Source organism: Oncorhynchus nerka, linkage group LG19 (assembly GCF_034236695.1).
Source record: "Oncorhynchus nerka isolate Pitt River linkage group LG19, Oner_Uvic_2.0, whole genome shotgun sequence".
Taxonomy (NCBI): domain Eukaryota; kingdom Metazoa; phylum Chordata; class Actinopteri; order Salmoniformes; family Salmonidae; genus Oncorhynchus; species Oncorhynchus nerka.
In genome coordinates this window covers 18,822,304-19,110,661 of record NC_088414.1, presented here as the reverse complement: position 1 = coordinate 19,110,661, position 288,358 = coordinate 18,822,304, and the positions used below count along the sequence as shown (strand labels likewise).

The following is a 288,358-nucleotide window of genomic DNA, read 5'->3' as shown; positions in this document are numbered from 1 at the left end:
TACGATGATGTATTCAGGAGCAGAATGGGACATCAACTCACCAGAGCAGCTCGTGCAGTGGCCTGCCAGCCCAGCGCCCTTTGCCAATGTCAAAGGCATAAGCAAAGATCTTTGCCCCATTGCCGTCTGCATCGACATCCATGCGTGCCTGAAAAAATGGTGTGACATTTTTATATCCCAGACCATTTCCTCAAAAAATGTCCAGTTGTTCTTGTTTAGTTTTGTTTACTGGGGCCAGTCTCGTGTGGGAATGGTCTTTGACTAGAATGACCCTCACCACACCCTCCTCGTAAATCCTCACCATCTTACCTCGAAGGCATAGTTCTCCACCAATGGTATGTCCTGTTCATCGATCAGTGTGTACTTCGTCTGCAAAAGAGAGGACAGATAATGCCACCTGGAATGTGGGTTAACACTATTATTGTGTAGTGTAAAGGTCACGACACTGAACCATGTGGACGGTATGAGGGCGTGAACATTATTTATAATAAGGGTTAAATGGAGAAAATTGGACTTCTCTGAAATGAAAATGGATGGCCCTTTTATCTAAAACCTCCCTGAAGGTATGAAAAAAAAGCGACAACACCTTATACCCAAAATAATAATTAAAACAAAGTGGATAGTAGAGAACATTTGCCATCACTTCTTGGATAGACCAGAGCCTTAAATACAGTTTTATAAACGGTTCTTCATCCTGTATCCATTACATGCCAATGTAGGAATTTTGATAGTGCACAGGGCTGCGGGCCAGACCACCGTGGACAAGAGTAGGGGTGGAAAGATATCCTTCATAGTAAAAGCATTGCATGAATCATTTTGGCATATTTGATGGGCCAAGACAAAAATAGCCTTTTATACAGTGCATTCAGAAAGTATATAGACCCCTCAACCTTTTCCACATTTTGTTACGTTACGGTCTTATTAAAAAAATATTTATTTTCCTCAAATCTACTCGCAGTACCCCATAATGAAGCGTGATGAAAGCGAAAACGGGTTTTTATAAATATTTGCAGTTATTACAAATCAAGAACAGAAATACCTTATTTACATAAGTCTACAGATCCTTTGCTTATGAGACTCACTTGTGTCACTTCTCTTGCGTTCATGGCACGCAGAGTCAGTGTATATGCAACAGTTTGGGCAGCCTAATTATGACATAACATTGAAGGTTGTGCAATGTAACAGGAATATTTAGACTAATGGATGCCACCCCTTAGATAAAATACGGAACGGTTCCGTATTTCACTGAAAGAATAAACGTCTTGTTTGAGATGATAGTTTCCGGATTCGGCCATAATAATGACCTAAGGCTCGTATTTCTGTGTGTTATGTTATAACTAAGTCTATAATTTGATAGAGCAGTCTGACTGAGCGGTGGTAGGCAGCAGCAGGCTCGTAAGCATTCATTCAAACAGCACTTTTGTGCGTTTTGCCAGCAGCTCTTCGTTGTGCGTCAAGCATTGCGCTGTTTATGACTTCAAGCCTATCAACTCCTGAGATTAGGCTCGTGTAACCGATGTGAAATGGCTAGCTAGTTAGCGGGGTGCGAGCTAATAGAGATTCAAACGTCACTCGCTCTCAGACTTGGAGTAGTTGTTCCCCTTGCTCTGCATGGGTAACGCTGCTTCGAGGGTGGCTGTTGTCGATGTGTTCCTGGTTCGAGCCCAGGTAGGAGCGAGGAGAGGGACGGAAGCTATACTGTTACACTGGCAATACTAAAGTGCCTATAAGAACATCCAATAGTCAAAGGTTAATGAAATCAAATGGTATAGAGAGAAATAGTCATATAATTCCTATAATATCTACAACCTAAAACGTCTTACCTGGGAATATTGAAAACTCATCTTAAAAGGAACCACCAGCCTATAGCCTAATGTTGTTTGTCAAACCGGGAGATGGAACAAACTCTTATTTCTTAAAAAGAAACAAGCAGCAACACAAAGCCCTCGTTATTAGTAAAGTCTAATTAAGATGTTGAAATGGATTATGCCTACTCTAATTTGCCTAATTTCAGCACCATGAGCTGTCCCATTTCCTATTGATTGTGCCGGGCTGCTGCTTCAAGTTTCTTCACCACAATGCAAGTTACTTGAATCTGGCTTATTGGGAGGTCAATAACTGATGGGCAAGAAACATTTTGTTTAATAAAAATAATTATAGTAGTAGCAATCCAAGTTTACCTCCGGCCCTCATCTTCACACTCTCTTTCTCAAACGGAACAGAATTTAGGCTATAGGCTAGTCTGGCGCGCAAGATGCATTTTTTAGACTAGGCTTGATAAATAAATACACATCAGAACTGCCATTGGTTAGGCAGCACCCCAAAAACTTTATCAGCAAGGGCAGAGCAGCCTGGAGCTCAAGGTTGGAACATCCATTGCATGTGTAATGCAGCCTTGTTTTATTTATTCCTACACCATCCCAGCAGCTATCATAGAAATAGAACTTTGCTCTGTGCTTCTCCAAGCATGCACTTCGTAGCCTAGAACTAGACCACACTAAATAGCCTATAGGCCTGCTGTTCTGAAACTACTGTTAAGTTCAAACCCAGACTAATTTAGAGGGTATGCCATAGGACTACGTATTTTTACCAATGACCTGCCACTGGCATTAGACAAAGCATGTGTATCCATGTATGCTGATGATTCAACCATGTACGCATCAGCAACCACAGCTAATGAAGTCACCGAAACCCTTAAAGAGTTGCAGTCTGTTTTGGAATGGGCGGCCAATAATAAACTGGTCCTGAACATCTCTAAAACTAAGAGCATTGTATTTGATACAAATCATTCCCTAAATTCTACACCTCAGCTGAATCTGGTAATGAATGGTTGAACAAGTTGAGAAGACTAAATGACTTGCTGTTACCTTAGATTGTAAACTGTCATGGTCAAAACATATAGATTCAATGGTTGTAAAGATGGGGAGAGGGCTGTCCGTAACACCACACTCCTGCAGGCTCTAGTTTTCTCATATCTTGATTATTGTCCAGTCGTATGGCCAAGTAGTAAAAGGAAAGACCTAGTTAAGCTGCAGCCACCCTTTGCCTTGATGACAGTGTTGCACACTCTTTGATGATAGTGTTGCACACTCTTGACATTCCCTCAACCAGCTTCACCTGGAATAATTTTCCAACCGTCTTGAAGGAGTTCCCACATAAGCTGAGCACTTGTTAGCTGCTTTTCCCTTCACTCTGCGGTCCAACTCATCCCAAACCATCTTAATTGGGTTGACGTCAGGTGATTGTGGAGGCCAGGTCATCTGATGCAGCACTCTATCACTCTCCTTCTTGGTAAAAAAAAAAAACAACTTACACAGCCTGGAGGTGTTGGTTCATTGTCCTGTTGAAAAACAAATGATAGTGGGACTAAGTGCAAACCAGATGGGATGGCGTATTGCTGTAGAACGCTGTGGTAGCCATGCTGGTTAAGTGTGCCTTGAACTCTAAACACATCAAGTGTCATTAGCAAAGCACCCCCAGACAATCACATCTCCTCTTCCATGCTTCACGGTGGGAACCCCACATGCAGATATAATCTGTTCACCTACTCTGCGTCTCACAAAGACATGGCGGTTGGAACCACAATCAAACATTTGGACTTGGACATCTGTCCTTTGGACTACCGGTCTAATGTGCATTGCTCGTGTTTCTTGGCACAAGTAAGTCTCTTCTTCTTATTGGTCCTTTAGTAGTGGTTTCTTTGCAGCAATTCGTCCATGAAGGCCTGATTCACACAGTCTCCTCTAAACAATTGATGTTGAGATGTGTCTGTTACTTGAACATTGAAGCATTTATTTGTGCTGCAATTTCTGAGGCTGGTAACTAATGAACATATCCCACTGCAGCAGAGGTAACTCTGGGCCTTCCTTTCCTGTGGCGATTCTCACGAGAGCCAGTTATCATAGCCCTTGATGGTTTTTGCGACTGCACTCGAAGAAACTTTAAAAGTTCTTGAAATTTTCTGGGTTGACTGACCTTCATATCTTAAAGCGATGATTGACTGTCCTTTCTCTTTGCTTATTGGAGCTATAATATTGCTATATGGACTTGGTCATTTACCAAATAGGGCTATCTTCTGTATACCACCCCTACCTTGTCACAACACAACTGATTGGCTCAAACGCATTAAGGAAAGAAATTCCACATATTAACTTTTAACATGGCACACCTGTTAATTGAAATGCATTCCAGGTGACTGACTACCTCATGAAGCACATCAATATGTAAGTATGTTCCAAGATGGCGTAGCAGTCGGACGTGTGTTTTGTCTTGTCCCGTCCTGTATAGTGTAAATATAGTTTTTTTCTCTTCTTTTTTCTGTATATATTTCGTACATATTTTAATCTCACTTTCCAACTACAGGCTGAATATACTCTCCTGCAACCCGCATCACCCAATGTGGTACGGATCTGCTTTTTCTATACTTTAGAATCGGAACCCTCATCAGAAGCTAGCCAGCTAACTAGCTACTAGCTAGCCACTGCTAGCGGTCTTCAACGCTAACTAGGACACCAGCGCGACATCTACCCAAAGCATATCAGACTGCTTTTTCTCTACCACATCTCCGGATTCCTACCGCAAGCTCTGAACCTTTACACCGGATCATCGCAACTAGCTAGCTGCAATCCGAGTGGCTACTCCTGGCTAACGTCTCTGTCCCAGAGCAAGCACCAGTTAGCCTGGAGCTAGCCTCGAGCTAAGCCCATCTCCCGACTAGCCGAAGAGGTCCAACAATACCTATTTTGCCAATTGGCCTGGACCCTCTACTGCCGACACGGAGTCCCGCCGATCCATCACGACTGGTCCGCCGACATAATCGTCCGAGGGGGTTTCAACAGGCTTTTCCGCTGCGACATCGACAAAGATCCATCTGCTGGCCAAGGCCCGCGAGCTTTCTGAATCGCTGTATCTCCAGCTCACCGCATGAAGAGGAATAAACAGACTCACCCCATCGCGACGTCCCCCAAAGGTTAACTCTCTAGCCCTCGCTATCTCCCTGCTTGCTAATTCGGCCTGCTAACGGCTAGCTTGTCAAGCTCCGGTCCACTAACTGCTACCTTGTCTAGCTCGGGCCTACGAACTGTTAGCTTGTTAGCACAGGCCTGCTAACCGTCTGAACCACCGCGTCCCAATCACTCTCTGACCCCATTTACTTACTATCTCTTTTTGATTTTTAATTTGTTTATACCTTCCGGAAACCTGCCTCACCCAATGTGATACGGAATCGCTATTACTTTTACTCTTATTTTTATGACACACTCAAGAACCTCCAGACGCTAACCAGCTAACTAGCTACAAGCTATTTAGTCATTGTTAGTTTTTAAAAAACCTGGATAACACTCGCCAGGCCAGCCTCCCTGCCCATCCACCGCTGCCCCCTGGACACTGATCTCTTGGCTACATAGCTGACGCACGCTGGACTGTCCGTTAATCACGGTACTCCTTTCTGCTTGTTTGTCTTACCTGTCGGCCCCGTTGCCTAGTCAACGCCATTTTACCTGCTGTTTGTTGTGCTAGCGGATTAGCCTCGCCTACTGTTTTTAGCTAGCTTTCCAAATTCAACACCTGTGATTTCTGTATGCCTCGCTGTATGTCTCTCTCAGATGTCAATATGCCTTGTATACTGTTGTTCAGGTTAGTTATCATTGTTTTAGTTCACAATGGAGCCCCTAGACCCACTCTGCATACCCCTGTTACCTCCTTTGTCCCACCTCCCACACATGCGGTGACCTCACCCATTACAACCAGCATGTCCAGAGATACAACCTCTCTCATCATCACCCAGTGCCTGGGCCTACCTCCGCTGTACCCGCACCCCACCATACCCCTGTCTGCGCATTATGCCCTGAATATATTCTACCATGCCCAGAAACCTGCTCCTCTTATCCTCTGCCCCCAACGCTCTAGGCGACCAGTTTTGATAGCCTTTAGCCGCACCCTCATACTACTCCTTCTCTGTTCCGCGGGTGATGTGGAGGTAAACCCAGGCCCTGCATGTCCCCAGGTACCCTCATTTGTTGACTTCTGTGATCGAAAAAGCCTTGGTTTTATGCATGTCAACATCAGAAGCCTCCTCCCTAAGTTTGTTTTACTCACTGCTTTAGCACACTCTGCTAACCCTGATATCCTTGCCGTGTCTGAATCCTGGCTCAGGAAGGCCACCAAAAATTCAGAGATTTCCATACCCAACTATAACATCTTCCGTCAAGATAGAACTGCCAAAGGGGCGGAGTTGCAGTCTACTGCAGAGATAGCCTGCAAAGTAATGTCATACTTTCCAGGTCCATACCCAAACAGTTCGAACTACTAATTTTGAAAATTACCCTCTCCAGAAATAAGTCTCTCACTGTTGCCGCCTGCTACCGACCACCCTCAGCTCCCAGCTGTGCCCTGACACCATTTGTGAATTGATCGCCCCCTCTAGCTTCAGAGTTTGTTCTGTTAGGTGACCTAAACTGGGATATGCTTAACACCCCGGCAGTCCTACAATGTAAGCTAGATGCCCTCAATCTCACTCAAATCATCAAGGAACCCACCAGGTACAACCCTAACTCTGTAAACAAGGGCACCCTCATAGACGTCATCCTGACCAACTGGCCCTCCAAATACACCTCCGCTGTCTTCAACCAGGATCTCAGCGATCACTGCCTCATTGCCTGTATCCGCCACGGAGCCGCAGTCAAACGACCACCCCTCATCACTGTCAAACGCTCCCTAAAACACTTCTGTGAGCAGGCCTTTCTAATCGACCTGGCCCGGGTATCCTGGAAGGACATTGGCCTCATCCCGTCAGTTGAGGATGCCTGGTCATTCTTTAAAAGTAACTTCCTCACCATTTTAGATAAGCATGCTCCGTTCAAAAATGCAGAACCAAGAACAGATACAGCCCTTGGTTCACTCCAGACCTGACTGCCCTCGACCAGCACAAAAACATCCTGTGGCGGACTGCAATAGCATCGAATAGCCCCCGTGATATGCAACTGTTCAGGGAAGTCAGGAACCAATACACGCAGTCAGTCAGGAAAGCTAAGGCCAGCTTCTTCAGGCAGAAGTTTGCATCCTGTAGCTCCAACTCCAAAAATTCTGGGACACTGTGAAGTCCATGGAGAACAAGAGCACCTCCTCCCAGCTGCCCACTGCACTGAGGCTAGGTAACACGGTCTCCACCGATAAATCCACGATTATCGAAAGCTTCAATAAGCACTTCTCAACGGCTGGCCATGCATTCCGCCTGGCTACTCCAACCTCGGCCAACAGCTCCGCCCCCGCAGCTCCTCGCCCAAGCCTCTCCAGGTTCTCCTTTACCCAAATCCAGATAGCAGATGTTCTGAAAGAGCTGCAAAACCTAGACCCGTACAAATCAGCTGGGCTTGACAATCTGGACCCTCTATTTCTGAAACTATCTGCCGCCATTGTCGCAACCCCTATTACCAGCCTGTTCAACCTCTCTTTCATATCGTCTGAGATCCCCAAGGATTGGAAAGCTGCCGCAGTCATCCCCCTCTTCAAAGGGGGAGACACCCTGGACCCAAACTGCTATAGACCTATATCCATCCTGCCCTGCCTATCTAAGGTCTTCGAAAGCCAAGTCAACAAACAGGTCACTGACCATCTCGAATCCCACCGTACCTTCTCCGCTGTGCAATCTGGTTTCCGAGCCGGTCACGGGTGCACCTCAGCCACGCTCAAGGTACTAAACGATATCATAACCGCCATCGATAAAAGACAGTACTGTGCAGCAGTCTTCATCGACCTCGCCAAGGCTTTCGACTCTGTCAATCACCATATTCTTATCGGCAGACTCAATAGCCTCGGTTTCTCGGATGACTGCCTTGCCTGGTTCACCAATTACTTTGCAGACAGAGTTCAGTGTCAAATCGGAGGGCATGCTGTCCGGTCCTCTGGCAGTCGCTATGGGGGTGCCACAGGGTTCAATTCTCGGGCCGACTCTTTTCTCTGTATATATCAATGATGTTGCTCTTGCTGCGGGCGATTCCCTGATCCACCTCTACGCAGACGACACCATTCTATATACTTTCGGCCCGTCATTGGACACTGTGCTATCTAACCTCCAAACGAGCTTCAATGCCATACAGCACGCACTCCTTCCGTGGCCTCCAACTGCTCTTAAACGCGAGTAAAACCAAATGCATGCTTTTCAACCGATCGCTGCCTGCACCCGCATGCCCGACTAGCATCACCACCCTGGATGGTTCCGACCTTGAATATGTGGACATCTATAAGTACCTAGGTGTCTGGCTAGACTGCAAACTCTCCTTCCAGACTCACATCAAACATCTCCAATCGAAAATCAAATCAAGAGTCGGCTTTCTATTCCGCAACAAAGCCTCCTTCACTCACGCCGCCAAGCTTACCCTAGTAAAACTGACTATCCTACCGATCCTCGACTTCGGCGATGTCATCTACAAAATGGCTTCCAACACTCTACTCAGCAAACTGGATGCAGTCTATCACAGTGCCATCCGTTTTGTCACCAAAGCACCTTATACCACCCACCACTGCGACTTGTATGCTCTAGTCGCCAGACCCACTGGCTCCAGGTCATCTACAAGTCCATGCTAGGTAAAGCTCCGCCTTATCTCAGTTCACTGGTCACGATGGCAACACCCATCCGTAGCATGCGCTCCAGCAGGTGTATCTCACTGATCATCCCTAAAGCCAACACCTCATTTGGCCGCCTTTCGTTCCAGTACTCTGCTGCCTGTGACTGGAACGAACTGCAAAAATCGCTGAAGTTGGAGACTTTTATCTCCCTCACCAACTTCAAACATCAGCTATCCGAGCAGCTAACCGATCGCTGCAGCTGTACATAGTCTATTGGTAAATAGCCCACCCATTTTCACCTACCTCATTCCCATACTGTTTTCTTTTTTTATTTATTTACTTTTCTGCTCTTTTGCACACCAATATCTCTACCTGTACATGACCATCTGATCATTTATCACTCCAGTGTTAATCTGCAAAATTGTATTATTCGCCTACCTCCTCATGCCTTTTGCACACATTGTATATAGACTGCCCATTTTTTTTCCCTACTGTGTTAGTGACTTGTTAATTGTTTACTCCATGTGTAACTCTGTGTTGTCTGTTCACACTGCTATGCTTTATCTTGGCCAGGTCGCAGTTGCAAATGAGAACTTGTTCTCAACTACCCTACCTGGTTAAATAAAGGTGAAATAAAAATAAATAAAATATGTAGCAACTAATTATAAAACAAATATCTAAATTTCATCAATTACATTACCTTGGACTACATTAATATTTTTTAAATACTAAACCCTCCCTTTGCCTTAAATTTAAAAAGCAAGGTGGGGTGGCGGGTAGCCTTGTGGTTAAGAGTGTTGGGCCAGTAACCGAAAGGTTGCTGGATCGAATCCCTGAGCTGACAAGATAAAAATCTGTCGTTCTGCCCCTGATCAAGGCAGTTAAAGTTGTAAATAAGAATCTGTTCTTAACTGACTTGCCTAGTTAAATAAAACAAATTAAATAATGACCCCTCCCCATTTTCCTTCAGGTAACCATTCTCTAAATGTCGACCCATCCCTAATTAAGACCACGAGTCAAGTTAGATTCGCTGAGTAAATTAGCAATCATGAAACAAGCATTTTGGGAAGGCATAGCAGTGGCATGCAACAGCACCGCATTGTGGTGTTGACTGATGTTCCTGGGGGGGGTCACTCCATAAAACGTGATATGTCCAAGTGGTTCTCGTGTATAAGTGACACACCCATTTCAATGTTCACCAACTGCCCTCAGTCCTAAAACTATGGCTAAAAGCAAGAGGGCCCCCAACTATGGCTAAAAGCAAGAGGGCCCCTAAATATTGTTCAAATTCTTCAGGTAAAAGTAGATCACGTAGCTACTGTCGCTAGCCTAAATAAAACGTTAGCTAGCTAAAAAAAAACCCCACTAACATTAGCTAGCTAGCCCTAGTAACGTTACATGTTATGTGGCGTCATTATTGACATTTGCATCAGCCTTCAAATATTAAGATTGAAAATAAGCTAGTTTAAAAAATACCGTTGTTGGCTAAAACATGCCGGTGCTCAATCACGTTGCAAGGGGTTCCTGGATAAAGCGTGGCAATGCAATGGCTTCCTCATTAAGACTAGAGCATAACTATCTATACCAGTTAGCTAGCGTACACTACAATTGCTTTACCGGTAAAGTGTGCATTTAGATTACATGATATTTTAACTTTCAACATTCACCAAAGACATCGTTGCTTCGATAAATTAACTAGCTACGAACGTCGGTGAACTGTACCTAGCTAGCTATTAGTAATTGGCTTGAGCTGGGCGGCTTCGTGAGAATACGGATTTAGCGAAACATTTGGGACACCTAACGTTAGCTAACTTATGTATGCTTCTTTTCCGACAGATAAATATTTTCGATGCCATCACCTATCTCAACGAGCCATTTTGTAACCGCTTTTTGAGATCCCCTCCCCTTCTTGTCGCACATGGCAGCCCTCGGATCCAGCTCACCTTCCCGGCCACACGGCCAAGTCGAACAATCCCAAGCTTGAAATCCGACATTGGAAGACCAGTCGATCAAGTGGAAAAATATGAGGCGATCTACACGTTTAAAACTCGTCAGGGCGACCCCCCCAGCCCCGATGTACAGCCGGTTAAGTTAAACAGGGTCAATCGTTGCCCGATTCTGGTCCTCACTACCCGCTAACAAAATCTCCATGACACACCGCTGGATTTTGGGGAGGGACAAAGAGGCTAAAACATTTTAAACCAATGAGAATAGAGCTTCGAAAAGCTTTGGTCCAATCCAAAAATCGTAACATATGTTGCGTTCTTAATTCTCTTGACGTCCTATCCGATTCGCCAATCAAGACGGGGATTTCTTTGGAGCAACACCCAAGCTCCATCACGTTAACGTCTGTGCTATTTGGGAACCTTTGGACGTCCATGCCCTAAACCCTAACTTTAACCCTTACATGAACCATAACTATTACCTAACATTAACCATGCCAGTTAACAAATGTACATTACAATCATAAGGATCCCGGTGAGATCTTAATACACATAAAACCTAGCGGTCAAACAATGAAATGGTTCCAATTGTTTTTCCACCATAATTGTTTTTCCCCATAGGGGGTTTAGAAACCCTTCAAATAAGAGTTATGTTTCGTATATACTTACACTGCGTGACATTTTGATAACCATGTGAATCTCGCTAGGATAAGGTTACTTATCAACATATTTGCCCATATTTACCCCCAAAAATGAAATACTGTTGCTATCATAAAAAACTACAAATGCCATGATGAACTGGACAAGACTGCCAAATCGAGGCAAAGGTAAGAATCTCTGGATTAAGAATTGTTAGCTAAATTTAGTAATTAATAAATTGGCAAAATTTCTTTAAATTGACAATTCTGTTTATTGTCTTGTGCAAGTTCACACAAGTTGACACAATACCTGTTTTCAAAAGTTTCAGCTAGAGATGAGGTGCAGGATTTGTAATCTTGCATGATGTCTACTTTGACGCTAATTACAATTTTAGAATCTGAGAGTAAATAGAGCAGACTATATAATAAAAGTTACCTTGTCAGAGAGAGATTTACATGGTATCAAAACATCATGCCAGGGTAAACCTACACAAAACACAGCCCTTATTTTAAGTGTTTCAAAAATTCCCTATGGGAAGACTAATTGGAACGATTTCCCTGTTTGACAGCTAGGTTTTATGGGTATTATGACACCTTCCTTGTGGGGCTCTATTGCTTCTTCCTGTGTACTGGGTTGTTCAAGACAACTGGGAACTCGGAAAAAACGAGATCAGACTGAGAATAATCGTGACGTCAGTGTTCTTCAGATCGGAGAAGACGGATCTCTAGGTAGGATGATGTCAGAATTTCTGACTTGTATTTCCGAGTTGGATGACAGTTCAAACCGATTTTTCCCAGTCGGAGCTCTTAAAAAATCAAAAAATTTAAAAAATCTTTATTGTATTTGTATTTTTGTATTTTTTTTCAGGGGGTGGATGTTGCTTCCAAAAATGTAATTGTCTGCATAATTTACAAGTAATTTGTAAGTAGGTTTTCCTACTTACAAAGCATGTAGAGGTCTGTATTTTTTTTAATCATAGGTACACTTCAACTGTGAGAGACGGAATCTAAAACAAAAATCCAGAAAATCACATTGTATGATTTTTAAGTAAATAATTTGCATTTTATTGCATGACACAAGTATTTGATCACCTACCAACCAGTAAGAATTCCGGGTCTCCATTCATTACCTGTATGTAAGTAGGAAAACCTGCAAAATCGTCAGTGTATCAAATACTTGTTCTCCCTACTGTATATAAACATTGGATGGTAGGGTATGCAGGGAATAATAAAGGAAAATATATATATATTTTTAAATATATATATATATATATTTATATACACATAACTTTTTAGAATATATTTTCCTTTATTATTCCCCGCAAACCCTACCATCTCTCCCCCAATTGGAGTAAACTAATAAACAATAACACTTAGGCTTCTACTTACAGCGTATACATACTATATACATTTTACAGACACAATCTATTTTACAATGGTTATATTTTGTTTGTTTATAGTCCTGGCCTTCCTCTATTTCTGATGTCCACCCAGTTTGATTTCTATTTGTCATATATTTGTAACTGTGCTATTTCACAACATTTCTGAACCTGTATACATTTTACAGACCCGTATGTTTTACCTTTGTTATCTTGTTATTATTAGTCCCACCCTTCAGCTCCATTCAATCCCTCCTCCATCTCTTAACACCATCCATTTTGGATTTCTATTTGCCATATATTTTTAAACAGTGGTATGATGCTTCACAAAAGTACCAAACCTTTCTAGTCTCATATTTTCTACAGATTGTAAATTAAAGATAACATTTTTTGCTAAAATTATTATTATTTTCAAATCACCCAGTATTGCTATCTGCAGCGTTAGCTCTAGGTAAATGTTGCAATGTTTATATGTGTATATATAGTGTATGTGTGTGTGTGTGTGTCACACCCTGACCATAGAGAGTCAGAGCGTGACTAGGGGGTGTTCAAGTCGATTATATTTCTATGTTTGGGTTTGAGTATGGTTCCCAATTAGAGGCAGCTGATTATCGTTGTCTCTAATTGGGGATCATACTTAAGGTGTCCCTGTTCCCACCTGCATTGTGGGATATTGTTTTGTGTATGTGCATGTTGCACCACGGATGTCACGTTTCGTTGTTTGTTTATTGTTTTTTGGAAGTTTCACTTAAATAAAAGATAAAGTGAGTTGGACCTGGGAGGCGATCATGGGAGGATGCGAGACCCTTCCTTGGAGAATATCGCAGAGGAATCTGGAGGGACAGAGACGATGCCAGGGTCCGCGGCCACAGAAACCCCAAGATTTTTTGGGGTGGGGGCAAAAGGGGTGGTCAGCTGAGCAGCGGAGAGTGCCAGAGCATCCAGTACCGCTCCAAGGCCGGAGCCTTCCTCTGCGCCGGTGCCCAGTCCGGCCACGGCGTTCAGGCCGGCTCCATGGCCGGATCCGTGGTCTGGGCGGGGGTTAAGACCCGCACAGGGGGAGCCACCGACGCTAGTCACCCCCCTAACCCTCCCCATCTGGTTTCAGGTTTTGCGGCCAGAGTCCGCACCTTTGGGGGGGGGGGGGGGGGGGGGTACTGTCACGCCCTGACCATAACAATCTATAGTTTTGGCAAGTCGGTTAGGATCTACTTTGTGCATTTCCAACAGTTGTTTACAGACAGATTTATTATCTATTTATTTTTTACCCCTTTTTCTCCCCAATTTCGTGGTATCCAATTGTTTTAGTAGCTACTATCTTGTCTCATCGCTACAACTCCTGTAAGGGCTCAGGAGAGACGAAGGTTGAAAGTCATGCGTTCTCCGACACAACCCAACTCAGTGCCTCTTTGCTTGACATCATGGGAAAATCAAAGGAAATCAGCCAAGACCTCAGAAAAAAATTGTAGACCTCCACAAGTTTGGTTCATCCTTGGGAGCAATTTCCAAACGCGTGAAGGTACCATGTTCATCTGTACAAACAATAGTACGCAAGTACAAACACCATGGGACCACGCAGCCATCATACCTCTCAGGAACGAGACGTGTTCTGTCTCCTAGAGATGAACGTACTTTGGTGCAAAAAGTGCAAATAAATCCCAGAACAACAGCAAAGGACCTTGTGAAGATGCTGGAGGAAACAGATGCAAAAGTACCTATATCCACAGTTAAACGAGTCCTATATTGACTTAACCGCTCAGCAAGGAAGAAGCCACTGCTCCAAAACCACCATAAAAAAGCTAGACTACGGTTTGCAACTGCACATGTGGACAAAGATTATACTTTTTGGAGAAATGTCCTCTGGTCTGAAGAAACAAAAATAGAACCGTTTGGCCATAATGACCATCGTTATGTTTGGAGGAAAAAGGGGGAGGCTTGCAATCTGAAGAACATCATCCCAACCGTGAAGCACAGGGGTGGCAGCATCATGTTGTGGGGGTGCTTTGCTGCAGGAGGGAGTGGTGCACTTCACAAAATAGATGGCATCATGAGGTAGGAAAATTATGTGGATATATTGAAGCAACATCTCAAGACATCAAGTTAAAGCATGGTCGAAAATGAGTCTTCCAAATGGACAATGACCCCAAGCATACTTCCAAAGTTGTGGCAAAATGGCTTAATTAAGGACAACGAAGTCAAGGTATTGGAGTGGCCATCACAAAGCACTGACCTCAACCCTATAGAGAATTTGTGAGCAGAACTGAAAAAGCATGTGCGAGCAAGGAGGCCTACAAACCTGACTCAGTTACACCAGCTCTGTAAGGAGAAATGGGACAAAATTCACCCAACTTATTGAGGGAAGCTTGTGGAAGGCTACCCGACATGTTTGACCCAAGTTAAACAAGTTGAAGGTAATGCTACCAAATACTAATTGAGTGTATGTAAACTTCTGACCCTCTGGGAATGTGATGAAAGATATAAAAGCTGAAATAAATAATTCTCTCCACTATTAAATTAATTAAATTAAATGAATTACTTAAAAATCATACAATGAGATTTTCTGGATTTTTGTTTTAGATTCCGTCTCTCACAGTTGAAGTGTACCTATGATAAAAATTACAGACCTCTACATGCTTTATAAGTAGGAAAACCTGCAAAATCGGCAGTGTATCAAATACTTGTTCTCCCCATTGTATGTGTGTGTGTATATGTATATATTTATATTCCTGTCTCTGATATTGCTCGTTCTGATATTTCTGAATATCAGAACGAATTAATACATTTTTCTGGATTATGTTTGTATTGTTTTTTTATTTTTATTGCTCGGTATTGCTGCACTGTTGGAGATAGAAACGCAACCATTTCGCTGCACCTGCGATAACATCTGTAAATCTGTGTGCGCAACCAATAAACTTTTATTTTATTATTTATAAAGTTGTCTTTATCCTATTTGATCTAACCGCCACCATGGGCTATGCTACATGTTAAAATATTTGTGTTGCTTTTTTTACTGCAAATATTCTTAGCCCCTTTTCCCTTTTTGTGTCTTATTTCTGTCAAGGGAAATATATTTGAAATTGTAATTTAAATACATTTGATGTGTAATTTATTTAGGCCTAATTACCAAAAGTGCCAGTACAGTGCATTTGGAAAGTATTCAGATGCCTTGACTTTTTCCAAATGTTGTTTCGTCACAACCTTATTCTAAAATTGATTACATTGTTTTTCCCCCTCATCAATCTACACACAATATCACATAATGACAAAGCAAAAACTGACATTTTGCGCATTAATGCACATTAATTATTTTTTTTGTAAATATCACATTTACATAAATCTTCAGACCCTTTACTCAGTACTTTGTTGAAGCACCTTTGGCAGCGTATACATCCTATAATCTTCTTTGTTATGACGCTACAAGCTTGGCACATGGTTATTTGGGGAGTTTTTCCCATTCCTCTCTGCAGATCCTCTCAAACTCTGTCAGGTTGGATGGGGAGCGTTGCTGCACAGCTATTTTCAGGTGTCTCCAGAGATGTTAGATCGGGTTCAAGTCCGGGCTCTGGCTGGGCCACTCAAGGACATTCAGAGACTTGTCCCGAAGCCACTCCTGCGTTGTCTTGGCTGTGTGCTTAGGGTCATTGTCCTGATGGAAAGTGAACCTTCACCCCAGTCTGAGGTCCTGAGCCCTCTAGAGCAGGTTTTCATCAAGGATCCCTTTGTACTTTGCTCCTTTCATCTTTCCCTCAATCCTGACCAGTTATGTAAATAAGGTATTTATGTTTTAAATATTTTATAAATTAGCAAATATTTCAGTTTTTTTTTCTCACTTTGTCATTACGGGGTATTGTGTGTAGGTCGATGAGAGAAAAAAACATTTTAATCAATTTTGGAATTAGGCTGTAAGTTAACAAAATGTGGGAAAAGGGAAGGGGTCTGAATGCTTTCCGAATGCACTGTATATACTCCAACACATTTAACATTACTGTGGGGTTTGCACAAAGGGATTTACCTCCAATATCATCAGTCATGTGCACATGTCTCAAGAAATTGGCATCATTGTCATATAGGCCTATAGACTATATTTCAGCCTAACCTATAGGCTAAATGTATCCTACATTTTAAAATCCTGTTCTAGCCTATTCTAAACTATAATACATTTAGTCTAAAATTAGACAAGAGAGTCATTGATGGTTGAGGATGTTATGAGGTCAAATGACAATATGGAAACACCGTGTCATCTTACAGGCAAAGGAGGTCAAAACAATGGTAGGCTATAACAAGTACACGGGAACCAAAAACCTTATAATTGAAACGGCCTTGTTGCTAAACTTGCTTTTCAGCTCTGACCTTTAGAGTCGGTGTTACTTCCGTGTTCATACCTTGATACACCTGTGTTATAGGTGCGGTAGATAGTGATACTTAAGCCACCTGCTACGTTCTATTGCTATTACTCTTGTAGACTATTTTACGTAACATGAGCGCGGAGCCAGGATCATGTCATTCAACACCTGGGTGCACTTTACAGGACGACCGAGACACTGAAGTAGAAGTCACAGAAAGTTCGGGAAACTTGAATATGGATTTACAACAGCCCATTTTATCCGCGTTGAATGTACTCCGGAATGAAATTCGATCAGCTAAAGAGGACTCCGGGTTGTCTGGAAAGGTTGCGGTGACCTCCTCCGACTCAGAATCGGGTATATTCTCCGGTGAATCGGAACTTTGCGTGGAACATGAATCAGACCTGGACTGGTTCTGCTGCTCCGAGCAGAAACTCATATGCTCGCACTGCACCATAGTGGGATCCTGCCAGGGACACACGGTGACAGCCCTGGCCAACAGAGTGACAGCAGTCAGGGTGAGTGCCCCGACTTTTCCTGAAAGGAAATGATCTCTTGTATAGCACTATATTAGAATATACTCATATATATACTCATATTTGAGCAGTTACAAGCTGCTTGTGTGTCATATGGACCTTTGTCACAGTGAATGGGGCTTGGGGCCAGGAGATTGTTGACCTACAGTTAGGAGTTAGAATTGACCAGGCAAACTGAGTTTACCTTTGGTCACCTGGGGTACTACAGTACAAAGGGCCAGCTGGCTTGTGTTAGGAAAATGTGTGTTCACAAGCCTGGTGGGTGTGTAGGGTGTGCCACACTTTTTCGACAACACACTGAGGAGTTTCCCCTGTTGATGTCTCATGGAATGTGAGGAGACAGGAATTTCAAGCTGTTGGGAAAATACGGGAAGCCTTTACATAAATAGTGTCCATTAAAAAAAAAAACATAAAAAAAAAAATAAATAAATAAAATTGCCATCAGTGCTCTTCCAAGTTATTATTATTTCAGGATACACAATGACATGTTGGTGAGGGCAGTTCAACACTACAGGAATAGGCCTGTCAGGATAGTGCCCCTGCCTTTGAAACTGTACCTGATCAACTCTGTGGTTTTCAAGTCCAACACTGCTCTTCTTCATGCCAGTCACTGTGTGAGTGTTGTCCTGAACAGAACCATCTGGTTGACGTGTGTGAGAAAATGCAGCTGCAGGCCCTGCGCATCGAGCACTTTATCAACAAGACTCTGACTGCCAAAGAGCGGGCACTGCAGGTGAGCACACAGGCTCTGTGACACACACTCAGTCCCTTATGTGCTCTCACTCCACACAGCCTTGGAATCACAAGCTCTACACACAGATATGTAATGGATTCCATCATATGTCTTTTTGCTGTGACTTCTGCCCCCTCTGCCATGTGTCCATGCAGGTGGAGGCGAGCGGGGCTCGGGAGCGAGTGGTGGCACAGGTCAGTGTGGTGAGGGAGGCGGTGGACGAGGAGGAGCAGCGTCTGCTAGAAGCCGTGCAGAGGGAGGAGGAGAGGGTGGAGCAGTGCCTCCTCACTCAGAGAGCCCACTGGGGCCAGGCCCTAGCTATGCTCACACAGACACGCACACACCTGGTGCACACTCTCACAAACACACCGGACATACAGCTGGCGGTGAGTAGGGGAAAGATGATGGGCACAGGGAGGGACAGAGGACAGGAAGTTGGAGAATACAGTGGTGGAAAGAAGAAGAATGAATAGGGAGAGGGTCGAACAAGACTGAATGGGATGGTGCAAACGATGATGATTAACCATAACCCTAACTTCATGTCCACACCCTGGCTCATCCCTAACCCTAACTTCATGTCCACACCCTGGCTCATCCCTAACCCTAACTTCATGTCCACACCCTGACTCAACACTAACCCTAACCCTAACTTCATGTCCACGCCCTGGCTCATCCCTAACCCTAACTTCATGTCCACACCCTGACTCAACACTAACCCTAACCCTAACTTCATGTCCACGCCCTGGCTCAACCCTAACCCTAACTTCATGTCCACACCCTGGCTCATCCCTAACCCTAACTTCATGTCCACACCCTGGCTCATCCCTAACCCTAACTTCATGTCCACACCCTGACTCAACACTAACCCTAACCCTAACTTCATGTCCACACCCTGGCTCATCCCTAACCCTAACTTCATGTCCACACCCTGGCTCATCCCTAACCCTAACTTCATGTCCACACCCTGACTCAACACTAACCCTAACCCTAACTTCATGTCCACGCCCTGGCTCATCCCTAACCCTAACTTCATGTCCACACCCTGACTCAACACTAACCCTAACCCTAACTTCATGTCCACGCCCTGGCTCAACCCTAACCCTAACTTCATGTCCACACCCTGGCTCATCCCTAACCCTATAACTTCATGTCCACACCCTGGCTCATCCCTAACCCTAACTTCATGTCCACACCCTGACTCAACACTAACCCTAACTTCATGTCCACACCTTGGCTCAACCCTAACCCTATCTTCATGTCCACACCCTGGCTCAACCCTAACTTCATGTCCACACCCTGGCTCAACCCTAACCCTAACTTCATGTCCACACCCTGGCTCAACCCTGACCCTAACTTCATGTCCACACCCTGGCTCATCCCTAACCCTAACTTCATGTCCACACCCTGCCTCATCCCTAACCCTAACTTCATGTCTACACCCTGCCTCAACCCTAACCCTAACTTAATGTCCACACCCTGGCTCATCCCTAACCCTAACTTCATGTCCACACCCTGCCTCACCCCTAACCCTAAACTTCATGTCCACACCCTGGCTCATCCCTAACCCTAACTTCATGTCCACACCCTGGCTCATCCCTAATCCTAACTTCATGTCCACACCCTGGCTCATCCCTAACCCTAACCCTCATGTCTACACCCTGGCTCAACCCTAACCCTAACTTCATGTCCACACCCTGGCTCAACCCTAACCCTAGCAATAACCCTGATAATTCTGATGATGATGATGCTGATGCTGATGTAATTAAGATCAATTTCATTCTCAGAAATGATTGTTGACTCTGTGTCCTGTGTTTTCAGACCTCTGGCCAAGAAATAGCTGACAGGTAAAAAAAAAAAAAATGTTTAATCCATTTTTAGTATTTTTTGCAAGTAGTAAGAATACATAGTTAAATAGTTCACCCACTGAAGCAATCCTGCCGGTGAAGTTGTTCATTAGCCAGATTCACATGAGCTCTCTCTTGTGTGTGGTGATCAGGGTTGAGGATGCAGAGGGGGTGGGTGAACCCTGTGACACAGACCGGCTCAACCTGAATGCAGGTTGCAGTGACAGCAAACTTATGAGGGGCCTGTGGGCCAGCGCCATACTGCTGGGGCCAATTGGTAACTAGTACTACAGCATTTATCCATATCTCCATGATACAGGTCAGGACAACCTTGATTCGTTCAAGGTACAGTTGTTCCAAATAGTTGCAGTTATTACAATGTTATTAACAAAGCACAATGTTATTAACAAAGCACAAGTGCTTAATTGAGGATGAATAACAATACATTATTCTCTTCCCTCGCCCCTTTAGCTTATGGTTCAGCACATCTGACATTTGACGAGCGCACCGTCAGCTCCCTACTGTCCCTCTCAGAAGACCTTTGCACTCTGACCTTCCTGCCTAAGAGGTCACGCCAGTCCCCGCCCTACGATCCGGCACGCTTCGACAGCTGGCCCAATGCGCTGGGCACCCTGTCAATCTCCTCCGGCACCCACAGCTGGGTGATGGACGTGGGTGAAAGCGGGGCCTTCAAGGTAGGGGTATGCTACACCAGTATGGGGCGTAAGGGCTCGGGCAACAACTCCCGCCTGGGCTACAATGGCCAGTCCTGGGTGCTCTCCAAATATGATGGGGACTTCTCCTTCTGCCATGCGGGGAAGAACACACCCCTGCACGTGATCCACAAGCCAAAGAGTCTAGGGCTGCTCCTGGACTGGCCCAGTCAGACCCTGGTATTTTATGACCCAGACTCCAGTGCCGTGTTGCACTCTGTCAGACACGCCTTCAGTGGCCCGCTGCTGCCTGCATTCGCCGTGGCTGACCGTAGTGTCACCATACTGCACTGACCTCCGAAGTAACCGTCTGTAGTGCCATTGATATAGAATTACGGATAACACGTTCAGAAGACATATCTTATGAGTTGATAATATAACATTGTAAGGGCCTATTAATGCTCATAACAAGTAATAATGCATTATACCTGCTGATAAAATCTTACTGAATTACTAATATTTGTACGTAATTCTAATAGAATAGAATACTAATCAGAGCTTCACAATGTATTTGAATGGAAACAAATTTCTGTCTGCATTGATGAGGTATGCAGCCAGTTCTCCTTTGTTAAGGAACATATTTCTAATTTATTCTTTGTTTATCTGAAGTACTGCTTCTGTATAGATTTCTGTAGATCAAATTATACTGTAGTCCTAATATGTCCGTGATTAATTTGTTGTGAAGTCTGTCCCAAACTCTTCATTTAAGTTTTAGAAGTATGCTGTTTATATTTATTGTACTTTTATGATCAGATAATCATTTTTGATAAATTCAGTGAATGTTTTCTACCTTTTCGAGAGACACCTGTTTGCGGAACTGGTTGATCCAGAAGTTGCTCAGTGTGCTTGCTACCTGTCAAATGTATTAAAATATTTTCGATTGTCTGATATGCAATGTATGCCTCTATTGAGTGAGTATGAACTCACATCCTGCTTTCCATCCATTCGTCATTGGAAAGAAAATTAATGAAATGCCCGACGCAATACAGACGACAATCTACAAATGAACAGCAGGGGGACGTAATAGTGTTTTTTTCCATCAATGGTGTCAAAAGTATAGCCTTTCTGCTCAATGTGGGGTCAAGCTTTTAACCCTTGCATTCGCGCTGATTATTCTGTTTAATTTTGGACCAATCTACTGTGGGTGCCTAATTATGGCAATGAATGATCAATGCCATAATATCACCAGTACTTTTGTTTTGACTGAGGTTCAGAGGGAACCAGGAGAGGGCAGCATAATTGCAAATATATTTATAACTAACCCAAGATAGTTCATCGCTGTCGTTTTCAATGGGAGCAAATGAAGTATAGTGGGCAGAACAAGGAAGGAGGTGGGCAACGGCAGAGCCGAGCTAACTAGTTCTTATTGGCGTGTTAAATTATATATCTGCATATTCCCGTTAGGGAACGCCTTTTCTGTAAAGTGTTCTTGTGCAATTACTCAATTCGCCGTTGCACTCCTTGTAAACAATGCCTTTTTTTACTTTGGAAAAGGGTCACGTCTACTAAACTTAGTGGACTCTGTTCATAACATATTCTAGTTTTAGGAACAGAATACTGTATTGAGATCGGCCTTTTCTTCTATGAGAAAATCAGCAGAATGTCGACCCAGTTCCATCTCGCTCCATACTCTCCCAATGCCCCACTGGTCTTCCTCTTCTTTTTTGAAACGTCTTTCTGAAGTAGGCCATAGCTGTAGTTCCATAGGATTAAAGCTGCAATATGTAACTTTTGGGCGACCCGACAAAATTCAGATCTGAGTCCGCAATGGGTCTGCGGTCAAGCGACCACCCCTCATCACTGTCAAACGCTCCCTAAAACACTTCAGCGAGCAGGATAATCCTGGAAGGATATTGACCTCATTACGTCAGTAGAGGACGCCTGATTGTTCTTTAAAAGTGCTTTCCTCACCATTTTAAATAAGCATGCCCCATTCAAAAATGTATGAACCAGAAACAGATATAGCCCTTGGTTCACTCCAGACCTGACTGCCCTTGACCAGCACAAAAACATCATGTGGCGTACTGCATTAGCATCGAATAGCCCCTGTGAAATGCAACTTTTCAGGGAAGTTAGGAACCAAGCAGTTAGGAAAGCAAAGGCTAGCTTTTTCAAACAGAAATGTGCATCCTGTAACACTAACTCCAAAAAGTTCTGGGACACTGCAAAGTCCATGGAGAATAAGAGCACCTCCTCCCAGCTGCCCACTGCACTGAGGCTAGGAAACACTGTCACCACTGATATATCCGCGATAATTGAGAATTTCAATAAGCATTTTTCTACGGCTGGCCACGCTTTCCACCTGGCTACCCCGACCCCGGTCAACAGCACTGCACCCCTCACTGCAACTTGCCCAAGCCTCACCATTTCTCCTTCAACCCCTATTACTAGCTTGTTCAACATCTTGTATTGTCTGAGATTGTCTAATAACTACAAGTACCTAGATGTCTGGCTAGACCGTAAACTCTCCTTCCAGACTCACATTAAGCATCTCCAATCCAAAATTAAATCTAGAATCTGCGTCCTATTTCGCAACAAAGCCTCCTTCACTCATGCTGCTAAACATACCCTCGTAAAACTGACTATCCTACCGATCCTTGACTTCGGCGATGTCATTTACAAAATAGCCTCCAACACTCTACTCATCAAATTGGATGCAGTCTATCACAGTGCCATCCGTTTTGTCACCAAAGCCCCGTATACTACCCACCACTGCGACCTGTATGCTCTCGTTGGCTGGCCCCCAGCGCGGCAGGGCAGCCTAGTGGTTAGAGCGTTGGACTAGTAACCGGAAGGTTGCAAGTTCAAACCCCTGAGCTGACAAGGTACAAATCTGTCGTTCTGCCCCTGAACAGGCAGTTAACCCACTGTTCCTAGGCCGTCATTGAAAATAAGAATTTGTTCTTAACTGATCTTGCCTAGTTAAATAAAGGTAAATATCCGTCGCCAAACCCACTGGCTCCAGGTAATCTATAAGTCGTTGCTAGGTAAAGCCCCACCTTATCTCAGCTCACTGTTCACCATAGCAGCACCCAACCGCGTGCTGCGCTCCAGCAGGTATATTTCACTGGTCACCCCCAAAGCCAATTCCTCCTTTCCTTCCAGTTCTCTGCTGCCAATGACTGGAACGAACTTCAAAAATCATTGAAGCTGGGGACTCATATCTCCCTGACTAGCTTTAAGCACCAGCTGTCAGAGCAGCTCACAGATCACTGCACCTGTACATAGCTCATCTGTAAATAGCCCATCCAACTACCTCATCACCATATTGTTATTTATTTTATTTAGCTCCTTTGCACCCCAGTACCGCTACTTGCACACTCATCTTCTGCACATCTATCACTCCAGTGTTTAATTTGCCTTACTGTAATAATTTTGCCACTATGGCCTATTTATTTCCTCACCCCCCTTATCCTACCTCATTTTCACACACTGTATATAGACTTTCTCTATTGTATTATTGACTGTATGTTTGTTTATTCCTGTAATGAATTTCCTCCTCCGAAGAGGAGAGGCGAAACGGATCGGAGGACCAATATGCGTCGTGGTAAGTGTCCATGGTTCTTTTTAATACGTTAAGGTACACATGAACAACTGACTACAAAAAAACAAGAAATGTGAAAACTCAAAACAGTCCTATCTGGTGCAAACACAGAGACAGGAACAATCACCCACAAACACACAGTGAAACCCAGGCTACCTAAGTATGATTCTCAATCAGAGACAACTAATGACACCTGCCTCTGATTGAGAACCATACTAGGCCGAAACATAGAAATTCCCAAAACCTAGAAAAACAAACATAGACTGCCCACCCAACTCACGCCCTGACCATACTAAATAAATACAAAACAAAGGAAATAAAGGTCAGAACGTGACAATTCCATGTGTAACATTGTGTTGTTGTTTGTGTCACACTGCTTTGCTATATCTTGGCCAGGTCACAGTTGTAAATGATAACTTGTTCTCAACTAGCCTACCTGGTTAAATAAAGGTAAAATTAAAAATTAAAATAAAATTGAAAGCAAGTCTAAGCAGTGGTAGATCTGTTCTATGTGCGCTATTTCTATTCTTTCCATTCTTAAATTTAGTTTAGGCATTTTTACTTTCGGTTTTGTTCCAGCTTAATTAAGAACAGCTGAAAATACAATATTTTTGGTTATGGAAAATATATTTCACAGCAGTTTAGATGATACAATAATTCTCGACACTATACTTGCTTGTTTTGCCATATAAACAAAAATTAGGCAAACTATTAGGATTTTAGCAACCAGGAAATGGCAGAACGATTTCTGCATAGCACATCTTTAAATAGCTGACTAGGGGCGCTCAAATAAAATTGTATTTGTTACATACGCCAAATACAATGGGTGTAGATTTTACCATGAAATGCTTGCTTACGAGCACTTCCTAACGATGCAGAGTTAAAAAAGGATGAAAAAAATTGAAATAGTAACAACAAGAGTACAAAACAATGGAGCTAAATACAGGGAGTACCAGTACCAGATCAATGTGAAGGGTTGCGAGGTATTTGAGGTAGATATCAAATACAATTTTATTGGTCACATACACATATTTAGCAGATGTAATTGCGGGTGTAGCGAAATGCACACACACAAAATATTTACATGAAGGCAGGGTAAGTGTGTGTGTGTTGTGTTGGTATGCGTGTGTGCGTATGTAGTGTATGTGAACGTGTGTGGGTTTTGTGTGAGAGTGAGTGTGTACAGTATATAATGTGTATACTGTATATAGTCTTATGAGTGTGCATAGAGTCAATGCAAGACAGGGTCAGTGCAGATAGTCCGGGTAACCATTTAGTTAACTATTTTGCAGTCTTATGACTATTTAGCAATTTAATGGCTTGGAGGTAGAAGCTATCTCACCAATGCCTCGGTACTGTTTGCTGTACAGTAGCAGAGTGAACAGTCTATGGCTTGGGTGGCTGGAGTCTTTGGTAATTTCTTGTGCCTTCCTCTGACACGGCCTGATATAGAGGTCCTGGATGGCAGGGAGTTCGGCCTCAGTTATGTACTGGACTTCCACACCACCTTCTGTAGAGCTTTGCGGTTTAGGGCGGTGTATTTGTCATACCAAGCGGTGATACAGCCAGTCAAGATGCTCTCGATGGTGCAGCTGTAGAACCGAGGGCCAATGTCAAATCTTTTCAGCCTGCTGAGCGGGAAGAGGTGCTGTTGTGCTCTCTTCAAGACTGTGCAGTTGTGGGTGGACCATGTTAGGTTCTTAGTGATGTGGATCGTAGAATGGGTGCCTGCTCTCCCCTCTCTTCTATAGTCCACAATCAACTCCTTTCTCTTGCTGATATTGACGGAGAGGCTGTGGTCCTGGCACCACACTGCTAAGTCTCTGACCTCCTCCCCGTTGGCTGTTTCATCGCCGTCAGTGATCAAGCCTACCACCGCCGTGTCATTATCGAACTTGATGATGGTGTTGGAGTCGTGCGTGGCCACGCAGTCGTGGGTGAACAGGGAGTACAGGATGAGACTAAGCACTCACCCCTGATAAGCCTCCGTGTTGAAGGTCAGCGTGGCGGAGGTGTTGTTGCCTACCATCACCACCTGGGGCCGATCCATCAGGAAGTCAGTCGCTCTGGATAAGAGCGTCTGCTAAATGACTTAAATGTAATGTAAATGTAAATGTAAGTCCAGGATACAGTTGCAGAGGGAGGTGCTTAGTCCCAGGGACCCCAGATTGGTGATGAGATTTGATGGGACTATGGTGTTGAACACTGAGCTGTAGTCTATGAACAGCATTCTCACGTAGTTATTTTCCCTCTTATCCAGGTGGGAGAGGAAAGTGTGAAGTGCAATTGAGATTGTGTCATCTGTTGGGTGTGGTATGCGAATTGGAGTGGGTCCAGGGTGATCGTGTTGATGTGTGTCATAACCAGCCTTTCAAAACACTTCCTAATTATAGATGTGAGTGCACAGGGCGATAGTCATTTAGCAAGAATTTTAGACCACCAATCTGTTGGAATATTAAATTAGGGAATATATTCCAAATGCAATTGTAATAGGGTCCTGTGTGTAACTGGTGTAGAGAGTCAGGCGCAGGACAGTAATCAATGTACTTTACTCAAAATACAAAAATACAAGGCAAATTTACAAGCCCACAAATAACGGACCGATATACAAAGAACAATCACTCACAAACAAATATGGGGAACAGAGGGTTAAATAATAAACAGGTAATTGGGTGAGTGAAACCAGGTGTGTAAGACTAAGACAAAACAAATAGAAAATCAAGAGTGGATAGGCGGTGGCTAGAAGGCCGGTGACGTCGACCGCAGAACGCCGCCCGAACAAGGAGAGGGACCGACTTCGGCGGAAGTTGTGACAGCAATCTTTATTTCTTAAATAGTGTTGTGCCCATTTGATTTTAAATATTATATTAGAGATGTTGAAATCCAGAGCATTCAACCCCCCTCACTTTGGGTGCTACATATTACCGCTTTTCTTAAATAATGAGGTTTATTCCTCTGTCATGACATTGGCCTGTTGGGGGAGGTTTATGACCCCCATAAATACCCCCATAAATACTCTCTCTCTAATTTATAGAGTTGACTCTTGTAAAGCCTTTGTAACATAGAGAGTCTGGTAACATCAAAAGGTGGGAAACGGAACCATATTTCAGTAATCCAACCAATTGAAAATATGCATTGGTACTTAATGAATATGATGTCAGATCAGTTGTTGTCTGAGACATTACTACTAATGATAGTATGACATAAACTGTATCTTGGAAAGTCTACACATTCTAGTTATCAGATTCACATGGAATTGTTGTGCAATTTAAATGTTTAAATATGAAACTATTTGTGAAAAGATTCAATGTAATTTTAGCTTCTTAATGAGAGAACGGTTTGTCATAGAGTAAACTCTGCTCACTCAGAGGCCTCGCCCAAGTGAACAGACATTGGTGGTAAACTATGAAACACGCCCTTCTCTTCACCACGATATAAGCCAGTTGACGAAAATCCAACTTTCTGTTCCAAGGATGTGAGGACTTGCGGTCCCTGCGTTAAAAGGACAAGATCACCAGAACTAAGCCAACCTCAGTGTGAGCTCTGATTGAACGACAAGAACCTAATGAAATTAGCATCGAATTTCAACGTGAAGATGACGATCAACACGCCGAAAGGATGAATTTTGACTATACCAGCCAGAATATAGCATGAGCTTAAAGTATGGCAACTTGGTATGAACTTTGAACTCTTATTCACTAAAGAAGTGATACCTCCTAGCCGATTGAGTTAGCCGCAGCAACTGTAAATGTGGGCTACGAGAGGACGGACAGAGTATCCATTCTACCACGCTCCAGTTCACCACGAGACATTCTTCAAAGGACAAGAGATCCATGCTGAAAACCCAGCCTCCTATCTATGACCAATCTACCGAAGCGCAGCTCAGAGTAAATATTTATAATATAATATATAATATTTATTATATATATGCATAACATACTGTATTTACGATAGCATAGCTGCCTTCCTCAGTCTTCCCGCTCTTTCACTCAAACCCAACCCCCTCTCTTTGTGTAACCAGCCGTCATATCTGTTCCATCCGCTAGGGACGTTTTCCTTTATGACATCATTTGTAATCTATGTATAATCCATTCTGTGTAGATGTAATTCTGTGTTATTATTTAGGTATTTAGTAAATAAATAAACCAAATTTGTTATTGCTGATTCAACTTGCTAGCCAGGGTTCGTGAAGATAACAAAGAATATACAACTTTCAGATGAAACTGAATAAGGTAACGATTCATTTTTGACTGCTACTGATGTAAAAGACTACCAGGTCTTTAAGAGTTTATTCGGAAGAAAACAGCTCTATAAACATTATTTCGTGGTGCCCCGACTTTCTAGTTAATTACATTTACATGATTAGTTTAATCAGGTAATATTAATTACAGAGAAATGATTTTATAGAATGGCATGTCATATCACTTAATCCGGCATAGCCAAAATGAAGTTAATTTAGTATCAACCATATTAGTTACCGACAAAGGAACATCCAAGGCAAGGGAGGTATGAACTAATCTGGACAGACCTTCAGATTTTGACAAAAGTACACATCCAGATAAAGAAAGATCTCTTAATAACCTTGACTTTGTTGTCCTTAAGCCATTTTGACAACTTTGGAAGTATGCTTGGGGTCATTGTCCATTTGGGAGACCCATTTGCGACAAACCTTCCTCATTCCTGACTGATGTCATGAGATGTTGCTTCAATATGTCCACATAATTTTCCTACCTCATGATGCCATCTATTCTGTGAAATGCACCAGTCCCTCCTGCAGCAAAGCACCCTCACAACATGATGCTGCCACCCCCATGCTTCACGGTTGGGATGGTGTTCTTTGGCTTGCAAGCCGCCCCCTTTTTCCTCCAAACATAATGATGGTCATTATGGCCAAACCGTTATTTTATTTTAATCAGACCAGAGGACATTTCTCCAAAAAGTAGAATCTTTGTCCCCATGTGCAGTTGCAAATCGTAGTCTGGCTTTTTATGGCGGTTTTGGAGCAGTGGCTTCTTCCTTGCTGAGCGGTCTTTTAGGTTATGTCTATATAGAACTCGTTTTACTGTGGATATAGATACTTTTGTACATGTTTCCTCCAGCATCTTCACAAGGTCCTTTGCTGTTGTTCTGGGATTGATTTGCACTTTTCGCACAAAGTACATTCATCTCTAGGAGACAGAATGCATCTCCTTCCTGAGCAGTATGACGGCTGCGTGGTCCCATGGTGTTTATGTTACGCCCCTGAAAACAGGGGAGAAATAATCACGAGAGTGATACGGTGTTGTATTCTCAAGTCAACATTTAGTTCAATCATTTCACAAAAGTAACACATTACATAACAGAAAACCCATTATACAAATAACACAGCAAAATATCTTATTAACAACACGCACGTTCATTCACAATCGACATAAAATGGCAGCTACTCTCAGTACGATGCTATCCTTCACTTCAACCGAGCAGGGCTAATATTACTCTCTTCAAACTTAACTCTAACTTCCTCAAGACGTTACTAAAACACACCTTAAACACTCTTGACATGTTCGCTAGTTATAACATTTAAATTACTATTTTTATCATCAATAAAGTACCTGAAAACAGGGGAGAAATAATCACGAGAGTGATACGGTGTTGTATTCTCAAGTCAACATTTAGTTCAATGAGAAAAAGACCGCGAATTTCCCCAGGAATATGGGTGGAGACCAGAGCAATCGATCTCCGGCTCATAGATTAAAAGCATTTCGTAGATCACAGATTAACACTTTTAGGCACCACAAAATAAAGTAATCAATATAACGTTTACACATTACTCTCACAATTCGTACCCTTTGACAGATTTGAACTTTAACACAATTATATGAATGTTATCAATCTCTATCAACTAATACTGAATGCATATTTTAACCTTAGATGTTTTAAGATCCTCACATACTATGAACTTACTAATACTTTTCAATGTATAACAGGCTATGAATATGTCCTTTAACCTGTCACACTCTCCCCGACAAAATAAATGTTGTCCCAACATTACCAACATTGTCTTCTTCAACAGTTCGTATGCACTGGACCTAGAAAATCCTCTTCTGTAAGGTAGTACTTGAGCAGAAGTCACGGGTCACAGTTCAAATATAACTAACAAGTTATATTCACAGTCCATATCTGTTGACCAGCTATATAACATAAGCAGTATTTTCTCATACTATTGATCAACAGTCCATCAATTTTAATGATCTATATGCATAGTCTGTAAATTGTCTCTTTTGACAGTCTGTGAAATCTGACAGTAGTCCATGGTCAAACATGTCAACTCTGTAGCCTCATGTTTGCTGAAGCCCATACATGTAAGGTGGCTGAAAGTAACATTGCTGTAGTGATGGCAGCCATGGAACCAGTCCTGGTGCAGAGTAGACAGGGAACAACTGTGGCTGTGGCTGTATACTGTAGCAGGAAGGGATACCAAGCTGATCATAGGTGATACGTCTTGGAGGGTGTCTCTCTCTTTGTGGCAGCTGGTAGGCTGGTTCCTCAGGTTCAGCAGCATCAGTATATGAAGGAAAGGCACTTGGTGGACGATCATCAGGCAAATTTTCAGCAGGCAAGTTAATCTCCTCAGCAGGTAGGTCTTTAACTGTTGTCTCCTCCAGCCGCTTTTCAACAAGAGGCTGTGCTGGTAGTGTATAAAGGACTGGCACTGCAACTGTCTGTTTCACTGTTGGGGTCTGTGTTCCCACTCTCTCGCTGGTTCAGCATTCCTCTCCTCAGGTACTGTAGGAGATGTGGGAACCTGTAGCGGATCATGATGAAGGTCATATTCATCCCCACTGTCTTCATCAGAATCTAGAGTCTGTGATGCAGGCTGGTGTCTCCTCGTTTTCTGACTTTTGTCCACTTTGGTCATTTCTGGTTGTGTCTCAAAAGGTAAGTGGTCACAGGACATGAGCAGATTTCTGTGCAGGACCCTGGAGCGTCCCCTACCCTTTTCTGGTCTCAATTCATAAATCGGCAGGTCTGAACCCATTTGTCTCACCACTGTGTGAATTGTATCTTCCCAATAGTTACGGAGTTTTCCTGGTCCTCCTCTTGGTGTCAGGTTTTTAATCAGAACTCGCTCGCCAGGCTGTAGCACTGAACTCCTAACTTTAGTGTCATAGTACTTCTTACTTCTTTCAGCGGCTTTCTGAGCATTTTCATTTGCAATGGCGTATGCTTCTTCCATCCCTCGTTTCCAGTTCTCCACGTATTCTCGCTGGTTACTGGAACCTGCCTCTGTGCACAATCCAAAGAGCATATCAACTGGAAGCCTGGGTGATCTCCCAAACAGAAGATAAAATGGTGAATAGCCAGTCACTTCGCAACGGGTGCAGTTATAGGCATAAACCAGTTTGTTCAGAGACTCCTTCCAATTTGACTTTTGTGTCTCAGTTAGTGTCTTTAACATTTGCAACAATGTTCTGTTCATGCGTTCCGCTTGACCGTTTCCCATCGGGTGATAGGGTGTTGTCCTGGACCCCGCCATGCCACTGAGTTTCTTTAACTGATGGAACAACTGATTTTCAAATTCTCCCCTTGGTCATGGTGGATGCGGGACGGGAACCCAAACTTCAGGGCAAAATCATTGAAGATGAGATTTGCAGCAGTTTTACCTGACTTTGATGTGGTGGCGTAGGCTTGAGTGAAACGTGTAAAATGATCAACAATCACGAGGATGTACTCATATCCCCCTTTGCATCTGTCGAGATGAAGGAAGTCTATACATACCAGTTCAAATGGCTGTGTTGTCACAATGTTTGTCAGAGGAGCTCTTGTTGCATGGGCTGGCTTTTTCTGCTTGACACAGCTACAAGTTTTAGTCACATAGTGCTCGATGTCAGATTGCATATATGGCCAGAAGAAGCGGTCACGTACTAGTGATACAGTGCGGTCAGTACCTTGGTGTCCCATGTTATTGTGCAACTCTTCCATCACTTTACCTTTGTACTGCTCTGGTAGAACTAACTGCTTGCGGGCTGTAGTGATTCTGTACAAAATGCCATCACTGTCTATTGTCAATTTGTCCCATTCTCTGAATAGGCATTTTGTCTTTGGACTGAATTTCTTTTGCTCTTTAACTGGCGGTTTGGAACCCGACAGTTTGAAATTGAGCACAGGACGGATGACTGGATCAGATTCTTGTGCTTCTCTAATCCCATCTTTTGGGATCGAGCTGGTAGTTGCAGTGGTTGTCTCACCTTCAGCTGATACTGACATAGATGCAGCTGAAAATGACCAAGGACAACAGCCTCTTTCTGTACCTCAACTGCTTGTATCGTGGCGGCGATGGTGTCTGGTGGAAGCTCCTCAGAACATTCTCTCATCAGTGACTCTACATCCAGTGGCATCCTTGACAAAGCATCTGCATCACCGTTCTCTCTGCCTGGCCTGTACTTTATTGTAAAGTGGAAATCAGCCAAGTCTGCAACCCACCTGGAAGTGGTTGCGTTCAGTTTTGCAGTAGACAGAATGTAGCAGAGCGGGTTGTTATCGCTGTATACAGTGAAGGTCGGAGCATAGTACAAATAGTCATGGAACTTATCAGTGATTGCCCATTTTAGAGCTAGAAATTCTAGCTTGCTCGAGTGGTAGTGATAGTTCTTCTCAGCTGCTGTTAAGGTTCGAGAGCCATAAGCAATGACCCTAAGCTTCCCCTCTTGCTTTTGATAAAGAACTGCTCCCAAGCCTTGGTGTGACGCATCAGTGTGTACAACAAATGGCTGAGTGAAATCAGGGAAACCTAAAACTGGTGGGTGAAGCAAACACTCAATCAGCTGTTCAAGTGCCTGTTGATGCTGGTCAGTCCACAGGATTGGCTTGTTTGAGGGCACCACATGACTTACTTTCTTTGTTTTTGTTTTCCGTGGGTGGTCAGGTAATTTCTCTGAATCTGCTTTCAGGAGGTCATACAGGCAGCTGGCACTCCTAGAAAAGTCTTTGATGTACTGTCTGTAGTAAGTGAGTAAACCAAGCATTTTTCTGAGCTGGCCCACAGTCTCTGGTCTGATTTCTTTCAATGCTCTTACTGCTTCAAAATCGGCTGGGTCAACTCGGCTGCCCTCTGCAGACACTATTCTGCCCAAATAACGGACCTGGGGTTTAAAGAGATCACACTTACTTGGTTTGAGTTTAATGCCATACTCTCTGAGACGCTGCAAAACTTTTCGCACATCATTCACATGGCTGTTGAATGTTTTACTGAAAACTAGCGTGTCGTCCAGATAAGGAATGCAGATGTTATCCCGGAGCCCTTCCAAACACTCCTCCATACACCGCTGAAAAGCACACAGTCCTTTCTTCAGAGATGAACCCCTGGTGATATGCTTTCCCCTGATCTAAGAGGGAGAACCAGGAATTACCACCTAAACTGTCCATGATGTCTTGGACCCGAGGGATGGGCTGGCGGTCGGGATGTGTCTTTCTGTTCAGATCTCTGTAATCTATACACAACCGGAGGGTCCCGTCCTTCTTACGAACGCACACGACAGGTGAGGAATATGAAGAGTTTGACTTCCTAACCCAGCCCTGGACTATGAGGTCATAAATGTAACCCTTCATCTCCTGATACAGTGGCCTGGGCACTGACATGTATGTGCGCTTTACTGGTTCAGAGTCCTTTAGAGAAATAGTCATTTTCAATCGTTCAATGCAGCCAATGTCATTGTCTGATCTGGAGAAGGAGTGACACTCTTCTCTAAGCATTTGCCTAACAACCTCTCTGTTCTTCGGTTAGGTGAGTTAAATCTACTGGTAGATCCCACTGTTCAGTAGCAGTACATGGGGTTCGAACGCTGGTGTGATTCACTGTGGCTGAGGTGACAGTTTTTTCAAAGACTTGGGCAGGTAACACAGTCATAATGGTTTGTACTGTACCGATGATTGTGCGTCCTAGCAGGGCAATGTCGTGGTCAGTGGGGTTAGAGACATCAAGCAGGATAACTGGAAAAACACCTTTACTGACTCTGACTAGTGTGTCAAAGAACTCAAGGTCATCTGGCCACTGCGGGTTCAGGTCTGGCTGGAAAAGCATTGTCATGTCATCTTTGAAAGGCTGGGAAACTACACGGCACTCAATCTGAATGCTACTGTGTTTTGGTACAGCAACCTTCTCTTTCTTGGTTTTCACTGCGTATTCATCTGTCTGTTCTGCGCTAACAGCCTGTATAAAAGCTCTCACCTTGTTTCTATTGAGGCTTGGGAAAGCTGTTTTTACTGTACTGTATCGTTTAGTCTTTTCGGTCATTGTCAGGATGTGCTCGATAACATTGAAACCTATGATGGGATGAGATAGGTGACAGCCTTTCATTACCAGCACTGGGATGATCAGTTCCTTTGTTTGGTCAGTTTCAGAGGCTAGACGAAAAGTTGTTTCAATCCATCCCAGGTACGGCATTTCAGTCCCATTTGCTGCAGTCAACCTTAGATCAGGTGAGTCCAAGATTTCTGAAACATCTCTCAGCCTTGCGTTTGGGAGAGATTCCTCTTTCCATCGTTCATCAATGACCGATACCTGAGAGCCTGTGTCCCATAAAGCTTGGAGGTGGTGGCGATTCAGGTGACACTCAATAAGGCACTGTCTGCCGACTAGCGAGGTGACCTTACGGGGGTGGCAACCTTGAGCTAGGGATGGTAAGGAGTGGGCATTTTTCTCTGTGCAGGAAAACCTTTCACTGGTAGAGTCAATTTTCAGGTGAGTGCATTTTTTCTTATGTTTAGTCCAATGTTGGTTTTGACATACTTTGGAACAGTACAGTGTCTCTTTACATGATGAACATTGTTTCAGGTTCTCAAATGACTCTTCTCTGGCACAATTTGCACATTTCTGGGACTTTTTGGTAGCTACGGTTAACACTCGTCCCTCAGCGGTAACCCGTTTCCGTTTAAAGGGGCCTCCCTTGATGGCCTGGCTCCCCGGATTTTACATCCAGCTTGAAAATGTTCTCCACTCCCACATCGGAAGCAGTGTGTGCAGCGTGCATCTGTTCTGGCCTGCTGGCAGACAAAACACCTCCTTGGAGCTTGAGCAGAGTGGTTGGTATACCGGTTAGGTGCATATTGATGCTGTGCAGGCTCAAGTGCTTGGGACCGACTGTAGTTGCTGTAATACTGCTGCTGGGAAACAGGTGGCTGGGGGTCCCTATCTGGCCTCCTAACTGGGGGTGGGGCATAGGCACAAGGCTGTGACTGAAACATAGGCTGCTGTAATGTCTCCTTAATCTGAGCAATCTCTGCACTGAGACCTTTTAGAGAAGCTACACCTGTCTTAAGTTCAGCTAACTCTGTTAACAGTTCTGCGGGTATCGTAGCTTTGGCTTCCTTCACAGGACACTTTGCAGATGGCATATCCTCTAACTGGACTACACTTACAGTTGTAGCAGGCTGTGGGGCATTAAACCGCTTTTTGTTTTGTCTTTCTCTCTCATTAGCACAAGCAATGTTAAGCTTCTCTAGCAAAACCTCATCTGATGTTTCGCTCTCTAGCAGGAGAGGCTGCATGTCTATCCTGATACTGTCACTCTGGAGACCCGTAAGGACTGTGTGTAAACACATGCTCTGGACTAGAGCAGGGTCATACTTAAGCCCTGATTCTGACTCCTGGGATGCAAACAGTACTTTTTGCCTCAAATCTAAAACGCGCATCAGGAAGCTTTGAGGGGTCTCCTTGCTATGCTGTGCTTCTGAAGCTAGCTGTTTGTAAAGCTCTGTTGCACTCTTCTCTTGGAAGTGGGAACGCAGGATACATCTAAGTGTGGGAAGAGTAAGCTGGGGTTTACCTTCCAAGTAGCTGCGTAGCTGTGAGCCTGGAGAAATAGCCCTGACTACTGCGTCTACTATTTCTACCTCAGGATATCCTCTGTTAAGTCCATTTTCAATCTGATGGGCAAGGCTGGAAAAAATCAGTTTTTCTTTTTGGCCCGGTTCACCTATCTGACCAGAAATTTTAAACTCTTTGCGCCAGTATGAGCTGGGCTGTGCATTGGGTGAGAGCGGCACGCTCCCTGAAAATTGGCATGGTGTTGGGGCTGACGCAGAGAATCACTGACTTTGGCTGCAGTAATCTGCTCAGTTCCCACCCCTTGTTGTGGGGTTACAGTTCTCATTTCCTCTATTCTGTGATGTGTTCCGGCTGGTTCAATATCATGGTCACCTTGCCCTGTTTTGTTATCTCTGCCACTGATCATCTCTGTCATTTCGTCTCTAAGTAGCAACAATTCCGACATGCCGCCATCTTCTAACTCTGTGACTTCCTCTCTTTCAAGGAACATCATAATGCGAGTCATTAATGCTATGCGGGATTTGTCTTTAACATCTCTTCTCTGTTCGCCTGATATTTCAAGGAAATCACATATCTCTAGTAATTTGTCTTTAGTCAGGGTGTGTAATTCTCCTACTACCTCTTCCTGTAGTTCTTCCAAGGCGCTTGTCATGTTGACAGAACAGGAGGAACTTTTACTGTGCAGGAGTTGACTCTGAATTAGATTTAAGATCCTCACATACTATGAACTTACTAATACTTTTCAATGTATAACAGGCTATGAATATGTCCTTTAAACTGTCACATTTATACCTGCGTACTATTGTTTGTACAGATGAACATGGTACCTTCAGGCGTTTGGAAATTGCTCCCAAGGATGAATCAGACTTGTGGAGGTCTACAATTTTTTTTCTGTCTTGGCTGATTTCTTTTGATTTTCCCATGATGTCAAGCAAAGATGCACTGAGTGAGAAGGTAGGCCTTGGAATACATCCACAGGTACACCTCCAATTGACTCAAATGATGTCAATTAGCCTATCAGAAGCTTCTAAAGCCATGACATCATTTTCTGGAATTTTCCAAGCTGTTTAAAGGCACAGTCAATTTAGTGTAAACTTCTGAGCCACTGGAATTGTGATACAGTGAATTATAAGTGAAATAATCTGTCGGTCAACAATTGTTGGGAAAATTACTTGTGTCATGCACACAGTAGATGTCCTAACCGACTTGCCAAAACTACAGTTTGTTAGCAAGAAATTTGTGGAGTGGTTGAAAAACAAGTTTTAATGACTCCAACCTAAGTGTATGTGAACTTCAGACTTCAACTGTACATGTAGTGTGAGTGCTATGACAAACTGTGGACTCCACTGCACATGCAAAATACAGAATATACACAGTAAAAAATGAACCACGGGCTTAGTAAATATTGCAAAAGAAAAGCAATTATTCTTTCTTACATTAATAGGTTCCTGGTTTTTCTTACATTTTTGAATACAGTACTTCATTTATATTTGTTGAAAAAGACTGGCATTTGCAAATAAAAATCCAAGGTAATATACTGCTAAATTCGAACGAATATTTGTAAGTAACAACTAACAACTTAAAAATATGATATTCAAATTATCATTATTGTGTTGGACTGACATGCCAGATCTCGTTATGAACGTCAATTGTGCTTGGAACATTTCAACGGACTTCGTCTTGATCTTTCTCCTCTGGAAAGGCCAAGCAGCAGGTAAGGATCAAATTATAACTTGGAATGTAGTTTGGATCTCTGTACACATATTTTCAACGAAATGTCAAAAATATTCGTTAAATAATATTATTCAAGTACGAAAAGCCTTTAACTAGATATATTGCCAGAGTACGTTGACGTTATATATTTGCACGTTGATAAGCTAGCTAGTTAACAGCCATGGTGTGTGGCAGGGTAGCCTAGTGGTTAGAGCGTTGGACTAGTAACCGAAAGGTAGCAAGTTCGAATCTCCGAGCTGATAAGGTACAAATCTATCGTTCTGCCCCTGAACAGGCAGTTAACCCACTGTTCCTATGCCGTCATTGAAAATAAGAATTTGTTCTTAACTTACTTGCCTAGTAAAATAAAGGTTTAAAAAAATGTCTGTATAGTTAGCTAGTGGTGGGCATGCTAATACGTTTGCAGTATCTTTACGCGCTGTTTATAACTTTTGTCATTTTTGTTTTATATTAACCGAAATAGCTATTTAACATATTAGCTACCGAGCTTACCAAAAAAAATGCGTTGTCCGCAAACATTACAGTAGAACTGAACACAAGCTAACGTTACCCAGGAAGAGACGGGTAGGAACCATACGTAGCTAGCTAACTACATCTAGCTATCTAACTACACCTGTCCTTGCAGAAACCTTGTTGTTCACGTATTCACAACATGCATAAGGCAGCACTGAAAACGTAGACCTTGTGCAGTTGTTATCTAGTCAATATCTAACGTTAATAGCCAAAATAGCTGAATGAAATAATTGGGCTGGCTAGTAAGACGGATAACAAGCAGCTCTTCCAAGTCAGCTTGGATTTCCGTTTTTTATCTAAAGCTGAAGTCATTTGAGTGTTATTTTCCTGACATTGTCATAGATGTTATTACAACTTCTCTTATTTAGGTATAATTCGCGTATTCAGACGTTCCTGAGTACTGGACATACCATATTTTCCAGAATACATTGACAAGTTATGTCAATATATTCAAATGCCTGTGTGTTTTCGAATACATTGACAAGGTATGTCAATATATTCAAATGCCTGTGTGTTTTCATTGTAACTCACATAAGGCCTTGTTAGGAAAACTCAGACGGAATCCAGAAATTTAAACAGAATACAGGTACCCCTCAGACAGGATACACAGGATATTTAAATTACAGTAACCCAACATTAGTGTGAATAATAGGTATTAGATATATACTGTATTTTTAAATCAACCAAATGGATTGAACACGTTAGGCAACAAAAAGTTAACACAGAATTCTGGAAAATAAAACCGCATTTGGGGGAAGAAAAAAAAAATTCATAGGGCCCTATAGTGTTTAACTCAATGATTTGTCGCCCAGGCAGGTATTGACAATGTGTGACTTCCTTATTTTAGTTTGAGGTAGCATATGGGGGCAGCAGGTAGCCTAGTGGTTAGAGCATACTCAGTAAGCTGAAAACCTAGTTGCTATAGGAGCTACAGTTTACATGATGCTCTTTTTCAGGGGAAATCATAAGACATTGTCAATTCAGATTTGTTTTAAAACTTACTTCATATGCACTAGTAGATTTCTGAGATTATTTGTAGTCAGGTGGGTTTCTGAGATTATTTGTAGTCAGGTGAAAGCTATCTGGATGCAACTTTACCTAAGGAGGCAAGGTAGAGTTATACCCAGAATGATTATACCTGTCAAAATATGTCCATATGGGCTTCACTAGTGCAAATGGAGTCAGGTTTAAGGGACAATTTGGCATATATATAATAATATATGTAACAATATCTGCAATGTATGTTTTGAAAACATATGTTTTGATTAATCTTAAAGTTTGAATAAGGTTGTATTTGAGCTAAAGTATATTAAGATATCATTAATTTACATTTCTGTTACAATATCGCACAGACCACCAGAAAATTATTGCCAAAATGTACAAGATGTGAGGTCAAAGTGCTAATCCCAAACTATCACCTAAACTTTATGCAGTTGTGAAGATTTGTAGTCAGGTGCAAGCTATCTGGATGTAACTTTACCTAAGGAGGCAAGGTGGAGTTATACCCAGAATGCTTACAGATTACAAAATAATGAGCTCTTCACAAATTCTTAAGGAGTAGGGTTTATAGGGCAATTTGAGATTGCATTTTGAAGAAAACCTTTATTAAAAATAAAAGGTGTCGAAGTTTGAAGTTGAATACTGTTGTTTCTTTTTGCATATTCCCTTGTATAGAAATTGTCATTTTTAGTAAATGATCCCAACTATATTGAGGTAACTATTTGCATCAGCTTTTTAAGTATAGTTGTGAGTATATATGAGTAGTATGAACCCAATTTAAATAGATTTTTACTAATCTGAGTACCTGAGAAAAAAAAACATTTGTAGATTAAACAGAATATCAATTACGATACTGAGTAAATTCAGCAAATTAAACTTACAATATTAGTTCTGTAACTGATTACATTAAGTATATCAAACTTATGACATGAAGGACTTAAGCAGGTAACAAAAAAAAAAAAACTGTTGTAACGATCTGGGTGTAGTGGGTGCGAAGTCAGGCGCAGGAAGCAGAGAGTTCAGTGTAGTGCTATTTCATGCACAAACGGCAAACATAAGCCACCCCACGAAAACACAGGGCGCACACAAAAACAAATGCCCCAAACACGGGGACCAAAACAGTCCTGCAAAAAACCCACGAACAGGAAAAACCATTAACCTCTAACGTGCACACTAGTCACACAAACAATCCCGCACAAAGAGCAGGCGGGCCTGCTGGCTAATAAAGCCCAACTAATCACCAAATAAACAACAGGTGTAACCAATAAACAGGGGGAGGAAATAATCAGTGGCAGCTAGTAGGCCGGTGACGACGACCGCCACCCGAACGGGAAGGGGAGCCACCTTCGGTAGGAGTCGTGACAACTGTTCTGAACCTGATGAAATTAAGTTGAATGAAAGGAATTTTTGAGATCCTGTTTGCACTTAATATATTTGAGTTTGTAATGCACTAAAAGCGAAGTATATTATACTTAAATAATCCTCCTTGTTGGATTTACTTAAGAGGCTGATGCAAATAGTTACCTCAATATTTTTTACAGAGTAGTAGTCTTTTACATTTGTCACGTCCAAGTGTAGTTGACGTGTATAAGAGCTAATCATTTGATGGTTTGGTTGTATAGTTTTGATGCAAAAACACAATTTTGAGGAGAGTTAAAATAGTTTTGAATGAAGTGTTTGGTTTTGAAAGAGATGACGTTTTGCATGTTGTGTGTGTGTGTTTTGGGGTTTTGTGTGTAGAGTCTTGAGAAAAGGAGCCATAGTTTCAGAAATCATGTGGAAGCAATTGTCAAATCTAATACTCTAGCTTTCCTGACTTCATTATGATCTTTAAAAAAATGGTGGTGTCAGCCAATTGTTAACACTTTACCTCTTTATCTTCTGAATACCCCTAAAGTTAACCTTATTGAAGTGCAATAACTTGTGACAAATAAGGAGAAATTGGGCATACCGAGCTTAATGTCAAATCTCTGTGAAGTTCCATGGGATCATTTAACAGAGCTGTTACTATTATTGTAAAGTGTCTTAACTACACTTTGAAAATATTGACAAAAAATAAATCTATCTTCCATTGTAATGAGTGTGCTGAGAGTCGGGAAGCAAGTTCAGGGAGTAAGTGGTTTAATAAATAAAAGCACCAATGAACACAACCAAACAACGCACCAACATGAAAACAGAATCAATAACACCCGAGGAAAGAACCAAGGGGAGTGACAGATATAGATAGCGAAGATAATCAAGGAGGTGATGGAGTCCAGGTGAGTGTCATGAGGCGCAGGTGCGTGAGACGATGGTGACAGGTGTGCGGGATAATCAGCAGCCTGATGACCTAGAGGCCAGAAAGGGAATATACGTGACATCCATAACGTGCTCATTGTATAGTCTGTCAAGACCAATAGTAGTCAAATATTATTACATATACTGTATGTCTTTATATATTTTTTCCCTTATTTAACTAGGCAAGTCAGTTAATAACAAATTATGATTTACAATGACTGCCTACCAAAAGGCAAAAGGCCTCCTCCGCAGGAGGAGTGATTAAAAATTGTGTATTTTTAATTGTGATTAAAAATATAACATTTAATAAAAATATTGGACAAAACACACATCATGACAAGAGCGACACCACAACACTACATAAAGAGAGACTTAAGACAACAACATAGCATGCCTGACCTTCATAAAACCAGACTGGGTATCATCAATGATTTGGTCAAAACCTTTTTTAAGTCTTTCTGCAAATATAGATGCAAGTAGCTTTCCATCATTGTTCATTAACGTGACAACGTCTCCAATTTTCTAACATCATAGGATCTTTGTTTGGTTTGGGGCTTACAGAAAATAGGCATTGTGTCATAGAAACAGGCAGGACCCCTAAATCATTTGCTTCTTTAAAAACATTCAATATAAATTCAACAATGTCCTCCTGAAAATATGCATCGAATTTACTAATAAAGCCATCATTCCCTGGAGATTTGTTCTCTTTTAACTTGCTGATACATTTTTTTATTTTTATGAATAGAAATAAATACATCACAAGACTTTTGGAAGTCTTCATCTGTGAATTTTGCATAGTCTTTGACAGTGTCTAGAAAGGCAGATATGTCACTAGTAGGACAGGCATTGCTGGTGTAAAGATTACCATAGAATTCTGAAACATATTTTGAAATATCTTTGGGGTTTTCATTTTCTTTGCCATCTATATTATGCTTCTGAACAGAGGTAAATTCAGATTTTTTTGTAAAAGTATTTTTTTTTTTCACCTTCCTCCCACCATCTTGATCTGACAAATGCCCCATTTGCTCTTCCTTCATACATTCGGTCCATTTCTAGTTGTAAAGAAAATAACTGACCCTTCCCTTCTTCATCAAGGACCTCCATTGAGATTAGAGAATTTATTTCCATAATAAGTTTATATTCCCTCAAAAAAAAAAAATTCTGCCATTTCTTTAATTCTCTTCATGGCTGTTTATCTTATTTCATACTTCATTAATTCCCAATATATTCCATAAGTCTTAAATAGTTGGGCTTTCCTACAATTTTCCTTTATAATACCTTTGGCATCCATCTTGAAATTATCATCTGCCAACAGTCTACTATTGAGTTTTCAAATAACTCAGATTCAATGTATTAACTTCAGAGCCATTAATGTTTAAAGATAAGAATATAACTTTATGATCAGTAAGAATTGATGGTTCAATGGATACTTTGACTACAGTGTTATCTGATTAATTAGAAATCAACCAGAAGTCAATTCTTGACTGTCTGGACATGTCCTTGTTACTCCAAGTGAAGTCCCTTTTATCAGGATATTTAGATCTCCAAATATCGACTAATCCAAGACCAAGACAGGTTATTAAACTCAGGATTAACAATGCTGCATCTGTTAGGAGGGGGATATCTGTCAATCATCACATTAGATACAGAATTAAAATATCCATCTAAGATAATTTTGATATCCTGAAATACACATATATATTCCCTAATAAAAAAATGTCACGTTTCAAATTCACTGTTAAAATTAACCAACATCCAGAGTGGTGAGTCTTACTACTTTAAATGCACCTCTTAAAACTGCTACACCTGCAGAGTGGTTGTTGCCATATGATAACCAGATATCGTTATCCCATAGATTTTTCCAAAAAGCTAGATGGGAAGAACAAGCATGAGTCTCTTGTAGAAAGTAAAAGTCTGCATTAAACTGTTTGCAATACAGGAAAATAGCCTTATGCTTGAGTAAATTACGAATACCCCCGACATGAATTGAACGAAGAGATAAAGACAAACCTCCACCAACAACCTTGTTATGCTAATATAAGCTTTTCCTAAGGATATGTAACTCAAAAGGATTTCCATCCCTCCAACAAAAAACAAAGAAATACTGGTCATAAGTTAACAAATTATTCTTCCTCCCACAAGGGGGAGACATTGTGTAGACCTTACAATAAGCAGTTATTCACCCATAGTGTTTAGTTTACCAGTTTTAGGGTCAGCCTTTTCTCATTCAAGTGTTTGTGTAAATTCTTTACAATAAAAAGGCTGCTTTTCACCTGGCAATTAGGCAGTGATTAGGCCTACCAGTTCTGTCTGAGTTAGACTCTGACTCTCTCAAATGTTCTGATTCGGCCGCATTTCTTTCCCATCGATGATCACTCTTGCACCGACAAAAATGCTGTTTTCCCTGCCTTTCGAGCTGCAGCCACCATCGGCCACAGTTTCTCTCGTGTCACTTTGTCTGCTGAGGTCAGATCCTCCGTGAACCTCAATTTTCGCCTGATGAGGAACTCAGTTTTTCGCTCGCCTTCAGAGAAGATCCGTGTAGATCTGTCGATGAACCCGATGATGGTTGTCCTCGGTCTCTTGTCTTGATCCTTGAGTCTTCCCAAAGAATGAACGATATCCACATTTTCCTGAAGTTTGGCTTTTGACTAGGGAATGACAGCTCCACAGATGTCAACAACTCTGCATTTGATGTCCTCACCCGCCTGCTCTAGAATTCCAAGGAGCCTCAGGTTCCACCTGCGCTGGTATCTCCCCATCTCATTCATCTTTTGCTCGAGTTCAGTCACCTTTTTATTTTCCTGGCAAGTAACTTCCACTTTCTTCATGTCACTTTTGAGGGTTTTCACTTATACATAGATAAAGTCAACTGATTTTTATGGCCTCAATTTTCATTGTATTCTCCCTAAGCCATTTGCCCTTTCACCTATCTTTGCTGTCAAAAGCATCACAATATTGTTTCACATCTCTAGAAGTGACATACCCTATTGCCCTATCATCTTTTTCCCCTGGGGCTTGACTGGAGTGCCGGGGTCGTAAGGTAACAGCCCGAGCTGGGGACTGGATGGGCGCCTTCGTTGTCCGTGCTCACAGAATTTATCACACATAGCAGTACCATTCCATCGTTTGCTGTTAATTATTCATCTGATGATTTCTCCTCCATTTCTTTTCATTTGGTTTTGGTCGTGGAAGTTTACAGTTTTTGAGCTAGCTAGCTGATCTGGCTACCTAGTGTTGTCGCTAACTTTAATAGTTTTAGAGGGGAATACATTTAAGAGAGTAATCAATTACTTTGGCCTTAGAAATGACCAAATGGTCATATTTGGGTGAGGAAATCCAATTATTCCTTCAGCTACACATCTGCATTGACCTCCATCTTGCGCGCACCCCAGTTCGTTAGTTACCAGCCTCAGAAGTTGCAGCCCAAAAAATGCTTCACAGAGTTAGAGTAACAGACACATCTCAACATCAACTGTTCAGAGGAGACTGCATGAATCAGGCCTTCATGGTCAAATTGCTGCAAATAAACCACTACTAAAGGACACCAATAATAAGAAGAGACTTGCTTGCGCCAAGAACACGATCAATGGACATTAGAAAGGTGGAAATCTGTCCTTTGGTCTGAGGAGTCCAAATGTGTGATTTTTTGCTATTTGACCAAGGAGGAGAGTGATGGAGTGCTGCATCAGATGACCTGGCCTCCACAATCACCTGACCTCAACCCAATTGAGATGGCTTGGGATGAGTTGGATTGCAGAGTGAAGGAAAAGCAGCCAACAAGTGCTCAGCATATGTGGGAACTCTTTCAAAACTGGAAAAGCATTCCAGGTGAAGCGGGTTGAGAGAATGCCAAGAGTGTGCAAAGCTATCATCAAGGCAAAGGGTGGTTACTTTGAAGAATAGAAAATATATTTTGATTTGTTTAACACTTTTTTGGTTATAACATGATTCCATATGTGTTATTTCATAGAATGTAGAAAATAGTAAAATAGAAAAATAAAGAAAAACCCTGAAATGAGTAGGTGTACAAACTTTTGATTGGTACTGTATATATAAACAAAGTTTAAATTCTACAAGTAAAAAATTATTAAATAAAAAATAAACTTTTACTGTATCAACCACATGGTATGAGGTACTATTAATGGATGTTTCTTTGTGGATAAGAAAAACCTGCCTTCCTAGAGAAAGAAGAAAATACAGAAAACTCCCCACAATGATAATCAAAGATCGTTCTGTATAAGTGAGAAGTAGTTTGGAAAACTTAAAGGGCTTCACAGAATGCTCCCATCTTAGTGACACATTGCTGTTGACATTGTCAGTTCCGACTTCAAACAAACTGGGAAAAAACATCCAAGTAAACTTCTGCTCCAGCTGACTGAGCAACAAGTTAGACTAGTAGTAATTTGGATAATACAGTACTGTACTAAACCCAGCATTATCGAAAAAAGGTTTCAACAAAGTGCAAACAATTTATTGATAAGTGACATCTCACACCAGAGATACATGAACAGTGCTGTGCTTGTCATGAACACACACATTGTCAAATAAAACGTAGTCAATGATTGACAGTCATTACAGTACCAGGTGGGTGATGTACCTTGAGTTATAAGAGAAGGAAATGTCAGATAGAACCAGTCTCAGCGTCTGAATGATACCAGACATGACTAAGCCACCACTGGTGTAACCAGCAGCAACAGGCTCTTGCATGTCCTTGGTTTGTCCAACCTAGGCAATGACTTGTCGCTTGAAGAATGGCAGTGGGTAATACAAGACCCTCAACAAGGTTTTGTTCCAAAAATGTCCCTTCTACTCAATGTCAGGTCATAATGTACTTAACCATTGTCAAGGGGAAATGAAACAAAATTCCAACATTACATCACTCCAAAGAGTTCCTGCATCCTCTACCATCTGGTTGCACAGTGTGACCAGACACAGTGTGACATCAGAGGTCAGTGCTATGAGTCTGATGTGGTCTCTGGCTGGAAGCTGTGACGGTCAGCAGGGGAGGCTCGATGTTCAGTTCCAGTCTTAGGTCCTACAGACTGCTCCCAGCATCGCTCGTAGAAGATGCTGAGGACACAGCGAGCCTGTTGGCCATTCCTCACAGCCCACGTCCCCAGGGATTCCAGACAACTGTGGGAGAGCCACAAGGAAACAGTCATGCCGAAATAATCACATTACTTTACAAATACAAGACTGATGCCAATAGTTATTGTACAACAGAGAAGGAAGCATTTACAGCTGATGTTAATACTCAGACAATACCCCCTTTAAATTCAATATGAAACTTTCAGGAAATTCAGTTTCAGGAAGTATTTAATTTTCATACGCAATTTGATTTAAATTCTAAAAACCTACGAAGCGATGTGTCATTGACGGGACTGAAAGTCCCACCTAATATTCTCGGAAATCCTAGCACTAGGTCAGGGGATCGTGTGGGATTCTCTTGGCTACTTTCAAAAAGTGAGAAAGAAAAGTTCCGGGGAGGGTGCTCTTCAGACAGACAACTCCCAAAAAATCATGAATTTAGGTAGACAGGGCTTAAAAGGCGGGCAGGAATTGTGCTCATAAAAAAGAATCCCCTCAGAAACATGACAGAAGCGGACCCAATGCAGACGCAGATAGCTAGGCTAAGCCACAGCCGATACATAAGAGGTTATGGAGCACCATCCTCCCACTAAAAAATGGTTAACTACAGTACGCCCTCAAAAATGTGTGTAGAGTGTATGGGGAGAGCTTTCCCACAAGTAATGACAAGCACCGTTTGTTTGTGGAAAGTGTCAGCATTCCCGACAACACTTTGTCATTAGAAATTAAGTCCGGGGGCCTCCCAAGTGGCACAGCTGTCTAAAGAACTATATTGCAGTGCTGGAGGCGTCACTAGAGACCCGGGTTCGATCCCAGGCTGTATCACAATCGGCCGTGATCGGGAGTCCCATTGGGCGGCGCACAATTGGCTCAGCGTCATCTGGGTTCGGGGAGGGTTTGGCCGGGGGGCTTTACTTGGCTCATTGCACCTCGGTCATCAGTTGAACAGTGCTTCCTCTGACTTATTGGTGCGGCTGGGTTAAGCGGGTGGGTGTCAAGAAGTGTGGTATGGAATATTGTTAACATTGTGGGAAGCAACAGTTAACTTAATAGTTATAAGATACTGTATCTAGCTGTCAAACATTTAGTTGTGAATTCCATACTGTACTTAGATCACCTGACGCATACTGCACCAACAGTGAGGGACTTGTGACTGGGGACTACGCTAAGCTACATAAATATTGTAACAGGTGAAATGAAGAACGCAATGTTTTTTTTCTGCTAAAGTATCAAACAAGTTGGCTGCAAGTATTTATTTACTTAAAAAAGTATCTACAAATATTAAACCGTATTAAAAAAACAATATATATATAGTTTCAACGGCATTGATGGTGTTGAAAAACCATCCTGTGGCTTTTTCCAAATACCCCGATTTATGGTATACTGCCCAAGACTAGTATCATCCACATTATTGTAGAAGTGTTTAAAAACATATTCTATTCTTATTTACAATACAAGTGACGCAAAAATGACACAATACATTATTTTTATTTATATATATATATATATAGAATTATATATACCATTTAGCATACACCCCTCCAACCAGACATGCTTTATCTACTCATTTGCTAGATGTAGAGTTCAAGTGAAGGTCAAGCAAATCTTAGAGAAAGCAGACTGTATTGCAATCATCTCTGATGGCTGTTGCAAACCATAGTCTGTCTTTTTTTATGGTGGTTTTGGAGCAGTGGCTTCTTCCTTGCTGAGCAGCCTTTCAGGTTATGTCGATATAGGACTCGTTTTACTGTGGATATAGATACTTTGTACCTGTTTCCTCCAGCATCTTCACAAGGGCCTTTGCTGTTGTTCTGGGATAGATATGTACTTTTCACACCAAAGTACTTTCATATCTAGGAGACAGAACACATCTCGTTCCTGAGCGGTATGATGGCTGCGTGGTCCCATGGTGTTTATACTTGAGTACTATTGTTTGTACAGATGAACATGGTACCTTCAGGCGTTGGGAAATTGCTCCCAAGGATGAATCAGACTTGTGGAGGTCTACAATTTTTTTCTGAAGTCTTGGCTGACTTCTTTTGATTTTCCCATGATGTCAAGCAAAGAGGCACTGAGTTTGAAGGTCAGCCTTGAAATACATCCACAGGTACACCTCCAATTGACTCAAATTATGTCAATTAGCCTATCAGAAGCTTCTAAAGCAATGACATCATTTTCTGGAATTTTCCAAGCTGTTTAAAGGCACAGTCAATTTAGTGAATTATAAGTGAAATAATCTGTCTGTAAACAATTGTTGGAAAAATGATGTGCTAACCGACTTGCCAAAACAATAGTTTGTTAACAAGAAATTTGTGGAGTGGTTGAAACACTTAGGTTGGAGTCATTAAAACTAGTTTATGTAAACTTCCGATTTCAACTGTATGAATACAATAAGGCACTGTATGTACAAAAAGTGCTGTAATTTCTACATTTCTAAATGGTTCACCCGATATGGATGAAAATACTCTCAAATTAAAGCTGACTGTCTGCATTTTAATGGCGTGGTCATTGTATCTGGGGTAGAAAAAGAAAAAAAAAGTACTCTGTTCCAATACTTTTGGCGCTCACTGTATGTAATCGATGAATCCTACTTCTATGGTGGCAGACTCACCTAGCATGTTAGTGGGCAAGCCTAGTAAGCTGTGCAGTAAATCGTGGACCTCTCTGTATCTCTGCATAACATACGCCAACTCTTCATTATCCACAAACTTCACATCTGCCCTTGAGTCAGGGGTCACCCTCTGAGAAAGAGAGGGAAAGAGAAAGTAGAGCGATATGAGGATAAGCTACAAAACCACTACACTCCCTCTGCAAAGAGATCAGTCCTTCACAAACTCACATTGTCCTCAAGGAAGCGCAAGTACTCTCTCCCTGAGGATCCATCTGGAAGGAAGGCCATCTTGGACAGATCCAATGTGGATAGCCTAATCCGTGTGCGCTCTCTAACACACCAATAGATGAAACCTTCACACAAGAGTAGTAATGGACATATATGTTCCCACAGAACTTAACCCAATCGTAGAGATGTGTATTTCAGGAATCAGGATGGACATAAACACTGAGTAGGACAGACAGCAGAGTTTGTGCCATACATTAGAATGGTATGGCCCTCAGGGTCTCCTCTTGTTCTGTCCCAGAGCGTAATGAGGGCCAGGTGTCCTGTAGTCTCGCCGAGAACGGACCACCATGTCTACAATACATGGGGAACAGGGATCACAGTGACAAAAATATGGTCATTTTTATTGAGAAAAATGCAGTGTAGTATGTTACACCAAAAGAGAAACTTAAGTTATTTCTCACCCTTTCGAATAATTGATATTTCAATTACTTGTTTTAAATCAAGCTTTTCATCTAATTTCACTAATACTGTTTCACAGTTTTTGATCTTGTTTTACCAGACCTGGTAACAAAGGATCTATATGACACAGGAAAATCACGAAATAACCCTGCTTGGTATCGATTACTGAGTAATGAAACTTAATCACCTACTTTGAATTTTCACTGCAGACAGGAAAACGAAACAGGGAACACCCCACCCACACCAAACTCATTATGGATCAGTGTTATGGTCGTTCCATGAAATAAGTGCCTTTTGCATCCCTTTGATATTTTAGTTAGAAATTGTGCACCAATATTGAATTTAAAAGCCTGTTATAATTTTTTCTATGAATAAAGAGTTGTTAAAGTGCCAAAATACAGCATTTTGACAAGTCCCCTCTAACTTCGAGTAACATTTTCATCCACTTAAGTTTTCCACATCATTATAAAGCCCTAGTAATTTTGTTGCTTTGAGAAAGTACATTCTGATTATTATTATTTATTTAATGTGATTAGTTATTCATTTTAAGATAAAAAAAGCTGTCCCTTATTTTAAAGGTTAACCCTGTTACAAAAACTGAACTCTCGTTTTAATATGGTGAACCTATTCCTTTTAAAATATTTTTTTCAAAAGAAACATTGAACATCTAATAGTAATGTCTAGTGTAAAAGCAGGTGAGCTGGTTCTACTCTTTTTGTCAATTTTCTGGTGTTTTGTGGTGGAAAACTGAGTAGGCTGAGCATAACAAGTCAGCCAACCCTATTACCCATAGATAGGCAGGCTAGAAATGTTTCAATTTCATTTTTTCCCATTCACTTGCCCCTCCCTGTTGTACACAATAAGCTTCCATTCCCCCTGTCACAAGGGGATTTATTGCTGATTTAAGATTAACTCGTCAACCCTGTTACTTTACTTGGCACTTACTATGGTTATTTTTATTATTTTACCTCTTTTATTAAGTTGAACATGTGCTCTTTATGACAGAATATTAAAATGGTGAAATCAAACGTTTTTTCCCCCACCAAAACATCTTAAAAGCACCGAATTGGTAGAACAACCCATTGCCTGCTCTGGGGTTAATATCAGAGTCAAACAAACTGAGTACCATTATATTTAGCCAAACTCTTGGTACTATACACCTATGGCTTTGGTTAATAAGGAGTTTGTCAGTGCTAAATACTCTTGATGATGTCTAAAAACTTCCTACACATGTAAATGTCCATGTGAACATATCACAACTGGAAGTGGGCATCCTTTTCACCGTGTCTGTAGGGGTCCTGCAGGGCTGCCACCCCAGGGCCCACAGCCAGCAGTGCTTTCTGGATGATGTTGGTAGGGATGTGGCCCGGGTGGCTGTCTGCAGAGTCTAGACCACTATGCTGCTGCCAGACACACGCCTGTGGGGGAGAGCAAACACCATCAGACATGATAATGCAGAACACCTGACTCTGAAGCAGTCATTCATCCCATCCACAATGGCTCATCAATTATCACTGCTCAGATGGGGCCACTGGTAGTTTCCAGTGCTCTAGTTTACTGTCAAACAGTGATGAATTGTCCTAGTAAATGAGTAGTACATGAGACCAGCAAGGAAATTAGTGTGATGGGAATCTTGGAACGCATTTTGAGTTTCACATTAACTGTATGTTTACAAAGCACACATGACACAAAAAAGCATTTCACAAACAAGACATTATTATCAGTGTTGGGTAGTAGTGAACTATATGTAGTTCAACTAGTGATTTAACAAAATGTTGCAGTAGCTTAGTGGTAGTTGAACTAAATTCAAATCTAGGTAGTGTTTTCAGTAGTTAATGTTTCTTACTGTGCTGTGTAACTTACTACTGGAACTACACACTACTTTTTTGGCTAAAATAAAATATGGGTGAAGAACGCACTAATTTCCTTTATTTTTCAGCAAAAGACATGCCAAATTCCCATTTGAAATATATTATAAATTATGACCCCAAAGTAATCTGTCTTGCAATTTGTAGTCTGACATTTCAGATTTACATATGATAATTTTTCAAAGACTAGTCTCAGACTAGGACACTGACATTAGTATGATATGTTACGTTTGGTATGGTTACATAAGATAGAAGGTTACTTAAAGCAAAAACGAAATGTCTAGCATGGTTGCGTGTTCTAATTTCATCAAGCAAAACGTCAACATTTTGGCTACTTTGCGACTACTTACCATGTTAGCTAAACTAATGGGGGAAAGAAATGTGAATTGTTTCCCTCTCAAGAAAAGGGTGCCATTGAAAGGAGTGATTACTGGGGTAGCAGTAAATGTAAAAGTTGACCAACTGACGGGGAAGATTCCCGGTGTATGTGATGCTCGTCGCTTGGTTCTGTTCTTCTTTTTTTTATTTATTTCACCTTTATTTAACCAAGTTGAGAACAAGTTTTCATTTACAATTGCGACCTGGCGTTCTGAGTTTTGATGTTGAGTCTTTGCCCGACAAAGTGATGTTAGGATATATAAATGATCCTGTACGAGCTTTTGTGCTGAATACATTACGTTGTTACAGGTGTCCAGCTTATAGTCATGTGGCAGCAGTGTGTAGGAGGGAAGTTCCTAGGTGTGAGAACTGTGCAGAAGGGCATGATACAAAGGGATGTGTAGCATTGGGGAATGTAGTGGTATGTGTTAATTGTAGGGGCGCCAATGGGGCTGGGGATCAGAAATGTCCGTGCGAGAGAGGCAGGTTGAGGTTTCCAGGGTTAGAGTAGTGCAGAAGTTGTCATATGCTGAGGCAGTGAAGAAAGTAGAGAAAGATGGGTCAAGGGGGAGGGATCCTGAGAGGAGTCGTGTGAGTAGTAGATCTGTACCAGTACAGAGGGATAGGCCAACAAGTGATATATGTTTCAGTAAGACTGGATTTTTAGCAATGGTTATCAACTGTACTGCAGGGAGGGAACAGAAGTTGCAGAAAATTGAGGTTGTGGTGGCAGTTGCAGAGAGGTATTTGGGTGTGCGAGACTTGAGATCAGAAGAGTTACAGGGTGTGTTAAGTGGTGATGTCCCATCCTTTCAGGTTGTTGGCGTGAGGTAGGACTAAATATATTTAAATAGTAGGGTAGGCTAGTCTAGTTGGTGGCGGTAATGCAACATATTGGATTTCAACCGCCGTTTAAACATCATCGAAGAAGAACTTTCTCCACACTGTACAATGTGCAAACGTAAATTGAAGGACATGTCACGGATTTTGTGACCACACAGCAAGAGGTTACACAGGAACACACAAGAAAATACACAGTTCTGCGCATGCTCTGGTCTTCTCTGTACTCGCTACATAGAATTTCACTTCTATGCGTACTCGCCAGCCAGGGCCTGTTTGTTTACGAAGGTATACATGTGGGACTTGTACCCTTGTGTGTGTATGGATAAGAAGTCAGTGAAGGAGGACTATCTACTTTTGTCTGCCAATGTCGTTTTAGTTTGACTAGCTCTCTGTGTGTCGATGACGTCTTCCAACTTCACCTACAACCCACAGCTGTCTCGTTGAAATTCCTTATTTAGCCTGTACTTGTGGTTGTCCAGCTTTTATTTATTTTTCAAAACCCCATAACACGGTCTCAACCCGTCAATATTTATATAAAACACCACCTAGACAAGGCCATGCTTGACTCGTTTTATCTCACCCCACCCACCTAACTTTTTGTGCCCAGTATTTTTGAATGCCTATGCTATAATAATGTTTGCGAAGCTAGTCTAGTTTACCAAGCTACCAATTCATTCAAATAAAATGTTATTGGTCACATACATGTGTTTAGCAGATGTTATTGTGGGTGTAGCAAAATTCTTGTGTTTCTAGCTCCTACAGTGCAGTAATATATAACAAGTAATATCTAATAATTTCACAACATATACACTAAACACAAATCTAAGTATTGTCACAGTGGTATAGATGAAGATAAAATAGAATACAATACAGTAATTCACACTAAAGCTACCCTTAAGAAAAATATAGTTTACTTAACTAATTACTTTAAAAAAGTAGTTCACTACATTCAAAATACTTTGAAACAACATGGTCACAGAGCATTTCATATTAATCTGTATGTAACCCTGAGATACTCCATTTAGTATGATATATTACATTTTGTATGGTATGTATTAATTTGTGGATGTCCATCCATTCCGTATGATATGTTACGAATTACAATTTGTAGAATATGATACAAATTGCAATTCGTACAGTATGTTACAAATTTGCAAAATGTATGATCTTTTCCGAATTTACATTTGTTTTGGCTTAGGTTAGCTAGGTGTCTAGGTTGCCAATTCTAGCTAATGTTAATGAGGTTTGGGGTAAAGAGTTAGGTTAAAGGGTTAGGAAAAGGTTTAGCTGAAAGGGTTAGGGAAAGGATTAATTAAGCGGCTAGGTGTTCCGCTAGCGTTCCACTACGACAACATCCGGTGAAATTCTTCTTTAATAAACCATCTCCCCTTTTCCCGCCATTTTTACCGATTGAAGCTCACTGTCTTCCTACCTCTCTCTCTTAGACCTCATTTTAAAAAATATATATTTTTCGTGGTATCCAATTGTTAGTAGTTACTATTTTGTCTCATCGCTACAACTCCCGTACAGGCTCGGGAGAGACGAAGGTTGAGAGCCATGCGTCCTCCAAAACACAACCCAACCAAGCCGCACTGCTTCTTAACACAGCGCGCATCCAACCCGGTAGCCAGCCGCACCAATGTGTCGGAGGAAACACCGTGCACCTGGCGACCTGGTTGGCCACAGGAGTCACTAGTGCGCGATGGGACAAGGATATCCCTACCGGCCAAGCCCTCCCTAACCCGGACGATGCTAGGCCAATTGTGTGTCGCCGCCGGCTGCGACAGAGCCTGGTTGTGCTTCGGAGGACGCATGGCTTTCGACCTTCGTCTCTCCCGAGCCCGTAGCGATGAGACAAGAAAGTAACTACTAACAATTGGATACCACGAAATTGGGGAGAAAAGGAGGTCAAATTCAACAACAACAAAATCAATACACAGAAGTATATATTTTTAAACCTGCATATTTAGCTAAAAGAAATCCAGGTTAGCAGGCAATATTAACCAGGTGAAATTGTGTCACTTCTCTTGCGTTCATTGCACGCAGTCAGGGTATATGCAACCGTTTGGGCCGCCGGGCTCATTGCCAACTAATTTGCCAGAATTTTATGTAATTATGACATAACATTGAAGGTTGTGCAATGTAACAGGAATATTTAGACTGATGGATGCCACCCGTTAGATAAAATACAGAACGGTTCCGTATTTCACTGAAAGAATAAACGTCTTGTTTTCGAGATGATAGTTTCCGGATTCGACCATATTAATGACCTAAGGCTCGCATTTCTGTGTGTTATTATGTTATAACTAAGTCTATGATTTGATAGAGTAGTCTGACTGAGCGGTGGTAGGCAGCAGCAGGCTCGTAAGCATTCATTCAAACAGCACTTTTGTGCGTTTTGCCAGCAACTCTGCTGTTTATGACTTCAAGCCTATCAACTCCCGAGATTAGGCTGGCAAAACTAAAGTGCCTATAAGAACATGTATAAGAACATGCTGGTGTAACGATGTGGTGTAACGATGTGATGTGAAATGGCTAGCTAGTTAGCGGGGTGCGCACTAATAGCGTTTCAAACATCACTCGCTCTGAGACTTGGAGTAGTTGTTCCCCTTGCTCTGCATGGGTAACGCTGCTTCGAGAGTGGTTGTTGTCGTTGTGTTCCTGGTTTGAGCCCAGGTAGGAGCGAGGAGAGGTACGGAAGCTATACTGTTACACTGGCAATACTAACGTGCCTATAAGAACATCCAATAGTCAAAGGTATATGAAATACAAATGGTATAGAGAGAAATAGACCAATAATTCCTATAATATCGACAACCTAAAACTTCTTACCTGGGAATATTGAAGACTCATGTTAAAAGGAACCACCATCTTTCATATTTTCTCATGTTTTGAGCAAGGAACTTAAACATTAGCTTTCTTACATGGCACCTATTGCACTTTTACTTTCTTCTCCAACACTTTGTTTTTGCATTATTTAAACCAAATTGAACATGTTTCATTATTTATTTGAGGCTAAATTGATTTTATTTATGTATTATATTAAGTTAAAATAAGTGTTCATTCAGTATTGTTGTAATTGTCATTATTACAAATACATTTTAAAAATCTGCCGATTTAATCATTATCGGCTTTTTTTGTCCTCCAATAATCGGTATCGGCGATGGGGGAGAAAGGTGCCACTGCACCGGGACAGGTTAGCCCAATACAGAAGGGCTTCCTCTCTCCAAACCCCAGGGACCCCCACATTCACCCCCTCTGGCAATGACATTCCCCAAGCACCCACACCCAGGCACCGCAGACCAGGCTCCAGACAGCCCATCATGACAATACATTTAGAAAATATAAAAAATAACGAATGTATTATTAGCTAACTAGCTACAGTGCAGACTAACTCAAATGAGATGCTAACGACGTAGCTAGTATGCTATCGAGCCAACTTTACATTCTCTTTAGCTAGCTAGCTAAGTGAATTAAATATCACCAGCTACCTGACTTCATATTAGCTCGCTACCTTGATGTATTTATCATTGTAAAAAAACAACTTCAAATGCATTTTTAGGTAGCTACCTAACCGCCATGGAGGAGGGTGAAGGGATAGCAGCCCCAACTGTCAAAGTGAGAGTAGGCTATTCTGGATAAGGCAGGTACTTTTGTGTGGTTCCTGTCCCTAGAAGTGAGGACAGAGATGATGGTAACATAATATTCAGTGCTGTCTAATTTGAGTATAATGAAGTCTGTTTCTTGTGATGTTTTATGTCCTCTGATACAGAGAGCTGTGAAAGCCTGTCTGCAGATGAGGTCACAATGAAGAGCAGTGGTTCACAGTCTTGGTCCTGGGGACTCAAAGAGGTGCACATTTTTGTTTTTGCCTTAGCACTGCACAGCTGATTCAAATGATCAACTTATCATCAAGCTTCAAGTGGTATTTATGTATTCATTTGTGATGCTATCCTTAATATGATCCTGTTTTTGTCACACGCTACACATGCACATATGTGTGCACATGCATCTATCTATCCAATGTTATCATTATTTGTTATAAAATATATTATACTTTAGTAATCCACAATGACCTGATGATGTAAGTCTAATAATGACATTTCTTCCATATTGCTACAGATACCTTGCAATTGGAGATTCCTTCAAAACGATTGCCTACAGTTACTGTGTAGGGCACTGCAAGGTTGGGTGACCAGGGCCATCTGGGACTGCCTCCTGGGGAATTCAGTTGGGTGAAGGCTACCTGTGTCCTGCATAACTTAATGAGGATGGACACGAGGACCAGCAGTGGATCTGTATCTCGCCGTCGTGTGCCAGAGGAGAGGTCTGCTGCTCTGCAGGATATTTCAAGGATGGGGGGCCAACAACGCAGCACAGGAGGCAATCCGTGTGCGGGAGATCTTCACTTCCTACTTCTTCAGAGGGTGCTGGACACTGGCAACACCATAGACTACACTGTGCGCAACCAAAGGCTCTTTTTAAGAGCCATCCACATTGCAATAAGAGTGTTCTCATATTTTACTTAGCTATGTCAACTGCAGTTATTCAATTCCAGTTTCTCTCCCTTTGATTTCTACTTCTCAGGTAAGGGTGCTGTCTGTATAAAAACAAAATAGGCTCTTTTAAGTCACCCATATTGAAAAAATGTAGAACAATTAGACACCCTATAACCCACACCTACACACTCATGTATCAATCGGATTGATGGATTGTGTTGTACAGATAGCAGGCTCAGGTGTAACTGTGGCTCCTTTCACCTTCAAAGAATAGGCAAAAGGACCAACCATGGAGAATAACTACGCTATATTGTTTGTTCTCAAATCAAATAAATCAAATCGTGTGTCTGTGCATGTTTTTCGGTATAAAGTACTAGAGTGGACACCAGGTGAGGCTACATACAGATTCCTGTTGAACGCTGCCTCTTTAAACTACCTTATTTTCTCAATAAGTCGCACCTTCACTTCCTCCCTCTCCTCCCTAAATCCTCTAGGTTATATCAGCTGTGTCGGTGAACCCCTCCCGCACCTGAACTGGCTACATACAGGGCACAGCATGATGAGGTAAGAGGTCACCTGGTCAGGTCAACAGGAAGTGTTATGCTTAACATTGAAATACAGATAGAGATGTAGTAGTCCCAGAGTTAATGATACAAGGCCAGTTTAGCATGTCACCTCCTTATGATTATGATGACTGACAGTGTTAGATAAAAAAAAAAAAACAAGGCTTAATAATGCGATCTCGCTCTTTATTTGCCAAGGTAGAGTGCATGATCAGTGAATATTCAAATTACAGGCTACAATGTTATTACCATTAATGTTTTTAAGTCGATACAACCGGCTATGATAGCTAGGTTCTGGCCTAATATTTAAGGTTCCCTCCACAGATCAGCTACATAGCTCTAGCTATACATCCACAGGCATACAGGTATTTTTTTATCCTCCACTACACAATAAGCAAGAAAATAGTTAGCTACGTTACTCCAGCTGCATTGCATGGCAAATATCAGCAAGGCAAGTTTCCAAAATGATACATTAAAATTAGCAGTAAATGCTTAAGCTAGCTAGATTCTTTACATCCACTGTTTCACAAGACTACAGCCTGGTTTGCTGGTTCTCTCAGGAGTCCGTAAAACATAACACTAATTACAATTCTATGTAGACAGTTCAGATGCAGGAGGGGTTCACTGACACAGCTGATATAACCTAGAGGATTTGTGGAGAAGAGGAGAAAGGGATGAAGTGAAGAGAGACTGATTGTGAAAATAAGGTAGTTAAAGTGTTGAACAGTAATCTGTGTGTGTGGCCTCACCTGGTGTCCACACCACACTAAGCGGCTGCAGAGTACTTTATGCTGAAAACATGAACGGACACACGAGGACAAACAATATAGCGTAGTTATAGAAATAATGAAGTGTTGCTATTCTCCATGGTTGGCCATCTTGCCTATTCTTTCAAGGTGGAAGGAGCCAGTTATACACCTGAGCAACACAATCAATCAATCAGATACATGTGTGTAGGTGTGGGTTATAGGGTGTCTAATTGTTCTACATATTTTCAGTATGAGTGATTTGAAATGGCTGTTTTATTTTTGTACAGACATCACACCCTTACTTAAACAGCAGCCTCACCCGAGAAGTAGAGAAACTGGGAATTGAATAACTGCAGTAAGTAAATGGAAGAACACTGTTATTGCAATGTGAATGACTCTTAAAAGAGCATTTGGTTGTGCATAGTCTATGGAGTTGCCAGGGAACAGCACCCACTTCGAAGAAGTAGGAGGTGAAGATCTCCGTCTTGTTGCGTTGCTGGACCCCATCCTTGAAACATCCTGCAGAGCCTCGTGTCCATCCTCATTAAGTTATTTTGTTATTGAACCTTTATTTAACTAGGCAAGCCAGTGAAGAACAAATTATTATTTATAATGATGGCCTAGGAACAGTGGGTAACTGCCTTGTTCAGGGGCAGCACGAGGGATTTGATCTAGCAACCTTTTGGTTACTGGCCCAATGCTCTAACCACTAGGCTACCTGCCACCCCAAAGTTATGCAGGACACAGGTAGCCTTCACCCAACTGAATTCCTCCAGCAGGCAGTCCCAGATGGCCCTGGTCACCCATCCTTGCAGTGCCCTACACAGTAACTGTAGGCAATCATTTTGAAGGAATCTCCAGTTACAAAGCATCTGTAGGAATATGGAAGACAATCTAATTATTAGACTTTTACATCACCAGGTCATTGTGGATTACTAAAGTATAATATTCCTGATAACAAATCATGATAACATTGGATAGATAGATCCATGGGCACACATATGTGCATGTGACAATAACAGGATCATATTAAGGATAGCATCACAAATGAATACATAAATACCACTTGAAGCTTGATGATGAGTTGACCATTTGTATCAGCTGTGCAGTGCTAAGGCAAAAACAAAAATGTGCACCTCTGAGTCCCCAGGACCAGGACTGTGAACCACTGCTCTTCATATGTAGACAGGTTTCATAGCTCTTTATTTGAGGACAGAAAACCTCACAAGAAACAGACTTCATTATAGTCAAATTACACCGCACTGAATATTGTTACTATTATCTCCATCCTCACTTCTAGGGACAGGAACCACACAAAAGTACCTGCCCTATCCAGAATAGCCTACTCTTTCACTGACAGTTGGCCAGGTCGCAGTTGTAAATGAGAACTTGTTCTCAATTAGCCTACCTGGTTAAATAAAAGGTGAAATAAAATTTTAAAAAGTCGGGCTGCTATCCTATCACCCTCCTCCATGGCTGTTAACTAGCTAACGTTACCTACAAATGCATTTGGAGTTTATCACTGTAAAAACCACATCAAGATAGCTAACTAATATGAAGTTAGGAAAATGGTGAGATTTAATTAACTTAGCTAGCTATCTAGAGTATTTGAAGTTGGCTAGACAGCTAGCTAGCCAACTAAGTTAGCTCATTTAGCAGCTCATGAGTTCGCCTGCACTACAGCTAACGTTAGTTAGCTAATAATACGTCGTTTTGTTTTTACATTTTCGAAATGTATTTACTTACTTGAACAGGTTCTCCCAGTCATGTGGACAATTGGAAACAGGGCAGTAAAGTTTGTTTGTCCCCAGAGCGTTTTAGAGGATAATTACTATTTAACTATGTACCCATTTCATAACCAGACCTTCATACAAGTTACCAACACGCCTACAAGCCAGTCACAATATGGGCGCAGCAACTTACTGCTATCTACAGTCACCGTAATAAGTCACGTGGGCTGGTGTTGCAAAAAAGTACAGCACAACAAGCTGTAGTACATTGGGCCTTAATTTGGTAAGTACAACACTTCCTTATTTTTGTAGGTTGGATGAATGGCCATGATATTGGGACTCGCTCACCCCGAAAACCTTTTCAGTATGCAGGTAGTGCACTGCTAAGAAGAAAGTCAACGTTAACGTTATGCCACTGGCAGAGAAAGTCAACGTTATGCCGTAAATGCATGGCTCCATAGCTAAGCCTAGTACGACAGTTGAGCAAGATGTCCACTGGCAAGGAAAAAAGGAAATGGACAGACCTACTTAGAAAATGTTTTCTGTACCATGGCTGCATCTCTACGGTACATGCAGTTTAAAGTCGTTTTTCTGGATCAGCGTGCGTTTGCAGTTGTCAAAACAAGAACATTGTTTCAGTTAGATTTCTCAAATTGTCTGGGGGGGAATTGGACGTTGACGCTGGAGCTCATTTACTGCATTGCCACACAATGTATTAAAGGTGCAATATGCAGAAATCGCTCTGCCATTTACTGGTTGCTAAAATAGTTTGCCTAATTTCAGTTTTTATGACAAAACAAGGAGTAATTGTGTAGAGCATCATTGTACCATCTAAACCACAGTGAAATATATTTTCCACAACCAAGAATATTGTATGTTCAGTTATTTGAAGCTTGTATACAATACCGAAAGTAAAAGATTGAAAAAACAAAACTTAAGAATGGAAGCATAGGAATAGCACACATATAACATATCTACCATGTCTTAGACTAGCTTTCAAAAACTCAAAAATACTATTTGGAGAACAGCAAAAACAAACAAAAAGGACCCCAGACATTAATTATTATGTTTAAAGGTATGTGGAAAGGCATATACAATTTCAAGCACTACTAATGTACTTGTGTAACAACATCACCTTTTAAACCTATTTTCTCTTTCTCTTGGTGACTTCAATTTACAATTTCAAACTATTACAAGAATCCTCTCTCTCTGAGACTAAAATGATTAAGCATCAATTCAATCTGTCCATACTAGAGGTCGACCAATTATGATTTTTCAATACCGATGCCGATTATTGGAGAACAAAAAAAGCCGATACCGATTTAATTTTTATAGATATATTTGTAATAATGACAACAATACTGAATGAACAATGAACACTTTTATTTTAACTTAATATAATACATCAATAACATCTATTTAGTCTCAAATAAATAATGAAACATGTTCAATTTGGTTTAAATAATGCAAAAACACAGTGTTGGAGAAGAAAGTTACAAGTGCAATATGTGCCATATAAAAAAAGCTAACGTTTAAGTTCCTTGCTCAGAACATGAGAACATATGAAAGCTGGTGGTTCAATATTCCTAGTTAAGATGTTTTAGGTTGTAGTTATTATAGGAATTATAACGATTCAACTATTTCTCTATACCATTTGTATTTCATATAGCTTTGACTATTACATGTTCTTATAGGCACTTTAGTTTTGCCAGCCTAATCTCGGGAGTTGATAGGCTTGAAGTCATAAACAGCGCTGTGCTTCAAGCATTGCTAAGAGCTGCTGGCAAACGCAGTACAGTGCTGTAAAATTCTGGCTAATTAATTACGGTCACACTGTTCACAACGAGCCAGGCGGCCTAAACTGTTGTATATACCCTGACACTGCTTGCACTGAACGCAAGAGAAGTGACACAATTTATGATTATTTATGATTATGTGAAGATTGATTGTTTTTTTATAAGATACATGTAATGCTAGCTAGCAACTTACCATGGCTCATTGCAGCCACAGGGTCCCCTTGAAGCTGCACTCGCGTAACAGGTGGTCAGCCTGCTACGCAGTTTTCTCTTGGATTGCAATGTAATCGGCCATAATCGGCGTCCAAAAAGGCAGATTATCGATTGTTCAAAACTTGAAATCGTCCCTAATTAATTGGTCATGTCGATTAATCGATCGACCTCTAGTCCATACTGCAGGTCTGCCTGCCAAGCCACTCCTGTCCTGTCTCTTTTTGAATTATCTGTTGATTACTAAGTACTGCTACATTATATTGCATTTATTTGTTGTTTTGACCTGAGGTGAAAGGTTGAATGACAGAAATGTGCTTAGACGACATACAGCGAAGTTGGCTTTTAGACACGCTTAACTGTGCATGCATCCCATGTGCAACAGCTACAAATAAACAAACAGAACAGCTGGCTCTACCCCATATTTCCTGTGAGTTATGTAGGTAACCTATCATTGCAGTGGCATGGGACATAGGGTGTGGTTAATCCATTCGCTAAATATTAAGGTTTGATATTTGTTTACACAGGAAAGCTGTATGAGACGTTGATGGAGAGGCATGGCCCGCATATCTCTACCCTCTTTGGACTCCTCCCTTCCAGGGATACCCCAGAGTGTCCTGGCTGTTTCCATGGAAGCTAAGTACCAATGCCAGCAGTGTCACCAGGTCCTGAGGAAGCCAGTCCAGGCTCAGTGTGGACATCGTTTCTGTGTCCATTGTTTCAAACTGCTCACCAGGTAGACTACTGTAGCTCTTCACCTCTTCCCCACTACAGGCTCTGCAACCCCCCACAATTCCTCAAGTTCCCCTTACTTTAATTAACCCTTTCTCACTGGGCATGATGCTCCACCCCACAAAGTCCTGCTGTAGCTATTCCACTGTAGTGTCTCTCTGTGGTGGTGGTGGTGGTGGTGGTGTTGTTGGTTCCTTGCCTCCCATAAGCATCTTGCCCTTCCACTTACCTCAGCCCCTGTCTGGATGAGTCAGCACGGGATTCTGTGTGTCGGTCTGCACTGGGTGTGTGGTAGGGTTGGGCAGTATACACATTTCTATCCCTCCATACCATGCCTGTGGCATCCAAATATTATCTTAATCCAGGAGTAGATTGTCTCTGCTGCTGTTACCAAGAAGCTTGATCTTGCAAGCTAATGTTAGCCACTTAACTAACATTAGCAAGTTAGCAAAACCCCGCTGGAGAGAATTTATTTGGCACATCTTAGATGGTTAACTTAATAGTTAAAAGATATATAGCTGGCAAACATTTAGTAATTAATTTCATACAAGAGTAACTTGATCACCTCACTTAAGTTGCGCTGTAGAGATGACTCCTCTCGCAAAGCTCCCATTTTGCTCCTTGTGCTTCTTTATAAACAAACGCACATGATTGGCTCAAACCGCTGTTTTGGGAAATTAGTTCCGGTAAGCTTCATAATGAAAAATTATGAAGCGCGTGCTGCACGACAGTGAGTGACTCACAAGGCTCTAGTCTCTCATCGTTTTGTTCTTGTAAACAAACACCACGTGACTGGGGACTACCGTAAACGGAAATGAAGAACGCAATGTTCTTTATCTCCTAACATATTGCACAAGTAGGTACAAATATTAAAATGTATAAAAAAATACGTTAAATAAATAGTTTCAACGGTTTTGAAAAATCATCCCGTGGCTTTTTCCAAATACCCCGGTATACCGCCCAGGTTCTAAATACCCCGGTATACGGTATACCGCCCAAGCCTAGTGTGTGGTAGCCAGTCAGATTAACACCAATACTGGTCCAGCCTCGACTGGAACTATCTGGAATGGATCTTACCTCTGGTGGTGCAACTGGACCAAGCTGCTCTTGCTGATTCTTACTAAATATGTCTTCTCACTGGGAGTTTAACCATGTCACCATCTCACACTGCAGCTAAATCTGTTTATTTGTGTTTTGTTCATTTCATTATAAAACATTGTATGTAGCTCTATTAACTTTGGGCACATTTTTTCTTCTGTGATTATGGAAAATATATTTCACAGTGGTTTAGATGGTACGAGGATGCTCTACACAATTGCTTCTTGTTTTCACACCTTTAAAGAGAAGTGGAACCATGTACGTTTTTATACTTCACCTGCTGCTAGAAATTTAGATATTTTTGCCGCTTCATTTCTTAACTTGAGTAAAAATGGTGCAGTGGAATGTGAAAGAAGATAGAGTGACGCTTCAGCTTTTCTTCGTTCCAGGATGTCCTGATTATCATCTGATTATAATCGGAGTATGTTCAAGACGACATGCATTTTTTAACTTGAAAGTGACATTGTCAGAGATCAGACTACGTAGAATCTGCACGGGAAAGAACAACAATAAGTTAAAGTGTATGTGGATGCCTGGAAGATAATTGTAAATACTGGATGGGTGATTAGTTGTTTAATAAGGAGAAACATACGTTCAACTACGAATCCTCACTGTCAGAGTCTTAACTAATTTAATATGATATATTTCACTACAATTCAGGTCAAATACATTGTACTTGAAGTGCTACATTGGTGCTGATGTTGAAATTCAAGGGACAGTAATTTGGTAATTCCAGGAATTTGTACAATTTGTAATCCTGTTTCGCTTTAAACTCACAAGAAACTCCAGTTGCCACATGTCATTTTCTAAGAATTGAAAGGGGAGAGGTTTCAACATGGAGCTAGCTGGTCATGGTTGGTTATCTAAATGCATTCCACATAGTTAGTGGTTTCTAGTGGGACTACAGTATATTTCTGAGTCATGAACCCACACAGAAAACTCATAGGGGAACTATTATCTTCATTCACAGCCCTCCTCCGTCTACTGGTGGTCTGACTCCTCCTTCACACTAAAGCCTCTCAATCTGTGGATTTAAACATCAACCTTTTAATTTGTTTGCATCTTTGTGTTGCCTTGCATACTGATGCGCCTGTCGTTGTATGTCTTGCCCGTGCCCACTAATTATAGTATTCTTAATACCTATTATTACAATGTCTTTGCAATGGATCTCGTTGGGCAAGTCTTGAAGTGACTTGCCCATTTGTTTTTATATATGTTTATCTGTATACTCCAAAGTGCTATATATGCTACGTAATTACATGATTCATCTTTCTAGTTTAACCCTGTACTCTGTAGCCTACTGGTAATCATTGTAAATGTGGGTAGTGGTTCAGGCGAGGCTAAGAGCCCTTTAGTTGTTGGCCACTGAAATCATTTTGTACTGTAAAATCACATGACGTGTGTCTCCATCATCAGCTCCGGCCCAAAGCCCTGTGAAGCCTGTCGACAGGAGGAGATATATGAGGAGCCACAGTCCATTCTCAATAGTAATGAGGTAAGGCTCCGTCCCATTAATTTAACTTCTAACAACATCTCTGGTGAATCATGTTGCTCCTGGTGAAAAAAGGATATGGATTTCATTCATCTAAAGTATTTATTACAGTTCAATGTTTAAGACCCCCCCCCCAGTCTGGTTGAACAGTAACAGTGAATGTGACAACTACTGTGTGTAATTAGAGTACTCTTTGTTCTTTTCACCTCTCTCAGGCTTTTCCAGACAATGCAGCTGGTAGAGAAATCGCCAGCCTACCTGCCAAATGTATCAGTGAGGGATGCTCTTGGACTGGTTGCATAAAAGAATATGAGGTATAGCATGGAGTTAAAGCTTATGTTTTACTGGGTTGTCATTGGGTGATTCAAATGAGAATATCTTGTGCATGTTTTGAATTTGAGTTACCTGATTGGACGTCCCTCATGTCTCTCGTGTTGAGAGCCAATAGCAAAGGCACACAGTAGCAATCTGACATGCTGACCAGACTGGCCACATTGTGTGTGCAACCTTTTATCTGTGAATAAATTGTCAGAGAACACATGATTTTGTGTGACTCAGAATGGGTCAAAATTCTGCAAAGATCCAGCACAAAAAAAGGGACCATGTGTATTTCAGGTAAAACATCAACCCATGTTTATCTCCCTGGACAAATTAGCTAGCAATGCAAGCTAGCTAAATGTACATGAATGTTTCATAGAGTATGTATTTTAACCTGTCCCTAAATTAATATATTTGGTTCACAGTTGGTTTTATTATTTTTTAACCTGCGTGTCATGAAGGCGCCTGGTGGGGATAGACAAAATCAACACGTGGAACGGGTTTGGTTGTCATGTGAAAGTGAAACAGGATCTGCCTTTGTTATATGACTTGGAAAGTCCCTGGAGTTTTTTTGAATGTGTCCTGTTAGGCGGAGAGTGGAAAGTACCCAAGACCTGCAGGCTTAGATTTACATTCTGTTTACCATCTGTCTTGAGTAGTCTGAGAAATTCATAATAATAATACTGATAAACTGCAAGTTATTGTATTGTTGTTAAGACTAATTTAACTATAAATCCATTTGTCCATCGATTGTAGAGACTGAAAACAGGAAGAGAGGGGAGTTTTATGAGGAAGCAAACCTTGGCCTTATGCCAAGAGTTAAACTAACATGTACTGTTGTTGTATAACAGGGAATGTTAGGGAGGGGAAAGTTTTAAGTTCATTGCTCTTTTATTTCTTCAGTTTGAGCACATTTGTATCTAATCGTAGGTTATAACTGTGTGTTTTGTGGGGGATGTTAAAAGACTGTCAACTGTAAATATGTCTGGTTATTCAGTAAAGTTTTTTGGGGGGTTAATGTGCTTCCTCAGAACTGTGGATAGAATTGTATTTACTTTCACAATGGGGAAGAAAAGAAGTGAGAATGTCTATGCTACATTTCTAGGGCCGATTCAGCAGAAAGTTTTTGTGTTCATGCAGATTGTGCAGTTAAATGTCATGCTGACAACCAACTTGATGATTAGCACAACTTGTGCTAAAAATGTTTTATCGTGTAGGCGTTTCGTGTTGGTTCAGTGGCCTTTTAATGTTGTCGTTGTCTGTGGGAGATTGTGTGATTTGGAGTCAGTAACAGGTATTCAGTGGACTATTAAAAAAAAAAAAAGTGTTTACTGTAGGATTCACTGGGAAGTGGAAAGACAAACAGTGTTGCTAATCATATATATTTTTTTTAAATTTCACCTTTATTTAACCAGGTAGGCTAGTTGAGAACAAGTTCTCATTTACAACTGCGACCTGGCCAAGATGAAGCAAAGCAGTGCGACACAAACAACAACACATGGAATAAACAAGCATACAGTCAATAACACAATAGAAAAAAAAGAAAGTCTATATATAGTGTGTGCAAATGGCGTGAGGTGGTAAGGCAATAAATAGGCCATAGTAGCAAGTAATTACAATTTAGCAAATTAACACTGGAGTGATAGATGTGCAGATGGTGATGTGCAAGTAGAAATACTGATGTGCAAAAGCGCAGAAAAGTAAATAAAAACAATATGGGGATGAGGTAGGTAGATTGGGTGGGCAATTTACAGATGGGCTATGTATAGCTGCAGCGATTGGTTAGCTGCTCAGATAAGCTGATGTTTAATGTTAGTGAGGGAAATATAAGTCTCCAGCTTCAGCGATATTTGCAATTCGTTCCAGTCATTGGCAGCAGAGAACTAGAAGGAAAGGCGGCCAAAGGAGGTGTTTGCTTTGGGAATGACCAGTGAGATATACCTGCTGGAGCATGTGCTACGGGTGGGTGTTGTTATGGTGACCAGTGAGCTGAGATAAGGCGGAGCTTTACCTAGCATAGACTTATAGATGACTTGGAGCCAGTGGGTCTGGCGACGAATATGTAGCGAAGGCCAGCCGACTAGAGCATACAGGTCGCTGTGGTGGGTGGTATAAGGGGCTTTGGTGACAAAACGGATGGCACTGTGATAGACTGCATCCAGTTTGCTGAGTAGAGTATTGGAAGCTATTTTGTAAATGACATCACCGAAATCGAGGATCGGTAGGATAGTCAGTTTTACGAGGGTATGTTTGGCTGTGTGAGTGAAGGATGCTTTGTTGCGAAATAGGAAGCCAATTCTAGATTTAATTTAGGATTGGATATGTTTAATATGAGTCTGGAAGGAGAGTTTACAGTCTAGCCAGACACCTAGGTATTTGTAGTTGTCCACATATTCTAAGTCAGAACCGTCCAGAGTAGTGATGCTAGTCGGGCGGGCAGGTGCGGGCATCGAATGGTTGAAAAGCATGCATTTGGTTTTACTAGCATTTAAGAGCAGTTGGAGGCCATGGAAGGAGTGTTGTATGGCATTGAAGCTTGTTTGGAGGTTTGTTAACACAGTGTCCAAAGAAGGGCCAGATGTATACAGAATGGTGTCATCTGCGTAGAGGTGGATCAGAGAATCACCCGCAGCAAGAGCGACATCGTTGGTATTTACAGAGAAAAGAGTCGGCCTCAGAATTGAACCCTGTGGCACCCCCATAGAGACTGCCAGAGGTCCGGACAACAGGCCCTCCGATTTGACACACTGAACTCTGTCTGAGAAGTAGTTGGTGAACCAGGCGAGGCAGTCATTTGAGAAAGTAAGGCTGTTGAGTCTGCCGATAAGAATATGATGATTGACAGAGTCGAAAACCTTGGTCAGGTCGATGAAGACGGCTGCGAGTACCGTCTTTTATCGATGGCGGTTATGATATCGTTTAGTGCCTTGAGCATGGCCGAGGTGCACCCGTGACCAGCTCGAAAACCAGATTCCACAGCGAAGAAGGTACGGTGGGGATTCGAAATGGTCCTGTGATCTGTTTATTAACTTGACTTTCGAAGACTTTAGAAAGGCAGGGCAGGATGGATATAGGTCTATAGCAGTTTGGATCTAGAGTGTCACCCCCTTTTGAAGAGGAGGATGACCGCGGCAGCTTTCCAATCTTTGGGGATTTAGGACGATAAGAAAGAGAGGTTGAACAGACTGGTAATAGGGGTTGCAACAGTGGCGGCATATAATTTTAGAAAGAGAGGGTCCAGATTGTCTAGCCCAGCTGATTTGTACGGGTTCAGGTTTTGCAGCTCTTTCTGAACATCTGCTATCTGGATTTTGGTTAAGGAGAAGCTGGGGAGGCTTGGGCATGTCGCTGCGGGGGGTGCGTAGCTGTTAGCCGGGGTTGGGGTAGCCAGGAGGAAAGCATGGCCAGCCGTAGAGAAATGCTTATTGAAAATCTCGATTATCATGGATTTATTGGTGGTGACAGTTTTACCTAGCCTCAGTGCAGTGGGCAGCTGGGAGGAGGTGATCTTATTCTCCATGGACACTACAGTGTCCCAAAACTTTTGGAGTTAGAGCTACAGGATGCAAATTTCTGTTTGAAAAAGCTAGTCTTTGCTTTCCTGACTGACTGCGTTTATTGGTTCCTGACTACCCTGAAAATGTGCATATCACAGGGACTATTCGACGCTACTGCAGTCCACCACAGGATGTTTTTGTATTTGGAGGGCAAGTTGGTCTGGATAATATCTATGAGGGTGCCCATGTTTACAGATTTACATTGACATAGGCTGAACCGTTTCGTGAGTTTCCAAATTAGGAAAACTTTAGACAAGTCGTTATTGTTTTTAGTTATGGTTAATGTTGGCTTGGGGATATTTTAGAGAAGGGTTGGTAAGGGTATTTGGAAAAACATGCTCACTTACCTGCTCTGCTGCCTTCTTGAGACTGAATGAGAAAAGACGTGGGAAAGATGGCAACACTTCTCTCCCCCCACCCCCTTCTCCTCCCACCTGCTTGAAAAAAATGTGGCTAGAGCAGGACTGACATTTACTGTAACGATTCACAAGTAGATGGATTAATTTGTATTTGACTTTGTATTTTAACTGTTGTAGTTGTGAGGCACAATTAATTCAACCCTTGACACAGTGGTTGAAAAAAGCAATTTTGAGTTCTTGTTGAACAACCGCAAGCAGTTTCAATGTGCAGTTTCATGCAACACCAAAACAACCACAATAGGCCATACTCTCACAAACACATACAATGTTTCCCATCTCACGCAACACCTTTTTCTATCGATGAACAATATTTAAGTAGAGCAGTGTTTCATATATGAATCTGTTGTGTCAGTTTAGTTTACAACCATAAAGAGTTTCACACTTTAAAAGTCAATTGTGGCATCTACTGCAGTTCTCTGTGATGTATAAGGTCACCACGGTCTAACCATACATCCTGCTCCGTTGTGGCCGTTTTCAGTTAAACTCGATGTACTTCTTCTAACTGCCATAACTGGCTGCTTATAAACTCGTATGCAGCAGACTGGTTAACCATCAACCCAACTGTTCTTTTAATCTGGCAAGCTATGACTTGCATAGAGCTGTGTTTACTGAATAGACAGGTTGTCCCTCTTAAGCCAAGGGAGTTATGAGTAGGCTATAAAACAGCTATTGTTTTGGCTTATCGTTGATTTTAAAGGATGATTTATTACTGAGAACAGTGTAGCTCAGTCGGTAGAGCATGGCTTTTGCAGCGACAGGGTTGTGGGTTTGATTCCCACGAGGGACCAGTTTGAAAAATAAGTATTAAAATATATTCACTCACTACTATAAGTCACTCTGGATAAGAGCGTCTGCTAAATGACTCAAATGTAAAACATGTTGCAGTCATGCCAAGTCTGCTCCTTTCATAACACAATGCTTTTTAAAGGTCTTTTAACTGTAAATGCATGTTCAGAAAGGAAACGCCACATCGAAATATTTATAACCATTTATTAAGCCATGAATAATGCAAGTCTTGGAGCTATAGGCTCTGCTCCTTTAGGTTAGCTCACTGCCCAAGCAAAGCGTCAATATATAGTATAGCCTATGGACAGTGAGTGTGGTAAGCTATACCAATCCCCCGACAGAAACACAGAACCTGGTGGTGCGAGCAAGAAGCCGGCGCATAGTTGAAGTAACAGCATGATGAGTGAGGGGACCTGGTCATCTTAAAATAGACCACCAAATAATGTAGGCGTGATTGATACTAGCCTCTTTGGTACCATCTCAGCAGGTGTGTCAGCTGAGACTGGGCACTCAGGTTTCCTTTCTGAACTGGCTCCGCTTAATTTCAGAAAGAAAGCACCACGAAGAAATATGTTTAACCAGTTATTAAAGATGCACTATGCAGAAATTGCTCTGCCATTTTCTGTTTGGAAAAATGTTAATAGTTCTGCCAGTTACTGTTTGTGACTAAACAACTGCATAGTGTAGAGTATACTGTGTAGTGTAGAGTATACTGTGTAGTGTATAGTGTACTGTCTAAACTGCTGTGAAATATATTTTCCATAACCATGAATATTGTATTATCAGCTGTTTGAATCTGGTGTACAAAACTGAAAAGTAAAAGATGCAAAAACTAAAAATAAGACTGGGAAACAGAACATATTTACCACTTCTTAGACTTGCTTTCAATGAGAATGACAGATTTATAACTAACATTTCTATGTGAATTTGGTTGGGTCGCCCAAAAAGTTACATATTGCCGCTTTTAAGCAATGAATAATGCAAGTTTTGGCGATTTAGGCTCTGCTCCTTCAGGGTAGCTCACTGCCTAAGCAAAGCGTCAATATACAGTATAATATAGCCTATGGGCAGTGAGCGCAGTAAGCTATACCAATCCCCCAAAACAGCAGAACCTTACACCAGACGACTGTGTAGCTACGGCAGAAGCGCCATTTAGATATTATCGAATAGACCAGTTAAGTAATATTACCATCACAACAATGAATTCTATGTGAGAATCTTAACCACGCGTGGCATAAACTGAGCAATGTGCGACTTCTATCCCTGGTGACGTACCGCTGGGTACCCTCGCTTGAGGCATGATGATCTTCATCTTGGCACGTGAACTATCTGCCTATCTTGCCAACACACACTGAACAAAAATATAAACGCAACGATTTTACTGAGTTACAGTTCAGATAAGGAAATCAGTCAATTGAAATAAATAAATTAGTCTCTAATGGCCCTTTATGGATTTCACATGACTGGGCAGGGGCGCAGCCATGAGTGGGCTTGGCTTCCACCCACTGGGAAGCCATGCCCAGACTATCATAATTAGTTTTCCCCCACAAAAAGGCTTTATTACAGATAGAAATACTCCCCAGTCTCATCAGCTGTCTGGATAGCTGGTCTTAGATGATCCCGTAGGTGAAGAAGCCGGATGTGGAGGTCCTGGGCTGGCGTGGTTACACGTGGTCTGCAGTTGTGAGGCTGGTTGAACATACTGCCAAATTCTCTAAAACGATGCTTATGGTAGAGAAATTAACATTAAATTATTTGGTAACAGCTCTGGTAGACATTCCTGCAGTCAACATGCCAGTTGCACGCTCCCTCAACTTGAGACATCTGTAGCTGTCACGTTCTGTTGTTTTGTTTTGGTATGGTCAGGGCGTGAGTTGGGTGGGTTGTCTATGTTAGTTTTTCTATGATTAGCTATTTCTGTGTTTGACCTGGTATGGTTCTCAATCAGAGGCAGCTGTCAATTGTTGTCCCTGATTGAGAACCATATTTAGGGAGCCTGTTTTCTATTGTGTTTCGTGGGTGATTATTTTCTGTTTTCTGTTGTGTCTGCACCATCCAGAACTGTTTTCGGTCGTTTCTCTTTGGTATTTTTGTTATTTCCGTGTTCATTTTAATAAATATGGACACATACCACGCTGCACCTTGGTCCTCACCTTCTTCCACCAACAACGGCCGTTACAGAAGCATTGTGTTGTGACAAAACTGCACATTTTAGTAGCCTTTTATTGTCACCAGCCCAATAATGATCATGCGGTTTAATCAGCTTCTTGATATACCCCACCTGTTAGGTGGCTGGATTATCTTGGCAAAGGAGAAATGCTCACTAACAGGGATATAAACACATTTGTGCACAACATTTCGTACGTATGGAGCATTTCTGGGATTCTTTTATTTCAGTTCATGGACCATGGGACCAACGCTATACATATTGCATTTATATTTTTGTTCAGTGTGTGTGTGTACGGTACCTGTTAGATATTGGGGGCATCCTGGGATGTGCTTTTGTATGTTATTGCTGTAAGAGTGAGTTAGCTAGCATGCTCTATAATGGTCGCATTAGCCCCTGCTATTTCAGTTATTTCAATGCTGACAGACAAATCACGAATCTATAGCCATCAACATACTATTGTCCTGCACATCTAATGTGCTTCCTTGTGTCTATTGTCAGAATAAACACCAATCAACTGGGATCGCTGGCTGGACAGTTTTTTTTCTTTAAAAACACAACGGAAGAGTTACGAAGTACGAACACAATCTTTTACACTGGGGCCGAGACCAGTCTTCTTGTCTTTGCTGGACATCTGTTGCATCAGTGATAAACAATGGATCGACCAGCGTGGAGAGTGGTCGGCATTGCAGATAGCGTAACATGGAAGAGGAACATGGAACATAGTTTGAGCAATGACAACTGGAGTACCTTTACCCTTCCTATTAGTTTTAGAATGAGTTAATAATTGGTTACATAGACTTTTGGCCTCCCATCCCATTCTAAACACCCATTGCCGACTTTGTATTCATGTTACCTGATGAAATTGCTGTACAATATGACCTTGTTGCCATCTGATGCACATTCAGATGTCATAAATCAGCACTGTAGAGCTCTCCCTGTACTATGCCGTGCCTTGATTGTATTACTGTTAATGATATCTGGAAATGTGCATGTACACCCTGGCCCATCTACTGTTGCTAGCCCCAATTCTGACTTGTACTCTATCTGCTTCACTAATTTCTGCTCCCGTAAAAGCCTGGGATTTCTGCACGTTAACACTAGAAGCTTATTACCAAAAATGGATCAATTGAAAATGCGGGTTCAGAGCTCCAATCCAGATGTGTTGATCACTGAGACGTGGTTAAGGAAGAGTGTTTTGAATACTGATGTTAAACTTTCTGGTTATAACCTTTTTCGGAAAGCCAGATCTTCCAAAGGTGGGGGAGTGGCAATCTTTACCAAGGATCACCTTCAGTGCTCGGTTGTCTCCACAAAGCCTGTCCCCAAACAATTAGATTTGCTGGTTTGAAGTATTCTACTTTCAAATAGCGCTTTGTTGCTGGGTGCTATCGTTCTCCATCAGACCGGCCTGTACCCTACCTGCCCTAAGCTCTCTCCTGGCCCCTTACACCAAGTCTGAATTTGTCCTGCTAGGTGACCTAAACTGGGACATACTTAAACCACCTGACCAAGTCCTAAAGCAATGGGATTCCCTAAATCTTTCTCATATTATCACCAATCCCACTAGGTATGACTCCAACACCCAGAAAAGGATACTCTTCTTGATGTTATCCTCACAAATAATCCTGGTATCAGTCTGGTGTTTTCTGTTAAAACCTTAGTGATCACTGTTTTACAGCCTGTGTTCGTAATGGCTGCTCAGTGAAACAACCTTTCCTGATTTGTCATAGATGCTTGCTAAAAAACTTTCATGAGCAAGCCTTCCTTCATGACCTGGCCTCTGTAAAATAGTATATAATCAGCTTGATCCCCTCTGTCGAAGACACTTGGACCTTCTTTTTTTATATTTTCAGTGGTATTATTAACAAACACGACCCCATAAAGAAAATGAGAATTAAAACAGATTCAGGCCCTGGTTCGACCGTGATCTTACATAGTTACTCCACCTCAAGATTTGCATTTGGCGAAAGGCTCGGCACACGCATACTCGGGCTGACTGGCTCTCGTTTAGGCAAATGAGAAATAAGTAAACTCAGGCTATCCGGAAGGCTGAAGTTAGTTACTTTAAAGAGCAGTTCTTTCTCTGTGGGTTTAACCCCAAGAAGTTCTGGAAAACTGTTAAAGACCTGGAGAATAAACCCTCCTCCCCACAGCTGCCCATGTCCCTTAAAGTTGACGATGTGGTTGTTACTGACTGAGCTCTTTAATCCCCACTTCATTAAGTCAGGATTTCTATTTGACTCAGCCATGCCTCCTTGCCCGTTCAACATTTCCTCATCTCCCACCCCTTTTAATACGACTATCCCTGATGCTTCTCCCTCTTTTTCCCCTGCCCTGCTAAATGTTGCACATTTATTACAAATAAAAAAACAGAAATACCTTATTTATATAAAGTATTCAGACCCTTTGCTATGAGACTCAAAATTTTGCTCAGATGCATCATGTTTCCATTGATCGTCCTTGAGATGTTTCTACAACTTGATTGGAGTCCACCTGTGGTAAATTCAATTGATTGGAGAGGATTTGGAAAGACACACACCTGTCTATATAAGATCCCACAATTGACAGTGCATGTCAGAGCAAAAACCAAGCCATGAGGTCGAAGGAATTGTCCATAGAGATCCGAGACAGGGTTGTGTCAAGACACAGATCTGGGGAAGGGTACCAAAACATTTCTGAAGCATTGAAGGTCCCCAAGAACACGGTGGCCTCCATCATTCTTAAATGGAAGAAGTTTGGAACCACAAGGCTCACTGATGAAACCAAGATTGAACTCTTAGGCCTGAATGCCAAGTGCCACATCTGGAAGAAAGCTGGCACCATACCTACAGTGAAGCATGGTGGTGGCAGCATCATGCTGTGGGGATGTTTTTCAGCGGCAAGGATTGGGAGACTAGTCAGGATCGAGGAAAATATGAACTGAGCAAACTACAGAGAGATCAGTGATGAAAACCTGCTCCAGAGTGCTCAGGACCTTAAACTTGGGCGAATGTTTGCCTTACAACAGGACAACGACCCTAAGCACACAGCCAAGACAACGCTGGAGTGGCTTCGAGACAAGTCTCTGAATGTCCTTGAGTGACACAGCCAGAGCCCGGACTTGAACCCGATCGAACATCTCTGGAGAGACCTGAAAATAGCTGTGCATATACTTTCTGAATGCACTGTGTATCTTGAGCGTATAGGACCACTAGGATGCTGGCCAATCCTGAATAGAGGGCATAGGTTGTTTAGCCAACCTCAAGATCCGATAAGGCGCGTGATATCTGGGAAAGCTCTGGATAGGCATGATTGATACTCACCTCTAATTGGTACCATCTCAGCTGATGTGTCAACTGAGGCGGGGCACTCTGGTTTTCTTTCTGAACTGGCTCAGCTTAATTACTTCTAAATGGCATTTGCTTTAAAGCCACTCTTTTTGTGTCAGGAATTTCCATTGACATTAAGTTTGACAAGGAAATGTATATATTGCACGCTCAATCTTAAAACATGCAAATGCATGCAAGGATAAAGATTAACACAGACTACAGTGGCTGGTTTTGGTTGTCCTTTCTTAACCTCTTCAGTCCCGAGATCCCAACAAAAATAGGCTTTTCATTTATCTGACTTTCATTTATCTGCATGTCCAGCCCTTATATTTAGCTTCACAATGAAGTGTTTTACTATTTTATTTTCAGGACAACCAGGGCTACAAGTAGAAAACAAAACAATTTGACAAACAGTTGCATTCATGAGTTTTATAGACAAATGTCAATATAATAATAAGGTCCGTCAAAGCAAAAACATGATAAAAATGAATTTATATGAATGCTGTAAGTACAGAAATCACTGGGAAATGAATGTCCAACTAGTCAGTGACAAGTGTTTGGAGTTTGACAGCAACTATGTGAGCTAATCACAGTGCTATAGACACTATGTCCTGGGATTTCCTATGATCTACAGTGGGGAGAACAAAATCAAATCATCAAATTTGATTTGTCACATACACATGGTTAGCAGATGTTAATGCGAGTGTAGCGAAATGCTTGTGCTTCTAGTTCCGACAATGCAGTAATAACCAACAAGTAATCTAACTAACCATTCCAAAACTACTGTCTTATACACAATGTAAGGGGATAAAGAATATGTACATAAGGATATATGAATGAGTGATGGTACAGAGCAGCATAGGCAAGATACAGTAGATGGTATCGAGTACAGTATATACATATGAGATGAGTATGTAAACAAAGTGGCATAGTTAAAGTGGCTAGTGATATATGTATTACATAAGGATGCAGTCGATGATATAGAGTACAGTATATACGTATGCATATGAGATGAATAATGTAGGGTAAGTAACATTATATAAGGTAGCATTGTTTAAAGTGGCTAGTGATATATTTACATCATTTCCCATCAATTCCCATTATTAAAGTGGCTGGAGTTGAGTCAGTGTCAGTGTGTTGGCAGCAGCCACTCAATGTTAGTGGTGGCTGTTTAACAGTCTGATGGCCTTGAGATAGAAGCTGTTTTTCAGTCTCTCAATCCCAGCTTTGATGCACCTGTACTGACCTCGCCTTCTGGATGATAGCGGGGTGAACAGGCAGTGGCTCGGGTGGTTGATGTCCTTGATGATCTTTATGGCCTTCCTGTAACATCGGGTGGTATAGGTGTCCTGGAGGGCAGGTAGTTTGCCCCCGGTGATGCGTTGTGCAGACCTCACTACCCTCTGGAGAGCCTTACGGTTGAGGGCGGAGCAGTTGCCGTACCAGGCGGTGATACAGCCCGCCAGGATGCTCTCGATTGTGCATCTGTAGAAGTTTGTGAGTGCTTTTGGTGACAAGCCGAATTTCTTCAGCCTCCTGAGGTTGAAGAGGCGCTGCTGCGCCTTCTTCACGATGCCGTCTGTGTGAGTGGACCAATTCAGTTTGTCTGTGATGTGTATGCCGAGGAACTTAAAACTTGCTACCCTCTCCACTACTGTTCCATTGATGTGGATAGGGGGGTGTTCCCTCTGCTGTTTCCTGAAGTCCACAATCATCTCCTTAGTTTTGTTGATGTTGAGTGTGAGGTTATTTTCCTGACACCACACTCAGAGGGCCCTCACCTCCTCCCTGTAGGCCGTCTCGTCGTTGTTGGTAATCAAGCCTACCACTGTTGTGTCGTCCGCAAACTTGATGATTGAGTTGGAGCGTGCGTGGCCACGCAGTCGTGGGTGAACAGGGAGTACAGGAGAGGGCTCAGAACGCACCCTTGTGGGGCCCCAGTGTTGAGGATCAGCGGGGAGGAGATGTTGTTGCCTACCCTCACCACCTGGGGGCGGCCCGTCAGGAAGTCCAGTACCCAGTTGCACAGGGCGGGGTCGAGACCCAGGGTCTCGAGCTTGATGACGAGCTTGGAAGGTACTATGGTGTTGAATGCCGAGCTGTAGTCGATGAACAGCATTCTCACATAGGTATTCCTCTTGTCCAGATGGGTTAGGGCAGTGTGGTTGAGATTGCATCGTCTGTGGACCTATTTGGGCGGTAAGCAAATTGGAGTGGGTCTAGGGTGTCAGGTAGGGTGGAGGTGATATGGTCCTTGACTAGTCTCTCAAAGCACTTCATGATGACGGAAGTGAGTGCTACGGGGCGGTAGTCGTTTAGCTCAGTTACCTTAGCTTTCTTGGGAACAGGAACAATGGTGGCCCTCTTGAAGCATGTGGGAACAGCAGACTGGTATAGGGATTGATTGAATATGTCCGTAAACACACCGGCCAGCTGGTCTGCGCATGCTCTGAGGGCGCGGCTGGGCCTGCAGCCTTGCGAGGGTTAACACGTTTAAATGTCTTACTCACCTCGGCTGCAGTGAAGGAGAGACTGCATGTTTCCGTTGCAGGCCGTGTCAGTGGCACTGTATTGTCCTCAAAGCGGGCAAAAAAGTTATTTAGTCTGCCTGGGAGCAAGACATCCTGGTCTGTGACTGGGCTGGATTTCTTCCTGTAGTCCGTGATTGACTGTAGACCCTGCCACATGCCTCTTGTGTCTGAGCCGTTGAATTGAGATTCTACTTTGTCTCTGTACTGACGCTTAGCTTGTTTGATAGCCTTGCGGAGGGAGTAGCTGCACTGTTTGTATTCAGTCATGTTACCAGACACCTTGCCCTGATTAAAAGCAGTGGTTCGCGCTATCAGTTTCACGCAAATGCTGCCATCAATCCACGGTTTCTGGTTAGGGAATGTTTTAATCGTTGCTATGGGAACGACATCTTCAACGCACGTTCTAATGAACTCGCACACCGAATCAGCGTATTCGTCAATATTGTTATCTGACGCAATACGAAACATATCCCAGTCCACGTGATGGAAGCAGTCTTGGAGTGTGGAGTCAGCTTGGTCGGACCAGCGTGGGAGCCTGTTGTTTTAGTTTCTGTCTGTAGGCAGGGATCAACAAAATGGAGTCGTGGTCAGCTTTTCCGAAAGGAGGGCGGGGCTGGGCCTTATATGCGTCGCGGAAGTTAGAGTAACAATGATCCAAGGTTTTTCCACCCCTGGTTGCGCAATCGATATGCTGATAAAATTTAGGGAGTCTTGTTTTCAGATTAGCCTTGTTAAAATCCCCAGCTACAATGAATGCAGCCTCCGGATAGTAGTTTCCAGTTTGCAAAGAGTTAAATAAAGCTCGTTCAGAGCCATCGATGTGTCTGCTTGGGGGGGGGATATATACGGCTGTGATTATAATCGAAGAGAATTCTCTTGGTAGATAATGCGGTCTACATTTGATTGCGAGGAATTCTAAATCAGGTGAACAGAATGATTTGAGTTCCTGTATGTTTCTTTCATCACACCATGTCTCGTTAACCATAAGGCATACGCCCCCTCCCCTCTTCTTACCAGAAAGATGTTTGTTCCTGTCGGCGCGAAGCGTGGAGAAACCCGTTGGCTGCACCGCTTCGGATAGCGTCTCTCCAGTGAGCCATGTTTCCGTGAAGCAAAGAACGTTACAGTCTCTGATGTCCCTCTGGAATGCTACCCTTGCTCGGATTTCATCAACCTTGTTGTCAAGAGACTGGACATTCGCAAGAAGAATGCTAGGGAGTGGTGCATGGTGTGCCCGTCTCCGGAGTCTGACCAGAAGACCGCCTCGTTTCCCTCTTTTTCGAAGTCGTTTTTTTGGGTCGCTGCAAGGGATCCATTCCGTTGTCCTGTTTGTAAGGCAGAACACAGGATCCGCGTCGCGAAAAACATATTCTTGGTCGTACTGATGGTGAGTTGACGCTGATCTTATATTCAGTAGTTCTTCTCGACTGTATGTAATGAAACCTAAGATGACCTGGGGTACTACTGTAAGAAATAACACGTAAAAAAACAAAAAACGGCATAGTTTCCTAGGAACGCGAAGCGAGGCGGCCATCTCTGTCGGCGCCGGAAGTCAAATATTTGATACACTGCCGATTTTGCAGGTTTTCCTACTTACAAAGCATGTAGAGGTCTGTAATTTTTTATCATAGGTACACTTCAACTGTGAGAGACGGAATCTAAAACAAAAATCCAGAAAATCACATTGTATGATTTTTAAGTAATTAATTTGCATTTCCACCCAACACATTCCAAAGCCATCTGTCTTTCTACAGAGACCTTTTATCTTTCACTCCTTATACACTATGTGTCTGATTTATCATGTCTTTAATATCTCAATGTTCAAAGTTTACCCCGAATCCAACACCACTCTGGTGTAGCTTGTGCGCATCATAGAGCAGAACATGTTGCATGTCGGTGAGAGTCTCAGCTTTTCATAGATAGCTTTTAGTAGTTTGTAGCTCAAACCATTAGGACTCTACAGACGTTTTTTGTGGGGAAAAGACCTGGCCCGGGCCCCTTCCGGATCCGTCATTGTCTCAAAAACACTGGTCTCGTTTAGCCCCTGTTAATCCCACAGATTAATGGTTGGTATCTATGGATGCAGAATAAATCCAATGGTACAACCCAAACGTATGTAGCTCAAACACATTGTGTTTAAAAGGGGTTAAAGTCAAAAACTCGGTGGGACTCATTTGGTTAATACTGCTACACGTTTCTGCAAATGATCAGTGGTAAAACTCTTTGTTTTTGTTTCCCAGGCACAACACGAGGGCAAGTGTGAGTATGAGCGAGTACCATGTGAAACCTGCCAGGTCCTTATCCTGCGCAGTGAAAAAGAGAGGCATAATGAGAGAGAATGTGAAGCAAGGACATTGAACTGCAAGTACTGCAAAGTCTCCTTCAACTTCAAGGAAATCAAGGTGAGACGCATATCTGGAAAACACCAATGGCCAACAAATGTACAAGTGGACACAGTACTCCAGACATTCAGATTCTGATGAGAAGGTTATGGAATGTGTGGATTCTGAGATGAACTGATATTCTCATACCAACTCCCACTCCTTATCTATTACAGGCTCATGATGAAATCTGCCAGAAGTTTCCCATGCAGTGCAAGGACTGTGGAAAGAAAAAGATCCCACGGGAAAAGGTCTGTGTCTTTTAAAAGTCTTCATTTGGCTTGCTTTCTAGGTCAATTAATCGTATCTTATCAGCCGTGGTCCTATACAGTTTCTGCTTTCAATAAATATACATTGTTGCCTAGTCAAGTGGAGTAGGCCAGAGCATGAACAGACTCATTTACCACTCTTTAATAGAAGTAGGTCTCACTATGAAGTCTTCTCATAACAGAACTAAGAAGGTAGTTGCACTTTGTTTGAGTTAGCCCTTTGAACTTAGAATAAAATAACCTCAACAGTCATCTACTTTCACATTTGAAATAATTGTAATGCGGTGCGTGCTGGTGACAGGGAAGTCAGGCGCAGGAGAATGAACTTGGTAAAAATGGAGCTGTTTAATAAACATTCAAAAATCTCTGAAAACCAAAGTATACAAAAATAACATAATAGGGTGCAAAACCCGTCGCACACCAGAACAAATAACACACCTACATACAACAAACAATCTCTGACAAGGACATGAGGGGAAACAGAGGGTTAAATACACAACGTGTAATGAATGGGATTGGAACCAGGTGTGAAGGAAGACTAGACAAAACCAATGGATAATGGATCAAGGATGGCTAGAAGGTCGGTGACGTCGACCGCCGAACACCACCCAAAGAAGGAGAGGGACCGACTTCGGCGGAAGTCGTGACAATAATGCCGGTTATTTTCAGGGTTAAGCCCCAATTTAATCTCCATAACCCCCTGATCTTTCTCTTTCTGTTCTCTCCCTGCAGTTTCTAGATCACAGCAGATCCTGTGCCAAGTCTAAGACTGCATGTCCGTTCAGTGAGATCGGCTGCAAGGTTGTGGTGTGTATAGAAGATAAATTATATCTATTCTGATAAGGTTTTGTCTACAGTATATGATGATGGCCTTCTTAGATATTTGAAAAATGCATATCTTTGATTGTAATGTCCCAGACAGCTCTTGAATACGGTTTCCTGTTTGTCAGAGGAAACTGGTTTGTTTTTCTCATTTTTCTCCTATGACTTGCCTTCATCTGACAGTCAAATACATCTGGCTAAATTTGTAGTCGTTTGGATCAAGAAAAATCCCCTCTTTCCTTCTGAGTCACCTTGTCTACTCCATGGCATGCAGACAGTGAACAATGTTCTGTTGATTGTTTGGTTTATAGTTAGACCTTTATAATTAGACACTTGTGGCAACTTCTTGGTTGAAGCACAAGTAGTATCCAACCTAGTAGTACGTACAGCATGATCTGACATCTACCTGGCCATTGTTGTGGTGTAAAAATTGTCTGTCCTCAGTTGTAACACTCACCCTAACCCTAACCCTACTGCGTTCCAAACTGCCTCTGGAAGCAACATCAGCACAATAATTGTTTGTTGGTGTAAAACTTGTCCCCATTGGACTCTGTAGCAGTGGAAACGCGTTCTCTGGAGTGTTGATTCACGCTTCACCGTTGTGGCAGTCCAACGGACGGATTTGCGTTTGGCGGATGCCAAGAGAATGCTACCTGCCCGATTGCAACTGTAAATATAGGTGGAGGAGGAATAATGGTCTGGGGATGTTTTTCATGGTTCGGGCTAGGCCCCTTAGTTCCAGTGAAGGCAAATCTTAATGCTACATCATACAATGACATTCTAGATGATTCTGTGCTTCCAACTTTGTGGCAACAACAGTTTGGGGAAGGCCCTTTCCTGTTTCAGCATGACAATGCCAGCGTTCACAAAGCGAAGTCCATACAGAAATGGTTTGTCGAGATCGGTGTGGAAGAAATTGACTGGCCTGCACAGAGCCCTGACATCAATCCCATCGAACACTTTTGGGATGAATTGGATCGCCGACTGCGAAGCCAGTCCTAATCTTCTAACACCTCATTAATGTTCTTGTGGCTGAATTGGAAGCAAATCCCCGCAGCAATGTTCCAACATCTATTGGAAAGCCTTCCCAGAAGAGTGGAGTTTGTTATAGCAGCAAAGGGGGGACCAACTCCATATTGATGCCCATGATTCTGGAATGAGATGTTTGACGAGCAGGTGTCCACATATTTTCTTGGGTATTAGACACACCCTCAACAGAGAGACGTCTCAAAAGAGACATCTAGTGTTTGAGAGTAAATGTTCTGAGCTTTATGTGCAGTCCCCTACAATTGAACTCCAGCGTGAATCTCAATATTGAAGGGCATCTAAAATTGACACTGAACAGTATGATACAGACTAGTTAACTCAATGTGCTTAACGCCTTGTGTTGTGTCAACACAGATTGATAATGGGAAGCACAGTGACCACGAGCAGACTAGTGTCATGGAGCACATGCGTCTGATCCTGGCGATGATGTCTCTGGTGCGGCTTCAGCGTCCAGAGGCCCCAGGGCTGGGGGAGTGGCAGGAGGACTCTGGGCTGGGCCTGTACCGCGCTCCCGAGGATGGAGCCACAGCTACTGCAGCCACAGATGGGGGAGGAGCTGCTGCCTCTGGACAGACCTTTGGTCTTGACCACAAGGTTGGCTTAATTTGGTCTGATGCATTTGAGGAATAGGAAATATTACGGAAGCTATTGTTGTCTTATATATTGTTTTAAAGCTTCCCTTGTTTAACAGGACAATGTCAACCAAGCTGTTAAATGATCAATTGAATTGGCATCCTACTTGTTATTGAACTCTTACAGATGGCCTGAATACTAATCCATACAGAGATGTTGCAGTAACACATAATGAAGGACTTGTCTTCATTGTATTCTCTGTGTTGTGGTCCTGCAGGTGAGAGCACTGGAGAATATAGTGTGTGTATTGAACAGGGAAGTGGAGAGGAGTTCTCTCACTTTAGAGGCCTTCTCACGGCAACATCGTCTAGACCAAGACAAGATTGAGAACCTCGGCAACAAGGTACGTCAACTAGAGCGTACTCTCACCATGCGGGACCTACAACTGGCTGAGACAGACCAGACTCTGAGAGAACTCCAGTTTTGCACCTTTGATGGTGTCTTTGTCTGGAAGATCGCCGACTTCTCACGGCGCCGCCAGGACGCTGTGGCCGGGCGAACACCCGCTATGTTCTCACCAGGTTAGATCTGCCCGGATTATTTTATTCTTATGTTATTCACCGGTCCTTAAGGCCTGCAGTTACAAGTTGACTGGCTTTAACTTGAAAATCCTTCTATTTTCATTTAGGAAAATCTGATTGGATATATATTTTTTTATCTCCTTGCTCTTTAGTATACCATACTCTATGCACATTTATGGCAATGTTATTCCACAAGCATGCACTCATTTTTACCACAAGTGACTCAATAAGTCACAGATGCACATACTGTGATTCTAATATAGTTCCTCTTATCCCGTAGCATTCTACTCAAGTAAATATGGCTATAAGATGTGTCTGAGACTGTATCTGAATGGGGACGGAACGGGTCGAGGGACTCACCTTTCTCTTTTCTTCGTGGTGATGAGGGGCAAGTGTGACGCTCTGCTCAAATGGCCCTTCAGTCAGAAGGTAAGACTTGAGTAAATAAGGGATACAAAGTATATTGAAAGCATGAGCTTTCCAATAAAATTCCAGGCACTGGAATCTATGCCAAGGTACATTGAAGCTGTTCTGGCTCGTAGTGGCCCAACACCCTATTAAGACACTTTGTTTTTGTTTCCTTTATTTTGTCTGTTACCTGTGTCTAACATTAGTAACTACAACAAAATGCATTATAGTAAAAACTAAATATTAAATCTCCGTCCTCTTTCCTCGTTCTCTTCCCTGCAGGTGACACTGATGCTGCTGGATCAGAATAACAGGGAGCATATCATTGATGCCTTCCGACCTGATGTAAGCTCCACCTCTTTCCAGCGGCCAATCAGTGAGATGAACATAGCCAGTGGCTGCCCACTCTTCTGCCCATTGGCTAAACTGGCAGGCAAGAGCTCTTACCTTAGGGATGACACCATTTTCATCAAGGCCATTGTAGACCTCACAGGCCTGTAGTGACTGTGGAAGTCAAAGGCTTGTAGAAGTGGTGGTCAAAGGTCTGTAGAAACAGGAAGGGGTAGTTAAAGGCCCAAAAATGCACAGCAGAAGAACACACACAATGATGACTTATGACCATAAAATACATTAAATTATAAATATATTAAATAATATAATATAATTATAAGCATAATCTAGGCAGTGTCTATTTAGCCAGCTAACAGCATTTGAATGAAAACTCAGGTGGGTCAGAAATTCTCTCAGGGAGAGCTCTATATCTCAAACGTTCAGTCCATTCGTCAGATCTGCAGGATTATATAGATATTGTGAATTGTATTCATTGAAGGCACTGGGAGTCACATTTGTGGAACCATCAAGTGTGCAGGATGCACCAGCATGATAAGGCATTTACATGGGATTTCCAATGTATTGTTAATCAGATTGCAATGGAGGGTCTAGCCCACCCCATATGGGCCATCTACGAGTGACGTATTGTTCACCATAGTTCACACTGTAATATTTAAAGTAATAGTTACAGAGTCTTATAGTGGATGTCAGAAATAGATCTCGCATATGGTACAATGGAGCGCCCTTCACTGGTAACGAAAAGAGAGATCAGTAGATTGGACACCATTGCCTTGAATTAATAAGTCTCAACATCCTTTACATAAACATGCAAATTGTGGTGGACTATTCAAGAATTGGTTCAGAGGACCACAGTATGACTCATAATACCCATAAAACCTAGCAGTCAAACAGGGAAATGGTTCCAATCATTTTTTCACCATTAATTTTTCCCATAGGGGATTTTAGAAACACTTAAAATAAGGGGTTTGTTTCATGTAGGCTTACCCTGGCATGACATTTGATAACTGTGTAAATCTCTCTAGGACAAGGTGACTTTTATAAATATACTCACCTGTATTTACCCCCAAATTCAATGCTAATTAGCTGCTAATGTGGCTATCATAAAGGACTACAAATGCCATGATGATCTGGGCGAGACTGCCGAATCGAGGCAAAGGTAATAATGTCTGGATTAACTAATGTTAGCGGAATGTAATAATGAATAAATTGGCTACATTTCTTTATAAATTGACAATTCTGTGAACTGTCTTGTGCAAGTTTTAAATTGACACAATACCTGTTAGCAAAGGTGTCGGCTAGAGATGACGTGCAGGAGCTTGTAGGGATTTGTTGGTTTGCATTATGTCTACGTTGATGCCAATTAGTAATTTATTTTCTGCAAGTAAATAGAGCAGAATATATTGATAAGTCACCTTGTCCAAAAGAGATTAATGTGGTTGTCAAGATGTCCCGACAGGGTGTGCCTCCACGGATCATCCCTGAGTTTAAGGGTGTCTAAAATCCCCTATGGGGAAAAAAGAATAGTGTGAAAATGATTGGAACCATTTCCCTGTTTGACCGCTATGTTTTATGGGTATTATGACACCTTCGCTGTGGGGTTCTTTTGGCCCTCTTGATCAGCCTATTTCTCACTGATTGTAAAAGATCCGTAGTGTTATTTGCTAATGTTTTATAAAAATGTTTGCTAAAGTATTTTTCACTAGAAAATGAGTAACCTTACCGGCAAAATATACTTTTAACATCTAATGCTGTTAGCCGGCTAGATAACCACTGCCTCTAAATAATATATAAATCTCACACACAGTGCATTCGTAAAGTATTCAGACCACTTTACTTTTTCCACATTTTGTTACGTTACAACCTTATTCTAAAACTGATTCAATAGTTTTTTTTCTTCATCAATCTACACACAATATCTGAATAATGACAAAGGAAAAACTGGTTTTTAGAAATTTTTGCAAATGTATTAAAAATAACTTAAATATTACATTTACATTAGTATTCAGACCCTTTACTTAGTTGAAGCACCTTTTTGCAGCGATTACAATTTCTAAAAACCAGTTTTTCCTTTGTCATTATTCAGGTATTGTGTGTAGATTGATGAAGAAAAAAACAATTTAATCAATTTTAGAACAAGGCTGTAACGTAACAAAATGTGGAAAAAGGGAAGGGGTCTGAATACCTTCCGAATCCACTGTATATACACTACTGTATGGTGTGCATAAGTACACCACAGCATAGACATATAAAGTAAAGATATGATTCAATACATTATCATATTATAAATGAATTATATAAGATAACTGTTATAAAGTGATAAGCTGAGGAAGCTCCTTCTCTTTTCAAATACTAAATGCATCTTTACTTTCAAATAACAAGCTTATTTCTAGATGGTGAGCTCACTCATAAATACCCTTTAGCAAGCTATTATATACGCCAGGGATGGGCAACTGGTGGCCCACGGTCCCCTTTTGTAGGCCTGTGGATCAATAAAGAAAAAAATAGGTTTGGGTAGGGGGGGGTGTATGAATGTGGGTACGCAGAGTCACAAGGAAACTGTGGACCCTCATTAGTTCTGTTTTTGTGTTGGCCTCATCCAAGTTGCCAATCCCTGATATAAGCAATTGTATTGAATATAACAATGGAGTGTTTCTGAATGTTATTTACTTGTGACGGGCTCTCTTTCTTGTGTAAAGTGAAGAAAGACAATATAGATCTAACATTAACAAATGCTACAAGTAGATCGCCTTCACATTATTCTGGGTCATTCATTATCTATGTGTGATTTACTGAAGCATTTATGGTTAAGCTTTTATGATTACGTTTCTGCATGTGTTCATGTAGATCTAGTATGAATCTTTAATTATCACATCCATTAAATTGACAGACTAAGATTTTTTTTAATGTGCATGTGTGTGCGTGCGTGTGTGTGAGAATTATGTTCCAAAACAATGTATGACATAGTACTGTTGTACCTGATTAGGGCTGTTGCAGTGACCTTATTACTGCTACACCAGCAGTAAAATCCCACTTGACCATTGAATCACCTCAGTGTTTTCACACTTGGTCCCTTTCAGACAATTTTTGTGAACTAAGTGCAGTTTGCCAATTTTTTTTTTCAGTGTGCACACTCCAAAGGAACGCATTCCCCTCTAAAGAGCCCCAGAAGCGAACCAAACTGGGACCATCTCAAGATGTGGTCTGAGTTCGGTGCACTTGAATTCCTCGGTCCGGTTCCCTTTTTTAGGGCAATGTGAACACAAAGCCACTCCGGTTCGCTTGTCATTATTCCCGCACCAGACACTAGAATACTGCAACACCGTTTCCTCTGCCATAACCCAAGGAATTAAATCATCAAAATGTATTGATCACATCTTTACTAATGCTGCAGATATTTGCTTTAAAGCAGTATCCAAATCCATCGGATGTAGTGATCACAATATTAATAGCCATATTTAGGAAAACCAAAGCTCCAAAGGCTGGGCCTAACAAGACATTTTGTAATGATTCATATGTTGATGATGTAAATAATATTTGCTGGTCTGTGGTGTGTAATGAGGAACAACCAGACGCTGTACTTGACGCATTTCTGAAAATACTTATTCCAGTTACTAATAAGCACCCATTCAGAAAATGACTGTAAAAACTGTTAAATTGCCTTGGATTGATGAGGAATTGAAAAATTGTATGGTTGAGAGGGACGAGGCAAAAGGTATGGCAAATAAGTATGGCAGCCCAACTGATTGGCAAACATACTGCAAATTTAAGAAATCATGTGACTAAACTAAATAAAAAGAAACTACACTATGAAACAAATAAATTATATAAAGCAAGATAGTAAAAAGTATTGGGGCACCTTAAATTAGATTTTGGGTAGAAAAGCCATCTTAGCTCCTTCATTCATTGAATTAGATGGCTCATTCATCACAAAGCCCACTGATATTGCAAACTACTTTAATGACTTTTTCATTGGCAAGATAAGCAAACTTAGGGAAGACATGCCAACAACAAACGCTGACACTACACATCCAAGTCTATCGGACCAAATTATGAAAGAAAATAATTGTACTTCTGAATTCTGTAAAGTCAGTGTGGAAGAGGTGAAAAAATGGTTGTCTATCAACAATGACAAGCCACCGGGGTCTGACAACCTGGATGGAACATTACTGAGGGTATTAGTGGACAATATTGCCACTCCTATTTGCCACATTTTCCATTTAAGCCTACTACCGAGCGTGTGCCCTCAGGCCTGGTTGGGAAACCAAAGTCATTCCGCTACCCAAGAATAGTAAATCCAATCGAAGTTTATTTGTCACGTGCGCCGAATACAACATGTGTAGACCTTACAGTGAAATGCTTACTTACAGGTCCTAACCAACAGTGCAATTTGTGAGTAAAACATAGGTATTAGGTGAACAATAGAAATAAAAAAACAACAGTAAAAAGACTGAAAAATAACAGCGGTGAGGCTATATACAGTAGTGAGGCTATATACAGGCACCGGTTAGTTGGGCTAATTGAGGTAGTATGTACATGTAGGTATGGTTAAAGTGGCTATGCATATATGATAAACGGAGAGTAGCAGTTGCGTAAAAGGGGGGGTGGTGGGGAGGACACAATGCAAATAGTCCGGGTAACCATTTGATTACCCGTTCAGGAGTCTTATGGCTTAGGGGTAAAAACTGTTGAGAAGCCTATTGGACCTAGACTTGGCGCTCCGGTACCGCTTGTCATGCGGTAGTAGAGAGAACAGTCTATGACTGGGGTGGCTGGGGTCTTTCACAATTTTTAGGGCCTTCCTCTGACACCGCCTGGTGTAGAGGTCCTAGGTGGCAGACAGCTTAGCCCCAGTGATGTACTGGGCCGTATAGAGTACCCTCTGTAGTGCCTTGTGGTTGGAGGCCGAGCAGTTGCTGTAGCAGGCAGTGATGCAACCAGTCAGGATGCTCTCGATGTTGCAGCTGTAGAACCTTTTGAAGATCTGAGAACCCATGCCAAATATTTTAGTTTCCTGAGGGGGAATAGGCTTTGTCGTGCCCTCTTCACGAAAGCCCCCTTTACTGGCTCAAATAGCCGACCAATCAGCCTGTTACCAACCCTTAGTAAGCTTCTGGAAAAAATTGTGTTTGACCAGATACAATGCTATTTCACAGTAAACAAATTGACAACAGAATTTCAGCATGCTTATAGGGAAGGACACTCAACATGCACAGCACTTTCAGAGTGGGTGGCAAGGAATAAGTTAGCCCTAAATATTTCTAAAACTAAAAGCATTGTATTTGGAACAAAACACTCACTTAACCAGGCAGCACGGCTGGCCCTTGGATGTACACAGAGAGCTAATATTAATAATATGCATGTAAATCTCTCCTGGCTGAAAGTGGAGGAGAGATTGACTTCATCACTACTTTTCTTTTTATTGAGAGGTATTGACATGTTGAATGCACCGAGCTGTCTGTCTAAACTACTGGCACACAGCTCGGACACCCATGCATACCCCACAAGACATGCCACCAGAGGTCTCTTCACAGTCCCCAAGTCCAGAACAGACTATGGGAGGCACATGGTACTACATAGAGCCATGACTACATGGAACTCTATTCCACATCAAGTAACTGACGCAAGCACTAAAATTTGATTTTAAAAAAGCAGATAAAAATACACCTTATGGAACAGCAGGGACTGTGAAGCAACACAAACATAGACACATACACAATAACACACGCACTGTACGTACACATGGATTTAGTACTGTAGATATGTGGACGTGGTGTATTAGGGGCCTGAGGGCACACAGTGTGTTGTGAAATCTGTGAATGTATTGTAATGTTTTTAAAATTGTATAAACTGCCTTAATTTAGCTGGACCCCAGGAAGAGTAATTGGGATCCATAATAAATACAAATAACCCCTCACATTGGAACCACACGAGGGAAGATGATGATGTGCAGGCTCTCAGAAAAAATCTTGCTGTTTTGGGATATTGATTAGCGATTGTCAAGGAAGCACAGAAATTCCAAAATATGTGTGGAGATTTTAGTTCAGATTATTTATTTGCAATATGTGATCTATAAAGAGAGCTACATAAGCTGTTTTATTCACTTGTGGGGTTTGAAAAGTGTGAGAAGACAACAACATATTTGATGAGAATCACAACATCAGGTACAAAATCAATTCTAGCTCTTAAAGGGACAGTAGCCCATGGGTGTACAACTTTCAATTTAATCTGCAGTTATTCTTTTGCTATGTATTCTGTTACTATTAACATGTAAATATTATTGTTATCTTCTGATGGCATTTAGTTAAAAGATGAGACAATTGTAATCTATTAGCTTCCAAAATGTTGTTTTTCAAGGTAACAACACTGCCATCACGCACAGATGCGCGCGACTCTTGGCGGCAGTAAGAAAGCCATCGCCATCTGCACCCATTCAACATAGCCTTGATTTATTACTTCTAAACAAAGTCACTTTTTGTGGTTCTTATACGCTTCCAATGATTCTTTTAAATTCTTGCTTGAACAGTCGATAAGGTTATATTTGGTTATGATCTTTGCAAAATAACTATTTTGGATGCAGCGGTTGTTAGCTAGAATGCTAAAGCTCATTGATATAGGCTGTAGCAAAAGCTTGCCAAAGAGCCGTTTTACTGGTTGAAGTTTTTTTTTTTAAGTATAATGTACACTCAGCAAAAAAAGAAATGTCCCTTTTTCAGGACCCTGTCTTTCAAAGATAATTCGTAAAAATCCAAGTTTATACACTGTTTCCCATGCTTGTTCAATGAACCATAAACAATTAATGAACATGCACCTGTGGAACGGTCATTAAGACACTGACAGATTACAGACGGTAGGCAATTGAGGTCACAGTTATGAAAACTTAGGACACTAAAGAGGCCTTTCTACTGACTCTGAAAAACACCAAAAGAAAAATGCCCAGGGTCCCTGCTCATCTGCGTGAACGTGCCTTAGGCATGCTGCAAGGAGGCATGAGGACTGCAGATGTGGCCAGGGCAATAAATTGCAATGTGTAACAACACCTGCACAGGATCAGTACATCCGAACATCACACCTGCGGGACAGGTACAGGATGGCAACAACAACTGCCCGAGTTACACCAGGAATGCACAATCCCTCCATCAGTGCTCAGACTGTCCGCAATAGTCTGAGAGAGGCTGGACTGAGGGCTTGTAGGCCTGTTGTAAGGCAGGTCCTCACCAGACATCACCGGCAACAACACCGCCTATGTGCACACACCCACTGTCGCTGGACCAGACAGGACTGGCAAAAAGTGCTCTTCACTGACGAGTCGCGGTTTTGTCTCACCAGGGGTGATGGTCGGATTCGCGTTTATCATCGAAGGAATGAGCGTTACACCGAGGCCTGTACTCTGGAGCGGGATCGATTTGGAGGTGGAGTGTCCATCATCGTCTGGGGGGCGGTGTGTCACAGCATCATCGGACTGAGCTTGTCATTGCAGGTAATCTCAACGCTGTGCGTTACAGGGAAGACATCCTCCTCATGTGGTATCCTTCCTGCAGGCTCATCCTGACATGACCCTCCAGCATGACAATGTCAGCAGCCATACTGCTCGTTTTGTCCGTGATTTTCTGCAAGACAGGAATGTCAGTGTTCAGCCATGGCCAGCGAAGAACCTGGATCTCAATCCCATTGAGCACGTCTGGGACCTGTTGGATCGGAGGGTGAGGGAACTTGCAGGTGCCTTGGTGGGGTAACATCTCACAGCAAGAACGGGCAAATCTGGTGCAGTCCATGAGGAGATGCACTGCAGTACTTAATGCAGCTGGTGGCCACATCATATACTGACTGTTACTTTTGACCCCACCCCCCCTTTGTTCAGGGACACATTATTCCATTTCTGTTTGTCACATCTGTGGGACTTGTTCAGTTTGTCTCAGTTGTTGAATCTTCTTATGTTCATACAAATATTTACACGTTAAGTTTGCTGAAAATAAACGCAGTTGACAGTGAGAGGATGTTTCTTTTTTTTTGCTGAGTAGTTGATTTGCGATATGGAGCAATATTTGTAAACACAGGAAGGGGTATACTGTAGCTGTCCAATAACATGTTCTGGTGGAATGACTTGTCCTGCACTTAGTAAAAACCCAGAGTGCATTGAGTGAATGTTGGAAAAAGATGTTGGTCCCTTAACATAGCAATATGAATGCAAAGAGGACTCAGAGCACAAAATAGATGAAGTGACCTGGTAAGAGTTTAAAGTCAAGGGGAGTGTGAATATGAAAAGAACAGAGTTCTTTAGCTTTTCTTTTTACCCCTGAGTTCGGTTCATTTTTTAACCTTTATTTAACAAATTCTTAACAATGACGGCCTACCAGGAACAGTGGGCTAATTGCCCTTTGTTGAGGTGCATAATGACATATTTTTACCTTTTCAGCTCGGGTTTTGATCTAGCAACTTTTTGGTTACTGGCCCAATGCTCTAACCACTAGGCTACCTGCTGCCCCATTTAAAGAGGACTATATGTGAAGATACCCTTAATCTCTTCTTATGCACTCTGGACATGCGTTGTTAGTACGCAACTCACTTAAGACCGTTGTAGTGGAAGAGTGAGAGAAGGTGATATACTTGCGACGTGCACTGAGATCCAGCATGATGACTCAATATAGCCACTATATGTATCTCTTAATAACTGCATAATGGTGCAAGTTAGACATACTCATTATAGTCATACTGAGATGTGATGTAAGGCTCACTAGATTGCTCCAGAGATGTACAGGGCCTGTTGCATGTATTTACATATTGGAGTCAGATTGAGACATTTAGTTTATTATATTCTACATAATGGTTGGATAATTTCCACACATCTACAGAATGATGACCCCCTCATTCTCAGTGATGGGGAATTCTACCAACACAGATGCCATTATACAAGTAATAGCCTACCTCCCAGTACACGTGACTGAAAAAACAAATTTAAGGTGTCTTTGGTACATACTTTGTCTAACCTATACTCAAATTAAACAAATTCTAGTAATCATCTTTGAGTGTGGACTGTATTATGATGCATACTGGATGGACTGGTTACCTTATGCTACGCTCCAAACGTTCTATCCATGAGTCTGGGAGAGAGCATGTAGGCCTAAGTGATGTTGGTTCATTGACTGTGCAGGGAGGCTTAGTTAGCCTACAATTATAGTAAATTAGTATTTGATTTTGAATAGCTCAGTAATAGAGAATTATTATATTTCTAAGACATTTAAGTTTTGTATCATTCACAACTCAATCTAGTGTGTAGGACCTGTTTCAAATAATCATTTTCACACTCAACATTGCCACTTCATATGTACACTCGCTCTGGAATGGGAAAAATATCCTTTTATTTTATTCAGATAAGTTCAATTATATTCTTACAATAAAATAATGGCATGGAACTTTAGCATATCCTGTTTGCTAAATCAACTAGCCTACATCACATAGCCAAATAACCCAGTAGGCCAACTCATTCTGTCCTTCTGAAATACATACATTTTAGACAGGTCTAAAGAAAATGTATTGTGATGTGGTATATTAAATGGATTTGTTATTTTTAAACGTAGATGTCCCAAAGGCTTGCATCAGCGTCTTGTAGCAGGTTGTTTTCATGGAGACGCTAAACGTGTTTTCTAATTAACAGGCCATTACCATGAGAACTGCATGACAACCAGCTGACTAAATTTCATGACTGCCACAGTCCTATAGCTGATACAGCTAAATAACTGACTGTGGAGAAAATACAAACTACCTGAAACATAATGGATCCTTTGACAAAACTTATTTTGCATCTGTCCTACAGAAATTGTGGTAACTTAATATGTTGACTGTCTTTGGTTGAGTACTTGTGTGTTTGGCTCTGATCATAACTGAAGACAAGGAACTCAGATTGAACCTATCATGAAAGTGATAGAAATGTCTTATTTATTTTTTTAAAAGTCACTCAAAGCTGGCGTAAAGTTGCAGAATAGCCAGTGAAAACAAAACAAAAAACAGACATTTAAAAACAAACTTTTACAACATGTTTTTATGCATGACGAGAGCTGGGATAGGTCTCTCCAATCAGAGGTCATTTCAGATGTCATGATTGCAGATCTGCGGACATCACTAATGTGATGGTACAACCCAACATAAAAAACGTGAAAGAATATATATAATTACTCGTATTGACAGAGCGAAATACTTAAAAACCGAAGACAAGAAATGGGGTGATCTTTGACCATATTTTAGTGTCTCCTTTTCCTTTAGTGAACAAACTATCATTTCCTCTCCAATGTTTCTTCTCCAGTAGTTCATTCAATAATTGGAAACATGATCGTTAAATAAAATGAATGTCACACCCCCCAGACGTTGCAAAGGTCCAGGAGGAACTTGTCTGATCTTCACTGTAGGAGAAATTCACCTTGCTAGGTGTCACCTTAAATAATGACATTTATGGAGAGGACTGTTGCACCTCCTTCTGGCTTACCCCAGCTCTCACATGTACCACAATGTGTAGGCAGCCATAACACAGTGAGTTCAAGGTAAAAGTGTGATTTGCCCACACTGAAGATAACTACTGGAGAGTGCGTCCCCCATGAGTCTTTCCCCCACTATCTCCAGTCCTCTTCCGCCTGTCTCAGGGTTTCCCGTTGACAGAGGTGGTCTTCTTGTTGCGGCCCAGCCAGGAGAGGAGGCTGCGTGGGCGTGGGGGGCGGGCGGGCGTCTGGGCCAGGCGGACCATGCGTGGCGAGCGCCAAACCTTGATGGTGGAGTCGTCGCTGGCGGAGAGCAGCAGCTCCTGGTCGGCCGGGCTGAAGGCCACAGAGTTGACCACGTCGTCGTGCTGCAGCCGCGCCAGGCAGATGTTGTAGTGGCGGTCCCAGATGTAACCGTGTTTGTCCTCTGCACCACTAGGGGGAGAGCGATAGACCAGTCACTGGTGAATGACTAAAGTAGGTGATTTCTGTGCTCAGTTCAACTTCATAAAACTAATTCTGAACAGGATTATGATGTTATCAAATCAGAAAATCTGCATATGGTAAGACATGTCCTTCATATAATCCACACAATTTCTCCCTGTTAGTATCAGACACAAACGCCCAATACCTTTACACAGACAACTTTTAAAAAGGGATCCGAAATTCTTTATAAAACACCACCATAGCGACCCCATACTGCCTGTAAATGTTAGAGCAGACTTGACATACGTACCTGGCCACAAAGTCTCTGCTGACGTCCAGGAAGATGAAGAAGCACTCGTCGTTGGGCGTGAAGGCTCGGTGGGCCCTCAGGCTCCGTCTCTCCTCCCGCAGGCTTTTCAGGTCAATAACGTGCAGGTCGATCTCCTCGGCAATGGGGGGCGGAGACATGGGGTCAGAGATCACGCAGCCCGCCGGCCAAGCCCGACTGTTCACATACAGATACCTGGACAGACGGACAACAGCATGGAATACTTGTTCAAGGTGTACTTGTTCAGCATTATAAACAAAGTGAGGAAAGCAAGGTGATTTGCAAAACAAATAGTTACTATGACAGTCATTCAAGGGGTTTCAGGTACACTCCTCCTGCAACATCTTTGCCCCTGTAGTCATGCCAACCAAGTTATCCAGCCTCTTCACACTACTACTCATGACTAACACTCACTCACCTGTGGTCTGGAGACAGACCCATGCCGATGATGTGGCCGTGAATGTCGATCACATGGTCCAGAGAGTCAAAGAACTCGTCAGTGCTGCGCTCCTCCCCCAAAACAGGCCCAGACGTGGTCATCTGGTCAGGCATGATCCGCTTGATGCCGATCTGGTGGGGGGAGTAGGTAAGGCTGCCGGTGGTGAAGAGCAGGTATGTCTTATCCTCTTCGTCCCCAGGGGCCGAGGAGAGCACGTTGGGGTCTGGGGCCTTGGTGTGGGTTCTAGCCATGAGCCGGGCCCACTTGGTCTCCAGCTCCCTCGCCTCTGAGGCCTCACTGTGACGACCCTGAGAGCACCAGAGGGAGAGGGGAGAAAGGATCAGCGCATACCAAATCAAGATTAGGGATGGGCACAGTTAATCGAATATCCGAACAGATGTTAGTATTCGATTACTTGAGTTGGTCATTTTTTTTAAATCTATATTTTTTTGGCCTATTTTGACAATGAAAACATGGTTACAAATGTAATTATCCTTGTGACATTGTTACCTAAAAGGATATACCATGACATTTTAAATACTGAAATGGCTGCATTGCACTTTTTATCTCAAAGTCAAGTAATTTCTGGATAACAATTAAAAGGGGTAATCAGGAGTTGCTACATCCATTTTTGGACTTATGAATTAATTGTACTCATTGATTTTTAAAAGAATATATAAAACGTATAAATGTCTCATGAGCTTAGTTCCACTGTCATTACCCATCAGAACCCAAAATATAAACTTGTTTTACTCCAATGTTTGTTTACAATTCCTTACAAACTATAGCCTCAAAACATGGTTAAAACTATAATTTTGATATAATGGATGGTCAGTCCTTGCATCCATAGCGCTCTATGAACTTGAGTGGTTAAATTTCTCCAGGCCCAGCCATCAGCTTTTTACTGAACCAGGGAGACAGCTTTGTTATCGTTTCTACTGCAGATTGCCGCGTCAAGTACCTTACTGTGATTTTGACCATTTCAATTGAAAACAAAAGAAACACAATTAGCTTCTTAGCAAAGAGCAATATCTCAAGCATGAATTTTGCTAGGACTGTCGGAGTGGTCTGAGTGTGGAAACTGAAAATTAGATGTTATTGGCAGAGAGGTTTGGAACTCTTTCTTATCGGTCTATTAATGAATTTACCGCCTGGTGACATAAGACAGGCAAAACAGGCTAAAATTTCAAGCAGCATTTTCAAACCGCTCTTTCACCAAAAGGGGATCATTATCGCAGTATTATTCAAACCTCATTGTGGAAATATACACAGTGTACAAAACATCAGGAACAACATGCTCTTTGCATAACAGCTTTCACCTGGTCAGTCTATGATCCCTTATTAAATCCACTTCAAATCAGTGTAGGAGGGGAGGAGTTAGCCTCCAACTACTCTTAAACGCAAGTAAAACTAAATGCATGCCAGTCAACCGATCACTGCCCGCACCTGCTCGCCCGTCCAGCATCACTACTCTGGACGGCTCGGACTCGGAATACGTGGACAACTACAAATACCTAGGTGTCTGGTTAGACTGTAAACTCTCCTTCCAGACTCACATTAAGCATCTCCAATCCAAAATTAAATCTAGAATTGGCTTCCTATATCGCAACAAAGCATCCTTCACTCATGCTGCCAAACATACCCTCATAAAGCTGACCATCCTACCGATCCTCGACTTCGGTGATGTCATTTATAAAATAGCCTCCACTCTACTCAGCAAACTGGATGCAGTCTATCACAGTGCCATCAGTTTTGTCACCAAAGCCCCATATACTACCCACCATTGCGACCTGTACGCTCTCGTTGGCTGGCCCTCGCTTCATACTCGTTGCCAAACCCACTGGCTCCAGATCATCTATAAGTCTCTGCTAGGTAAAGCCCCACTATCTCAGCTCACTGGTCACCATAGCGGGGCGGCAGGGTAGCCTAGTGGTTAGAGAGTTGGACTAGTAAAACGGAAGGTTCAAACCCCCGAGCTGACAAGGTACAAATCTGTCGTTCTGCCCCTGAACAGGCAGTTAACCCACTGTTCCTAGGCCGTCATTGAAAATAAGAATGTGTTCTTAACCTCTTCAACCTATGGGGGCGCTATGGATAAAAAAACGTGCCCGTTTTAAGCGCAATATTTTGTCACGAAAAGATGCATATGCATATAATTGCCAGCTTTGGAAAGAAAACACTGACGTTTTCAAAACTGCAAAGATATTATCTGTGAGTGCCCCAGAACTGATTTTACAGGCGAAACCAAGATGAAACTTCAAACAGGAAATGAGCAGGATTTTTGACGCTCTGTTTTACTCTGGTCTCCTTATATGGCTGTGAATATGCTGTGAACGAGCTTATGCGCTCTGCCGTTCGTCCAAGATGTCTGCAGCATTGTGACGTATTTGTAGGCATATCATTGGAAGATTGGCCATAAGAGACTACATTTGCCAGGGGGCCGTCCGGTGTCCTTTGTCTAATTTGGTGCGTAATTCCCAGTGGCAATTATTTTACCATGCGATACAGAAGGAGACTCATACTTCCAGGAACGATACATCATTGAAGAGATATGTGAAAAACACCTTGAGGATTGGTTCTAAACAACGTTTGCCATGTTTCAGTCGATATGGAGTTAATTTGGAAAAAAGTTCGGCGTTTGGATAACTGAATTTTCGGGGTTTTTTGGTAGCCAAACGTGACGCACCAAACGGACAGATTTCTCCAGCCCAAAAAATCTTTCAGGAAAAACTGAACATTTGCTATCTAACTGAGAGTCTCCTCATTGAAAACATCCGAAGTTCTTCAAAGGTAAATGATTTATTGAATGTTTTTGCTGGTTTTTGTGAAAATGTTGTCTGCTAATGCTAACGCTAAATGCTAACGCTAAATGCTAGTTTGCTATGGTAGAGAAGCATACTTTTGAAAATCTGAGATGACAGTGTTGTTAACAAAAGGCTAAGCATGAGAGCTAGCATATTGATTTCATTTCATTTGCGATTTTCATGAATAGTTAACGTTGCGTTATGGAAATGGACTTGAGGCTGTAGTCATGATACCGGATCCGGGTTGGCTCGACGCAAGAAGTTAACTGACTTGCCTGGTTAAATAAAGGTACAAAACATTTTTTTTTAAATAGCAGCACCCACTCGTAGCACATGCTCCAGCAGGTATATTTCACTGGTCACCCCCAAAGCCAATTCCTCCTTTGGTCGTCTTTCCTTCCAGTTCTCTGCTGCCAATGACTGGAACGAACTGTAAAAATCTCTGAAGCTGGAGACTCATATCATATAGCTTTAAGCAACAGCTGTCAGAGCAGCTCACAGATCACTGCACCTGTACATAGCCCATCTGTAAACAGCCTCTATCTACTTACCTCATCCCCATACAGTATTTATTTAGCTCCTTTGCACTCCAGTAGCTCTACTTGCACATTCATCTTCTGCACATCTACCATTCCAGTGTTTAATTGCTATATTCGAATTACTTCGCCACCATGGCCTATTTATTGCCTTAACTCCCTTATCTTACCTCATTTGCACTCACTGTATATAGACCTTTTGTTTTATTTTGTTCTACTGTATTATTGACTGTATGTTTTGTTTATTCCATGTGTAACTCTATGTTGTTGTATGTGTCGAATTGCTACGCTTTATCTTGGCCAGGTCGCAGTTGCAAATGAGAACTTGTTCTCAACTAGCCTACCTGCTAGCGTCCCACCTGGCCAACATCCAGTGAGATTGCAGAGCGTCAAATTCAAATACAGAAATACTCATTATAAAAATACTCAGAAAAAAATATTTTACATAGGTTTAAAAATGAACTTCTTGTGAATCCAACCACTGTGTCAGATTTCAAAAATGCTTTACGGCGAAAGCATACCTTACGATTATTTGAGAACAAATCCTTACAAACAGTAACCAGCCAAGTAGAAGAGTTACACAAGTCAGAAATAGAGATCAAATAACTTACATTTAATGATCTTCACATGTTTGCACTCAGAAGATATTCATTTATTCAATAAATGTTCCTTTTGTTCGATGAAGTCTCTTTATATCCGAAAACCTCCGTTTTGTTTGCGTGTTTTCTTCAGTAATCCACAGGCTCAAATGCAGTCACAACAGGCAGACAAAAAAATCCAAATGGTATCCGTAAAGTTCATACAAACATGTCAAACGATATTTATATTCAATCCTCAGGTTGTTTTTAGCCTAAATAATCGATAACATTTCAACCGGACAATAACGTTGTCAATATAAAAGGTAAACAAGAAAGGCACTCTCTCGGTCGCGCGCATGAAAAAGCTCTGACACGGCAGAGTCCACTCATTCAGACTGCTCTTACTCCCTCATTTTTCAGAATACAAGCCTGAAACAATTTCTAAAGACTGTTGACATCTAGTGGAAGGCATAGGAACTGCAATTTGAGTCCTAAGTCAATGGATACTGTAATGGCATTGAATAGAAAACTACAAACAAAAAAAATCCTTCCTGAATGGATTTTTCTCAGGTTTTCACCTGCCAAATCAGTTATGTTAATACTCACAGACATTATTTTAACAGTTATGGAAACCTTAGTGTTTTCTATCCAAATCTAGTAATTATATGCATATCCTATCTTCTGGGCCTGAGTAGAAGGCAGTTTAATTTGGGCATGTTTTTCATCCAAAATTCCAAATGCTGCCCCCTACCCTAGAGAAGTTAAAATAAAGGTGAAAAAAAAAGGAGACAGGTTAAAGCAGGATTTTTAAGCCACGAGACACAGATTGTATACGTGTGCCATTCATTGTTTGAATGGGCAAGACAAAAGATTGAGTATCAAGACTGGTCCACCATCCAAAGGACATCCAGCCAACTTGACACAACCTTGGGAAGCATTGGAGTCAACATGGGCGAGTATCCCTGTGGAACGCATGACACCTTGTAAAGTCCATGCCCCGACGAATTGAGGCTGTTCTGAGGGCAACAGGGGATGCAACTCAATACTAATGTTTTGTACACTCAGTGTATATAAAAGACAGTAAATCACATTTGACTGCACTGGGCCTTTAATAAAAAAAATTGAATGTAGTTTTTATAACGTGCATTGAGCTACTGCTGCGTATTTATTTCACGTTCACATGCTATCGGAGTTATCGGAAATTCCTAGTTCCAACTGGGAAGTTTCACTTGAACGACCCTCCAAATTAGAATTATAAGTGGACCGAATTGCTACGTTTCACCACGACTTTTTCAACCAAAAGAAATGAAACATTTGACTGCTACAACCTAATCAATATGGATAACGTAGCTAGTTTGACCATATTGTCAATGTGAAGCAAGCTAACTTTATTATTAGAAATGTTACCTAGCTTATCAAGTTTGCTAGAATCTTATTGGTTTAAGAATTGTTCCTGACAAAGAGCATATGAATGAAACAAAATCACATTTCCGACATCACAACTAGGAAATGGGAAGTTCGGACGAGCATGTGAACGCGGCATTAGCCCCCCAGTCTGCCCTGACATTGGTATGCTATTTTGCCAGTTCCATATGGCAATTACAGACGTGCAAACTCTGTTAGGTGCGCAAGACTTGAGACCGATCAATGCAAAACACTCACCAGAAAACCTTGACTGAATCAGTTCCATCATGGCAAAAATACTTTTCACTAGCGGAAAAAAGCAGCCTGTTCTCTGCCATGTGCATTTGTGTCATTTTGATTGGTCAAGAGAGTCCAGAGCATTTATTTATATTACATTTTTTGTAATTTCAACTATCCGGATAGTGAAATAATGTCAAATGCCCATTCCTCATCAGGATGAAGTTATAAAGTGCATGTGGACAAATTACTATTTCGCAGACTTTCCATTTGTTACATAGAAATCCATGTTTTCATACTGGCCTTCTCTACTGTAACACACCTTTGGGAGTGCTCACCTGTATGACATGCTCCAGCCCAGAGGGGGTGAGCTGAGGGAGGTGGGCTGTTGAAAGACCCTGCAGTCTCATCTCCCGCTGGCGCTCTTCGTTATCCTCCTCATCCTCCTCGCTGTCAGTGGTGCCCAGGTCAAAAAGCAGGGGTTGGTGACTCAGGGGCTGGCTCTGACCCTGGGCCTCGTAGTCCAGCAGCAGGTCTGGGGAGTCGTGGCGCCGGCAGTGGGCCACCATCACGGTGCGGATGGTGCTGGCGTTGATATTCTGGATCTTAAAGAGCCGCTTGACCACGTTGACATTTTCAGACTCCACATCCTGTGGAGAGAAAGGCTCATGCATGAACACACATGGCACAGTGAAATACATACAGGTCATTAGACTGGAAGGAACTTAAGCAAATATACTTAGGGGGCTGATAGTTCTGACTAGGGGAGAGCTGACATGGACCAAAGACAAAGAAACTGATTAATTCACATTAATTCTGTGTGAGACATCCACAACTTAGCTCAGTTTGACCAGTCCTACAATGATCCAGTCAAAATGGTCACTATATAAATTGTTCAAAAACTGTTGTCCTCTACCAACCATAACATTTTGACCATGTAGGGGACCGACCTGAAAGGCTTTGTTGAGCCAGAGCACAGAGCAGGAGGTCATGTTGCCGATCCAGTGCAGGTTGCCAGAGATGAGGTGGGTCTCGTTCAGCCAGCAGCCAAACACATCATAGGGCTTGTTCCTCACACGTGACAGGAGGGTGTAGTTCTCTGTGGAGGAGGACAAGACAGTTATGGTTCTCCATGTTTTCCACATCGGATAATGATCACTTAAACTCGATCACCGCATGGGCCATACTGAAAAAACAAGAACTAATTTGCGGTCCAGACAGACTGTTTACATCTGCAACCCAAACTGGACATTGTTTAACTATAAAAAATGTTTTTTATATATATATATATATACACACCTGTCTAAGCGCCTGTTGTGTTCAGTGATTTAAGTAAGTAAGTGCTGGGGCTATAAATGGAAGTTTTACGGTAGGCTATTTTTTATTATTTGTGAATGCTATATACAACGTCCTATGTACATAAGTGAACATTTTATGAAGGGGCATATATATATTTATTGTTTTACTATAAATAAATCAATAAAAAAATATATATATATATATATATTTTTATATAGTAAAACAACACATATATATATATATATGCCACCTCATCTCTGGCAATATAATGTATATATATATATATCCCTTCATAAAATGTCCACTTATGTACATAGGACGTTGTATATAGCATTAACAAATAATAAAAAATTGCCTACCGTAAAACTTCCATTTATAGCCCCAGCACTTATTTACTTAAATCACTGAACACAACAGGCGCTTAGGACAGGTTTTTATTTGAGACAGGCAACCATTTCCTTAATGCACACAGCTTTCCTAATTAGCATAGTTAATTGTTTAATTTCAGCATTTTAAATCAATTTCTTCATTTCCTGCACCAATGTGTCATGCTTATTTGGTCTTTGTATGCCTTTAATTATTCTGTCAAGGAATGTTTTTTTCTTCTCCTCCGACTTTGGCTTTTTGGCCAGTTCTTACTTTTGCCACTAGAGGGCGATCAGACAATTTATACGGGTTTGTACCAGACATGCCATGTCCGCATTTTTTCGGCCAAATAGGGCGACTTTGAAAACGAAGTTTCGGGTAAAAATGTATTGCTCGCGGGTTTCGGGTTTTTGAGCTACTTCTAAATTGTATCGCGGCCTCCATGGCATTTCTCATTATTATATTTCATTGTGACCTGCTGCTGCTGACTATCAGGCAGTGAGAAGGCTGTTACTGAATGAGTGAACGAGTGGTGAAGGCCGGAAGGGTGTGTGTTGAGATCACTGGTTGAGAAAGCGCTGTAGCTAAGTCACGGAGACCGAGCAGCATGCGCGCATGTCGTGACAACTTTTACCATTTGTAGGTAGGCTATTTAGATTGTCATTATGGAGACACCTAGTACCAACCATTTTTCCAGAAAACATTAACGCGGTAAAACTGATATATAACAGCGACAAAGCACTGGAGAATGACTTTAGGCTCACTAGATACATTCGCTCTGTGGTGGTGGTTTAAAATAAACTGCATTTTAATGTGCCTTTTCTGATGGAAAACCGTATCAAGCGAAGGGTTTTATGCGGGCTCACGAGTTCTAAGGTCTCAAGAGCTGCGCGAGTGGAAATTTGAAATGAAAGTTATGGAACTCCTTCTTGAGCTTCTGTTATGGGGAATGACATTGATTAAAATGTGGAGAATGATACATTTGCATCTGTTGGCCATCAAGTCGGCTATTTATTTATATGCCATTGTAGACTACTGTAGCCTACCATTTGATACAATAAATATGTTGAAATTACAATATGCTGGAGTCATTGCAAATCAATTTGTGCCACTTGTGTAGCCTACATGGAGCAGGAGAACGGATTTAATAAATAGTCTATAACTTCAGTTTGTTGTTGTAGGCTTGTGTTATTATGCAGTTATGAAATGGTCATGTTTAATTAAATCGGAAGTTATCCATTGTGATCATGGTGACAGATCTATCGCAAATGTATAATTCTCCACATTTAATGTCAGTTTCGTTGTGGATTTTTCCCTGAAATAGATGTTGGCCTATAGGCTACCTGCATCTAGCACAGCAAACCACAGCAAAGCTGAATTGCAATTATAAACCCAGATTTTAGTCAGTAGCTTATGCCTATTGAAATAAATCTAACAAATAGGCCATTTATAATGGTTTGTAGTCTTAACATCTGACTGCCAGAAAATAGCCTAACAATCAATCATCCAAGTGATTTTTTATTATTATTATTTATTTATTTTCTTGCTCAGAGATTGACATTCTCTGTCCAACTTTCATCACTCAATTTCTCCTGTTGGATTTATCTATAGTAATGTATGTGCAAACAGGATTATCAACGTAATTAGAGCAGTAAAAATAAAAGTTGTCATACCCGTGGTATACGGTCTGATATACCATGGCTGTCAGCCAATCAGCATTCAGGGATCGAACCACCCAGTTTACATTTATGAATGCTGATTGGCTGACAGCCGTGGTATATCAGACCGTATACCATAGGTATGACAGATCAAATATTAAAGATGCACTATGCAGAAATCACACCGCTAATTTCCTGATTGCAAAAATGCTAATAGTTTGCCTTATTTTAGTCTGTGACATAATCAAGTATAGTGTAGAGAATCATTGCACAACATAGTGGTAATTTACCCGTGTGTGAATCCTTTATGAAATCATTTTGACAACCAAGATGACATTCTCTGTAGGCTACAGCAATGACTGTTGCAACTGAAACTTGGCATCTACATTTAGCCTACAACACATTTCAACTCCTCTATAAGAGGACAGGCTCATTGTAATGGCTGGATGGAATAAATGAAACAGTATCAAACATATGGAAACCACGTTTGACTCCGTTCCATTTATGTCATTACAATGAGCCTGTCCTCCTATAGCTCCTCCCACCAGCCTCCACTGGTAGTAGTAGCTATGGTCTGGCTTGGGTGTGTCAGAGCAAATATGTAACTTTAAAGACCTGTATTGCATGTAAAAAGACAGTGTGAGGAAATGTTTGTTGCCTAACTGTTAGGGTGAAAATTAAGGTGCGCCTGCGTATGTCATTTAGTGCGCCTGGGTATATGTAATTTCTTCCACATCTATGTCTCACATGAGTCACAATGTTAGTGTGTCGTAACGGCATTTTGTGTCCCAAAACATTTATAATGAGGATAACTTGCGTTTTGATTTAAGTCATTGGTCTTTAAAAAAAGAAAATTGGGGTTTGTGGTGCACATTCCAGAAAAATGACCAATGAAAGCACAAGAGAAAGAGCGAATAGAGGAAGAGAGACAAGGAAGGAGACAAAAGCAAGTGAGAAACAGCAGGAGAGTGTGTGTGTGTCCTACCCAAGCTGATGACAGCGATCTCCCCAGAGGAGGAGTGATGAGAGCCCAGGTAGACTCCAGAAACCAGTAGCAGGGTGTCGTCAGCGTTGAACTGGGAGAACTGGGTGTAGCCCCAGTTGAACTGGCGCATGCTGGAGCTGTGCACCATGGTGATGGTGCCATCGGGCCGCTCTGTGTCCCAAAGCTGACCAGCACAGGCAGGTGAGAAAAGGATGTTAGATAATGAGAAAAGCAGTATATTGGGGTTGTTAACTGGATTCATCCTGACATTCGTGATTTATAGTTGTTGATTATTATTAATGTACTTATTTGACATTTTTACTGCACTGCTAGGAGCTAGTAACAAGTATGTCGCTGCACCCACTATAACAAGTGCTAAACTGTGTACGCGACCAATAACCTTTGATTTGAGATGTCAAATCTACAGCTACGATGTGCAAATCTCAACAATTACATTTGTTTCCCCTACATCCCATTTTTGGGCACTACAAACTTGAAACTAAGGTCCACAATGGCTCCTGTGCTGTAATATTGACAAATAGCTATATTTTAGTTTTTGCATTACAGCAGACAATGATCCATTTGGGCCATTATGCTAACATTGGTCTTGGGGCAAAAATGTATCCTTGCAACTGTTGTTGTGGAATACAACATCTTTATTTGGCTTATCCCTGGCACTAGGCTAAAGCTACGGTCTTCTCCAGTCATATAATGTGACGGACCTTTACGGTGCAGTCTTTGGAGCAGGAGGAAAAGCGGTGTCCGCGATGGGAGAAGGCCAGGTGGAGGACCTGGTCATGGTGCTCTTTCAGAGTCTGGACCTCCACACAGGGGATACAGTCAAATAGACGCTTGAACTCCCTGTACCATGACAGAGAAGCTAGGGACAGAGATAGGAGGAAGAAGTCAAACATCTATGCAAATCGGCGACAACAGTACTTCAAGCCACTGCGCAACAATAAGCAACAGTTAACACGAGAACACAAGATAGTGACTCAGTACTGCAATAATTCATACCTCAAGTAGGAGCTGGACAAGGGCACTGTGTGCTGGCCTGGCACATTCATTTTTACAGTACAATACTTTCCTTCTTTATAAGTTGAAATATGTCCATCCTTTCCTATGATGGAACCATTAATTTGCTGAAATCAACATAATTTCCTGTATTGTTGGGTGTTGGGTTTAAAATGGAATTAACCCAACCCTACTGCCTGGTGTTCTATGTGACCTACCAGGGTGTCTGGGCACAGAGCGGGGGATCCTATAGTAGCTGTAGAACAGCTCCCTCCACAGGAACTCATCTTTGGACACTGCCAACCACTGTCTGCAGGCCAGGCCAGCACTCAGCACAGTGTCATGAGGGAGACGCAGGAAGATCTCAAGCACCAAGCTGTCTGGCAGGGCTGGGCCATCATCCATCCTGACATCCTGCATGGGAACAGCACAGGTAAAAGTGTTCTTCTGATACACACTTTAGGTCAAAGTATTGTTATTAGGCTATACTGTAACACATGCATGACCGCAGCACCCTAAATGTGTAAGACCCTGCCCCACAAAATAACCCTACCTCCCACTCTCTCTCATTCTATATTAAGTATGACAGCTGAGAGTTTGACAGGAGATCACCACATGACATGTTTTCCAACTGAGGCCCAACAACCACTTCACTGGACTGGTTGCATGATATCATGAGTTGATTCAATGAAGTGGAATGAACTAGTCATGTTGATCATTAATATGGAATAATGACAACAATGAATGGGGGCTATATCTATACATTTGTCATTTCCTGAAGAGCTGCTAGTTAACGTTATCTTGCATTCGCAAGTAAAATAACACCCTTCCTGTAACGTTAAACAATACCTAGATACTGTAGCTAACTACATTGCCAAAAACAGACAGCAATTTTCAATGTAACTAGCTAGTTAGTTAGCGAGGCTAGTTGAGAATTATCAATTGCATATCGTCCGAGCTCAGAATTATCAGCGATGATGTTAGCTAACTCGCTACATAGGCTAGCTAAAAGGAACAGTCACATTAACACTGACAACACCGTTACTGTTCGTTTCGAAATATGTTAGGAATAATACATATCATAAAAGGTAACGTTACCTCGCCAGTTTAACTACTGGTTAACGTTACGTCACGGGATGCAAAACGGTCACCTCACCAGTTAGCTAACGTTAGCGACCTTACGAAAAAGCTAATTTAGCTAGCAAATAGCTAATCTAACGTTACAAGCTAGCTGTCATTCGTTCCTAAATGTTACTTTGCCAGTTTGTAACGTTATCTTTCCATTACCACATTATTTCAATATAAACTATTCTGGTTTTATTTCCACAAAATAAATTCGAACAATAATATAAAATCGTGACCCACCTGCCCTTTGACAATCTGTATGGAGACAAATCAAATGGCCAGCCGAGGATAGCTAGTCAGAAGCTAGAAAAAAAAAATCAACAACAATCTTCCGCCCCCGGCGAGACGTCTGGTCGCCCATTAAAAGAACCAACAAGTCAATTTCAGAACCCTCGCTACTTCATAGGAAGGGTAACTCAATCAAATACAGAGCGACAGCCTGCCAGTTCCACTGTGGACAACGAATCCCATTGTTAGGGTGGAGACATACAGTGCCTTTAGAAAGTATTCATAACCCTTGGTTTATTCCACGTTTTGTTGTGTTGCAGCCCGAATTCAAAATGGATTAAATATATATTTTTCTCTCACCCATCTACACACAATACCCCATGATGACAAAGGGAAATCATGTTTGTCCCCCCCCCCCAATTTTTTTGAAAATGAAATGCAGAAATATTATTTTTATAACTATTCTCACCCCTGAGTCAATACATTTTAGAATCACCTTTGGCAGCGTTTACACCTATGAGTCTTTCTGGGTACAACGACGACGAGACGGCCTACAGGGAGGAGGTGAGGGCCCTCGGAGTGTGGTGTCAGGAAAATAACCTCACACTCAACGTCAACAAAACTAAGGAGATGATTGTGGACTTCAGGAAACAGCAGAGGGAACACCCCCTATCCACATCGATGGAACAGTAGTGGAGAGGGTAGTAAGTTTTAAGTTCCTCGGCATACACATCACAGACAAACTGAATTGGTCCACTCACACAGACAGCATCGTGAAGAAGGCGCAGCAGCGCCTCTTCAACCTCAGGAGGCTGAAGAAATTCGGCTTGTCACCAAAAGCACTCACAAACTTCTACAGATGCACAATCGAGAGCATCCTGGCGGGCTGTATCACCGCCTGGTACGGCAACTGCTCCGCCCACAACACAAGGCTCTCCAGAGGGTAGTGAGGTCTGCACAACGCATCACCGGGGGCAAACTACCTGCCCTCCAGGACACCTACACCACCCGATGTTACAGGAAGGCCATAAAGATCATCAAGGACAACAACCACCCGAGCCACTGTCTGTTCACCCCGCTATCATCCAGAAGGCGAGGTCAGTACAGGTGCATCAAAGCTGGGACCGAGAGACTGAAAAACAGCTTTTATCTCAAGGTCATCAGACTGTTAAACAGCCACCACTAACATTGAGTGGCTGCTGCCAACACACTGACTCAACTCCAGCCACTTTAATAATGAGAATTGATGGGAAATTATGTAAAATATATCACTAGCCACTTTAAACAATGCTACCTAATATAATGTTACATACCCTACATTATTCATCTCATATGCATACGTATATACTGTACTCTATATCATCGACTGCATCCTTATGTAATACATGTATCACTAGCCACTTTAACTATGCCACTTTGTTTACATACTCATCTCATATGTATATACTGTACTCGATACCATCTACTGTATCTTGCCTATGCTGCTCTGTACCATCACTCATTCATATATCTTTATGTACATATTCTTTATCCCCTTACACTGTGTATAAGACAGTAGTTTTGGAATTGTTAGTTAGATTACTTGTTGGTTATTACTGCATTGTCAGAACTAGAAGCACAAGCATTTCGCTACACTCACATTAACATCTGCTAACCATGTGTATGTGACAAATAAAATTTGATTTGATTTGACGTCTCTAAGAGCTTTTCACACCTGCATCGTACAATATTTGCACATTATTCTTAAAAACAAATGTCAAGCTCTGTCAAGTTGGTTGTTGATCATTGCTAGACAGCCATTTTCAAGTTTTACCATAGATTTTCAAGCCAATTTAAGTCAACTGTAACTAGGCCACTCAGGAACCATTCAATGTTGTCTTGGTAAGCAACTCCTGTAGATTTAGCCTTGTGTTTTAGGTATTCCTCCTGCTGAAAGGAGAATTTGTCTCCCAGTGTCTGTTGGCAAGTAGACTGAACCAGGTTTTCCTCTAGGATTTTGCTTGTGCTTAGTTTTATTCTGTTTATTTTTATCCCCAAAAATGACGATGACAAGCAGAACCATAACATGATGCAGTCACCATCATGCTTGAAAATATGAAATGTGGTAGTCAGTGATGTATTATGTTGGATTTTCCCCGAACATAATGCTTTGTATTCAGGACATAGGCAAAGAAATTTACTTCATCTTCTGAAAACATCAGAAACCCTACCTCTTCAAAAAGGGTATACCCTTTTTTCGGTGGTTGTTCCACCTAGCTATCTTAATATGAATGCACTAACTAAGTCGCTTCGGATAAGAGCGTCTGTTAAATTACAAACATGTAAATGTAGGTAGCTTGTACAGTCCCAAGAGCTAAAGAAAAATGCTCAGTTATAAGTGAGTGCTCTGTAGCGGTTGGAAGAATGTGCACTGTGCAGACTGCACTGACAAGTCAATGAGAGAACATTCATCATCACAGATGTCTGCACCAGTAATTATGGATGAATAATGCAGAGGACACTCACTCTGTCAACAAATTCCTCTATCAACAAATAGCTACATGGTTTTGCACATTCCACTTTCCTGTACCCAAGAAGACCTTGAGTAGGCCCACCTTTTACACACACAACAGATAGTTTATTTTGTTTACTGCTTACTATTGATATTTTGTGTTTATAAATCTGTGGTTATTTTTATTTAACCTTTATTTATACAGGGAATCCCAATTGAGACCAAGGTATCCTTTTCTTTTTTCTTTTTAAACTCTGTTTATTAAGTTTTACACACACATACAACACAAAGCAATATAAATAATATACTCAACTAGAAAAAAAATTACAAATAAAAAAACAAATATTTTTTTTTATTTAAAGATACCGTAGACAAGTTAAACACACCAGGGAGAAGGCTACAAAGGTTAAAGGGCAATCTATAGTACAGGGACAGAGCAAACACCTCACCACTGTTCCTGTAAACAGTCAAAGGATAAGGGTGGAGAAATGCTTTAAAATAAAGTTTACAATGCTTTAAAATAAAAAAAAATAGAATGATTATTCATGTAGGCGTGAACAAAATGTAAAAATAACTGGGAAAAACAGGCTCACACTTCGGTCTCTGCCCGGGCAAGATGAACAAGGCATCCATGCGTCACAATCAATAAGCACATGGACCTTAATGCCCCCCCAGCAAAAACACAGAGGGAGGCTCCTCCAACCCTTAAGTCACAGGGGGGTCAAATACAGACTTATTTTAGTTTTAATTGGAATGCCATCAGAGGATGGACTGTTTAAAGTAAGACCGGAATGGAGCCCAAGCCTCATTAAACAGTTTGGGGTTCCCACGTGAATTTAATTAAATTTATTCTAGTTTCAGAGAGCACAACACATCTCTCACCCAATATTTACAAGATGGGGGAGCTGCCATCTTCCAGTTCTGTAGTATTAGCCGTCTAGCTAAAAGAGTTGTATAAGCAACAGTGTCCGACTGGATTCTTGATAGGGGGGTACCCATGGGCAGTACTCCAAAAAGGTCTGTAAGGGGAGACGGATCTATAACAGTGTCATATATATCAGAGAAACATTTAAATATTAATTCCCAGAAACCTGACAGTTTATGACAGCCCCAAAACATATGCAACAGTGTGGCTGGTTCCACTTTACATCTGACACAGGTAGGATCAAAATCAGAGAATATTCTTCCAAGTTTGGCCCCCGACCAGTGGATACGGTGAACCACCTTGAATTGAATGAGGCTGTGTCTAATACTAAAAGAGGACGAATGCACCCTGTGCAGCACAGATTCCCAGGCGTCTTCCCCAAGTTCCTCCCCCAAATCCTTTTCCCATCGAGTCTTTAAAGGCACCAAAGAAGGGTTCTGTAAGTCATGAATGATTGCATATACATCTGAAATTGAGCCCCTAGGAAGCTTGTTCAACTCCAAGATGCTCTCTATAGCTGTATTTGCAGGCCTATGGGGAAATCCAGGTGTGTTAGCTCTGACAAAGTTTCTAGTCTGGAGATAGTGGAAAACGTGGGATTGGGGGAGATTGAACTTTTCCTGCAGCTGAGAAAAAGAGGCAAATGTATCATCAAAGAATAATTGGGATAGCGAGGAGAGGCCTAGTGAGTGCCAAATGCCAAAAGCCCCATCATTCAAAGATGGAGGAAATAAAATGTTCTGATTGATTGGGCCTGATAGAGAAAAGCCTCGGAGGCTAAAGGCTAAACGGAACTGATTCCAAATTTTAAGAGACTGCTTTACAATTGGGTTGACACACCTTTTGCCTAGGGACACTGGGAGAGACGAGCACAACACAGAGGAAAGTGCTGCAGGTTTACACTATTCAGACTCCATCTGGACCCAGAGTGGTCTAAGGCCAGTAGGATCAGTCTGCAGCCAGTACAGAAGGGCTCTGAAATTTGCAGCCCAGTAGTATGTCTGAAAATTTGGTAGAGCTAAACCCCCCAATGACCTAGGCTTCTGTAAATGTTTTCTACCAATCCGTGGTACCTGGACATCCCAAATAAAATGCATGAATGTTTGATCCAGTGAAATAAAAAAAGATTTTGGAATAAAAAGGGGGTAAATATTTAAATAAATATAAACATTTGGGCAACACATTCATTTTAATGACATTAATCCTTCCGATAAGAGAGAGGGGTAGCGAATTCCAAAAAGTAAAAGATTGTTTCAAACTGTCTGCTAGAGCAACAAAGTTTTCCTAAAACAAATGTGAATATTTCCTTGTCACTTTAACTCCCAAGTAGGTGATTTGATCCCGGACAATCCTAAACTGAGAACTTGTAGAAGAGCACTTTAAAGCAGCCTTGTTTACTGGAAAAAGCTCACTCTTGCCTAGATTCAGCTTGTACCCTGAGATTGATCCAAACTTTTTAAGAACAGATAGGGCATGTGGCAATGAGGTATCAGGGTTGGAGATAAACAAAAGGAGGTCGTCAGCATATAGCGAGACTTTCTGCTCCCAGCCCGCCCTGATTATACCTTGAATGGCATCATTAGAGCGTAATGCAATGGCGAGAGGCTCGATTGCCAAAGCAAACAACAAGGGGGAGAGTAGGCAACCCTGTCTGGATCCGCGGTGCAAGGGAAAATAGTCAGAGGACAAGTTATTAGTCCGTACCGAAGCCATGGGGGAAAAATAAAGAATCTTTATCCACGCAATGAATTTGGGGCCAAAGCCAAATCTATAAAGGGCAGCTGTTAGGTAATCCCACTCAACGCGGTCAAACGCTTTTTCGGCATCAAGTGAGACCACCACCTCCGGGTCCTCCGATGCCGGGGAGTACAGTATATTCATAAGGCGCCTAATATTGAAAAAAAAAGCCTATTTCTCACAAAGCCAGTCTGGTCAGAGTGTATTACTTGGTGCAGCAAGCCTTCCATACGGATGGCTAAAAGCTTAGCTAGGATTTTGTAATCACAGTTTAAAAGCGAGATTGGGCGATAGGATCCACATTCCAGAGGGTCTTTGTTTTTCTTTAATAGTAATGAAATTGAAGCCTGATAAAGACTAGGCGGTAGCTTTGAAGTATTAAGGCACTCTGCAAATAGTCGAGACAAAAATGGGCAAAGCAGACCAGAAAACGTCCTGTAAAATTCGGTTGGAAAACCGTCCGGACCCGGTGATTTACCACTTTTCATTGCGGACACTGCTGTTGCAATCTCCTCAAGAGTAAATTCTTCTTCTAGACAGTCATGGGAGTCTGTATAAATTAAAGGCATATTCAAGCCATTAAAGAAGGAATCAATCAGCAAAGGGTCTTGAGGGGATTCAGAGGTGTATAGCGCAGAGTAAAATTGTTTGAATTGATCATTGATCTCTTTATGTATAACTGTGGTGGCACCAGACGGGGTCCTTATTTGTGGGATTAAACGTGAGGCCTCAGATTTACGGATCTGATATGCAAGGTGTTTACTGGCCTTGTCGCCTTGTTCATAGACTTTGTATCGCAAGAGTAACTGTTCAGCTTGCCTGGTAGAAAGCTCATCAAATTCAGATTGGGGTAGTTGGCGCTCTTTATGCAGATCAGAGGAAGGATCCGTAGCGTACTTCCCATCCAATGTGGCTATGGACTCGCTCAGGTCCCGAAGTCGCTGAGAGCGAACTCTGTTTTGGTTGGCCGTATAAGAAATAATTTGGCCACGTAAGGTATGCTTTGAGAGACTCCCATATGGTAGAGCAGGACATACCTGGTGTTGAATTAGTTTCTAGGAATAAGGTGATTTCAGAAGAAATTAAATGGACAAACTCCTTATCTGAGAGTAAAATGGGGTTGAGACGCCATTGATAACACATAAGAGGTCGCTGGGGAAACTCTAGTTCAAACACTAATGGTGAATGGTCAGAGATAACAATACTCTCGTAAGTACACTGCCGAAGGTTAGGCAGAAGTTTTTTGTCCAAAAATAAGTAATCAATCCGGGAGTATGTTTGATGAACATGAGAATAAAAGGAATACTGTCTTTCTATAGGATGTAGGAAACGCCAGGCCTCAAACATAGCATATTTCTGAAGAAAGGATTAAATAAGTAGGGCACATTTAGATGGGCCTGCATTTGTTTGTGAGGACTTGTCAAGAACTGGGGACATTTATAGCAGACAAAGGAAGAAACGATACTTGTGTCATCCCAATTGGGAGCATAAACACTAGCCAAAACAAGAGGGGTAGAAAACAGTTCACCGGTGTCGTGGAAATTTCCTGTATTTACCAAATCATGAGAGCAAACCACACACAAGTCAGAGTTTATCACAAAGTCCATCTTTAATTATATGAGCTCCATCACAACCCTGTGACTCTCAGATCAATTCAGTGTCTATAAATGAATTCTCTGAGAGTCCCTTTCACATTGCAACTGAGATCCTTTATAGCAAAGACACACATAGCCAGACAGCATTGGCATAATTTATCATTCAGCTTTGTCTCCTAAACTATGTTATTTTCTCAAACTCAGAACCTAAACAAATCCTCACATCAACAGGCATATATCAAATCCATCCTATCTTGACAAGATCACAGAGACACATTGACTGGCACACAGACATTGTGGAGCCAAGAGGTACACGCTTGACCTCTCCCCTCTCTCCGGCCCAAGCAACTTAGTCTTGACAGAGAACAGATACTGCAACCCCACCACAGTATTATACAAAAATAAACATTCTGATGAGAAGTAACTTACAAACATATGATGAATATAAAACATCTTACCTATGTTACCAACTAATACTGATTATTCCCCAACACCGGTTACTATGACGTATCGTCCCTTAGGATCAGCAATAACCTCAGAAGCTACAAAGGGAGTATCTTTATCAACCAGAATAGCAGCACCTCTTGATTTACTATGAAAGTTTGAGTGGAACACATGACCAACCCAGTCCTTACGCATCCTAAAATGCTCACCAGTCCTCAAGTGAGTCTCTTGTAGAAATGCAATATTTGCATTCAAACCCTTTAAGTGTGTCAACACCCTCTTACGCTTCACCGGGTTATTAACCCCTTTGGTGTTCCATGAAATGTACTTGATCGCATTATTTCGGCCCCTCTGGGCATTCCCGTTATTCAACCCTGTCATTAAGAGCATAGAATGGAAAAGCAATGAGCGCCCAAAACCCCCAGAATAACTTGTCTCAGAGTAATAATGTACGGTGGTAGATGTTTGGAAAAAGTACAGAAAAAAACCCTAAAAAGACAGAATGACAACATTAGAACTGAACAATTCAGCCTGCCCCCCACCCCCTCCCCCCATCCCAGACAATACCTCCCCAAACGAGGTACAAGCCTAAATAGAACATGTTCTCTTCGCATAGCATGTCTGTGAGAGTGCGGTCTTAAACCTAAACCCACAGTCCCGCTCTTTAAAGTCGTGTTTTGTTAGTGGATCAAGCAGCAAAAATAAAGATTTTTATGTATAAAAAAATAAAAAAAGGCGAATCCCTTGTGCAAACGGAATGACAAAAGCACCACTTGTAGATGTATAGAATTATATTCCCAGTCTTATAACAGGCATTGAGAGAAAAAATAAATAAAATGTATAAAGGCTCTCAGCCAAAAATCTAATTTGAAGTAAGGAAATCGTAGTAAGACAATTAAAAATAATAGTAATTATAATAGTAGTCTAGTTGACGCTGAGACAGCTTACAACCAATACCAAAAAACTATGTGTGTTTGCTGGGCATAAATAAAAACTTTTAAAATTGAAGTGAGACCCCAAAAACCGTGTAGCCTCGGGAGACATTTACTGTTTACTGGGTCAATGCAGTCGGATGCAGTAAACAAATAACCAAAAATATTTTGAGTCACTGAGACACTGTGTAAACAAACTGAATTAGGTGAGGGAGACAGCCTAGAAACACAGGAGTTAAGTAAAACCTTAATACAATTAAATTAAAGTGACTGAATGCTTGTAAGGCACGCACACTAGATGATCAAAACATTAGATCACATCAAATAAGCCTGAATGGGTTCGCCAACTATACAAGACTAGCCTGTTATATCTAAACATAATTGCACCACAGGTGGGTTACTTACTATCCACAGTTCGCAAGCAACAGTTGCTGAACTGTGAGTATGTTCAAGACTTCTTGATGTGACGTTGAATGTGAGCCATAGCCTCATCCGGAGATTCAAATGTGTAGTCTTTACCCTCGTGAGATATCCATAAACGGGCCGGGAATCGCAGTCCATACTTCACACTTGGATGGTCCCGAAGTACTTGTTTGGCCTGTCCGAAAGCTGCGCGCTGCCTGGATACAGTGGGGGCGTAGTCCTGGTAGATGGAGAAGCTCTGTCCTTGAAAGCTCAGAGTGGTATTGCGGGCTCGTCGGAGGATCTCCATCTTCTCATGAAAAAAGTGCACTCGAAGAATTATGTCACGGGGCCTCTCCCCATCCCAGGGCTTTGGGCACAGCAACCGGTGGGCTCGATCAATCAGGAGCTTTTCATCTAAGGCAAGAACATCCTTCAGCAGCCCTGAAACAAAATCTGTGGCGCGATGCATTTCCTCTGACCCTGGGACCGATACAAGTCTCAGATTATTGCGGCGAGACTCACACAGCTCTCCTTCACCTATTTCAAATCCGCAGCTAGGCGTTTAACTTCAGCCTCCAGGGATGAAGTTAAGTCGGAGACATTAGTAGCGGAGGTCTCCAGTGCTGCAATCGTTGTAGTGTGTGACGCAGCTGTTGTTTTGAGTAATGTGATTGCTGGCACAGTCTCGTTCCGCAGGATGGTTAAATCTGCTTTTAAAGTATCAGAAACCTCCTGTATTCTGGCCTCAATCGTAGCAACCACCTCTGTTTTCATTTCAACTATCTCAGAGCGTAGGAGTTTGATGGCCTCGAGAATGTTCATTTCAGCGCCGCCAGGCCAAGCCGCACCTCCGGGTATAGTGTGCCTGCCTCAGACTCAGGAGAGGGTGGTGATGAGAGTGGGTCTTGTAGGCCGGGTTTTCTCAAAGTCATGCTTTTGGCCTTATGTTTGGTCGACATGCTGACATTCGGAAGCAAAGTAGTCTTGGTTTTTAAGGAAATGGATCACCAAATATATATTTGAAAATAAATACAGTTCTGCTGCAAAATTCACATAAACTTTAAGAATACCACGGGAGCAAACGGAAAACACGTCAGTCGCACATGGCGTCCCTCCTATCCCCCCTAAGGTATCATTTTCAAAGGTGCTCTGCACAATAGTTCACTAAGGACTAAGCTGTCAAGCTCTGGCCTATTCCTCTCTTTGGATTGGTGGATACATCTCGTAAGTATTTTAATACTTTTTTGAATATTCGATGGAGGTGTTAGACGTCAACCGCCTGAATTCAATGGAGAGAGATGCTATGCTTAGTTATGCTACGCTATGCTTGTGAAGAAAAAATCTTATTGCAAGACCTGGGAGCTCTTTAAATTTGAGGTGTCCAAATACCTCAGAAAATATGGTAGTAATCTTGCTAAGACCTGAAGAGCTGAGGAGGAAAGGTTATCATTAAGATAACTTCCCTTTCTCAGAGGTCCCCAGCTGGCCTCTCAGGGCAGGAGAAGATGGAACTGATTGAGTTACAAAATAAACTGGATAAAATACACTGCTCAAAGAAATAAAGGGAACACTAAAATAACACATCCTAGATCTGAATGAATGAAATATTCTTATTAAATACTTTTTTCTTTACATAGTTGAATGTGCTGACAACAAAATCACAAAAAAATTATCAATGGAAATCAAATGTATCAACCCATGGAGGTCTGGATTTGGATTCACACTCAAAATTAAAGTGGAAAACCACACTACATGCTGATCCAACTGATGTAATGTCCTTAAAACAAGTCAAAATGAGGCTCAGTAGTGTGTGTGGCCTCCACATGCCTGTATGAACTCCCTACAACGCCTGGGCATGCTCCTGATGAGGTGGCAGATGGTCTCCTGAGGGATCTCCTCCCAGACCTGGACTAAAGCATCCGCCAACTCCTGGACAGTCTGTGGCATTGGTGGATGGAGCGAGACATGATGTCCCAGATGTGCTCAATTGGATTCAGGTCTGGGGAACGGGCGGGTCAGTCCATAGCATCAATGCCTTCCTCTTGCAGGAACTGCTGACACACTCCAGCCACATGAGGTCTAGCATTGTCTTGCATTAGGAGGAACCCAGGGCCAACCACACCAGCATGTGGTCTCACAAGGGGTCTGAGGATCTCATCTCGGTACCTAATGGCAGTCAGGCTACCTCTGGCGAGCACATGGAGGGCTGTGCGGCCCCCCAAAGAAATGCCACCCCACACCATGACTGACCCACCGCCAAACCGGTCATGCTCGAGGATGTTGCAGGCAGCAGAACGTTCTCCATGGTGTCTCCAGACTCACATCTCACATCTGTCACATGTGCTCAGTGTGAACCTGCTTTCATCTGTGAAGAGCACAGGGCGCCAGTGGCGAATTTGCCAATCTTGGTGTTCTCTGGCAAATGCCAAACGTCCTGCACGGTGTTGGGCTGTAAGCACAACCCCCACCTGTGGACGTCGGGCCCTCATACCACCCTCATGGAATTTGTTTCTGACCGTTTGAGCAGACACATGCACATTTGTGGCCTGCTGGAGGTCACTTTGCCTAGTGGTTAGGTCGGTGGACTAGTAACCGGAAGGTTGCAAGTTCAAACCCCCGAGCTGACAAGGTACAAATCTGTCGTTCTGCCCCTGAACAGGCAGTTAACCCACTGTTCCTAGGCCGTCATTGAAAATAAGAATTTGTTCTTAACTGACTTGCCTAGTTAAATAAAGGTAAAATAAATCAAATAAATAAATAATTTTGCAGGGCTCTGGCAGTGCTCCTCCTTGCACAAAGGCAGAGGTAGCGGTCCTGCTGCTGGGTTGTTGCCCTCCTACGGCCTCATCCACGTCTCCTGATGTACTGGCCTGTCTCCTGGTAGCGCCTCCATGCTCTGGACACTACGCTGACAGACACAGCAAACCTTCTTGCCACAGCTCGCATTGATGTTCCATCCTGGATGAGCTGCACTACCTGAGCCACTTGTGTGGGTTGTAGAGTCCGTCTCATGCTACCACTAGAGTGAAAGCACCGCCAGCATTCAAAAGTGACCAGAACATCAGCCAGGAAGCATAGGAACTGACCACCTGCAGAACCACTCCTTTATTGGGGGTGTCTTGCTAATTGCCTATAATTTCCACCTGTTGTCTATTCCATTTGCACTACAGCATGTGAAATGTATTGTCAATCAGTGTTGCTTCCTAAGTGGACAGTTTGATTTCACAGAAGTGTGATTGACTTGGAGTTACATTGTGTTGTTTAAGTGTTCCCTTGATTTTTTTGAGCAGTGTATATAGATTAAAAGCAGAAGGAGCCTTTATTTAGATCTAGGAAAGAAATGGTTTGAGGAGGGAGAACAGAATTCATCCTATTTCTTTAGACTTGAGACATTTCACTCTACAAATAACATTATCCATAAGTTAAACATTGGTGTTATTACAGATGACCAAAAATGAATCGCTAAATACTGTAGCAATTTTTACAGGAAATTGTATAGCTCTACATACTGTCAAGCTCTACATACTGTCATACTGTTTTTTGACTCACTGAATAATGTTCACTCTATCAGTGATATAGAATCTAAACAGTGTGATGAACCCATCAAGGTTGAAGAGATTATAGAGTCTATCAAACATCTAAAGAACAATAAATCACCAGGTGTTGATGGAATTACATCAGAATTTGACAAATTATTTTCTGAACAAGTAGATCCCTTCCTGTTTGAAGTTTAGAGAGTATTAAAAACAATGTTCTCCCTCCTACAATGAGTCAGGGGTTAATAACACTGATACATAAGCCTAAAAAACAAGTTCTACTCATTGATAACTGGCGTCCAATTTGTCTTCTTAATAATGACGATAAGATATTAGCCTTAAAAAGAATTAAAGAAGTCCTGGATGCAATCATTGATGAAACACAGTCTGGCTTTATGAGGAACAGGCATATTTCTAACAATATCAGACTAGTATTAGACATACGTGACTACTCAGACCTAATAACCGAGGATAGCTTCATATTATTTTTTAGATTTTTATAAAGCATTTGACACAGTAGAGCATCAGTTCTTCTTACACTCCCTTGAGAGACTTGGCTTTGGGCATTTTTTCTGTAAGGCTATTAAGACTCTCTATACAAATGGTAACAGCTCTATCAAATTGAAATATGGCACCTCACCTAGATTTGAGTTAAAGAGAGGAATTAGGCAAGGTTTTCCTCTCTCCGTACCTGTTTTTATTAATCACCCAACTTCTTACAAATTATTTAAATAATAGTCCTGTACAAGGTATTTCCATAGCTGGTAGAGAAATTATTATAAGCGATACTACACTTTTTCTGAAAGATGCTAACCAAATTCGCATGTCGATCAATGTGATACAATCCTTTTCCAAAGCGTCTGGTCTATATCTTAACATTAATAAATGTGAACTCATGGCTGTGAAAGATTGTGTGACACCTTCATATTATGGTATTCCAGTAAAGAACTTACATATTTAGGCATAACCATTAAAGAATCAGAAGTCTAGAGGCTTACTAAATTTTAACCCTCTTAATTAAAAAAAACCCAGAAGAAGCTAAATCAATGGCTACAGAGGGACTTATCTTTAAAAGGAAGAGTCCTAATACTAACCAAGGCTGAAGGTATCTTTAGACTAACATATGGCACTCTGTTTATATCTTGACAGTAGAATAAGCAAGGAGATAGACCAGATGCTTTTCAACTTTCTGTGGAGAAACCATACCCATTACATTAGGAACACTGTTGTAATGAACACTTATGAGAATGGTGGGCTGAATTTTCTGGACTTTACTACCTTAAATAATACATTTAAGATCAACTGGATAAAACAATTCCTAAGAAGACCCACTTCTATGTGGAATTTTATTCATCATGTCTTCTACTTTTGGTGGCCTTAACTTCATGTTGGTTTGCAATTATAATATTGACAAAGTTCCAGTGAAACTTTCTGCTTTTCATAGGCAGGTTTTCTTGTCATGGTCCTTAATTTATAAGCAGAATTTCTCCCCACACAGATTATATATGGAATAATTGGGATATATTGTATAAAAATACTGTTTTGTTTTTGAATATTGGTTCTGAAATAATATCCTATTGGTGAGCCAACTGGTAAATTGCAGAGGGTCTTTTACTCAGTTATAAGGAATTCTTATCACTTTACAAAGTCCCTATAACACCTAAAGATTTTGCAATTGTTTTAGATGCCATTTCCTCAGGTGTTGCTTTATTATTCAGGAATGTGTCAAGACCTGACCCTCAGAGCCTACCTTCCATTGACCCTGTTGACTTATCAGTAGGATAGATTTGATTATTTTTTGGTCCATTCAACAACAGAGCGAGACAAACCTTGTGTCAGCAGGATGTTGTATCTATACCTTATGTCTTGCCTTATTGGAATGGATTTATTGTATCTGTTGGAAAAAAGTTTGGATGTTGCCACACACATACGTACTTGTTAACAAAATGAAGGAAGTTTCCTTTAAAATTATTCATAAATATTATCCTGCCAACCATTATATGAAGGAGTAAGGAAAACATCAACTCAAATGACTCCTTTTGTAATAACCACCCGGAAACCGTGTTACATGAATACAATGTCAAAAAAGATGTAAGAAAACTGTGACAAGACATCAGTAGATTTATAATTGAACACATTTATGAAGATTTTCTACACTACTGTGGAGAGATGTACTGCTTAGATTCTTTACCTATGATAGAAATAAGCTGAAACATTGTAATTAATTTCATTCTTCTTTTGGACAAATTTACTAACAAAACACCACATGTTCTTACCTTATAAAAAGAAATTGAACTAATTTTAAGACAATTAAATACTCTAACAAAAAAGCTGTTACACTTATTCTATGCATGTCCCTTAAGGTCCTTGTGTAATGTGATATTGTAACCCCTCGCCCCACCCCCATCGTCCTTTGTATATTATTTATATACACACACACTTGTGTTCCCACATGTACTTCCTGTATTGATTTGTTAATAATAATAAAAAAGATGCTATGCTACTATATGCATAGCCATCTTGAGATAACTCCGATGTGTTTTTTTTTCTCCAAAGCTGCCGGGATGTCACGTGTCCTACTTACATTAGTACACTCATAATCTAAGCATTATGAAATGTATATTCGATCAATTAAACGTCACGTAGCAAATAAACTATTACTTTTTTGTTTTTGACCAAATTCGACACTTATTGACCGCCACACAAAAACTCCTCGCTTGGTGACCGAAAAGAAACATCCGCCACCTGCTGGCGAAGACAGTTTTTTGGCCAAATTATCCCTCCCGCGTCGCCTCTTCCTCTCTGGGATGAGCGGGAGCAGAAAAACGAACTTGACGGGAGAATGTGCGATCCTCCACGGATACTTTGACCCACAGGTACGCACATAAATTGGAGAAAGTATAACCTGCGACTCCGATGGCAGAAGGATGAAACTCGAGAAACGATGCGAAATTAATACCATTGTGTAAAATAAATCGAAATTGTACATGAGTTCTCTGGCGAGCACACAAAAAACATGACTTAGGATAATAAATAAACGGAGACATGTTTTCGCAAAATAACCCCTCAAATATGTTGTACAGTTTAATCAGGAATCATATTTAATTGCCTCTATAATTATTAAACCATACTTGAATGTTATGAAATGTATTCTCATAAATAATAAGGTGAACAGTAGGACAAATTACGTTTAAACTGATGCCGTTTTCAATGCCTCAGTCCGGCAGATATGTCACATGTTCGTTGCGCAGAACTGTCCATGTGATAATGGCCCTGTCATTGTCAGTTACAATCAGGGTAATTACCACACCTGACGGTGTTACGCAATTGGGTAGCTTTGACAATCAAATGGGTGGGTATAACAAGGCATGCAATTACAATGTGTAATGACGCACAATGGCTGCATTAGCACTGTCAAAAGATTTGGCGAATGGAAGATTTACTGGCCAATGAGTGGCTTATGAGCCGGTTCCAATTACCAAGAGCTGTTCTCTTGGATCTCTGTGCTGTACTGGGCCCAGCTTTACAGAGAAGCACCCATGTAACAGTGTGGCTTCCGTCCGTCTCCTCGCCTCAACCTGGGCTCGAACCATGGACCCTCTGCAACTACTGCAAGGTCTCAGAGCGAGTGACGTCACCGATTGAAACGCTGTTAGCGCGCACCCCACTAACTAACAATTTTACATCGGTTACACCCGCAGAAACCAAGCCGTGCCTGTCCCACTTCAATTCCTTGGCAACCTCGTTAATAGCGTCGATGGTGTCTCTGGGTTTGCAGTGGAGACGCCAGGGCTGGGCGCACTCAGCTCTTACTCAGCTGCAGCACCACCGGGCACTCAGCTCTTACTCAGCTGCAGCACCACCGGCCCCGCTGGAACACTCAGGGACTAGAAACAAAGTCACAATTGTTTGTGTAAATAAAATGTTTAAACAACTTGAATGCATTTGGTTTACTCTTTTCAAACGAGGGGATACTAGTTACATACCTGGGTCATCCGGTACGTCCTGCATGTCCGTGTCATCCTCCGTCGCTACTCCACTCAGGTGGGATTCCCCTATAAAACTAGCAAGTCGCCCATCAAGGGGGTTGAGCTCCGGTGTCCCCTTTCCCCCGCTCGTGGCACAAACACTGTCTGTGTACAGCTATGCGCCTTTCGGCCTCCACTTTTGTCGGACCACATATTTTTACCTTCTGCATTCACAGCGTCCGCCACATGCTGCCACTAACGCTTTTTGGCATTTGTAATGCCCACACTGTGTCCACCAAACAATATATTTGTTCTTGCTTCAACTTCCCCTTCAAGAACTTCAATTTCACATTGCGTGAAATTGCTTTTTTTTTTTGCCTTTCTGCCGTGCTTTGCCGTCATGAAAGTCAGTATGGCTGAATATTAATTAGGGGCGTTTCACTGACTATTTATAGGCAAATATCAGCGTTAAAAGGGTGGGACAAGACGCTCGCTCACGTGCGCCAAATTTCGAGTTGATTGTGATTTGTGAAGGGAAACCGGCGTGGGACATGCGTGCGCACTGTGTTATAAATCAGAATATTTTTGGGTTTAAGCACTTTCTGTGTTTGAGTGAATCCTCCGCACAGTTTTATGAGGGCCCAGAGGTGGCAGAACAGAGTACTCGGGTCGGGGTGTAAACGGTCTATAACCCATACAGTCTATGACCAAAACCATCTTCTAAAGCCAAGCCATGTTGTGACTCAGAAAAATTACGATTATACAGCAAACAAGTGTAATATACCAGTTTGGTTTACTCAATATTGAACCAAAATAAGAGTTATGCAATATTAAATGAATTCAGTAATTTAACAGTCTTCTATGCTCATTAAAACAAGACACCTATAAGAGAATGGTTTGTATTTTTTTCCTCCATTGGCCAAGGAGTTACCACTCCGATCACGTTTTAGGTTGTATCTTACCAGGCTGTCAAATAGCTATGCTGGTTGTCCTTGTAGGTAGACGAATTTGCAGGATTTAGTTAATAATCTGAATTGTGATCTACTGTAAAGGTCTACTACACAATTTCGTGTATGAAAATGTAGAAGGGGCAATTATAGATGACAAATAGAGCTTTGAATTTCACTGGGTGCAAAATAAACATATTTGCTGTCCTAGTGAAGGGCCCTAGTATATATGCTATAATAATGTCAAACATAGAAAGATGAGCTTAAAACTGTTTAGGGCTGCAATCCCGTTAACAGGATTGATATGACAAAAGCCAGTGAAAGTGCAGGGGCCAAATTCAAAACAACAGAAATCTCAATTAAAATTCCTCAAACATACATGTATTTTATACCGTTTTAAATGTAATCTTGTTGTTAATCCCACCACAGTGTCCGATTTCAAATAGGCTTTACAGCGAAAGCACCACAAACGATTGTTAGGCCACCACTAACTCACAGAAAAAAACATTTTTCCAGCCAAAAAGAGGAATCACAAAAAGCACAAAGAGAGAAAATGAATCACTAACCTTTGATGATCTTCATCAGATGACACTCATAGGACTTCATGTTACACAATACATGTATGTTTTGTTTGATAAAGTTCATATTTCTATTTAAAAAATCTGAGTTTACATTGGTGCGTTACATTCACTAGTTCCAAAACATCCAGTGATTTTGCATAGCCACATCAAATTTACAGAAATAGTCATCATAAAAGTGTTACACGTGGAATTATAGATATACCTCTCCTTAATGCAACCGCTGTTTCAGATTTCAAAAAAAAACTTTACGGAAAAAGCAAAACATGCAATAGTCTGAGAATGGCGCTCAGAATTTATTTTTTATCCGCCATGTTTGAGTCAACAGAAATAATATTATAAATATTCCCTTACCTTTGATCTTCATCAGAATGCACTCCCAGGAATCCTAGTTCCACAATAAATGTTTGATTTGTTCGATAATGTCCATTATTTATGTCCACGTAACTACACCTGGACAAAAATAACACCTATGTGAGAATGCTATTCATTGACTACTGCTCAGCGTTCACCACAATAGTGCTCTCCAAGCGCATCTCTATTGCTAAGGAACCTGGGACTGAACACATCCCTCTAACTGGATCCTAGACTTCCTGACGGGCCGACACCAGGTGCTGAGGGTAGGCAACAACACATCTGCCACACTGACCAACAACACGGAGACCCCTCCTGTACTCAGTTTACCCACAACTGCGTGGCCACGCATGACTCCAACGAACAGAGCTGCACGTCTTGCTCTTCATTGTAATCAGAGGGCTAATATAAATACTATGCATGCCAGTCGCTCTTCGCTAAGAGTCGAGGAGAGACTGACTTTTATTTTTAATAAGAAACGTTCAATTCCAAATTGTTTGCATACTCAACTTACACACAGCTCTGACACACACACTTACCCCACATGCCACCAGGGGTATTTTCACAGTCCCCAAATCCAGAACAAATTCAAAAAAGTGTACTGTATTATATAAATACCTAGGATAGGATAAAGTAATCCTTCTCACCCCCCTTGAAAGATTTAGATGCACTATTGTGAAGTGGCTGTTCCACTGGATGTCTTAAGGTGAACGCACCAATTTGTAAGTCGCTCTGGATAAGAGCGTCTGCTAAATGACTTAAATGTAAATGTAAATATAAAGCCATTATTGCTCAAATGAACAGAATCTGGTTTAAAAAAAACATAAAGCAACACCTTACGGCACAACGCCTCTCCCCTATTTGACCAAGATATTTTGTATGTATTTATATGTGGACTATGTGTGCCGTTTTGAAACGTATGTAGTTCTGTTGTCTATGTCATGTTACTTGTTTTGGGTGGACCCCAGGAACAGGAGCTGCTTTCGCAACAGCTAATGGGGATCCTAATAAAATACAAAAATCATTAAACTTGCTAATGACTCCTGTTGGTAGGCCTGATCACTGACAACGATGAGGGCCTATAGGGAGCAGGTCCTGTCATGGTCCAAACACAGCCGTAAAGAAGGCATGACAATGCCTCTTCCCCCTCAGAAGGCTGTAAAGATGGGCTCTCAGACTCTCAAAGTCATACAGCTGCACAATTGAGAGCATCTTGACTGGCTACATCACTGCTTGGTATGGCAATTGCTTGGCATCTGACCGTAAGGTGCTACAGAGGGTAGTGCGTGCACACGTTCCAGTACGTCACTGAGGCCTAGCTCCCTGCCATCCAGGACCTCTATAACAGGCGGTGTCCGAGGAAGGCGCTTAAAATTGTAGTCATAGACTATTGTCTCTGCTACCACATGGCAAGTGGTACCAGAGAGCCAAGTCTAGGTCCAAGAGGCTTCTAAACAGCTTCTACCCTCAAGCCATAAGACTGCTGAACAGTAATCAAATGGCTACTCAGACTATTTACATTGATCCCCTATGTATTTAGCACTAGCTCTATGCACTCAATGGACACTCAAACACACACACACTTTTACATACGCTACTTATACTCTTTATCTATCCTGATTGCCTAGTCCCTTTTACCCCTACCTACATGTACATATTACCCCAATTACCTCAACTACAAAAGTACCCCCCTGCACATTGACTCAGTACTGGTACTCCTATATACTATAGCCTCATTATTGTATTATTTCCTTTAAGTAAACATTTAACGGTAAAAAATTGAACAAAGTTATACGTAATAAAACAAAAGTAAGTCTATGGACCATATTTCAAACTCGATTGTAGCTTTATTGTTGTTATCCCAAAAAATTTGGACATTGGATAGGTCCATTTACCCTGGTCAATAAGAGCTTTACAGGTTTCTTAACCCAACCTTACAAACACTAGTAAATATCAGTGCTGAAGCCAGAGTGGCTATTACAGAAGGCACAGAATAAAATAAAAGTCCATAATTACGCAATTTGGAAAACTATAGAATAGTAAAAAATACCCATAAACCCACCAAGACAATCAACAGATAGATGAAAAAAACAGGACTGTAAAAGCTAACATTAGGCTAACCCTTCAAACCTTATTTGATATGCTGTGGTTACGAGCTAGTAGAATACCATCTTTGGTGAGAATTTGTGGTTGCTGCACATGATAAAAAAAAAAAAGAGTCCCAGAACAAAATATCAATGTTATATAGAAAAATAAACTGTAAATTAATGTATGAAGATAGATTGCCTGTTCTCACATGTCAGTTTGGCTTCAGTAGACCCCATTTGTCAGTGTAGTTCAGCATTGAACAGCTTGGTAAAAAGGAGCTAATCGCATGTCAATCCGTAGGTCCATCCTTCTGTCTGTTACTCTTTCAGCCAGGTGAGCAGTTGAGGTGCGTAGTAGGTGATGATGATGTCAGCACCTAAAGGGAAGAATATAAAACTAGAGTAGTAGAACTCATTCTTTCTCTATAGAGAACAGAGCACTGTTCCTCCAGACCCAATGACTTCCTTCCCCTCTCACCTGCCCTGCGGAAGGCGGTCATAGACTCCAGTACAGCGGTGCGCAGGTCAAAAGCTCCAGCCTGAGCTCCATGCCACAGCATGGCAAACTCCCCTGACACGTTATACACCGCCAGTGGGTGATTGGGGTGCTGGAAGGGAGCAGAGGAGGGTGGTGAGAAATATGGTGAAAAATATGGAGCAGGTAAAAGCAGAAGGGTTTTGGAGTCTTCATAACAACTAATGATAGGCTTGTGTGTGTGTACCCTTGGATGTGAACTTAATGTTTGGTTATTTCGCTGAAACTATCGATACTTATCCTGAAGCCTGAAACTCTAACCATGCAGAGAGAAATTAGTCAGAACATACCTTGTCTTTCACCTCCCTTACTATGTCCAGATAGGGCAGTCCTGGCTTCACCATCAGCATATCTGCCCCCTCCTTGACATCTCTGTCCTGAAAGAAAAACATAAACAAAACCTCAACCACCTGGGTAAATTGACTAGCTCTGACAAAAAACACACTCTCTCTACCTTTCATACACATGCATGCAATTCAGACACTCTTACCACAGCTCGCAGTGCCAGGCCCCTTGCACCAGGTGGCAGCTGATAACAACGCCGGTCTCCAAATGCTGGTGTGGACTGAGCTGCATCTCTACACACACACAAAAAACAGAGCTTCCTTAGAGCATCCTGTCAAATAATAACTGGTAAGTAAATGCCTTTTCTGTCCATACTTGGTTTTACAATCTTTAGTTACCTGAAGGGACCATAGTAACAGGAAGCAAATTTAGCACTGTAGCTTAGTACAGAAACCTGGGGGGGAAGGAGAAAAAACATAAGTTTTTTCCCCCAGGAGATTCAGCCTTAATGGCTTCTTTACTAAGGGTTTCCTTATGGCAAATGCGTTCCTTTCCTTATTGAGTTCATATGAATAAGGTTATGTACAAACTAGTGCTCCCATCTGTTACCTTGTTGCCCATGTCATTGGACATCAGTGATTGTTTGATGGCTCCCACTCGCCCATCCATCATATCAGAGGGTGCAATGATGTGACAGCCTGTACGAGACGAACAAGAGATCCCATTGACATGGGTGTGGTGCCCCATTGAGCAGTATCAACATCGGTCCAGTACCCTATTTTTAGAAGTGAGAGTAGATAACAAAGGGGGGGAGGAGTGACCAGACTCACCAGCACGGGCGTAGGCCAATGCCACTTCTGCCAGACGCTGGCAACTGGCACCATTGTCCAGAGTGCCATCCTCCCGCAAGATTCCTGAGGGCGAATCAGAGTGCAGTCTTATAACACTGTAGTGTTAATCAAAGGAAATTAGATTTGCATTTGTTGTAGGCGAAAAGATGTGATAGAGAGTGACTGACCACAGTGTCCATGTGAGGTGTAGGGACAGAGGCAGACGTCACAGGCCATCAGCAGGTCAGGGAACAGAGAGCTTATCTTCTTCACAGCCAATACTGCCGGAGTATCACCTGTGTCTGCACCCGAACCCCTCTCATCCTGAGAAGAAAGGTCAAAGTTATGACAGTGTGCAAGGTTACAGTCATAAGCCCTTCGGAGTTGATGTGGTGGCAAAAAAAAATACACATTTTACGAGTGCATATACTTTACTGTACCTTAGCGATTTTGGCAGGCACGCCGAAAATCAGCACACACTTCAAGCCTTTCTCCACAAGGGGGCGTAGCATGCCTTCCAGTTTATTCACTCCATATCTGTTGGGAGAAAAAGAGATTGAGGGGGGACACAGGGAATGGACAAACTAAAGTGCTAATTCAATACCACTTTGAGGCAAGCAATTACAAAGTGGCACTTCATTATCAATGCACTGGGATGCAAGTCAGTTAAGAACAAATTCTTATTTTCAATGACGGCCTAGGAACAGTGGGTTAACTGCCTGATTTGTACCTTGTCAACTCAGGGATTTGAACTTGCAACCTTCCAGTTATTAGTCCAACGCTATAACCACTAGGCTACCCTGCCGCCCCTAATACCAAGGCTTAGGCCTCAGTATTATATTACAGCCTATTTTATTGTAACCAAATGGTGCATGAGCAGGGAGTGTTGTGTGGGACAAACAGCTAACGGATTCTCTCCTTATCTGGATCCACCCTGCCTCACAGTACTTATCTGGAGGTCACAGCCTTGATCTCAATGGTTCCCATCCCCCACTCATTCCCACTCTCAGATCACTTTGAAACAAAGACTGAATAAAAATGATCTTTCAAAGTAATTTATGTTTTAAAATTTGATTACAACAAATGACACATTAACAGGACATTATGGGTCTTCAACTACTGTACCTAGTGTAGATAAGCAATTACCATAGATGAGATAATCAACCACATGAACAGGTTATCTGGAGTCATTACCTGGCCTGGCCTGGTAGACTAGCGATGGGCTCCACAGCATCAGGACTGTCACTGTTGGAGAAAATAACAAGAAAGCTGCCATGTCATAAAAACACACAGCCACTCAGATATAGCCCACAGTATGTATAACTGACTTTGACACGGGGGAATCTGGCATTTGTATCACAAGATCAAGACGACATCCTAGTGTCTGTGTGGGAGAGGAGACATTACGTGACGAAGATGGGGTAAATAAGATTCTCAGGTCTCAAGTCTGAGGCGCAGCTCTGCCAGCATCTGAGTGTTGCGTGAAAATAGCCACTGTGGAGGAGAGAATCTACCGGCTGCATCTTTGCACTGAGAGAAAGAGAGAGGTTTGACAGTGTCACCTTTATTCACCCCCACATTTCTGAGATGCATTGGAATGAGAGAGTAGTTTAGGCTATAACCTGACTTAAACTAAACAATTGGATGACCCTGAGTGACAGCAGTGATAATGCTTACTTTCACACAGCTGGAGGCAGAATAATTGCTCACATTTATGAAAGCCCATTGCAGATCCCTTTAATTCTATAATTTCAAGATCATTGACATTCAAGGTCTACATTTATGAGAACTAAGCAAAATCCGATGTAAAACAACAGTTTTATATCGGGATGTGACGAACGACAGATGTAATGAACGACAGAAAGCTAACTTTGACTATCAACAATCATGTGCTCAAATGGGCCAATGATATGCTCCATGCACCACACGACTAGAAAACACACTTGCAACTCCTCCTGGTCATATTCCGCAGATTTGTAAACCTTGCAACATAAAAAAAACGTAACTTCTCGGCATTAATTAACATACAACAATGTTAACTCTACTAAAATAAATACATGGATTTCGGTGTTCTTGCCTTGTACAGTACGTACGTACGTCCGTCCGTCCGTCCTCCTTGGCTTGCACTAGACGCAGACACTAACCGGCCACCTCACTGCACAAATTGTTCCGTAAACGTGCAAGTTCCCGCGATAGTACACGGTAGATTTAAGTGACGGAATGAAAACATTATGAAAAGGCTAACCTGACACTTAAATCGGAATTGAGGTAAAATATATATATATATAAAAAGCTAAACCTTGTCATGTCCTATAATAACCCATATTACTTGACACATGAACAGATGGATAACGTATCTGTAGCTAGTATGAGATGGTAAGGGCTACGAGGTAACTTTAGCTAGCTAGTTGTTGATTGTGCGAGCACTGTAACCACGTACTTTGCTGTAACGTTAGTGTAGCTCAGCTAACGTCAGCCTAATGATCTGACAATAAAGCATTTTACCAGCTAGCTAGACTGTAACATTATCGGGAATCGTTTGTGAGCGATTGTTGTCAGTTAAAACCATGAATGTAGCCAGGCAGTTAGCTAGCTGGCGAACGATTTCAACTGTCACCATAGTACAGTAGTCTTTGATCACGACTCAGTTCCATTACACATAAGTAATTGGACAAAGGCGTCTTGTAGGGGGGAGTTTTGTGAAGATCCCCGACGCTCGGTCTGAACATTAACATGCATTGCTTGCGGTACGGATTTGGACGCATAAGGATTTATCTTTCATATCAGCAAGAAAAGAAAAAAAAAGGTTAGAGTGTTGGGCCAGTAATCAATAGGTTGCGAGCTGACAAGGTAAACATCTGTCGTTCTGCCCCTGAGCAAGGCAGTTAACCCACTGTTCCCCAGTAGACCGTCATTGTAAATAAGAATTTGTATTAACTGACTTGCCTAGTAAAATAAAATAAAAAATACACACCTTGATAGGGTTCGTGTTCCCACGTGACCGTATCTCCACGTTACAGCGCTTGTTTACGGAAGACAGGAGGCGACCGCCTGCGCTAATTAGCTATCTAGCATGCTCCGAACAGCTGTGTAAGCATTGTCCACCAGATGCACATGTATTTTGGCATATGTTGTTTTTGCCAGATGTCTAGCCCACATTTTCCGTACTTGATGCACATGTGCTTCGCAAGGCTGGATAATGGTTTTCAGCAGGGAGCACATCTTCGACCAAATCGAGCTAATAATTAGAACAGATGAAAGTTATTCTCCTATTGACCTACTGATTTCATTGGCTGGCAGAGCTGCCGACTGATTGGGGCGCACAAAGGCTCATTACGACAGTTAATCTAGTTCGTTTCTATTCTTCTGTCACATTCATCTCTAGCAACATCAATACATTTAACTGGTTGATCCCAAATAGAGTATTACTGATTTCACTAGTTTACCCTCACATTTCTATGTGAATTTGGCCGGTTCGTCCAAAAAGTTACATATTGCAGCGTTAAATTAAGACATGTTTTCATGAATTTTTACAATATAACGGCAGCAATATTTTTTTTTAATACAACTCCCATCTGATGTTGACATTAGGATAATATTTGAGAGCACTAGTTTGCTCTAAAGTGGTTATAGCTTTGACTGCGTGCTGACAGTGAATTCAGTGGCTAACTACACTACAAACATAATTTTGCCAGGCTCCTGTAGAGCAATTGTAATGTCCATCACAACGTACACAAATTTCCTGATGAGCAAGGGATAGTCTGTTTTAATTTAATTTTGTATTAGAAACATTGTTTTGGATCATTTTGATGGGATTTCACTAGTTATTTAATGTGGAATTGGGCTTACCTGGAAAATCTTTTCCGAGTGTTTATTGAGAATCGATTCACGTTTAGATGGAGTATTTGGCTGTTTTGGTTGCCAGAACCAATTAGATTGTAACAGAACATGTAAGGTCCTTGGACTATAAGGAGTAACGATAGGTTCCTTTAGTCCATTATTGGGATACTGTCATCAACCCTTGATATATTGTAGGCTATTTGTGAAGGACACATACTACTAGACTAACATTAGTCTAGAAGACAGAATGAGATTGTAACAACGTTTGCAACTTTTGGTAGTTGTTCCAATCAACTTCACGCTTGTTACAATATAGCTTGGTAAAAGGGAAGTGAAGTAAATACTGTCACTTTGTTGATATTTACAGTGTAACATTAGGTCAATTTCAATACATTGTAAACTGTTGTCATGCTCTGAATAAAATGTCTATGTTTCTAAATAAAGGCAGAACAACTTGATTCCATGAAGACATCCTCCACATGTGAAGCTCTTCATTGGCTCACAGTATTTCATCCTCTCTGCCCCCACTGTCTTCAATGATGTAGGTGTGCTTGATCGTCTGTGCAGCAGTTCCTTGTTAAGGGCCATTTCCTATTGCCTTCTGTGGATTTCTGCCCAGACCTCAATGTCTCCCTTCCCTCACACTTTACCACCCTGAGTCTGGAAACGTCACATCTCCTGAGTAGAACCAGTGAGTCTGCCCCATTCAGTCCCTGGTTGAACAGTCCACCTGAATCCACTCCCTCCACCCTAAGGCCATGCTGTTCTCCCTGCAGGAGCTGGTCCAATGGCTGGGCTTTGCCACGTTCGAGCTCTTCCTCCACCTGGGGGCTCTGCTGGTCTTCAGTGTGCTAGTAGCGCTGCGGGCTGACCTGTTTGCCCCTGGCATTAGCTGGTGGCTGGTCTTCGTCCCTCTGTTTGCCGCTGATGGCCTCAGCACCTACTTCACGGCTATTGTATCCATCCGGCTGTACCAGGAGAATGAGAAAAGGCTAGCAGTGCTGAGGCTGCTGTGGGTGCTGATGGTGCTCGGCCTCAAGCTGGTGTGTGAGGTGCTGCTGTGCCAGAAGTTGGTTGAGCAGGAACAGGCACGCGACCTGTGGTTTGGTCCTATCGTCTCACCGCTCTTCATCCTCCTGCAGCTACTGATGATCCGCGCCTGCCGTGTCAACTGATTCCAAGGGCGGTGTGATGAGGGCAGGAGTCGTTTATCATCCATAGAAGATCCAGGTTTATTCATACTAGGTGACTGTTTTAATTAACTGACTATTGAGAAATAGTTTTTGGACTAATGGCTGGAGAGATGAGGGTCACAGGCTTCCCCTCTATTTCTAACCTTGTCTGAGGACAGTGTGACAGAATGTGTTTTCCATGAGCAGTCCTTTGTCAGTATGGCTCTCCTGGACATTGCTTCCTGTGGATACCTTTTTTTTTGTATTTGATCTGTTGGACCTCTTGCTCAAGCATGTATTGATGGCCTCATTTTATCCTTCATTGTAATTTATTTCCTGATGTGATGCGGGAGAGGGACATTTGAGAATTGAAGTAATCAGTCTTTTGAATTTGGTAAGACTGTCTGCAGCTTTTTTTGTTTTAGCCCATTTATTATGTTCTTGTTTTTTTTTACCCTTGTTGTGTTTCTCTATACAGTACCAATCAAAGTACCTTATCCTCTGCAGCAGATGTAACTCTGGGTCTTCCTTTCCTTTGGCGGTCCTCATGAGAGCGCTTGATGGTTTTTGCGACTGCACTTGAAGAAGCTTTTCCGGATTGACTGACCTTCATATCTTAAAGTAATGATGGACTGTCGTTTTTCTTTGCTTATTTGAGCTGTTCTTGCCATTATATGAACTTGGTATTTTACCAAATAGGGCTATCTTCTGTATACCACACCCCTACCTTGTCACAACACAACTGATTGCCTCAAACAAATTTACTTTTAACAAGGTACACCTGTTAGTTGAAATGCATCCCAGGTGACTACCTCATGAAGCTGGTTGAGAGAATGCCAAGAGTGTGCAAAGCTGTCATCAAAGTGTGGCTACTTTGAAGAATCTCAAAAATAAATTGTTTAACACTTGTTTTGGTTACTACATGATTCCAAATGTGTTATTTCATAGCTTTGATGTCTTCACTATTATTCTAGAATGTAGAAGATAGTAAAAATAAAGAAAAGAATAAAGGAAAAAACCCTTGAATGATTAGGTGTGTCAATTTTTGATTGGCACTATGTGTAAATAAACATTTGAGCTGGTAAAGTTTATCATGCAATATTATTTCAGCTCCTCAAAAATCTATGAAACATTAATCAGTCAACTTTGGATCAATTCTGAACAGACACAATACCGTTGTGTCTTTTGTAGACTTGGATATTTGGTACAGTATGTTCACTGTTATCCCTTGTGATGACGAAGTGTGACCACGGTGTGTCGCTATTTACATTGAAGATGGGAGTGGTGACCGACTCATCAATTTCCGATGGCCAAGTCAACATTGGGAAGGACATTCAAGTTATAAAACTAAAGCAAAGTTCACATGGGCGTGAGTTCATGGAAGGAAAAGTCATAAGCTTAATAAAATAAAATGTTTTATTTAGCCGTTTGACAATTTTGGGCTCATCAAGCACTAATCTACATTTTTTTCTCCTGTTACGTGGATGACAGTGATTCGAACATGATCCACTCACCAACTATAGTCTTAACAGGATTCCATCTAATGTTCTTCCTAAATAACTTGTAGATTAGTAGCAGGCATAGCCTGTCATAATGAATTATATTATATCTAAGACATTTTTCTTTAGAGGCAACAGCAATAACTTTTTTGTGTGTCTTGGACTTTCCTCAGATGCAAACCTCAGAGCTTTGTTCTTTTTAAGCACAGCATATCAAAAACAAGTTTAAAATATGGAATTGAACTATTTTGCGCTCTTTCTCTAGGCACACCACAGATAAAAACAAATTACACAAAAAAAATCCATTGCATATAGGATGCGTTTTTACAAATCATTCTATAACAGAATTTACGACTGACTGAGACTGCTCCATATAACACACTACTTTCTTCAGTGTCCGTCCGTATGTTAATGTCTCCTTGGGATTCACGTTTCGTAGTGACAGTGCAGTGATGAATGTTTGATGAGGAACAATAGTAATCTCGTAACATGCTGTACTCAGAATAGACCTCTGTAATACCGCCTCATTTATTTCGTAATGCATTTATCTCAGGATTATTTGTCAGGTGGTATCATCAACCTCTTGCTGAAATAGATATGAATAACTATGCTATGACATGGGTCTTTCCATAGGATGCTACAGCAAAGCCTACACGTAAGTAACGAGTGACTGATAGGCGACAATTTTCTCAACCTGCTTTCACAATCACTATCTTTACATAGCCTTTCATCTTTTCAAACCATTTGTTGGTTTTACTTTCCATGTTTAGTTCATGAATTCAATTGAAAATGAAATCCATAATGTTATTATTTTTTAAAAACAATTTAGTGGTCGATACGGGATCTTAAAATAACATGTATTCACTGAAAGGGTTAAGCAGTAAAAGGGGGCTGAGCTGAGTTCTTGACTGACAGGTCCTCTTTGCCTACTCAACAATAGAAAGAGGAGGGATTTCCTTTGGTGGGTGTTCTGTGAAAAGGGGGTGTATTCTAAATCGATATGAGCAAATGAGGTTGCTTCTTTGGGCGCAGAGCTGAAGAATGACGTAGGTTTACAGGTGCAGAGGGCGGGTCAGGAGTCGCGGAGGGAGGGAGAAGAACGTAGAAAGACTGAAAAAGACCGTGGGGATGTATGTGTGTATACTATAATCGGCGCTGCAGGTACAGCGACAGACAGAGGATACAGCTTTCCGTCCCAGTCCGGGAACACCATCTCCCAAACCCCGGAGATATTCAATTTCTCCCCAAAATGTCTGTTGGAGGAGAAGTCCGTGTGCTCCGCCAGGAGGCTGGGCAGGAGAGCCCGAGGATGCCGGCCTGGAAACGAGAGATTCTCGAGCGGAGGAAAGCAAAGGGCGGCGTGTCTGGAGCAGGTGCAACTGAGCCTTGCCCAAGCGCGATCTTATCGCGGGTTAATGGCGAAGTAACGGGAAACAGCAGCGCCTCAAAAACAGACAATGGAACCAGTGCTAATTCAGTTCGGAACTACACCATCACTCCAGCGAGCCAGCATTTTGCAGGCAAGCGTGGCAGCGTCCCCACGTCCCCAGAGCTCTCGCCGGTGAAAACAAACAAAGACCCCTGGACTGCCACCGACCCTTATGACTCGGAGAAAACGGTAAGCGATGGCGAGGGACAGGAAAGCCTGGTTCTGCAGGACAGTCTAGGCCCATTGCAGGAGAACCCCTTCATCAAACTGGAGAAGGAGCGAAAGAAACAACAGGACAGGGAGAACGCCACTCGTCCAGTTCAGCACATACTGGAATTGTATGGCAGTGTTCCTGGAATTCGGACTATACGAGCTGAGAATATCATTATCATAGAATCCGATCCGGATTACTTTCCGGAGGCGAGTGGAATAAAAAGCGAGTCTTATCTGCAGCAGAATGGGAGCAGTTACAGTTCCCTCAACGACCTCTTGGACCGGAGAGGCAGTGGGGTTACCGAGATACGGGCAAAGGAGGTGGTCATTTATGACACCGCACTAAGCCGGAGCGAGGAGAATTTGAGCACGTTGGGTCGTCCTGGTCACGAGGCCCCATTCGAGACAGGAGAGGGTCATGGCAGGGTGAGCCGCATGCTGCAGAAATTCGACAGCAACTATGGAAAATTGCAACCTAGGTCTCGCAGCACAGAGAACCTCCTGGACTTGGAAACCAGTTCAAGCAGGCCAAGACAACGACCCAAGCCACAGCCAGATCTGGTGCCAAAATACAAGTCACAAGCTCAGCCTAGCTCACCAGTCCGCACCCTAGGTAACGCACAGTTGTCATCCTCAGTCTTCCTCAGCTCCCAGTCTTCCAAACCAAAGCCACAGCCCCCTCTCTGTGAGCCTGACAGCACCACTTGCTCTGCTGGACCCGCTCAGTCAGTGTCTTCCTACCGCCAGCATTTTGAGGTGAGTGGGGGCCGCAGTGTGGTGGTCAACCCCATAGAGGAGGCAGAGGGGTCCCAGACCAAGCCTTTCCGAGAGAGAGACTGGGAGAGCACAGAGGTGCCCTCCAAACCCAAGGTGCCATTCTCTCCGGATACCAGCCGTGTCGAGTCCCCTGCCAGTCCCACCACGCCCCCGATGTCTCCCCCCTCGCCTGGATTCGAGATCTGCCCCTCACCCCGCCCTGACCTCTCCCTGCTGCCTGCCGGGGACATCCAGGCCCGTGCCCTTGCCAACCTGCGTCTCCAGTCCCGCAACTCCTTCACAGTCTTCCCCAAACGCCACAGAGCCGCCGCCTCCCCGGGCAGCACGGCCCCCTCCAGCCCGATTAAGTCTCCTCCCTCCCAGAGAGTGGCAGAGATGCCCACTCTAGGAGTGCCAACCCCTGTCACCCCTCCACCCAACCCAGCAATCTCCAAGAGTAAAGCGGAAGAACGGGATGAGGTGAGGGCAGCCGGGCTAACCAAACCAGACCCACCCACCATCACTGCGACCCCCTCCCCTCCAGCACCCTTACCAGTCCCCTCTGTCCAGTCACCACCTCCAGAGGAAGCCCCTGCTGACCAGCTACCTGTCACCAACATAGATGACATAGACGTGGACCCCTCGCAGCCCGTTGCCCCCAGCCCCACTCCAGTGGTGCAGAGGCGGAAGGGGAATACCTTCACTGTGGTGCCTAAACGTAAGTCAGAGCCTCAGCCTGGCTCTCCAGAGCCCCAGGAGCCCTCCGGAGGGGCCCAGACGCCCTCCACGCCACCACAGGCCCCTTACTCCCAGTTGGGCTCCCTGCTGAAGAAGCGCTACCCTGCCGTGGAGGATATCGAGGTCATCGGTGGGTACCAGTCCCTGGGACGCTCCTGCCTGACCAAGACAGGCTCCACTGGCAAAAAGGTGAGATGATGCCCAACTGAGTACTTCTATTATACATCAAGTGAACATCAGCAGAGCTCTTTTTACACCGATAATGTAACACTCATTAATTAATTTCTCCATTCAATATTTGTCATTTAGTATAATTCAACACAATATGTGTGTATGCAAATCAATGGACTAGGCTAAGCATATAATTTAGGGCTGTTTTTCTGCCCATCTCATTACGGCATGCTTTGTAGATTGTTTAGTGTGTGTAGCTAAAATGGGTCCCTGTTGCTGAAATGTGTGATATTCAACATGACATTCTCCTAACGCTACAGGATCTATTGCGTCTTTAGTAGTACGATTGAACAAGGCAGAAGCCGCTGTTCATAGCACCAGCTTTCAACATGGTTTGCAGCATGGAGATGTTTTTGTGAATCAATACTATTTCCTTTCATACCCCTCTTATACATTTCAATTTATGAATTGAATGTCCCCCCCCAAGATGGAGATCAGTGTTTATTGGCATTTACCTGAGATCTATCCTACGTACTTGGCAGTGCCGCACTGTCTCTGTCGTATCCTAATCCTTTGGTCTCTAGGTATTACCAGTCTCCTGCCCTCACTCCTTTCAACCTCAGCTCCGGTCACACCCAACCAGGTCGAGCGTGTGTCGTTGTGTTTGTCCCTGGCCAGATAGAGAACACAGGCAGTAATGAGGCCAGGCCCCACGGAAGCATTCAGTGTTTTTGTCCTCTAAACCCTTTTGAATTCATTAGGCGTACTAAGTTTGGGTTCACCGAATTCCCTCGCCTTTGTTGTTTGAGCATGGATGCTTCTCCTCCCGGTCATCATTTCACATGACCAAGGTTTCTCTGGTTTTGAAGCTAGGGCAGGGCCGGAAGCAATTACAAAAGCATCAAGTGTAGGCCTATGTTATTTGTGTGGAATTCCTTGGCTATGTGAAACCAGCCTGGCTGAGTTTGGTTTCCTTTTCAGCATAAAAAAAAAAATGTATGCTCTTTTTCCCATTCAAATAGAGGTACTGAGCTTGCCGGATATATTTTTTCAAATTCATCATTATGACGAGAGAAGAACTTGAACAGAGTGTATCGCCTCCTACTAGGCTCTTATGTTTCTCAAAATAACTTCCACTCCCTCATTTATTGGCCGTGGTTGCTGGTTCAGTTCTAAAGGTTGTACTTCTGCTATTTTGTTGGGTTGATTCCGCAGAATGTTGGTGTTAAATCTCTGCTGCGCTCTCAGATCTTTGACTCACTCAAATAAGGCCCTTACGTGTACCTAGTCCAACTGTGACCATGTATTCTTTGTGTTGGATAATCAATCTTGTCCTCTGCTCCTTTCCTGTTTTGTTTGTTTGATCTTCTCTTCAAGGAGTGATCGTTGTTTGTGAAGGTCAAGTGGAGCTTTTACACTGCACCAGTTTGATTTGCATAAGGAGAAATCTAGGAAGCCCTTAATGTATGGTGCCTGCCTAGATTGAGTTTATAATTCAATTGGCCTAGATTCTCTAGGAATTATAATGGATTGTGTTACAAAGTGTCTCGCCCTAATAACATGGTTATAGACTAGTGTTCAGTACCTTTTTAGAACGTCTTTTGTTGTATTTTCTCGTAAGGTCTACTACGTGGTACTTCCCTGTCATTGAATAGAGATGGAGCTGGCAGGAAGACATGACAATGGAAAGGGGAGGAGTGGCTGGTTGTTTGTGAGGTTGGTGACCAGCTAGTATGGGAAACCGGAGACAGCCCATGTGTTTGTCGTAACAGGCAGAGACCATTCTTGCCGTTTATGTTCTTTCTGCATATCCATGTTGCCATTTCCATGTGTTTGCTCAGTGGAAGGCCTGGGCCTTGCCCTGCTCAGCTGTGTAATTGATACAACACATTAGGTAATTATGTCTTCAAGTTGATGATTTAGAGGTTTGGTGACTGCAGTTCTGTCAAGTACTGTTGTTGTGTGGTAGTAATGCCAGTCATTCCAGACTACAAATACTGTATTCAACTTGTGAATAACCTTGGTTCAAATGGAAAATAGCCTGTGACAAGCTGATAATACCCAATTTAACCTAAATACCCATAGAGGTAAGCTCCTGGCTGTACTAACGAGATGTTCTGGTCGTAGCCTAAAGGATTCGTCTATTTTCAAATGTACATGCCTCTCATAATAAGGCCTAAACCTTTTCCAGAAACGTATCGCTGAAAACGTATGACCTTCTAAAATGCTTTGATCCCTGTCTCTTTTGCACTGAATTCCATATTTATCGATCAGTAAACATAAAATAGCAGTCCCACTTAAAACCCTCTAGCTCGCTTCCCCATTTCTAGAGGAATTATCATATTGTTGTCTCAGCAGAAGGCCATGTCACTCGGCATCAGGAAGTGAGTGGAGGGGCCTGTGACTGTCAGCTGTGTTGGCTGTCTGATGGTACACTCATAACGTCTGTTTGTCTTCCAGGTTGCAGCTGTCTGTCAGCCCGGTTTGTTTACTGTTCATTACTGTTGAGTTTAGGGCCTGTTATCCGGATATGGGATTGCTGATGAGTAGTATAGGCTACTATAGTTTAGACCCATGCTGTCGGCAGCAGGTAGCCTAGTGGTTGAGAGCGTTGGGCCAGTAACCGAAAGGTCGCTGGCTTGAATCCTCGAGCTGACTAGGTGAAACATCTGATATGCACTTAAGCAACGCAACCCTAATTGCTTCTTTTTAAGTTGCTCTGAATAAGAGCGTCAGCTAAATTAAGAAAATGTAGTGCGTGTGTGTGCATACGAGAGGTCGACCGATTAATTGGGGCCGATTTAAAAAAATAAAATAAAAAAAAATAAAAAATAAAAAAAAAGTTTTCATAACAATCGGAAATCAGTATTTTTGGGCGCTGATTTAAAAAAAAAATATATGTATATATATTTTATTTTATACCTTTATTTAACTAGGCAAGTCAGTTAAGAACACAATGACGGCCTAGGAACGGTGGGTTAACTGCCTCGTTAAGGGGCAGAACGACAGATTTTCACCTTGTCAGCTCGGGGGAACCAATCTTGCAACCTTACAGTTTACTAGTCCAACGCAATAACGACCTGCCTCTCTCTCGTTGCACTCCACAAGGAGACTGCCTGTTACACGAATGCAGTAAACCAAGGTAAGTTGCTAGCTAGCATTAAACTTATCTTATAAAAAACAATCAATCATAATCACTAGTTCACTGGGCAGCCTAGTGGCAGGGTAGCCTAGTGGTTAGAGCGTTGGACTAGTAACTGGAAGGTTGCAAGTTCAAACCCCCGAGCTGACAAGGTACAAATCTGTCGTTCTGCCCCTGAACAGGCAGTTAACCCACTGTTCCTAGGCTGTCATTGAAAATAAGAATTTGTTCTTAACTGACTTGCCTAGTTAAATAAAGGTTAAAAAAAAACTACACATGGTTGATGATATTACTAGATATTATCTAGCGTGTCCTGCGTTGCATGTAATCTGACTGAGCATACAAGTATCTAAGTATCTGAATGAGCGGTGGTAGGCAGAAGCAGGCGTGTAAACATTCATTCAAACAGCACTTTCGTGCGTTTTGCCAGCAGCTCTTCGTTGTGCGTCAAGCAGTGCGCTGTTTATGACTTTAAGCCTTTTTTTATGACTTCAACTCCCGAGATGAGGCTGGTGTAACCGAAGGGAAATGGCTAGCTAGTTAGCCCACGCTAATAGCGTTTCAAACGTCACTCGCTCTGAGCCTTCTAGTAGTTGTTCCCCTTGCTCTGCATGGGTAACGCTGCTTTGATGGTGGCTGTTGTCGTTGTGTTGCTGGTTCGAGCCCAGGGAGGAGCGAGGAGGGGGACGGAAGCTATACTGTTACACTGGCAATACTAAAGTGCCTATAAGAACATCTAATAGTCAAAGGTTAAAGAAATACAAATGGTATAGAGGGAAATAGTCCTATAATTCCAATAACTACAACTTAAAACTTCTTACCTGGGAATATTGAAGACTCATGTTTAAAGGAACCACCAGCTTTCATATGTTCTGAGCAAGGTACTGAAACGTTAGCTTTCTTACATAGCACATATTGCACTTCTACTTTCTTCTCCAACACTTTGTTGGAGATTGGATTGTTTGCATTATTTAAACCAAATTGAACCTGTTTCATTATTTTACTTGAAGCTAAATTGATTTTATTGATGTATTATATTAAGTTAAAATAATTGTTCATTCAGTATTGTTGTAATTGTCATTATTACAAATATAAAATAAAATCGGCCGATTTAATTGGTATCGGCTTTTTTTGGTCCACATACATACATACATACATACATACATACATACATACATACATACATACATACATACATACAGTACCAGTCAAAAGTTTGGACACCTACTCATTCAAGGGTTTTCTTTATTTTTACTATTTTCTACGGAATAACACATGGAATCATGTATTAACCAGATAAGTATTAAACAATCAAAATATATTTTTTATTCTTCAAATAGCCATCCTTTGCCTTGATGACAGCTTGGCACTTTCTTGGCATTCTCTCAACCAGCTTCACCTGGAATGCTTTTTCAACAGTCTTGAAGGAGTTCCCACATGCTTTTCCTTCACTCTGCGTTCCAACGCATCCCAAACCATCTCAATTGGGTTGAGGTCAGGTGATTGTGGAGGCCATGTCATCTGATGCAGCACTCTATCACTCTCCTCCTTGGTCAGATAGCCCTTACACAGCCTGGAGGTTTGGGTCATTGTCCTGTTGAAAAACAAATGATAATCCCACTAAGCGCAAACCAGATGGGATGGCGTATCGTTGCACAATGCTGTGGTAGCTATGCTGGTTAGGTGTGCCTTGAATTCTAAATAAATCAGTGTCACCAGCAAAGCACCCCCACACCACCACCTCCATCTCCATGCTTTGCGGTGTCTCACAAAGACTCAGCATTTGGAACAAAAAATCTCAAATTTAGACTCATCAGACAAAAGGACAGATTTCCACTGGTCTAATGTCCATTGCTCGTGTTTCTTGGCCCAAGCTAATCTCTTCTTTTTGGTGTCCTTTAGTAGTGGTTTCTGATTCACACAGACTCCTCTGAACTGTTGATGTATCTGTTACTTGAACTCTGCAGCAGAAGGAACTCTGGGTCTTCCTTTCCTGTGGCGGTCCTCATGCGAGACAGTATTTTATGTTTTATTTTTGTAGTAGCCAATTGGTAGTTAGTCTTGTCTCATCACTGCAACTCCTGTACGGACTCGGGAGAGGCGACAGTCTAGAGCCATGCGTCCTCTGAAACACGACCCAACCAAGCCGCACTGCTTCTTGACACAATGCTCGCTTAACCCGGAAGCCAGCCACACCAATGTGTCGGAGGAAACACCGTGCGATCGTGTCAGCGTGCATGCGCACGGCCCGCCTCAGGGCATCCCTGCCGGCCAAACCTTCCCCTAACCCGGACGACGCTGGGCCAATTGTGCGCCGCTCCATGGGTCTCCCAGTCGCGGCCGTCTGCGGCAGAGCCTGGACTTGAACCAGGATCTTTAGTGGCACAGCAAGCAACTGTTATGCAGTGCCTTAGACTACTGATTAATGCGTTTGGGCCAATCAGTTGTGTTGTGACAAGGTAGGGGTGGTATACAGACGATAGCCCTATTTTTGTAGAAGACCAAGTCCATATTATGTCAAGAACAGCTCAAAAAAGAAAATAAGTTATTACTTTAAGACATGAAGGTCAGTCAATACGGAAAATGTCAAGAACTTTTCTTAAAGTGCAGTCGCAAAAACAATGAAGTGCTATGATTAAACTGCCACTCATGGGCCTCGAACCTGGATCTGTAGTGATGCCTCTAGCACTGTGATGCAGTGCCTTAGACCGCTATGACACATGGGAGGTCCCTCACTCCTACATTCTTATCGTGTTCTTGGGCTCGAAGTGTGAAAGTCCATTGTATTTTAATTATTTACTACATCGAGTCACTCCTCGTCCCTCATCACACTTTCTGTAACCACACCCTTCTCTCCTTCTTACCTTAACTCTACGTCTTCGTTTTCTCCTGCACTCCTACCTGTTTGTTCTCTCCATGCTCCCTCCTTGACTGTGTGTGTGTGCCTTTTTTGTGTGTTTCTCATACCCAAGAGGCGCAGTGCAGTTTAGATGAATCGTTTAAGTCACTCTCCTCAGCATCTTTTTGAACAGTCAAAGTGACTGTCTCACTGTCTCAAGCATGCCTGCCTGTGCTTCTCCAGTAGGTCTGTGTTTAATGTGCAGCTACTGCAGCGTAGAACAGTGTTTCCCTCCGGACACATGGAGAGGTGTAATTACGCCATTGATACTGGGGCTACAGCTTAATTCTGGTGCGCCTGTGACAAGCGTGACATTTCCAGTAAGTGTTATCTGGCTGCAGGGTTCTTCTGTGAGCCTGAGCGGGCAGAGTGAGAAACGGGACGATTGAAATGGGGACATGCCACACACAGACACACACACACACACACACACACACATATCACATGCATAACCTTCACATGCATAACCTTCACATTCTATATTATAGGCTTCTTATTGTAATGAAAGATATCAGCAAAATGGCTGCGATGTATGGTCGGTGTCGATAATTTTACGTTTATTGTCCCACTTCTAGCACAGACACTCACACACAGACACACACAGACTAATACAGCCCCATGTCACTTTTAAAGCCCCGCTAGTCACTGTAATTGGATTTGTCAGAAAAGTGCCATTGTCATGTTTTAATTCAGGCCTGACCCCTGTGTGTGTGTGTGTCAGAGATTTTAAGAGGGGAAAAGGGAAGAGAAAGTGTTTGAGAACAGGATGGACAGAATTCTGCAGAGGTGGTTTCAGAGGTGTATTAAAAAAATATGGCGAGATCATGTCAGGTGGGTAGATGGAACGGCACCTATTAATATCACCACCTCTGAGGGCTGTATTTAACAAGCCTAACATAATGGTATGTCTTAGCTCTGGCTGTAGGGCTATAGGACCAAGGGGTGTGTCAGAAAAATGTGGGCTATTTTCACTGCAGGAATTATGAGCGCAAAGGCTGGTGGTGGTGCGAAGGGGCTGGGTTTTGATAAATAAGTGATAGGTGTGACGAGGGCTTGGCCACTCACTGGCCAATCAGTGGGTTTCATGGCTTAATTCTGCATGCCGTTGTCTCAAGTTCTGTAGGTTATTGATGGTCTTCGCATTGTCATCCACTCCAATTCGACTGGGGGCACGGAATATTCTCTTCCTAGTCCATTGTTGATTGATACAGTTTATTAAATACCATTGGCTACAGTAACGAGCATCATGGCTGGATAGGTTGCGCTTCCGCTGTAAAAATCGGTCATAGCCAGTGGGGATTTTAGCATGTAAATCTTGGTCGGGCAAAAAAACAACTGTTTTAGATACATGCCAGCAAAGCCACACATCTAAACAATACATTAATTGCACTATAACAGGGACAAATGGTGCCCACAAAAAGTTGTCGGGATTACAAAAAGCTGTCCCAACAGCAGAGCTTTCTTTTCAGCACAATGGAGTGAATCCTTACTGCTACACCTGGCTATCAGCGGAGCCTTGTCTGGCATCGAAACAGTTCATTCAGCCTCATTTACTGACTTAAAAAAAAGATAGTTGATATGGCTGACTTGCTAAAACAAATGTGGTTTCTAATGACAATTGAGATGTACCAACTAAGGCATAAGGGGACGACGAGCAGCGAAGAGGCAATCAGTAATTTAGATGAAGAAATTAATGAGTGAGCTAAGATGGATGTAGTCATTGTAACTATTTTGAAATGTACAGCGACAGAATTCAGGACATGGGCCATTCTTAGTGTTCTCCCTCTACACCAAGTCAGAACCGTAGGATAAAAAAGGGAGCATGTAAGCAGACAATGAAAGGTCTTACAATATTAGATGATCACATTTCTCTAAAACAGGTTATAGGCTACATGTGCACCACCAAGTCAGAACAGTAGGCTAAGTTATGAGGGGAAAATATTCCAAATTATTAGTGAGGCACATGGGCTAATAACAGCATATTACACAACATACACTTAGTTCTACTTTCTTAGCTACAGTATACATATCTCCCTTGCATATTACATTTATGCAGCAACATACAATATATTTTTGGACTCACCTTGTTGTGCTGTGCTCACTTGAACAGGAAGGTGGCGCGGCGGTCCTTCGTGGGCAGATTTTGTCATCAAATTTGGTCATCTCTGGATTTATGGTGCTGTCAAGACAACCTGGAACTCTTGGGGGAGGGCAAGATTGAAACATGACGTCAGTGATCTTCAGGTCGGAGCTCTAGAAAGAGGCCTGAGTTGCCCGTTTTCTTGAACTCACTGAAGTCTGAGATTTCCCAGTTCCGAGTTTCCAGTTTTTGAACGCGGTAGAAGTCATGCTGGATTGACAGCATGGCCAATGTATTCAGCCTTTTCTGGCCCATGGAATGTGAATGTTTTATCTTTTTAAGCTTGGAAAAGAGAATCATAAACCCAGACTTGGACCACACACACCCACTCCACTAAATAGCAGGTTAGTGATTGCTTTGCAATGCTTGCAGTTAACCACTGATTCCTTCCAAACCACTCATTGTTTGAATTTTCAATTTTCAACTTGCTGTGTAATGTTTATGCCCAATGGCCGATGAGCACCGATATGTTTTATCCATAATTTCTCTTCATATGTCAAGGATTGAAAAGGATTTGCCAGTAGATTGTCGACTTGATTCGTGATGATGACTGCAAGCTTGCCAACTAAGATCAGTCCAATCAAAGCTACTGTAGATTTAACGTAATTTTATCTGTGGCCAATGAGCTTGAGCTTTCTTGGATGGGCACTTCCAATGTAACTCTATGGCAGCACCAAAGGGGCTTGAATTCTTTAGCTTCCCTGTAGACTTTGCAGTGACTTAGTGTCCCCATGAGTGACAGAACAAGGAACCAATCACGGCTGTGCCCCACCTTCCTTGAATGATGGGTCACCACTGGTCATAACCAACCGCGTTACTGCTAAGACCAGCATTTGATTGGTTTTTAAATATCCCCACCAGCGCTGTCTAAAATTGGCACTTTGGCATGTTTTTAAGGACACACCTCAGATATTGTCACATCTGTGCAAGTGAGGTCATATAAGAAAGGTAAATTACCCGTCCTGGCGCTAGGGTTTTAAAACAGAAGAGCTCTGGCTTTAACAGGTCGAAATAGCAAGCGAGCGCGTGTGACAATTGCGCTGGCTTACTGCCAGCCAAAAATAGAGCCCTCATTGTGTTTTTGTAGATAATCGTGCCGGACTGTATATGTCACACTGTGGGTGTTCAGTTCTAATGTCTATTTATATACAAACAAATAATATTCAAATTCCCCTCTAACCCACTGACGGCTACAGCGTCAACCACATGTAATTAGTCTTTCTCACCCATGTCTGTGGTGCCATTGTGTGCTGTGGGTTATTCTTGTACTAAGTGTTTCTGTGTTAAGTGTATGATCACATTCTGTTAATTCTCTCTCACACTGCCCTGTTTCTCCCTTTTTTCAATGAGCATATATAATACGGTCTGTCTGTCTCTAGTAGCATGCCCGTTCCTCTCTTTCGTTCCCTCGCTCAGCCCTGTACAGCCTGCTTGTACTCCACTTCCGCTCTCCCATTTCTCTCACTCCCTCACATACAGTGCCTTGCAAAAGTATTCAGACCCCTTGGATTTCTTCACATTTTACTGTGTTACAAAGTGGGTGTCAACAATCTACACAAAAATACTCTGTAATAACAAAAATATAGTCGTTGCATAAGCGTTCAACTCCCTGAGTTAATACATGTTAGAAACACCTTTTTGTCATCGATTACAGCTGTGAGTCTTCTTAGGTTGTCTAAGAGCAGTTTCATTCAATAGTTGTCTGAGGGAACTTGTAGATGTATGTATGGGTAACAGGAAGGGGTTAGTCATTCTAAAATCATGTCTACCCCTATTATACATTTTACTCCTTAACTAATTTAAGCTTGCCTAGACTTAGGGGCTAAATACTTACGCAAAGACTATTTTATACGGAACAAGTAAAGTGTTGGTCCCATGTTTCATGAGCTGAAATAAAAGATCACAGAAATGTTCCATACGCACAAAAATATTACACTTACATGACCAAAAATATGTGGACACCTGCTCGTCGAACATCTCATTCCAGAATCATGGGCATTAATATGGAGTTGGTCTCCCCTTTGCTGCTATAACAGCCTCCACTCTTCTGGGAAGGCTTTCCACAAGAAAGATGTTAGAACGTTGCTGCAGGGACTTGCTTCCATTCAACCACAACCATTAGTGAGGTCAGGCACTGATGTTGGGCGACGAGGCCTGGCTTTCAGTCGGTGTTCCAATTCAACCTATAGGTGTTCGATGGAGTTGAGGTCAGGGCTCTGTACAAGCCAGTCAAGTTCTTCTACACCAATCTTGACAAGCCATTTCTGTATGGACCTCGTTTTGTGCACGGGGGCATTGTCATGCTGAAACAGGAAAGTTCCTTCCCCAAACTGTTGCAACAAAGTTGGAGGCACAGAATCGTCTAGAATGTCATTGTATGCTGTAGTGTTAAGATTTTCCTTCACTGGAACTAATGGGCCTAGCCCGAACCATGAAAAACAGCCCCAGATCATTATTCTTCCTCCCCCAAACTTTACACTTGGCAATAAGCATTCGGGAAGGTAGCGTTCTCCTGGCATCCGCCAAACCCAGATTAGTCCATCAGACTGCCAGATGGTGAAGTGCGATTCTTCACTCCAGAGAACGCGTTTCCACTTCTCCAGAGTCAAATGGCGGTGAGCTTTACACCACTCCAACCGTCGCTTGGCATTGTGCATGGTGATATTAGGCTTGTGTGAGGCTGCTCGGCCATGGAAACCCATTTCGCGAAGCTCCTGACAAACAGGTCTTGTGCTGATGTTGCTTCCAGAGGCAGTTTGGAGCTCTATTGAGTGTTGCAACTGAGGACATACAATTTGTACGCGCTTCAGCACTCGGCGGTCCTGTTCTCTAAGCTTGTGTGTCCTGCCACTGTGCGGCTGGGCCATTGTTGCTCCTAGACGTTTCCACTTCACAATAACAGCACTTATAGTTCACCGGGGCAGCTCAAGCAGGGCAAAAATTTGATTAACTGACTTGTCGGAAAGGTGGCATCCTATGACGGTTGAAGTTGAAAGTCACTGAGCTCTTCAGTACGGGCCATTGTTTGTCTACGGAGATTGCATTGTGCTAAACATTTTTTTATTTTATTTGACCTTTTATCTAACTAGGTAAGTCAGTTAAAAATAAATTATTATTAACAATGACTGCCTAACCCGGACAACGCTGGGCCAATTGTGCACCGCCCAATGGGACTCCCAATCTCAGCCGGTTGTGATACAGCCTGGAATCGAACCAGGGTCTGTTGTGACATCTCCAGATGCAGTACCTTAGACTGCTGCGCCACTCGGGAGCAATGTCAGCAACTGGTGTGGCTGAAATAGCCAAATCCACTAATTTGAAGGGGTGTCCACTTGTATGTTCAAATTTTGCGCACAAATTTGTTTACATCACTTTGCCAAGATAATCCATCCACTTGACAGTTGTGGCATATATGAGCTGATTAAACAGCATGATCATTACACAGGTGCACATTGTGCTGTGGACAATAAAAGGCCACTCTAAAACGTGCACGTTTTGTCTCACAACACAATGCCATAGATGTCTCAATTTGAGGGAACAGTGCAATTGGCATGCTGTGACTGCAGGAATGTTCACCAGAGCTGTTGCCTGATAATTTAATGTCAATTTTTCTACCATAAGAGATTTGTTTTAGAGAATTGGGCAGTATGTCCAACCAGGAACCATTCATCCGCCGCCATCACCTAATGGTTCAGTATGATAATGCACGGCCCAATGTCACAAGGATCTGTGCACAATTCCTGGAAGCTGAAAATGTCCCACTTCTTCCATGGTCTGCATATTCACCAGACGTGTCACCCATTGAGCTTATTTGGGATGCTCTGGATTGACGTGTATGATGGCATGTTCCAGTTCCCGCCAATATCCTGCAACTTCGCACAGCCAATGAAGAGGAGTGGGTCAACATTCCACACGCCACAATCAACAGCCTGATCAACTCTCTATGCGAAGGAAATGTGTTGCTCTGCATGAAGCAAATGGTGGTCTCACTTTTATGGACTTGTTTTCTGATCCACACCTTATTTTTAAGGTATCTGTTTTAGAGGTCAACCAATTTTAAATAGGGCCGATTTCAAGTTTTCATAACAATCGGAAAGCTGTATATTTGGACACCAATTTTGCCAATTTTTTTTATTTAATTTATATGTATATATTTTTTTTACACCTTTATTTAATCTTTTAACTAGGCAAGTCAGTTAAGAACACATTCTTATTTTCAATGATGGCCTAGGAACGGTGGGTTAACTGCCTCGTTAAGGGGCAAAACGACAGATTTTCACCGTGTCAGCTCGGGGGATCCAATCTTGCAACCTTACAGTTTACTAGTCCAACGCAATAACGACCTGCATCTCTCTCATTGCACTCCACAAGGAGACTGCCTGTTACGCGAATGCAGTAAGCCAAGGTAAGTTGCTAGTTAGCATTAAACTTATCTTATAAAAAACAATCATAATCACTAGTTAACTACACATGGTTGATATTACTAGATATTATCTAGCATGTTGTGCGTTGCATATCTGACTGAGTATACAAGTATCTGACTGAGCGGTGGTAGGCAGAAGCAGGCGCGTAAACATTACTTTCGTGCGTTTTGCCAGCAGCTCTTTGTTGTGTGTCAAGCGTTGCGCTGTTTATGACTTTAAGCCTATCAACTCCCGAGATGAGGCTGGTGTAACCGAAGTGAAATGGCTGGCTAGTTAGCGCACGCTAATAGCGTTTCAAACGTCACTCGGTCTGAGCCTGTGGTTGTTTCCCTTGCTCTGCATGGGTAACGCTGCTTCGAGAGTGACTGTGTTCCTGGTTCGAGCCCAGGGAGGAGCGAGGAGTGGGACTGAAGCTTTACTGTTACACTGGCAATACTAAAGTGCCTATAAGAACATCTAATAGTCAAAGGTTAAAGAAATCCAAATGGTATAGAGGGAAATAGTCCTATAATTCCAATAACTACAACTTAAAACTTCTTAACTGGGAATATTGAAGACTCATGTTTAAAGGAACCACCAGCTTTCATATGTTCTGAGCAAGGAACTGAAACGTTAGCTTTCTTACATAGCACATATTGCACTTCTACTTTCTTCTCCAACACTTTTTTTTGCATTATTTAAACCAAATGGAACATGTTTCATTATTTATTTGAGGCTAAATTGATTTTATTGATGTATTATATTAAGTTAAAATGAGTTTTCATTCAGTATTGTTGTAATTGTCATTATTACAAATGATAAAATAAAAAAATCGTCCACTTAATCGGTGTCTGCTTTTTGGGCCTCCAAGTATCGGTATCGGCGTTGAAAAATCATAATCGGTCAACCTCTAATCTGTATTCCCGCTTGTGTGAAATCTATAGATTAGGGCCTAATGACTTTATTTCAATTGAACGATTATTTATATAGATTTTAACTCTGTAAAATCATGGAAATTGTTGCAGAAAGTGTTCACACCCCTTGAAGACCCAAAAAAATACGAAGTGGGATGAAAATGGATTTAATTGTCTTTTTTTCCAACTATACCTTGTCCACTGAGTAACATTCACTGTCTTCGTGGTAACAGATTCCAGTGTACACTACATGTGAAAAGTTTTAAACCCTTGAATGAGCAGGTGTTCTTTCTTTTTACAATTTTCTACATGGTAGGATAATAGTGAAGACATTAACACTATGAAATAACACATGGAATCATCTAGTAACCAAAAAGTGTTAAACAAATCAAAATACATTTTATATTTGAGTTTCTTCGAATAGCCACCCTTTGCCTTGATGACAGCTTTGCACACACTCAGCTTCACCTGGAATTATTTTCCAAAAGTCTTGAAGGAGATCCCATATATGCTGAGCTCTTGTTGGCTGCGTTTCTTTCACTCTGCGATCCAACTCATCTCAATTTGGTTGAGGTTGGGGGTGATTGTGGAGGCCAGGTCATCTGATGCAACACTCAATCACTCTCCTTGGTAGAATAGCCCATATACCACCTAGAGGTGTGTTGGGTCATTGTCTTGTTGAAAAACAAATGTTAGTCCCAATTAGCCCAAACCAGATGGGACGGCGTATCGAATGCAGAATGCTGCGGAAGCCGTGCTGGTGAAGTGTGCCTTGAATTCGAAATAAATCACAGATGGTGTGGGGATGATTTTCTGGTGACGCTATAACACCTCTTCCTCCATGCTTTATGATGGGAATTACACGTGGAGGTCATCCGTTCACCCACACCACGTCTCACAAAGACACGGCGGTTGGAACCAAAAATCTCCAATTTGGACTCCTCAGACAAAAGGACAGATTTCCACCGGTCTAATGTGCGTTGCTCGTATTTTTTGATCCAAGCAACACTCTTATTATTAATGTCCTTTACTAGTGATATTTTTTTCCCCCAGCAATTTGACCATGAAAGCCTGATTTCACACAGTCTCCTCTGAACAGTTGATGCTGAGATGTGTCTGTTACTTGAACTCTGTGAAGCATTTATTTGGGCTGCAATTTCTGAGGCTGGTAACTCTAATGAACTTATCCTCTGCAGCAGAGGTAACTCTGGGTATTCGTTTCCTGTGGCGGTCCTCATGAGAGACAGTTTCATCATAGTGCTTGATGGTTTTTGTGACTGCACTTGAAGAAATTTTCAAAGTTCTTGACATTTTCCGGATTGAGTGACCTTCATGTCTTAGTAATGATGGACTGTTTCTCTTTCCTTATTTGAGCGGTTCTTGCCATAATATGGACTTGGTCTTTTACAACACAAAAGGAAAGAAATTCCACAAATTGACTTAAGAAGGTACACCTGTTAATTTAAATGCATTCCAGGTGACCTCATGAAGCTGTTTGAGAGAATGCCAAGAGTGTTGCAAAGCTGTCATCAAGGCAAAGGGGGGCTATTTGAAAAATCTCAAATATATTTTGATTTAACACTTTTTTTTGTTGGTAACTACATGATTCCATATGTTTTGATGTTTTCACTATTATTCTACAGTGTAGAAAATAGTAAAAATAAAGAAAAACCCTTGAATGAGTAGGTGTTTTAGAATATTTGGCCTTATGTTTTAGGTTATTGTCCTGCTGAAATGTGAATTTGTCTGTTGGAAAGCAGACTGAACCAGTTTTTCCTTTAGGATTTTGCATGTGCTTACTTTTATTTTTATCCTAAAACTCACCAGTCCTTGCTGATGACAAGCATACCCATAACATGATGCAGCCCCACCATGCTTGATAATATGAAACTGGTACTCAGTGATGTGTTGTGCTGGATTTCCCCCAAACATAATGTTTTTTATACAAGACAAAAAGTACATTTCTTTGCACATTTTTTGCAGTTTTACTTTAGTGCCTTGTTGCAAACAGGAGCCATTTTTTTGAAAGTTTTATTATTTTCCTTCCTTAAGTCTGTCAATTAAGTTCGTATTGTGGACTAACAGCAATGTTGTTCATCCATCCTCAGTTTTCTCATATCACAGCCATTAAACTCTGTTTTGAAGTCATCATTGGCCTCATGGCGAAATCCCGGAGTGGTTTCCTTCCTCAACATCAACTGAGTTAGGAAGGATGCTTGTATCTTTGTTGTGACTGGGTGTATTGATACAGCATCCAAAATATAGTTAATATCTTCACCATGCTCAAAGGGATATTCAATGTATGTTTTTTTTTTTTACCCATCTACAAATAGGTGCCCTTTGTGAGACATTGGAAAACCTCCCTGTTCTTTGTGGTTGAATCTGTTTGAAATGCACTGCTCAACTGAGGGACCTTACAGATAATTATGTATGTGTGGGGTACAGAGACGAGGTAGTCATTCGAAAATCATGTTACTCACTATTAGGGAGTCCATGCGAGTTGTTAAGCACATCTTTACCCCTTGAACTCTACCCCGTGTTTCCAACATTAGCTTGCCATAAAAGGGGTTGAATACTTATTGACCCAAGACATTTCAGGTTTTATTTTGAAAACATTGCTAAAAACATAATTCCACTTTGACATTATGGGGTATTGTGTGTAGGCCAGTGGCACAAATCTCAATTTAATGAATTTTAAATCTAGGCTGAAACAACAAAATGTGGAAAGTCGAGGAGTGTGAATACTTTCTGAAGGCACTGTGTACACATTCTTACTCTAGTCTTATATTCACCTTAGCTTTGACATTGTAATTAAGTAGTGGATGATTCATCTTGAGACTCATATTTCTGCATTTCATTCCTCTTAATTGGGGCTGGGCACATTAGCTCACTTTTGTCATTCATTTGGCATCTCACCCGTACGTACACTCACTCTTTCTTCGACTGTATCTAAGAGACAACTCACACTGCAGCAAACAAACACTTTGTAATATCGTCCCTCCCTCTCTCTGTCTGACTCACTTCAGATTCATAACACTGTAATCCCTCTGATAGCCTGGAGAGAGACACCTTTATTCTCTGCCCAACAGGTGTACGCACACAAAAATGGTCCGGCCGACCGAGACACACAGCTACAAAGGGAAAACTGTGGAGGAGTGACTCACACTCTTGAGTAGGGTTGTCACGATACCAGTATCGCAATCCTACGATACCTGGTTTTTCTTAGAAAAAAGGAAAACGCAAAGCAGCCTAAACTCTTTTGGTCCTTTAAAAAACATACTTTATGTAAAATATTGTGCGCTATAGCTTGGAAAAGACACTGGATTCTGGGTGACAACATAAAGCTGCGTGTTTCCAACATTAGGACTGTTTTCCTCACAAATGCCCACCGTCCAGTCTTCAGTCAGCTGTTCGTTCCACAATTTAAAACAATAAATAAATAACCATTTGAACATGTTATGTTGGTTACTTTATTTTCATCACTGTCTTCATCAGAAATGGTCATTTACATGATTTCTACAGTAATTCTACCAGCCCTAAGATTTTCTAATGCTTGTTTGAGTTCAGAAACAAATTATTTTATATTCCGTTTAGTAGAGATGGTTTTCCTTTTTGAGGCTTGTTCAAAATTGGAATTGAAATGAACATTTTTAGGTGGGTGATTTAGTGGAGTAACTCCAATCCATGCGCAATCTCCTCTTTCCTTATGTGACAACGTATGTGCGTGGCTGCCTGGGTCCTCGGGTGTAGTAGGATTCTAATTGCAACTGCCTGGCAGGAGATTAGCTTTAATCAAGCATCTGGTCAGTCTGTCCCACACCTCAATGAGAGGCATTAACAAGGCAATCCCTCCCTCCCTCTCCTATCACAACACACACCCACACAAACCCTGTACTTACTGCTGCTGTAGCTCCTTCCCAACTTCCACAGCAGCGCTCCCCTCCAATCTGCTGCCAGACTGGAGGAACTCGACCAGACTCTACCCTCGCTTGTGTGTGTTGCTGTGCGTCTGTCAGTGGGCAACATGTCTCTCTCTACCCTCAACCAAACTAGGACAGCGCATGTTTGGGTGGCCTGTAAAACTTCAATTCTGTCTCGATTCCCATCTCGCCTATTTGCCAAGGCACATTCATACAGACAACCCACGCTCTCCCTCTGTTGCTTTTTCTCTCCCTCTCTTGCTTTGTTACTCCTTCTCGCTTGTTCTCGTTCTCTCCCGCACAAAGATTTGCAAACAAAGAAACATGATATTCAACACGCCACAATTATACACTCTCACTACTCTCTTGAGGGACAAAATCACGAACAACCAACAAACATACTCAAATTGGCCATTTCTCTTCCGCTGAGTCATTTCTTGGTCATTGTCCCATTATTGGAGAGCGAGAGTGCTCAAACAATCCGGTTCTGTGGTCTCCGTCCTGCTGAAGTGTGCATTGGTGAATGGGAAGAGTCTGGGGCCTGAATCGGCCCTCTGTTGGCCTGTCTCAGTGCCCAGAGAGGAGGGCGGCAATCGCTTCTGCTTCAATAATACAGGCCTTCATAGCCACGGGTGGGAAGAGCGAGAGAGGGGGGGGGGGCAGCCTTGAAGTCTCAGCCCTGAAGTCTCAGCCCAGATCTACACAGAGAGGAAGCTAACCCAGCGGCTAGTCTGATTTTATTGATGCACTCCTCTGGCATGGAGACTCCTAAAGCAGGGCATTAATCTCACCAAAATGCTTTGGTGAGATTAAGTTGAGCAGGAACCTTGGGTGAGATGGAGGGTTTTAGACAGAGCTGATGGTGTTTTTGGGGCTAGAGATCCAGTGATATGGTTTTAGACTCCAAAGGAATGGATTTATGTGCCCCGAAATAATAGTATTTGTGCACCTCATTTGGTCGTTGTCACTGATAGGCCACGGCTGTCATTTTGGATCAGCCATGGCCATTTGAGGCCAAACACACAGCAACTGTATGATAGGATCACAGAATTAAAGTGTTTTTGGCTTGGGCGGTATACTTTAATGCTGGGGTATTTTGAAATACCCATGTTATCGTTTTCAATACAGTTTTGGTTGGGGCCTTCCTAAAGCTCAGGGGCCCCTGCCTCACTGGGCTACGGGAACAAATAGTGCCCCTTTTTTAAAATTTATTTTTATTATCATTCAAAAACATAATCCTGTGCCATCATCAATGTGAAAAATATTGTGATATATTTCGGCCTTGTCGCCCAGCCCTATAAAACCCGTGTTTCGAATCGCAGTACATATAGCATTGTGAGAATAGCAAAACATATCATGTCTGCACCGAAGTATCGTGAGGGCCCTGGCAATTCCCAGCCTTATTTTCTAGGTATATATCTACAGTATTCCTAACAATACATTTGACAAATCTTTCTCTTCTTAGTCATACACTGACACATCCAGAAGAGTGTACTGCCAACTACATAGTGACTCTATCAGTCAATATTTTTTTAAATGTCCATTCTTTAACGCTTACCTTTAAAAATGACTATTTTACCCGACCTCTGCCAAGGTGTCTCTGTTACTGTGTTAATGTATTTTTTTTGGTAGTAAAAAATATCGATTCCAACTCTCACTGACCACTATATAACAATCAGGACAAGTACAGGTACACAGTAAGCATTCCTGTATATGAACAGGTTATGCATTTTGTCAAATAGCAGAAAACAATTTCAGTCAACATTGATACCGGTTATAGATTGTCTATTAATGCAGCTGCCACTGTATTGAAGCTATTGGACCGTTTATCGTAGCTTTATTACGGGCGATAGGTTCAGTATACACCACGGCATTCTGTACCAGAAAGAAGGCTGGCGCTACCTTGAAGTCTCGTAGATCAATGCATTGTACTCTTTTTGTTTATACAGCCGTCTTGCATAAACCTGCCATACCTTACTTCGTTATTAATCTACAGACGTACGAGCTACCAGACCCGGTCTCGGGGATGGCTAACTCTTCGATCTCTGAGTTAGATAAATCTGATTTTAGTTTTTTTTTTTTTCACCTTACTTGTGGAATAATCACAAACTCTGATTTGGTGCCTCTAAGGCAATTCAGATGGCTCATTGAGGACCTTTTTTCCTTTACTGAGGAATGTGTTTTGTTTTCTATGATTTTGTATTTTGAATCTGTTTTGCCTTAATGTAAAACGGTGCTTTTTCGTATCTGTAAAAGAGACTTTCTCAGCATGACTCCGTCAAAGTACAGGTTAAATAACATTAAGTATGGAGTGGTAGTGCACGTTTTGAAGTCACTAGTTTTTATAAAGAACTAAGGATATCAGCACCCAAAGAAACGTTCTGCAGTTACACATGACAAGCGTAGGTACAAGGTACGTATTAAATAAGTACAAATATTCAAAGTATCCACTGATAGTGACTCGATGTAGGTAGTGGTACGCTTTTCTGGACGTGTCACAACTTAACTCTGCTAGCTAGCCCTTTCCTGACGCTGCACAATTGATCAAATTCACATCAATATCCATATCGCACGCAATATTTTGAAACTCATCTCAGCAGCGTGTCCATTTTTCTAGTATATTTTCTTCTCCAAGCCCCACCCACTCAAGCAGCGCAGTTACTACTCATCGCTTTTAGTCACTATAGGTTTGCATGTTGTTCTGTTAGGTCAAATGCGGTCAACTGATTGTTCCAACAAGACAATGCCGCATTCCACTTCGCTTGTTAAGACAAGTCATTCTATTTCTGTGACTCCAACAGTTCACCCAAGTGTTTTGATCGATTATTGCACGTCAAATCGCAATGTTTTGCCCATATTCTGCAGCCCTAGCCTTTCCATTCACTCAAAGCACGTGTTTTAATGATTAGCTGAATGCACCACAAGTAAATATTTTTAAAGCACTTCCCAAATTAGCGATGACCTCTAAGGCAATAAGAATCAAATGATTGTGTTTCATCAAATGACAAGTTTGAGAAAGCATTGAGTTATTTGAATGGGATGAGGTAGAGCCTATTCTCATTTTGATTCGACTAAATTATAATATTGATCAAAAGGAAGCCATTTTAGAACAGTTTAATCTAATCAAATTTAATCCATCTTGTAAATTCTGTCAGTAGAGGAGAAAAGTTTAAATATTTTGTGGTTGCATTGACGCAATGCTTAGCCCGTGTACATTTTAGATTTCCCTGTCTGGCCCCTATATCCATAAGTCTAGCAGGCCAGACTGGAGCTGGGGTAGGGGCTAGAGAAGGGTAAGGGCTGGGCTATGTGATGGAGATTAGGGGTGATTTAGAGCAGTGCCTACTGAAGGGGATGGGGGAGAGGGGTACATCAGATCCTCAGCACTGATATCAGCTGACTCCTGGGAGACACAGCAGTACACTGTGTGCACTGTCTGCATTGTACTCTTAATTGTCACAACTTATTGGACGTTGAAGTTGAACATTCTTTAGAGCTTCTTTAAGCCTTAAGACCATTGTTTGCTGTTGTGAAGTTGCCAGTCGTGTTCCGCAACATATCGCAACAGTCTCACCCCACGGTGGCATGTTTGTAGAACGCTGGAGTGTTGCCAAATGGATATGTTTTACGAGCTCTCCAGCCGTCAATCACAATGCCAGCAGCCCTGCAAGGCTGCTACCTGCCCTGTGCTATGGTACCAGAGACAGAAACTGGGAAATTGAACTCACAGGTCAAGAACAGATTATCATAAATGACATGTGCCTTTTAAGGTAATCCCAATCAATAAAGATATTGTGCTTGGGTTCAGTTTGGTTCATGTATACATATAATGCTGGTGTAGAAATGCATCCAATCAAAGTAGGCCAGCCTGATTTTAATGATTAGTAATAAGGAAACAAAATGCTTTATTGTTTTGTGGTCATAATGATTCTGTCATCATAGGCGGGTAAAGTTAAGTATGCACAATAAACCGGGGGTACTGTCATTACTGAACTAGTACTGTAGTGCTGATGAACAAATGCTTCTTGTGGAAAGCTATGGGAAATCCCAAGCATCGAGTTAGCCTAATGATATCAGGCTTTGTACATTTAATTAAACTGAAGCAGACATTTTCCCTCTGCTGCACTTACTAATTAAAAGTGCTGAAATTACCTGATATATTCAATTCATAGCACTAAATCCTAAAGAGAACAACAGTCTTGGCATTTAACCACAGTCTTTTATGTTTTGAATGTTTAAATACTGAGTCACTTCTCCTCCGTTCCCTCTCTTTCAGCTGAATATCTCGTTCAATGAGTCGAGCATCCAAAGCACCTATGAGTACCCCTCCGAGAGCAGCGTATGGGACAGCGAAGAGGAGGATGAGGAGGACGTGAAGGGAGGAGAAGAGGAAGATAAGCCCAGCATGGTGGGCCGTATCCACATCCCTCGTCCAAGCTTCACCAGTTCCCCATCTCACACCAGCAACAGCACTGGTGAGAGAACTAGAGGGAATGGGGGAGGGGGAAAGGAAAGCAGGAAATGGATAGCATGAGAGGATGAGAGAGGGGATGGAATCGGAGGAGTGAGAAGGATAAATGGTTAGAGGAAAATGAATCGAACAGACTAAGCGAAACCTATTCTCATGGTAAGGAGGGTAAGATAAGGAAAGGGAGAGAAATTAATTCTGTCCAATTTATTAGTAATCTGGAAGTGGCTGAATGGTTCTGAACTGCTCATGGTTATAATGTAGCATGGGAGACACCTACTGGTCAGAGTTAGCTTTACATCCAAACACATAGGAACTCTGCTTTTATTTGTTATTTCATTTTTATTTAACCTTTTATTTGTCAAGTCAGTTAAGAACAAATTCTTATTTACAATGACTGCCTACCCCGGCCAAACCTTAACAACACTAGCCAATTGGGACTCCCGATCACGGCCGGTTATGATATAGCCTAGAATCGAACCAGGGTCTGTAGTGACACCTCTAGCACTGAGATGCAGTGCCTTTAGACCGCTGCACCACTCAGGAGCAGTCAATTCAGCAGGCAAGAGCAATCTTTTAGTGTGATGTAACTGAACAAGTTTATCTGCTCTCCCATAAAATTGATTAACAGTAGCCATGCAGCATGTCTCTACATTAGTTATTCATTACACAGCTTATTGCCCATCTTTAACTAACCCGTACATGAGCTCATGCTTATGTTCTTGAAAGAATTCATGCAGAATATGTATTCCCATTGTGCTACAGATTTACATTGGGCTTTGCCCCGTTTCCTATGTCTTCAGATCTGTCCAGTTACATTCCCAGGCACACTGTGGATTTTAACACCTGGCAGGAACATAAGCTTGATGACCCTGTTTACCAGGGGGCCACCAATTCCCAGCACGCACAGATGTCAGAGGAAGTTATGGTGAGACTTCTTTTTAAAGTATATGAACTGACGCATTTATTCATCAACCTTAACTTGTACAGGGATACTTGTACACTATAAGATTTACCTACCAGCACATGATTTACAAAGGCATCTAAATGTTTTCCCACCCTTTCCCTGCTCTTCATTCCCTATCTATCTCTTAGCTCACCCCAGCAGATAGCTCCTCTCTGTCAGACTTCAACAGTGAACCTGCGCTGTACTTCTGATTTGCCTGGACCAAACAGGACTGACCACTGCCCTCCAGTACCAGAACCAGCAGCCGAAACCACAACCCCCACCTGGGACCAGTGAGACTTAACAGAACTGGACATCAAATCACACTTCAAAACACTCCTCTTTTTCAAGTTTAGTTTGACACCGACATCAACCAACCAACCAACCAACCAACCACCACAGATTCAAGCAGCTGGACTGTCCTCACCTTACCTGTACAGTTGATCTGTCTTTCCACCTCCGCCTACTTTCATTGACTGCCATTGAGCAGTGAAGTCTGAACCAGATCTGACAGACTATTTGATTGTCAAAATAAATCTTGTTTTCAAGATAAACATGCATTATAATGCGGTTTCCCAGGCTTACGGTCTCCAGAAGAAGCCAATCTGTCTGCCTCAATGTCTCTAAGGCTGTGTTTTACGGGCAGCCCAGTCCTTATTTCTTTTCTCCATTTAATTAGTCTTTTGAACAATCACATCAGATCTTTTTCAGAGCTGATCTGATTGGTCGAAAGACCAATTTTAGTGAAAAAAAAAGATCAGAATTGGGCAGCCTGTTTAAACGCAGCCTTTGTGTCTCCCATCAATAATGTCATAATATACACAATGTGTTTTATGGTCTCCATGTGTACTTCTGAAGGGGATGTATGTAGTGGAGGAGATCACCTTGTGAAGGTAAGTGACCAAATTCCTTCAAAACAAGGAAGCCATCAGTGCCCGTCCTTATCATGGTGAAGAAGAGACTCGGCGTTATCGTGTCCTGGAGTCCCAGGACTCCACACTCCGTAGGGGATGGGAGACAAATAAAATAAAAACTGAAGACTGAAATAGTGAAAGGGTGCCACAAGCCTAGTTTATTGTTGTTTTGTACCTGCATGTTCTGATTTTTATTGACTTGGTTCCTCGTACTGTATGCTTTTTAGTTTTGTATGTTTCCTTACAACAATGCTGTGTTGGAGACTTCAGGAGCAAGCAAACTTCAACACTTCCCCCTTTTAAGATTATGCAAAGCTCTGTAGACCTACTCAATTTAATGTTTTATCATCAAAGATCTGCGATGTACTGCTTAAAAGATTGCCTTGGCAGGAAATTTTATACTATGAATATCTTCTGAGAGAAGCTTCATGTCAAGAAGCATAGAGTATAAATGCCTTGGTGTTAGACTCGCTGTCTACAATGTTATTAGAACAATTTCCCCTTTTCAGTGTTAATGTTTGAACACCAAGTGTGAAAGATAAAAATGTCCAACATAAACCACGAATAGCAAATATTGAGAGAACCCATTCGCCAGCACGTTGGTTTGTGAAAGCTTGAGTTATCCTCTTAACGTTGAAGTTTGCATGCCAGAGACTCGTTCATGTATAGTATATGGATCAAATAGCTGGTATAGAAGGGAAGGGTGCGTCCTCATGGCCGTGTGTGTTTCCTTCACATTGACCATTGAATATCTTTTGACCTTTACAGCCTGACCTCATAAACCTTCACGTTCCATAGAGCGTGAGCTGGTCCATTTTAGTAATGAAGACGACATTGATTATGAAACTAATGATTGTGTGTATAACTAAGACCTGTGGTGAAAGATTAAGAAGTAAAAAGCTTTTTTTATTTTAATTTTAAGGTTGCTCCCATGTCTTCGAAATAATAATTTTTCTTAAAATGCCAATTGACTCAAGTGTTCCACCTATTACTGTGGTGGCCACCACTCGCATTCTCATAATTTTCCAATGTTCTCCTTTGGCCAGTATTGATGTCGTTTCTATAATCTACAATGATGTTTTCATACGAATAATTTATTACTTGCATCTCTTAGGGCTTTTTTTTTCTTCATATCTTCAATCAAAAGAACGGGTTTAGATTGAACAGACACAAAAGCACTGCGCTATTGGGAGGTTACATTTTTCTGTATACTGTATCATGATTAGACAGACTTGGATTATGTTTTATGTCAAGATTGTATTTCCATTTGCACTGTCATTGTATTAGCTTTGTTTTGCACCTCAGAAGAAATACAGTGAAGGTGAAAGAGGTGCTCATCAATCCATATATGTATCATCTCATCAGATAGAAATAGGTGAATATGAAGAATGCACTGCCCAATAATGCCATGATCTCTTAAAATCTTTGCCACAACCTTGAAACGTTATTGGAAGACCAGAGAATGATCCCTGGTTAATGTCTACTGTTAGTCCTTCGATCAATCTCACACAGCATACAGAGCACGCATGCCATTCATTTGTGCTAACTGCTGCCTTTGAGGACCAAATCCCTAAGGAGGCCGACAGATTTTCCTGGGAATCATGCGCTTCTAATGTTGGCTTTCATCAAAGTGGAGGCCCAAAAGCCAAGGCTGTATCATTGGATGTTCCAGTGGTCATACTGTATGTGACACAAGCAAGACTGAGATGGCTATTATCGTGATGAAGACTGATTCACTTGAAAGATTGATATTGTCCTATTTGTCTGGTCCTGTTGAGAACAGTACTTGTCTGTCATACTGTAGCTAGAAGCCCCATCTCATCTTGTTTTTCTCTTCCTCTGTCTAAATCTCCAGCATCAAAGAGATGTGCTTACTGTAAAATGTGTACTTGTTAACGCTTTGGGCAAGAAAAGATGTCAGAACTGTACAAATAAAAGCTCAATAAATAGATGAAGCCTTGAAGGACAGTGTGAATAGTCTGTTATTGTGTTTCTGATGACTCTTCATCCCTCATGTGAAGGCAGAATCTCCCAATTGCGAAACATTACCCTGCCAAACCTCATAAATGCATTGTTAAACCTGACCGAATAAACAGAACATCAACAAAGCGGACAGAAAGCTTCAGAAATCTCAGAATAGCTTTTATTTGTTGTGGAGATTTACTAGTAGAAAGAATAGAGCAGCGTGCTTCCACCTAAACCGGCATTGTGCTATATTTACCTGTAATTACATATCAAAGTGTCAGACAGCATCTCACCGGGAGTGTGTGTGTGTGTGTGTTTATCTTGTGTGCCGCTGTTGAAAGACACTAGCACTCAAGAAAAACAACCCAAGGAATGACTTCTGGGCGTGTCCCATAAACTGCAATAGGCAAATGAGAACGGATTCTTCACAGATCATCTTTATTAAAATGATTCAATTGGTATAAAATAAGTATGCCAGTGAACAGCAGTAGACAATTAGACAAAGTCAAAACATTTTACATAAATATACTGTATATACAAATATTAGGAACACCTTCCTGATATTGAGTTGAACTTCCCCCATTTTTTCCCCCAGAACAGCCTCATTTCGGCGGGGCATGGACTCTACAAGGTGTCAAGCGTTCCACAGAGATGCTGGTCAATGTTGACTCAAGTGCTTCCCACAGTTATGTGAAGTTGGCTGGATGTCCTTTGGGGGGGTGGGACCAGTCTTGATACACACGGGAAACTGTTGAGTGTGATAAACTCAGCAGTGTTGCAGTTCTTGACCAAACCAGTGAGCCTGGCACCTACTACCATACCCCGTTCAAAGGCACTTAAATCTTTTGTGTTGCAAATTCATCCTCTGAATGGCACACATACACAACCCGTGTCATAAATGTCTCAAGGCTTAAAGATCCTTCTTTAACCTGTCTCTTCCGCCTCATCTACAGTGATTGTAGTGGATTTAACAAGTACCCTTAATAAGGGATCATAGCTTTCAACTGGATTCACCTGGTCAGCTTATGTCATGGAAAGAGCAGGTGTTCTTAATGTTTTGTATACTCAGTGTATATTATACTGAACAAAAATATAAACGCAACATGTAAAATGTCGGTCCCATGTTTCATGAGTTGAAATAAAAGATCCCAGATATGTTCCATATGCACAAAAAGCTTATTTCTCTCAAATGTTGTGCACAAATTTGTTTACTAATCCATCCACCTGACAGGTGTGGCATATCAAGAAGATGATTAAACAGCATTGCAAAGGTGCAACTTGTGCTGGGGACAATAAAAGGGCCCTCCAAAATATGCAGTTTTGTTAAACAACGCCACAAATGTCTCAGGTTTTAAGGAAGCAATTGGCATGCTGCTTGCAGGAATGCCAGCCAGAGCTGTTGCCATATAATTTCTGCACAAACTGTCAGAAACCCGCGCAGAGAAGCTCATCTGTGTGCTAGTCAGCCTCACCAGGGTCTTGGAGTTCGGCATCGTAAACGACTTCAGTGGGCAAATGCTCACCTTCGATGGCAACTGGCACGCTGGAGAAGGGTACTCTTCACGGAGGAATCCCGGTTTCAACTGTACCGGGCAGATGGCAGACAGTGTGTATGGCGTTGTGTGTGTGCGAGCGGTTTGCTGATGTCAACGTTGTGAACAGAGTGCCCCATGGTGGCGGTGGGGTTATGGTATGGGCAGGTATAAGCTACGGACAACAAACACAATTGCATTTCATTGTTGGCAATTTGAATGCACAGAGAAACCGTGGCGAGATCCTGAGGCCCATTGTCGTGCTACTCATCCACCGCCATCCCCTCATGTTTCAACATGATAATGTCACAAGGATCTGTACACAATTCCTGGAAGCTGAAAATATCCCACTTCTTCTATGGCCTGCATAGCTACCAGACATGTCACCCATTGAGCTTGTTTGGGATGCTCTGGATCGACGTGTACGACATTGTGTTCCAGTTCCCGCCAATATCGCAGTTCCCGCAACTTCGCACAGCCATTGAAGAGGAGTGTGACAACATTCCACAGGCCACAATCAACAGCCTGGTCAACTCTATGCGAAGGAGATGTGTCACACTGCATGAAGCAAATGGTGGTCACACCAGATACTGACTGGTTTTCTGATCCACGCCCCTACCTTTAAAAAAAAAAGTTATCTGTGACCAACAGATGCATATCTGTATTCCCAGTCCATAGATTAGGGCCTAATGAATTTATGTAAATTGACTGATTTCCTTATATGAACTGTAACTCAGTAAAATCTTTGAAATGGTCGCATGTTGCATTTATATTTTTGTTCAGTGTACAAACAGTGCACAGTTACAAGGGTGAGGGGAAATGCTGGTGTCTGGGTGAGAGGTAAGGTTTAGGGGCGGTAGTCTGGATGTCAGTGGTCTTTCCTTCCGGGTTCAGTGGCTTTGCCGAGATTTCCTGCTTCCTTCTTTATTACACTCAGCAGTGTTTGACAGCTCTCCAGAATCTTAGAGAGAGTAAGACATGAATCAACATAAGATTCATTGCATTTACTGTATGAAATACCATAGACTGAGTCAAGTGGGGATCGGGATACAGCTAGACAACCACTTAATCAGACTATCTGCTGTGCAACAATTTGATTTGAAGAGTCAGACTCTGAGCACTCGGTGGTTTTTAATTAACAACACTTACGGGCGTTTGTTTGCTCTGCTATTATGCTCTTAGTAACACCGAGGGAGTTGGATATTAAGATAACACGTGGGATGTTTGCTGTCTGGAATTGCTGCAAATAATTCCATCCAGTGTTCTTTGAGAACAGAAGACATGGAGAATGTTATCTTACCCAGTACATTTACAGGTCCTTTTGCAGTCAAATTGATATGTACTGTAAAGCTCACATAATATGCTTTCATGGTTTTGTGAGACTAAAATAACACTGAAAAACAGACTTTTTTTTCTCATGAAAAATAGAAACCCTAAACCCTAGCTGGTCCTGACCTTCATAAAGGCACCCTCGGTCTCGCCGATGGTGTGGTCAAAGTCAGCGCGGACGGAGTGTCGTCGGACCAGGCTCTCGTTGACACGGCGTAGTTTCTCGGTGAGGACACGGATGTCGTGCTGCAGACGACCCTTCTCCACCTCCTCCTGCTGGATCTGACGGTTCAGCTCATCCCTCTTAGAACACAGCTCCTCGATACCTGAGGTAAAAGAAACAACACTGGCTGTTAAGAGGTGGAATGTGGAAACAACCAAGGTACTCATGGAAACAACTTCTCGGTTTTCACAGTGTTTGAGCTGTAGCCTAGATCAATTATTTATAATTATGAATGCTTACCATCAAATATAGCCTGGGCCTGCATTCCGAGTCCGAACATCATGAAAATGGTAGAAAACCTGGGTATTTCAAAGAGAAAACAACCTAGAGACCTATAGCCTATCCTCCTAAATACGTGTCAGACTTGTTGTGTACAATGTAAAAGGGAGGCGGATGTCTAAACTGAGGTCCCACACACTCAGCAGGCCATTCCTACTGAATCAGCCCATTCCAGCCTATGATGGATGAAGGACGTGTGTGTGTGACAGAGAGTCAATCATACATTTATTGAATCCCACTGCTAGAGGTCACGTCTAATTCAAACCACAGCTACCGACTATCTCCTTCCCGGTTTAAGAGAGGCTCTATTCGCACCAACACTCCATCTAACCAGCTCCATAATACTAGCCTACATTTTCAAAGCCATTCATTACGATTCATAACAACTGCTGACATGAAATATAGCAAAACTGTAAATAACTGGGATTGAGAATCAAGGGTACAATTGATCTCACAGACAATGTCATTGAAAAATAACGAAGATCACTTGGGCTAAACTTGACAGGAGACATGTCTGCATGGTTAGATCATTTATCCTGGTTAATTTATCCAGTCATGTCAGACAGTTACATCTAATGGGCTTCTGATACATGGACTCTGATTGAAACAGTTACTCAGAGTTGGAAGCATTTAAATTATACATAAGCAGAATGCCTTGCCTTGATTGTAACCCCAAGTGTCAGGGGTTTTATGGCAGTGCTACAGCAAGGTGAAATATAGTCTGTGGATATTTCCCAAGGGTCTGCTGTAGCATAGAAGGGCTGCAGTGTATCTGCAGTCCACACACACACACAATAGCATACTACTTGGATGATACCAACATTCTTGAGTTATATCCCCTCCCACTAAACCAGGTGTTACCTAACTTTCTTGGCACCGCGACCACAATTTGGCTCCAACTTCCGACATGAAAATCACTGACGTCATGATTTGACCTCGTTTTTTCCGAGTTCCCAGTTGTTTTGAAAGCACCAAATGTACTGATGCTCGTTTCAAAGTAACATTATTACGTGCTTAATGACGTCTGAAGCTTCGTTTGATCATGTGATTTTTAAACCACTACGCTAATATTTGTGTAAACTCTTCACAGTTGTGCTATGGATTGACACCCCATTTCATGTACCCAAGATCCGCAGGTAAAGCTGTACATTGCAATAAGAATGTGCAATATGTTGAATAGTGAGGTGATTTCCCACAGTTTAAGTCCTTCAAAAAGAGCTACGACGCTAATATTTGTGTAAACTCTTCACAGTTAATAACATTTTGGGAGAGAAAATGTATCATGTGAAGAGACAGCCTTAAATGTTAATCTTGTCTTTCGTGTCATAAAAAATCCTTGTTTCCTGCCTGTGCTTGGTAAAGATATGAAGGGGGGGGGGCGTCATGATCCCCTCCTTAGGACCATCTGGCAGAACGCCCAGAATATGTTATATAAATCAAGATAGGAGATGTGCCAGACACATGAAGGAACCAATCCTTTTTTTTTTGCAGGAATGTTTTTTATTTTCTTTTCTTTTCAGGAACCAATCCTATGAAAAATGCCTATGTAACTTGTCTGTGTAAGTAGTATATAAGAGATCTAACGGGACAGCCCCAACAGAGCTCACGTTATGCATCTAAGTTTGACTGTGACCTCTCCAGCTTGCTGTTAATTAACAATGATTCATTTAATAGCCCCACCTGTTTTGAGCCCACACATTTTGCAATTGTGAAGTCTAATAAATCCACAGTGCGATTAAACAATTTTGGGGGGGCAAATTGTCTTTTGTTGAATTGATATAACATTCCAAACTTGTTAAGCAGTATCCAGTTAAAATATGGGATGATTCCAGTATTTGTGTCTGTCTGACAGTTTCAATGTGGGACTTTTATTTTGAAGGCAAACCGTAAATTCGAATATTCTGGCAAATCGTTATTGTGGCTAGCTTCACATAGGTGGTGCAAAAGCAGGAAAAAGCAGTGGAGAAACACGTGAAATTGATCAACCAATAGTTTGTTAGATACCGCCTACAGACGTTTGACTGACAACCCTCATTATCATATTGGTGGAAGAAGTACAGAAATAAATATTTAATAAAATGAATTAAAGTTTGAATAATTATAAAACATAGATAAATAATTAAATACATACAGATATGTAGAGAAAATTAATTACATTTGTCAGTTTTTTATTTCCTTGATTATGTGTGGATTTATATATTTATGTATACATTTGTGTGAATGTATTTAATTCTAATGATGGCAGGTTTGGTCCTCCATTGTGCTTCTTACATTTACATTTAAGTCATTTAGCAGACGCTCTTATCCAGAGCGACTTACAAATTGGGCTTCTTCTTGCCTGCATATTTCCCCTCCCTAATCAAGATCCAGAACCCAGCTCTAGCTCACGGTTCATGCTGGGCTCCAGTGCTAGTGTGCATGTAGTAATGGGTTCCTATGTGTGATATCTGTATATTATTTTGTACAATGTTCATGTCAGTGGTGTAAAGGGAGAACTTGTTCTCAACTAGCCTACCTGTTCAAATAAAGGTGAAAACGAGTACTTAAGTAAAAAATACATGAGTCTTTTTTGGGGGTATCTGTACTTTACATTTGGAACTACTTTTACTTCACTACATTCCTAAAGAAAACAATGTACTTTTTACTCCATACATTTTGACTGATACCCAAAAGTACTTGTTACATTTTGAATGCTTAGCGGGACATGAAAATGGTTTAATTCACACAACCTTGTTTTTTTTAACGAGGTAAGTTAAGAAAAAATTCTTATTTTACAATGAAGGCCTATCCCGGCCAAACCATCCCCTAACCCGGACGACGCTGGGCCAATTGTGCGCCGCCCTATGGGAGAACATCCCTGGTTATCCCTACTGCCTCTGATCTGACGGACTCACTAAGCACATGCTTCATTTGTAAATGATATCTTAGTGTTGGAGGGTGCCCCTGCCTATCCATAAATAAAAAATAAAATTAGGCTATCTGGTTTGCTTCATATAATCATTTAAAAAAAGATTTATACTTTGATGCTTTTACTATTGATACTCAAGTATATTTGAAAACAAATACTTTTAGACTTTTTCTCAAGTAGTATTTTACTGGGTTACTTTTACTTGAGACATTTTCTATTAAGGCATCTTTACTTTTACTCCAGTATGACGCTTAAGTCTTTTTTTCACCACTGGTTCGTGTAATGCAATAAAATAATTATAATGGACTTCTGAAACCGTAACTAGCAAAGATGTCAGACCCCACGAATCGGCGTATGCGACGGTGAGTAAAGTATGTTGATACCAACGGTCGGCCATCTTGGAGGCTGTCTCTAGGTCTCATTTATTACCTTTATTTAACTAGGCGAGTCAGTTAAGAACAAATTCTTATTTACAATGACGGCCTACCATAAGGCCTCCTGCAGGGACGGGGGCTGAGATAAAAATATTGGACAAAACACACCACAGCACTACAGAGACCGAAGACATGGTAGCAGCACAAAACATGGTACAAACCTTATTAGGCACAGACAACAGCAAAAAGGTAGACAACAATACATCACGCAAAGCAGCCACAACTGTCAGTGTCCATGATTGAGTCTTTGAATGAAGAGACATGACTGAATGGAAATAAAACTGTCCAGTTTGAGTGGTTGTTGCAGCTCGTTCCAGTCAGTAGCTGCAGCGAATTGAAAAGAGGACCGATCCAGGGATGTGTGTGTTTTGGGGATTATAGATCAATTGGTTGCAAAATCCCACTGATTTCAAATCAAATGGTAGGTACATCGGTCGAATACAACAGGTAGACCTTACAGTGAAATAATGCTTACTTACAAGCCCACAATGCCGTTTTAAGAACTCTAACAGATGGTGACCACCGACGTGATCTGGTAGAAGGACGACGCTGGAAATTGTCCGGCCGATTGGCCAGTACTGTCGTCGGACGGTGTGTCTCACAAATCCTGACCGGTCAACTAAAAAAGGTAAGCAGACACCTGCTGTGAAAGGTTCTGCACATTGGACTTATCCAAATTTAGTTTTGTGAGACACCTGTTTGATGTAAGTTACTAAATGTAAACTATTATGATGTGTGAGATTGGAAAATAGTTGAGAAAGTAATATCTCCATTGGCAACTGCAATTTTATTATTGATCAACAATACTTAATGGTGCATTGTGTATGGGATGTACTAGTATGCCTGGCTGGTAGGTGGTAACAGAGAACACTTACTACATGTATGAATGGTGGGTAACGGGTGACCACCAAAGTGTGAATGGATAGTCTGGGACTACATGTATGATTCATTCTAGTTGATTATAAAAGTGTGACTGGATAGTCTGGGACTACATGTATGAGTGGTGGGTAACGAGTGACCACCAAATTGCGAATGGAAAGCCATATGATGCTAATGTGATGTACTAGGCAGGGCCAAGTGTGAATGACGGATAATTAAATTGATAACTCGGACTTGAGACCGATTTAGCCTTTGGGAAAGGGTCTCTCTAAGGTCCTAACAAAGCATAGGTGTGTGTGAAGTACATTGGGTAGTAAAGTCGGCGCACTGACTACCAAGTTTGAGTGAGGCATTAAGTTGTTCTAGAAACGTGATCCGGTCGACACGTTAGTCATATGGAGTGATTGTATTTTTTATTTTGTACATTTGGTATTGAAGTAAAGGTGATAATCCGGGGGACACTAGACTACTTAATACCCTAGGGGACCCACAGTGCATAATTGAGCATAATTGAGTTCTTACTTTAAACCTAATTGGGGGCCGATTTAGCCGTAGGGAAAGGGTACCACTTGTGTTTGAGTAAAGGCATAGGTTGTTGACAGTATTGTAGTGTACATAAAATGTCGTTGGAAATAGAAAAGGTGTTGAAAACGCTGAAGTCCACTCTAGAATTGAATGAAGGCAGAGAGGGTAAGGAGTGGAAGAGACGGGGTGAGAAGCTGTACAGAGAATGGACAAAAGGCGGGGCCATTGCGTCTCCCACTGGTCTGCTTGCTGGGGTGAATGAAGATTTGTGTGTGTATGGTGTAAGTTGAAGTTTACTGGCGTAAATGAAGATTTGTGAGACTCAAATCGTGTGCATGAAATACGCTGCGACTTTTTCAACATTCTCACCAGTACCAGCTCCAACTGAAATACCTAATGTACCACACTCGCTTCAATTTACACCATACACACACAACTCTTCATTCACCCCAGCAAGCTTCAATGGGAGATGCAATGGCCCCACCTTCTGTCCATTCTCTGTACAGCTTCTCACCCAGTCTCTTCCACTCCTTACCCTCTCTGCCTTCATTCAATTCTAGAGTGGACTTCAGCGTTTTCAACACCTTTTCTATTTCCAACGACATTTTATGTACACTACAATACTGTCAACAACCTATGCCTTTACTAAAACCCAAGTGGTACCCTTTCCCTACGGCTAAATCGGCCCCCAATTAGGTCTAAAGTAAGAACTCAATTATGCACTGTGGGTCCCCTAGGGTATTAAGTAGTCTAGTGTCCCCCGGATTATCACCTTTACTTCAATACCAAATGTACAAAATAAAAAATACAATCACCCCATATGACTAACGTGACAACCGGATCACGTTTCTAGAACAACTTAATGCCTCATTCAAACTTGGTAGTCAGTGCGACGACTTTACTCCCCGATGTACTTCACACACACCTATGCTTTGTTAGGACCTTAGAGAGACCCTTTCCCAAAGGCTAAATCAGTCTCAAATCAGAGTTATCAATTTAAATATCCGTCATTCACACTTGGCCCTGCCTAGTACATCACATTCGCATCATATGGTTTTCCATTCACACTTTGGTGGTCACCCGTTACCCACCATTCATACATGTAGTAAGTGTTCTCTGTTACCACCTACCAGCCAGGCATACTAGTACATCCCATACACAATGCACCATTAAGTATTGTTGATCAATAATAAAATTGCAGTTGCCAATGGAGATATTACTTTCTCAACTATATTCCAATATCACATGTCACAATAGTTTAAATTTAGTAACTTACATCAAACAGGTGTCTCACAAAACTAAATTTGGATAAGTCCAATGTGCAGAACTTTAGTTTTTCACAACAGGTGTCTGCTTACCTCTTTTAGTTGACCGGTCAGGATTTGTGAGACACACCGTCCGACGACAGTACTGGCCAATCGGCCGGACAATTTCCAGCGAAGTCCTTTTACCAGATCAAGTCGGTGGTCACCAAATTGTTAGGGTTGCGTAAATTCAAATCTGGTATCAGGATAAATATAACAATGAGTCACCGATTTTATACTATGTATTTTTTATTAGCTAAGTAATAAATGGCAAATGCAACTTTCGTATATACAGGCTCACTGTAATACCACGCAGGGCAGAACAGAGAACTGACAAGACGTATGTAAAACAGTATTCTTTATACTGTGATAGACATAGTTCCAACCAGTCTGTTGGCCTATCACAGTAGAGACTGGGCGTGGTTTAAACTTGCTCAGCCTATTGCAGGCGCTCAGGCAGGTCCCCGCCTCTTGGCGCTTCTTTGATAGATACCGTTATCTCGCACCTGGCTCCTGTTATCTAACAAAAGACCGCTTGTTCTCGCAACACCCCGCTCTGAATGTGCCCCCCTCCCAACTCATTGAACAGTTCCTGTCTTCATGCTACTTTTCCATCATGAGAAAGGCCCATGGCCTTGAAACTTTTAACAATGTTTCAAGTCGGCTATGTTGCATAACACATACATACATCCACACAAGCCAACAGCAGATAATATTCAATCATATATATGGTAATGGCTATAATGTAAAATACAGGATCCAACAGTACATCGGTCGAATACAACAGGTAGACCTTACAGTGAAATAATGCTTACTTACAAGCCCACAATGCCGTTTTAAGAAAATACCTTTTAAAAAAGAGACTAACATAAAGATCAGCAGTAAAATAACAATAGCGGTGCTATATACAAGGGGTACCGGTGTCGAGGTAATATGTAAATAGAGTTGTTAATGTGACTATGCATAGATGAGTAGCATCAGCGTATAATAGGGGGCAATGCATATAGTCTGGGTAGCCATTTGATTAGATGTTCAGGAGTCTTGCCTCTTGGACCAAGACTTGGCGCTCCGGTACTGCTTGCTGTGCGGTAGCAGAGAGAACAGTCTATGACTAGACTGGCTGGAGTCTCTGATCATTTTTAGGGCCTTCCTCTGACAGCAATTCCAACGTGGTTCCGTTTTTTTCTTCGATTTCAAGCTGCTTTCAAACAACGACCTCTACTGGACACCGTACTTCAATGTAGTTAGTATTTCTTCATCCAGGGTGTAGTGTCTTAACACTTAGTACTTATTTATGTAATAAGAAAGACTCGGAATACAAGCAATTGAACTGGAGCTTCACATTTACTCAAACGAGTTAGTACCAGAATAACAGAACAACACTGCGCATGACCAAGGGTGCTCCCGCCTTAAAGGGGACATCAGTAATTAACAGAACATAACATTTCTTCTCTTATACAATCAGAGTTACTTTTACCAAACCACAACTGAAACATTTCCCAGAACTTGTAGTTATTTTGCATCTTTTAATTTGAACTTGAACAGTTAGTTTATGTTTGTTTGTTTATAAGTCTAGTCTGTCTGGTGGACGGTGCCTTCGTTCTGGGTAGCGCCTCGGATTGTCTGGAGGCTCCTGAACATCCTCAGTGTGTGCTTGTTCCATTATAGCTTCTGCTATAGCAGCACCTTCATCATCATGTTCCCTTCTTTCAGCCTGGGGTCTCTTTACTGCCCCACCGTCCTCAACAGTTCCCTGTGTGTCACTCTCAGGAGCTATCTGTGCCTGTTCTCTCTCGATTGTTGTGCTGTTTTCCGTGGAATGCATTTGGTTAATGTGACGCCGCCACATTATGTCTGGGCTCACTTGAACCTGGTAAGTTCTGGGTCCCGTTTGTGTGTGTACGGTCCCTCTTGTCCATTTCCCTCCTCTTCTGTAGTCTCGCACCATCACTTCCTGTCCTGTTTGGAGATGGCGCTCCCGGCCACCGGAGAGCATCTTGGCTAGTTTGTTCAGCACTTCATTACGCCTGTTTGGCTTCATGATGTCCAGCTGTGTGCGGAGAGGCCTCCCGAACATCAGTGCGGCTGGGCTTTCATTTGTCGTGGGGTGTTTCGGTAGGAGGCCAGGAACTTGGCCAGTTTTGTTTGCAAAGTCCCTTCGTCTCGTTTTGCTGCACGGAGTCCTTGCTTTAGGGTTTGCACAAAGCGTTCTGCCAACCCATTGGTGGCAGGGTGGTACGGAGCTGAGGTTGAGTGTTTGATTCCATTTACTGACATGAATCTTGTAAACTCGTCACTTACAAAAGCTTGCGCGTTGTCACTTACCAGCTGCAGTGGCAAACCGAAGCGTGCAAACGTTGTTCTGAGACACTATCGTCTGAGCTGAGGTGGAGGAGTCAGTGCAAAACACCTCTGGCCACTTGGAATGGGCATCCACTATAACCAGAAACATGTGCTTTTCAAAGGGACCAGCATAGTCCACATGAATTCTCTGCCATGGCTCTGCGGGCCATTCCCATGGGTGGACTGGGACAGGAGCAGGCATGTGAAGGGTTTCCAAACATCCGCTACAGTTCTTCGCCATGTTTTCTATCTGTTGATCCAGACCTGGCCACCAGAAGTGGCTCTTTGCGAGCAGCTTCATTTTGACAATTCCAACATGACCTTCATGTAATTGCTGCAAAACTAGATGTTGGCATTTCTGGGGTATCATGACCCTCATTCCCCACATCAAACATCCTTGGTACATTGTAATTTCGTTTCTCCGCTGGAAATACGGAGTCAGCTCCTTTCTGCCAGTAGCTGGCCATCCTGACATGGTGTAGGTGTACACTTTTGACAAGGTCACATCTTTCCTTGTCTCCACTACAATGAGCACTTTAAGGCTATCAAGCTGAAGAACACAAATGTGTTGCTGAAGACATACTCAGGAGAGAGATTGAGCCCAATGGGGGCGTTGCAGGTCAGAGTGCATTATGGGGGGCAAACACAGCAGTTACAGCTGTATGTGGTGCCTGGAACTGGCCCCCCATTATTTGGTAGGGAATGGCTTTCAAAAATAAAGCTGAACTGGTGTGACTTGAAAATGCTCCACACGTTCCAGTCCAAAGAGAATGGTACAGACCAAACACTGGAACACTTGCGGAAGAAATACAACACAGTTTTCAGTGATCAGATGGGAACAGTAAAAGGCTTCACAGCAAAACTTGTACTAAGAGATGATGCAACCCCCAAATTCTGCAAAGCCAGATCTGTTCCATACTCCCCGAGACCAAAGGTGGAAGCGGAAATCGATCGCCTGCAGGATACAGGGATCCTGACGAAAGTGGACAGAAGCGAATGGGCCACACCCATAGTTCCTATTGTGAATAAAGACGGGTCTGTTAGAATGTGTGGGGACTTCAAGGTAACTGTGAATTCAATGTTGCATGTGGACCAATACCCCCTACCACGCCTGGATGACCTCCTTGCTGCACTAGCTGGTGGGAAACACTTCAGTAAAATCGATCTGAAACAGGCTTACCTGCAGCTACCGGTTGAAGAGAGTTCCAAACAGTACCTGACAATAAACACACACAAAGGTCTATACAGGTATAACCGCCTGGTTTTTGGCATTGCATCAGCCCCAGCCATTTGGCAACGAACTATTGACCAGATTTTGTAAGGAATCCCAGGAACCCAGTGTATCCTGGATGACATGATCATAACAGGACGCACCGACAAAGAGCACCTGGCTAACCTGGAAGAGGTCCTGAAAAGACTGAAAGAGTATGGTCTACAGGCAAACTTAAAGAAGTGTGAGTTCTTCAAAGACAAGATTGTCTTCTGTGGACATGAGATTGACTGCAATGGATTGCACAAAACACAGGACAAAATCGAGGCAGTGGTACAGGCACCACGACCACAAAACTTCACAGAAGTAAGATCTTTCACGGGACTGATCAATTACTACAGAAGATTCCTCCCAAACCTTTCAGCAGTACTCCAGCCTCTAAATCAGCTCCTGGAAAAGAATAGGACATGGCGGTGGACAGAGCAGTGTGAAAATGCATTTTTGGAGGCAAAACGGCTCATAACATCTGAACAGGTCCTGATGCATTACGACCCTGAAATGCCAGTGAAGTTGGCTTGTGATGCGTCCCCTTATGGATTAGGGGCAGTCCTTTCACACACACTGAAAGATGGGTCAGAGAGGCCAGTTGCATTCGCGTCACGAACATTGAATGATGCAGAGAAAAACTACTCACAAATCGACAGAGAAGCACTGGCACTAGTGTGGGGCGTCAAGAATTTCCACCCATACGGCAAGCGTTTCACACTGGTTACAGATCACCAGCCGTTGCTTTCCATTTTCAGTCCAAAGAAAGGCATTCCAGCAATAACAGCAGCCAGGTTACAGCGATATGCCCTGTTCCTTGCCAGTCATATGTATGACATTGAGTTTAAGCTGTCATCCCTCCACACAAATGCAGATGGATTATTCAGACTGCCGTGTACAAGAGAAAGACAAAGGAGGGTGGATGCAGTGGACATGTTCCATACCGCTCAGCTCGAGGCCCTACCAGTCACAAGCAGTTATCAAACAGGAGTTAGTACCAGAATAACAGAACAACACTGCACATGACCAAGGGTGCTCCCACCTTAAAGGAGGGCATCAGTAATTAACAGAACATAACACAGGGTTTGTTACCTGAACAGTTGCTCAGCAGGTAGAGTTGGGATCTTGGGGACCAGACTAGGTATATTTTGAGAATCGTTTTGTGACACCACCCTTTCAGCACATTGTTTAAACAATTCGCTTTGAGTAAAGTATACGATTATGTTTAAAGCATCCGAAATAATGGCATATGTTCCGTTTTTGACAGCAAAAAAGGGAAGCATGATGGAAGGGGCGAACCTTCAATGGCAATTGATTATGGGGTGATTTACTTAATATTGTGGAAAAATATATATAAACTATATATACAAAAGTATGTGGACACCCTTTTCAAATGAGTGAATTCGGCTAGTTCAGCCACACCTGTTGTGTACAACTGTATAAAATCGAGCACACCGCCATGCAATCTCCATAGACAAACATTGGCAGTAGAATGGCCTTACTGAAGAGCTCAGTGACTTTCAACGTGTCACCATTATAGGATGCCACCTTTCCAACAAGTCAGTTTGTCAAATTTAACCATCTGGCAGTCTGATGGACAAATGCATAGTACCAACTGTAAGGTTTGGTGGATGAACTAGGCCCCTTAATTCCAGTGAAGGGAAATCTTTACCCTCCACCATACAATGACATTCTAGATGATTCTGTGCTTCCAATTTTGTTCCAACATTTTGGGGAAGGCTCTTTCCCGTTTCAACTTGACAATGCCCCCCTGCACAAAGCGAGGTCCATAAAGAAATGGTTTGTCGAGATTGGTGTGGAAGAACTTGACTCGCCTGCAGAGCCCTGACTTCAATCCCATCAAACACCTTTGGGATCAATTGGAACGTGACTGCAATCCAGGCCTAATCGCCCGACCTTACTAATGCTTGTGGCTGAATGGAAGCAAGTTCCAACATCTAGTGGAAAGCCTCCCTAGAAGAGTGGAGGCTGTTGTCGCAGCAAAGGGAGGGACCAACTCCAAATGAATACCTATGATTTTGAAATTAGATATTCGACGAGTAGGTGCCACATACACTACATTACCAAAAGTATCTCAACATCAAACGCTGCTTTTCATTACTGACTAGCAGATGTCGCTAAAAAAGCTCAGTAATTAGCCATTTTCTGCACAATTTGGTGAAATGCCGCGTTGACATGCTATTCGGAACGAGGAAACTATGACATTTCTGACTCGCTAATTGAATGAACGCGCACGTGTATAAATACAACCAATTAGCAAGTCGGACGTCTCCTATTTCGGACTAGCACGTGAATGCTTCGGTTTCTCATCTCTAGTTTGAAGCCAATAGTGCTACAGTTAACTCTCTCTCGCGCTAGGTTTAACTAGTTGACAAATAGGCTAGTATTTGCAAAGACTGAGGCAATCGAAATAAAATCATTTTCATCACCCACCCCTTAGCTTCAAAATCCCTCCAACGAACAAACTGGCACTTCACTTCCGCCACACTTTTATAAGTTCCGCAACCACACATACGTCAGTATTATGCGCCACAGGCTTGTGCGAGAACGCAATAACTTCAGAGACATATTAGTATTAGAGACATGTTAGTATTATGAGCCATACTAGGTACACCTTAATATGGATGAGTGATATAACACAGACGATAACTTTGACAATACACAATCGAATGGTTCTCGCTGAGTAATTTGGTCCAACCGTGGTGATGATGGACTCCGCTGAGAGGTTATTCTCAGTACCACAGGGGCTACCTTCTGCTTGGGACACTGTAACTGCAGCTCTGGTGAGTAGATGGACCTAACTTGCCTACGCAAGGTACCTTGTGTTGTTGACATAGGTTGCCTTCCTTTTATGTGAGAATGAAATTAGATCAATTGCGCTACTGTGGTTGATTGCTGGAAATGTAGCTAGCTAACACATTCACATGACATTAGGAATTACATAGCTAGTTAAGACCAATGTTGATCTATCTATCAATGTACCTACAAACCATAGTCCGTGTCTGTTTATAAGAACGTGACACATTTCCTCTGTCTGTAGGTGTCTCCAGTGTCCAATGACGACACAATGTCTGATGGGTCTCTCTGTGAGGGGCTTAGCCTGTTGTGCTCAAATGGTCTGGGTCAGTTTCTGGAGGGATGGCTCCTGGAGACCCTGCAGGTGCGTTTGACCACTGCAGTGGCCCCTGAGTTTTGGGCTGGACTGAAGCAGCCAGAGAATGAACTTGGGGAGAAGGATAGGACCAGGAGCCTACTCATTGCCTTCCGTACCCTTTTGGACAGACTGGAACCTTTCCTAGGTGAGTTCAAACATTCAGGTTACAGTTGACTACACCCTTAATACTGGAATTTTGACTGAACAGAATGCTGTCAAATGCGTAAAATAATTGCCCTCTGTCCCTTTTCACAGGAGGGTTGGAGAGGCTGGGTACCTGGCAGGATGAGGGCCGGGATGGTCTGTGTGGCCCTGGGGCCAGGGGTCTCCGGGAGAGGGCCTTTTCCGTCATCAGGGCCATTCTACTCTTCTCCCCCTCGGCTGTGCTCCAGATGAGAATACTGGAGTTCTACAGCAGGACCTTCTCTGTGCACATGAGCCAGAAGGGGGAGGCTGAGGAAGGGGGCAGGGGGCCTGATGGGGGTGTCTGTCTGGGCTGCACTGTCCCCACTCAGCAGTGCTGGTGTCAGGAGGCCCTGGAGCAGCTGCAAGAGCTCAGCCACATACTGTGAGTGAATAGAGGCGTGGCCATGTCACTGTATGCTCTATACATTGTGCTAGAACAACCATTGTCTACATCTGTGCCAGCCGTGTTTGTAGTGTCTCTGCAGCTGTCTTTACCCACTTTTCCCACCCTCCAGGTCCAGGTTGCAGCTATTGGAGCGGGTTAGTTCAGAGGCAGTGACGTCCATCTTACACAAACTGATTGAGCAGCGGATGGAGCAGCACTGCAGGGGGGAGTACGAGAGCTCTTTCCTCTTCAGCTTTCAGGAGGTACAGTATACTAGAGAGCCTGTCTATGGGAGGACCACTTAACATAATAATGTGACATGACCTATCAACAAGTTATTCTTTTCTAGCTTGCATTATTTAACAGAATAGGTTGCTGACCAAACATGATTTGTCTATGAAACAATTTACTACACCAAGTCCAAATCTCAGAAATGTGATCATTTATCGGTTTTACACTTACTTACAAACACTCTCTCAAGTCCCTCTGTCGTTCTCTCTCTCTCCAGTGGCTAGAGCTGGTGTTAGGCTGGTTGAGCAGGGTGTTTTCCAGTGAAGAGGGTGGACTGGGTACGGTGCCCAATGGCACAGGCAGCAGGGCTGGGGAGGTGGGCCAGCCAGCCAACGCCGTGCTGCAGCGCTGGAGGTGTCACATGCACCAGTTCTTCTGCAGGATCTATGTCAACATGAGGATCGAGGAGCTCTTCAGCATCATTAGAGGTGAGGGGTTAGGGAACAGAGAGAGGAGATAGGGTGATGGTTTATGAAACAGAGAGTAAGAACATAAAGCTGTCACCTGTGGGTGTCGATGGCATAGGGAAGAGATTTGATAAGGGGGAAAGAAGGTAGAAAGTGTTTTGTCATTTCTTCCGTCCTCACATTCTGTCCCTGTCAGATTTCCCTGAGTCAAAGCCTGCCATTGAGGACCTCAAATTCTGTCTAGAGAGAACCAATCAGAGGCAGCAGCTCCTCACCTCCCTTAAGACAGCCTTTGAGACCCGTCTGCTTCACCCAGGTCAGTGAACCAATGATGGGTTAGGAACAGTGATTGGTGTTTGGCTCTATGTTTTGTTTGCAAATACAGGGTTGCAGAAGAAGCTGGAGTGATAAGACTTGTGTTAGTTAATCCCTTCTCAACAACATTCTTCTCCGCTTCTAGGAGTCCATACCTCTGACATCATCACTGTATACATCTCAGCCATAAAGGCCCTACGGGAGCTGGACCCATCTATGGTCATCCTGCAGGTTGCCTGCCAACCAATCCGCAAGTACCTCAGGTGGGTGCATGTGTATTATCGTAATCTCTATTTAGTTATCTATTATTTTATTCCCTCATGAGTATTTATGTACAAAGCAAACCTTTATTGGGAGGCAAAATGTTAGAGAAGATTGTTCTTTACTTACTGATTTGACTCCCATAGCATATTGTGTTGTTGTTGACGTGACATTGATGTGACGTCTGTGGTTTGTTGCCAGGACGCGGGAGGACACGGTACGTCAGATAGTGGCCAGCCTTACTGGGGACGCGGAGGGCTGCAGTGACCTGGCCAATGAGCTGTCCCGTGCCGATCCTGTGACCCTGGAGACCCAGGACAGTGAGGACGAGGGCAGCGACCCAGAGGAATGGACCCCAGACCCTAAGGATGCTGTCACAGGTCAGTACCCTCAGTGGACCCACAAAGTTCATCACACTAGACTAGACAAACTGTGTCCGTTGCTTTTTCCTGTTTCTGCTGTATTGAACTAGACATGTTTCACCTCTCCGTCACGTCTCTTTTACTAAATACACTCATCTTTCTTTCTCACCCTTTAGACAAGACAGGCTCCAAGCGGCGTTCGTCTGACATCATCAGTCTTCTGGTCAGCATATACGGCAGTAAAGAGATCTTCATAGATGAGTACAGAACTGTCCTGGCAGACCGACTTCTCCACCAGTTCAACTACAATACCGCCAGGTACACAACACTAATTTACAGTAGCTAGTACCAGCATCTGTATCTCAGCACTATACAGTACATTACTCAACTTTTTGCAGTCACTCTTAATATTATGTGCATATTGGTGTTGGTATTTCTGTGTGGACATTTTGGTTAAATTAAATCTATATATATATTCTTTTAATAGTAATGAACTTTTCTCATGTGCCTCCAGGGAGATACGTAACGTGGAGTTACTCAAGCTGCGATTCGGAGAGTCCCACATGCACTACTGTGAGGTGATGCTGAAGGTAAAGCAGGGCGTGACTTTGAAATCTTGAGTTACCATTTATGTTAGAATGTGCTATGACAACATGATTCTCAAAGTGACTTCCTAGTATCTTTGAAAATGTATAGTCCTTTCACCTACCAGTGTTTTTCATAGAATAAGGCATGGAGACACAAGTTAATGAACCAAGACAAAGAACAGAGACCATTGAAACACTTTAGGACAAAGCCTTACTCTCTCTCTCGCTCTCTCTCTCTGTTCTCTCTCTCTCGCTCTCTCTCTCTGTTCTCTCTCTCGCTCTCTCTCTCTGTTCTCTCTCTCGCTCTCTCTCTCACTCTCTCTCTCTCTCGCTCTCTCTCTCTGTTCTCTCTCTCGCTCTCTCTCTTCTCTCGCTCTCTGTTCTCTCTCTGTTCTCTCTCTGTTCTCTCTCTCTCTCTGTTCTCTCTCTGTTCTCTCTCTGTTCTCTCTCTGTTCTCTCTCTTCTCTCTCTGTTCTCTCTCTCTCTCTCTCTGTTCTCTCTCTCTCTCTCTCTCAGGATGTGGCTGACTCCCGGAGGATCAACACCAACATCCGTGAAGAGGAGTCCAGGCTAGGTGAGGAGGAGCACTCCCCCATGGCCCTGACTGCCATGATCCTGTCCTCTGAGTTCTGGCCCACACTGAAGGAGGAGAAGATGGAGCTCCCGCTCCTGGCCTCCCAGGCCATGGAGGCCTACACACACCGCTATGAGAAACTCAAGGTACCTGATGATGATGTAGCATAGGTGCCAGTCTGTATGTTTTACTCAAGTCCTTATAAACAGAGAATAGGGAAATTGCATTTTTTGATATCAAATAATTCCATAATTCAAATGGTTTCCCAGGCGATGAGGACACTGAGCTGGAAGCCTCATCTGGGCTCAGTGACACTAGATGTGGAGCTGGAGGACAGGACTCTGACTAACCTGACTGTGTCCCCCATCCACGCTGCCATCATCCTGCACTTCCAGGACAAAAGTCAGAACTCCGGCCGTCACAGGCTGCCTTTTGTGCAACTTATCATTGTATACAGACATTGTATGTGTAACTACGGTTAACTTTTGCCATCTCTATCTGTCTCTCTCTCCTGAAGGCTCGTGGACTCTGGAGGAGCTGAGTGGGGTCCTGGGGGTGCCGCAGGAGGTGGCGAGAAGGAAGCTGGCTCTGTGGCAGCAGCAGGGGGTCCTGAAGGAGGAGGCTGGGGGACACTACTCTATCCTGGAGACCGGCTCGTCCCGGGAGAAACCTGAGAGAGGGGAGATGCTGATCGACAGCGACGAGGAGGGAGACTCCAATACCACCACCCATTCAGAACAGAGGGAAGAGAAATTACAGGTATGCAGGCAGACACACACACACACAAACACACACACATCGGAGGCATGTAATTAAAATATAAATACACATTTCCTGTCAAATACAAATCACGCTAGCACTAACAGCACAGGTTCTCTCTCTCCTCTTTGTGCAGTTGTTCTGGGCCTACATCCAGGCTATGCTGACCAACCTGGAGACCATGACCCTGGAGCGCATCCACTCCATGCTCCGGATGTTCGTTGCCACGGGACCCGTTGTCACAGAGATGGACGTGAATGAGCTGCAGGCCTTCCTGCAGAGGAAAGTGCGAGACCATCAGCTCATCGTGTCCGCAGGTGTCTACAGACTGCCAAAGTCCACCAACTGATGGGGAGAGGAGATGAGGAGGAGGAAAGAGGTAGAACTGAAAAACGGAGGTATCTGATTTGTTTTCTAAATGTATATGATGCAGCATTGCAGCCAGAGACTACAGTTTCCAAGATTAACCTGTTCAGGAATAGGTTTGGAAGGCAACTGAAAGCACCAAGCATTGTGCTGATTACTGTCTTACAATACAAATGGCTATAATGAGCATGAACCAATCATTCTCTCTTTATTGTTGATCATCCAGGTCGCTTGACTTAGTTTCGGACTGCTTGTCATGACTTTTGGGGACTCCGAATCATACGCAGTTTTTCAGCATATTGAATTGACATGTGTTTGGACTTTGTCATTTGGGGTTCCCTTATGATAACATTACAATTGCCTGAGCTAATAAAACATTGATTATTACTCAACTCACTTGAGTGGGTTGAGTCACTGTTGTGATCTGCCTGTCTGGGTTGGCGCCCCCCCTTGGGTTGTGCTGTGGCGGAGATCTTTGTGGGCTATACTCGGCCTTGTCTCAGGATGGTAGGTTGGTGGTTGAAGATATCCCTCTAGTGGTGTGGGGGCTCTTCTTTGGCAAAGTGTTTGGCCCTGTCCGGGGGTATCATCGGATGGGGCCACAGTGTCTCCTGACCCCTCCTGTCTCAGCCTCCAGTATTTATGCTGCAGTAGTTTATGTGTCGGGGGGCTAAGGTTAGTTTGTTATATCTGGAGTACTTCTCCTGTCTTATCCGGTGTCCTGTGTGAATTTAAGTATGCTCTCTCTAATTCTCTTTCTTTCTCTCTCTCGGAGGACCTGAGCCCTAGGACCATGCCTCAGGACTACCTGGCATGATGACTCCTTGCTCTCCCCAGTCCACCTGGCCATGCTGCTGCTCCAGTTTCAACCGTTCTGCATGTAGCTATGGAATCCTGACCTGTTCACCGGACATGCTAACTGTCCCAGACCTGCTGTTTTCAACTCTCTAGAGACAGCAGGAGCGGTAGAGATACTCTTAATGATCGGCTATGAAAAGCCAACTGACAATTACTCCAGAGGTGCTGACTTGTTGCACCCTCGACAACTACTGTGATTATTATTATTTGACCATGCTGGTCATTTATGAACATTTGAACATCTTGGCCATGTTCTGTTATAATCTCCACCCGGCACAGCCAGAAGACTGGCCACCCCTCATAGCCTGGTTCCTCTCTAGGTTTTGGCCTTTCTAGGGAGTTTTTCCTAGCCACCGTGCTTCTACACCTGCATTGCTTGCTGTTTGGGGTTTTAGGCTGGGTTTCTGTACAGCACTTTGAGATATCAGCTGATGTAAGAAGGGCTATATAAATACATTTGATTTCATGTAGTAGAGCTTGCTGAAATTAAGTCCTGTGAGGAACTCCTGACCTCTAGTGGATCATTGTGGAATCTTAGATTTGTGTATATCAAATTCGGCATCGGAGTTTGTCATGTGTATTAGCTTGGATTTTGGTTTATTCAACTCTCATGGATTTCAACACAACTGATAAATTGTCTTTCAGATTATTGTCCAAGCCAGTTTATATTTAACTGATTATCTATTTTCCTGGTCCTAGAGACCCACATGGGGTGCAGGTTTTTGTTCCAACCCCCAGTACTCACACCTGATTCAATGGTAGTTGAATCCGTTCTGTTAGTGCTGTGGCTGAACAAAAGTTTGCACACCATGTGGGTCTCCAGGACCAAGATTGAAGAACTGTGACAGCAGGCAGGGGGCGCCTCATCCCTGTCTTTCTCGGACCTGTGATATCACGTGTGGGGGGTGTATTGAAGGTTGCAGTGATTATAGTCATATGGATGGATGTTATCACACTTTGAGGGGGGAGTTGAGGAACATCAGTCCGAAAACTGCACCGAAGTGAACAACTCCCGGAATCACGCTGCTGGAGAACAATTAGTGCACCGAAGTGAACAACTCCCGGAATCACGCTGCCGGAGAACAATTAGAACAAAATTATAGAGGATAAATTACACATGGATTACCTAAGCATTTGTTATTTTGACTGAAATTGCATTTCAATAGAGAACCATATGGTTCGGTTTCAGGACAGTAAGGCGTTTTACCACTTCCCAGGTGAACTCACGAGGTCCGTTTTCTTGGATTTATTTAACTTCAAATTAGAGCAATGGGATATAAAACGGAACTTGGATATTGTTTATTTGTGTTATTCACATATTCTCTCATATCCAGGTGTCGAATGAATATGGAAAATAATATCACAGTTGCGGTGATGCTTCCCGATAATTACCACAAGTATCCATGGGCTTTGCCTCGGGTTTTCCCAGCAATTCTTATGGCGAACGAGAATCTCCAGAAGAAGCACGGACTTCTCAAAGGCCACTCTATTCAACTCTTGAATTTCAGCACGGAGGATTCAACCGGTGTCTGCGCAGAAAATAAGGCACAGATTATCGCCGTGGACACCAAACTTTATAATAAACCAGATGCTTTCTTTGGACCAGGGTGTGTGTATTCAGTGGCCTCTGTTGGAAGATTTGCATCCCATTGGAAACTCCCATTGATAACTGCGGGAGGAACCGCATATGGGTTTGATAAAGGGGACGAGTACAATACGATTGTTCGCACCGGACCCTCGACCACCAAACTGGGAGACTTTGCAAACATTATTCACGCGCACTATAATTGGACCTCTCGTGCCATTCTGATTTTCCACGATTTGAAAAAAGATGACCGACCTCACTACTTCCTCTCTGAAGGAATTTACCTAAATTTGAAGGATGAAAATGTCACAGTTGGTGCCTTTCCATATGAAGACTCACCAAGCTATTATAAAGAAATCATTACTTTCATGAAAGACCACGGAAGAAGTAAGTCTATTAGTTGGCTATTTACACATGTGCAATAGCAGGTTGACTTGTATTGTCACGAGTCTGGTTCTGGAGGCAGAACTGAGTAATTTCCCCTAAACCAGGCCATCTGCAATGTCAAAATTGGCTATAATTAAAGTCATGAAAACAAACATTTTGCTTTTTGACCAGCTGTGCTATATAGAAATGTGGATGTTGCCATAATAGCCTAGCTCCAAGAATCTGATCAGATTTCCAAAATGCATGCAACATTGTCTCGACAATAATGAGATACTAGTTGGGCCTTTAACTAGCCTAGTAAACTTGGTGTTGGTGATAGGTAAGCATATTAGCCAACAATAATATTCAGTTTTGAGTTCTTGGTTTTGACATGGGCCTACACTGGATTTTAAACCTGTTATTGCCATTCTTATCTAAAATAACAGGTAGACGAGAAAGAATACACTTTTATGCACCGTGTGTGACCAGACTACTGGTTTATTGCTCTTGTCCACCTGCGTGTGTGCCTGTCTCTCTCTGTGATGGGCTCGTGGGTTCTTTCTTCTCTTTTTCAAGGGTCCCTGCATGCATTTTATTTACAACATATATTCCAATTTAGTAGACAGCCATTTTAACCTGAAATGTGAATTATTGTTGTAAATATTATGTATGTATTGTTGACGTTAATTAATTACAATGGCCCCATGTTAATTTACAATATCTTGGAATGCTGATTCGCAATCATATATATATATATATATATATATATTTTTTTTTTTTAATTTGCAGCTCATTCTATTTAAAAGTAAGCCATCTGAGTCCACAGTACAGTCTTGCTTATTTCAGAGCAATTTATAAGAAATGCTTAGAATTAGACCATTAGTAGGCTAGCTCAATATATTCAGATTATTTACCTAGTCGAAAATCATATTGACACATGGTAATGCTTGCTGTATAGGATATATTATTACATGTTTATTAAAACTGTATAATTTTAATGGTCAAATAATTCAAACTTTTAATTAGTTCAGAAAACCATTTCCTATACACATCACAGTACATTTACATTATTTCAATGTTGTGATAAATAGCAAAATATTGTTGTTCGGTTAAGAAATGTCTGTAGAGAGGGTCACAGTGAGACCAGATGAAAGTGACAGTGCTGTTCCCTGATTTATTGTTGGACATGGCAAATTACCAATTGTGTTGGCAAATCAAAGCTTGACATTGGTTAAATTGTTTGATACCAGTCATTTGTGTGTGTTTGCTTTCTGTTAGTCATCTCTCACGTCAACATCTTCCTTGTTGTTTATCTTATCAACATGATCGAGTGGCTTCAATATGGGTTTGTTTGGACCTCGATTTCACACATGATTTCAAGAATTGGTAGCTTTTTACATTTTCAATGAATATTTGTTGGCAACTCAGGGAATCCTTAAAAATGGGAATGAATGATGTTAATTATATATACATGGTTGCATAAATCACCTTGGACCTTAGCCTTATACTGTAATATAAACAAACATATTGATAAAATACCAGTGGATGAAAGTTCAACAGAGAAACATCAATGCTGCTAAAATCTATGTTCAATGTTCTGAAGCAGGCAAGTGATATTTGATGTGTACTTTGGCCCAGAAATGTTCTGTTTGTTGGAAACATCTAATGTTCTGTTGATTTTTAAGTGCTTCTGGAAGAAGTAAAGGCACTGAACTCTTTCACATCTTCTGGGTAGATACTGACTTCCAGTGTTCTCAATAACCCTAAAACATTACTCTAACCACTAAATGTTACTCTTGGCACACTGTTTTCATTTGTAGTTATTGTCAGGGTACTGATTGAGAAATCAGTAGATCAGAACATTATAGAGTGACTCTGCACTAAACAACATAGCACAGATGGGACTGTGTGGCCGATGAGTGACTCATGTAAATGACTGGGTTTATCCACTTGAAAAACTTTTTCCAGCAGTAAGATGATTAAAAACACTGCATATGGGGGTACCAAACTGATGTTATATCAGGAACAGGCACTTTGAAAGCTGCCAAACCTCTTAGCCGAATTATAGGCACGCCCATGGTGAGCTTGGGGTCACAGAAGTGAATGGTTTTGTCTGGGCTTGTCCAGGCTTGGAGTTCTGGCTCGACATTCCATTCACTTTTATCCCGATGAGATCACCAACAGATAACCCCTGGCCTGTCAACCTTTACCTCAACTGTGTGGTCTCTCCTTTTTAGTCAACGGCTTGGCAATAATGTCTAGTTTTGAGTTCAATTGTTTTTTTTTTCAGCCTCTTGTTGTCAGGTACAGATGTGAAAAGTAAATTGTTGCATTCCAACACAGTCCTTCCTATTTTGTCTTCTGATGGGAAACCGGTCTAATTATTGGAAAACAGAATGGCCTTTGTTCATGGAAAAAAAAACATTTACCTGCTTCAAATGGACAAACCTTAACTCCTAGACTTAATATGAAGCCAATTATGTTTTAAACTCCCACCAGGTTGCCTCTGGAAAAGCTCACCACTTGATGCTTGTCAGACTACTAAAAGCATACATACAGAGAAAGGAAATGCCACATGGCTGAAAGGAAGAATACATCAAGCTATGTTTTCTCTTTTGTGGAGGTACATATGTGAATATTTTGTTGCAGACTTGAAAAGCTACATGAGTGCTAACACAGGTGCCCACATAATGGAGCGAAGGTAAAGTATAGACCCCTCACTATAAACACAAAGTGAGTTTCCTCATAGGTGGAAATGTGTTTGTGGAAGTTGTGTACTATCTTTCTGGAAGAGAACAAAGACATGCGATGAAGGTGTACAGTATACAAGTCCTCTTACAAGAGTTATTCAAGTCCCTCTAACATGATACCATAATGGTTATACCATAATGCTAACATGATCTCATAGGTTATATGTATGTCTAATGCGCTCTGTCATATTTATATAACACTAAGTAAGATAAACACGAAAGTTGACTACATTCTAAAGATGCAATTTTGTAGAGGCTGTTTTATTGGTCTTTTTTCAAGCGTCTCACCTGGAGAGAGAAAAAATACTGAAATTGAATGTATTCATTGTATAGGGATGTGTTGAATAGTGCAGCATTCTCCTTCTCTGCATGTAGATGTTGTGTGAGTCATGGGACAGAATGCAGCCTTGTACTAGTCATTTTAAATTAAGACGAGGTTGGTTGTTTGCCATCTTTGTCTGCCACGAAGTGAAATAAAATGTACCAAACAATTTGAAGTGCTTTGTATTAACTTAAGCCCAGGCAGATCCTTATGATTTCTACAACACAGGAGGACTTTTTCCTTGCCTTTTTGTACATTTGTTTTGGACGATGTCCAGGAGACAGCAGGACTACTTGGCATGGCTCCTTGTGAGCTGTTTTGGAAGAGATGAGAGTTGAGGTCTGAGCGGTGTTCTGTGCCGACTTTGGTCTAACACTTTAGGAAATGTCTGCTAACTGGGAGGACTGTCTTAGACCTGGCAGAAGTCACTCTGACATGCAGTGAATGGAAATAATGCCTACAGACATGTTGTCCATGGAGTAGACGGAATGCAAACAGAATGGGATTGTGTAATGTAGACAGGCGAACAGCACAGACAGCTCTACACCCTGTAAACACACATGTACACTCCCCCTAAATAGTGCACGCACGAATGTGCACCATCAGTAGGTCTACCTACACATGCTTCCTCATAACTGCATTTCCCAAAAGTTAGAGATTTGGATTGATTTCATATCTATGGTTCATATCTAAATCAAGTCTAACAATGATAAGAGGAGCAATTTCACTGAATAGTGCTAACATAATTCCTATAAAGAGTGATAAGAAACCTTTGTGTCGTGTTTTTGTCTTCCCTACAGTTGTGTATATCTGTGGGCCTCCGGACACATTTCTGAGTATCATGAAGCTTTTCCAGAGTGAGATCCCAGACCCTGAGAACTACGCCATCTTCTATCTGGATGTGTTTGCGGAAAGCCTAACGGAGCGCAAACCCTGGCTGAACAACGACAGCCTCTGGATTGATCCCATCAAGGTCTTCAAGGTAAACTGCACAGACAGAGAGTTGGACAGATAGAGACATGGAGACAGAGAAATATTCCTGCCTTTGTTCCCTTTCATTCATTACGTTTTGCTAATTTAATTTATCACAGAAACCTTTTTTTAGTAATTGTGTCCAAATACTCTGTCACTAATTTGATGTTGAACTGTCAATGCCTTTCCCCTCCGGTCATTGGAACCAGACAACTTTAATAGTCTGAAACTGCCATTTGGCCTGTGAAATGGATGTCTCTCACTGAGGAAATTCAATTCAAAGCCTCTACTTCGTGTGTGCATCACAAGCCTGTCCATCAACAGTATCATTCCACATCCCTCTGTTCCAACTGAACCTGTATCAAAGGGAACACAAAGTTCACCAAGTTGATTGAAGGTTTACCGACGAGTATGAATTACTGTAAAGTAGTGCTGAGCGATTAACCAACAATTTAATTTGAACCGAGCGACAACGGTTCAATTACTTGAATTCCATTTAGTGAATTTTCTTTTTTGTGAGCCCAATGCGTTTCTTCAGAGAGAAATCAAATAATTCATGCGATAAATCATGCCAATAACTATGTGGGGCACTGGGCTGAAGGGAGTTCTAGTTTTCATTAAGCGAAGATTCAACCTAATTCAGAGCAAGAACGTGGTAATTAACTACAATGACCATAATCCATTGTGCCTGTTTTTTCCAGCTCTGACCGAGATGGATACACTTTTACACCTGGTATGTTAGGTTAGATACACACAGACCGCATGAGAAAGGAATGTACACAAGACAACCAAAAGAGGGCTAGAGAGAGTGTGTGAAAGTATGCATTATTTACTTTGAAGAAGTACAATTATTTCATCAGACAGCTTTGCAGCATACGTAGGCAGGTTAGCCTTACTAAATAGGATGACTAAAGACAGTATGGGGGAGCACATAGCACATTGTCTGGCTGCTACTGCCTGAGCAGAGATGTGATGATGACTAAGGAATAAAAAAATAATAAAGTAATCAAATAAAAATTCATTAATATACACAATAAAATGTTTTTTTTTGATTTCATAGTAACTTCCTATTTTTCTGTTGATGTGCGGACCTGTTGGAGACAATGGAATATTTTCAAGGTTTTTGCTTTGGAATTTCCATTAAAAAGCTAACAAATAATTGTAATTATTTCATAATGCATTTCATGTTTAAAAAAATGTTTGAAAACGTGATTATTTTCTAATAATCTAACCCAAACCGAACCAACTTCAAAAAACACTATAATCGCTCAGCACTGCTGTAAAGTTTTATTATAAAACGTTTAGGATGTTTGTACCTCATGCATATTTGTATTTGTTTACAATGCATGTTTTTGTTTGTCAGAGTTAGAGATGTTTTCCAGGCATGTTTGTCACCAGCCATTGACAACCAGCTTGGGACAATTATGGTTCATTGTTCATAACCTAATGAGGATGCTAACGAGAACCATGGCCCTCTCTCTACAGTAGGCCTACAAGGCATCCTCTCAACCTAACCCCAAAACTTTCCCTAAACCAGCCTCTCACTGCATTAGTCATCCAATCAAATCATAACTGACCTTTGCCTATGATAACAATGCTTTGTCCCACAAAAGTCAAATGGAAATTGCATTGTGCAGATGGACAAAGCTTTTATTTTAATCACAGTTATGTCAAATGAACGCGTTTCTCTGATCAACATGATAACGAACTTCATAACGGTTCTGACTCGGCAGGCAATAATCTGTCTCTGCTCGGAGGACTAATGATTGGATGGAGTTAATAAAGGAGAGCATGTGTTTTCAGCTAAAAGCCACTTAGTCCTGCATGTTGATGTGTTGAGAAATAAGTAAGTGGGGGGGGGGGGGGGGTACAGATGCTTCTCTTCCAATTTGGTCGTTAAATGTCACTGATTTCGCTGCAGTCTCTTAGTATTAGACATTCCGGCGTAGAACTCCTAATGAAAGGCGCTACAAATGGCTTTGGATTGATAAAGACAAGTTAAGCTTATTAACTTGACTGAAATAGTGTGTGCTGTTGTCAGGTTATTGCAAGTATTTTTTTCTGAAGCGTTACAATAGAAAGGCTAGATATAACAGACACAATATGAAGGCACTTAGATGGAGATAGATAAGCTATTCAGAAAGCAGGTTGTTGAGACCTAATACTTAGTTCAAATGGATGCCTCTGCTCGTGATATACTTCTACCTTGTAACATACGATTTTGGCCCTGTTTTACTGATTAATACAACATCTTCATTTGACTACAAGCAGTAAAAGGATTTATGGCAATATGCAGCTCATAGAACGTTGATTGCGTTTGGAAGTTACTTGTCGATTATATATCATTACTGAATCTGACCATTCAGCCAGATTTAGCTTATATCAGTAATAACAAGGCAAAGTCCAAGTCAACTCAAATGATGACCATATATTAAATCTTTGGCCGAAGCGGTGCTTTTCCATCCAAACAATATGCCTCCATCCAAACAGAATTAATCAAACAACGTCACGACTGTGGTCTAATAGCAATTTGTAACAAGTCGTGCAAATAGAAAATTAAATATAACATAAGCAATATATATAGTTACCACAGCTGTTTGTTTGGATTTTAGCGTTTTCACCCTAGTCTTCAAGACATGTCCATGCGTTTAAGTGCATTTGGCCAGAGTTAATTGTGCATTCTTCACCATAAATGTTGTTGCCGTTTACTCACAAGGGACTGTTCATTAGACTGATTATAAAACAGGGTACATCTGCTCATTTTTAATCCTACTTCAAAGCATTTCGAATTACAATTGTATCATTTACATTTCCACCCAGTAGGAAATCCTTCTCCATGCCATGATTATAAATCTGTCATAGTTGGTACATTTATGATGCTCTGGGTGTAATTCCCCAGTAATGTTACACTTTCTCAATGTTGTCTCTCTCTTTCTTCCAGTCTGTGTTGGTAATAACATACAGGGAGCCTGATAATCCAGAGTATAAAGAGTTCCAAGATGAGCTCCACATTAGAGCCCAGAAGGACTTTGATGTGAACATAGAACCCTCTCTGGTAAGTTGTGTGAAAACAAAAGCTGCATTTGTGAATGAAGATTATGAAGACTACTCTCTTGCTGGCTAATGTACAGACCTCCATTCCTTTCAGATGGATTTCATCGCTGGCTGCTTCTATGATGGCTTTGTGATGTATGCTAAGGCCTTGGAGGAGACGCTGGCGGAGGGGGGCTCCCAGAGCGATGGAATCAACATCACACAGAGGATGCAAAACCTGCGATTTTGGGGTGAATATTATGAGTTGATAATGGTGCTGCTTTTAGTTGACTTTACAATCATCCTTTTTGTGTCAGTTGGGTAGGAAACCCATTTTTGCATTATGACTGATATGAAAAGTCTAAATGTGAAGATTTTTTGTGTTTTAAGGGGTTACAGGACTTGTGACCACAGACAAAAACAATGCTAGGAACACTGATTTCAACCTCTGGGCAATGACAAACCAGGAATCTGGAGAGTATGGGGTAAGTGTTACTTCTGCAGGTAGATCTATTTATTTGACCTTTGTTTAACTAGGCAAGACATCTAAAGCTTTGCTATTTTAGAAGCCACTCACAAAAAGACACAACTTGCTATTTTGTTATCAGGCTTTTTTTTTTAGGCAAGTTAACTTTACAGTCACTTTAAAGTCATGACAGTTATTACTATTCCAAAAAGGACCAATCGTTTATCAACAGTACACAATTTGTTGCTAATTTACCATAGTGGTAGACAGTGCACCATTATTTTATACTTTATGCAAATATGTTCTGATGAGTGGCCATACGTTCACTATGACGAAGGTACTTTCAGGTTCGTTTTGAGTGTGACTTACAAGAGAATCCTTGAGTTCCCCAAGTAAACACTTGGCATTATCAATGTGTTTTCCTATGTGAACATTCAATAACAGTGTTCATTTTCAAATTCCTGCTTTTACAATATCCCACAGTGGAGATGGATGCAGAGCTATTCTTTTAAAGCCTCTTGTTTATTTATTGTCAATTGCTGTAGCCAACATTTCAATAGAAATGTATATTTCTAAACTACAAAAATATCTGTTGTCAAAATATCAATTTGTGCACTTTACGATTTATAAAATGGATCTCAATTAGTAAACTCGGTGACAATAAATAAAAACAGTGAGTGAGAGCAGTACTTTCGGGGGACCGATCTAATCCGTTCCAGATGTTAGTTTTCTGTAATTACTGTAACAAGAATTTCCCTCAACTACTCTCCGCATACTGAATTGGGGAGCTGAAAACCCAATGCTTTGCTTGTGCATTGCCAATTTGCCATCAATGTATTTAAAAGCAAATGTTCAACATCATGCAAAGACTAAAGGCTATTACTGTTTGGGAGATATTCTGGGGTCATTACTCTTACTGATAAATTGGGTAATTGATCAGAGTCCACTAACCTAACTAAAACTCCTTGATGTGAATAAATCACTGATTCGAAAGACACGGTTCTATTGAAACCAGCAGCTATTGAAGCCATTGATGACTGGTTGAGTTGAATGGCCCCCCTGCTCCTCAACAAACTTTTACAACCTGCATAGTTCTTGTGGCCCTCTCAGTGGGGCTGCCCTTCTCCTTCACAGACTGAGTAGCAGGGAGGACCCAACCCAACATGCCTGTCTGGCCCTCCACAAGGGAGGCAGGCTATATTGACATTCTCCAGCAGCTGGTTAGAGACACTGGAGTCATGTTTCACAATGCCCTTCTGTAACAAGGGAAGCTATTAACAGGGCTGGCAAATGCCATATCATCAAACAATAAAGCTCCCGCCGCCTGAGATGAAAGAACACCGTTTCTCAGACAACCTTTTCAAAACTAACTAATTTGTCTGAGAAGGACCAGTAAGTCAACGATACCCTGTCTTGCTTTATACATGAGTATATTTTAATGTTTAACATTTTAGTCATATGGTATTTATTATGGGCATGCCCCCAAAACATTCAGGCCAAACTTTTGCGTTCTTCACTGATGGGCTTTCATGTTTTAAAGGCATTGAAGGAGAGTAGCAGCTATTTTAATATGCAGCTTTAATGCTACTGTGAAATTTAAACAGGCTCTCATTTTCATAATACTCTGCGGTGTGATATTTATTGGAAGTGGGAGAAAAAGGGCTCCTTTTGATTATGTAACATGCCTCTTATTCATCCCTCTGAATGTATCATATGGGAATCGAGTTTGTAAACAAAGCAAAAACTTTTTCTTGGTGTTTTGCAGCTTGTGGCCCATTACAATGGAACTAACAAAGAGATCATCTGGTCCTCAACGGAGAGGATTCATTGGCCCAAAGGGAGCCCACCTCTGGATAACCCACCGTGCGTCTTCTCTTCTGATGAGCCCATCTGCATTGATGGTAGGTCAAGTCGGCTGGCTTCTGTACAAGTGATTTAATGGTTAAGTCAGGTGCTTATATAGTATTACAGCAGTTTGAATAATTATTTGTAGTGTTGTACCGTCTTTGTTGATGCTACAGTTGAAGTCGGAGGTTTACATACACTTAGGTTGGAGTCATTAAAACTCGTTTTTCAACCACTCCACAAATTTCTTGTTAACAAACTATAGTTTTGGCAAGTCGGTTAGGACATCTACTTTGTGCATGACACAAGTCATTTTTCCAACAATTGTTTACAAACAGATTATTTAACATATATCTGTATCACAATTCCAGTGGGTCAGAAGTTTACATACACTAAGTTGACTGTGCCTTTAAACAGCTTGGAAAATTCCAGAAAATTATGTCATGGCTTTAGAAGCTTCTGATAGGGTAATTTACTTTATTTGAGTCAATTGGAGGTGTACCTGTGAATGTATTTGAATGCCTACCTTCAAACTCAGTGCCTCTTTGCTTGACATCATGGGAAAATAAAAGAAATCAGCCAAGACCTCAGAAAATAAAATCTGGTTCATCCTTGGGAGCAATTTCCAAACACCTGAAGGTACCACATTCATCTGTACAAACAATAGTATGCAAGTATAAACACCATGGGACCACGCAGCCATCATACCGCTCAGGAAGGAGACGCGTTCTGTCTCCTAGAGATGAATGTACTTTGGTGCGAAAAGTGCAAATCAATCCCAGAACAGCAGCAAAGGACCTTGTGAAGACGCTGGAGGAAACCGGTACAAAAGTACAGTTCTGTGAAAAGGTATTTTATCCCCTTCCTTATTTGTATTTTCTTTTCTTTTTCTTTTTTACATTTCTCACACTTAAATGTTTCAATTCATCAAAGAAATGTAAATATTACACAAAGATAACCAAAGTAAACACAACTGGCAGTTAGTGATGATTTTATTTATTAAGGGAGAAAAGCTATCCGAACCTTCATGGCCCTATGTGAAAAAGTAATTGCCCCCTAAACCTAATAACTGGTTGTGCCACCCTCAGCAGCAACAACTGCAATCAAGCGTTTGCGTACACTGGCAATGAGGCTTTCACATTGCTGTGGAGGAATTTTGGCCCACTCTTCTTTGCAGAATTGTTTTAATTCAGCCACGTTGGAGGGTTTTCGAGCATGAACTGCCTTTTTTAAGGTCACGCCACAGCATCTCAATCGGATTCAAGTCCGGACTTTGACTAGGCCACTCCAAAACCCTTTTTTTTTTTTTTTTACCATTCAGAGGTGGACTTGCTGGTGTGTTTTGGATCATTGCCCTGCTGCAGAACCCAAGTGCGCTTCAGCTTGAGGTCACGAAATGATGGCCGGACATTCTCCTTCAGGATTTTTTGGTAGAGAGCAGAATTCATGGTTCCATCAGTCACAGCAAATCATCCAGGTCCTGAAGCAGCAAAGCAGCCCCAGACCATCACACCACCACCACCATATTTGACTGTTGGTATGATGTTCTTTTTCTGAAATGCTGTGTTACTTTTACGCCAGATGTAACGGACGCACACCTTCCAAAAAGTTCAACTTTTGTCTCGTCAGTCCACAGAATATTTCCCCAAAAGTTTTGGGGATCATCAAGATGTTTTTTGACAAAAGTGAGACGAGCCTTTATGTTCTTTTTGGTCAGCAGTGGTTTTTGCCTTGGAACTCTGCCATGGATGCCATTTTTGCCCAGTCTCTTTCTTATGGTTGAGTCATGAACACTGACCTTAACTGAGGCAAGTGAGGCCTGTAGTTCTTTAGATGTTGTTGTGGGTTCTTTTGTGACCTCTTGGATGAGTCATCGCTGCGCTCTTGGGGTAATTTTGGTAGGCCGACCACTCCTGGGAAGGTTCACCACTGTTCCACATTTTCTCCCATTTGTGGATAATGGCTCTCACCGTGGTTCGCTGGAGTCCCAAAGCTTTAGAAATGGCTTTGTAACCCTTTCCAGACTGAAAGATGTCAATTACTTTGTTTCTCATCTGTTCCTGAATTTATTTGGATTACTTCACTTTGTTAGACAGGTTCTATTTAAGTGATTTCTTGATTCAACAGGTCTTGCAGTAATCAGGCCTGGGTGTGATAGTGAAATTGAACTCAGCTTTCCAAAAAAATGTGATTTAACCACAGTAAATTCATGATTTAACTAGGGGGGGCAATTACTTTGTCACATCGGGCCATGAAGGTTCAGATAGCTTTTTTCCCTTAATAAATACAATTATCACTTAAACTGCATTTTGTGTTTACTTGGGTTATATTTGTGTAATATAAAAATTTGTTTGATCATTTAAGTGGGACAAATGTTCAAAAAAATAAGAAACCAGGAAGGGGGCAAATACGTTTTCACAGCACAGTATCTATATCCACAGTAAGACGAGTCATATATCGACATAACATGAAAGGCCGCTCAGCAAGGAAGAAGCCACTGCTCCAAAACCGCCATAAAAAAGCCAGACTTCGGTTTGGAATTGCACATGGGGACAAAGATTGTACTTTATGGAGAAATGTCCTCTGGTCTGATGAAACAAAAATTGAACTGTTTGGCCATAATGACCATCGTTATCTTTGGAGGAAAAAGGAGGAGGCTTGCACGCCGAAGAACGCCATCCCAACCGTGAAACACGGGTGGCAGCATCATGTTGTGGGGGTGCTTTGCGGCAGGAGGGACTGGTGCACTTCACAAAATAGAGGGCATCATGAGGATGTGGATATATTGAAGCAACATCTCAAGACATCGGTCAGGAGGTTAAAGCTTGGTCGCAAATGGGTCTTCCAAATGGACAATGACCCCAAGCATACTTCCAAAGTTGTGGCAAAATGGCTTAAGGACAACAAAGTCAAGGTATTGGAGTGGCCATCACAAAAGCCCTGACCTCAATCCTTTTGAATATTTGTGGGCACAACTGAAAAAGCGTGTGCGAGCAAAGAGGCCTACAAACCTGACTCAGTTTCACCAGCTCTGTCAGGAGGAATGGGCCAAAATTCACCCAACTTATTGTGGGAAGCTTGTGGAAGGCTAGTTTGACCAAATGTAACCAATTTAAAGGCAATGGTACCAAATACTAATTGAGTGTATGTAAACTTCTGACCCACTGGGAATGTGATGAAAGAAATAAAAGCTGAAAGAAATAATTCTCTCTGCTATTATTCTGACATTTCACATTCTTAAAATAAAGTGGTGATCCTAACTGACCTAAGACAGGGACTTTTTACTCTGACTAAATGTCAGGAATTGTGAAAAACTGATTTTAAATGTATTTGGCTGAGGTGTATGTAAACTTCCGACTTCAGCTGTATTTCATGCGCAACATGGTTTTTCATGGAAGGCATGTATAGATGAAACATTTGAACACTGTGTAAGGAGAAACACTTCATTTGAATAAATGTTCATGTATTAGATAATGAAGTGAAGCTGCAATGAAGTGATATGGTATCTATAGATAACGAATGAGTGTTGCTTCTCATCACCCTCCCAATCTCTCCAACAAGTGGAGTCCATCCACAAATAATGATCTGATGTACAAATCTGGCTGTCTGTTGCCAGTGGCACAGGAGGAAGACCGGCATGATGATATACAGCATGGTTCCCCAACTGGCATGATTTTATTTGCCCCCCTCTACTTATTTCTACTTGCACATCATCATCTATCACTCCAGTGTTCATTTGCTGAATTGTAATTACTTCGCTACTATGGCCTATTTATTGCCTTGCCTCTTTACCTCACCATTTGCACACACTATATATAGACTTTCTTTTTTTCTATTGTGTTATTGACTGTATGCTTGTTTATTCCATGTGTTGTTGTTTGTGTCGCACTGCTTTGCTTCATCTTGGCCAGGTCGCAGTTGTAAATGAGAACTTGTTCTCAACTAGACTACCTGGTTAAATAAAAGTGGAATAAAAATAAATAAAACATTCATTTTTTTATATACAACACTAAAAACACCAACAAGTCAGCTCCAAGTCATTTTGGAAATCTGTTCCAAAGTATTCCCATGCATTTTATTTATATATATATATATATTATGTACATTTGTATATGATCACATACTGTGTATAAGGTTTGAAATTATTATGTTTTAGTCAAATATTTTATCTGTTTGGGCTTCTTTCGGTTAATTTGCAGTCTACAAATGATTAGTAATTATGTTCCTGCTCCCAGGCCATACGCTCAAGAGAAAATCGGGCCACGGCTGAATCTAGTTGCTATACATTATGCCTGGTGAACAAGGTTAAGAGACCAATAGGATCCTGCCTTGTTTAGGAATGACCTTCTGACTCAATTAGCACGAGTTGGACTGAAGGGGAACTGGAATGACGCCCCACAGATGGTCACTTAAAGAAGAATGGTTGAAAAAGGCACATTTGAAAATACGATGTAACGAGTGGTGTGTTGAATATATCTTCAAGAAGCCACAAGTTTGAGTTTAATTTAGGCTAGTGTGGCAGTGCAATTAGTTATTTTTTAGGAATTTCAGGATTGTTGAAATGTTCCTGGTGGATATTGTGCCTGAAAGTGCAAATACAGAATATATTTATTTCAGGAATGTATAGTGTTTTTTTAAAGCATAATTTGGTTCGCTGTATTTTCAGCTCACCTTCCAGTGCTGGGGATTGTAGCTGTTGGGTCTGGCTTAGCCCTCATCATTTTTGGAATCTCCAGCTTCCTCATTTACAGGTGAGTTGTTTTGTTCATGCGGAGTAGAAATAAGTAGAAATAAACATCTTTCATCTTGGAGGGAGGGGTAGACGGAGAGAGAGGGAGCGATAGATAGTGAGATATTTATTTATAAGGAACACAAAAGGTGCCAGCATGGAATTGACATGACTGTTGCCAGGAGCAACCGCTCAGCAGCTGATGGTGCAGAAGTATGTCAGTTGCCAAGGCAAACTCCGTTACACTACCTGGCCTAAATACAGTGCCTTCAGAAAGTATTCACACTTTTTCCACATTTTGTTGTTACAGCCTGAATTTAAAATGGATTCCATTGAGAATTGTTTTGCCACTGGCCAAAATACCCCATCATTTTAACATGATTTTTTAATGACTACCTCATCTCTGTACCCCACACACACAGTTATCTGTAAGGTCTCTCATTTGAGCAGTGAATTTCATACACAGATTGTACCACAAAGAGCAGGGAGGTTTTCCAATGCCTCGCAAAGGAGGTATAAAAATCTGACATTGACTATACCTTTGAGCATTGTGAAGTTATTAATTACACTTTGGATGGTGTGTCAATACACCCAGTCACTACAAAGATACAGGCATCCTTCCTAACTCAGTTGCCGGAGAGAAAGGAGACCGCTCAGGGATTTCACCATGAGGCCAATGGTGAATTTAAAACAGTTACAAAGTTTAATCATCCAGGCTGTATCACATCCGGTCGTGATTGGGAGTACCATAGGGCGGCGCAGCGTCGCCATTTGCATATAAGAATTTGGCTGTGATAGGAGAAAACTAAGGATGGATCAACAACATTGTAGTTACTCCACAATACAAACCTAATTGACAGAGTGAAATGAAGGAAGCCTGTACAGAATACAAAATATTCCAAAACATGCATCCTGTTCACAAGGTACTAAAGTAATACTGTGAAAAATGTGACAGTGTTATGTTTGAGGCAAATCCAATACAACACATTGAGTACCAATCAACATATTTTCAAGCGTAGTGGTGGCTGCATCATGCTATGGGTATGGACTGGGTAGTTTTTCAGGATAAAAAATAAACTGAATGTTGCTAAACACAGGAAAAATCCTAGAGGAAACCCTGGTTCAGTCTGCTTTCCTTCCACCAGACACTGGGAGATTAATTTAACTTTCAGCAGGACAATAACCTAAAGTTACAGTTTTGACTTAAATCTGCTTGAAAATCTATAACAAGACCGAAAAAGGTTGTTTAGCAAGGATCAACAAACAGTTGAATGTTGAAAAGAAAAATCGGCAATCCAGGTGTGGTAAGCACTTAGAGACTTCCCAGAAAGACTCACAGCTGTTATTGCTGCCAAAGGTGCTTCTACAAAGTATTGACTCAGGGGTGGGAATACTTATGTACAGTTGAATTCGGAAGTTTACGTACACCTTAGCCAAATACATTTAAACTCAGTTTTTCACAGTTCTTGACATTTAATCCTCGTAAACAATTTCCTGTCTTAGTTCAGTTAGGATCACCACTTTATTTTAAGAATGTGAAATGTCAGAATAAGAGTAGAGAGAATAATTTATTTCAGGTTGTATTTCTTTCATCACATTCCCAGTGGGTCAGAAGTTTACATACACACAATTAGTATTTGGTAGCATTGCCTTTACATTGTTTAACTTGGGTCAAACATTTTGGGTAATCTTCCACAAGCTTCACACAGTAAATTGGGTGAATTTTGGCCCATTCCTCCTGACAGAGCTGGTGAAACTGAGTCAGGTTTGTAGGCCTCTTTGCTCGCATATGCTTTTTCAGTCCTGCCCACCAATTTTGTATAGGATTGAGGTCAGGGCTTTGTGATGGCCACTCCATTACTTTGACTTTGTTGTCCTTAAGCCATTTTGCCACAACTTTGGAAGTTTGCTTGGGGTCATTGTCCATTTGGAAGACCCATTTGCGACCAAGCTTTAACTTCCTGACTGTATGTCTTGAGATGTTGCTTCAATATATCCACATAATTTTCCATCCTCATGATGCCCTCTATTTTGTGATGTGCACCAGTCCCTCCTGCAGCAAAGCACCCCCACAACATGATGCTGCCACCCCCGTGCTTCACGGTTGGGATGGTGTTCTTCAGCTTGCAAGCCTCCCCCTTTTCCCTCCAAACGTAACGATGGTCCTTATGGCCAAACGGTTCTATTTTTGTTTCATCAGACCAGAGGACATTTCTTCAAAAGTATGATCATTGTCCCCATATGCAGTTGCAAACCGTAGTCTGGCTTTTTTATGGCGGTTTTGGAGCAGTGGCTTCTTCCTTGCTGAGCGGCCTTTTAGGTTATGTCGATATAGGACTCGTTTTACTGTGGATATAGATACTTATGTACCTGTTTCCTCCAGCATTTTCACAAGGTCCATTGCTGTTCTGCTGTTGCTGGATTGATTTGCACTTTTCGCACCAAAGTACGTTCATCTCTAGGAGACAGAAGGTGTCCTCTTCCTGAGCGGTATGGTGGCTGCGTGGTCCCACGGTGTTTATACTTGCGTACTATTGTTTGTACAGATGAACGTGGTACCTTCAGGCGTTTGGAAATTTCTCCAATGGATGAACCAAACTTGTGGAGGTCTACAATTTTTTTCTGAGGACTTGGCTGATTTCTTTTGATTTTCCCATGATGTCAAGCAAAGAGGCAGTGAGTTTGAAGGTGGCCTTGAAATACATCCACAGATACACCTCCAATTGACTCAAATTATGTCAATTAGCCTATCAGCAGCTTCTAAAGCCATTACATAATTTTCCAAGCAGTTTAAAGGCACAGTCAACTTAGTGTATGTAAACTTCTGACCCACAGGAATTGTGATACAGTGAATTATAAGTGAAATAATCTGTCTGTAAACAATTGTGGAATAATTACTTGTGTCATGCACAAAGTAGATGCACTAACTGACTTGCCAAAACTATAGTTTGTTAATTAACAAGAAATTTGTGGAGAGGTTGAAAAACGAGTTTTAATGACTCCAACATAAGTGTATGTAAACTTCCGACTTCAACTGTACATACTTACTCATTCAAGGGTTTTCTTTATTTTTACTATTTTCTACATTGTAGAAAAGTAATGAAGACATCAAAACTATGGAATCATGTGAGATATTTTTATGAAATATGAAATAAATTAGCAAAAAATTCTAAAAACACATTTTCACCTTGTCATTATGTGGTATTGTGTGTAGATGTGTGAGGAAAAACATTTGATTTAATCCATTTTGAAACACAGCAAAACGTGTAATAAGTCCAGGGGTATGTATACTTTCTGAAGGCACTGTAGTTGTAACGCCTGCATCGTTACACTCGCATAATAATCATTAACACGTTACTTTGTTATTATTCTTTACACTGAATGTAGACTGAGATCTTTGGTTGATCCCCACTCGCATTGTATGAACTTTGCTACAAACATGTTTGTGAACTGATCTAGAGTTGTAGTGAGTTTTCAGAAATAAGTTATAGTTTTGCATAATTGGCTTTTTAATTGCGGTGGCAAAAAAAAACACCCGTGTGCTTATGCATCTGCAGGAAAAATAATTGGTACTCTGAACCCTGTCTATCTAGAGAAACATGTGAATGTTTGCGCTTGCTCTTCATGCAGTTGGAGTTTTGAGCTGTAAATAAAAGCATCTACTGTCACCCCAAATACTGATGTTAACATTGTCCGTCACAGGTGGAACCTTGATAATTCATATTAATTCTGTTTTAAATATTAAAACATTAATTTGCCTCTCTATTTGTCAGGATGTTAATGACCAAAGCTTTATCATTACTTATCACAGTTTCTTTCAAATGTATGCCTGGGCCTCCCGGGTGGCGCAGTGGTCTAGGGGTCTGTGCCACCAGAGACTCTGGGTTCGCCGCCCAGGCTCTGTCGCAGCCGGCCACGATCGGGAGGTCCGTGGGGCGACGCACAATTGGCCTAGTCTTGTCCGGGTTAGAGAGGGTTTGGCCGGTAGGGATATCCTTAACTCATCGCGCACCAGCGACTCCTGTGGCGGGCCGGGCGCAGTGCACGCTAAACCAGGTCGCCAGGTACACAGTGTTTCCTCCGACACATTGGTGCGGCTGGCTTCCGGGTTGGATGCGCTCTGTGTTAAGAAGCAGTGCGGCTTGGTTGGGTTGTGTTTCGGAGGACGAATGGCTTTCGACCTTCGTCTCTCCCGAGCCCGTACGGGAGTTGTAGCGATGAGACAAGATAGTAACTACTAACAATTGGATACCACGAAATTGGGGAGAAAAGGGGGTAAAAAAAATGAATGTCTTAGAGACTGAAAAGTGAAACAGAAACAAGTGCATATAGACATATTTGTGGGCCATTAGCTTTAAATGAAACTCCATGGTTTGGTCATATATGGGGTTCTCTTATACCAAATGTGAACACACATTTTCTCACGGACGTCACCATTTATTGTGTGATTTTCTTCCATGTGTATCGTGCACCATTCAAAGGAGGGTCAGCTTAGCTTTCTAATGACGTCTGACTAGGGTTTAAATGTGTGTGCGGTGTGAGGGGGAAGTTGAGCAGAACCTACTAGGCTATGTAGTTTAATGGAGAGTTGGTCCAGCAAAGGTATTCACATATGGGATTTATGAAACAATAGAGCTAGTGTGGAGCCCCACACTCTGGTGCTGCGGCTGCCAGAGGCCTGCAAACGAAGGCCTTTAAATAGAAAAATACTTTTTGGGAAGAGATAATTGGTTTAATGGTGTTTCCTGCCCTGAAAGGTTGTGCTGCTCCCCTGCAATGATGTGAAATTTCCATTCTTCCATACGGGCACAGTCCAGAGAGCTTATATACCCACCGGCATGGAACAAATAACGTTACAAAATTGATTGTTTGTTGATTTGTGTATCTGGTTTTTGTTTTTACAAATTGTAGCTGATCAGACACCAACTTATCTTGTAGTTCTTATTGTTTGGTACAACTTACGTCTGTTTTTGAAGTTTCTGAATTTAAACCCTATTAAAAACAGAATTTAAAACAGTTTCCTGCTTAGTCAAGGAGTCACTTGAAAGCCCAGTGCCCTTTTTTAATACTCTAAACTGTCTGGAATGCAGGGCCATGGAGGTTTTCAATGTTAGGACCCAGCAAAAGGTTTTTGGACTGTTTGACTTGAAAATGTGCTCTAAAAGAAACAAATAATAGTCTCTTTTGGGGCCAACTCGGGTGGCTCAGTAGAAGCATAAAATCCACCAATATGCAAACGCTGCAATAATCCACTGCCACCATCTGGAAGTGTTTTACACCTTTTAGATTGGCCTGGAATGTGTGGGCTCTGCTCTTTTCAATGTGTCAAACTAATAAGGATTTCCCCCGCAAAATGCTCACTTTCTCAACATTTGAGCTATGCTTGAGGAAAATAGTTTAATTTTAAAAACATGGACTTTTCGCAGCAAATCGGTGAATGCTGAGAAGCACCAGGTCCTGAGAGATCTGCACCAGATGTGTTGATTCACTTGGATATTTTTTTTCCAAGTCTCAGAGTGACTGCCAGTTATACTGGTGTTTTAAAAATAACACCAGAAAAAACGTCCTGAAATCCGTGACCTGAAAATTAAAATGTCAATAAATATTTAAGTGGGCTATTTTTGGTCACCCAGTATTTTCTGTTGGACTGTTAACTTGCAGTTACAGTAACTTGCCGTTCGATCAAATTCACGGAGGAAGCATTGCAGTATTACTTTATTACAGACTTATTATTCACTATACCACAACTTATATTTGATCATTTTTTTAGTAGAGCTGTTTACAATTCAAACTATACCCTCTGACAGTGTTAGACTACTGAACCCAAATCATTCAACAACTGCATTTAACAGATAGTATCTGAGAAAATATCACTGACAAAAAGATGAATATCTCATTTGAAATGGCAAGTTTCAATTCTGTTGAAAAATCACAAATACATTGCTCATCAGTAATGATTCTGTCATGGCTGATGATTCTGTAATTTCTGTTTCACCAATCTGATAACAACCATTCCATGCATACTGCATTCACATGTGAGCGTTCAGTTCTGTGCCTTTGTTGTAAAACCCCTTTATTAATGTGTCCCCCTGCTGTTCCTGTTGAAGGAAGCTGAAGCTGGAGAAGGAGTTGGCTGGAATGCTGTGGAGGATAAAGTGGGAGGACCTGCAGTTTGAGAGCCCCAACAAATACCCCAAAAAAGCAGGCAGCCGTCTGACACTCTCACAGGTACGTTTGTCTCTGAAATATCCTGTCAAGACTCAAAGAGTTCAAACCAATGAATGGTCTGTAGTATGTTGTATATTAGTCATTCAGAGCAATCTCATATTATGCCTAAAAGATTTCCTCACAATTTGATCTTACTATTGAATTTCTATTTATCAGTACCGTAGTCCTGGCACTGCAGTACGTCAGAGATTAAGACGTTCTTGTTTCTCTGGCAGATTAGAATTCCATTTTAGTCAGTGAAATGAAAGGCTCATCCTCTCTATAGACCTAAAGTATCACAGAGGATAGATATCTGTCTCTGGGTACTATTATTGATGTCATTATTGTTTAGTAGCAAACAAAATAGCAAACATGGCATTAACATGTGTTAACATGTCAGTGTCTACATACAGAACATGTTTTACACCGAGAGAGAAACAGAGAAAGACAGAGAAGGAGTGAAAGAGGGTCCAAATCATTTGTTAGTTTACACATTCTTGAAAGTCTTCCCAGTGGTTTATTGAAGGTTGCAGGGTTTGCAATGGCAGACTCATATTAAATGATTGTTACAATATCCCCAAGTCTGGCCCATACATACATACAATTCATATGTTGTTGTTTTTTATATTACAACAGTTGCTTCGAGAAAGAGATTTTGTTTAACAAAGTAATAGCTTGTCGACAAAATGATTGGCACCCCTGTTCTATTTTCATGTTATCTGACCATAGCACCACCTGGAGTTTTGATCAACTGCATTGGCACATTGGATTGGAACCGGTGCTTTGGTCAGGTGACATGAAAATAGAGCTCTTTGGCCACACACGCCAGTGGTGGGTTTGGCGTTGAAAAACAGAAGCATATGCAGAAAAATGTGGTTGTGGATCTTTTTTATGTTTTTTCTTCCACTGGTCCTGGGGCCCTTGTATCATGAACTTTACCAAGTACCAGGACATTTTAGACAAAACCTGGTTGCCTCTGCCAGGAGGCTGACACTTGGCTGCAATTGGATCTTCTAGCAAGACAGCAACCCCAAGCACTAATCATAATCCACAAAGAAATGGTTAATTGGCCATAAAATCAACATTTTGCCATGGTCATCTCAGTCTCCGGACATGAACAACATTGAAACCCTGTAGTTTGAATTGAAGAGGGCAGTTCATAAGAGCAGAGTAGACCAAATAATATCAAGGATCTGAAGATTCTGAGATTCTGTGTGGAGGAATGGTCTAATATCCCTCCCAATGTGTTCTCCAATCTCATACAGTTTGTTTGAAAAAGGCTCAGTGTCATTATCCTCACAAGGGGAGAGTGAGAGTATTGCAAATAGGGGTGCTACTCATTTTTTAAATAATATTTGTATTATTTGTTAAACAAAATTTGTTTCTCTGAGCAATTGTATTAGTATAAAATAACAATTTATATATTTTTTTGCATACAATATAGCTCAGTATTTGTATTATTTTATAGTCTTTTTTTTGCTCGTCTTTATCAAGGGTGCCAATAATTACACACTTACAGTACACATGCACAGGAATTCATGCACACACTTTCTTCATTACAAGTTTTACAGTCCAATTCCTGGGATAAAACTGTGGAAAACATGTTGATTTACAAAACAAATGTATTTTCCAGTATACCATGTGTTGCCAATATTTGCATTATTTACTAATATGTGGTGCATGCTGACACTTAATATATTCCCTCACTCCCTTTCATTCACCCTGTGCACGCTCGTTCCTACACATACATCTCCCCAGAATTCTGTTTGGCATATGAAAACATGCCAATTCTTCATTTACCTGGCAAATATACACTGAGCCTTTTTCAAAAATGTTTTGAGATATGAATAAAATGTTAAATCTCTGAAAATAACTCAATTGTATCAGTGAACATTGTATCGTTGCATTGTATATTTGTACATTTAATAATAACCAAACTGAACCTAATTGTAGTGTACCTGAACATTTCTCTGACTGTATCTTATCTGAGAAAGGATACTTGTTACTCCTTCCAGAGAGGCTCCAGCTACGGCTCCTTGATAACTGCCCATGGAAAATATCAGCTATTTGCTAAAACAGGCTATTTTAAGGTAAGGCTTTCTGAGTTGTGATATTTTCAACTCCTGCTCACTCCTTCACACCCACACATGTGCATGCTCACAGAGGAGATGGATAGGAGAGTGGGCGAGCTCCGCAGAGCTCAGCTCAGATGGCTGGTGAGACACAGAGTGTGGTTCACATCCCACCTCGCAGTCTGGACACCGCTAGCAACTTGTTGTTAATGTTTCTGTTTAACGAGTCTATTGAGAGGGTGGAGGAATATAATATCAATGTCAGGCCTTGAATGTTGATACGTGGCTGTTGGCTACATGTAACAATTTAGTTTGTTCTTCTATTCAACCATATAGGATTATATCCCTATGATCAAGTATCCAAAGTTTGTGTATTTTTCTCACTTTTTCTAGTTAGAATTCACACCTTGGATTTGATGGTACTTTCTCTGTAGATTGACTTATCTTTACATATCAAAGTGACAGATATAACTCTCCATCTCGGTAGCATAGAACAGATGTTAAATATAGCTGGCATATATACCATACACTATTATATCTACACTATAGTCCACCTATTGTCCCGTGTGTTTTCCCCTTTACCTTTCAAGAATTCTGTGAAAAATATGCGTAGATATGTTCCCATTAGCATTATATTTGTCCTTTTCATTCTTCCCAATGAATGGATGCCTGTCCGTCACACAGATCCCATAGATGGTCACATTTAGGTCTCTCCTATTGAATTGTCACAGTCATAGAAAAATAATACTATAGGCCAGTGTTTCCCAAACTCGGTCCTGGGGCCTCGCAGGGGTGCCATTTTGTTTTTCCCACTACACAGCTGATTCAAATAATCAAAGCTTGATGATGAGTTGATTCTTTGAATGAGCTGTGTAGTGCTAGGGCAAAAACTAAAACGTGCACCCAAGGGGGTGACCCAGGACTGAGTTTGGGAAACCCTACTAAAGAACATATCTCTATAGTCCCAGTACACTACACAGCAGTCTGTCGCTCAACCTGCAGTAGAAGGTTTTTAATCTCCATCTCTTTATCTCTTTGACACAGGGCAACCTGGTGGCCATCAAACATGTGAACAAGAAGAGGATCGAGCTGACCAGACAAGTGCTGTTCGAGCTCAAACATGTAAGTCCAGACCAGTACCCAATGTTTTACTGTGTATGTCTGCTGTTATTACTTAAAGTTATTGTCATAAAGTCTGGTGGGTTGTTTTAACTCCTTACTGCCTCACTGCAGAGGGGTATCCATTCCTGAAGCGTTTGTTAAGATTAGTCCAGCGAGTGGTCTTTTCCCTTTATACGTCATTGATGATTTAGTGTTATTGGCTGCTATAGAGACCACTCACCTGATTTCCCCAGGTTTGAACCAGTCACCGATGAAAGGACTTGGGTCTAAACTAGTAAACAGTCTGACCCTCCTGGACTAGAGTTGAATGTCCCTTTACCGGGGCACTGCCTCATGTTGTTTTAGGCGAGCATGCCTCTGTTTATGACCCCTCTGCAGCAGCAGTATTAGAATTAGGCTCTCCCACTGAGGTGGTAAAACCAGTGTGGGCATTGGGGGCTGTGTGCTGAATCATTACAAAGTTGTTCGAAGGAGGGCCTCTTTCACGCCGCTACAGGAGATGTCTTATTACTGAACCTGTGCTGCTGCTGTTAAAGACTCAGATCCTCAAACGTCCTCGAACATCAGCTGCAACAGCTGTGGATGAAGAAAATTGTCTCCATTTTGGGAATTACTTTTTATGAGACAGTGACAGAGAAATGTGGGAAAAAAGAATTACGTCCGACTTGAAACACGATGTGGGAACGACAAAACACTGCTGAAACATATTAGTTTCAGGCTAATGAAAGGCCAGACGTTAGTCAGTGCTATCATCGGATCTCTGGGTCTGTATTAATTGAGTTATCATCTGTGCCATGGATAAGGCTCTGGGCAGCCTAGGCCCCACCCCCTCGCTCTCTCGCTCTGAACTGTGGCCCAGTGGATGGGAAGGCCCTGGATGCCTCTACTCAGCGATGGCGGGTGGGCGGCGCACTCAGGAGAGACACCAGTCTGAGCTGGCTGCTCATCAGACGCCCCAGGGACCTGATCGGCTGTCAGTTCCCCGCTCATGAAAGAGCCGACCAGATGAGGGAGAGAGGGGCCTGCCAATGGAAACTTAACCGTTTGTCTTTGAGGCTATCCTCCCCCTCTTCTCTCCTATCCTCCCTTTGCTAGTGTTCCGCAGGGGAAATTATATAGGCCAAAGGGTATGCTAACTTCTCCTGAGCTGTGAAACAGGAGCAACTGACTCCCTGGTTTTGGTGTTTCAGCAGCTGTCACTCACCTCTGTTAGTGAATCGGCCCCAAACCAAAACACACTGTACAGGTTATTCTCACTGTTTTTGGAAGTTTCACACTGCTCAGAGATATTATGTACATCCTCCCTGCCAGGGCATGGATGTATTGAAACAGAGAGGATGTGTGGACTGGATTCAATTTCGCTCTGTTGTTTATACATACACATCATATAGCATTTTTAAATACAGAGCACGCAACGCTTTCCTATGTGACAAGCCCGAACATCATTTATAGGATTTTGTTTTGTATGCTTTTATTTGACATGATTCATTTTTGGATGAGATCCCAGGTTGTAAAAAGAGGACATGGAATTAATGATAATTTTCCATGTAGTGCCTTTTACACGTTTGACTGCTATGCACTCATATTAGAGCCAGTACCTCCTTTCAACACCTCTGCATTTTTTCACATGCTGTAAGTTCCCACAACACTGCCTCATTCATAACCTCCCGGCCCAAGTTATTCACATGCACGTGTCAACTGGATGGCCAATGAAGGAATGCTATACTCAACGTGTAGAAAAGACACTGTACCAAAACCTGCACGGTGTAAATGGACTATTCTGATGAGGTGCTTTTTTTGGGGTTGCTTCTCTAGAAAGGAAAAACCATATCTATTGCCATATGAGCGCGAGAGAGAGAGAGATTTGAATGTCAATTTGTTTGTTTACAGATGAGAGATGTGCAGTTCAATCATTTAACCAGATTCATCGGTGCCTGCATTGACCCTCCCAACAACTGCATCGTGACTGAATATTGTCCCAGAGGTAGTCTTCAGGTAAGATCTCACAATCATTCCGTTTAATGGCATTTCAATTGTGTTTGCATGTTTTGCCAAGTATAATCACTTGGACCAACTAGAATATTGAAATGACCATTCGGTGTGGTCTTGCTAATTTTATTATTCATTCATTTATTATTCATTCAAATGATGGATACGTTATGTGAAACAGGGAGATGTCAGATGAATTAGAGCGATGTCAGGATTAGCGATGTCAGCTGAAAATTGTACTTCTACTTCCAGGACATTTTGGAGAATGAGAGCATCAATCTGGACTGGATGTTCCGCTATTCACTCATCAACGACATAGTCAAGGTATGTGTCCTGTTTGACAGCAGCCAACAATACATGTACTATGATTGTAACTGCAGTTGGGTTGTTTTGAGGTCACATGGGTACCTTATTAGGGCGGCGCACAATTGGCCCAGCGTCGTCCGGGTTAGGGGAGGGTTTGGCTGGGGTAGGCTATCATTGTAAATAAGAATTTGTTCTTAACTGACTTGCCTAGTTAAGTAAAGGTTCAATAAGAATGTCTAATGAATATTAGAGAGAGTAGGTATTGATGTAGCACATGTGGATGTGTGAAACTTACTTCTCAGGCTAAAGTGTCCCCACTTACACCAGCGAATAGCAAGCTTTTTGCGTGGTGCCGACTCGTAACACGTTTCAGGAGGGCGGTCGCGTGAGCTAGCAAGACAGAGGTCTTGGGTTCGAGCCTCGTCATGAGCTGAATCAGGAGGAGGTGTTGCTCGCTAATCAAGCCCTTTACATTGGCATCACACTTAGTATGACCGAAAACTTCACTCTGGTCTCATAGACTAGAAGTAACATAGTAGATTTAAATCCGGGACACTTAAATTAGTATGATATGTTATGTTTGGTGTGGTTACATAAGTCAGACGGTTACTTAAGGCAAAACCAGCAGTGGCTGGGCGTATAACACGAATGTCTAGCTACCCAAAGGTTGCGTGCTTGAATCTCATTACGGACCACCTTAGCATATTAGGTCATTAGTAACTTTGCAACTATTTAATACTTTCTAGCTACTTTGCAACTTTTTAACATGTTAGCTAACCCTTCCCCCACACATAATTTTTTATTGGTAGTCTTAAACAAATTTACTTTGAAACTAAAGTATACACCTCACACACATGGTTATGGGCTTAAAAAAGAAGACGCCTGTAGCATGTCAGATATAGAGTTGAAATGTATTACATTTAGAATTTTCATTCCAATATTACATTTTATATACAGGACCAGTCAAGTGTTTGGACACCTACTGATTCAAGGGTTTTTCTTAATTTCTTACTATTTTCTACATTGTAGAAGTGTAGTGAATACATCAAAACTATTAAATAACACATATGGAATCATGTAGTAACCACAAGTGTTAAACAACTCAAAATATAGTTTATATTTGAGTTTATTGATGACAACTTTACACACTCTTGGCATTCTCTCAACCAACTACATGAGGTAGTCACCTGGAATGCATTTCAATTAACAGGTGTGCCTTGTTAAAAGTACATTTGTGGAATTCCTTTCCTTAATGCATTTGAGCTAATCAGTTGTGTTGTGACAAGATAGGGGTGGTATACAAAAGATAGCCCAATTTGGTAAAAGACCAAGTCCATGTTATGGCAAGAACAGCTAAAATAAGCACAGAGAAACGACAGTTCATCATTACTTTAAGACATAAAGGTTCGTCAATCCGGAAAATTTCAAGAACTTTGAAAGTTTCTTCAAGTGCAGTCGCAAAAACCATCATGCGCTATGATGAAACTGGCTCTCACGAGGACCGCCACAGGAAAGGAAGACCTGAGTCACCTTTGCTGTAGAGGATAAGTTCATTAGAATGACCAGACTCAGAAATTGCAGCCCAAATAAATGATTCATAGAGTTCAAGTAACAGACACATCTCAACATCAACTGTTCAGAGGAATCAGGTCTTCATGGTTGAATTGCTGCAAAGAAACCACTACTAAAGGACACCAATAATAAGAAGAGGCTTGCTTGGGCCAAGAGACACGAGCAATGGACATTAGACAGGTGTACATCTGTCTTTTGGTATGATGAGTCCAAATTTGGGATTTTTGGCTCCAACCGCTGTGTCTTTGTGAGAGTAGGTGGACAGATGATCTTCGCATGTGTTGTGCACACCATGACGCATGGAGGAGGAGGTGTGATGGTGTGGGGGTGCTTTGCTGGTGACACTGTCAGTGATTTATTTAGAATTCAAGGCACGCTTAACCAGCATGGCTACCATAGTATTCTACACTGATACGCCATTCCATCTGGTTTGCGTTTAGTGGGACTATCATTTGTTTTTCAACAGAACAATGACCCAACAAACCTCCAGGCAGTGTAAGGGCTATTTGATCAAGAAGGAGAGTGATGTAGTGCTGCATCAGATGACCTGGCCTTCACAATCACTTGACCTCAACCCAATTGAGATGGGTTCCTCAATGAAGCAGGTTGAGAGAATGCCGGGTGTGCAAAGCTGTCATCAAGGCAAAGGGTGGCTACTTTGGAAAATCTAAAATATATTTAGATTTGTTTTTAACACCTTTTTTTTGTTACTACATGATTCCATATGTGTTATTTTATAGTTTTGATGTCTTCAATATTATTCTACAATGTAGAAAATTGTAAAAAATAAAGAAAACCCTTGAATGAGTAGGTGTATCCAAGCTTTTGACTGGTACTGTACATCACAAAAGACTGACAATAAAACCGTTCTACAAAGAAACACCGGAATTTTGACAGCTTTTCAAAATGATGTTGAGTAATTATGGAATTCTTAACATTTAACATTCCACCCATGAGGCCACTAGCTCGTTTGACTGCAGGAAAGGACTACCCCTTTAACCCAACTCTTAACCGTAACCCCTCTTACCCCTAGCCTTGCTAACGTCACCCACCTAGCTAGCGTTAGCCACCTACCTAATATAAGCCACAAAAAAATTGCAATTTGTAACATATCATACGAATTGTAACATCATATGTAATGTAACATTTCATGCTACAGGGAAACAGATTTACATTTACTATGTTACATCTACCCATGAGTCCAGGTTGAAAACTTAGAAAGCAACATAATGACAACATCGCTACAAAATTCCTTCCGCTTAATCAAATGTAATCATCCATGTATTTTCAGTAATTATTTTTAGCCTGCTCTAACAAAAGGGCTTTTTTATGTGGATCATGGAGGAAATTAACCAAATTACTGTTAAAATAACAGTCTGTCAAGCTGTCAACAACAGGGACTTTCTAACAAGCAAAAGGCACTATAAGCCACATTCTGACATACGCTCCTACAAATATTAGACATATATATATTTTTTTACCCTTATTTAACTAGGCAAGTCAGTTAAGAACAAATTCTTATTTTCAATGACGGCCTAGGAACAGTGGGTTAACTGCCTGTACAGGGGCAGAACGACAGTTTTGTACCTTGTCAGCTCGGGGATTTGAACTTGCAACCTTCCGGTTACCAGCCCAACGCTCTAACCACATTTCCATTTCGATCAAACTCAAAACACATTATTTCCACATGATCAGATGTGTATGTTGTCATGTAGGATATTTATTTTTGAACGGTCAATTTAATGCTTGCTCCGCCAGGGAATGAACTATCTTCACAACAGCTACATCGGCTCCCATGGAAATCTGAAGTCATCTAATTGTGTGGTGGACAGTCGATTTGTGTTGAAAATTACGGATTACGGCCTTGCCAGTTTCCGTTCATCATGTGAAAATGACGACTCGCACGCACTCTATGCAAGTAGGTCAACATTGTCAGCCGAGGTGATCACTTTGCCTCTTCACCAATGGAAGAAAACAAAATGGAGGATTGGATAAAGGAGAAGATGCTCAGTGGTTAATGTGAGTTTGTTGTGTTTCTAGAGAAGCTGTGGACGGCCCCTGAGTTGTTGATCTACGACAGACACCCTCCACAGGGCACCCAGAAAGGAGACGTGTACAGCTTTGGCATCATACTACAGGAGATAGCCCTGAGGAATGGACCCTTCTATGTGGACGGCATGGATCTGAGCCCCAAAGGTAAAACTAATTATACTAATAAATGCAGGTTGGCATTTATTGTAATGACTCATGTACTGGAGGCAGCTCTGCAGAGTGGTCACTATAACTGGCACAGCCACAAAGTCATCAAATCTGATTTTAAACCTAACCTAACCACTCTGCTAACCCTAATGCCTAACCCTTAACATGAATTAAGACCAAAAAGACTAACTTTTTTGCCCCATTTCCTCCTTCATGCATGTTCCCTAATGCATAAAGAAAATCATCTTCCGGGTTGGACCACTCCAGTCCTTGGTTCAAGGGCTGCAGTACTGCTGGTTTCAGTTCTCCCTAGGACTTTATGGATCGATCAATTTCCCAGAGACTGCAGTGCGCACGCACACACACGCACACACACACACTAACACTCCCCTATCTTGACTACTGCAGAGATAGTGCAGAAGGTGCGTAACGGCCAGAAGCCTTACTTCCGGCCCACCACAGACAACAGCTGCCACTGTGAGGAGCTGACCATCCTGATGGACAGCTGCTGGGCCGAGGACCCCGTCGAGCGGCCCGACTTTAGCCATATCAAGATCTACATCACCAAACTCAACAAGTGAGCACTGATCACCACCATGCCCCAAAATGGCTGCCTAGCTCCTCCATGTAGATCATATTTTCTTTGGATTTATTTTTATCAAGATGCTTGAAAAGGAGAATGGAGGAAATAATTGAAATAAGTTGATATTATCAAGAGATGCCAGAAAAGGGAATAGCATTAATATAAATAAGATGAAAGAAAGTGGTGCTGCTTATCACACACAAATAATTTCAGATCAGAGCGATAGGAAGTATTCATCCTCCACAAGTGTGGAGTTTATATTTATCTTCATGGCCTACCCCATGCATTATTCAGATGCATATTTTGGTTTCTGTGTGGGTGCGTGTTCCCTTGAGCTGGGCAGACCTGTCACAGAAGGAGAAATATGTGATCTACCTGCTGATCAAAATCCAGAAAACCTTGAAGATGTGGAGTGACCTCTGCAACCAAGAAAATCAAGTGCTTTATGAGCCGTGGGAGGAAATCAGACCCTGGTGTTTGTTTTGTCACCGGATGAAGCTTTCAGGGCCATACTCCTTTTCCCTACAACACCCCCACTATCAGATGTGTCCCCTTGCTGCAGAACTGTTTTCATGTCATTCAACGCTTCTGTATTTCTTACAAGTACAAAGGCTGTTTGTTTTGGCGAGTTAGACGTACTCCGTTTGAATTCTGACAGTTGTGACAGGGAGATCACAACACAGGTTGTGGTTCATTATATTGACTGGCGGCTTGGCCGTGTGGCTCAAAGCAGGGCTCTGGATCGGTCTGTCTGTCACGTTAACATATAGCCACTTGCATCGCTAGCCTCAGTGATACTTCTGGCCAATTCCACTGGCCTGAGGTAAGAGAGACATGATTGATACCTCTCAGAAGCACTTCATTTCATTACGTAAATATAATTTATTGACGTAGTGGCTGATGGCGTGTTATTTTTGGTGTGTGAAACCCTGGCTGAAGGACACAAGAACAAACAGGGTCTTTAGTAATCAGTGTCGTAAACGATCTGATGTAGCCCACATAAGGGGCTCTCACTTTGTGTATTACAAATGGCTGAATTGACTTCTCTGTAAGTGACCTTGATTACTATGATAACCATTCGGCTGGGTAAAGAATGTGAAATCTCTCCCCTCCTATGGGTCCTCAGTCCTCAGTGACAATCCTTATGATTCGGGGCCGGGGCCAGTCTATAGTGTACTTTAAGAGAGTAAGCTGTGTATCCTTCACGTGATTACCCTTGATGCACTGCTATTTACCACCGTCTGTAGTTAATGTCTTGATTTACCGTCGTGTTCCTCTACATGTGGGTGTATGATCTATGACCCATTAGAGATGTGGGAAAGATTCCAAACACTGAGTGTACAGTACTGGACAGCTACAGTATAGCCCTGAATGACTCAACCACTGTGCTGTATAGACAAAGGGTCTGAAAAGTACGACCATGAAGTCAGTTCTGAAATACGCATTGAATAGACCATATTAGGTGAGGTTAATGGAATGGAAAGATTTTTCATTTAGAATGTCAACAAATGAATGGGCATGTCATCTTTCTGTCTGTTTGTGTCACAGGGAGGGAAGTACCAGCATTCTGAACAACCTGCTGTCCAGGATGGAGCAGTACGCCAACAACCTGGAGAACCTGGTAGAGGAACGAACGCAAGCCTACCTGGAGGAGAAGAGAAAAGCCGAAAATCTACTTTACCAGATCTTGCCACAGTCAGAATAATTATTATTTGGATTCTCCTCTTGCACTATTATGTTTATACATCTGAACTTCTGATTTTCAAACAGAGAAAATTAGACTATTTCCTGTGTTGTGCCGTTCCACCTATTCATTGTTTAAATTCCACGGCGTGGAAGAGTGCATCAGCTTTCACTTCTATCTCACACTTTTTTTTAATATACACATTTACAGTTACGTAAGCAGAGAGGAGATGAAAGGGCAAGCCAAGATGGGAGCTGACAAGCAAACTTCTCATTAACCAGAACTAGGAGGAGAAATGTGATAGGGTTGTCTGTCTCAGTGGTGTAGTCACACTCATTTACCATCCCATTGTCTGCCCAAATGTCTCCCCCCAACTTTAAGCCCTTTTGACAGGCAGAACAGGGCCTGAGAAAACGGAGCGATACCTTCTCTCACTGCAGAATTCAGCCTATTTGACCAGAGTCCTGGGTTAACCTAGATACTAGTGCTACACTGTGCCTCTGGCTCTTTAATGTAATTACTGTACTTTAAAATATTCATGGAAAGGAAGTGATACTGTTAGGATCTGCTTATACTATAATTTTTCATTGTGGACCGTAGCTGCCAAGCTTACGGTCACTGTTGATTCATAGGTCTGTATTAGCATTTCACTCTGCATTGTTTTACTACATTTGTGTTCTCTTATCCACAGCTCAGTAGCAGAGCAGCTAAAGCGAGGGGAGACGGTCCAAGCGGAGGCATTTGACAGTGTGACAATCTACTTCAGTGACATTGTGGGCTTCACATCAATGTCAGCTGAGAGTACACCACTGCAGGTAAACCACTGTCCGTAGAGATATCCACTACTAACCAACATCAGATACATACCTTACACAATGGTATTCAAACTTTCTTATCGGGAGCCTCATTTTTTATTATTTTTTTTTGCTATAATTTCTTGGGACCCCACCCCAAATCAAATGACTCATAATTTTTACATCAAAAAATGATCATTTTCTTCTCTCTTATCCAAATTAAGAGAGCCAATAAATACATTTACTTATTCGTCTATCTTTCATATATATATATATATGTGTGTGTGTGTGTGTATTATTTGTTTTTTTAAATGTGTCGACCCCGACTTTGAATACCATATGTATGTGCAGTTAGTTTTGCTAAGTAAAATGCACTCAATATTTATTGAGTCAAAGTATTAATTCACCGTGGGAAATTAGACTTCCTGTATGGGTGGCGTTTATATTTATTGAACCTTTATTTAACTAGGCAAATCAGTTAAGAACAAATTCTTATTTACAATGACGACCTACCCCGGCGACACTGTGCCAATTGAGCACCGCCCTATGGGACTCTCAATCAAAGCGGGTTGTGATACAGCCTGAAATGGAACCAGGGTCTGTAGTGACGCCTCTGGCACTGAGATGCAGTGCCTTAGACCGCTGCGCCACTCAGGAGGATAAGAACGTTGTAACTGAAAGGTCGCTGGTTCTAATCCCGAGCCGACTAGGTAAAAACAATCTAGTTGATGTGCCCTTGAGCAAGGCATTTAACCCTAACTGCTCCTCTAAGTCGCGTTGGATAAACGTGTCTGCTAAATGACTACAATGTCAACTCTCCCAAGACACTCCGAGGAAGCTGACATGAAAGTTTAAATATATGCTGATCCAACAGCTCATTATAAGAAAAGAAGAGAATGTGAAGAGGAGCTTCTTTGTCACTTACGTAACCTCACAGAGCCTATTAGAGCACCTACCGTATGTCTCCTAGCATAAAGCATTCCCACACTGAGTCCACAACTCAAAATAGTACTGAGAGCTGAGAGCATGTTGACGCATTGTTGAGTCACTGGATGCCATAGCTGCAATGGAATTTCTTTCTCAGATGAAGAAGATTTCAAGACCACTCATATCCTTGAGAGACTCCCTTCAACAGGGTCTAAATGTACTCTGAGGATGAAAGGCCGATGGGATGGTTGTAATGGTCTCAATGGTTTTACGTGCAGTGCCCCAACATGTTATTTTTTTCCCCCAAACATTTTGGTCATTCAGAACTCTGAAATGTATCCAGAGGAACCAGGTTTTTTTCTTGATGCAACTTGTGCCAGGAATGAAGATGGTGTTACTGGAGTGTTTCTTCTAAAGTTGTGAAGATACTTTACAGCAGCGATTCTACACTGGTGTGTTGCGGGAGGCTTTGAGTGGCTTGCGGGTGTCAGTAAAAAAAAACAATAATTAAAAAAATACTGCATTCTGAATTGAAGCAACGTAAATCAAGTAGAAAGTGTGTCTGAAGAGGTGTAGCAAGGATCGGACCAAGATGCGGCGTGGTAAGTGTCCATGGTTGTTTATTTAAAAACATGAACTGAACACTCAATGAATACAAAACAATAAACGTGAACAAAACCGAAACAGTACCGTGTGGCGAACAAACACAGACACGGAAACAATCACCCACAAACACACAGTGAAACCCAGGCTACCTAAGTATGATTCCCAATCAGAGACAACTAATGACACCTGCCTCTGATTGAGAACCATACTAGGCCGAAACATAGAAATTCCCAAAACCTAGAAAAACAAACATAGACAACCCACCCAACTCACGCCCTGACCATACTAAATAAATACAAAACAAAGGAAATTAAGGTCAGAACGTGACAGTACCCCCAAAGGTGCGGACTCCGGCCGCAAAACCTTGACCTATAGGGGAGGGTCTGGGTGGGCGTCTGTCCGCGGTGGCGGTTCTGGTGTGGGACGCGGACCCCATTTCAACATTGTCTTAGTCCGCCTTATTGTCCGCCTCCGTGGCTTTCTCACCATGGCCACCCCTCTCAATGACCCCACTGGACAGAGGGGCAGCTCGGGACAGAGGGGCAGAAGCTCTGGACAGAGGGGCAGGAGCTCGGGACAGAGGGGCAGGGGCTCGGGACAGAGGGGCAGGGGCTCTGGCGCCTCTGGGCTGAGGGGCTCGGGACAGAGGGGCAGGGGCTCTGGCGCCTCTGGGCTGAGGGGCTCTGGCGCCTCTGGGCTGAGGGGCTCCGGCAGCGGCGCCGGACTGGGGGAGGCTCCGGCAGCGGCGCTGGACAGGCGGGACGCTCCCGCAGCGGCGCAGCGGCGCCGGACAGGCGGGAGGCTCCGGCAGCGGCGCCGGACAGGCGGGACGCTCGGCAGCGGCGCCGGACAGGCGGGACGCTGGGCGCTCCGGGCAGGCGGGACGCCTCCGGCAGCGGCGCCGGACAGGCGGGACGCTCCGGCAGCGGCGCCGGACAGCGGGACGCCTCCGGCAGCGGCGCCGGACAGGCGGGACGCTCCGGCAGCGGCGCCGGACAGGCGGATGCTCCGCAGCGGCGCCGGACAGGCGGGAGACTGCAGCGGCGCCGGACAGGCGGGACGCTCCGGCAGCGGCGCCGGACAGGCGGGACCACCTGCAGGGAGGAGACAGAGAGACAGCCTGGTGCGTGGGGCTGCCACAGGAACCACCAGGCTGGGGAGACCTTCAGGAGGCTTGGTGTTAGGAGGAGCCTGAAGGACCGGGCTGTGGGGGAGCACTGGAGCTCTGGTGCGCAACCTTGGCACCACTTCCCCAGGCTGGACAACTACTCTAGCCCGGACCCTCCAGAGTGCAGGCACAGGTTGAACCGGGCTGTGGGTAAGCACGGGAGATCTAGTGCTTACTACACGCACCTCTCCCTTTGGCTCCACTCCCACATTTGCCCGGCACGAGCGGAGCGCGGGCAGAGGACGCACTGCACCCTCCCAGCGCCCCGGAGACACAGCACGCAGAGCCGGCGCAGGATAACCTGGACCAAAACTGCGTACCGGCGACCAGACCCGCTGAGCAGGCACCATACGCCCTGGCTCAATGCCCACACTCGCATGGCACTCTCGGGGGGCTGCCCTATAGCGCACCGGGCTATGGGCACGCACTGGCGACACCGTGCGCTTAACCGCATAACACGGTGCCTGACCAGTAATGCGCTGCTTATCATAAGCACGAGGAGTGAGCTCAGGTCTGCTACCTGGCTTAGTACCACACCTCGTGTGCCCCCCCCCAAATAATTTGGGGCTGCCTCTCGTACCTGTCGCACTGCCGTGCTGGCTCCTCACATCGCTGGCTCCTCTCTCCGGCTGCCTCCGCTCTCCTAGCTGCCTCCACCTGTTCCCATGGAAGGCGATCCTTTCCCGCCAGGATCTCCTCCCAGGTGTAGCAACCCTTGCCGTCCAATACATCCTCCAATGTCCATTCCTCCTGTGATGCTGGCCGCTGTGGTTGCTGCTGCTGTCGTCGCTGCGGTTTTTTACCACGCCGCTCAGCTTTCGCTGCCTCCAGCTCTGCTTTAGGGCGGCGATTTTCCCCAGCCTGTGCCCAGGGTCCCTCTCTGTTCAGTATCTGCTCCCATGTCCAGGAGTCCTGTGATGCTGGCCGCTGTTGCTGCTGCTGCTGCTGTCGTCGCTGCGGTTTTTTACCACGCCGCTCGGTCCTTGGTGGGTGGGTGATTCTGTAATGGTTTTCCTCCTCTTCGTCTGAAGAGGAGGTGTAGCAAGGATCGGACCAAGATGCGGCGTGGTAAGTGTCCATGGTTGTTTATTTAAAAACATGAACTGAACACTCAATGAATACAAAACAATAAACGTGAACAAAACTGAAACAGTACCGTGTGGCGAACAAACACAGACACGGAAACAATCACCCACAAACACACAGTGAAACCCAGGCTACCTAAGTATGATTCCCAATCAGAGACAACTAATGACACCTGCCTCTGATTGAGAACCATACTAGGCCGAAACATAGAAATTCCCAAAACCTAGAAAAACAAACATAGACAACCCACCCAACTCACGCCCTGACCATACTAAATAAATACAAAACAAAGGAAATTAAGGTCAGAACGTGACAATAGTGCTGTTAGCAGTACTATTTTGGTTAATTTTGTGGTCTCAAGCCAGTAAGTTTATTAACATTCTTTATCATGAATATGGGCAAAATTGTATTATTGACAATGAAAGAGGTGGGAATGTTGTTCCCTTGTCATGTAATTGCTACATTTACTATCTGTGTAGCATAAAAATTTGTTTTCCAGATTGTATTTTGGCAATTATTTTTCATGATGAGAATATTGTATCGCAACTGAGACAACCTGGTTCAATTTGGGTTCCGAGGCAAAACCAGTTGAAGGACCACTGTTTTTTTTACCCAGACTGATCAATTCTATACATCCAGCAGAAAGCTACTTACAAGAACAGTCATACATCTACCTTTCAGCAAATGAATGTTCATATAGCCCAGAGCTAAGAAATCCATCCACTAGCTTTTAGTAGCAGTGTAATACAGTATATTGAATGTCTCAATAACTGTGCAGCCGTCTTCATCGACCTGGACAATGCTTTCGACTCAAATGTCAATCACTGCATTTTTATCGGTATACTTCTGGCCCTTCTTTGGATACTGTGTTAACAAACCTCCAAACGAGCTTCAATGCCATACAACGCTCCTTCCGCGACCTGCAACTGCTCTTAAATGCAAGTAAAACTAAATGCATGCCCTTCAACCGATCGCTGCCCGCACCTGCCCGCCCGTCTAACATCACTACTCTGGACGTTTCTGACTTAGAATATACAACTACATAATACACTACACTAATATAGAACTACAAATACCTAGGTGTCTGGTTAGACTGTAAATCCTCCTTCCAGACTCACATTAAGCATCTCCAATCCAAAATTAAATCTAGAATCGGCTTCCTATTCCGCAACATAGGATCCTTCACTCATGCTGCCAAACATAAAAACGGACTATCCTACCGATCCTTGACTTCGGCAATGTAATTTACAAAATAGCCTCCAACACTCAACACTCAACACACAATACTCAGCAAATTGGATGCAGTCTATCACAGTGCCATCCATTTTGTCACCAAAGCCCAATATACTACCCACCACTGCGACCTGTATGCTCTCGTTGGCATGGTCCTCGCTTCATATTCGTTGCCAAACCCACTGGCTCCAGGTCATCTATAAGTCTTCGCTAGGTAAAGCCCCGCCTTATCTCAGCTCACTGGTCACCATAGCAGCACATGCTCCAGCAGGTATATTTCACTGGAAATCCCCAAAGCTCAACTCCTCCTTTGGCCACCTTTCCTTCCAGTTCTCTGCTGCCAATGACTGGAACGAATTGCAAAAATCACTGAAGCTAGAGTCTTATCTCCCTCACCAACGTTAAGCATCAGCTGTCAGAGCAGCTTACCAATCATTGCACCTGTTCACAGCCCATCTGTAAATAGTCCACCCAACTACCTCATCTCCATATTGTTATATATTTTTTTGCTCCTTTGCACCCCAGTATCTCTACTTGCACATTCATCTTCTGCACTATCTATCACTCCAGTGTTCAATTGCTAAATTGTAATTATTTTGTCACTATGTACTATTTATTGCCTTACCTCCCTAATCTTACTACATTTGCACACACTGTATATAGATTTTTCTATTGTGTTATTGACTGTACATTTGTTTATCCCATGTGTAACTCTGTGTTCTTTGTGTCATACTGCTTTGCTTTATCTTGGCCAGGTCACAGTTGTAAATGAGAACTTGTTCTCAACTGGCTTACCTGGTTATATAAAGGTGAAATAAAGAAATGTATAAACTAGCACTGAAATAGTTTTCTGAACCCCATTTCTCTCTCCATGAGCACACTGAATCTCCTAACTAATAGCTACTCAGGGGCATTACAATAGTGAAACAGTAATTTGACGAATGAGAACATGAAACACTTCATATCTCTTTTTGAATAAACAGCTGATATTTTACGTAATTATTTATCTTAAAATTCTGAATCCTTTTTTTGAAAATGGGTTCCCAGTATTTAGTCTGTTGCATTGCTTTACTCATGCAAATGCATTTCTCAGTAATCTGAGGTTCTGGGAACTGGCCCAAGGCGGGGGAACAGACAGACATATTTTCATCTGACTGGGGGAACCATTGGGAGTTCATGCAGAACCACATCTCCGTCAATCACAGGGGCAAACCAAATGGAACATGCCTCATGAACGCACAAAGTGGAATTTACTATCTTTGGACACTTTATTTGAAATTGCTTCGTTTCACAAAAGTTTGCCACTAGCTAAATAAGTATTTCTGAAATAGAGACTGAGGGAGCAGAAGAGTAACGGTAGTATGCTTTTAGTGGTGGTGTTTCTGACCGTTTTAACCATGAACAACTGTTTATAGTTTACCTGAGTACTGTACCTAAAGTATTTCTAAATTCTCCGTAGGTTGTGACGGTGCTGAATGATCTTTACACCTGCTTTGATGCCATCATCGATAATTTTGATGTGTACAAGGTAAGTCAGAGTAATCATGTTTTTCGTTATTTTCAACCAGTGATATAATCACCTGTTTTACCTGCTGACATGTTGTCATGTATATCTCAGGTGGAGACCATTGGTGATGCGTACATGGTGGTGTCAGGGCTTCCGGTAAGGAATGGTAAACTCCACGCAAGAGAGATCGCTGGGATGTCATTAGCCTTACTAGAACAGGTGAAAACATTCAAGATTCGACACAGACCCCAAGACCAGCTACGGCTAAGGATAGGAATCCACACAGGTATCATTTCACATGGAGTTTGGAATTATTGTTAAAATGTTTTATGCTTAACTACTGTTGGAAGCTGGCAGTTAAAAAAAAAGTTTGTGTCCAGTTGAATTCATCTGTGTCTTTGGGAACTGCCCAATCCTTCTCCCTTATCCTTGGCTTCTACATAGTTACCGCCTAAAAAACTTGAATAAATCATAAAAGTTAAATCTTTCAATACCTCCTAAATGTTATATGATCTGCCCCCTAGCCATTGTCAGTTTATTTAATTCTATGACAAATAGCTTAAATCAGGTAAGGGAAACTTTGATGGGGGTTGGGGGCCACAAAAAAATGGTACTCATGAGGGGCTGCAGTGCCTCATGGGTTTTAAAGTACATTTCCTGCAATTGTACTTGTTTTGCCATTGGGCGTGGAGAAGATATTGCCATTTTCTAACTCATTTCATGCAATTCTACACATTTTGCCATAGGGTGGAGGAAAATGTTTGCAGTTTTTAATATGATAACTGACTACAAGTTTAGATAGCTGGCCGCTAGACTAACTTACCAATAAAACATGTTTTGCTGATATGGGCTAATTATGTGATCGCTTTTGCACAACCATGTTTTGAAATGGTACATTCTATTATTCTAACTCTCAACAGTAAGTTGAGACCCCTATTGAGTAAAAATGTTTAAATGATAAAACGTTTTATTTTTATCACTATTGCAAATAGTCGACTAGCCAAGAACTCATCTGTGATTCAATTGCCCACTTACCTATCCTGCCTATTCCTGCTTCATGATCACATAGGGCTTTTGCTCAGTCATTTTTATAAACTGTTGTGAATGGTTATGACCGTTGATTACAATATCTAGGTTTCAGGACATACTGTATTTCAGTTAAGAAATCTCTGGTAATTTCTCCAGTATTGACAATATTTGAACAAGTACAGGTCAAGCTTTTCTGGGTTTTTTTGTCCATAGCTCTCGGACATTATCTCATGCAGGCAGAATGTACAGTATATTCTTATTCAAACACTTGACATGAACATCACTGATAGGTCTTTCAACAGTCTGCGTGGGAGGTGCTCAATCCCATCATTTTTTGCATGCGTTGTTTGAGTTCAATCTAATCTTTCATGCTTTTTAAGTACACTTAACTTATCATGTGAGGTTCTGGTAATGAAAGAAATGCTACTTTATCTAAATGATGGTTTTCCATGTATATTTCCAGTATAATGCACTGCCTTTCTTCTGTTCAGGACCTGTCTGTGCTGGGGTGGTGGGTCTGAAAATGCCCAGATATTGTTTATTTGGAGATACTGTCAACACAGCGTCTCGGATGGAATCGAATGGAGAGGGTGAGTGTCAGATTCGGATCTCTGTTGTTCTATTTTAGTGGCTGTCAGCGCTTTTTAAATAAATAAATATTTGAACAAAACGCTGCTGCATGGAACAATGGTCACATTCTAGAATTCAATTGGGGAAAAATAAACATGTTTCAGTTGACACACTGACTACTAAGTACTCATTATTTGTTATTTATGTGGTATTTGCTCGGATTTGGATTTTGTGGTTGTTCGTCCACCGACTATTCCCTGTTGTATCGGTCTCATGCAATGGTGTTGTGAAAGACTGGTTCACCGTCATTATTTGTCTTAACTAAATCTGACTGATATCTTGTGTCTGAGAGTCCATGACCATCCACTGATACAAATTGTGGACTAGCTCTTTGCACGTACGTCCCTGTAAGAAACGTAAACGTCAAGGGATGCATAAAAGTAGACAGGGAATGGGATATTTATAGTCACAAAGCAACAGACAGGATGGAGGTTGTCATCGTAGTTTAAGAGTGATTATCTGGACTGGTATTACTGGCAGCTGTTCTTAACTGGTGTGGTGGTAGGGGACCACTGGTGTTGTGCCAGCCAGGAGGTTTTGTGAGTGACTCATCACGTTATTGATTAACCCACTCCCTTCCTGCCCATTTCCTGCTGTGTGCTTTCACGTCCATTGATAAATAGTTAATAACACTTATACCCATGTCACATCCGTAGTGATAAAACTGTATACCATCAAATATCCTATAGTGGTAGGAATCACCTCTGGGACTGCACTGTCCACAGTTGTTTCTAGGCACTATATCCATAGCACCAGGAAGGAATTTCACTGTTCATTTCTACTTTTGACCACCTAACATAGACAGATCTACTTGGTTAACGTACAGTATGCGTGTGTATTATGATTGTTATTGTCTGCCCCAGTGCATATGGCAGAGGGTAAATGCTTGCATGTAATGCAACTGGGTGTCACTCCCTGCAAAACACTCACTGTGATGTGTCTCTTGTCTCATTGATGTGTTTCACAGCCTTGAGGATCCACCTCTCCTCAGCCACCAAAGAAGTGCTGGATGAGTTTGGCTATTTTGATCTCCAGTTAAGAGGAGACGTGGAAATGAAGGTGAGGCCACGAAGAGGAATGAATGTGTTGTCAGCGTTACCTTTAATGGCTTCACGCATTGAGTATTGTTTGATAGACAAAGGAATATGAAAGAATGGTAAATGTGGTCTTGTGATTCCCATCCTGTTGATTCTATCTCTTGGTGGAAGAATGCATTGCATGTCAGTAGATGTGGAGCTCTGGGCCTCTCAGATTACGAGTGTCGTGAAGAAAAGATGTCCGTGCTCTCCTGTCAAAATGAAAGAGAACCATAATATCTGGTTATGTGGAGTAGTAATACTCTCTAGGGATGTCAGATGGGTTCTAACAGGACCTGCAGATGTCAGGGTCACCCTTTAAGGAAGAGAAGCCCTTTAGTGTAGCCATCACTCCCACTCGTCTCCATTGATGACACCTATTGATTTCTGTGTTTTTCCAGGGCAAAGGCAAAATGAGAACCTATTGGCTTCAGGGGGAGAAGAAAGACGTGTACGTTATTTGAGATGCGCTGCTGTACTCACATTGGAGCCAACCACAGAGGAGGCTACACAGTGGCACAGCCAGCCACTGCTTTATTTGTTTTAGAATAAGTCCTAAAGGTGATACCCTCCTAAAGTACGAAAATAAGGGATGTTTAATGGTATGTTTAATACCTGTGTACGTACGGTAACTGCAAAAAGTTGTAAAGATGTTTTGTATGAAGAATCTTTCTGTCCTGAGAGTGAGTACTTTTCGATGATGATGAATTCATATTTTTTTGTGCTTTATATCAAGATTTGTATAATGTGTTTGGAAGTCAATGATGTATTAATAGTCCATACAGCGTTCATAACAGATGGGCACAGTGTAATGATCAATGTCAATGCAGAGGTTAGAGTTCCACAGTGATGTCATACAGTACAAGATGATATATGTATATATGTACATCCAAGATATTGTAAGATATTTTGTTCAATAAACGGAGTAAAACACAACAAATCATTGTTCAGAGAATATTATTTCTGGTTTAACCTAGTGTGTTTTCATAGTCCTGTGTGGGTCTGTGCACTGCACTGTTCATGTCCTTTTGATCAAAACATTTCATGATTTAGTATTGTTTACAAAACAATAACACTTTGAAGTGTCATGATTGACGGTATAAGGGGGACATTCCTTGTAGCCAGCTAATGACTTATTTCTGGCTGTATGTCAGAACTTTTAGAACTGGGCCATATTCCCCTGATAATGCTTAACCAAATATTTTCTTTTAGATTTAACTCCTACTGAATTAAGTTTCCTTATGCCGTCCTCTAAAAATGTAAGAACTTCCTTGAATGATTTGTCTTTTTTAAGAATTGAAAGTGTATGCTATTCAGTTGAAGGGAAATCCAATTGAATTGTAATTTTAGCGTACCACTTTAATATATTGCATTTCACAAATGAATAACAGAAGTTATGCCAAGCTAATTAGTGTTACATTTTTCTTTATTTTATTAAACCAAATGCCCATGATACAATCATCCATAGCCTAGTATTTGCATTGTCTGACAGTGTTACAAACCAATTAAATTTTTGAACACCAGCATATGCACCATTGAGAAAAATCTTGTCTTTTCACATTGCAACGTTGTCAAAAACTGCACATTAAAAGCACGTACAATGAACTGTTTGCATGTCAAAGATGAGAAGAAGCTCATTCAAAAGCAACAGTTAATCAATAAATGACAGCCAATATCAGGGGGTGCAGGATGTAGTTGTGTTAAGCTGCAATGACATCACCAGTCCATTATCACCTGTGGCATGGCATCATGTGTGTCTCTTCATCTCTGCAGGGAACAGCTTCCCTCTGGGCCTGAGTCGTAATTACCGCCCACCTACTCCCCTCAGCTCTACTGCCACACTGAATGTGCCCGTTAGCAAGTCGCACAATGAAGTGAGGAGGTGGTGGGTCCCTTAACAGTACTAAATGTTCAGTCGCTCCAATTCACTTATCAACCAAGTAACAGTGTCTCATAAGACTATAATCACTTATGTTTCCCTTTCAGGGAGTGTACAATTTGCTAGTCTGTACGTGTGTGCGTATACATTTACAATTTATTTGCCATAGACTGACTTTTACTGTAGAATTAATTAAGGATAAATGTTACTTATTGTTGAGTCAACAAGGGCTCCTGGTTTTATCTTTTTGAAGCGAGGGAGAAGAATTTCACTAGCATTTTTGTATGCTGCTTGGGAGGATAGACAACAACAACTTAGAAGTGAGCTTTCGATGGGGAATGCACTGACTGAATTTGCACTGCAGGTATGTTCACAATTGGTCCCTGACAAAAGCACCACATCCATTTTAAGCAGAGCAGTATTCCCTTTCACAGGGGAATACAGTGATGTAAGTACTGTAATACATAATTTATAAACCTAAACAGAGGTACATTTATGGATAGATCAACATACATTATTAATCTAACCAAGGGGAAAATGAGTAGTCACTTTTACTCAAAGAAGGGAATATTTACATAACATTTAATTTAAATTAGGTGACAATATATTTCACTTGGCAGTAAGTAGCTAAATGGCATCTGTTTCAGACACCAATTGTTTCCCCATCTAATCCCATGAGGTACTGAAATGTTTGGGAAAAAAGCTGCATAAATGTAGTCTAAAATTACTTGTTGCCATAGCTACCTCCTCCTAATCTCTGCTGAAAGGGAGAGGAGAGAGTAACACCATGTAAAATTGTCCTCTGATCAACAGAACACGTATTTGAATCGAGCCCTGCTCTCTGATGTAAGGTGGCTGCATGAACATCAGTATGTCTGACATCGGTACAGTGGAGGCTTCTGTGTGCCTCTCTTGTTCCTAAAGGTGGATAAACAGTTTCCTCGTCTAAGAAAATGTCTGGCTTCTGTCATTTGTCGAAGGTCAATAGCCAGATCAATTTTTGCCTAGCGCAGGAGAAAGAGGAAAATGTTGCTTTCTGTTGTTCAGCAGTGCTCAATTGTGGTAATTTGGGGTTGCAAAATGAGACTGCATAAGTGGAGAAAAAATAACAGCATGAACAAACAGAGATAATTGTATTGATACAAAGCCCTGGTATGAATAAAAAGATAACTGTAATTCAACAAGGAGATAATAACCCTGGGATATAGTCACAATCCAATGCCTTTCATCTGTCTAGTTGTGTTAAATCATGTGCAGAACTTACACAAATCATAAGAACATGATTAAGCATTATTAAGGCTTTCAATGAAATTGCGATCTAGAACGTGTATTCTCACTAATGTTTTATTGTATCGTTTCTACATAATTGCTTGGCTATGGAACCACTGCAGTGGAGCAAATGCTTGATGAACAAAAGTTATACCATATGCGGTACAGAGACTTGACATAATTTGTCTTATATAGCATTGTGGAAACAATTTAATATCACTGTTCATAAAATGCATGATATGTCCAATGCTCGCAACAGGTACAGTTGAAGTCAGAAGTTTACATATACTTAGGTTGGCGTCATTAAAACTCATTTGTCAACCACTCCACAAATTTCTTGTTGACAAACTATAGTTTTGGCAAGTTGGTTAGGACATCTACTTTGTGCATGACACAAGTCATTTTTCCAACAATTGTTTACAGACAGATTATTTCACTTAAAATTTCACAATTCCTGTGGGTCAGAAGTTTACATGCACTAAGTTGACTGTGCCTTTAAACAACTTGGAAAATTCCAGAAAATGGTGTCATGGCTTTAGAAGCTGCTGATAGGCTAATTGACATCATTTGAGTCAATTGGAGGTGTACCTGTGGATGTATTTCAAGGCCTATCTTCAAACTCAGTGCCTCTTTGCTTGACATCATGGGAAAATTTTTAAAAATGAGCCAAGACCTCAGAAAAAGAATTGTAGACCTACACAAGTCTGATTCATCCTTGGGAGCAATTTCCAAACGCCTGAAGGTACCACATTCATCTGTACAAATAGTACAATAGTACGCAAGTATAAACACCATGGGACGACGCAGCCGCCATACCGCTCAGGAAGGAGACACCTTCTGTCTCCTAGAGATGAAGGTACTTTGGTGCGAAAACTGCAAATCAATCCCAGAACAACAGCAAAGGACCTTGTGAAGATGCTGGAGGAGACAGGTACATAAGTATCTATATCCACAGTAAAACGAGTCCGATATCGACATAACCTGAAAGGCCGCTCAGCAAGGAAGAAGCCACTGCAACAAAACTGCCATAAAAAAGACAGACTACGGTTTACAACTGCACATGGGGACAAAGATTGTACTTTTTGGAGAAATGTCCTCTGGTCTGATGAAACAAAAATAGAACTGTTTGGCCATAATGACCATTGTTATGTTTGGAGGAAAAAGCTTGCAAGCCGGAGAACACCATCCCAACCGTGAAGCACGGGGGTGGCAGCATCATGTTGTTCACCCAACTTATTGGGGGAGGCTTGTGGAAGGCTACCCGAAACATTTGACCCAAGTTAAACAATTTAAAGACTACCAAATACTAATTGAGTGTATGTAAACTTCTGACCCACTGGGAATGTGATGAAAGAAATAAAAGCTGAAATAAATCATTCTCTCTACTATTATTCTGACATTTCACATTCTTATAATAAAGTGGTGATCCTAACTGACATAAGACAGGGACTTTTTACTAGGATTAAATGTCAGGAATTGTGAAAAACTGAGTTTAAATGTATTTGGCTAAGGTGTATGTAAACTTCCGACTTCAACTGTACATTTTCAGGTGTGTACAGCATATGCTCGTCATCCATGCGTTCACTGTTAGGTGTGCTGAGTATTTCTGGTACTCACCACTGTCACACCCTGAGACATGGGAAAAACACAGTACACAACATACTGTAAGTGATATTTTCTTGCTTTTATTTCAAAATAGCTTTTGTGTAGACCAGAGCCATGTATTCAGAGAGGTTTCTGAATTATGATGCATTTACATGACACTACAACATTCTCTGGCAGCCATGTTAGCTCCCCATTAACATTACAAGAAGAATATTTAAACAGTGCTATGTAATTAAATGTCTAGAACTACAAAATGTGAAAAGTTGTCTCTAAATATATGTGTCTGGTGTAGACTGAGTACTATCAGACAATGTATGCTATTTTTACAGTATCTTCTGCCTCTTTTAAAGGCTTAAATGAACTGGGTCAAAGTGGATGAGATGCAGCATCTCATTCAGAATTGGACAATACCCTGTACCAGCTGTGCTCTTTGAACACTATTGGCACTATTGGCATGTCTTTTTGAAGGTCTTCTTGAGACCAAATTCAAAATCGAGGCTTGTAAATAGTAATCAAATATGACACCAAAATGACAAACATATGCAAAATGATTTTCATTGGTTCATATCTTGCATATCAACAGACATCAAATATTACAATTCAAGGGCCAAGTGTGCAATAATATTTAGATGGTTTTATTGTGATAAAATAAGACAGATTGTGCAACAGAGATTAAATACAGGGGTAGGAGTGGGTCACACAGAGTATGAACCTAATAGTATGAACCGAATAAGGCTATGGTCTTCTAACCTTGATATGGTAAATACAATGCTTTTGAAAATGTTTGCTTTAGTAACAGGCTCATGTAATGTCTTTACTGAGGTCTGGGTAAGTGGGAGCTCTCTTAAATACATTTGTTGTATTCTCTTTTTGTAAGAGGAAGAGCAGGATAACAAATGCTTCACAAAAGCAGAGAGACCACTAACATTACAGTCACTTTACAATAGCAGACAGAGTTAATGACACATCACACAAAATCTGATTGAAAATATACTGTATTATATAATATTTTTTGAAAATATGTAAAGATGATTAAATATAATGTACATATGTTGGCTATAATGTTAAGTGGTCGTAATATTGAAAACATGGTGCTCTGTCCATTTATCATAATGTAGAGAGGGTTATGTACACTGAGCAAAAATATAAATGCAACATGTAAAGTATTGGTTTCATGAGCTGAAATAAAAAGTCCCAGAAGTTTTCCATATGCACAAAAAGCTTATTTCTCTCAAGTTTTGTGCACACATTGTTTAAATCCCTGTTCGTTTGAATTTCTCCTTTGCCAACATAATCCATCCACCTGACAGGTGTGGCACATCAAAACACTGAATAAACAGCATGGCCATTACATAGGTGCACCTTGTGCTGGGGGGGAAATAAAAGGCCTCTCTGTAATGTACAGTTTTGTCACACAACACAATGCCACAGATGTCTCAAGTTTTGAGGGAGTGTGCAATTGTTATTTTGACTGCGGGAAAGTCCACCAGAGCTGTTGCCAATGTTCATTTCTCTGCCATAAGCCACCTCCAACGTTGTTTTAGAGAATTTGGCAGTAGGTCCAACCGGCTTGAGAACCGCAGACCATGTGTATGCCGTCGTGTGGGGAAGCAGTTTGCTGATGTCAAAGTTGTGAAAAGATTGCCCAATGGTGGGGTTATGGTATGGGCAGACATAAGCTAAGGACAATGAACACAATTGCATTTTATCAGGGGTTATTTTTATGATACTGTGACAAGATCCTGAGGTCCATTGTCATGCCATTCATCCGACGCCATCACCTCATGTTTCAGCATGATAATGCGCAGCCCCATGTCGAAAGTATCTGTACACAATTCCTGGAAGCTGAACATTTTCCAGTTCTTCCATGGCCTGCATACTCACCAGACATGTCACCCATTGAGCTGCTCTGGATCAACGTGTAAGACAGCGTGTTCCAGTTCTCGCCAATATCCAGCAACTACACATGCCATTGAAGAGTAATTGTAAGAGGAGTGGGAGAACATTCAACAGGCCACAATCAACAGAATGATCAACTCTATATGAAGGACATGTGTCACACTGCATAAGGCAGATGGTGGTCACACCAGATACAGTACTGTCTAGTTTTCTGATCCACGCACCTACCTTTTTTTTTTTAAAGGTATCTGTGATCAACAGATGCATTTCTGTATTCCCAGTCATGTGGAATCCATAGATCAGGGCCTAATTAATTCATTTTAATTTACTGATTTCCTTATATGAATTGTAACTCAGTCAAATCTTTGAAATTGTTGCATGTTGCGTTTATATTTGTGTTCAGTATAAATGGAGGTGTAATGGAATAATCAGACCAACCTGTATGTGCTGATGATTCTCACTCCAAAAAGTAACTGCCTGATCGCCTTTGTAGTCATGCTCCTAATCACAGCAAACAAAGAATGCATTAGAAATGAAGTCTGTTGAAGTTTGAGTTGAATACTACTGATGTCAGTTTACAGTACATATACAAGAGACAGGAAGACAGTTAGCTTGTCCCAAAACAATGTGTCTCACAAAGAGGGGTATTTTGTAATCATGCTCATAGAAAATCATTGATCTAGTAAGTAGACCTTTAGAGGTGAAGGCTGAAAACCTTTGACTTTGTAGTCCTCTTCGGTGGTGGAGCAGAGCTGTGTTTCAGGAGGCTCGTGGTTGAAATCCGCATGTGTCCACTCACTGTGAGATAGAGGAGGAGGACCATATCAGCATGAGAACCTACAGCAACTTGCTTATCAGTCTCTGGTGCTCTGCCATTGTTTTTCCACATTTTCAATTATTGCTGAACAACTTAAGATGTCTATTTTTACATCTATCAGTAGATGCAGTGCTGTGTGTAAGGTCTATGTAGTGATATGAGAAAAATGAGAGTTATGCTTAGGCTTGCATGATTAGTGCATGAATAAGCATAGTAATACATGCATTACCATGTGCATTACATTGTTCTACTGTTCCAGTTATTCTACATGATTCATTTAGCGAAATGCCGGTACAGGGACAAGGTGGAGTCGCAATTCAATGGCTCAGACACTGTGTGGCAGGCTCTACAGGAAATCACGGACTACGAAAACAAAAACAGCCACGTCATGGACACCGACGTCACGCTTCCAGACAAACTAAACACCTTCTTTGCCCGCTTTGAGGATAATACAGTGCTGCCGTCGCAGCTGGCTAACAAAGACTGCATTCCCCCTTCTCCTTCTCCGTGGCTGAAGTGAGTAAAACATTTAAACGTGTTAACCCTCGCAAGGCTGCTGGCCCAGACGGCATCCCTAACCGTGTCCTCAGAGCATGCACAGACCAGCTGGCTGGTGTGTTTACGGACATATTCAATCAATCCCTATCCCAGTCTGCTGTGCCCACATGCTTCAAGATAGCTACCATTGTTCCTGTACCCAAGGCAAAGATAAGTGAAAAAATGTCTACCACCCTGTAGCACTCACTTCTGTGATCATGAAGTGCTTTGAGAGGCTAGTCAAGGATCATATCACCGCCACCTTACCGGCCACCCTAGACCCACTTCAGTTTGCATATCGCCCAACAGGTCCACATATGACGCAATAGCCATCACACTGCATACTGCCCTATCCCATCTGAACAATGTTCATTGACGACAACTCAGCATTCAACACCATAGTACCCTCCAAGTTCATCATCAAGCTGGAGGCCCTGGGACTCTTCCCCGCCCTGTGCAACTGGGTCCTGGACTTTCTGACGGGCCTCCCCCAGGTGGTGAAGGTAGGAAACAACATCTCCGCTTCGCTGACCCTCAACACTGGGGCCCCACAAGGGTGTGTGCTCAGCCCTCTCCTGTACTCCCTGTTCACCCACGACTGTGTGGCCATGCACGCCTCCAACTCGATCATCAAGTTTGCAGACGACAGAACAGTAGTGGGCTTGATCACCAACAACAACAAGACAGTCTACAGGGAGGAGGTGAGGGCACTCGGAGTGTGGTGTCAGGAAAACAACCTCTCACTCAATGTCAACAAAACAAAGGAGATGATCGTGGACCTCAGGAAACAGCAGAGGGAGCAGCCCCCTATCCACATCGAAGGGACAGCAGTGGAGACGGCATCGTGAAGAAGGCGCAGCAGCCCTTCTTCAACCTCAGGAGGCTGAAGAAATGTGGCTTGTCACCCAAAACCCCGACAAACTTTTACAGATGCACAATCGAGAGCATCCTGTCGGGCTCAGCCTGGTACGGCAGCTGCACCGCCCTCAACTGCAAGGCTCTCCAGAGGGTGGTGTAGTCTGCACAACGCATCATCGGGGCAAACTACCTGCCCTCCATGACACCTACAGCACCCGATGTCACAGGAAGGCCAAAAAGATCGTCAAGGACAACAACCACCCAAGCCACTTCCTGTTCACACCGCTATCATCCAGAAGGCGAAGTCAGTACAGGTGCATCAAAGCTGGGACAGAGATATTGAAAAATAGCTTCTATCTCAAGGCCATCAGACTGCTAAACAGCAATCACTAACTCAGAGAGGCTGCTCCCTCATTGAGACCTAATCACGGGACACTTTAATGAATGGATCACTAGTCATTTTAAACAATGCCACTTTAATAATGTTTACATATCTTACATTACTCGTATCACATGTTTCTACTGTATTTTATACCATCTATTGCACCTTGCCTATGCCGCTCGGCCATCACTCATTCATATACTTATATGTACATATTCTCAGTCACCCATTTAGATTTGTGTGTATTAGGTATTTGTTGGAGAACTGTTAGATTACTTGTTAGATATTACTGCACTGTCGGAACTAGGAGCACAAGCATTTCGCTACACTCGTATTAACATCTGCTAACCATGGGTATGTGACCAATAACATTTGATTTGATTTGATTTGATGGTTGTCATAACAGACTGATTTGTGGTGTAAACTCCCTGTCTTCATAATTAGTGTCCACAGATCCAGATTTAATTCTCAAATTGAGAATTAGAATTGCATTAGAAAATCCCCAGAATGACAAAGTGAAAAGAGGTTTGACATTTTTGCTAAATTATTTACTATGAGACTCAAAATTGAGCTCAGGTGCATCCTGTTTCCATTGATCATCCTTGAGATGTTTCTACAACATGATTGGAGTCCAATTGTGGTAAATTCCATAGATTGGACATGATTTAGAAAGGCACACACCTGTCTATATAAGGTCCCACTGTTGACAGTGCATGTCAGAGCAAAAACCAAGCCATGAGGCCAAAGGAATTGTCCGTAGAGCTCCGAGACAGGATTGTGTAGAGGCACAGATCTGGAGAAGGGTACCAAAAAAATGTCTGCAGCATTGAAGGTGCTAAGAACACAGTGACCTCCATCATTCTTAAATGGAAGAAGTTTGGAACCACCAAGACCCTTCTTAAAGCTGGCCGTCTGGCCAAACTGAGCAATCGGGGGAGAAGGGCCTTGGTCAGGGAGGTGACCAAGAACCTGATGGTCACACTGACAGAGCTCCTCTGTGGAGATGGGAGAACCTTCCAGAAGGACAACCATCTCTGCAGCACTCCACCAATCAGGCCTTTACGGTAGAGTGGCCAGACGGAAGCTACTCCTCAGTAAAAGGCACATGACAGCCAGCTTGGAGTTTGCCAAAAGGCACCCAAAGGACTCTCAGACCATGAGAAACAAGATTCTCTGATCAGATGAAACGTCGGGAGGAAACCTGGCACCATCCCTACGGTGAAGCATGGTGGTGGCAGCATCATGCTATGGGGATGTTTTTCAGGGAATGGGAGACTAGTCAGGATCGAGGGAAAGATAAACGGAGCAGAGAGATCCTTGATGAAAACCTGCTCCAGAGTGCGACACTGCATGTTGACATTTACTTATACATTTTCCGTACGGAGGACGATTGCCACTGAAAACAACAGTGCCATACTCTCCAATTATGACTAATGCTACTTATTCAAATGTATCTTGTTTTTGTCATAACAAACTAGTCAGAGACTTGTTTTTTTTTCTTCACATATAACTTTGAGCATTCAGTAAAAGTCTAGTTCAGTGACTGTGGTTTTGTACGGCACAGGTCTTACCTCCCTTTCCCTTTTTTTTTAGATGCACTTGTTGGGGATGTTAACCAAATGGTTGGGGATATATTCTATTAACCACAGTACACTTCAAGTAAATGTTCAATCAGATCATAAAGTCTAATGAAAAAGCACAACGTTTTCATAGAACTGTGAAACTAACCAAGACTTGTGAATTACACCACTTTCCTCCTACCAGTTCTGCTCAGGAAATGGAATGAGCAATGTCGTGTCACGTCTCGAGCAAGTCACATCCTCAATTTGTTTTTATTTCAAAGCGTTATGATAACTGTTATGAAATAAAACTTTTATAAATCAGGCCTTCTTTATTTACTTGATTAGATCTTTTTTCAGAAGATCTCCCCTCTGAGGCCTGAACAAATAAAACATAGAAAACCATTTAAGATGTGAAAACATCACAGTTAGGAAGATGAGCAACACACCAACTCCAAGACTTGGCCTCTATTGGTTGACCTAACTATAGTTAGGCTACTCAGGAAGATGTCATGCTTGTTTGTTTTTTGCTTTTGAAGTGCTTTGAGATTCTTATGAAAAGCACTATAGAAATGTAATAAATTATTATTATTATTAAACGCAACTCTGAAAGGTTTGAGTGAATTTGAATCAAGCCAGCCAGTGAGACATCACTAAAGAATGCTTTTTAACAGCTCGCACAGTTGTAAAGTCACAGAATGTTTGAACACTGAATCTCAAACTCATTCCAGGAAAAAATCTATTCAAGGTTAGGCTGGATGAAGATGTTTCTTATTTATTTATTTATTATTTAACCTTTATTGAACCATTGAGATTTTAAATCTTTTTTTCAAGAGCGTCCTGGCCAAGATAGGTAACACCAAGTCATTACAAAAATTATATTACCATAGAATTCACAAGAGTATAACAAAATCAAAAACAGCAAATTAAAAACATTGACAGGTCAGGGAATCAGTCTCAAGATCATTCATCAGTGATTTAAAAACACCAATCGGGACAAGTTCTTCCAGTTTAAAAGTATTTTGTAAGGTGTTCCAAGTTGATGGCGCAAAGTACATAAAAGCCCTTTTACCAAATTCAGTTCGGACATTTGGAACAGTTAGCAGGATAAAGTCCAGCGAACGAAGAGAGTACGCAGCACATTTCTGAACAATAAAAATGCCAAAATAAAAAGGTAGTAAACCCAAAATTGCTTTGTAAATGGAAGTATACCAGTGCCTGAGCCTACGAGTGACTTGAGAAGGCCAGCCAACCCTGGTATACAAAGTGCAGTGGTGCGTAAGGGTTTTGCAGTTTAAAATAAATCTCAAAGTGCCATGGTAAATGGTGTCAATTGATCTCAAACACTGAGCGGAAGCATTCATATATAAAATATCCCCATAGTCTAGTAAAGGCATAAATGTAGCTGATTACTAGCCTCCTTCTGGCTTCAAAATAAAAACAGGCCTTATTCCCAAAATAAAATCTAAATTTCAGCTTCAATTTTTTTGTAAATTGTTGAATATGCAATTTAAAAGAGAGGCCGTCCTCAATTAAAATTCCAAGATATTTATATGAGGTTACAACCTCAATCTCCTTGCCCTGACAGGTAGTAATAGGTGAAAGGTTCAGAGGTCTATTTCTTGCTTTAGAAAACACCATTAGTTTAGGTTTGTCAGTATTGAGGATAAGCTTCAATTGACTCAAGGTATGTTGAACAGTATAAAAAGCATTTAAATGTGTATTGTTTACAAACATTGGAGAAAAACAATCTTATATCTTAGGTTCTGATGGGGTACAACAGTTAAACTAAGCTCATGATGGGGCCACAGTGTCTCCTGACCCCTCCTGTCTCAGCCTCCAGTATTTATGCCGCAGTAGTTTATGTGTCGGGGGACTGGGGTCAGTTTGTTATATCTGGAGTACTTCTCCTGTCCTATTCGGTGTCCTGTGTGAATCTAAGTGTGCGTTCTCTAATTCTCTCCTTCTCTCTTTCTTTCTCCCTCTCGGAGGACCTGAGCCCTAGGACCATGCCCCAGGACTACCTGACATGATGACTCCTTGCTGTCCCCAGTCCACCTGGCCATGCTGCTGTTCCAGTTTCAACTGACCTGAGCCCTAGGACCATGCCCCAGGACTACCTGACATGATGACTCCTTGCTGTCCCCAGTCCACCTGGCCATGCTGCTGCTCCAGTTTCAACTTCCACCTGACTGTGCTGCTGCTCCAGTTTCAACTGTTCTGCCTTATTATTATTTGACCATGCTGGTCATTTATGAACATTTGAACATCTTAGCCATGTTCTGTTATAATCTCCACCCGGCACAGCCAGAAGAGGACTGGCCACCCCACATAGCCTGGTTCCTCTCTAGGTTTCTTCCTAGGTTTTGGCCTTTCTAGGGAGTTTTTCCTAGCCACCGTGCTTCTACACCTGCATTGCTTGGTGTTTGGGGTTTTAGGCTGGGTTTCTGTACAGCACTTTGAGATATCAGCTGATGTACGAAGGGCTATATAAATCAATTTGATTCGATTTGATTTGATTTGATGAGGCCTTTAAGTTATAGGCTATTCTTCAAGAATCAATGGGTATACAGATGTGGGATCTTAATTTGACCTATATCATCTCACCAAAATAATCCTGCAGCAACAGGATTTTAGCATTTAGTCCTTAATGTTGCTTGATTGGTGGTTAGGCTATTATCAGGCCAAAAGTAGGCTACATGAAAAGTGCAATAGTGTTAATATAACTGTGTTAGTGTGAGTTTTCAGTGAATTTGTGTAAATCACAAAGCTCATCTGAGGTGCAGGAAAATTCTCAGCAACAAAAGAGTGCTCAAATTAAGATCCTACGTCTGTATTATTAATTTATAAGTCCAAAAACGGATGTAGCAATGGCAGATTTCCCCTTTAAGTTGTAGTTAGAAACATGCTTCACAAAATTAAATTATATTTAGGCTAATTGGTTTTAACAGTTTGGAAAATGGTAAATAAAACTTCAATAATGTTGCACAAGAGTCCATTCATCATGGGGTATCACATTTTCCTTTGATGGAATCCTTGGTGTAAAATTGTAATATAATTTGGCACATAAGGCGCTATTTTATGCAGCAAACATTCACATCACTCAATGTGCATTTGTGTCCACACCCTTATTTCATACCCTATTTTCAGTATTTGCACTGAGCAACTACATGACATATAGTCAACACATGCTCTAAAAAGGGTGGATGGATTTGTCCTCAGATGTGCCCATTGGTTGTGCACAAAGCAGTCAGTCACGGCACGTTTTCTCCCGAGACCCTTGGGATGCGGAGAGAGATGGGAGGGTAAACACTGATTCTTAACAGCTGTCCAGAGAATGGAGTAACGTTTAAATGTTGTTTCCTGTCTATTCACTAGACAGCCATTTCATCCAAAAATGTCAACACGTTCTGCTCTTGAAGAAACCACATGTCTCTGGCTAAAAAAATATCCAATCAAATGTTATTTGTATTATGCACTGAATACAACAGCTGTAGACCTTACTGTGAAATGCTTACTTACATGCTCTTCCTAATGATGCAGAGTTAAATAAAGATACAAATAAAACACAATAATTAAGCTATACACAAGGACTACCACTACCATATCAATGTATAGGGATACGTGGTAGTTGAGGCAGAGATAGTAGTGGTAGTTCAGGCAGATATAGATAGTAGTATCTTAGAACTGTGTGTGTGTGTGTGGGCTGTGTGTGTGGGCTGTGTTCGTTTGTGTCCATGAGTGTGTTTGTGTCTGATGCAGACAATGTTTATAATTGTTTATAATACAGACCACGGTGTCTCTTGTGAGAGGAAAGACCAATGAAAAGGTTATGTAGAGGATGGAAGGTTTAAAATAATAATAATAATAATTTCACCTTTATTTAACCAGATAGGCCAGTTGAGAACAAGTTCTCATTTACAACTGCGACCTGGCCAAGATAAAGCAAAGCAGTGCGACAAAAACAACAACACAGAGTTACACATGGGATAAACAAACGTACAGTCAATAACACAATAGAAATATCTGTATACAGTATGTGCAAATTAAGTAAGGAGGTAAGGCAATAAATAGGCCATAGTGGCAAAGTAATTACAATTTAGCAATTAACACTGGAGTGATAGATGTGCAGATGAGGATGTGCAAGTAGAAATACTGGTGTGCAAAAGAGCAGAAAAACATAAATAATATGGGGATGAGGTAAGTAGTTGGATGGATGGGTTATTTACAGATGGGCTGTGTACAGCTGCAGTGATCGGTAAGCTGCTCTGACAGCTGATGCTTGAAGTTAGTGAGGGAGATATAAGTCTCCAACTTCAGTGATTTTTGCAATTCGTTCCAGTCGTTGGCAGCAGAGAACTGGAAGGAAAGGTGGCCAAAGGAGGTGTTGGCTTTGGGGATGACCAGTGAAATATACTTGCTGGAGCGCGTGCTACGGGTGGGTTTTGCTATGGTGACCAGTGAACTGAGAAAAGGCAGAGATTTACCTAGCGAAGACTTATAGATGACCTGGAGCCAGTGGGTTTGGCGACGAATATGTAGCGAGGACCAGCCAACCAGAGCATACAGGTCGCAGTGGTGGGTAGTATATGGGGCTTTGGTGACAAAACGGATGGCACTGTGATAGACTGCATCCAAATTTCTGAGTAGAGTGTTGTAGGCTATTTTGTAAATGACATCGCTGAAGTTGAGGATAGGTAGGATAGTCAGTTTTACGAGGGTATGTTTGGCATCATGAGTGAAGGAGGCTTTGTTGTGAAATAGGAAGCCGATTCTAGATTTCATTTTGGATTGGAGGTGCTTAGTATGAGTCTGGAAGGAGACAAAAAACAAAAACACACGTCACAAACAGACAAATCACTGAGTTATAGCATAAAGCGCCTGCATGGCTCCTGTTACTGAGCAACACAACAGACAAGTTTCTTGTTAAGGCTTAACCGCTCAGGTCTTTTTTTTACATGAGCGATTAGAAAGCCCATGTGCCTGGAATGGTCTATCTCCACAGTATAAACCGTGGTCAGAAATCAAACCAATGTTTTCTTGTAGCTAGACAGCCAAGCTACGATGTTTCATATGGCACAAAACGATCCTCCCACTGAGATTTATGAATAATTTTGTTCTATGACAACTTTTGTTTTTGCGTGAAATCATCAGTATTGCTTCAGACATTTTCTCTTTGTATCATTTCCACATGGGAGCACAATAACAATTTGGCAACACATCATGCCATGAACTAATTAATTGAATTAACACTTTGATAACAAGTGTTTTGCCCTAAAAAGACAGTGAAAAGGTCTCGCACAGTACAAACCATTTACTCTTTCCCAGTTTAAAAAAATAGTCTAAGCTTTAGACTCAAATGTTGCAAAGCCCTTTAGAAATACAACATGTCATACTCCAGAGGCTTGGAACAACGTCACCTCATCCATTATTAACAGTGTGGCTAATGGGTGGTCACTTTGGCGAGTGTAATTTGGAAAAGGATCACATTCTCCCGAGCATGTCCATATGTATCATTCATTATTCTGTCGCTTCACTAAGAACAAAATGTCACATTCTTCAAAATGTTATTTTTTAAATCTTTCTTACACAACTCCCTGGGTGCTTGTGTTGCTAATTATACTCCGCTTCTTGATTACATGTCTGACCATCACCATGACTACTGGTATCTCTGTAGATCTCTTTGTGTGACATGGGTGTGTATATGTATGTGGGGGATTTTATATCCTTATGTGCTCAAAGAGGAGAAGATGGCTTTTTGTCTGTTATTGCATTAAGCGACCCCCTCACAGTTCAGACACTTACAGTTGGTCTTTAGATGGAGGTGGCCTCAGATCTAGGATTAGCTATCATCTACCGATTTCTGTCCAAGCCTGACCTTATCCATTAGGTAAAGATAGAGCAAAACTGACCTTACATCAGATCAGCACTTCTGTCTTCCATTTAGACCCTAAATGAGCCACTGTCTCGGATACCTATCACCAGATCCGTACTGTCACCGAAGCCCAGTCAAAGCCTGTAGTTTCTCTTCATCTCTCGATACAATGGTCCATGCTGCATGAAAGTTCTCTACAGCCCATCATAAGAAGTGTGCATGTCAATACATTACCCTGGTAGGCTGACAGTTATTATCTTTAACTAGGATGTACTAGATGACTTTGTCTAGGTACTTCACCGGGCTACATAGAAGACTGGAGGGCAATGTCATCCCTACTAGTGGCTTCTTTGAAAACCTTCCTCTGGAAGGGGAGTCCTCTGTGTGCGTCTTGGTTTCAGAAATCCTCATGCCGTATGCGGAAAGACGCAAAGATTTCAATCGACCTCAAACTGGTCGGCAGAATGCACTGCCATCAAATTTCAACAACATAATTCAATTTGTGCCTGTTAATATGTGGCATTCATCACTGTTAGATCTGTGCCCTGTGTTTACCTAGCTGGAATAACACTTTAGCCTGTACGGTGCGGCCTGCCTCTTGGTGTTGTTTTAAAGAGGTGCGCTGCTGTGTGCAGAAGGGCCCTGCGTTATGTGAGAGGCACTGTCTCCCCTCGGTGCGCGGCTGGGGTCTTTCCCCCCCTCAAAACCCCTGAGCTGAGGCCTTGTGTTTGGGTTGGCACCCGTCAGCATAGTCAGCTGGTCTGCACATCTTGGCCTCACACTTCCAAAGTTTTTTTTTTCTTCTTTTGAGGAGGTGTAGCAGTGTTGCACTTATGGATGATTCTCTGTAACACACAAACACCTTGAGGGCATTCTCTGGACTGGCAGCTGCACCTTCTCCTTGGTCAAGGGGCAAACATGGAAAGGGTACTCTCTGCCACTCAACTTTCCAGGAGAGGAAAGTCAGGAAAATATCTGGATTTTAAAAAAATGCATTCGGAGGAGTATAAAAAGTCTGCAGTGTTTCATGTTGTCTTGACGGCCTATTTTAGCAGGTATTTATGACAGAATTAAATAGAATGGTGTCCATAGTATTGGATGGGCACATAAAACAAGAACCCCAGCTATGTTATAGTCAGGTCTGTCATGGACATGTGGCATACAGCTGTAATCCAATAACCACACACATCACCAAGCAAACACCTGGCGAGAGAGAGGCCTGAAACACACCGGCCACCAACAGATAAACACCCCTCTCTCTGTTCAACCTGGAGTCAGGGGTAGACGTAACATAGTAAATGTAAATCCATGACACTCCACTTAGTATGATATGTTATGTTTCGTATGGTATGTATTCATCTGTGGATGTCCATCATCCATTTCATATAATATGTTACGAATTGCAATTTAGCTAGGCTATGGGTTAGGGTTAGGGGTTAAGGTTAGGGTTAAGATTAGGGTTAGGAGTTAGGTTAAGGTTAGGGGAAGGGTTAGTTAACATGCTATTTAGCTGCAAGGTAGTAAGTAGTTGGAAAGTTGCTAAAATGCTAAATCTGTCCGTGATGAGATTCAAACTTGCAACGTTTGGGTTGCAGACCTTCACATAATACGCCTATCCATACACCCCGACAAACCACCCTACTTTCATTTTTGCCTTAAGTAACCTTATGTAACCATACCAAACATAACATATGATGCTAATTTGAGTGTCCTAGATTTGACTATGTTACGTCTAGTCTATGAGACCAGGCTGCTCTGTTATAACTACAGTATCTACAACACTACTGGACACATACAGAGCTCAATACAGTTCCATACTCCGAATGAATAATTAGGTAGGGTTCGGACTGTTTGTCTTCGCAGGGTTTATAAGGAAAGTCATAAATGAATGGATCAACAATACAATTTGGAAGGTTCTGTTTTATCATCAGTTCAATCATAGGTTATAACAGTTGAATGCAGTTTCAGTTACATCTTCACCATGTCATTACTCTGTGTTTTCCACAACTTTCAGTGATGTCAGTCTGTTTGAGCGGTTTCTCCACTTGTCCTGATTCCTGTCACCCTCCCTGGATTTTCAGATAGTGATAGCTTTTTCCATCCACAAACAAAATGAGATTTATAGCCATGATGTCCTGTTTAATAGTCACTTATAGTCATGATGTCCTGTTTCAGTCACCCTAGCATAGCCCCCCTTGGATGCATCTGGTTGGTCCTAACATGTTCTCGTGTGGAACAGAAGGCCTGCCAAACATGCTTTACCCCATCCCAACCACCTCCTAAAAATGGAGCATGTTAGTTACTTAGAAATGCTTGAGATAAGAATTATTAGTCTAAATGTATGTCCCAGGATGTGAGACAAATGCAGTACATGAGCCCTGTAAGCAATAGCAAAAACAAGGTGAAGAAATTGTAAAATGCCAGGCTTATTAGTCATCACAGATTTGCCAGCTTTGACCATGCAGAACACAGCCACGCTTTTCAATAACAAATGGTCCATGGCATGTCCCATCTGGCCACACCGGTAGTAACAGTAACAACACTAAAATAATTTATGCAATTTGTTCCAGACTAGAAGCCATTAAAGGTAATAGTTTTAGAAATTGCACACATTTCAGAATGGCCTTAATGATCTTAATGTGACCCATGATCTTAATGTGACCCATGATAAACTGTTGGCCTATTTGAAAATATTTCATCTAAGTAAGTACATGCCTACTGCTGTGTCTAAGTGCTTTTCATATAAATTCGATATTCGTTTTAAGGTTGTTTTGATTTAGAAGAAATATCAAGCGCTTAAATGAATGTTTTTTATTTGTTTGAGGACAGTAATGGCATTAAGAAGTGAGTTCTGCATCCTGATAAATCTCTTTCCTTCTCTATCGTACAAAGCTTCCATGATTATCATACAAAATTCTTATGAAATGTAGATTTGGTCTCTGTTGCTTGATTTTAAATGGCATCCTCTTTGATTTTGAGTTGCGGTGCAGTTAAATCATTTTTCACTCACGACCACATCCCTCATTGGAACCAGTCGACTTCACATCCATTATTTTATATTTTTTTACATTGAACAGTCACCTGCAGATAGAGAAGGCTGGAGTCTTTAATTGCTGAGAACAATAATGCCAACTTTTAGATCCCCTTCAACAGTTGTTTTAAAGAACAAGGAGAAGGGATAAGAACATTAAAGGAGGCCATTATTAAAGCATTTTTCACACACATATATACCCTCTACTTCAAGTTTATTCCTCTTAATTGGGGAACTGTGAGAGAACTTTTCAGGGTGTAATTTTCACACTGTATATGCGTGCTAATGATGTCTGAATATCAAGGACGAACCACGTATCTTTAGTGATCAAGTTCTTTAAAATGTCTTGTGAAACTACCCCAAGAGACAAAAACATCTTCCAAGTTCAGGTATGTTACAGCTGGGTTCAACCACTGGACAAAAACTAACCCTTGTCAAACAAAAGCTGAGACCGGGAACAGGCAAGAGTTCCAAGATGTAGTATTTATAGAACAATAATAATTGTTCTATATAAAATACACACTTTTTTGGAAGAGTTTTGCATATTTTAAAAGTTATTTGACCTGAGGTCATCACTATGAATCATCAAAGCTCATCAAGGCAAGCGAAACATTGACGGTCCACCAGCCAACATCTCCTTTTTTTGTGGATGTCTCTTGCAATGCTGACTTTGAACACGACAACGTCACACCGAGGGCTATGTGAGCAGTGACCTTTAACTCCCTGTCTGCTATTCCTAATTAGGTAAGGTTGTAAATATGCATGTACCAGTAAGTGAGCAAAAAAGGATTTAGGGCTACTTCATGCCAGCGGAAAATATTTTTGTTATCTCAGGTTATTGGCAATTATCACATAGGAAGTTTATTGGGAGGAAGGTTGTTTTACATTCGTATTTTTATTTTTATTTTTTTTATTTCACCTTTATTTAACCAGGTAGGCTAGTTGAGAACAAGTTCTCATTTGCAACTGCGACCTGGCCAAGATAAAGCATAGCAGTGTGAACAGACAACACAGAGTTACACATGGAGTAAGCAATTAACAAGTCAATAACACAGTAGAAAAAAAAATGGGCAGTCTATATACAATGTGTGCAAAAGGCATGAGGAGGTAGGCGAATAATACAATTTTGCAGATTAACACTGGGGTGATAAATGATCAGATGGTCATGTACAGGTAGAGATATTGGTGTGCAAAAGAGCAGAAAAGTAAATAAATAAATAAAAAAAACAGTATAAAAACAGTATGGGGATGAGGTAGGTGAAAATGGGTGGGCTATTTACCAATAGACTATGTACAGCTGCAGCGATCGGTTAGCTGCTCGGATAGCTGATGTTTGAAGTTGGTGAGGGAGATAAAAGTCTCCAACTTCAGCGATTTTTGCAGTTCGTTCCAGTCACAGGCAGCAGAGTACTGGAACGAAAGGCGGCCAAATGAGGTGTTGGCTTTAGGGATGATCAGTGAGATACACCTGCTGGAGCGTGTGCTACGGATGGGTGTTGCCATCGTGACCAGTGAACTGAGATAAGGCGGAGCTTTACCTAGCATGGACTTGTAGATGACCTGGAGCCAGTGGGTCTGGCGACGAATATGTAGCGAGGGCCAGCCGACTAGAGCATACAAGTCGCAGTGGTGGGTGGTATAAGGTGCTTTGGTGACAAAACGGATGGCACTATGATAGACTGCATCCAGTTTGCTGAGTAGAGTGTTGGAAGCCATTTTGTAGATGACATCGCCGAAATCGAGGATCGGTAGGATAGTCAGTTTTACTAGGGTAAGCTTGGCGGCGTGAGTGAAGGAGGCTTTGTTGCGGAATAGAAAGCCGACTCTTGATTTGATTTTCGATTGGAGATGTTTGATGTGAGTCTGGAAGGAGAGTTTGCAGTCTAGCCAGACACCTAGGTACTTATAGATGTCCACATATTCAAGGTCGGAACCATCCAGGGTGGTGATGCTAGTCGGGCATGCGGGTGCAGGCAGCGATCGGTTGAAAAGCATGCATTTGGTTTTACTCGCGTTTAAGAGCAGTTGGAGGCCACGGAAGGAGTGCTGTATGGCATTGAAGCTCGTTTGGAGGTTAGATAGCACAGTGTCCAATGACGGGCCGAAAGTATATAGAATGGTGTCGTCTGCGTAGAGGTGGATCAGGGAATCGCCCGCAGCAAGAGCAACATCATTGATATATACAGAGAAAAGAGTCGGCCCGAGAATTGAACCCTGTGGCACCCCCATAGAGACTGCCAGAGGACCGGACAGCATGCCCTCCGATTTGACACACTGAACTCTGTCTGCAAAGTAATTGGTGAACCAGGCAAGGCAGTCATCCGAGAAACCGAGGCTATTGAGTCTGCCGATAAGAATATGGTGATTGACAGAGTCGAAAGCCTTGGCGAGGTCGATGAAGACGGCTGCACAGTACTGTCTTTTATCGATGGCGGTTATGATATCGTTTAGTACCTTGAGCGTGGCTGAGGTGCACCCGTGACCGGCTCGGAAACCAGATTGCACAGCGGAGAAGGTACGGTGGGATTCGAGATGGTCAGTGACCTGTTTGTTGACTTGGCTTTCGAAGACCTTAGATAGGCAGGGCAGGATGGATATAGGTCTATAGCAGTTTGGGTCCAGGGTGTCTCCCTTTGAAGAGGGGGATGACTGCGGCAGCTTTCCAATCCTTGGGGATCTCAGACGATATGAAAGAGAGGTTGAACAGGCTGGTAATAGGGGTTGCGACAATGGCGGCAGATAGTTTCAGAAATAGAGGGTCCAGATTGTCAAGCCCAGCTGATTTGTACGGGTCTAGGTTTTGCAGCTCTTTCAGAACATCTGCTATCTGGATTTGGGTAAAGGAGAACCTGGAGAGGCTTGGGCGAGGAGCTGCGGGGGGCGGAGCTGTTGGCCGAGGTTGGAGTAGCCAGGCGGAAGGCATGGCCAGCCGTTGAGAAGTGCTTATTGAAGCTTTCGATAATCGTGGATTTATCGGTGGAGACCGTGTTACCTAGCCTCAGTGCAGTGGGCAGCTGGGAGGAGGTACTCTTGTTCTCCATGGACTTCACAGTGTCCCAGAACTTTTTGGAGTTGGAGCTACAGGATGCAAACTTCTGCCTGAAGAAGCTGGCCTTAGCTTTCCTGACTGACTGCGTGTATTGGTTCCTGACTTCCCTGAACAGTTGCATATCACGGGGGCTATTCGATGCTATTGCAGTCCGCCACAGGATGTTTTTGTGCTGGTCGAGGGCAGTCAGGTCTGGAGTGAACCAAGGGCTGTATCTGTTCTTGGTTCTGCATTTTTTGAACGGAGCATGCTTATCTAAAATGGTGAGGAAGTTACTTTTAAAGAATGACCAGGCATCCTCAACTGACGGGATGAGGTCAATGTCCTTCCAGGATACCCGGGCCAGGTCGATTAGAAAGGCCTGCTCACAGAAGTGTTTTAGGGAGCGTTTGACAGTGATGAGGGGTGGTCGTTTGACTGCGGCTCCGTGGCGGATACAGCGGCGGTATCACAAACCATTTTCGAGAAAATCATTAATTGGCCATTTTAGGCCCTTTTTAGACTTATGCATGCCTCGAAAGACCCTATGATCTGTGAATCATACATGATACAGGCAACATATTGGTTTCTTTATACTCCTTACAGTGTGCTCTCAAATATACACTTTCACATTCATTTATTTTTAGGCATATTGTTTGTAACAATATACTCTTCAAACATGTAACATTTCCAGAGTGGTGCTTTAGATTTAGACACCAAGATGTTGTCTGTGTCTTGTATGTTTCACAGATCATAGGTTTCTTACAGGAGGTATATTGCCTTCAGAAAGTATTCAGACCTCTTGACTTTTTCCACATATTGTGAGGATAGAGCCTTATTCTAAAATGTATTACATAATTTTTTCCCTCATTAATCTACACACAATTACTCATAATGACAAAGCAAAATAGGTTTTTAGACATTTTTGCAAAATCACATTTACATAAGTATTCAGACCCTTTACTTGAAGCACCTTTGGCAGCAATTACAGCATCGCGTCTTATTGGGCATGACACTACAAGCTTGGCACACCTGTATTTGGGGAGTTTCTCCCATTCTTCTCTGCAGATCCTCTCAAGCTCTGTCTGGTTGAACAGCTATTTACAGGTCTCTCCAGAAATGTTTGATCGGGTTCAATTCCGGGCTCTGACTGGGTCACTCAAGGACATTCAGAGCCACTCCAGCGTTGTCTTAGCAGAGTGCTTAGGGTCATTGTCCTGTTGGAAGGTGAACCTTTGCCCCATTCTGTGGTCCTGAGCGCTCTGGAGCATCAAGGATCTCTCTGTACGTTGCTCCGTTCATCTTTGGCTTGATCCTGACTCGTCTCCCAGTCCCTGCAGCTGAAAAACATCCGTACAGCTTGATGCTGCCACCACCTAGATTCACTGTAGGGATGGTGCCAGGTTTCCTCCAGATGTGACGCTTCGAATTCAGGCCAAAGAGTTCAATCTCGGTTTCATCAGACCAGAGAATCTTGTTTCTCAAGGTCTGAGAGTCCTTTAGGTGCCTTTTGGCAAACTCCAAGTGGGCTGTCATGTGGCTTTTACTGAGGAGTGGCTTCCGTCTGGCCACTCTACCATAAAGACCTGATTGGTGGAGTGCTGCAGAGATGGTTGTCCTTCTGGAAGGTTCTCCCATCTCCACAGAGGAACTCTATAGCTCTGTCAGAGTGACCATTGGGTTCTTGGTCACCTCCCTGACCAAGGCCCTTCTCCCCTAACTGCTCAGTTTCGCCGGGCGGCCAGCTCTAGGAAGAGTCCTGGTGGTTCCAAAATTCTTCCATTTAGGAATGATGGAGGTCACTGTGTTTTTGGGGACCTTCAACGCTGCAGATATTTTTTGGTATCCTTCCCCAGATCTGTGCCTCTACACAATCCTGTCTCGGAGCTCTACGGAGAATTCCTTCGACCTCATGGCTTGGTTTTTGCTCTGACATGCACTGTCAACTGTGGGACCTTATGTAGACAGGTGTGTGCCTTTCCAAATCATGTCCAATCAATTGAATTTACCACAGGTGGACTCTAATCAAGTTGTAGAAACATCTCAAGGATGATCAATGGAAACAGGATGCACCTCAGCTCAATTTCGAGTCTATTAACAAGGGGTCTGAATTCTAAGGTACTAATATTAAGGTATTTCTGGTTTTTAGTTTTAATACATTTAGCAAAAATGTCTAAAAGCACAAGTAGCAGATGTAGCGGACATGCTCTGAATTAAGTGATGTTTCCTATCTTCTCCAAAGCCTTACATCAGTGAAATTGTGAATTTCCTCTCAATACGTCTACAAAGAACCCTGCTGGTTTTCCCGGTGTCACATGCACACTAAGCTCTTCAATTATTATTTGTTTACTTTTCAACTGTAATCCCACCTGAAATCCCATATTGAACATTATTATAAGGCATCCATGAGAGGGGAGTACGTATCATTAAGAGGCCTTAACCACAGGGTAGTCAACGGGTGGGTAATCCACTCTAGTTCTTTTAAAGGGCAAGGTTTTTGGAATTACGTCTTCCCACTGTTTCATTCTCGCAGACTTTAGAAAGACCAGCCACAGAGGAGCTGTGATAAACCAGATAAAACACTTCAGCATTGTTAAGGATCTCATCAACCATGTCGTCATACTGTTGTTAATATCCTGAAACACAAACAAGAAGAACAGCAGTGATGAAAACGTGGCTAATCCTGGAGGTCCAAGCGGTATAAAAGAGGAAGACGGACATCTCAGAGTCAGAACAGCCTGAACGAGCTTGAGATCACGTCAACCTGCAACATCAACCTCTACGAAGATCCTCATTCTCCAAGATGAGAGACTCGGTCCTCTCCGTCATCTTTGCCTTGGCACTTTTCTTGGAGAGCTACACACCGTCCATGGCGATCCCGATGGGCAAGATGGAGGACACAGCCTTGGAGCAAGATACTCTAGACTCTCTACTGAACGAAGAGGTGGCCGATAAAAACCCTGATTCAGTCAGAAGCGGGAGCTCCAAGATCATCGTGTTGGCAGACTCAGGCATGTGGAAGAACCTGAACAGAGGACTTCCTCTCTACAAGCTGAAAGCTGCAGCTGCAGGACTTGACAGAGCCCTGACCCTGGACCGCAGAGAGGCTGACCAGGACCTGAACCCCAGCATCTCCATTGTCAGGAGGGACACCATGAGGTGCATGGTGGGAAGGGTGTACCGGCCTTGCTGGGAAGTGTAGATGTGACCAATGAGCTCGTCTCATCTCGTCATTAATCTGCCAGCCAGATCTACTTTGCTGCATCTTGTCCTGCCTCATCTTGAGTTGTATGATATGATCTTTCGAGTATGTATTAATGTATTTAGACAAATTGATATCAGTCATTAAAAAGACAGAACACTGAATTTGACGTCTTGTGTATGTTTGACTGCATGTTATTATTTAGCTGCCTTTATCAGCCGTAATAAGGTTGTGACAGCCAATGATTGCTGTTTATTGCTGTTTGATTGTGGAAACCATTGATAATCATTCCCTCTTTTGGAAGTGGACATGACTGCATGTCTCAAAAGTTGTTGGGGTGAGCTGAGAATGAACATGGCAATGAGTTTGCTTTAAAGAAGTTATTTGGGTTGGTGATGATTGCTCAAAGATGGCCTTTAATCACTGGTTATGTGATAAGTTAAAATACTCCAATTATTTTCTTGAGAGAAGACATCAATGTTAATATGGTTCATCTTGTTGGTTTTCAAAACATTTCGTGTTTTTCAACACACTTTGTCCTTTTTTTCCTCTGTATACTGGGTCCTCTACCATTTTCATCTTTCCACTTTTGCATCTTTCCTCCTATAGCCCATACACTGCTGCTCTCCTTTGACGACATTGTACAGCTAGATGATTCCTTGTTGGTATTATATTGCCAATTACTGAGGGAGCAGCATGTAAATAAAAAAAGAATACATTTAAAGTCAATGAACTGATGAGTGAGGTTTCTCCAACAAAGCTTTACATTGTGGAAAAACATATCAGACGTTGTCTCGAAGTTTCACATGCTCTCATAGTAGTTGTATGGAGATAGTCTGTGCAGCAGGTTAATTCAAGTCCTTTGTGGCGTTATTCAAAAGAACACAGCTTACTATCATTTATATTTGTTAGGTTTAATTGATGCCATTTCTGCTGGACCACCTGGAGTGCGTTTTGAATGTGTCCTTTCTAATGACCTTGAAAGGCGGGTATCAAATGATTATAAACATCATAATGATTCCAGATGATTCAACCTGGACTCAAAGGGTAGACATGACATAGTAAATGTAAATCTATCTCTCTCCATTTAGTATGATACGTTACGTTTTGTATGGTATCTATGTCTTTACTATCATTAAATGAAGACTTTTAGTTTTTTATCAAAGATTCTCTGTAATTAGTATTACGCGATTAAACTGATTAATCATTTAACTGCAATTAACTAGGAAGTCGGGGGACCAAGGAAAAGATTCAGATTACAAAGTTATAATTTTCCTAAAATAACTATTTTATATCTGATCAATTAGTCTTCGAATTTAATGAATAATTTATTTTATCTCATGTTAGTCTCATTCCAAATGTCGTAAATAGTTGGTTATCTGCACGAACCCAGTCTTCACTATGAGTCATCCATACATCAATTGTCTTAAATCATTTATTTATTAACTAACTAAACAATCACAGAAGTGCACACACAAACAAACATAGTAAATATGGTTACAAGAAATGATAGGGGAATGTGCCCTAGTGGGCTAAACTGGCATGGCGGCTTGTTGTACAAAAGGGAAGTGGGGGTCGACTGAGAAGACAGCACACAGTTGATAATTATAACAATTGAAATGCTAATCCTTTGCACATGAACGCTAACTCATTCGGGAACAATTGCAATCAATATATATATTTACACTCAGTGTGTCGTTGGGATCTCTGCTGAACAGTTAGTTTCTGTTGGAGAGTTTCTGTCCTCTCTCTCTCTCTCTGTCGTGGTTAGAGTGGATAGTTCAGAGTGACATTCATTCATGTCGTTATGGACAGGTGTTTGTTCTTCGCGTTCAATGATACCGAATTCCTAGCTGCAGACTACTAATTAATATCAAAGACTTGTTCTTATTCTGTCGGTATCGACAGAGATTAACCACGTGGTATGGTTAAAAGATTCAGCAGTCTACTCAAACCTTGGCCCTCTCATTATCGAGGTAATCCTCACTCATTCATCTTATACAACAATTAGATGTAAACCTCATATCTGAGGCTATTATATAAACAGAGTTATGGTAATGTGGCCACACCATCTCCCATGAGCTTCCCCAAGTTGTAACAAATGGACCAGTTCGTAGCTGGATTCTTCACCGATCTTTTATACCTTCTCCGGAATGTAAATGTTGTTCGGACCTCAAGTTCTGTGAGGTGGAAGAAATTCCTTTGTTCTCTATGAAACTTCACTCTGTCTCTATACTGTGTGGCCATGAGGCAGGATCTTCCCTAGGAATTTACAGAGAGAGGGGGATGGTGCTCGCTGTACCCAAAGAGGGCAACGTCATGACAATATGTTATGAATTTGCCATTTGTTGTTGGCAACATTAACTAGGTGGCTAAAGCTAATGTTAGCTAAGTGACTAACGTTAAGACAATCATCCATAGGATGTAGTGATCACAATATAGTAGCCATATGTAGGAAAACCAAAGTTCCAAATGCTGGGCCTAATATAGTGTATAAGAGTTCATACAATAAGTTTTGTTGTGATTCCCATGTTGCTGATATAAAGAATATGTTTTGGTCCGTGGTGTGTAATGAAGAGCAAACAGACGTTGCGCTATCCCAGTTACTAATAAGCATGTACCCATTAAGAAAATGACTGTAAAAATGGTTAAATCCCAGTGGATTGATAAGGAATTGAAAAATTGTATGGTTGACAGCGATAAGGCAAAAGGAATGGCAAATAAGTCTGGCTGCACAACTGATTGGCAAAAGTACTGCAAATTGAGAAATTATGTGACTAAACTGAAGGAAAAGAAGAAGAAACTACACTATGAAACAAAGACAAAGATCGACAGTAAAACTTTGAAATTTGGGCTGAGAGAAATTGATGATGCAAATACTGTGAGGGCTGTTTTGTTAGACAGCTTTTGACATTATCGATCATAATAGTATGCTGCTGGAAAAACGTATGTCTTAAAACGTGTCTATGTATGCGGATGACTCAACACTGTACACATCAGCTGCTACAGCAACTGAAATGACTGCAACTCTTAAGAGCTGCAGTTAGTTTCAGAATGGGTGGCAAGGAATAAGTTAGTCCTAAGTATTTAAAAAACTAAAAGCATTGTGTGATGTACATTTTTATGTTTGTGCTTTTCTAAACAACCAATTTCTGTCTTCTGTTTGTGCTTTTCTATAAACCAATATCTGTGTTCATATGCGAGTGACTGATGGAACGCCTGGGAGAAATCCTCACTGTAGTATCTGCAAAGCCCAGACCCTTGCTTTGAGAACAATATCTCAGTTTCATGGTCTCAGCTTGGAGAGAAGAAGCCTCATGAGGTATTGGTCTGCCACATGCATGGACATGCATTAGTCGGTCACATGAATGAAGCAAATGTTAATTAATTATGAATGATGAATAAGCTAAATCATGCAAATATTACTTGTCTGCAGTTCATACGAGAACTAATGGGAGTGCCCTGAGAGAGCTCCTGACAGACGTGGTGCATCAAGTTTGTTGGAACCTCTCCAACATGCTGACAATAAACAATGATTCATTTAAAATGTACTTTGAGTGTCCTGTGTAGTATTTCCACAACAACTGTATTTGGGACAAATCATTCACTAAACCCTAAACCTCAACGAAATATTGAAAGAAATCATGTGGAAATTTAGCAAGTTGTTGGGACTAAACTGCTTGGAGTAACCCTAGATTGTAAACTGTCATGGTCAAAACATATTGATACAACAGTAGCCATGCTGTGGAGAAGTCTGTCCATAATAAAGCGCTGCTCTGCCTTCTTAACAGCACTATCAACAAGGCAGGTCCTACAGGCAGGTATAGTTTTGTCGCACCTGGACTACTGTTCAGTCGTGTGGTCAGGTGCCACAGAGGAACTTAGGAAAATTGTGATTGGCTCAGAACAAGGCAGCACGGCTCTCTGTACACAGAGAGCAAACATTAATAATATGCATGTAAATCTCTCCTGGCTCAAAGTAGAGGAGAGATTGACTTAACCACTACTTGTAATTGTGAGAGGTATTGACATGTTGAAAGCACCGAGCTGTCTGTTTAAACTACTAGCACATAGCTCAGACACCCATGCATACCCTACAAGACATGCCACCAGATGTCTCTTCACAGTCACCAAGTCCAGAACAGACTATGGGAGGCACACAGTACTACATAGAGCCATGACTACATGGAACTCTATTCCACATCAGGTAACTGATGCAGTAGAATCAGATTTTAAAAAACATAAAAATACACCTTATGGAACAGCGGGTACTGTTAAGCAACACAAACATAGGCACAGACACATGCATACACACACATGATAACATATGCACTATACACACGCGTACATATGGATTTTGTGTTGTAGATATGTGGTAGTTGAGTATGGGCCTGAGGGCACACACTTAGTGTGTTGTGAATTATGTAATGAATGTATTGTAATGTTTTTAAAACGGCCTTAATTTGGAAGGGTAGCTGCTGCCTTGGTAGCAGCTAATGGGGATCCATAATAAATACAAATACAAAAGCTTGTGTGGTTAGGGATATTACAGAGTTTAACCGGTGCTGCACCCAGTTTGGGTAAGAGCATGGGAACAAATTGATGGTTAAATGAAAGTGCTATGCACATAGCCTACAGATGAAAGTTCCATTTAGTCACATATCAACTTTCCTAGTACCATACTTCTCTTTTAAAAGATGAAGTGGACGATGTTATGCCAATGAATTGATAAATTGCCAAATAAGTCATTTGCTGAAACGTCGGCATAGGTTACAGTTCATGGTTCTTATTGATATGTGTTATTATGTTGACTTTCACAGGTCCAGGTTGGCTCAGTTGGTAGAGCATGGCACTTTCTACGCCACAGATCATGGTTCTTATTGATATGCGTTATTATGTTGACTTTCACAGGTCCAGGTTGGCTCAGTTGGTAGAGCATGGCACTTTCTACGCCACAGATCATGGTTCTTATTGATATGCGTTATTATGTTGACTTTCACAGGTCCAGGTTGGCTCAGTTGGTAGAGCATGGCACTTTCTACGCCACAGTTCATGGTTCTTATTGATATGCGTTATTATGTTGACTTTCACAGGTCCAGGTTGGCTCAGTTGGTAGAGCATGGCACTTTCTACGCCACAGTTCATGGTTCTTATTGATATGCGTTATTATGTTGACTTTCACAGGTCCAGGTTGGCTCAGTTGGTAGAGCATGGCACTTTCTACGCCACAGTTCATGGTTCTTATTGATATGCGTTATTATGTTGACTTTCACAGGTCCAGGTTGGCTCAGTTGGTAGAGCATGGCACTTTCTACGCCACAGTTCATGGTTCTTATTGATATGCGTTATTATGTTGACTTTCACAGGTCCAGGTTGGCTCAGTTGGTAGAGCATGGCACTTTCTACGCCACAGTTGGTGGTTTGATTCCCGAGGAAGACCTGTATAAATGAAACTGTATGAGCCTAACAACTCAATTGTAGAAATGTGAAGAGTACAGAAGGCCATTAGGTTATCCCTAGACATTTGAAATATCTTGTTTCCCAGAAGAAGAATACTACTCCTGTGCTAATAGGGCTTTGAATAATCCCACAGCACCCATGAATTTGCTGACAGTTATTTAGGACAAATGTACTTGCTATGATTGCGATATATGAAATCAAATTCAGATGAATGCACTGTCTGCTAATTGACTAACATTTACTAAAATGATAAAGTTGTCAGTGATGAGATTCGAACAAGCAACCTTTGGGTTGCTAGATATTTGATTATATAAATCTATCTCCCACCATTTAGTATGATTTGTTACGTTTTGTATGGTATGTATTCATTTGTGGATGTCCATCATCCATTAGGTATGATTACTTACAAATTGCAATTCATATGATATGTTATAATTTGCAATTCATACAATATGCTACAAATTTGCAATACGTATGACATGTTACGAATTCCAATTTGTTGTTGCTAATGTTAGCTAGGTGGCTAAAGCTAACGTTCACTAAGTGACTAATGTTAGCTAGGCTAAGGGTTAGGGTTAAGTTTACAGTTAAGTCCAGGGGTTAAGTTTAGGGTTACAGTTATGACTTAGGTTTAGAGGTTAAGGTTAGGGTTAGGGGAAGGGTTAGCTAACACACTAAGTAGTTGCAAAGTAGCTAAAAAGTAGTACGTTGCAAAAATGCTAATTAGCTAAAATGCTAACATAACATATCATACTAATTTGATTGTCCCATATTTACTAGACTATGAGACTAGGCTGGATGATTTGCACATTTGATGTGCAACCACATTACTAGTGTACCTGAAAGTATTGTAGTACACTTGTGTAAATAACAAGTAGGCCTATAAATAATTCATGACATGTTTTTTAAGAGGTACTTGTATGAAAGGAGAGGGATAATGAAGCTTGTCTTTTGTATTTTTACCCCAATAAACCTTGGTTTGAATCGTCAAGCAGACATTTATCATTTGCAGTGCAGTCCACCAAAATGTTCTGTTGTTACATTGTTGTAAGTCTGTCAAAGCAGCTCAGCTGACAAAGCTAGAACTTGCGGGAAATTAACAATTCCTTAAAATACAGAGTTAGGGAAATGAGTCAGCAAAAATACATTTTGTTATGATAATGAGCACCTCCTCAGTGGTGGAGAATTATATTTATTCACCATTAATGCAGCAACATGGAACAGCACTATGCTATTCTGAAGAGAAGACATCCTGGATATCAGTTTAACCCGCATTAACATGTGCTCAGAGGACGATAATTGCAATGGCATTAGGCTATTATGTCACCAAATTTCAATAGCTCTTTTTTTATTTATTTTATTTTTTTATTTCACCTTTATTTAACCAGGTAAGCAAGTTGAGAACAAGTTCTCATTTACAATTGCGATCTGGCCAAGATAAAGCAAAGCAGTTCGACACATACAACGACACAGAGTTACACATGGAGTAAAACAAACATACAGTCAATAAAACAGTAAAAAAACAAAACAAAAAAACAAGTCTATATACAATGTGAGCAAATTAGGTGAGAAGGGAGGTAAAGGCAAAAAAGGCCATGGTGGCAAAGTAAATACAATATAGCAAGTAAAACACTGGAATGGTAGTATTGCAATGGAAGAATGTGCAAAGTAGAAATAAAAATAATGGGGTGCAAAGGAGCAAAATAAATAAATAAATTAAATACAGTTGGGAAAGAGGTAGTTGTTTGGGCTAAATTATAGGTGGGCTATGTACAGGTGCAGTAATCTGTAAGATGCTCTGACAGTTGGTGCTTAAAGCTAGTGAGGGAGATAAGTGTTTCCAATTTAAGAGATTTTTGTAGTTCGTTCCAGTCATTGGCAGCAGAGAACTGGAAGGAGAGGCGGCCAAAGAAAGAATTGGTTTTGGGGGTGACTAGAGAGATATACCTGCTGGAGCGTGTGCTACAGGTGGGAGATGCTATGGTGACCAGCGAGCTGAGATAAGGGGGACTTTACCTAGCAGGGTCTTGTAGATGACATGGAGCCAGTGGGTTTGGCGACGAGTATGAAGCGAGGGCCAGCCAACGAGAGCGTACAGGTCGCAATGGTGGGTAGTATATGGGGCTTTGGTGACAAAACGGATAGCACTGTGATAGACTGCATCCAATTTGTTGAGTAGGGTATTGGAGGCTATTTTGTAAATGACATCGCCAAAGTCGAGGATTGGTAGGATGGTCAATTTTACAAGGGTATGTTTGGCAGCATGAGTGAAGGATGCTTTGTTGCGAAATAGGAAGCCAATTCTAGATTTAACTTTGGATTGGAGATGTTTGATATGGGTCTGGAAGGAGAGTTTACAGTCTAACCAGACACCTAAGTATTTGTAGTTGTCCACGTATTCTAAGTCAGAGCCGTCCAGAGTAGTGATGTTGGACAGGCGGGTAGGTGCAGGTAGCGATCGGTTGAAGAGCATGCATTTAGTTTTACTTGTATTTAAGAGCAATTGGAGGCCACGGAAGGAGAGTTGTATGGCATTGAAGCTTGCCTGGAGGGTTGTTAACACAGTGTCCAAAGAAGGGCCGGAAGTATACAGAATGGTGTCGTCTGCATAGAGGTGGATCAGAGACTCACCAGCAGCAAGAGCGACCTCATTGATGTATACAGAGAAGAGAGTCGGTCCAAGAATTGAACCCTGTGGCACCCCATAGAGACTGCCAGAGGTCCGGACAGCAGACCCTCCGATTTGACACACTGAACTCTATCAGAGAAGTAGTTGGTGAACCAGGCGAGGCAATCATTTGAGAAACCAAGGCTGTCGAGTCTGCCGATGAGGATGTGGTGGTTGACAGAGTCGAAAGCCTTGGCCAGATCAATGAATACGGCTGCACAGTAATGTTTCTTATCGATGGCGGTTAAGATATCGTTTAGGACCTTGAGCGTGGCTGAGGTGCACCCATGACCAGCTCTGAAACCAGATTGCATAGCAGAGAAGGTATGGTGAGATGCGAAATGGTCGGTAATCTGTTTGTTGACTTGGCTTTCGAAGACCTTAGAAAGGCATGGTAGGATATATATAGGTCTGTAGCAGTTTGGGTCAAGAGTGTCCCCCCCTTTGAAGAGGGGGATGACCGCAGCTGCTTTCCAATCTTTGGGAATCTCAGATGACACGAAAGAGAGGTTGAACAGGCTAGTAATAGGGGTGGCAACAATTTCGGCAGATAATTTTAGAAAGAAAGGGTCCAGATTGTCTAGCCCGGCTGATTTGTAGGGGTCCAGATTTTTCAGCTCTTTCAGAACTTCGGCTGAATGGATTTGGGAGAAGGAGAAATGGGGAAGGCTTGGGCGAGTTGCTGTTGGGGGTGCAGTGCTGTTGACCGGGGTAGGAGTTGCCAGGTGGAAAGCATGGCCAGCCGTAGAAAAATGCTTATTGAAATTCTCAATTATGGTGGATTTATCAGTGGTGACAGTGTTTCCTATCTTCAGTGCAGTGGGCAGCTGGGAGGAGGTGTTCTTATTCTCCATGGACTTTACAGTGTCCCAGAACTTTTTAGAGTTAGTGTTGCAGGAAGCAAATTTCTGCTTGAAAAAGCTAGCCTTGGCTTTTCTAACTGCCTGTGTATAACGGTTTCTAGCTTCCTGAACAGCTGCATATCACGGGGACTGTTCGATGCTAATGCAGAACGCCATAGGATGTTTTTGTGTTGGTTAAGGGCAGTCAGGTCTGGGGAGAACCAAGGGCTATATCTGTTCCTGGTTCTAATTTTCTTGAATGGGGCATGTTTATTTAACATTGTTAGGAAGGCATTTTTAAAAAATATCCAGGCATCCTCTACTGACGGGATGAGATCAATATCCTTCCAGGACACCCCGGCCAGGTCGATTAGAAAGGCCTGCTCGCTGAAGTGTTTCAGGGAGCGTTTTACAGTGATGAGTGGAGGTCGTTTGACCGCTGACCCATTACGGATGCAGGCAATGAGGCAGTGATCGCTGAGATCTTGGTTGAAGACAGCAGAGGTGTATTTAGAGGGGAAGTTGGTTAGGATGATATCTATGAGGGTGCCCGTGTTTAAGGCTTTGGGGGTACCTGGTAGGTTCATTGATAATTTGTGTGAGATTGAGGGCATCAAGTTTAGATTGTAGGATGGCTGGGGTGTTAAGCATGTTCCAGTTTAGGTCGCCTAGCAGCACGAGCTCTGAAGATAGATGGGGGCAATCAGTTCACATATGGTGTCCAGAGCACAGCTGGGAGCAGAGGGTGGTCTATAGCAGGCGGCAACGGTGAGAGACTTGTTTTTAGAGAGGTGGATTTTTAAAAGTAGAAGTTCAAATTGTTTGGGTACAGACCTGGATAGTAGGACAGAACTCTGCAGGCTATCTTTGCAGTAGATTGCAACACCGCCCCCTTTAGCAGTTCTATCTTGTCTGAAAATGTTGTAGTTTGGAATTAAAATTTCTGAATTTTTGGTGGTCTTCCTAAGCCAGGATTCAGACACAGCTAGAACATCCGGGTTGGCAGAGTGTGCTAAAGCAGTGAAAAGAACAAACTTAGGGAGGAGGCTTCTAATGTTAACATGCATGAAACCAAGGCTATTACGGTTACAGAAGTCATCAAAAGAGAGCGCCTGGGGAATAGGAGTGGAGCTAGGCACTGCAGGGCCTGGATTCACCTCTACATCGCCAGAGGAACATAGGAGGAGAAGAATAAGGGTACGGCTAAAAGCAATAAGAATTGGTCGTCTAGAACGTCTGGAACAGAGAGTAAAAGGAGGTTTCTGGGGGCGATAAAATAGCATCAAGGTATAATGTACAGACAAAGGTATGGTAGGATGTGAGTACAGTGGAGGTAAACCTAGGTATTGAGTGATGAAGAGAGAGATATTGTCTCTAGAAACATCATTGAAACCAGGAGATGTCATTGCATGTGTGGGTGGTGGAACTAATAAGTTGGATAAGGTATAGTGAGCAGGACTAGAGGCTCTACAGTGAAATAAGCCAATAAACACTAACCAGAACAGCAATGGACAAGACATATTGACATTAAGGAGAGGCATCCTTAGTCGAGTGATCAAAAAGGGTCCAGGGAGTGGAGAGGTTGGTTTGGGGGTCACGGCGATTTAGACAGCTAGCCAGGACATCGGTAGCAAGCTAGCATAGGATGGAGGTCTGTTGTTAGCCACCTCTTGCGTTCCGTCAGTAGATTAGTGGAGTTCCGTGTTGTAGAGGGGATTAGTCCAAATCACACAACAACAAAAAATAAAAACAATAGATATAGTTATAGAGGCCCAAGAAGAAACATGTTAATAATAAAAATAAATAAATTGTCCGATTGTCTATTCTGAGAGCATCCGGTAAGACAGCTAACGGTTAGCAGGCCGCAGATGGGCATTCAGGTAACGTCGCGACGGAGGAGCCAGCCGGATCTCCTTCGGGTAGATAACGTCGGCAGTCCAGTTGTGAAGGCCCGGAGGGGCTCCGTGTAGGCAGTAAAACGGGTCCGGATAGGTGACTGCAGCCCAGGAGTGATTGACGGAGCTCAGGAGTGGTTGACGGAGCTCGCTAGCTCCGGAGTAATTGATGTTTGCTCCGGAATCGACGAAAGCAGATAGACACACGGATAGCAGCCAGCTAGCTGTGAGATCCGGGAGTGAATGTCCAGAGAGCAGTTGAAATCCAGGGACATGGAGAGAAAAAATCGGTCCGGTATGTTCCGTTCCGAGCCGCGCTGCGCCGTACAAAACTGGCGATAGATTTTCGAGTTAAAGGATAGCTAATGACCACAAACCGTGGTTAGCTGAATACGAACGAGTTGCCAGTAAAGAAGCTAACTAGCTTCTGATTAGCTTCTGGCTAGCTCCTGGCTAGCTTCTTGGAGGATTGCAGATTTGAGGTAAATAATACGTATTTATACATATCAATTGGTGAGGCAGGTTGCAGGAGAGTGTATTGAAGATGAGTTGATGGAAAATAAAAATAAAATGTATGTGAAAAAAAAGTTGTAAATATATATATATACACGACACGACAAGACGAGGACAAAAGACGTCTGAACTGCTATGCCATCTTGGAATCTCTTTCTATTAAGGAGTTCTATTACCTAAGAATGGATGGGTCTGAATCCCTCTAGGAATCACTGTGTACAATATGTGCAAACATTTACTTACAAATACACTTCCCTTAGGCAGCATGGGGACACTTTGTAAACAGTGCTGAGTGTCTGCTGTGCTGCTGGTTCACTGTTGTGCTGCTGGTTTCTCAGAATTATACGGGAGATAAATGGAGTCTGCAGTGTGCACTTCCCTACATACTTCTCTCTGGCTGATATCATGAATGGGTCATGAACATACTGACCATGCACCACAAACACTTCTCCCAATCCCCTTCTCTGTGCAATAACATAATGCCAGGGTTAAATTACCAAAGCCTAGCTCTTTCCAAAGGCAAATTACCAAGCCAGGCTGCCTTTTGACATTTACATACCGCATAAGCATATACAAAATGGAGATAAGTGTTTTATGGGAAAGTGTTGTTCTTTACAGATGGCCTTGCTGGAGAAACATCTGGAAGCTGTTGAATGGGAGGCTGTAAGAGTCACTTGCAGGGCTGATAAAAGGGGGCTCAATTTTGTTTTCATTTAAATGACTGCGGATGTTATCGCACTAAAATACATCTGGAAAGGTTGTTTTTCATATGAATAATTAGAATAATTGAATCAGGACACATATTCAAAACGTTAACATGACTGACCAAGGGCCAATGGTTTAAGTATTATCTCTAAATGCCTTTGTTGAACTAAACTGGACCCAACAGTTAAATGTTGCATGTATTGTTGTCTTGGCCTTTTTCCCTTTCTTCAGTATATGGAATACATTTTCATAAACAGATATAGTATAAGGTATAATGGTTTCTGACTCCTTGTTTAAACAGATATTATCTTCATCTTGTAATGTCCAGCCGCTGTACAGTAACTACTGCTACATTAAGCTTACACAAAACCCTTTGGTTTCTTTATAGGGAGACATGGTAAGGCCTTGCCTGAGCTGCCTCCTCTGTATTTTCTTCCTGCAGAATGGTGCTATTAATAGGTGAGAAACAGCAGGGGAAAGGTTAGCTGTCCATTGAAATTGTCTTAAACGACTCCATTATCAAGGGGCGTCAAGCTCTACCACGACTCTGCTGCCTACTTTGTGCCCCAGAACAATTCCAGTTCAAAAGAGCCAGGCTTTCTAATAGCTCTGATTTGACACTCTCAAAGAAAAGGGGAAAGGATCAGGCCTTTGGTTTGTTTTGTCTTATTATAATGATTGAATGGCGCATATGCTGAATGGGTGTATCCTGCTGACTTTGTTAAGACGAAATGTGTTTGTCTTGAGAGTCCAAACAATGACAATTGAGGAGGCTTAACATCTTAATCGTGAGATGGCACCATGTGATGTAGTGTTTTAAATTACAACCACTAAACCCAAGTGTTATGCTGATGAAACCCAGAGTGTTGGCCTAGGTACAGTATGTCGCTACCACAGTCCCACACTCACAGTACGATTCCCACACTCACATTGTCAATGATTTCTTCACCATCTGCCTAAAACAGAACAGAGTGCGAGTTAATTTATTGTGATATTGCTTGTCCTTGTTCATTGTTTAACTCATGTACAGTAAAACGGCTCTTTCACTGCAGTTGAGTTGAGGTGAATGCCTTGTCTCAATCCCCATATAGGACTCGGTCATGGACAAAAAGTATAGATTTGGAGATCACAGGAACCTTGCCAGGAGTCACAGGAACCTTGCCAGGAGAGATAGTGCATGTGATGATTTTTTGTGCAGAAAGCTGCCGGCCCTGTGAAGAATTTTGGTCATTATGTTACTTGGAGCTGGGCTCCTGCACCTTGGGTCAAAAGGAGAGGCAAGTGGAGCTGAGCTCCAGCACCTTGGGTCAAAAGGAGAGGCGAGTGGAGCTGGGCTCCTGCACCTTGGGTAAAAAGGAGAGGCAAGTGGAGCTGAGCTCTAGCATGGGTCCAAAGAGATGAGCATGATAAAAGGTACAATAAAAGTATGATAAACCCAGATTAGGGTTAGGGTAATGCAAAAAGTGTGTCAGGCATAACCCTAACTCTAGCCTTATGTTGGACACCTGAGTGGCGCAGCAGTCTAAGGCACGCCATCTCAGCACTAGAGGCGTCACTACAAACCCTGGTTTGATTCCAGGCTGTATCACAACCGGCCGTGATTGGGAGTCCCATAGGGCTGTGCACAATTGCCCCAGCGTCATCCGGGTTTGGTTGGGGTAGGTCGTCATTGTAAATAAGAATTTGTTCTTAACTAACTTGCCTAGTTAAATAAAGGCAAAATAAAATACAAATGAACCCTATCCTCCCAAAATAGGTCTCCCCCAACTCTGAATTTCCAATTTAACCCCTGATTATTGGTTTCAAAATGCAAAAGACAGACTCTTGTGGTTTGTGTAATGAAAACAACAGAACATAGATAACATTTTAATGAACTCAGTCAATCATTTGATAAAGTGAAATCTGATGGATAACACTCTGTGATGTTATGTCTTGGGCAAAGGGAAGAGGAACAAGAGCTATGTTCAACAGATGGTTTGGATGGAGAGAGGCATTCTTTGCAGTGGAGGGTGGAGCCATGAGCCAGTCTGAAATGCTTGAAACAGCTGACATAGTGAAAGGAGGTTAGCACATGAAGCCTATTTATAGTAGGCCAGGAATTGTCTTCAAATTGTCTCACCTAGATTTTGTTTGTTTAACAGTACTTGTTTTGCAGTTGAAAAATCACATCTAGAAAAAAATGTTAAAGAAAGAAAGAAAAATGTATGCACTCAATACTGAAGCTACGTTGCTCTGGATAAGACTGTCTGCTAAAGGACTCAAATGCAAATGTAAATGTAAGAAATCAATGGTTAAGTGTCTGGTCAAATCGCAAACAGACACAAATCTTTGCATTGTTTCACCAAATTTTAACAAAATTATAATTTCTTGTTTAAGGCCAGTAGGAGGGAACTGTCTGTAAATCAATATTTGAATGGCAAATTTATAAGTGAAATTCATCATAAATAACTTTTTTAACGTAATCAACTTGAATGTATTCCTTTTTACCTCATGAAAAACCCAAATATATTACTTAACCTTAACCTTAACACCCTGTATATAGCCTCTTTATAATTATTTCATTGTGTTACTTTTTTAAAACTTTAGTTTAGTTAGTAAATATTTTCTTAACTCTATTTTCTTAACTCCATTGTTGATTAAGGGCTTGTAGTTAGCATTTGACGGTAAGGTCCACACCTGCTGATTTGATTTGAGTTGAGTTGAAAGGAGTAGAAATAGAAGAGAAGGGAACAAATTTAATGAAAAGAATGGACCTTGAAACAGAGACGTCTATTGGTGGTCTTAAAATGAAATGCAAATTGGATTTGTACTCCATGAAAGGGTACATTCCCTGCATACTTTTCATCAGTAGGAGGAAGAAGGAAACTTTCCTTGGCTACAAACAAACAAAAATATGCATAAATGAAACATCATCTTTAAACCTGGTGGTCCAAGTATTCAATTTGATATGGTGCTTTCTATTTTCAGCTAATCATGTTTATGTGAAGGAAAAGATATATAATTTTGGATGGATTGTTGTTAGCAGAATCCAACCTTGGCGCAATACTTATTATGGAGAGGGGATGCATCTACAATGATACGAGTCATCCACTGCTTTACATTTACATTTACATTTAAGTCATTTAGCAGACGCTCTTATCCAGAGCGACTTACAAATTGGTGCGTTCTCACCTTAAGACATCCAGTGGAACAGCCACTTTACAATAGTGCATCTAAATCTTTTAAGGGGGGTGAGAAGGATTACTTTATCCTATCCTAGGTATTCCTGAAAGAGGTGGGGTTTCAGGTGTCTCCGGAAGGTGGTGATTGACTCCGCTGTCCTGGCGTCGTGAGGGAGTTTGTTCCACCATTGGGGGGCCAGAGCAGCGAACAGTTTTGACTGGGCTGCGCGGGAACTGTACTTCCTCAGTGGTAGGGAGGCGAGCAGGCCAGAGGTGGATGAACGCAGTGCCCTTGTTTGGGTGTAGGGCCTGATCAGAGCCTGGAGGTACTGAGGTGCCGTTCCCCTCACAGCTCCGTAGGCAAGCACCATGGTCTTGTAGCGGATGCGAGCTTCAACTGGAAGCCAGTGGAGAGAGCGGAGGACTTGGGAAGGTTGAACACCAGACGGGCTGCGGCGTTCTGGATGAGTTGTAGGGGTTTAATGGCACAGACAGGGAGCCCAGCCAACAGCGAGTTGCAGAAATCCAGACGGGAGATGACAAGTGCCTGGATTAGGACCTGCGCTGCTTCCTGTGTGAGGCAGGGTCGTACTCTGCGGATGTTTGAAATGTGTTCATATAGTGCCACGACCTCAATGTTCTACAGCTTCAATAAAAGTAGTTGCTAAATGCTCACACACATTTTGTATAGATTACATTCATATCTCAGGTTAATATCTCAGTCCTCTTCTTTTCAGGGGGCAAAAACTTGTCATGGTACTGAATAGTGGGAATTTGATTTAAAGCACATTACATGTCTATTTGAGACAACCCTGTCTCATTAGCCCTGTTTGTACCTGGTTCTCTAACTTTGCGTCCTTTGCCCTCTTCATGTCCACATTCTGATTGTGCCCACATTTTTTTGAAAGGTGTAGACACTCAAAAGACACAATGTCATCTGATTGTGATCAGATCATCCTGGCCGCCTCCGGAGGATAGTGAGACACACATTGTGTCTGGATATCTTACAAGTGTAGACAGCTCGTGAGAGAGAAACCATTTAAATCATAAATATTCCGCCCTCGAAAATCATTGGCAGGTGGCATCATTGACTGATTACATCAATATGTGTCTTACAATAAATAAATAAATTGTATTTGGAAAGAATAGTTGTGAAATAATTTGCATAAAGGAAGGGACCAGGAAATCTGGTCACAATGCAGACACAGTGGACAGATAACAGACACATTTTAATACCATGTGTAGACACATTTCTGGAAATTTGGGCACAATCAGAATGTAGACAAGATAAAGACAAAGGACCCATGTTAGCACCAGGTATAAACGGGGCTTTACTTACTGTCACTCGTTACATCCCAGCGAGCAACAAACGTTTCCAAAACTTTTGAGAACATTCCCTTAAACTAACGTTTTCATAGGAATGTTCCAGTGATGTGCAAGGACTGTTTCCAAGAGACCATTCCTTTAATGTCAAATAGAACTTGCCCAGAATGTGGTTACCATGTTCACAGAATATTTAATATTAATGTTCTTCAATAGTTTCATTGGAACATTGCAAGAGTCTTCCAGTTATCAGTCTTCTGAGGGTTAGGAGAATATTCCATCAACGTCACACCAAACATACACAGAACATGGTTGCCATGTTCTCAGAATATAAGATATTCATGTTCTAGATACGTTTCATGGGAATGTTGAAAGAACATTCATGTGTCCAATGATGTTTAAAACAAAGGATGTTCTGGCATGGTCCCCTGTAGGTTAATGTCTAGTTTCCAGCTTGTTTCGGTGACGTCCATAAAGACGTTTTGCAAAGGAGAGGGTCAAAAGCTTCAAGTTCCTCAGCGTGGACATCACTGAGGACCTGAAATGGTCCCTCCATAAAATATATTTTTACTTTTTGGTTATTGTATTGCTGGATATTACTGCACTGTTGGAGCTAGAAACATACGCATTTTGCTGCACCTGCAAATAACATCTGAAAATCTGTGCACGCGACCAATAACATTTGATTTGGTTCACCAATCAGGGCCTTGATGGGCTCGGCAACAGTTATAAGGGGTGATCTGTAATGAAACACGTTTTTTGGGGGGGAGAACGTCTCTTTGGGACTATTAGGCGACGTCCTAAAAACGTACTTATGGAAGTCACTGGAACAAGTCAGGAACTAGACAAAAACTTCCAAGGTACCATGACAGAATGTCATATATTTTGAACGTCCTTGGACACATGAATATTTTGGCAACATTCCAATGACTCATGTCTAGAACATTAATATCTTATATTCTGAGAACATGGCAGCCATGTTCTGTGTATGTTTGGTGTGACGTTGATGGAATATACTCCTAACCCTCAGAAAATCCCATGAAATGGGTCTAGAAAGTGTATAATGGATATTCTGAGAACACGGTAACCACATTCTGGGTAAATTCTGTTTGACATTAAGGGAATGTTCTCCTAACTCTAATGGCAAAACATGATAAATAGGTTCTCAGGAGGCTTTTGCTAACATACAGTAACAGCCAAAAGTTGACACAAGTACTCATTCAAGGGTTTTCATTTATGTTGACTATTTTCTACTATTTTCTATTGTAGAATAATAGTAAAGACGTCAACACTATGAAAAAACACATATGGAATCATATAGAACCAAAACATTTTTTAAACAAATGTAAATATATTTTATATTTGAGATTCTTCAAAGTAGCCACCCTTTGCCTTGACGACAGCTTTGCACACTCTTGGCAGTCTCTCAACCAGCTTCACCTGGAATGCTTTTCCAACAGTCTTGAAGGAGTTCCCACATATGCTGAGCACTTGTTGGATGATTTTCCTTCACTCTGCAGTCCAATTAATCAAATGGCTACCCAGACTATTTGCATTGCCAGTACATCCTGTCCTTGGATCTCTTGAACCATCTGTGATAATGGCCACAAAATCGTGATACACAGTATCCAGATGTCTCTTAAACAAAGCAGATGGATCAACACCCTCCCCATCTTTCCGTAGTCTCGCCAACACTTCAAAGTCAACTACTGGAGGCGGGAGTAGTCAAGTTGGGTTTACTGGAATAGCTACCGTTGGACTTAACTCTCTTCCATACAGTCCATCTCCTTCGCCTTTGTAATACCCACCCACCCACCCAAAGTTTGTGTTCTGTCCTTGCTCATGTTCCTAGCATGCCTGTAAAATCCCTTTCGAAGGATGAGACACCCCATGTCCCTGTAGGTTGACCCAATAATTAATTGCCAGATGCAGTCTCCTAATCTACAATGACATATCCCCCATCTCCACCTGTAGTGCAGACACTGGGAAGGTCTGAAACGATCCACTACATATTCTGAGTCCTTGCCCCTGCATGACATCTAGCCTTTCCAATGAGGCACGGGCTGCCTAACCATACGCTATACTGCCATAGTCTATTACAAATCGGATCAATGCAACATACATCGTTCTCAATGAGTAACGCCCAGCCCCCAGTCCTTCCCTGTCAGACAGCCCAAAGTATACCCCAAGGAACCTGATGGCCCCCACCCTCTCCAAGTTTCTACCATATAACCTCAAGCGTACCTCATCTCCCACCTTCCTCCTGGTAAAGAACAATGTCTGAGTTCTCTACAGATAACCTGAATCCTCACATTAACTCCCTCTGTTCTACCTCATCAATTGCTTCCTGTACCTTCCTGACTATCTATGGCACATTTCTTCCCCCCTTCCATAAGTCCCCATCATCTGCAAATAACAACCTCCCAATATCCGTCCTTACTGGAGAGTAAACAGTATTGATCATGATTGAGAACAATACCTGCGGTGTACCGTTATCCACAAGGTAGCTGCCTGATAGACTTCCCCACCCGTACCTAGATAGATAGACCTTCCAAACAGGAAATACTTTATCCAGTTGTACGTTCTTCTTCCTGCCTCCATAATATCATGCTTGATTAACAACCCCTCCTTCCAAATCATATCATAGGCCTTCTCCACTTCAAAAAAGACAGCTTCAACAGTCTCCTTGTTCACCTGAGCCTTCCTGACCTCTGTTTCTAAGCAGAGCACTGGGTCCATTGTTCCCTTAACCTTCCTGAACCCACTCTTATGTGGCGGTACCTGCTCTCCAGGAATTAAGTTAGCCTATCCATAATCATACACCACATAATCAAAAGTATGTGGACACCTGCTTATCGAACATCTCATTCCAAAATCATGGGCATTAATATGGAGTTGGTCCCACCTTTGCTGCGGGGACTTGCTTCCATTCAGCCACAAGAGCATTAGTGAGGTCAGGCACTGATGTTAGGCGATTAGGCCTGGCTCACAGTCGACGTTCCAATTCATCACAAAGGTGTTCGATGGGATTGAGTTCAGGGCTCTGTGCAGGCCAGTCAAGGTCTTCCACACCGATCTCGACAAACCATTTCTGTATGGACTTCGCTTTGTGTAAGGGAGTATTGTCATGCTGAAACAGGAAAGGGACTTCCCCAAACTGTTGCCACAAAGTTGGAAGCACATAATCACCTAGTGTGTCATTGTATGCTGTAGTGTTGAAATTTCCCTTTACTGGAACCAATGGGCCTAGCCCGAACCATGAAAAACAGCTCCAGACCATTATTCCTCCTCCAACAAACTTTACAGTTGGCACTATGCATTGGGGCAGGTAGCGTTCCCCTGGCATCCACCAAATCTAGATTCGTCTGTCGGACTGCCAGATGGTGAAGCGTAATTCATCACTCCAGAGAACGCGTTTCCACTGCTCCAGAGTCGATTGGCAGCGAGCTTTACACCACTCCAGCCGACGCTTGGCATTGCGCATGGTGATATTAGTCTTGTGTGCAGCTGCTCAGCCATGGAAACCCCTTTCATGAAGCTCCAGTTCTTGTGCTGACATTGCTTCCAGAGGCAGTTTGGAACTTGGTAGTGAGTGTTGCAACTGAGGACAGACAATTTTTACGCGCTACGCACTTCACCAGCGCTCGGCGGTCCCGTTCTGTGAGCTTGTGTGGCCTACCACTTTGCGGCTGAGCCATTTTTGCTCTTAGACGTTTCCACTTCATAATAATAGCCATTGACTGGAGCAGCTCTAACAGGGCAGACATTTTTGTAACTAACTTGTTGGAAAAGTGGCATCCTATGACGGTACCACATTAAAAGTCACTAAGCTCTTCAGTTAGGCCATTCTACTGCCAATGTTTGTCCTTGGCGATTGCATGGCTGTGTGCTCAATTTTATACACCTGTTAAGTGGCTGAATGGATGTGGCCAAATCCACTCATTTGAAGGGGTGTCCACATACTTTTGTATATATAGTGTACATTCCATAATCTTACATATATGTGATGTTAAAGCTATTGGCTGATGCAACATTTACATCCTCCCTCCTATCCATCACTCCAGGGTGCTCTGCTCTCGTTCTCTCTCTCCCACTCTGCCCCTGCTCTGACAAATGTTCTGATCTACGCACCTGGACAAACGCTGTGGCCATCATCTCTGCCTTCTTCTCATCTGTTAATGCCATATCCTCCCCACTCGTCAACACTGGATAACCCCATTCCCTTCTGACCCCTCCGACAGGTGTCGCCCTTCCAATGGTGTCACAGAACTGACGCCAACATGACCTGGGCCTGCTTATACTGAATTAGATGTTGGAAGTTGTGTCCATTTCAGTACTCTAAATGCTCTGTTCCTACTCCTCACCATTACCCCACATTTCTCTGTCCACCATGGGACTGCTTTCCTCCTCCTTCTCCCATTCTAAGGTATAGCCTCAGTAGCTGCCCCCACTAAAGCTGTTCTAACCGAGTTAATCATACTATCCACATCCCCTCTCATATCCACCTGTTCACTCAGCTCCTGAAACTGATCCTACTTTGCCCTTCCAAACACCTACCTGCCTACTCCATCCACTGACACCTCCTCCTCCCTCCAGCCTACTGTGCATACTATGGGATAAAGATCACTCCCTACTGTCGACTCCTCCCATACCTCCCACTCACAGACTCCTGCCATCTGCACTAGATACCAGAGTGGGGTTCCCTACAAAACTCCAAAGTCGGTTTGAGCAAATTTTCCTGCACACAAATAAATTCAGGCTTAACTGGCATATCCACAATGAACTGTTTGAACTTAGCCAATAGGCTTCGAGCATTCAATTGTAGTATTACCACCAAGATCCAGTAATACATGACTTCAGCCTCGGGTGATTGAGGTAATCTCAAACCTTTTCCCATGTCAACCCTGTCACTCAGATGTCTCTCAGCATATGACACCCTTCTCTACACTCTCACTTGCTGCACCTCCGCTGCCTGCTTCATTGCCTCACACCCACCATATGCCACACTATGAGCACCCCCACAGCACATTGGTTGTACACCATCCCCACACTTCCCATACGCATGTTCCCATCCACACCTGGCACACCTCTTTTTCTGTTTCCTTGCTGTTGCCACGTGCCCAAACCTTCGGCATTTATCACAGCTTAAAGGCTTCGGTACATAAGCCCTCGCATAATAACTCCTATATCATATGGTTACTTTATTTGGCAGTATCCACTTGGGGCTCCCGTGTGGCGCAGCAGTCTAAGGCACTGCATCTCAGTGCTAGAGCTGTCACTGCAGACCCTTGTTTGATCCCGGGCTGGGTCCCATAGGGCAGCGCACAATTGTCCCAGCATTGTCCGGGTTAGGGGAGGCCGGGGTAGGCCGTCATTGTAAATGAGAGTTTGTTCTTAACTGACTTGCCTAGTTAAATTACAAAATTAAAAATGGGCTATCTAACTCCATCTCTTGTTGCTTGCAATCTTTGGACATTAACTAGAACACCTCCTCTGAAGTTGTAGCTTACCTCCTTAGTGCTAACACTCAGAGGCACTCCTGTTATAACCCCTTTAATCCACTGCTTCCCTGCTTGATCAGTCCAGCTGCTCGACACCACCTTACACTTCCCTATTTGCTTCATCCTGAGAGCTTTTTCCCTCTGCGCCATGTCCTTACAGAACACCAACAAGATCCCATCTCTTAACACTTTAGCATAGACAACTACCCCAATCAACTCTTTCATCACAGCCGTCAACCATATCAGACTCATCGCCGTCAACCTTATCAGACTCATCGCCCCAACTCCCCCTTCCTTCCTAAACTTCAGAATCACTTTATGCTCCTCCTCACCTCCATGCTCCCCTGGCGACTTATCTTGCCCTTCCTCGGCACTCTCTACCTCCGAACTGCTGTTCCACTATGCTCCATACTTTCTTCTTTTGCGCCTCACTTTCTTCTCCATCCCTATCTCCTATCATCTCTGACCCAGTCCCAGCACAGTTGTCCCGAACCGCAACCACACCAAGTAAAGTTTGATTGTTTGCTTATCAACGATTGATACCAGAGCTCCGATCAACCTCACGTTACATCTCAACCGAGTTCAGATTCCGATTCAGATTCCCCCAACGGCATAAGGCGAGGGTAAGTGGACGAGGGTGTGTCTTTTATGAGTTTGAACCGCAGCCCTTGAGTCTTATCTCCCTGGTGTTTCATGACTTTCTGCCTTCTCACAGCAACCAAATATTGCACAGAAAATTGACCATGGTGATGAATCAACTAGTTATCAACACTGTTATCATGCAATTTGAGGTAGAACTCAGCTGTTGTTGAAAGAATTGATGCTGTGGTCTTCCAACATGGCCACCAGGAGGCGTCGTGCGTCAACTGGCAAACCTCTATTGAGGCTAAAACGCATATGGTACACTTCTCTATGGTCCATTTCCTGCTTTGATTTCCTGCTTTGATTTCCTGCTTCTACTTACTGCTTTTACTTTCTGTTTTTATTTCCTGCTTTGCTCCTATGAATACACTCCATAGAGAATGACAGAGGCCTCTAGTGGCCAAAAGGCTGTTTTAGCATGAACGTAGCCATTGAGGGCTTCCACCATTTTAATGTAATCAACTGGGAGTGGGACAGACGGCTATATCAGTCTGCTAAAACAGGACTATTAAATGCCCAGTGCACTACCCAGTGCACTACTTTTTTTCTCAAGTTTTTCATTTTGCTTTTATTAATATTTTGTTTCAATTCAGATTCTTCAGGGGGTGCTGCAGAACCCTCAGCACCCCTACTTCCCATGGCTATGCAACATGGCCAATGGCGTTAGAGAAGGTATTCCCAAACTGGGGTACGCACAATGCCGTCGGGGGTACGTCAAATAGAAATGTGATTCACATTTTCAAACAGTCCATTTATATTTTCCAACCGGGCTATACATTTGGGTGAGGCTTTGTTCTCGTCTGAGTAGCCTCGTTTCACTGGCAAAAATAAAATTAAACCATCTAGTGTTCAGCACAATAACAACACAATGTCAAATACAGGTAGCCTAGTTAAATAATTAACATCCAATCATTAACCATTACTCTCTCGTGGGAATTCCACTAACGTCCGTATGTAGCAAAACGTAGCTGCTGCTCATTCCGTTTGATCGAAAATTGATAAATGTTTTAAAAAAGTAGGGCCTGCGTCCATAGAGACACATACCAACTCTACTAGTAGTACTGCTACTACCATCAGTACTACACCTGCACCTGTCGACGACACAAGTTGTTCTGCTTCCACGAGCACATCCAATGCTATCATCAGTAATTCTACATTTGTTGTTAGCCCAGCAAGCATAGTATCTGTACTGATGGTGCAAAAGCCATGACAGGGAGACATAGTGGAGTGGTAACGCACGTGCAAGGAGTTGCTCCCAACACCACTTGTGTACACTGCAGCATCAACCGAGAGGCTCTTGCTGCCATAGGAATGTCTGACAGCTTGAAAGATGTTTTGGACACAACAGTGAAAATGGTTAACTTTAAAGCAAGGCCCCTGAACTCTCGCGTATTTTCTGCACTATGCAATGTTATGTTTTTACAACATACAGAAGTGCTCTAGTTATCAAGGGGCAAAGTATTGACAAGTTTTTTTGAATTGAGAGACGAGCTTAAAGTTTTCTTTACTGACCATAATTTTCACTTGTCTGACCACTTGCATGATGACGAGTTTCTCACATGACTGGCCTATCTGGATGATGTTTTTCTTGTCTGAATTAACTGAATCTAGGATTACAGGGACTCTCCGCAACTATTTTCAATGTGCGAGACTAAATTGAGGCTATGATTAAGAAGTTGGTGCTCTTCTCTGTCTGCATTAACAAGGACAACACACAGGTCTTTCAATCATTGTATGATTTTTTTTGTGTGTCCAATGAACTCAAGCTTACGGACAATATCAAATGTGATATAGCGAAGCACCTGAGTGAGTTGGGTGTGCAATTACGCAGGTACTTTCCCATTAATGGATGACACAAACAACTGGATTCATTATCTTTTTCATGACCTGCCTCCAGTCCACTTACCGATATCTGAACAAGAGAGCCTCATCTAAATTGCAACAAGCGGTTCTGTGAAAATTGAATTTAATCAGAAGCCACTGCCAGATTTCTGGATTGGTCTGCACTCAGAGTATCCTGCCTTGGCAAATCGAGCTGTTAAGACACTAACGCCCTTTGCAACCACGTACCTATGTGAGAGTGGATTGTCGGCGTTCACTAGAATGAAAAAGAAATATAGGCACAGACTGTGTGTGGAAAATTATTTCAGACTCTCTCCAATACAACCCAACATTGCAGAGTTATGTGCATCCTTTCAAGCACACCCTTCTTATTAACCTGTGTTGAGTTATTCACAATTTTCCATGAACATATAAAGTTTTATATGTAAGATGGCCCTATAAAGAGCAAAATTATTTATTATTATTATATTAATATTTGTACCCTGGTCCTATAAGTGCTCTTTGTTACTTCCTACGAGCTGGGTTGTGACAAAAACTCACACTCATTCTTATGTTTAATAAATGTATCGTATAGTGTGTGTGGCAGGCTTACAATGATGGCAAAAAACAACATTTGCGAGTGCGCTGGCCCTGGTCCCAGAGGGGGTACGCAGCTGGGGGTTGAATGTTTGAAGGGGTACGGGACTATAAAAAGTTTGGGAACCACTACGTTAGAGGATGGAAGCCCTTCTTTTGATCCTAAAATGAACACCATTGGTACAAAACGGTAGGAGTAGACCCTCCAGCAGCCAAGAGTTATATTAGGCATATTATACAGATGATTTAGCCTACCGTTTTGGTTGGATCTTGAAATTATCCTATAAACATTAACCTCAATGTGAGCAAGACAAAGGAGCTGATCATGGACTACAGGAACAGCCGGGCAGGACAGGGCCCCATTCACATCAACGGGGCTGTAGTGGAGCTGGTCGAGAGTTTCAAGTTCCTTGGTGTCCACATCACCAATGAACTATCATGGTCCAAACATACCAAGACAGTTGTGAAGAGGGCATGACAAAACCTTTCCCCCTCAGGAGACTGAGAAGATTTGGCATGGGTCCCTAGATCCTCAAACGTTTCTACAGCTGCACCATCGAGAGCATCCTGACCGGTTGCATCACCGCCTGGTATGGCAACTGCTCGGCATCTGACCGAAAGGCGCTACAGAGGGTAGTGCGAACGGCTCAGTACATCACTGGGGCCAAGCTTCCTGCCATCCAGGATCTATATAATAGGCGGTGTCAGAGGAAAGCCCATAAAATTGTCAGACTCAAGTCACCCAAGTCATAGACTGTGTTCTCTGCTACCGCACGTCAAGCGGTACCGGAGCGCCAAATCTAGGACCAAAAGGCTCCTCAAAAGCTTCTACCCCCAAGCCATAAGACTGCTGAAGAATTAATAAAATCGCCACCTGACAATTTACATTGACCCCCCCTTCCTTTTGTACACTGCTGTTACTCGCTGTTTACATCTATGCCTAGTCACTTCACCCCCACCTATATGTACAAACTACCTCAACTAACCTCTACCCCCGCACACTGATTCGGTACCGATGCCCCCTGTATATAGCCTCATTATTGTTATTCTTATTGTGTTATTTAAAAAAATAAAACGTTTTATTTTAGTCTACTTGGTAAATATTTTCTTAACTATTCTTGAACTGTACTGTTAAGGGCTTGTAAAGTAAGCATTTCGTGGTAAAGTCGACACTTGTTGTATTCGGCGCATATGACAAATAAAGTTGGATTTGATTTGATAGGCTAACTTTTAAACAAATAACCTATCAATTTATATTCCCGTGTCTATTCTCTTCCTTAGTTGTCTGTCAATGTTGTGCAATGTTATTGTACATGCTTATGAATCAATGATTTGCGTAGAGGCCTGCAGTTGGATCAAGACATGATTGTAGGCCTATGTTGCGGATTGCGAACTAAATCATAATGATGCAATGCATCGGACTTGACTGTTGATGATTGAATGTGTTAATGTTGGAAATAAATACATTGTTTTAATGTATGTATTTACAGTTTTATTTACACTAATTGATATCATTTGAGTTAATTGGAGGTGTACCTGTGGATGTATTTCAAGGCCTACCTTCAAACTCAGTGCCTCTTTGCGTGACATCATGGGAAAATCAAAAGAAATCAGCCAAGTCCTCAGAAAAAGAATTGCAGACTTCCACAAGTCTGGTTCATCCTTGGGAGCAATTTCCAAACCCCTGAAGGTACCACGTTCATCTGTACAAACAATAGTACGCAAGTAAAAACACCATGGGACCACGCAGCCATCATACCGCTCAGGTTGTCTCTTAGAGATGAATGTAAATTGGTGCGAAAAGTGAAAATCAATCCCAGAACAACAGCAAGGACCCTGTGAAGATGCTGGAGGAAACAGGTACAAAAGTATATCGACAACCTGAAAGGCCGCTCAGCAAGGAAGAAGCCACAGCTCCAAAACCGCCATAAAAAAGCCAGACTACGGTTTGCAACTGCACATGTGGACAAAGATCATACTTTTTGGTCTGATGAAACAAAAATAGAACTGTTTGGCCATAATGACCATCGTTGTGTTTGGAGGAAAAAGGGGGTCGCTTGCAAGCCTAAGAACTTCATCCCAACCATGAAGCATGGTGGTGGCAGCATCATGTTGTGGGATGCTTTGCTGCCTGAGGGTCTGGTGCACTTCACAAAATAGATGGAATCATGAGGTAGGAAAATTATGTGGATATATTGAAGCAACATCTCAAGACATCAGTCAGGAAGTTAAAGCTTGGTCGCATATGAGTCTTCCAAATGGACAATGACCCCAAGCATACTTCCAGAGTTGTGGAAAATGGCTTAAGGACAACAAAGTCAAGGTATTGGAGTGGCCATCACAAAGCCCTGACCTCAATCCCATAGAAATGTGTGGGCAGAACTGAAAAAGTGTGTGTGAGCAAGGAGGCCTACAAACCTGACTCAGTTACTCCAGCTCTGTCAGGAGGAATGGGTTAAAATTCACCAAACTTATTGTGGGAAGCTTGTGGAAGGCTACCTGAAACATTTGACCCAAGTTAAACAATTTAAAGGCAATGCTACCAAATACTAATTGAGTGTATGTAAACTTCTGACTCACTGGGAATGTGATGAAAGAACTAAAAGCTGAAATAAATCATTCTCTCTACCGTTATTCTGACATTTCACATTCTTAAAATAAAGTGGTGATCCTAACTGACCTAAGACAGGGAAGTTTTACTAGGATTAAATGTCAGGAATTGTGAAAAACTGAGTTTAAATGTATTTGGCAGAGGTGTATGTAAACTTCCGATTTCAGCTGTATTTGTTAGGGACAGATACAATGATTCAATGTTTTAATTGTAGGCTATTTGTAACGGCTGTCGTGGGAAGAAGGTGAGGACCAATGCACAGCACGTGTTCATCTTTTTAATAAAGTAAACTGAACACTGAATAACAAAACAACAGGAACAGCTCTGTCTGGTGTAGACACACAAAGACCAAAAACAACTACCCACAAAACACAATCGAAAACAGGCTACCTAAATATGGTTCTCAATCAGGGACAACAATTGACAGTTGCCTCTGATTGAGAACCATACCAGGCCAAACACAGAAATAGAAAATCATAGAAAACGAACATAGACAACCCACCCAACTCACGCCCTGACCATACTAAAACAAAAGACAAAACAAAGGAACCTTTAAGGTCAGAACGTGACAATATCCCAAACAGATTACGCAATTATTATCTAGGCTACTTAGACTATCTATTATTAACTCCACTGCCTAAAACTCTTATAAGCCTAAACCATTATAATAAAATTTTAAAAAATGTAACAGTTTTAGTTAAAAGCCCATCTTTTATTTAAGGAGACTTTAACATCTCCACACTACCTACCTACCAGTGGTTGTGAGGGAGAAACGGGAGTGGTTAGGTCAGTTAGGTTACCTGTCTAACTCTATCTGCGGCCTCCTCCCCTGCGATGCAGGGACAACCTGGGTCAGCGGCGCCTGCGGACAGGGCAGCTGCTGGATGTTCTGCGTCTCCTGGGCATTATGATGGATAAGACTATGTATGTATGACTTTTAGATGGGGGTACCTTTTATAGGTCTGGAGGGGGCGGGAATGACGTCATAATGTGATTAAATGAATAAATAATTTTTCATGACAGTTTTTTTTTAAAACTACTGTCTTCAGTGATGTCATAGTAGCTTTGGCATGATGATGCAATAGCTATATATATATATATATATGTGTGTGTGTGTGTGTGTTTTTTAAGTAGTGATCTGCTTCTTTGGCCCACCCATTGAACCCTTCTCACTCCGGGCTTTATTTGATGGTAATTTGGAATGTCAAGTCATTGAGCAAGATGGATAAAAAAAACAATACATACCACAGCGGAATATAAAGTGGCCAGCCGGATGTACGAGGACCACGCACTTCTTTTGAGCCAAAAATGAAGAAAATCACACAAAATTGTAGGAGGAGATTCGCCCACAGCTTAAAATGCTTAGCGTAGGCTATTATAACATAGATGTGTAGTCTCTGAAATCATGGTGACTTTTCTAGTTGTATTCAAATCCAAGGCTTCACTTGCAGGCTACTTTAGGTGGGTACCTCAATGAGTATAAGAGAGTTATGAATTCCTTGAGTTTATTATTTTTCTTCACTTCATCCTCCATGAGGTCTAATTAAGGAATGACAGCGCTCAATGCCATCATCTGCTTCAATTCCTTGATCCATCATTCATCCTTCCAGTGCCTAACTTACATAGCTGCTGTGTTCTATTGGTTGTATTTTGATATGTGCTTTTGTATATGCAATGCAGCTTTTAGCTGCCATGTATAGAAGACATTTTCTTTTACAAAAAAAAACAACAAGGAATGCACTGCAGCCACAATGACTGCTTCCTCCATCAAACAGAGAATAAATCAAATCAAACTGTTAAGCTAGAGAGCATTTTCTCAAATATCCCAAAGGTTTTAGTGCAATAAAATCTTGAATGCTAGCTTGAGCCAGTGATTTTAATGCTCTGAACAGTGATCTTTCCAGCACTCCTGAAGCACTTATTTCAGAGCAGAGAGCTAGCTTTTAAATTGGCAATGTCATCCCTTCGCTCTTGGCTTTGTTGTAGAAGATGTTGATTTTCCACAGTGTTTCTACTGTGTATGCCTTCAGCTGGATTTCCCAGAAATGAGAGAGAAGCAGATCAGCAGGAGTGCGGAAATACCACACACTTTCTTAAAATATGCAATGCTTGTTTCATCATGTTTTTAAACCTGGCTGGGTATATTCTGGATTTGCCTGTCTGTTTTAGTCAGAGCCAGCTCAACCGTCGCTCAACTTGTTTGGCATTACAACGACAACAGTCCTGGCTAAATTGGAAGCCAGTCTATGTTGTGCTTTAACTTTTTTGACACATGGACATTACAAAAGGCCTGTTGTGAACCAGGGTTCCACTGGGCACAGACATCATTTCAACTTCCAGTTTCGATTTACATTTGGTTGAGGCCTCAACTAACATGAATTCAACGTCAAATAAACAAAACATTTCACCATGTCATTGGATTTAGGTTAAAAGTTGTGTGAAAAAAAGATGAGATTCCCTTACATTGATAATTTTTTTGTAAATCCATTCAGTATTCCACGTTGATTCAACGTCACCACAATTCTTTTTAAATGACGTGGAAGTAACGTTGATTCAACCAGTTTTTGCTCAGTGGGCTAGTTTTAATACTTATTGATGAGTGGTCAATAGCTATTGCAATCCTGAGAAGACAAGTCGATGGGCTTCTCAAAGTGTCTCTTGTGTCTCTTGAAGGAAGCAGTGGCGGTCCAAAATTGACAACAATTTTGGACCCTCTTGTGGCCCCCCTAAATGTGGAGTATGAAATCATTTTTACATAACTCATTTTTGCTATCGTT

General features: G+C 42.0%; 11 protein-coding genes, 1 long non-coding RNA gene and 1 pseudogene across 24 annotated transcripts in view; 7 read left to right on the top strand and 6 right to left on the bottom strand.

Moving 5' to 3' along the window:
• LOC115101156 (zinc finger MYND domain-containing protein 19-like) overlaps positions 1 to 10,746 on the bottom strand; it is a 13,814-nt gene extending 3,068 nt beyond the window's left edge. Inside the window, exons 1-3 of one of the 2 annotated variants that reach the window (XM_029620415.2) lie at positions 10,509 to 10,746; positions 310 to 369; positions 42 to 148 (exon numbers count right to left, since the gene is read on the bottom strand). In XM_029620415.2, the coding sequence (XP_029476275.1) occupies positions 42 to 148; positions 310 to 369; positions 10,509 to 10,559 (218 nt within the window). In that variant the 5' untranslated portion in view covers positions 10,560 to 10,746. Of the gene's footprint in view, positions 1 to 41; positions 149 to 309; positions 370 to 4,737; positions 5,147 to 10,508 lie in introns of those variants that run through there. The other variant, XM_065004771.1, reaches the window with a different exon arrangement.
• A 6,062-nt stretch (positions 10,747 to 16,808) lies between these two features.
• On the top strand, positions 16,809 to 21,584 carry LOC115101154 (B box and SPRY domain-containing protein-like). 2 transcript variants are annotated; one of them, XM_029620413.2, is made up of 6 exons: positions 16,809 to 17,386; positions 18,039 to 18,137; positions 18,293 to 18,523; positions 19,956 to 19,981; positions 20,134 to 20,258; positions 20,453 to 21,584. In XM_029620413.2, exons 1-6 carry the CDS (start codon positions 17,003 to 17,005, stop codon positions 20,986 to 20,988), a joined length of 1,401 nt encoding a protein of 466 aa, XP_029476273.1. In that variant the 5' UTR covers positions 16,809 to 17,002; the 3' UTR covers positions 20,989 to 21,584. The 2 variants fall into 2 exon arrangements, with proteins under 2 accessions (XP_029476273.1, XP_029476272.1); XM_029620412.2 differs by having other exon boundaries at positions 18,012 to 18,137.
• A 24,435-nt stretch (positions 21,585 to 46,019) lies between these two features.
• LOC115146906 (ubiquinone biosynthesis protein COQ4 homolog, mitochondrial-like) lies at positions 46,020 to 55,898 on the bottom strand (annotated as a pseudogene).
• A 2,374-nt stretch (positions 55,899 to 58,272) lies between these two features.
• On the bottom strand, positions 58,273 to 60,559 carry LOC135562392 (uncharacterized). The gene is made up of 2 exons (XR_010459905.1): positions 59,920 to 60,559; positions 58,273 to 59,728 (listed from the first exon to the last, which is right to left on the bottom strand). It is a non-coding gene; the product is annotated as an uncharacterized LOC135562392 (long non-coding RNA).
• Positions 60,560 to 60,793: 234 nt separating this feature from the next.
• Positions 60,794 to 94,451, top strand: LOC115101153 (TNF receptor-associated factor 2-like). Of its 4 annotated transcripts, none has more exons than XM_029620411.2 (12): positions 60,794 to 60,869; positions 63,120 to 63,328; positions 65,839 to 65,917; positions 66,130 to 66,228; positions 81,244 to 81,405; positions 81,561 to 81,635; positions 82,386 to 82,460; positions 83,877 to 84,116; positions 84,373 to 84,676; positions 84,957 to 85,105; positions 85,367 to 85,429; positions 92,762 to 94,451. In XM_029620411.2, exons 2-12 carry the CDS (start codon positions 63,150 to 63,152, stop codon positions 92,765 to 92,767), a joined length of 1,431 nt encoding a protein of 476 aa, XP_029476271.1. In that variant the 5' UTR covers positions 60,794 to 60,869; positions 63,120 to 63,149; the 3' UTR covers positions 92,768 to 94,451. The 4 variants fall into 4 exon arrangements, with proteins under 4 accessions (XP_029476271.1, XP_029476270.1, XP_029476268.1 ...); XM_029620410.2 differs by having other exon boundaries at positions 88,558 to 94,451; XM_029620408.2 differs by lacking the exon at positions 92,762 to 94,451 and having other exon boundaries at positions 85,367 to 88,343.
• Positions 94,452 to 95,333: 882 nt separating this feature from the next.
• On the bottom strand, positions 95,334 to 109,460 carry LOC115101152 (F-box/WD repeat-containing protein 5). The gene is made up of 9 exons (XM_029620406.2): positions 109,341 to 109,460; positions 108,194 to 108,389; positions 107,684 to 107,841; positions 106,962 to 107,145; positions 103,604 to 103,752; positions 102,992 to 103,303; positions 97,074 to 97,402; positions 96,638 to 96,850; positions 95,334 to 96,336 (listed from the first exon to the last, which is right to left on the bottom strand). Exons 2-9 carry the CDS (start codon positions 108,378 to 108,380, stop codon positions 96,063 to 96,065), a joined length of 1,806 nt encoding a protein of 601 aa, XP_029476266.1. The 5' UTR covers positions 108,381 to 108,389; positions 109,341 to 109,460; the 3' UTR covers positions 95,334 to 96,062.
• A 19,607-nt stretch (positions 109,461 to 129,067) lies between these two features.
• On the bottom strand, positions 129,068 to 134,086 carry LOC115101150 (delta-aminolevulinic acid dehydratase-like). 2 transcript variants are annotated; one of them, XM_029620402.2, is made up of 12 exons: positions 133,952 to 134,086; positions 132,385 to 132,507; positions 132,172 to 132,222; positions 131,418 to 131,514; positions 131,166 to 131,301; positions 130,978 to 131,061; positions 130,757 to 130,845; positions 130,546 to 130,601; positions 130,353 to 130,440; positions 130,153 to 130,239; positions 129,806 to 129,935; positions 129,068 to 129,704 (listed from the first exon to the last, which is right to left on the bottom strand). In XM_029620402.2, the coding sequence occupies exons 2-12, from the start codon at positions 132,498 to 132,500 to the stop codon at positions 129,646 to 129,648; spliced, it is 993 nt and encodes a 330-aa protein (XP_029476262.1). In that variant the 5' UTR covers positions 132,501 to 132,507; positions 133,952 to 134,086; the 3' UTR covers positions 129,068 to 129,645. The 2 variants fall into 2 exon arrangements, with proteins under 2 accessions (XP_029476262.1, XP_029476261.1); XM_029620401.2 differs by lacking the exon at positions 133,952 to 134,086 and adding an exon at positions 133,055 to 133,139.
• Positions 133,152 to 136,897, top strand: LOC115101151 (transmembrane protein 203-like). 3 transcript variants are annotated; one of them, XR_010459904.1, is made up of 3 exons: positions 133,152 to 133,245; positions 135,262 to 136,062; positions 136,468 to 136,897. XR_010459904.1 is itself a non-coding variant. In XM_029620404.2 (2 exons), the coding sequence occupies exon 2, from the start codon at positions 135,576 to 135,578 to the stop codon at positions 135,990 to 135,992; it is 417 nt and encodes a 138-aa protein (XP_029476264.1). In that variant the 5' UTR covers positions 133,152 to 133,245; positions 135,262 to 135,575; the 3' UTR covers positions 135,993 to 136,897. The 3 variants fall into 3 exon arrangements, 2 of the variants coding, with proteins under 2 accessions (XP_029476264.1, XP_029476265.1); XM_029620404.2 differs by having other exon boundaries at positions 135,262 to 136,897; XM_029620405.2 differs by having other exon boundaries at positions 133,164 to 133,245; positions 135,363 to 136,897.
• A 1,804-nt stretch (positions 136,898 to 138,701) lies between these two features.
• Positions 138,702 to 166,504, top strand: LOC115101149 (taperin-like). Its single transcript, XM_029620400.2, has 4 exons — positions 138,702 to 140,813; positions 162,490 to 162,688; positions 163,485 to 163,609; positions 163,777 to 166,504. Exons 1-4 carry the CDS (start codon positions 138,738 to 138,740, stop codon positions 163,837 to 163,839), a joined length of 2,463 nt encoding a protein of 820 aa, XP_029476260.2. The 5' UTR covers positions 138,702 to 138,737; the 3' UTR covers positions 163,840 to 166,504.
• A 201-nt stretch (positions 166,505 to 166,705) lies between these two features.
• On the bottom strand, positions 166,706 to 174,125 carry LOC115101148 (microtubule nucleation factor SSNA1-like). Of its 2 annotated transcripts, XM_029620399.2 has the most exons (3): positions 169,831 to 174,124; positions 169,494 to 169,693; positions 166,707 to 168,999 (listed from the first exon to the last, which is right to left on the bottom strand). In XM_029620399.2, exons 1-3 carry the CDS (start codon positions 169,871 to 169,873, stop codon positions 168,907 to 168,909), a joined length of 336 nt encoding a protein of 111 aa, XP_029476259.1. In that variant the 5' UTR covers positions 169,874 to 174,124; the 3' UTR covers positions 166,707 to 168,906. The 2 variants fall into 2 exon arrangements, with proteins under 2 accessions (XP_029476256.1, XP_029476259.1); XM_029620396.2 differs by having other exon boundaries at positions 166,706 to 168,999; positions 169,494 to 174,125.
• A 6,941-nt stretch (positions 174,126 to 181,066) lies between these two features.
• LOC115101147 (anaphase-promoting complex subunit 2-like) lies at positions 181,067 to 188,690 on the top strand. 3 transcript variants are annotated; one of them, XM_029620394.2, is made up of 15 exons: positions 181,067 to 182,321; positions 182,579 to 182,837; positions 182,948 to 183,260; positions 183,394 to 183,526; positions 183,772 to 183,982; positions 184,158 to 184,277; positions 184,422 to 184,539; positions 184,739 to 184,917; positions 185,076 to 185,217; positions 185,414 to 185,489; positions 186,003 to 186,206; positions 186,330 to 186,462; positions 186,578 to 186,819; positions 186,956 to 187,198; positions 187,961 to 188,690. In XM_029620394.2, exons 1-14 carry the CDS (start codon positions 182,244 to 182,246, stop codon positions 187,166 to 187,168), a joined length of 2,421 nt encoding a protein of 806 aa, XP_029476254.1. In that variant the 5' UTR covers positions 181,067 to 182,243; the 3' UTR covers positions 187,169 to 187,198; positions 187,961 to 188,690. The 3 variants fall into 3 exon arrangements, with proteins under 3 accessions (XP_029476254.1, XP_029476253.1, XP_029476252.1); XM_029620393.2 differs by having other exon boundaries at positions 181,068 to 182,321; positions 186,956 to 187,217; XM_029620392.2 differs by having other exon boundaries at positions 181,068 to 182,321; positions 186,956 to 188,690.
• A 101-nt stretch (positions 188,691 to 188,791) lies between these two features.
• Positions 188,792 to 232,835, top strand: LOC115101146 (atrial natriuretic peptide receptor 2-like). Of its 2 annotated transcripts, none has more exons than XM_029620391.2 (22): positions 188,792 to 190,015; positions 193,867 to 194,048; positions 196,980 to 197,093; positions 197,187 to 197,322; positions 197,462 to 197,556; positions 199,303 to 199,438; positions 204,049 to 204,133; positions 210,219 to 210,339; positions 212,334 to 212,408; positions 213,435 to 213,512; positions 215,403 to 215,507; positions 215,754 to 215,825; positions 219,138 to 219,297; positions 219,420 to 219,575; positions 219,987 to 220,155; positions 221,710 to 221,856; positions 222,537 to 222,660; positions 229,119 to 229,187; positions 229,278 to 229,452; positions 230,687 to 230,785; positions 231,793 to 231,884; positions 232,303 to 232,835. In XM_029620391.2, the coding sequence occupies exons 1-22, from the start codon at positions 189,313 to 189,315 to the stop codon at positions 232,363 to 232,365; spliced, it is 3,156 nt and encodes a 1,051-aa protein (XP_029476251.1). In that variant the 5' UTR covers positions 188,792 to 189,312; the 3' UTR covers positions 232,366 to 232,835. The 2 variants fall into 2 exon arrangements, with proteins under 2 accessions (XP_029476251.1, XP_064860840.1); XM_065004768.1 differs by having other exon boundaries at positions 212,313 to 212,408.
• A 24,593-nt stretch (positions 232,836 to 257,428) lies between these two features.
• On the top strand, positions 257,429 to 257,842 carry LOC115147019 (pro-MCH 2). The gene has a single exon (XM_029689009.2). The coding sequence runs from the start codon at positions 257,444 to 257,446 to the stop codon at positions 257,840 to 257,842; it is 399 nt and encodes a 132-aa protein (XP_029544869.2). The 5' UTR covers positions 257,429 to 257,443.
• Positions 257,843 to 288,358: the final 30,516 nt, after the last annotated feature.

Bases quoted from the DNA above. Each gene is read 5' to 3' on its own strand.
- LOC115101154 (XM_029620412.2), top strand. From the start codon at position 17,003: ATGAGCGCGGAGCCAGGATCATGTCATTCAACACCTGGGTGCACTTTA. The intron at 18,138-18,292 runs GTGAGCACACAG...GTGTCCATGCAG, and splicing joins CCAAAGAGCGGGCACTGCAG to GTGGAGGCGAGCGGGGCTCG. The intron at 19,982-20,133 runs GTAAAAAAAAAA...TGTGGTGATCAG, and splicing joins GGCCAAGAAATAGCTGACAG to GGTTGAGGATGCAGAGGGGG.
- LOC115101153 (XM_029620408.2), top strand. From the start codon at position 63,150: ATGGCCCGCATATCTCTACCCTCTTTGGACTCCTCCCTTCCAGGGATA. The intron at 82,461-83,876 runs GTGTGTATAGAA...GTGTCAACACAG, and splicing joins AGATCGGCTGCAAGGTTGTG to ATTGATAATGGGAAGCACAG. The intron at 85,106-85,366 runs GTAAGACTTGAG...TCTTCCCTGCAG, and splicing joins AATGGCCCTTCAGTCAGAAG to GTGACACTGATGCTGCTGGA.
- LOC115101152 (XM_029620406.2), bottom strand. From the start codon at position 108,380: ATGGATGATGGCCCAGCCCTGCCAGACAGCTTGGTGCTTGAGATCTTC. The intron at 107,146-107,683 runs GTCCGTCACATT...TGTGCTGGTCAG, and splicing joins CCAAAGACTGCACCGTAAAG to CTTTGGGACACAGAGCGGCC. The intron at 103,304-103,603 runs GTCGGTCCCCTA...TTCTCTCCACAG, and splicing joins GGCTCAACAAAGCCTTTCAG to GATGTGGAGTCTGAAAATGT.
- LOC115101150 (XM_029620402.2), bottom strand. From the start codon at position 132,500: ATGCAGCCGGTAGATTCTCTCCTCCACAGTGGCTATTTTCACGCAACA. The intron at 130,846-130,977 runs GTGAGTCTGGTC...CGTCTCGTACAG, and splicing joins ATTGGCCTACGCCCGTGCTG to GCTGTCACATCATTGCACCC. The intron at 130,240-130,352 runs GTAAGAGTGTCT...TTTTTCTTTCAG, and splicing joins GCCTGGCACTGCGAGCTGTG to GACAGAGATGTCAAGGAGGG.
- LOC115101151 (XM_029620404.2), top strand. From the start codon at position 135,576: ATGCTGTTCTCCCTGCAGGAGCTGGTCCAATGGCTGGGCTTTGCCACG.
- LOC115101149 (XM_029620400.2), top strand. From the start codon at position 138,738: ATGTCTGTTGGAGGAGAAGTCCGTGTGCTCCGCCAGGAGGCTGGGCAG. The intron at 140,814-162,489 runs GTGAGATGATGC...CCTCTCTTTCAG, and splicing joins CAGGCTCCACTGGCAAAAAG to CTGAATATCTCGTTCAATGA. The intron at 163,610-163,776 runs GTGAGACTTCTT...TCTATCTCTTAG, and splicing joins AGATGTCAGAGGAAGTTATG to CTCACCCCAGCAGATAGCTC.
- LOC115101148 (XM_029620396.2), bottom strand. From the start codon at position 169,757: ATGAGTACCTTGGTTGTTTCCACATTCCACCTCTTAACAGCCAGTGTT. The intron at 169,000-169,493 runs GTCAGGACCAGC...ACTCTCTCTAAG, and splicing joins CCGAGGGTGCCTTTATGAAG to ATTCTGGAGAGCTGTCAAAC.
- LOC115101147 (XM_029620394.2), top strand. From the start codon at position 182,244: ATGATGGACTCCGCTGAGAGGTTATTCTCAGTACCACAGGGGCTACCT. The intron at 184,540-184,738 runs GTGGGTGCATGT...GTTTGTTGCCAG, and splicing joins CCAATCCGCAAGTACCTCAG to GACGCGGGAGGACACGGTAC. The intron at 185,490-186,002 runs GTAAAGCAGGGC...TCTCTCTCTCAG, and splicing joins ACTGTGAGGTGATGCTGAAG to GATGTGGCTGACTCCCGGAG.
- LOC115101146 (XM_065004768.1), top strand. From the start codon at position 189,313: ATGGGATATAAAACGGAACTTGGATATTGTTTATTTGTGTTATTCACA. The intron at 219,576-219,986 runs GTAAAACTAATT...TGACTACTGCAG, and splicing joins CATGGATCTGAGCCCCAAAG to AGATAGTGCAGAAGGTGCGT. The intron at 229,188-229,277 runs GTAAGTCAGAGT...TGTATATCTCAG, and splicing joins ATAATTTTGATGTGTACAAG to GTGGAGACCATTGGTGATGC.
- LOC115147019 (XM_029689009.2), top strand. From the start codon at position 257,444: ATGAGAGACTCGGTCCTCTCCGTCATCTTTGCCTTGGCACTTTTCTTG.